The sequence below is a fragment of the Podarcis filfolensis genome (genome assembly GCF_964270895.1).
Source record: "Podarcis filfolensis genome assembly, chromosome: 11".
NCBI classification, from domain to species: domain Eukaryota; kingdom Metazoa; phylum Chordata; class Lepidosauria; order Squamata; family Lacertidae; genus Podarcis; species Podarcis filfolensis.
The window spans coordinates 24,559,058-24,847,415 of NC_139613.1; the positions used below are offsets into that span (position 1 = coordinate 24,559,058).

Below are 288,358 nucleotides of genomic sequence, written 5' to 3' on the forward strand. Positions count from 1 at the left end.
CTATTTGTTCTATTTTCATCCGACCTTTCCTTCAAAAAGCTCCGTGTGGTATACAAAGTTTCCCCCTCTGTTTTTATCCACACGGCGGATAAAAATGTGGTAGTTTAAGCTTAGAGATGGTGACTAGCCCAAGGTCCCACACAGAGTTTATGGCTGGGTGGGGATTTGAACTCAGGTCTCTTTCTGATGCTAATCACTATTCAATGCTGGATATCATTGTTCTAACAGATATAGTATATGTTTTGATGCAAAAGTCAATGGAAAGCCATATGAACATATCACCGGAGACTTCAAAAGATCCATCCTACTTGCACTGTAACCTGGTTGATTTCTGGTAACCCTCTCTCCAAATCATTTTATGAATGTATAGTTTTTTCTCCACCCCACCATTTAAGACTGCGACCAAATTCATTCTTATTTGGGACTCAATAGAAGGGTGCCAGGGCATATTTAAACCTGTTTTGATCCACAGCTGACCCTTCAACAGAAGAGTGATATCTAAAAAGTATATGCAGCATTTAAGCCCTGGAGGATCACACTCATTCAGAAATATCTATTGAATTCACTGGAATTTTCTTCTGAGTAAGCATGCATGGAATTTGGTTTTATGTAGACTTACTTTGGGCATGCCAGACTATACCTTTGTTGAGATTTATTATTTTCTAAAATCCCTGCAAACAAACTTATCAGCAGATATGTTCTCAGAAACAGTAAGTTATAATTCAGCACACATGTTCTGTTTAAGCTTTTAAACGCCTACTGAAAATTTCTCTATTTTGTCAGGCTTATGCAAGCACTTAAGAAACATCTTTCCGCAACTGTTAGCCAAATACATGGTTTTGCGTACAGTTGTTGTGAACTGCTGACATCTCTGCATTGACTCATGTGTCTGTGGTGTGCATTCATGTGTACAACCCTATGTGCAGTGGCAGGACTACACACAATCAGGACCTCTGAAAAAATCAGGGGTCTCAGTCATATGGACCCTACCTGCTCACAAAGGATTGTATGTGTGAGCACACATCTCAGATGAGCATTGCAACAGATTGATGGGGCTGTCTGCACATTCACAGTGTTTGTGGAGAAAGATGTGAATAGGCAATAAGGTCGATCATCACCTTATTGTAATGTGGGTCTTCTGAAGTTGTGATGTGGACAATAACCTGATAGCTATCTCCGGAAATACACCCCTCCCCTTTCTCTTTCTCTCTGTTGTTTTGAATACCGTAACTGTTAAAATTCACAAACATCCGAATGCACAGAGGATGTCAGAAATTGGAAAAAGGGGGAGGAAAACAATTAGCAATTAATTATGTAATGTTTTGGTTCACAGGCAAAAACAAGAAAACTAACCTGAGATTGGAAATGTGCAACAAAGGGTGTAATATAAGAAATAAAGCCAAAAGTAACATAGTGTGGGAATTGCCTTTACCTTGCCTGAATCGCTGAGTGATGATTAGCAGACAAATGAAGGACATCAGCCTCCAGGTGCAACCTTGCTACATATCAAGATCTCACCTAGATTACTAATTAGAGGCCAAACTGCTGTGTGCAAGCCAACTCCTATGCAAGCCCAAGATGTGATCTGGAGCAATTCCTGACAAATTGCACATATAGCATGATGCGTTATGAAGGAAATCGTGCATGCTGGCTACCTGCTGCATAGTGCAGGTGTAAGTGATGTACATATGGGCATCAAAATTTTGCACAGGTGGGATATTAATCAAAACACCTCTTGTCTCCCCCCCCCCCAAATGCTGCACAGGCTAGAGAGATATGGACACACATTTCAGATGTAAGCACAACCTCTCAGACTTTCACACTGGTTCTATTAATGCCTACAAACCCAACTTTTGTGAGGAGGGAGATCCTAAGACAAGGATGGGAAACCTCTGGCCCCCCAAATTTTGTTGGACTCCCTCTCCCATCAGTCTCAGCCAATATGGACCAGCCTTCATGGCTCAGATCACTCTGCAAATAGAGGACTCCCTCAGCATTGTATATTATAACATTATATTTTGAGCTGTCTTGGTTCAGTTCTGGGAGTGGTTAAAATAAGTTAATAACTCAGCTTCTCTCTGCAACAAAGACCGGCACAGTAGAAGGTGCAAAAATAATTTGAAGAGTTATAGAAATAGAAGATTGCATCCATTCTGCCCCATGTTTGTCTGGCCATAATGCAATTCTCTGCTTATGATTGAGTGGCATTTAAATACAGTTATAATTTCCCATTAGCCGTTTCAGTCCATAGATCTGCCATGGCTCCACAGTAGAATGCCAAGTTTCCATAACTGAACTTGACAGCAAAACAGGCCAACTTGCAATTTATGAATGCTGAAATGGTGAAATCTTTTGTCAGGCAACGACTTGGTAATGACCCAGAATGCCCCTTCATGGTCAACGGCAAAGCTTTTCCAGCCATGCCTTTGTTAGGAAAGTTACGGGGAAACGGCCCAGAATGGAAGCAGAAAGAAGCTAGATAAACCCAGCTACACAACTAGCCTGGATGGAACCGGCCTAGAGATCTTTCTTCCATGGCATCTGAGGGTGTGCAGGTCTCGCCCTGCAGGGTAGGTAACATGCATGGGTGGTGCAGCGGGGGGCAAGCGTCCACTCAAACAAGGAGCTCACCTCCCCACTTGCCCCCCCCCAATTGCTGGACAGGTAGGATATAACTCACCTACCTAGAAATATACTGCATTTCTTCTGTGCCTCCCCCCATTTTTTCTGGTGTCATGAAAAGGCAGCAAGTTCTTATTTATTTTGTTTATTACTATTGCATTTATGCTGTCAAGGCATGGGAGAGGAGCTTGCAGGAGGGAGACTTGACTGGTATTCAATACTCCATATATGAAACTTGAAGAGGGAGTTCCATTTGCTCCTCTGCCTCAGGGAACAAATTGCCATGGGCCGGCCCTGAGAGGGGTGGGTGTTCACAAGGAAAAACTACACAAGACCAATGTGGCTCTGTCAAAGCCACCTCTCTGCCATTCATATTTGTAAATATATGAGTGTGTGTGTGTGTTTGTTTGTGAAGCCATCTTCTTAAACTGCTTCACAAGCAGTCCAGTTGTAGCTGTAATTTTCCAGGCCCCCGCCAAAAAAATCAAAATCAAAAGAGTGCTGATTTCAAGTTTATTCTTCCTACCAAAGGTCAGTTTATCAGGCAGTGTGTGCTTTAAAACAAACAGAAAATGCTGAGTTAGAGACTGTGGCTTTGTTGTTCTCCAACAACGGAAATAAAATTAAGCCACAGGGGCAGGCAACAACACATTTCAGAAAAGAAGAATATTGTCTTGAGTGGTTTAGCGTTGCAGAAATATTTCATACTCCAGCTACATGTTGGCTGTGTTCCCAGACCTGCTACCTGTGGAAGATGGTAGTGCCAAGACTTACATCTTGGATGGCGTTTTCATCTCAAAGCCCTTTATAAACACTGATTAATTCACAGTACAACCTTTCGGAGGCAGGCTAACTATGATAATATCCAGTCCATGGGTGAGAAGAGAGGCTTACAGCTCAACCCTATACATTTCTACGCAGATGTAAGCCCCAGAATTGCCGTCACATGCTCTGTAAGGCTAAACTTGTAGATGATGAGCACCTTTCATGTGTTATTGCTAAAGCACAGCAACCATCCCAATGGTACATGACAAACTGCCTTCCACCGACTCCATCTAGCTCAGAATTGTCCTCGCTAATTTCACACAAGCTTCTCTCCCATCCTGCTTGGAAATGCCAGAGACTGAATCTGGGACCATGCAAAAGCTAGAGATGGGAAAATCCAGCAGTGTCGGTTTCTGTCCATTTCTCATTCTTCTCATCTTAAATTCCGCTCTCCACATTTCCACACTGATTTGTGGTTTTTAAAAGTCCTCATGAAAGCTTATCAGCTAATTCTGCCTAATATACTGTTGCACATGCCCCGTCTCCAAGCGTCAAGAGAACCCAGTGTTTCCAGAGCTTAGCCAGAGTTCAGTTTCCATGGAATGATGGTAAACAGACACTGCGGTGTCTTTAGGATATATGGCTTTATTTATATATACTGTCAGGGACCGTGCTGAGGAGGGCTGCACTGAGGAGGAATCGTGGGAGCCTCAACCTCCCCCTGCTCCTGATCAGGATCCTGAATCTTCCCAGGAGCAGGAGGACAGTATAGATTTGGAACAGTGGTTTGCAGAGGGACATAGTTCAGAAAGCAGAGACTGGGAAGTACTGGATGGGGAACAGCTAGGAGGAGAAGCACTGGGAGAGAGAGAGTTAACAGACTCACTTTCTCTGGAAAGCGTTCATCCGCTCAGCCCAAGGTCAAGAAGAGCAGATAAGGAGGCAGCACAGAAAGCACAGTGGTTACAAGATCAGGTTACAAGACGTGGGTGACTAGGGAGGAAGTGGGTGGAACCCTTAATTGGGAGCACCTTCATTCCTAGGAAATGGATTCTTTGTTCTCTCACTGTGATCATTAAAGTTTCTAACTGGTAAGGAAGACTCATTTCCCTTTGTTCTGCTTGTTGTTGTTGTTGTTTAGTTGTTTAGTTGTGTCCGACTCTTCGTGACCCTATGGACCAGAACACGCCAGGCACCCCGTCCTCCACCGCCTCCCGCAGCTTGGTCAAACTCATGCTGGTAGCTTCGAGAACACTGTCCAACCATCTCGTCCTCTGTCGTCCCCTTCTCCTTGTGCCCTTCATCTTTCCCAACATCAGGGTCTTTTCCAGGGAGTCTTCTCTTCTCATGAGGTGGCCAAAGTATTGGAGCCTCAGCTTCATGATCTGTCCTTCCAGTGAGCACTCAGGGCTGATTTCCTTCAGAATGGATAAGTTTGATCTTCTTGCAGTCCATGGGACTCTCGAGAGTCTGCTTATCTACTGCCAAAGGGGGGAGGAAGCCTATTCCCTGAAGCCTGACATATACACACATATAGGTTCAAGTGGGGGTAAGGCTCACAGCATTAACTCTGTAACACTGAAACATCTACAAACCACCCCTTTGGGTTCAGCACAGATCAAGATATGCCTCTGTGTCTCCAGCTTTCAGCACCAGCCAAAACTCTCACACACAATTCTTCCAAACATGGTTCCCTGTGGCCTCTTGTTCTCTTGTGGCCATCCATAGTTCCCTGTGAAGAGGGATTGGTTGTTAAACCACTCTGAGATCTAGAGCTCAGTGAAGAGAATAGGGTCTTCCAACAACTCTCAGCACCCTTTAGAAGCTACAGCTCCCATAATTCTTGGGGGGGGGGCTATGATGCCGTGACTGTTTAAAGTGGTATCATAGTGCTTTGAATGTATGGTGCGAAAGTGGCTTTAGTCAAACTACCAACACTTCACATGGGTACGAGAATCACGGTGTGCTGCAGGTAGAATGTTGACCACAAAGCCACAGAGAGGATAAACAGCTTAGATATGGAATGCCATGCATCAGAATGTACAAGAGAGAAAATGGGGGCTGGTGCATGGGAGTGCGTGTGAAAGAGAAGAGGAGAGAGATGAAAGAACAAGATTAGGACCTTGGTCATGCTCTAATAATGGGAAAATACAGCTGCTCTCCCCACTGCAAAATCTGAAGGCAGTTGTTACAGCTTACTATTTTGTCTAGCCCTGATAGATCAGATACATCAGACCAAGGAGAAAGCCACAAGGGCTCCATTCACATTTCTGAGTGTTTGATTCTCCACACTTCTAGAGACTTCAGTTCACCGTGAGAGTTTGTTTTGAGGAGGGTGGGGTGTGTGGAGAAACCCCTTGCCCCTCCCGAAATTGACTTCTTCAAAGCAGACGGCCAAATAAATCATTTCCTTGCAACTGCTGCATGTGTAAGTCAAGCAAGAGAGTGAAAGCAAAGCAATCAGTGACGCTATTCACAGAAGCCTGGGTAAAATAATGATAAAAATTGTTAAAGAATTGCTGAGTAAAATCAGGGCTATCACTCGGGTGGCTACTTAGGCATCGTGAAGAAAACAGAGAGGACGCAATGTGTATAGGTGAAATTTGAGAAATAGCCTCATTTCAACAGAAGTGCAATGTGTCCAGGTGAACTGGGTGCCTTCTCAGCCTGTTGTCCAGGTGCAAATTGTTAATGGGCAGCTTCTGGGCCCTTCCTGCTCTCCCTTCTTGTGGTTCCTTATCTTTAAATTGATCTTTGACAAGACAGTCCTTGAGACAGAGGACAGTCCTTTATAAAGAAGAACATGTGGCCTCCCTAATTATCACATCATTTAACACTTTACTCAAGAAACATAATGGATATTTTAAAAAACCTAAACAAAACATGCAACCACCAAAAGACTGGAAGTTGTATCCTGCTTGTGAACACCAGCACAGAAACGGAGAAAAGCACACCTCAAAGGTGCACTAGGTGCACAATTTTATAAAGGGCCAAACCTTTCGTATGATGCTACTGAGTCTGTCTCATCAGAAGACAATCAAACAAGACTGGCTTGGCCAATCTGTCTCAGAATATGCCAGGAAGGAGGAGTGCGTCCCCCACACCACCCTGTTCACCCGATGTACCTGCCCTGCTTCCAGTGTCTCCAGATGTCTGTACAAGGGTGTAACATTCAAATATGCAGGAGCAGCCAATCAGGCTCCTGGATGAAGTGAATCAGCAACCTGATTGGCCTGCAGGAGCAGCCCGGAATTAGCCAATCACGTGGGGCCCATTGTGTAAATAATGTATATATAGCTAGACGTTTTGGGGAAAGTTTCATTCATTGCCACTATGAGCTGAATAAAGAGCATGAAATTCACACTCGACTGAGTATATTTCATCTGTGTAAGTGAGTACGTGTGTATGTGTAAGTGAGTAGACTGGGAGAGGTTATTGGAAAGGATGTCTAGGTAGCTGCTGTTACATTTATATCCCACCTTTCCTCCAAGGAATTCAAGGTGGTGTACGCGATTCTCCTCCTCCTCATTTTATCCTCACAACAACCCTGTGAGGTAGGTTAGAATGAGAAATGGTGTCTGGCCCAAGGTGAGCTTCATGGCACGAGTGGTGATTTGAACTTGGTTCTCCCAAGTCCCAGTCCAGAGCTCTAACCATTATACCACACTGGTTCTCTCCGTTCGTTCTTTTACTGGCTCACTTTTAATCGATGAATAACTATCCTATTTCATTTTAATCTCCTTTCTGCAGCAAATGTTCTGCAGTGGGCAGGCTGGGGAGGGAGGAAGCTTCAATGCATTGTCATTGCCTTGCAGTTTTGTTCCCTTCTGTTAATTTTCAAATAGGTCCTACAGTGTTGCAATATTGCTAACTGTGGTTTTGCTTATGTCTCTCGTTTCTGCAGATTCTCTTATTACCATGTGGCAGGGCACCCCATAGGCCTGATAAATAAATAATACAACACCGAGAGCAGGAACACAACTCACAAAAACACATTATTAAAAAAAATAAAATTAAGAAATATCTCTCCCCCCCCCCTTACCTAAATAGAGATTGATTTTATAATTTGAAATGCTGAGGAGTACTTCGTGGCGATATATTGGGGCTTTGGGACAAGGAGAATACAAAGTAATGGACATTTTTTGCTCTTGAGACTGGGAGCGGGGAGGGGTATCTCTCAGTGAATAGATGGCGTTTCCGAAACAGAAGTGAGAATCTGTCAGTTCACTGGCCAGGTATAATGCACTCCTTGCTTTGTCATGTTGCTTTCCGGGGGGGTGGGAATATTGAAGGCTACCTCTGTATTCCCCTAGCATACACTGTTTTCCATTTCAAGTGGGAGTCATAGTTCAATGGCAGAGCATGTGCTTTGCATGCAGAAGGTCTCATGTCCTGGCATCGCCAGGTAGGAACTTTTCCCTTCCTCCCACGCAACCCCCAGATCTCTTCTGGGGGCTCCCCCAACCCTCTAGAGCAGCTGTGGGGGTGGTCCAGGGTGAGGAGAAGAGGAAGTTCCACAGGGCAAGTTCCTTGCGCTGGTGGAACAAGTTTGTTGGATACAACCTACAGAATTGAGGGTGGTGGTCCAATGCCAAGATGAAGGTCTACCAGGCTCATTTGATGAGCACGCTGCTTTATGGAAGAGAGTCATAAGCAAGTTACAGCCACCTGCAGAGATGCCTTTATGCCTTCCACATGCACTGCATCAGGAAGCTTTGGGGCATCGCGTGGCAGGACAGAGTCTCAAATGAAGATGTGCTCTTCCAAGCCTATGTTCTCAATCCCTAAGCAATTCATTAATCAATTGAAAGGCAGATGATGATCCTACTAAAGATCTTGAACTGGTTGATGACCCTAACCCACATACACATTTTGAAAACGAGTCTCATGTAAATCACATTGCGTGGCCAGGCGGAGACCCCAGGCAACCCCCGGGAGGAATGATGACTCATGACAGCGTGTTATGGGATTAAAATTGGCCACAACTTTATTAAACTTTCAGTTGTAGGGAGACCTTGGCTTAGGCATTGGGCGTTTATCCCTCCCAGTCCCCAGCTGGGGATCTGGGAAACCTCAGGGTTATCCAAACTGTGTGGGGATTAGGCTGGCTCTGGAAAATGTATGTTTAAGCAGAGAGCCCGCCCGCCATTTTTCCACAACGCAGGGAAGAGCACTGACAACCTAACGGCGTATGGACAGTAACTCCCCTCAAAACAACCCCTTTAACAGGGAACCCTGGGATCACCGCTGCAGGGGGGGCGTGGGTCACTGCTTCGCCCCCCCTCCCATTTAGGGAAGATAGACTAAAGGATTCCGCCCAAGGCCAGTGAAACCGCCAAAGTTGTGATGTTTTGCTACGGGGAAGGCAAAACCTGCCAATGCAGGGGAATTCCTTCCCGGTCCTTCAACAGTAACCATCAATGACCGTAGCAGTGCCCGCATACCTGTAAGGAAGAGGTTAACCTGCAAAGGTAAAGGTAAAGGGACCCCTGACCATTAGGTCCAGTTGTGGCCGACTCTGGGGTTGCGGCGCTCATCTCGCTTTATTGGCTGAGGGATCCGGCATACAGCTTCTGGGTCATGTGGCCAGCATGACTAAACTGCTTCTGGCGAACCAGAGCAGCGCATGGAAATGCCGTTTACCTTCCTGCTGGAGCGGTACCTATTTGTCTACTTGCACTTTAATGTGCTTTCGAACTGCTGGGTTGGCAGGAGCAGGGACCGAGCAACGGGAGCTCACCCTGTCGCGGGGATTCGAACCGCTGACCTTCTGATCGGCAACCCCTAGGCTCTGTGGTTTAACCCACAGCGCCACCCGCGTCCCTTAACCTGCAAAAGGAAGGCATAATTTGATGGAGGGCAGGGTGGGAGAAGCTCTGGAGCCAACTGAGGACTCTCAGGTAAATTCCACCCTCTATTGTGTGTGCAGGGCGGTCCTAACCCTACCTGGTCATCTCCCCTGGCAACACCTCCCCAGCTGGGATTGGTTAACTGTCTGAGGTTAGGTGGGAACCTCCAGGTGTCCAGCTTGGAGAGGCGAAGCCAGCTTGACTAGCTGGGGATCGTGTAGGGCCAGGGGGCTGCGCACGGCCACGCAAAAAGTGCCCCCCATTTGAAGTGGGGAGTGGTCATTCTAGAATTCTTCAGCAATGTGGTTTTTAAAAATCCTAAAATCACCCCATTCACCTTCTTAATCCTCCGATCCTAAACATTGTTTCCTCAGGATTAGTCCTGTTTTGTCTAAAGCTGTCGCTGCATGCACATTTACCTGGAACTTGCAGCACAATCCTTTAAATGCCTTTTCAGAAGTAAGCCCCATGGACTTCATCACGACTTTCTGCCAGATAAGTGGGTATAACTAAGCAGTAAGCATCATGAGCCTTACTTCTGAAATCCAGACTGGAAATAAATATTTTTTGCATTCAGGTATAAAGAAGAGTAGGCTAATAATAATGCTACTGGGATGATTGTTGCCGAACAGGTTAAGTCGATGTTTACTATCATTTTCCAGCGAATTAAAAACTGCCTTTTGGTTTCTGCCTTGTCTTACAGGGATGTCTAGGGCTTAATTTAGGTCAGATGTCAAAATCAGGATATTCCATAGTCTGTCAGTATGATTTTGCATTATTCAGCATGTTACAGAAATGTATTGAGCAGGTTGTTGGCATTTTCGGGAATAAGAGCAGTGCTTTTGTTCCATCCTCATAAATAGAAACCCACAGGGGAAGTCCTAGCTACCCTCAGTTAAATGTATCTAATGTCTGTTGCTCATTCTCTGCCCATATCCAGACTCATTGTATTCTGACCCAGTGGAGGTCATGCAAGGAACATGCAGCTAATATCTGTTCCTCTCAGAGGACCAAATTACCAAGGTCATATAAGCCATGAAAACCTCTCTGTGTGCTTAAGTCCTATTCCCTGCCCCCCACAGAATGTGGGCCACTGAAGGAAGCCAGTTCTTGATGAAAAGAAGACATATACAGCTTAAAACAGGGGTGGGGCTCATGGGTCAAATGTTTCTCTGCTGGCTCCTGGGACTCACCCCAGGCCACACCCCTTACTGACCCTGTTTCACAACCTCCTTGAATGTTTCTACCTGACTGGAAAGTGTCCTGGAATTCCGATAGTGCCTCTTGCTTGCCTGGAAAGAGGATAGAGAGAGGTCTGTGAGCATGTGTAGAAACCTACGAGGAAACATTTGGGGTTTTTAAATTTAGAGACAAGGCAAGAGACAACATGATAGAAGTGTATACAGTGGTACCTCAGGTTAAGTACTTAATTTGTTCCGGAGGTCCGTTCTTAACCTGAAACTGTTCTTAACCTGAAGCACTACTTTAGCTAATGGGGCCTCCTGCTGCCACCGCGCCACCGGAGCACGATTTCTGTTCTCATCCTGAAGCAAAGTTCTTAACCTGAGGTACTATTTCTGGGTTAGCGGAGTCTGTAACCTGAAGCGTATGTAACCTAAAGCGTGTGTAACCCGAGGTACCACTGTACAGTAATGTATGGTATGGACACAGTCGTTAGAGAAAAGTTTTTCTCCCTCTCTCATGACACACTAGGACTCGTGGGGATCCAATGCAACTGAATGCTGGAAGATTCGTAAAACCATGGAATTGTAGAGTTGGAAGGGACCCCATGGGTCATCTATTCAAGCCTCCTGCAATGCAGGAATCTCATAAAGCATCCATGACAGATGGCCGCCCAACCTCTGCTTAAAAACCTGCAAGGAAGCAGAGTCCACAACCTTCCAAGGGAGACTGTCCCACTGTTGAACAGCTTTTACCATCAGAAAGTTATTCCTGATGTTTAGTCAGAATCTCCTTTCTTGTCATTTGAAGCCAGGATTGATTCAGGATAGTCAAACTGTGGGAGGCACTGGCCAGCAACTTGAGTGGCCCCATCATTCTGTCCGGACACTGAGGTCCAGTGCCGAGGGCCTTCTGGCGGTTCCCTCACTGTGAGAAGCCAAGTTACAGGGAACCAGGCAGAGGGCCTTCTCGGTAGTGGCACCCGCCCTGTGGAACGCCCTCCCACCAGATGTCAAAGAGAAAAACAACTACCAGACTTTTAGAAGACATCTGAAGGTAGCCCTGTTTAGGGAAGCTTTTAATGTTTAACAGACCACTGTATTTTAATACTTTGTTGGAAGCCTCCCAGAGTAGTAGCTGGGGAGACCCAGCCAGATGGAACGGGTATAAATTATTATTATTATTATTATTATTATTATTAATAATAATAATAAAGAGGATTAGGCAAATTCACAGAGTATCAAGTTATCAATGGCTACCGATCCTAATGGCTGTTTCCTACATCCATTGTCAGAGGAGGTGATGCTTCTGATAGCCGTGGCTGGAAACTGCCGGAGGGGAGAGTAATGTTGCACTCAGGTCCTGCTTGTGGGCTTCCCATAGGCAGTGGCGTCACAAGGGGGTGGGGGCAGTGCATCCCGGAGACCCATGTCTGGGGGTAACAAGAAGGCACCCCATGGGGTGCTTGCCCCGACACCCCCGGGTGCAGTGACGCGAGCAGCCATCGCACTGCCGCAACTGCATGTGGAGGATCCTCCGTTTGTGGCTGCAGCCGTGAGCAGAGGATCCCGCCACTGTCTGTACAGTGTTTGAGCAGCGCTGGTGGCAAACTGCTACGTACAATGCATGAGCTGTACGTAGTGACACCACACTTGCGCTGTACATAGCGCTTTGCCACTGGCACTGCTTGAACACTGTACGGACGGCAGTGGGATCCCTCCATCGCCACTACAGCCGCAAGTGAAGGATCCCTCTGCCGCTGCCGTGAGCAGAGGATCCCGCCACCGTCCGTATAGCACTCGGGCAGCGCTGGCGACAAACCACTATGTACAATGCATGTGCGGTGTCGCACGCAAGCGCTGTACGCAGCGACGCTGCACATGCACCCTATGTAGCAACACCATGCATGTGTTATACGTAGTGGTGCAACGCATGCACAGCCGGTGGTTTGCCCCATCCCAGGTGTCGATTAGCCTTTGTTTGCCCCTGCCCATAGGTGCCTGGCTGGCCACCGTGAGAAGATGATGCTGACTAGAAGGGCCACTGGTCTGAGGCAGCAGGCTCTTCTTCTGTTCTTTAAAGAGGAAACTATCCTCTGACAGCCTTTCAAATAGAGGACACATGTCCACCCAAGTCCTACTCTTCAGAATTACTTTGGGTCTTTAGCTTAGCCTATGACAATACTGAAGCGGATAGCAAAGTGTAACACCTTACAGTCACTCTAACATGATGTGAACTTGTCTCACTGGGTCTTCATCCTCTTGTCATCCCACAAAGAAATCTTAAGCCATCAGAATGTGAAAGAATGGCCACTAGTTATGTTTCTGATGCTGCAGAAAAGAACAGAGGGAAATGGATTGCTCTCTGACGTGAATATCAACTAGATAAAATATCCGAAGGGTATTTATTCAGCAGATGAATTAAATTTTGAGGCTTCAGAAATAAACATCAGTGGAAGTTTTATACACACACACACAAATCCTCGGGTGTGTTTTCTTTTACCAGATTGTTATTTACTGACTTGCTCTTCCCTCCAAAAAGTAGAGATGCCATTTGGCATATTGATGGGGACACATGAGGTTATGCTTAATGCACTGCTTTGAATGAAAATAACTTGTTGTGTGTTATAAAATGCTCAATTAGGAAAATAATGCTGTAAATCTTCCAGAGCAGCAAGGGCATTTTGCGTCTCACACCCAACCCACTATTTATCTCCAACTTTAAAGTTATCTTGGAAGTCCCACCCAAAATTGCAAGAGCAATTTTGGGGCAGAGCCAGAACAACTGAGCTCAGAAACAATTATATTTCCAAGCAGACAGTGATATAATTATGATAAATATGATGTCTCCTGTACTAACCTGCCCATTCCCATCCAGTAGAGGATAGCATGCTGGGGCACAGTTGCTTACCTGACCTCCCAGCAGGTGATTTGTTGCTGCTTACTGAGAGGGAAAGGGGTGAGGCAACAGTAAGGTCAGCATGGTGCAAACAACACTGGCAAGAGCAGTGAATTAGCTCTGCTAATGTGTTTGTACCACACTGAACTCATTGACACCTCTACCTGCAGCTGCAACTCACCTGCCAGGATGTCAGATGAGTGCTTCTGCCCCATCACTGTTTGCATCATCATCCAAGGCCCTGTCTCAGCTTTCACAGGCTAGGAAGGTGGCAACCAGGGGCAGAGCCTTTTCTGTGTTAGCATCATATCTTTGGGACACCCTACCTCTCCACTAGGGTAGCCAGATGAAATAAAGGACAGGACTTACTGACCTTTAGTAATTCTATAGAAGAGGGAGTTCAGTGACACCTGTCGGCATCCCATCTTCTGTGCAACTATTTGAGCTGCAAAAGCCCCCCCCCCCCCCGGCCATCCTACTCCTCACAAATGTCTGCTTGGCACCTACATGTTCATCATTTAGGCTCAAATGGAAGGTCAAATTATTTTTCTGGGCTTGTGCTGGAATTGAAGTGTGACTTTTTGCTAATTCTGCTACTGCAGCATTTTTAAAATGCCATTTCTGGCGTTGTTCTGCTTTGTAAGTAGCTTCTTTTTATTATGGTTTTATCATGATTTGCTTTGAACTCCTATATTGTAGTTGGCTACGCATGATGGAAAAGTGGGATAAAGTGTTCAGTAGAAAGAGATTAATAAATATTGTCTGCCCAAGGTTGTGTGCTCCACTACCCTGCCTGAGCTGCAGCAAGAAACTAGTTGAAAGGTGCTGAAATGCTTACCTCCTAGTATACTTTTAACTCTCTCTCTTTGTAATCCCTGAATGTTTCCATGCATGAAGTGTTGGGAAGTCGCAGTTACGTTGCTTAACCCCAGATGATGTCACAAACACTGTCCACGACCAAAGCGCATTTGTTGCATGGGAAAAGCAATTGCTCAGAAATATATTTCCCACACAGTGCAGCAGTCACATTTCAAAGGATGAGGTTAAGGTCTGTTTTTGAGGGTGCAATCCTGGGGAGTAATTCCTTTTGGCCTCGGTGGGATTCTGAGGAAGCATGCCCACAACTGGGCTGTGTGATAAGCATCACAATATTTGTAGGCGGGAGATGTCAGGGAACAAATCTGGGAAATGCACAAGAGATCGAGAAGATAATGCTCAGAAGAATGTAAGGAAAGCAATTAAAAGAATTCTGGAGGTTGTTTTCTGGTAACTGCTTAAATGCCAAAGGTTTAATTAAGCACTTGCATTTTTTTCTTTTAATTTTAATGACTTAATTAATTTGTATAAAGTCAGCACTGTTGGACCTGAAGCTGGGGATGCCATTTATTATTTACCTTATTCAGTGGGGACTCCACCAGATTGTGGTGAACAGGCTTACAATTATATCAGCGTAAATTGATATCAATCTGTTTGTACAAAAGGCCAAATAGGGATGTAATGTCAGATGGTTTGACTCTCTTAAACTTGATGGAGTTACACTTGCTCATGTCACCCCTTGCATCTGTCCCTTGAGCCTTACCTTCGAAGGGTGCATCGGAATCTATTTAGTTAATCAGGTTAACCTTTTATCTGGACACACGGCCATGTGCGTATGTGTTTGTGCATAGGGAGAATCTACAAATTACTCTAGGCAAGGTACATTCTTTGGATTTCTCTTGGGATGTGACATGAAATATTCCACAAAGCAGTTTGATGCAGCAATTAAAAACAAGGGAATGAATTACACTAACAACTGTCAAGGAGGGAAAATTAATTCCCTCCTAACTATGCTGCCACTGTACTTAAAGTACCCTGGGTGATTACAAGCTGATTGCAACTGGAGTATTGCCAAACAAGCACAGGCAGAAGCAGGTAAAGCCAAACAATGCCATGATCAGAGAGACAAGAGAGAGAGAGATCTGATTCTGCCATCTTGAGTTTCTGTGACATGTTTCAGAGAATTTAATGGAGTTCAGCACCTCTTTCGCTCTCTCATGTCCTGGCTACTTCTCACGGTCAGTGTGCTATCTTCATCTTCCTGCACCTACCTAGAAATACTACAAAAAGAAGAAGATGGAGACATGCGTTCAGTCTGAAACAAATTTTAAACGGAACAGAACAGAGCCAGTTTGTTTTTTTTATTTTTCATTAGTTCATTCATTCTGAAATGAATGCAGAGCTGATGAATGGGTAAAAACATTTGCCGTGCTTCTCATTTCACAGTGGGGAACCTGTGGCCCTTCGAATGGTGTTGGACTCCTCTTGCTCCTAGCCAACATGTCCAGTGGTCAGGGGTGATGGTTTTTGAAGCCCAACACAGAATCCCCACCTTTGCCATTCAATCGGGAGCAGTGAGCCATTTCAGCCTGAGGGCAGCATTCAAGTCTGAGCAAGCTTCTGGGGGCACATGCCAGTGTCAGGTGGGGACCGAGGCAAACGTGGACAACGAACCTTTGTCCCATAGGCTAATTTCTATGCACACTCTCACACAACCTTCTCTGTCCTCCATCCAGGCAAGCAAAAGGCATGGTAAGAGTTCAACACCTCCCAATCAGGCAAAAACACTTGAGGAAGATGCAAAGCAGGCCAGTGAGGGACATGGCATGAGAAGATGGGGCTTGGCTGGCAATGGTTGGTGGTGTGGGGAGAGTCCCAAGGACCAGGTGGAGAGGCCTCCATTTCCCCAGACCCAGCCTTAAATAGTGTGAATTCTGGACAACTGTGAGGTACCTCTGACCCTCCAGATGTTGCTGAACAACAACTCCCATCAGCTCCAGAAACAAGACCAATAGCCAGAGATGATGAGAGTTGCAGTCCAGCAACATCTGGAGAACCATATTCCCGAACTCTGCTTTTTGGTCTTACTCCAACAATGGCAGTGCTGAATTGGGCAGGAGCTTCTGTCAGTTGTCATTCTTTGTGGTGACCACCACTGCCCTCCCAACGGCCAAATATGCCCCAGAACTTCCCTCGTGGGAATGGGGTGGGCGAATGGCAACAGCCTGCCACCAAATTCAGTTCTGCTGCCACTGCCAAAGCCACAAAAAGAGAGAAGAGAGTCGTCTCCACTGTAGAGAAAACAGCACATGCTTGACAGTTTATTTCTGTTCATAGACACAATCCATCAAAACATTCCGATGAGAATGGAGAGATCCTATTGCTTCCAAAGGTGCTGTATTTGCATTTGCCCCTCCCCCCAGTGAATCCTGAATCTGCTTTGGCATCAGTTGCATTTCCCATTGGAAAGACGCCTGGGGGGCACACGCAGCCCCCAGAATGAGACAAACCTCTCTGGGCGTCTTCCTTATGAAGCACAGCTTGGGACGTCCATAAATCTTCAGTCCCGGCACGCTTCCGGCAACACATATCGGAAGATTATGTGCACGCTCACTCAGCAGAGTTTATCAGAAATGAAGTGGAGTGTTGGTATGTGCATTTTAAGTATCTATTAAGCAATATATACAGCACAAAGCAGGGATGCGGGTGGCACTGTGGGTTAAACCACAGAGCTTAGGACTTGCTGATCAGAAGGTCGCGGTTCGAATCCCCGCAACGGGGTGAGCTCCCGTTGCTCGGTCCCTGCTCCTGCCAACCTAGAAGTTCGAAAGCACGTCAAAGTGCAAGTAGATAAATAAGTACCGCTCCAGCGGGAAGGTAAACGGTGTTTCCGTGCGCTGTTCTGGTTCGCCAGAAGCGGCTTAGTCATGCTGGCCACATGACCCGGAAGCTGTACGCTGGCTCCCTCGGCCAATAAAGCGAGATGAGCGCCGCAACCCCAGAGTCAGTCACAACTGGACCTAATGGTCAGGGGTCCCTTTACCTTTACCTTACAGCACAAAGCAATCATGGCGTCTCCCCTCCTTCTTCTCCAAGAGAGAGAGAGAGAAAGTACGACAGTACAATAGAGTGGAAGAGATAAGACTAGCTTCCGTTCTCACACTTTCCAAGCCTAGAAAGTAAACACATGGCCACTTCATGGCCACTTTGGAACAAAGCTGCCTAGTGGCTCATTCATGTCAGCACCTCTGGAAGACTAAAAAGGAAGTCTGGGCTGCCTCCATTTGTTCTTGCTAACCGCCTGAAAGTTCACAGGGTAAGAAGCTCTTGTCACCACGAATGAGCTATAAAATGTATTTCAATATGTGAGTAATTACAATTGGCATTTCTGAGGCACATAACGCCCCCCCCACCCCCGGTGGATGTGGTAATCATAGTGAAAAGCGCTAAAGTGACATTAGCAGAGTGAGAACTGTAAAGAGAGGTTGGAAACCTGGGTTGTCATTTTGAGAAATCTGACTGCCAAAGGATGTTGGCCCCTTTTTAATTGCCAAGTATAAAAAGATGGTGTTTGGTTTATCCTCAAATTCACCCACAAAACTGGCTTTCAAGCAACGCCTCTCCCCCTTTCCAGCCTTCCACCAACTTAATGTCACAAGTCAAATAGCTTTTCTGCAAAATCTACACCTTCATCACTGAGCTCTGAAATGTCAGCTATAATTATAACTTCCTTTAAAAAACAACAACAAGCAAACACAAATTGCATTGTTTATTTAAAAGGACAAGCATTTCTTATCTTCTGGACATCTAAAATTAGCAAAATAAAGTTTCCCACTCCCCTTTAGATATTAAATGAGAGCATGGCCACATTTAAAAGAAAACGGAATACGTTTTGCTAATTCTAAAAGTTCAGGAGGTCAAAAGTGTACCCCTCAACTGTCCTGATTTGAGCGGAACGTCTTGGAAGCCATCCTGGCTTCTGACTGGATCCCAGAATGTCCTGGTTATTTTTGTCTGGCTCCCTGGTGTGAATTTGCTGGCTCACGCCAGAGTGCCGAAACAAAAGACGTTCCTTTTTTGGTCTTGCTGGCTCTCACGCGAATCAGCTGGCTCACGCTCAAAAGGCGAGCCTTCTCTGTGGTGGCCCCTAAGCTGTGGAACTCTATCTCTGCAGAGGTGCATCCAGCACCTTCATTATAGAGCTTCTGGTGTAATACTGAATGCATACCTCTTTGCCTTGGCTTTTGACATGAGGTGTGTGTGTGTGTGTGTGTGTGTGTGTGTGTGTGTACACCCACCCACTCCCATTTTTTGTGATTGCAAGCTGTTTTAAACTGCTTCTAATATTGTGCTTTAATGCTGTAACCTGCTCTGGAACCTTAGAAGGGAAATACCACAAAGTGATTCATAAAAAGAATAATACAACAAAGTGATCTGGAAAAATACCGGGGTTTTTTGCTCTATAAGACTCACTTTTTCCTTCCTAAAAAGTAAGGGGAAATGTGTGTGCGTCTTATGGAGCAAATGTAGGCTGCGCAGCCATCCCAGAAGCCAGAACAGCAAGAGGGATTGCTGCTTTCACTGCGAAGTGATCACTCTTGCTGTTCTGGCTTCTGAGATTCAGAATATTTTTTTTCTTGTTTTCCTCCTCCCAAAACTAGGTGCGTCTTGTGGTCTGGTGCGTCTTATGGAGCGAAAAATACATAGCTATTTAAAACTTTTTTAAAAATTTATGAAAATCAATGTTGAAAAACTGATTAAAACATATGCCAACACCCTATTGGTAGGCTTGGGGTTTTTTTTTGACAAAGTGGTTTTAGCAGGCGCCAAAAAGAGTAGAGTGAAGGCTCCTGCCTGATGTCAATAGACAGGGAGTTCCAAAGTCTGTGTGCTGCCTCAGTATAAGATTGATTTCTTACAAATGTAGAACAAGTGTATTGTGGCACTTGTAGCTGTGCCAGAAAGGTGATCTCCAAAGTAAACTGGTCCCTGGCATGCAAACGCCAATACTGTATCCCATTTAGGACGACATAGCGCCCATTGGCCTTCCAGGAATTATACTGGGGCCCGTGTGCAATGAGTGGAAAAATTCCACATTCATTTGCTGAGTCCGCCGCTACAATTAATTCATTTTGCACCATCTCCTGTCCTCATTACATTTTTATTATAAGAATTAATATATTTTGCCATTTGCTATTCTGGTGAAATCAGGAGAGGAGCCGTGAGAATGAATACATTTTGTTCCACTTTGTCCTCATTATAATTTTAAGGTGTTCTCGAGAATGGATTAATTTGACGCCACTTCTCACTCTTTATCATAAGAATGAAAGCTAAAATAGTTATGAAACTCTGACAGCCTTTTGTCTGGAACTACTCTGTGCTCGAGATTTTTTTTTAAAAAAAAAGAACTGCATTGAGAAGAGGAGGGGAAGGTTATAAATGTTCTGTGAGGGTTTATAAATGTATAGAAAATGATTGGATGCCTCTGAGGGAAAGCCGAAGGAATAAACAAATGAAACAGATGACCACATGCTTGTGACTGTCTCAAGATCATAATCTGCCATTCAGGCTGGGTACTCTAATCACACAGATATGATTTTCATTAAATTATTCCTTCCCCAACAGACAATAAACAACTACTTACTGATAGATGGCTGGATACTGGGCCATTAATATAAAATGCCAGCTTCCCGCTTTACCAGAAACACTCAGAATCTCAGTCACTGGATACATTTGCAGTAGAAATGTGGTTCCTCTATGTTACTGTTTAAATACAATAAAACAATAGAGAGAGAGAAACAATTGCAGTGGCAATTAGGTTTCATCCTAAAGATAGAAACAAAAGGGAAGTTCCATAAAGGGGATTGGGGAAATTTATATATTTTACACACACACACACACACACACACACACACACACACACACATTGCATACAGTCCAAAGTAGACAGCCCAAAGTCCAGAAGGATTAGCAAATGTGAAATGCAAATGTATTTCCCTTACAAAAGTTCAAACACTGGAATTGTTCCCAAGAAGGTATTACTTGGTGATATCCAGCTAAGGCTGGAAACTTAACCACACTTCCCTAGGAGTAAACCCCTCTGAATTCAATAATGCTTACGTCTTAGTAGACATATGTTTGTTCATTTTCATTTATTTATTTATTAAATTTCTATACCACTCTTCATTCATGGATCGTGGGGTGGTTTACAATATTTTGTGGTTTCTGCACACACAAAAAGCCATAGTAACAAACATGGAATGTATTCAACTATGCTCTGCTCAGAGTAGAGACACTGAAATGAATGAGCCTATTAGTCATGACCAATAACCTGAATGGGTCTACTCTATGTAGGACTAGGATGGAATGCCACCCATTATTAGGACTGTGCTGTAAGTCATACTGAGAACAGACCTATGGAAATTGAGGACTTAAGTCTATTTATTTATACTCTGAGCATGGTGCTGTGGGTTAAACCACAGGTCCTAGGGCTTGCCGATCAGGAGGTCGGCAGTTTTGAATCCCCGTGACAGGGTGAGCTTCCGTTGCTCTGTCCCTGCTCCTGCCAACCCAGCAGTTCAAAAGCACAAAGTGCAAGTAGATAAATAGGTACCACTCCAGCGGGAAGGTAAACGGCGTTTCCGTGCGCTGCTCTGGTTCGCCAGAAGTGGCTTAGTCATGCTGGCCACATGACCCAGAAGCTGTACACCGGCTCCCTCGGCCAATAAAGCGAGATGAGCGCCACAACCCCAGAGTCATCTGTGACTGGACCTAACAGTCAAGGGTCCCTTTACCTTTATGACAACAGAGATCACCTACAGTTATTACTATTATATATTCAATTTATATATCCACCCATCAATAAGTGTTTCCTCGGAAGCTTACAATAAATGTTAAAAAACACAATATATACCCATGATTAAAGAAGAACAACAACAAACAAGTAAAGGCAGCGAAAAGCAAAAAGGAAACATCTCCATTGAAGCCACACCTCTGAGGAGTTGGCCTCCTGGATCATAGCTGTTTCTCTTAAAAGAGTCATACACCAGGTATTTATTTGATAGTGAGGACTGTTGTCTTAATTTTATCATCCTCCAATGATCATTTTTGGTATATTTGATGAAGCCACCTCCTTTATTCTGATCCATCCTAAGCGCAAGAGACAGGCATTCCCTCACCGTGTTACTTAGACATAAACACAAAATAATATCTCGCTGTTCCTTTCCTTACTATTTCAAGAAATGTCTGTGACTTGCAGGGGGCAGCAAAAAGGTATAGAGTATGTCACTGCACATCCATGTCATATGCAGAAAGCAATCATTTAGTTGTTATTTATTATGAGAATGAATTCTTGGAAAATGCACTTTGCAGCTCCCTTTGGTCTTCTCGAAATGACAGCTCGCTGTGATAATGCTGGTGGCAGATTGTTGACCTATAAATATTCAGCATTTAATAGTGTTTCCTACTCACCACTTCCCTGTGCAGCAGAACTTTCCAGAGGCAAGATTGTGTGAGGCCTGTTTCATTGCAAGGAGTGTGTCTTATTGGAACCGGAAGATGCATTGTATAATTTCATGTAGGCATTTGCAAATATACAGACTGAGCATATGGGAAGCAAGTACGCAGGCAGACTGTACTCATGCTCAAGCTGTATGAATTCATCCCTCCAAGATGCAAAATCCTGGCAAGCTGCTTCGGCATCCTTCAACACTCTTAAGGGACATTTCCAAACACAGGACTGTGTTTTTTTTCTCTCTTCCCCACGCACATTAAAGTTGCAAGCATAAATAAATAAATAACAAGTTGTGTCCAGACTCAGGTAGTTGAACTTAGGTCCCACTGAAATCAATGGGACAAATTATTAATGACTTAACTTAAGCCCTATTGATTTCTACTGGAACTAAGTTCAGTTAACAGGCTGGATCTGGCCCAATGTTTCTTTCAAACCCCCCCCCCCCGCCCCCGAAGAGGCTGTACAAATTTCAGCAGCTTGCTACAGTCCCTGACCACCAAAAGCCACTTCATGACTTTATCCACAATCAAGTGTGAGCTGTACAAAAGCTGAAGAGTATGGAGCCATTTTGCATAACCCAAAAGCATCCTAGACCAGCCCTGTCTATAGGAATAGCAGCAGTATCTTTAGAGAAGCACCCATTGAGCTCAATGGCTGAAGCCATGGAGGGTAGGCTGAATGGGGCACTGCCCAACCCCATCAGTCTGCTCTCAGTGAGCCCCTGGCCTCTTACTTGCAACCAGCCAGGGGTGGTGGTGGTTCTGCCTATCAGCTTCTTCCTTGGTGTTGTCCTTGCAGAACTCAGCAGGAAGGAGGATTCGGACAAAATTTGAATTAGTTGGCTGCATTTGTCATTACCGCTGGTTTCCTTGTCTTCTGCCCAACCATTCCCAATGGACATAAGCCACCATATGGGCTGAACATATGCTTTGTATGCAGAAGGTTTCAAGTCCACCCCTTCCCAAATGTCTCAAGTTAAAATAATTTTGGGGTCCTGCTTGGGACACCTTCGCCAGCCACTTCTGGCCTCAATGGCCATATTGGGCTGGATGGGATGAATGGCCTGGCATTGTATAAGGCAGCTTCTCACATTCCCAGGAAAATTTATGAAAACCTGCCAAGGTGTTAACAATCCAGTCCAGAATACATCCCCTTATACTATACAGCTCAGGACCAGGTTACTTCAGAGACTGACTTATGCCTTAGATGCTGCGGTCTGTGGGAGAGAACATGGTGCTGATAACTCCAAGGTGCAGGTTCAATCACCATATGGGACAACTGCATATTCCTACATTGTAGGGAGTTGAACCACAATGACCCCCAGGGTCCCTTCCAATTACATGGTTCTAGAATTCTTGTGTGAGCTCCAAAGATCTCAGAAGCAGGGCTGCCTCTCCTCTGTGGAATATCATTCCTGTTGAGACACAACAGGCACCCACTATTTGCACTTTCCAGAAACAGTTGAAAACATTTTTGTTCTGAAAAGCTTTCCCAGCTGAATAAACAAAGCTTTTCTATGGGTGTTCACATGTTAAGAGTTTTAGTCTTACTTCAAATGTATTGGTCATGTTTGTGCCTTTAACTGCCTTTAATTATCTTCAGTGTAAATTGCGTTGAGACAGTGGTTTAGGTGGTGATGAATTAATTGTAATGGGACCTTTGTTGTTGCCCAAAGCTGGTTGCCGTTCTAGCAGACATGTGATGTGCAAGAACCAAGGCTTTGAAACTGAAACATGTGTTGCCCTGGGTCTGCAACATGCTGGTCTCTGCCATCAGCCAAGGTGCTAAGGGCCACTGTGAGGCTGCCTTTGTCTCCCAGGGAGATGATTTAATTTAATATACAGTGGTACCTCGGGTTAATAACTTAATTCATTCTGGAGGTCTGTTCTTAACCTGAAACTGTTCTTACCTGAGGTACCACTTTAGCTAATGGGGCCTCCCGCTGCTGCCACGCGATTTCTGTTCTCATCCTGAAGCAAAGTTCTTAACCCGAGGTACTATTTCTGGGTTAGTGGAGTCTGTAACCTGAAGCGTCTCTAACATGAAGCATCTGTAATCCGAGGTCCCACTGTATACAATTTAGCCCACCTTGAGACTATCACTGAATGGCCAGCTTATAAATTCAGTCAGTCAAAGGAGAGGCCAACCTGGCTTCATCCATCAGTCAGAGACGGAGCAGCTGCAAGGAGTTTGCTTCTGTCCCTCCCTGCCAGAAAGGACACCTGGCTCCACCTGCCAGTTGCCATGAGACTACAGAAGCAAGCAAGAGCTGTGGGGAGAGACGCTCCGGACTCCATCCACTGGACAAAGGAACAAGAGCCATGAACTGCTATTCAAGCAAGAACACCAGCATGGGAGCAGAAGAACATCGGAGGGATCACACCAATCGTCCATCTCACCCAGCATCCTGTTTGCTTAGTGACCAACCTATAGGAAGCCTGCAAGGAGAATAACAGCAATCTCCCCACTCCTTATTCCCAGCAACTGGCATTCAGAGGCATACTGTCTCCAACAGTGCAGGGAGAACACAGCCATGAAGGTTAGTAGCCGTTGACAGCCTTAGAACAACAACAATTTTAATATTTGTACCCCACCCATCTGACTGGGTTTCCCCAGCCACCCTGGGTGACTTCCAACAGATATAAGAACACAATAAAACATTGAGCATTAAAACTCTCCCTATACAGGGCTGCCTTCAGATGTATTCTAAAAGTTGTGTAGTTCTTTATCTCCTTGACATCTGATGGGAGGGCGTTCCACTGGGCGGGCGCCACCACCGAGAAGCCCCTCTGCCTGGTTCCCTGTAACCTCACTTCTCGCAGGGAGGGAACTGCCAGAAGGCCCTCAGAGCTGGACCTCAGTGTCCGGGCTGAATGATGGGGATGGAGATGCTCCTTCAGGTATACAGGGCCGAGGCCATTTAGGGGTTTAAAGGTCAATACCAAGGGTTTGAATTGTGCCCAGAAACTACTGGGAGCCAGTGTAGATCCTTTAGGACAGGAATTATATCTTGTGTGCGGCCACACCCGGTCACCGTCCAGCTGCCGCATTCTGGATTAGTTGTCATTTCTGAGTCACCTTCAAAGGTTGTTATCCTCTAATAACTTTTCTAACCCCCCCCCCGTTTAAAAATCACCCAGGTTGGTGGCTATCATCTTGTTGGGGCAATTTCCATTGTTTGTGCTCTGTGAAGAAGCATGTCCTTTGTCTCTGCTGAATCTGCCGACATGCAGCTTCACCGAATAGCCTCTGAGTTCCAGCATTATGTGTGAGAGAGGAGATTGCCTTGACTCAAACTGCTGATTGCCCTCCCCTTCCTTCTTTGAACTGTAGACTATAAATATAGTCAACCAACAAACTGTGGGAATGGATAGCTCAGGCACCTCCTCCTTGTATCCTGGATGCTTTACATCTCGCTGTCAGCCCTGCTGCATTCAATCACACAGATGGGGCCACGTGACGGCGCTTGCCACAACTGGATCAACAAAGTCCTGTTTTCCTTCAAAGGCGTGTATTGCCCTGAGAAGTTAGCAAACTGGCACATCCCTGGGAGCAGCTGAGTTAGAGAGGCGCCTGCATATTTCATTCCTCTTAAAAGACTCCACTGCCCTCAAAGAATGGCTGGCTGATGTCTCCTCCACTTGAATTTCGTTACAGGATCTGTAATTAGCAACTAATAGAATCCCTCCCTCCTCCCTGTAGGCCAGCAGCAGGTGCTCCTATTTTCAGATGTATATGAAATATCTGCCAAATCATTTGGCAGATTTCAGGGAGAAATGTGCCAAATTACCTGTCACAGCAAAACTGCCTTTTTAAAGGAGAGATAAATGTTCCCGGAGCTCTAGTTCTACTGAACAACAGTGCCCCCAAGTGGCTGCTTGCACCGGCCACAGGTCTCGGGATGCTCCAGATTCCCTTTGGGATCCAGCTCACGAAAAACCTAACACATTATTCTGAAGCTAGGTCTGCATGTTCATACTACATTGGGCAGAAGAAACCTTATGCCATAGAAGAGCATTCCCTGTTAAGATGTTGAAGGTAGGAAATGCTAATGTTTCATCATTTTGGAGGATGAGAAAAGTCAATTCAGCACATTCATACAAGCCTTACCAAGTTATTAGGTTTTCTTTTCCGGGCTTTGCAAACTGGGTTTGGAAGAGTCAGTCCCTGATTTCTGTTCTTGGCATGCCACAATTTTGAACATGTTGAGTAAAGACATAGACCAATTTCCAACAGTGCACAAATTGGCGCTTTCAAGTGGAATGAAAGTTCAAGGTGCCCAAAGTTTAGATTTGGATTTGGTCAAATACCCAAGAGAAAACACAGCCATTCCGTCAGGCTTCAGCAGGAGAGAAGGGAAGCAAGGCAACCTCATTGGCTCTGCTGAGAGATCAGGTGCTTTGCCTTCCCCCTCCCAACTGTTTCCATTCCATTCCATTCTGTTAGAAGAATCTGTTGCCTTAAAACTGATACCTGAATTTGCTTTCTGCCCTCCCCACTCCTTTTTCCTTTTGTGCCATGTCTTCTAAACCACAAGCTGGACTGCAGGGTCTGTCCTTACCTGGTAAGACTTACAGAGTCTATGTATAAGCCATTCTTGGGCCTGATACATTCAACATGGTAACAGCATGGATATCTGATGGCAGGATCAACACTGTAGGAAGCAGGAGGGCCAAGGTCCTCCAGGAACCAGGTGACAGTAAGGAAAAATATCAAAACAAGTGAACTCAGAGACCTGAACTGACCCAGTCTGATGCTCCAGTCCACTGCCTCAGAGGCAAAACTAACCTTTATTTAACCCAGTTTGGCACACACATTTGTGCTCACAGGCTGGGAGGTTCAGACACCCTCTCCCACATGTGTTGAAATTCTGGGAGGGAAGGGTTGCAAGCCTGCATGTATCAGTCACATTCGCTGCCACTGGCGCAACAGCCACATGTCCAGCTATCTGTGCATTCTTGTGGGCATGTGCAGAGGCCCTGTGCACATACCGATGAACATCTGTAGAGATCTTCCACATGAAGAAGGACCCTGATTGGACAAGGGTCTCTCCCTCGCATGCAGGAGCTCTGTGCGCATGCATTGATATACATGGAGAGTCCCTTCACATGGCTGCAAAATGTGAACAGAGGAACATAGCAGGGGGTAGGAGTAGATTACCCTAGAGGTCCCTTCTAACTCTGCAGTTCTGTGAATGAATGAATGAATGAATGAATGAATGAATATTTGTTTGCGTCAGCCACTGGCCATAGCAACAAAACAACAACACAATATACAAAGAACAGAAATAAAAAGTTAATTATATAAAACACACTTTAGGGTCCTGTATCAACAGTCAAATAGTGGACCTTATTCTAATTGCCCCAACTAAAAACCTTGCAACCTTCCATGACTGGCCAACAGGTAAAGCCCCAGTGATTTTGCACTCCATGTCTTTTTCAGTGGGTGTGGGTGTCCCAACCCCCTGATATGCTGTCACCATTCTAATAAGAAACTCCCCACAAGAGATGCTGTGTACTCTCTCTCTCTCTCTCTCTCTCTCTCTCTCTCTCTCTGTGTGTGTGTGTGTGTGTGTGTTTCATTTCTACTCCATCTTGCCTCCAAGAAGTCCAAGATGGTAGGCATGGTTCTCTGAACAATCCTGTGAGGTAGAATATGCTGAGAGGCAGTGACTGGGTGAAGGTCACTCAGTGAGCTGAGTGGAGATTTGAACTCTGGTCTCCCAAGTTGCATTCCCGTGCTCTTAAGGTTGTTGGTGACGGTGCCCAAAATCTGGGCCTAGAATAGCTTTCCTCATCCTGGTGCCCTCCAGATATTTTGGACTATATCTCCCCTCATTCCTAACTAGTTGCCAGGTTGGCTGAGGCTCATGGGAGTTGGAGTTCAACACCATCCAGAGGCCAAAAGGGTTGGGGAAAGCTGCCATAGAGACTGTGTTCTCCAGCTCAGGATCTACAAGGTCGGTGACTGAGGCCAGATAAGGCGGAGCCAGCAGAAAGCTGGTTAGGCAAACAAAGATGCAAAAACATCTCTATATCTAGTTATACTTGGGTGGGACCTAGGCAACTCAGAAAGCTTCATTCTGTCTACCAGTCTCAAGGGCTGAATTGCATACCTGTATCCCACTTCATACCTGAGTGGTCTCTAAGGCACACACCTTCTCAGGTAGCTCTAGGCTAGATCCCAGCTGCTCTTTTGGCTTGATGCAAGCGTAATTCAGGAGGAAGGATAATAATTGGAGAGAAACCCCAATGCAATGCAATTCAGAGACCAAAGGAATCCCACCCTCAGCAAAATTGCATTTCTGAGTGAAATTAACTTTCATTTTTTAGCAAGAAAGAGAAGAGGTTGGGAGGGACACAATGTTATTAATATGAGTTGATAATGGCAGATGAAATTCTTTTTCATCTGCTGCTTGAGATGTCATTCTTGGATTTTTCCTGGTTTAGTTTCCCTTTTATCAGAACCTCACATTCTCTCTTTGGAGAGTTTTAATTAACTTGCAAAGTGTTCTTTCAGTATGAATAAATGATTATGTTATTTATAGCTGCTGTTTTTGCAAAATCTCGTTGGAATCCTGTTAATTCTAAAATGTTAATGATCTGGTTCCCTGTTAACAGTGAAAAACATTTGACTTTGCATTATCACACTCCTCCCTGTTCCTCTAACTTGAAGCCTCACGCAGCCAAACTACAAAATGGAAGGAAGTGTTCTCCATTTGCCCATTTGTAAAAGGAAGAGATTTATGGCAGGTTCCTTTCTATGAAGCTTCACTTTTGGAAACTCATTTGAGGCCAGGAGGGATGAATGGATTTGTCAGTTTCGGTCTCTCTCCTTCCCCCATTTTTCCATTCTTAACTTCAGTTCCACATTAGTTTTCATTTAAACAACAGCTCCTCATGAACATTTTAAGGTACATTTCTCCTTAGAGACACATTGTTTTGCATGCAATTTTCCCTAATATAACACATTTTTGTATATTATTTTCACCAAAATATGCATATTTATGCACACTTTCTCCTAACAGGCACATTTTTATTTAGAGAAGTGTGAATGTCAAAGGATAGCTCTATTTTGGTTATATGGTTTTGGGGAGCACAAATTAGGTAGGTCCACCTTAAATGCCAGCCAAACCAGATTTCTCCCCTAACCCTGGAAGCCAACCGACTCCTCCAGTGGATTTTGCAATTAACCACAGCTCAGCAGTGATGGGCAAGATTTATCTACCTCATCTTTCACTCATTTGCCCCAAGTTTCAATGAATAAAACAGCAGCAACACAAGACTTGTCAAAGAAAGCTCAGAAAAAACATGAAAATTATCACTGACCATCCTTGTAGGGTAGCCACCCAATGCACCACCAAAATAATAGGAAAAGAGAGGGCATAGATATGCATAAAATTTACATGTTAATTTATACATATAAATAATCTATATAATTTAAACAGAAATGAAATGCATCTCTCCATAGTAGGGAAGACTGTGATCAGATGATGCTGGTGTCTGCTTCATTTGCTGTCAAGGTGCTAACTGCTGGTGGGCAACTTCAAGGTCTCTGCTCTCCCTCCTTTGGGCTATTTATCTGTAATCTGGCCAGTCCTTCAAGCACAGGACCCCCTTTTGTAAAGTAGGACACATGGCCATCTCTGATCTGCAAGTAGGGAGGGGACTGGCTCCTATGTACCTGATCAGATAGTGACAAGGTTTTTGTAACGCAAGCTCGGATCGTTCCGTTTCACATTTTGTAATATATGTATGGACTCAGCCCGATGTGTCGAGTTACAAAAATGTCATAACTGATCTCTCTTGTCCCAAGCCTGTCTGCTCAGAAGAAAGCTCCATTAAATTCAATGCAACTTACTCCTGGGAAAGTGATGTATTTTTTTACTAAGCAGCGAGTTAGGAGGGTGTATGTAAAGACAGAGACTTCTAAAATTGAAGGCTTTCTTTTCTTTTTGGGGAACAGCAAAACATGCTTTGAGTTTGAGAACAGTCACAGGGATTTTGGTGTGAAAACAGTTTTTTGTTTTTTTGAAGGCACTGATGACTTATTGTGAACTCTTGCAGTGAAGGCGGCAGATTGCATGCTAACAAGAGTGAGAGCTACAGGCAGGCTCCCTTTCTGTTTTCTTCCTATGAGCTTCATTCTCATCTTTATCCGCAACATAGAGCAGGGACAGCATGCATCAAAAGCAGAAAGAGCCCTGTCTTGGGAGAGCAGGATTTGCTCTAACCTTCATTTTATGAACATATTAAAGGGTAATGCAGCTGGAACATATCAAATGCAACAGAAAATGAACAAGCTAGATGTTTCAGCCAAGGACATTTAATCATTTCATTATGCCAGTTTAAAGTCTTCTCCCTATTTACTTTGATCTCCTTCCTCTTCTTTAATCTCCCATTTTGAAAGCATAATATGCCACTCCCCTTTCATTTGCATTTATCTTACTCTCTTTTTTGTACGTAATATGAAGAAGTATGTAAAAGTTGCTATTTGACAGAAACTGTGGAAAGAAAGTTTTATAACCTTCGGGCATGTTCAAGCTCATCAGTTTACAAGGCTATGACAAATGTGTATCATGCAATAGTATTAATAAAATAACACAGAACATGCAGAACATAATACTTAACAGAAAACATATTTGAACTTGAATCTGCAGACATGAAATGGAGGTCGGCAGTGGTAGATCACTGTCAATACTGAACAGTGAACATTCAATACTGAACATACTGAACATTCAATACTGAATGTTATTGTACACATTAACAGCCGAAAATGCAGCAAGGTCTTTCCCCCCCTTGCGGCATTTCAAGTCACAATCGCATGTTGCTTTACATCCCAGAGAAAGGGCAAGGATGTCTTCACCCAATGCACATTACCAGTTTGGTATCCCTGTGCCTGCAAACTCCCCCCCCCCCAATTCCATTTATGAATCTGTCATCTGCGCATGCACAACAGCTGTCTCAAATGTATATTTCAAAAATATTCACAGGTTAATGCAGAAATTGAACTGAATTTTGGAAAGAAATATGCTAATGTAGCAGGAAAGAGAAATGGATTTGCCAACACTTAAATCAAAAGCCAGTTCATGCCACCACAAGTTAGTTCTTGGGGTCTGGGAATCTCATAGTAACAAGAGGTGAAATAAATCTTCCAGAACTCCACCATAGATTTTGGTAGTGAAATTTGCTGGAGCTCCTCCCCCCCCCCCCCGATATGCAAATATTTGTAGAATTTGTCATCAGAGTTTGACACCCAATGATTGTGTAGTAAGTAACTGCCAGCATTTGACAGTATCAGACATGTAGCAATCAACCTTTGACAGTAACTGACAACCAGAGTGGAATGGCAGCCCGTATGTGACAGCTTCTGGCAGCTGCATTGCAAATTTTGTACTAATTTCATTTGTTCAGTTACAGTGCAATGATTCACAGGTTAATTCAGAAATAAGTGCCACTGACTTCAGTGAAATGTACTCCCAAGTGAGCATGCATAGGACTACAGTCTTAATTTCATTTGTAAAATATCCTCTTGAAGAGACCAATAAACCAAAGTACCCTTATTTTGAATTCTGATGTCAGGTTTTAATTCAAAACTCGAATGTTGCATTTAGGAGTCAAATTTCAACATCAAAATCCAAACTGGGGCATTTGAAAATGTTACGAGTTTTGATTCCCCTTCCCTCCAATTATTTATTTAGCTAAAGCTCTGATGGAGATCTAGGGGGGAATATATGGGAATGTGGAGTATGCCTGAAAGCAAATGGAGCCATCATTATTGCTTGCAGGACCAAAGGTATATAGAGTTACATTACGTGAGCTAATGGCTGCTGGAAATTTGAGAAGACCTGTACATTTCACTTTGAGCGAAAAGATAAATACAGCAAAAAACATGGTGTCTGTGTCTGATTAGAACAAGTTAAAGTACAGTTTGGAAAAATGGAAATCAGAGAGAGATTACACGCACACAACACACAAACCATGATGGTTTTTGGAAGGCCTTTGCTCCAGAAAGGACGTGGTTTCCAAATTGTAACAATCATGAAAAAAATAAAAACACTATCCATTTTATCATTTTATTAAATAAAAGCAAAATCCTAAAACATTAAAAAGGAAAAGAACAGAAACACTCTTAGGGTTTGTCCACACTTACGCTTGTCTTTCCACTATCCCCCATGAAAACTCACTCGTTACAGCTGAATCAGGGCAAACATCGATCAGGTTTTCTATGGATAGATGTTTGCTCTGATTCAGTGGTAAAGAGAAAATATTCCTGGGGAAAGTGGTGGGAAAATGGAAAACCACTCAGACCATGGGTGTAGCCAAGGGGGGCAGCTGCCCCCCCATTCAATAAAAATCAATAGCAAACTGAGGTTCTGCCCCCCGCCCAACAAAAATCCTGGCTATGCCCATAACTCAGACCTGTATCTAAAAAGCATGGGACAAGCTGAAAACCTCCTGGAGCCATGTTGGTTTTTTTAGGCACAGGACAAGTGGAAATCCTTAGATTACAATTAAATTAAAAACTAGCCTCCCTTTCAACTGGATGCTGGAATATAAAGATTTGTGGCACCTTCCTAAAGATTAAGAAAGCCAGCCTACAGAGCTTCGCTGGGGGAAGAATTGTGCATTGAGGGCGCCCCTGCTCATTGCACCAATTAAAATTTGGATAAAAGGGGGAAACAGAGCTGGAATTCATGTGAACATCTTACGCTTAGTAAAGAGGCCCACATGGTATAAGGCACTCCCTGAGATAATCTGGGTCAGAGCTTTTGATCCAGATACAAAGAGTCCTTATTCATGTTAATGGAAAAAGTTTAACACATCAAAGGAGGCAAGGGGCCTTCTTGGATGGTCACTGAAAGCATTCATGAAAGACATCTCCTTCACACCTTTTTCACCTCCTGGTCCTGTCGATGGTGGCAGCTGCACTCCCCACTGCTCCTTGGTACCACTTTTGTCCTTATTCCTACCCACAATGCTGTGGATGTGGGTGAGTGTTTTGGGGTGCATTAAGAACATTGCCCTCTCTCTGAAATGGCTTCAAGCATTGCCTTGTTTCCTCCATAGCGTCTTCATTTGTTCACAAAGTCCAATCCATGTGAGGGGAGTACTTCCTGTCCTCACTATGATTTGGCTGCATGACACCATGAAACCCACAGCAATGATGATAAGCAGCAGAAGGGAGTACGGATGCCATCACCAGTAAGTGGAGTGAACATTTTTGCCTCTGTTTGCAGAGTCCTCCCAAAGGTGTCCTAAATACCTCTCCATCTTTGCAGCCTGTGAACAGGGCAGCAAAACCATGTGGGTGTGCTTAAGCTGAGCCCTAACAGAAAAGCTCTTTTTCTGAAATGTGATCATTCACTGTGGGGATTTGGAACATCCTTTGATTAACTCTTCATGCAGTGCATAGTGAAACTGTGAACTTGTTCCTACGGGAGACATTGGTGGCCACCCATTTGGATGGCTTTAAAAGTGGATTGGATAAAATCATAGTCGAAAAGGCTATCAATGGCTACCAACCATGAAGGCTACGTTCTACATCCACTGCTGGAGGAGGTGTGCCTGATTTTCAGTCGCTGGGACTGGATAAGTGGGAAGAGTGCTGTTGCCCTCATTCCCATCTTGCAGACTTCTCACTGGCATCTGGTCAGTGGCGTAGCGTGGGGGGTGCAGGGGGGGCCGGCCGCACCGGGCGCAACATCTGGGGGTTAGGGTTAGGGGGCGCAAATCCATGGGTTAGGGGGCGCAAATCCACGGGTTAGGGGGCGCAAATCCACGGGTTAGGGGGCACAAATTACTTGCCTTGCCCTGGGTGCTGACAACCCACACTATGCCACTGCATCTGGTTGGCCATTTTGAGAACAGATGCTGGACCAGATAGGCCATTGGTCTGGTCCACCAGGCTCTTATATTCTTACGTCCCTGAAGTTCGCCCAAAACAAGAGTGGAGATGTCGAGAGAGTAAAATGTTTGCAAGGGAAGGTGAGGGCATTTTCAGAAACTCTAACCAGACATGGAGATATCCCCCTAGAAAGAGGAATTGAAGTGGTGTTTGAGACCCCCTGCCTTCCCTTCATTTCTGTGGCATCTCTTAACCAGGGGCTTCTGCAAGTGCCCTTAAACACTGCATAGTTCACATTTATCTTCCCAAAGCCAATGCCCAATCATCTCCACTTCCTTTCGATTTTTCCACTGCTGCTCTTTATTGTATATGACATCTATCAGAGAGACTTGCTCCTCTGTCAGTAAACATATCCCTGACTTTGCTTTGTGTACAGTTTTCTCCCCTTGGCATGCGGCTGCTCCCAACGGAACGGAACTTCTGTTCTGACAGCTGCTTGTTCTGTGTAGAGGGGGAATGAAACTGGAGGAAACAATGAGATCGATCAGTGGGCTCAGATAAAAGCAAACAACGGAAGGGGGTGTTGGGGAAATAAATTGGGAAAGGGATATTGCCACCACTTGGGAGGGGGCATCAAAGAGAGGGAGAGAAGCTCGAAAGAGCAGGAGGAAAATGGCAGGCGGGCAAATGGATCTGTGTGGCATAGAGGCAGATTCCCTGCTTCTCCAGAACGTCTTGTTTCATGAGAGCTGCTGAGAAGCTGAAAACTCTGATCCAAGAGAGAGAGAGAGATCAAAACAGGAGTGTAAGGAGATCCCTTACACCAGGGGTTGGAAACCTTTTTCAGTCCCAGGTTTGCATTTCTTCCTGAGCAGCTTTCCAGGGGCCACCAGCCAATGGTGTGCAGAGCAAGAGGAAAAAGTGGACAAAGCAACAGATTTGACTTTTACCATTGTACAGTAGGTTACATACCAGAGAGTTTTCTATATGCACACACATCTCTCCATCACAGTCCAAAGACACATTCTAGCCAGACAAAGGCACTTGAGCAGGGCCACTGAGAGATGGAGCCAAGGAGTGTGGCCTAGCAAGAGACCTAACAGAGTCCAGACACGGAGGCCTGGAGGTTCCCCACCCCTGCCATACACTGTGGCAGTCCAACGGCCTGAGTGCATCCCTATAATAACTAGTAGAGGTCAGTTATTATTTATTATATTACTACACAATTGAGAGGTTGGTTTGGATGATATCTTTGGGCCTCAACCAATCCTGTGATTGTCTACCAGCGAGACTGTAGCCTGTATTGGAGGAAACCTGCTGAACTGGTCAAACCAGTCGCTTTGTTGCGATAATGGCCCTAGCTGGGCCTGTGAGCATCCTATCTGTGTGACTGAGGCGTTGGCCATGTTGCCATAGAAACCACAGTGCTCCATGTTGCCATAGAAACCACAGTGCTACTCAGGTGACACTGCATCATCCTAGAGGCAAGAGAACAATAAACCTGGGGCTAGCGTTAGTTTGGTCTGGCGCTTGAAGCTGAAAAGACAGAGGTGAACTTGCTGTCTGTGCTGAGGTTCAGAACTATGGCTCCCCCCTCCTCAGATTGTATATATGTGTAAATAAAACCATATATTCTAAAGGCAGCACATGGTCTGATTCAGTATAAGGCAACTTACACTGTGTCACTTGGGATTGCACTGCCCACCCATTAATGGAGGTTGATCAGTAGCTCCTAGTTAGGATAGACTATTGATTATTTTAGCAAAATGGAGAGACAATATTGCCACTAAATACCAATTACTGAGGAGGGATAGCATAGCCTTCCTGAGTTACTTATGGGCTTATCGGAGGCATTTGATTGACCAGGTTTTGAAACATGATAGATTAGATGGGCCTATATGGTCTGTATAGCAGGACTCTCATTCAGACTTTAAGTTTAAAAGAAAGAGAGAAACTTAAGGCCTATACAGTTTTCACATTGCTATATTTTATGGCCTGGTGCATTCCTTTGTAATTGGGATTTTCTTCTCATTAAATATAGAATAAGACATAGTCTCTTATTGAACTCAAGGATGCGTTTCAAGCAAATAGTTTTAGCAATGCTATAACCTAAAAAAAAAAAAAAACCCTCACACACAGTGTGAAAAGTTTATGAACAGCAGCAGATAGCGGAGGTAAAACTACTGTCTTGGGATTTAATGCGACCGTGTAATGTTATTGGGACAATTGTGCACAGGAATAATTGTTTCAATCATATTCAGCACGAGTAAGGCTTTTGAAATTAAATAATTTATAATGTATATTAAGTTAAATAATCTAGACCGTCAACCCAACACATTGCAATTGGGGGAAGTACATATATTAACCTCGAGGGAACAACTGCTATTCCTACTTAACTGTCCAGGGCTGCTATGAATGCATTTAATGTATATTATTGCAGCCGTAAATTGAAAAACAAGATGAGAATTCCTAACGTTACTGCTGACCATGATGGACTTGGACTGGGACTCTATAAAAACAGCCTAGAATGTGCTTAATCCCTTTAAAAGAGGGTCTTAGAGCTCAAGGCTGCAAGGAAAGCATAGCCTCTGGTCCAATTCTAAATATGCGGGGTGGATTGTTGCAACTTCTAACGCATGGGGAGCCTGTGCAGAAAGGCTCATCTCTGGGCTGCACAGTAACACCAGAAAACTGCACTCACATGGGTAGCCATCTTTCTAAGGGATTGCCAGTTGTTTATAGCAAAGAGAGGTTACAGCTATATGGGAAACAGCCACAGCACAAAGTCCACAAAGACTGTGGAAGTTAGTTGTTTCAAGTATTGTGAAGAAATCCTGCTAAAGGGAATAGTAGTGTCCCCCTGTGACCAGAGGTTGGGCTGAAACAACACCTTACATAAGAAGACCAAAACAGCTGTGAGCCTCAGTACCCCTAGTTGGGCACCCCACTTCTGGATATTCCAGGCTCATGAGATGGCAGTGTAGTGCCAGAGGCTTGCCTTCCATCTGGCATACTTAGGGGGAGTAGGCAAGTCCTGTGTAGATAAAGGTCCTGAGAAGATACTGGAAGACGCAGGTGCATCATGCCCAGCCTGAGGCCATTAGTCCTTGTCTATTCAGTGCTGATGCAACAATTCTCAGAGGAAGCTTCCACCACGCTGTGCAGATGGAGCTCTGGATACCTCTGGACAGTTCCTTGGGTGGCCCAGGCCTCCTGCTCAGTACCTGCTCTGACTGATTGAGCCCTCTACACCGCTCAACGTCAAAAGAAGCAGACACCCAGATGTGCTTGATGCTACTGCAGGCCTTGAATCAGACTGTGGCTTGAATGGCAGCAGTTGGGGCTTCCTGTCTATCCCCTCACTGCACCAGTAGATACATTTGGCGTAGGTGGGAAGGGTGAGCTAGTCAGTTAGGGCTCAGATGTCAACAGGCCCTGGTGTACGTAAAAAAAGATAAGTCAGTGATAATGATAACTTGAAGCTATGTTCAATATGTGTACATATAGTCAGTTCCTAGGTCAAGGGGAAGAACTTGAAGAGAGAACTTCCTGTGAAGGTGAATGAGAGGAGGAAGCCAGTTTGGGCCAGGAGGCTCAGGCGTTAAATTACTTAACTGTACTTAAATTAAGCTGTTCATGTTTGAGATTCATGTGCCTCAAGTCTGTTTCTGTGAAAGACAGCTGTGGTAGTTTTTATATGCTCTTCGCAATAAGCACCCTCTGCTCACTCAGATAGATATTTACAGTTCTTTATTTTACATATGTACAAGCAGTACAGTACAATCATGCATCCGAATCATCCGGTTCAGATTTGGGGAGTGGTCTTCTCCTGCTTCTCCTCCAACAGAAGAGGCGGGGGAGCTTCATGGGACTTGTCTGATCCCTGCGCTTTAACCCTCTCCTTTCCTGTGCCGAACGCACAGGCATAGGCTCTACGTCTGTTCCTGAGCTCCCTGTGCGGTGCTGGGGCTTTGTTTCAGCATCAGAGAGCTTCCCACCTCCTGGCTCTCTCCCTCTTCCCTGTGATGGCCTGGGAATCCGATTCAGAGGCTGAACCGGAGGAATTCCAGCCTGCACAGGAGTCCCCGCCTCCAGGGCCGGCTGAACTGGGGCAGGGCCTTGATTCTGAAGCGCCTGCACCTGTGCCAGATCCTCAGGAGCAGGCACCAGGTGAATCCACTCTGGCTCCGGAGGTGGTTGAGGACTCAGTGCCTACAGGTGAGTCTCCCCCTGGGTCCAGTAACCCTTCAGCCTCTCCTGAACTGCAGAGGCTCAGGGCAGAGAGGCGAAGGGAACTGGTTTCTCCCAGGAGGAGTGCTCGCCTTAAGGCCAGGAGAGGCGGGTCTCCTGGGGGCCGGGACCGCCCCGGCCTCAGAGAAGATAAAGGCCAGTCAGCCCGGTCCCAGGTTGCGGGAGCAACGTCGTTGGTGAGCTGTTTCGGCCAGCATCCAGTCGTGTTCCCCCAGAGTTCCTGTCCTTGCCCGGCTTCTCGCTGTGGACCCTGCTTTGCCCGAGGAGGACTGTCTGGCGACCCTCAACTCAGGTCCTGGACCTCGCCCCACGGTAACCTCCCCCCTGGACCAGCACATTCCCCTTCTGTCACTTCCTCTCCGTCTACTTCTGACTGTTCCAGCTCTGACTCTTCTCCTACACACACACACACACACACACACACACACACACACACCAACTCAAAGGCGTTCCTTGGCAGTCCTTGCCCTGCTGGGCAACAGCACAATATGCACCCCTTTTACAGTAGCAGATTGAAGATACTAGCTGTGGACAAGTGGATGGGTGTGATTTGAAGAGGAAAGTGAAGGGCCATGGGGCCCACTCATCCCTCTGGCCAAGGGCCCCCATTAACCTGCAGTCAGCCTTGAGCCCTAGTCACTAAAGCATCATCTTATTACCTTTTTGGCAGACCCAGTTAGATCAATGACCCTCAACACAGCTATGATTATTACCTGCAATACCAGCAAAAAATCTTTATCTTTGTCACAGAGCTACTTTATACCATCATTTCTCTACATAAAACTTGGTCATAAACTGACAATTTCAGCATTTTACTATATGTAAAAGCATTTTAAAAACCTGTGAATTAGGTCTTACTTTAGTAACCTATCTGAAGCTGCTGACTTCAGTCTAAGTATAGCATAGTCAGGCCACTTAAATCTCATGAACTCTGCTGGATTGCAGCATTTTCTCCATTTCCAAAGGTTTCAGTGCTTTCCAAGTTTATACAAATGTCTGTTGCATCATGCAGATGAGGATTTTATTTTATTTTTTTGTAGTCTAATCTATAATTGTGTGGCACTCCCCCACCATGAGGCCTATTTGACTGAGGACTTTGGACTGCACTGAAGCAATACCGAGAGAATTCTATAAATGTAAACATAGTGATTACTCCATAAAAATTATATGTGCACTCTAAAATAATACATGGCATAATATTGTATGCTAGGCTGTTAAGGCATTTACAGAGGTCATAAGGATGATATATGTATGAATAGCAGCACAGCCAAGACTTAAATGCAATTAAGATGGTTTTTATTATATAAAATATTACATCCCACACAGAAACAGCTTCTATTTAATTATTTTGTCCAACGTGCCTCTTTTCATTCCCCCCCTTCCTTCTTCTCCTGGCTACATTACACACTGGAGGAGGTTATTCTGCCTTCATGGGTTTTAGCTTAATTAATTGGCTAATCTCTCCAAAAACAGTTTTTATCTAAAATGTTTATGCACAATCTCTTAATTAACAGAAAGAAGAAGAAAAATGCTCATGGATTGGTAACCAAGTCATTTGCTGCCTCTTGCAATTACATTTGACCCATGACATTGCCATTAGCATTTTTGAACTAAAGCATATTTTACATTTGATTTCAGGGTCATGTACAATAGGCTGCATAGGGTTACATAATCTACATAATAATGTTCTATGGATTCAAGCACAGAAGGTCCAAGGACTCTTTCCATCTGAATTCAAATGAGCAATGCATGCTCTGTGTTACCCTCCCTCACGTGCAAGCTGTAGTGGCTTTTAGAGGTGCACCAAATGTTCATTTTGATGCTAAAACAACGACAACAACCCAAACCCTAAAACATTTTCATTGTGATGGTCCTGCTTTGAGGAATATTAACTCCTCTCTCTGCCCCTATCACTGTTTTCTTCTTTTCCTGTTGTGATTCAGTGTCTAACTGGCAGCTTCAGTGGCTTTTAAAAACAACAACTGGGGTTCTTTCTCCTAAAACATGATCCTTCCCCAACCAGGGATTATATGGCCTGTTCCTTAGGTGATAAACGAGGGGAATTTTGACAGACACATGACTTCAATCCTTTGTAAAAATACTGAAAACCAGTGATTTGAATGAAATTCTTCATTGGGTCAATTGTACTGGCGAGGTCTCTTCCACCAGTATTGGATTTAGGGTGGCACAGGTGGTTCCCCCACATATGGTGACAAGCCAAGGGGGCACAAAACAACAACAGCAGCAACAACAACAACCTATTTATCATATATATAGGGAGGTGCCAATTTTTGTCCTCGCTCATGGTGCCATATCACCAAACTCCTCCCCTGCTTCCACCCTTCTGTTACTTGTCACGTTGGAGAAAATAATAATTTCATAAAACTGTATTTTGATGATTCTGTTTTCTTTGGAGCCTGTGGCCTAGCTAAACTGAAAAAGCCTGTGCCTGCCCACCTTTTACGGTACAGAACTAGCTGTTTTTAGGTACTGTGTGTAGCGAACGTCCATTCCAAAACACTGAAAGGAATAAACTGTTAGACTCTGCGGTGGCCGTTGTATATATGAAAAGAGAATCAGCTAGGCATGGCAATTGTGATTAATCTTGAATTTTTTTTGTATATAGATGAAAGAGGACATTGGAAGACATTTAATGAATAGGAAAATTAGTCAAAGTCTTAATAAAGGAAGACACTGAAAAATGGCTACCGTATATGTAATCACATGATATTATGATGAGGGCTGATCTGAAGAACCAAAGGTTTTTGATTGGTTCAGGATGATGACATTGGGTTGTGACTATTAAGATTGCTGTGATCCTTTGACTGGTGAAATGAAATGACATGTTTGATCTGGAAGTGTATAAAAACATTGCTTTGGATGTGGTTCCTTGTAGCCTTCTCCTTATTTTTGAAGCTGTCCTTATGTGTATTTGTATATCACTTGGAGCCTGCATCTTTTTCTTTTCGGTTTCTGTGTGGGTAACTTTCAGTCTAGGAACCTCTTTTAAAATATCCCCAACAGTCTCTCTGTCTGCTTTTCTACCTCTCTGGTCAGATATCATCCCCCTTAATCCTGTTGTACTTCTGCTTAATCCCTTTAACCTTTTGAATTTTGAAGAGTTTAGGAAAGATACAGTTATCTGTAGCTGATTCTGCTTCTCTCACTTTGATCATGGCTGTATTTCAACAACGTTGCACCTGAAGCAAAAGTCAAAACAACATCAGTCTCTCCCATTCATTTTGAGTGATAATGACACAGAAGGATAAATGTTTGGAGGCGGGGGGGGGGGATGGCACTGAGATAAACTGCTTCATCGTAAAGTCTGCCTTGAGAATGATATTCATCAACAATCACAATCGATGAAAAAGGTGGCAGCAATTAATTGCTCAGTAGATGTCTAATGATTTGAAATTACTATTAATACAAATTCTTATAAAAGTTGCAAACTGCAAGTACTTTCTTGAAAGAGGCAATCCAGCCTATTATTATAATATAATAATAATAATAATAATAATAATAATAATAATAATAATAATAGGTGGTATTCAATTAAGCATTATTTGGAGTAGACTCACTGAAACTGATTCATATCTGATCAGATCACTGTGTTAGAAAACATATAGGATGCAAGGCAGGATACAGATCTGCTTCCACTGTGGTATAGTCCTTCCTTGACTACTGTGCTGTGGTCCTTACCTGGAACAGCAATGTTCTCCTAATTTTCGATTGATATGCTCCCCAATATCCATGCTAGACCTCCTGTTGCCTCTGTTACCTGTATTATGGGTTGGTGGCTTCAGTGATTTGTTATGAGTCATAGTTTCTAGAATGACTTTGTTAAATTCAGGTTGTATATCTTTCAAGGTTCTTTTTCTTCCAGTTGTTTCATTGCTTTCTTCAATCTCAATTGGTTATAATGGTCCTCTCTGAAATGCTATAATTTGCAAGGCATGAAATGTTGATAGCGTCGAATTGAAAACAAGATGATGGGGAATAGCATTCCTTGGGGGTAATGACTGTATATTCACCCACTCCATTTCCCCCCAAATGTCCCCCAAATATTGCAGGTCAGGATCAATGCAACATGACAGCCTGTCAAGAATCTTGCCATAATGAGTGCTGAGTTTAGCAATGGTTGCACAATTATTTATTATTTGCACGATTCCTGTTGGGCTACTTTGGCTAATAGTTGACTGCAAACCTATTTTGAGACATTTGGTGCATGTTACAGATCCTGAGTTGTACCTCTTGCCCTTTGCTGAATTCAGTTATGCTCTTGGCGCAATTTATCACTTGGGGGCATTTTGCAGAAATTGTCATGTGTTTTGCATTTTGTCTTGCTGTTGCATTTTTGAATTTTTATCATTTAAACCACCTTTAGAGATCTCTACTCAGAAAGGGAGCCTATAAATATTTTTTTAAAAAAAAAATTGTCAAGGTGATCTGAAACGGAAGAGAACTGATGTAGCTGTTTTGCAAATACAGTGGTACCTCTACTTACGTTCACCTCCGGTTACGTATCCTTCGGGATACGTGCGCAGCAAACCCGGAAGTATTTTTCCGGGTTTCGCCATGCGTGCATGCTCAGAAGCACTCTACATGCCGCATGCATGCAAAGAAGTGCTAAACCGTGCTGTGCGCATGCACAGAAGCAGTACCTCCGGATATGCACACCTTGGGATCCGACCAGAGCTCCGGAACAGATCCCGTGCGCAACCAGAGCAACCCTCTACACTTGCAGTAGCCATTTCTGAATCTAATATGGCCATCATGATGGAAATGTTATGACTAGTCTCCAACATTCACTTGGTCATTGGGAATAATTTTATGGCTCAAATGCAGCTGAAATCTTGCCCCAAATGTAAATTTGCAACAAACGCAATTGATTCCAATATGGCACCTAAATGCACTACTTGCCAAATTGACAACATTATTTTTCTGGTACAGGCTGACCACTTCTAACTATAAGAGACATTTGTCATTTGTGGCAACCAGTGTCCTATGACAGCAAAATCTAGGGGGTGCATCCAGCACACAATGCGAATGTTCCATCCTTGCAAGGATGGCTGGCCTCAACTAGAGCCAGGGCTTTTTCGGCTGTGGCTCCAATCTGGTGGAACGCTCTGTCACAAGAGACTAGGGCCCTGCGGGACTTGACATCTTTCCGCAGGGCCTGCAAGACAGAGCTGTCCCACCAGGCCTTTGGCCAGGGCACAGCTTGACTCCCTCCTTCGGCAATCTTCGCGGAGCTCTGGCCCAAAGGTTGTCATTAATCTGATTGGAATTAATTTTATAATGAAATGATTTTAGAATGTTTTATCATTTTACTGTTGTTAGCCGCTCTGAGCCCGGCTTTGGCTGGGGAGGGCGGGATATAAATAAAATTTATTATTATTATTATTATTATTATTATTATTATTATTATTATTATTATTATTTCTACTTGCTCAGTGTTATACTTCTCTCCTGTACCTGCTCCCTCCATATATATTTTTTAAAAAAATCAATTTTAGGGATTGCCCCAACCCTCTGGAGGAGATAGGGGAGAGCACATATGGGGAGAGGAGATGGGCATAAATTCCATTGTGCAAGCAGAAAACCTTGCACTGATGAGGCACATTTGTTGAATATTTCACTAGAAATTTTTATTGGTCACTTTATATTAATATTGGGAGTGGGGAGTTGTTCCCAGGATCAGTGTACATGATTCATTTTCAGCCTTTTTTTTTTTAAAAAAAAAATCATAATCCTTAGGCAAAAAAGCACTTATAGGCACCATGCCACAGTACAAGCTCAATTAGCTCTCCTTGAACAGGACCAGACATTTCTTCAAATAAGAAGGGAAGTCCACTGACAATGTTGGCCAGCTGGGGCCCTATTGGGCAGCCAGGTCACCTGATCCTTGCTGAAATGAAAAAGGCTACTAGACCCCTCTGCCAGCAAGCAGCCTGGGTGGCAATCCAGAGAATAAGATGCCTTGGAAAGGCTGCCAGAGCCCCTGATTTGAAGCCCCTGTTGCTTGACAAATGTGTGAGCAAGACTGTAACTTTGAAACATGATTTAGAAATTAGGAGAGACATTCCTTTTTTCCTGCCGCTGATTGGAATGGGCTTACGTCACTCCATTTCAGTTGGCATTATTGAATTGTATTAGCGCACAGTGGGCCAATATTAATTTCCACGCATCTATAAAAGCAGCACATTTTTGAACTAATATCTCAGCGAGGCTGTTTGCCCAGTTGCAGGTCAGGGCAATGCTAATCTACAATGTATTAATATAATACAAGTCCAGTCAGTCCTTCTATGCTACAGCATTTCTATTGCCAGCTCCTAGAAAATGTAATAGGTTTGCTGCACTTTTCGAGGTGCACTTTTGACCTTGGTCTCTGGAGGGAATTCTCAGAGGCCAGTCATCCATGTACTGAAAGAAATTAGTATTTCTGCTCTGGGATGAGCTGCTGTAGCTGGTATATGTCTGGGGATTGTGTGTGTGGGATGCAACTTATTCCGAAAGCTAATACAGCAAGGCAAGATTGATTTGCATGGCATCATTTGAAGGACTTGGAAAGGAAGAATAATTGCAGTTTGCTGTCCGAAAGAGATGAAGCATGAAGAGATGTATGATACATTTTTCATCAGATAACTTTTCAGAAGAGCAGCTCCCAAACTTATTAATATGATTCACCATTGCAATTTAATTTTTGCTGCTGCTGGTGGGTATCCATTTCTCAGTCACCCCACAAGCTGGAAGAGATCCTATACTTGACTATATGCAGTGCATTGTTTGCAGAGGCTTGAAGGCCAAAAGCAGCCTTCCAGGGCTCTCTGTCTGATCCTTTGAACTCTCCCCAGGCCACACTTCCACCCCATCCACACCCCCTCTACCCAAGCCTTTACTCTGAGTCCTCCTTGACTGCTTTTGCCTGGCTGAAATGGGTTCTTGAACTCTGATAATGTCTCTTGCACACCTGGATGGGGGACAGAGGGGTGTATGAGAGTGTGTTTAAAGGTAAAGGGACCCCTGACCATTAGGTCCAGTCATGGCCGACTCTGGGGTTGCGGCGCTCATCTCGCTTTATTGGCCGAGGGAGTCGGTGTACAGCTTCCGGGTCATGTGGCCAGCATGACTAAGCCGCTTCTGGCGAACCAGAGCAGCGCACGGAAACGCCATTTATGGTACCTATTTATCTACTTGCACTTTGACATGCTTTCGAACTGCTAGCTTGGCAGGAGCAGGGACCGAGCAATGGTAGCTCACCCCGTCGCGGGGATTCGAACCGCCGACCTTCTGATCGGCAAGTCCTAGGCTCCGTGGCTTAACCCACAGCGCCACCTGCGTCCGAGAGTGTGTGTAGGAACAGTTAATTGTTTGATTGCACACTAGAATGGAGAATGCCTGTATGTACATATTGCTGAAGGGTTCAACACTGGAAAATTCCATTGGAGTATACTAAGCTAAAAGAGTGCTCTCTGATCTTCTAGCTGAGCTGATAATTAATTGTTTGTGTTCTCTGCTAGCTCTCACATGTGTGTTTAACCTTAGATCTCATGAGGGTATTCAACTGCAAATTTGCCCTCTTGAAGGGAGTTGCCTGTTAGTCTTTCTCTGGACACCACAGAGACAACAAAGGATGTGATAATGATACCTGTCCAGGAACTGCATAGTCTTAGGCTGGATGCAAGCTAATGTAAGCTAAGGAGGAGACAAGGCATTGATTTTTGCTCTGATCATAATTATGTTATATATTTAAGAAGACCCGCCAATGCTTGGATAGGCATATGTTTTATGGATGTATCGCTGATGGTTTTGTACCTGTTTTGAAGAAGTTCTGGTAAGTAAAGCTTTGAATCATGATTATGAGTCTGGACAAATTTTATTCCAAAAAGAGTCAGCTTTTATGCATCCAATAGCTTCATGCTGCACGCTATTAATATCTGCAACAGAAACTAGCCTACCGTACAAAAGTCAATATTATATTTATTGCTCCACACTGGTCCCACTCACCACTGGAATGGCCCCTGTAAATTTGCCCAGAAGGGAGTGTGGTCCCACTGAGAGCTGAGCATGCTCAGTAGTCATGAAATGCTACATGGCTGTTGAGTAGGGGAAATAAAAGTGTGAGAGAGGGGATGGAATGATATATCATGGGAAAGGATGAGGCTGGCTAGCACAACAAACGGGGCATTCAACTTACTGCAGAAATTTGTAGCAGGAACCACTTGTCATGGCTAATAGTCATTGATGGATCCATCGTCTATTAATTTATCCAATCCCCTTTTAAAGCCATCTGTGACAGCATTGCCTTTAGAGTACTTCTGTTTCTGCCTCTTTGCCTTTCTGGTAAAATTTCAGCTGAAATTTCATAGCTTATTCCAGAGTTGAATCTCCTCCCCTCCCCCTTTCCTGAAAGCAGCAACATACAAAATTCACTGCTGACATCAGCACCTGAAGATCTAATGAATTCACTGGCCTGTGCTTTCAGCAAATTTGGCTCAGCATCCCTAGTGAGCAAAATGTCACATTACCTCTGCTGAGCAGGACATTTCACATAAAATATTAGCAAAAACAATTAACTTTAAGCCATTAATCCCATGGATGCTACTTTGCACCACATAAGGATTTAAGCCAATTCCCTGTAAATGTCTTTGGCTTAATAGATTATATTATGAAATGTAAAATTGAGAGATACTAAATTAGCTGAAATATTATTTCTATATCAATTTTAGTTGAACAAATAAGAGCCAGCAAGTAATAGGGCAAAAGATTAATGTTATATCAATATACACAGGTACAATTTGCATATTTTATTTTGCATTTCATTATCATTCATTTTCACAAAATTATTTGGGAAGGCAGGATATAATTTAGAACTTTGCATAGAAAGCATGGAGTGAAAATAAAGGACCAGCAGAAAAAGCTCCTTTCTCCCATTGCTACATGCTGCAAATGAGTAATGGTGGCATACTTTCAGATGCTGTAACATGACCATGACATCTTAGGTGGAGGTCAGGCTTAGGTGAATAAAGGAATTGTGAGGGAGTTGGGAAAACTGGACTAACTCAGACTAACTTGGGGGAACCGGTAGGAGACAGATGCAGCCAGCAGATGAATAGGTTGGGTTGGAGGATTTTTTTCTTTTGTTATATATTTTTTTTATCTTGACTGATCCAAGGAGGCTAACACTATTGCAGTCTTTAAAAATAATTACACAACAGACTGCAACAACTAACTTGGAGGAGGGAACGAGCAAAAATAGCAAAAGCAATAAAACCCAGTGGATATTCAAAACAACAACAGCAGACCCCATAAAAAAACAACCGTATTCTTTCAGCCCAAATGCTTTTCAAAATAGCCAGAATATAGCATGTTGCTTGCAGCTGCACAGTATTCTTTGCTCTGTCACGTTTCCCTGGAGAAGGCATTCTATAATGTTGGTTCCATAACAAGAAAGGCCTTGCTTCTAGTGGACCTTCGCTGATCATGGTATCTCCCCTGCTGGACCTCACTTGGTGGAGGTATTAGGACAGTGTGGCCTCTTATACATCACCCCACAACACAAAAAGACCAAAAAAACCCAACCCTACAAATTTGCATAGAGTTTGAATATGCTAATTTATGGGCCGGATTCAACTAACTGGACCTTCTGGTGAGCCTACACAAGAACTTCCACTTGATCAAGGGGGCTTTCACCCTCTCCTCCCCCCGCATGCTCACATGTGCCTCCTGCAATTCAGGTGGAGGCTTGGGAGAACCCCCAAAACAGTATGGGCGGTGTGCTTAAAAGCATTCAATTGGGGAAGCAGAAATTCTTGAGCTGACAGGTCATTTGTTACAGTGTGAGGATGAATTCCTCTGTATATGTTGAGTCGCAAATTTAGACATCAAAATAGTCTAAACAGAAATACAATGCAAGAACTACACCAGGGAAATCTATGACTAGGGACCTCTGTGCTTAGTCTGCTTTTGAGATGCCAAGTGTTTATGGGCAACCTCTCCCTTCTTACCTTAAAAGCAGACCAGGACCAGACAACACATCAAATGGAAGACACTTTCAGAGGACTGTCCTTTGTAAAGCAGGGCTTGTGACCATCCTACACTCACAGCCAGGTGAGCAGCAGCAGGGAGTACGGAAGAAAGAAAACACAGTAAAACAAGGATGAGAAATGAATGTGTTGGAAAGCAAAATGGTCAAGACAGAATAAAGCTGCTGACTCCTTTATATGGACTGAAGGATGTCAAGGGATGTTCCACTGCCCATTAGCAGTATTCCCAACTAGAGCCAGCTGTGCATGCAGATAACAAGCATTAGGAAGTGGGGGTTGGCTGAATTCGTTCAGCTTAGTGGGTCACAGGTTGTACAGGCTCCTCTTGGTGGAATACTACAAATCCTTTAACAGCACATAACTCCAGTATTCAAAAGCGTGCAGTGGCAGCCCATATGCTAGCAGGCTAGCTTCAAGATTATTGCATTACTTTACAAGACCCTTAACAACTCAGGTTGAGGATACCTCAGGGACTGTCTGATTCCTTATATTCATGCAGTATCCTAGGGGTCTTTGGGGCAGTCGCTCTTGGCTCAGATGCACAGATCTCATCCACCAGGAGCCAGGTGTTCAGTTTTCTGGGCCCCATTTTATAGAGTTCCCTGCCAGCTGAGGCCTGACTGGTACAAACACACACACACACACAGAGAGAGAGAGAGAGAGAGAGAGAGAGAGAGAGAGAGATTTTTTTCTGGGGGTACGCAGGGGTATGCAAACCCATAAACATTTTGTGACTCTAATCGGAGAAGAAACTAAAAGTTTTAAAATTTTTAGTTTCTTCTCTAGCACAGTGAATCCTCAGTTCCATTGCTACCCCCGATGGCGGCCTCATTTCCTGTCACGGTGTTTCCTGAGTCTCAGGCAGAAGCGAGCGTTTAATGTGTGAAGCAGTGTGGAATGTGGATGTGTGGTGTTTGTAAATTCATGATTTTTGAAAGGATGACATCTGAGGTAACGCATGTTCTTTGTACTTTTGTCCATTTACTGTATTTATTTTTCCAGATTCGAACTATAAAATGGTGGTTTTCTTGAGTTAAAATGAGAGTACCCTTAAACATTTTTTAAGGAAAGAAAAGCACTGTATATATTGTAGCAGGCATTTGCACTGAACTCTGATTTTTCCGGTTTTAACTCCATTTTTATTTCCACTATATTAGCTTCTTATACACTGCTGAGAGACACTTGTAATTAAGTGGTATATGTTAATGTAGTCTAAATATATAACGGGGTTGAAACAGAGGAAGCAGAACTTGGTGAAAGAAAATGGCAGCATCTCACAATCCACAGCAAAGGGGGCCTGGTGGAAAGGGAAAGAACACAGAGACGTTAGGAGGCTCCTTGAGGCAGCCTGGGCACCATTTAGTCTGTCTCGGTTGTACCATTTCTCAAGACCAAATAATTCCTGTCTCCAAAGATCCCTGTAAGAGGTCTATTGTGACTACTAAATTCTCTCTCAAAAAAAATTTTTTTTTAAGAAAAAAAGGAAATTATCCCTCCCAAACCAATTTCCCTGCTGTGAATGAAACCATTTTTCTTAATATAGCAAGCAATTAAAAAGCTTTGCATAGCACCAAAGTAAATGCACTTTACAGAGAGAGAATGCAAATGCCTCAAGTTGCAGTGGTTTTCCTTTGCCAGCTCTCAGCAAGCGGCCATTTAGCTTTAATTGTTCCTAACAGTGTGGGCCAATTAAGAATGACATCAGCAGAGCAAGGATTATTTGTTAATCTGTAAAATGTATATACTAGACAGTTCCTCTTTTGGCCATGGTTCTCCCCACACAGCGCATGGGAGAGGGTGGAGAAGGGAAGGGAATTTAGCCAGCTGGAACTCTCCAAGAAATCCTTGGATATTAGCAAGCAATTGGTGATAAGCAAGATAAATGGACAAAGGTAATGTAACAGAACCAAATTTAGAAAGCATGTGTTTGTTTCTGGAAAGATGGGTATGGCTGGACATGCAGCCAAAATGATAAGCAGGATATAAACCTCTCTGTCAAGCATCCAGCAACTGCCTGACATAAATTTATAAAATTATGCATGATGCAGAAAGCAGATAGAGAAATTCTTTTCTCCCACTCTCATAACAGAACTGGTAAACATCCAATGACCTGGATGTTGGAAGTTTCAGGACAAATAAAAGAAAGTACTTCTTCACACAGCACATAGGAAAACTGGACCTCACTCCCACAGAAGGCAGCCATGAATTTGAGTGGCTTTAAAAGAGGATTAGAAGAATTCATGGAGGACAAGGCTAAATGGCGCAGTCAGGCCGGTGTCAGGATCCAGTCAGCAATAACTCACAAGGTATCAGTGAACTATTCAAAGAAACAAAACAGCTCAGGCCTAGCAGGCACAGCAACTATTCCCAGCAGATGGTGTCCCGATGAGGCAGTTGCAAGGACTGAAAGTCCCCGCCATCCCACTGCTCTCTAAGTCTTCTCCTCCCTTTGATCCGTTCCAAGCAACCTGGGACTTCTTTGCCCTGTCTGTCTCTGCTCAGCATCCAAAAATGCATTTGGACATCCATTTCTTAATTTGTTTACCATTAATTTGTATTGTAGTAATGCTGCTTTTGCAACCCACCTTAGATCAGACCTTGACCTGGTCATTGGTCCCAATCCAATCCCGTAGTAACCTTTGACTGGACTTAACTGTCCAGGGGTCCTTTACCTTTTTACCTTTTTTACATTAGAATATAGGCCCTATATTATAGGGACTCGGATATTGAATTCATCATGGTTTATCTGCATACACAAGCTACCATTATGTGTTACATTCAATGCGTGCTCAGTATAGAGGTGGATGGTGGTCTTGGCTTGACTGAGTGGCCTTCATTTACCTAGAAGGAAGTCTTGCTGATTTCAAGGGTAATTACTTTGAAGTAAGGATGCTTAGGATAGTGGCTGTAAGATAGATATACAGTGGTACCTCGGTTTACAAACTTAATCTGTTCCAGAAGTCCGTTCTTAAACTGAAACCATTCTTAAACTGAGGCACACTTTCGCTAATGAGGCCTCCTGCCACCGGCGCCCTTCCACTGTTCAGATTCCGTTCTTAGACCAAAGTAAAGTTCGCAAACTGGGACACTACTTCCGGTTTTGCGACGTTTGTAAACCGAATTGTTTGTAAATAAGGCTGTTCTTAAACCGAGGTACCACTGTAAATATATAGATAGACATAGGGTGGAATTCAACACTGCACTAATACAATCTTCCCATCAGTGCAAGAATTTATTGCCAGATAACAGTAATCTCTCCTCTCCTGCATGTTGCTCTGGGCCCACTACAAATATATTGCCTTGGGTGCCACCACAAAATGGCTGCCATGGGCAGCAAAAAAAGAAGCGACGTTACTCTGTGCCGGTGAGTGCTTTCACCCCACAAAAAGGTTTGTGTGTGTGTGTGTAGTCTTTCAGACACCTGCCACTCTAGATGGTTTGTCTGTAATGGGCACAATACAGCACAAGTAAAAATACAAAAAAAGTTGTTTCCATCTGCAGAGCAGAAGTGCATGGAGGTGGAATGTGAATACGATGTTCTTTCTGTATATTTTAGGCTGCTTGCAATCCATGGCAAGAAAAGAAGAGCTTCTCTTGTTCCTTGTTCCTGACTGGAGCTGCATTAAGAAGTGTGCTGGGATTCCCAGATTGCTATTAACAACTGCAGGGATTCTATCCTTTTTGGAATCCCTTTAACAGACGACTCCATCAGCATCCCTCTTTTTCTCTTTTCTCTGTTGCTTTTCTGTGCTGATATGAAGAGTGATATGTCTGCTGGTGGTGATGAAAAGCTACATCACTGCCGGCTTCCCTCAAGTGGAGGCCTGCCAGTGCCAATCATTGTTACAGCAACTAACTCATCTCAGCTGTCCATGAAATCCGAAATCTTCCTTGGGGTTTTCTGCCATGCTACAGACAATCAATCCAAAGATGTTGAGATCTAGAAGTTTAAAGCAGATGCGGCTACAATTCTTGACCCGGCAAGTGGCTCTGGGATTTAACCACAGTCTTCGAGACCACAACCAGCCCAGCTGTGAGGATCGCAGTGCCAGTAATAATAGATCACATGGCTTCTGCAAGGAACGAAATTAAGGGTAGGTTGTGACCAAAGGATGGGAAACAACACTGAAAAAGCCTTTGGGAGACATTATGTCAGAATGATTGTAAATCATTGCAAGGATCAGAACTTATCAATGGCATGTACTTTATTTATTCTTACTGTTCTTGTGATTGAGGATGGTCTTGGTTAACATTTCTGAAAATGTAGTCATAGTCAGCTTTCCTGTATTCTTCAATATTATACTATATAGATAGATGGTAAATTTCGGGGGGAAATTCTATCCAAATCCAATGGGTTAAACAAATTTTAAATATACCATCTCACTCATACAACCCACAGATTAATCAACAACAAATCATAACTGATACTGCTAGCATTTTAGAGTCATAACATTCAGTTAGATTTCTGTCCAATTTTGCGGCACAACTTCCAGCAGTTTTCTTATATTCTGATATTTATTCTTGTTTTTTGCTTCTACTATTGAAGCAATTTAATTATCCCACCATTCTAACAAGCCTTTTTTTTTTGTAACACATATAACCCAAATTGTCTTAGAATATGAAATCTTATGCATTAGTATTCTATGCCAAATATAACATTTCCATTCTTCTAAGGATGACAGTTCTTGTCCCCTTCCTCCCACTTTTAACTACTAACATACAGGCTGATTGAAAACAATTGTGGTAACCTATTTATTATATAGATATATATAATAAATATATAATATATATACCAAGAGAGACGCGGGTGGCGCTGTGGGTTAAACCACAGAGCCTAGGACTTGCCGATCAGAAGGTTGGTGGTTCGAATCCCCGCGACAGGGTAAGCTCCCATTGCTCAGTCCCTGCTCCTGCCAACCTAGCAGTTTGAAAGCATGTCAAAGTGCAAGCAGATAAATAGGTACCGCTCCAGCGGGAAGGTAAACGGTGTTTCTGTGCGCTGCTCTGGTTCGCCAGAAGTGGCTTAGTCATGCTGGCCACATGACCCGGAAGCTGTACGCTTGCTCCCTTGGCCAATAAAGCAAGATGAGCGCCACAACCCAGAGTCAGTCACAACTGGACCTAATGGTCAGGGTTCCCTTCACCTTTTTATATATACCAAGTATGTCTAAAAACTCCAAGTCTTGTCCAAATATTCAACATAACGCTTCCCTAAGTTCACAATTCAACGCTTTATTTCTGGTCTGAAAGTGCATAAAATATTACACAAGCCAAAATGCATTTATTCATGGCATAAAAGTGTATATATTAGTGAAGATAACATAAAAATACAAATTATTTTAGAGGATTTTGCTTACAAAAATGTGTATATTGGTTAAAACTGAAAAAAACCTGCATCTATTAGGAGGTATTTGCACAAAAACAATGACAAATTGTCATGATAATTTTTTTTAAAAATGTAAATTGCTGTGGAAAGGTGAAGAACTGAATTTAGACCTGGAAAAATGAGAAGCAGAGATACATCAAAACAGACAGATTCTTACATCCCAAATCCCAAATACAGAAGCTGAAGAATCAGGAAAATGGTTTGGGAAAGTGAATCTGGGCCAGGGGCCATTTCACAAAACCATTTTTCCTAGAATTACTGGATTAGTTTCACGAATCATGGGCCAAATCACTGCTTTTTCCCTGCCCTGCCTGAGAGTCAGCTGAATTTTCAGATTTCTGATCTTGAACATGGTGGTAGAGAAAAGCCACTCATATTTGCATTCACAAAGAAGGAAAGCTAACTCCCCCAGCTTTGTAAGGTCAGGTGCTTGTCGGTGTGAAGATAGAAGGTCCAGGATGGAGAAGAAAATAGAGGAATCTACTGACATGAAAATGGCAAAGGAAGTCTTAGAACTGTATTGGAAAATGTCCAGTAAAGGTATAAATACATGATGAAGCAATCTGTGAAAGACTGCCTCCTTCCCTATGGGTCCTCCCATGTGCAGAGATCAGCAGATAACCCTTTGGGTAGTTCCATCATCCTCAGAAGTTTGCAGGTGTGGTGACCCACAAGAAGGCATTCTCTGTGGTGGCGTCTAAGCTGTAGAATTCTCCTTCATTGAAGGTGCACTTCCTTTGACAGCTGAGAGAGAGAGAGAGAGAGAGAGAGAGAGAGAGAGAGAGAGAGAGAGATCCTATTCTCTTGATGCAGTTGCTTTTAACTGATTTTAATATTGTATTTTTTATTATTTTGACTTGCCCTGGAACTTCTTAGAGAAAGATGGGTAAGAAATCTTGTCAAAGACAACGACAACAGCAGCAACTGTTGTTATACTGAAGTGTGACAATAGCCCCATGGCAGCATGTGTACCTCGTAGCACTATAACTTGTCAAGGCCCAAGGGTAATTTATCCGGGTCTCTCTTGCTCTCCACTGCTCCACTAAACCTGGAACAACATCACTTGTGAGCACTGTAATTCGTTCAATAGTGAAATTGCGTCCTGTTGGGAAGATGCTATTTTTGTTGTCTGAGCTGAGCTGGCTGCTTTCTCACTTGCAGTGACAGAGAGGCTGTTTCCCCCACCTGTAATAAGCCTGTAATCTCAACGAAATCTCAACGAAAGCATCCATGACAGACGGCCACCCAACCTCTGCTTAAAAACCTCCAAGGAAAGAGAGTCTACCACCTTCCAATGGAGTTCATTCCACTGTTGAACAGCTCTTGCTGTCAGAAAGTTCTTCCTGAAGTTTAGTCGGAATCTCCTTTTTGAGTCCTACCCTCCAGAGCAGGAGAAAACAAGCTTGTTCCATCTTCTATGATAGCCATGAAGATATTTGAAGATGTGTACTCTTATCCAGGCTAAATATACCCATCTAATCTTGATAATCTTGATCTCCCTCCTCTGCACACATTCCAGCTTGTCTATATCCTTCTTAAATTGTGGTGCCCAGAACTGGACACAGTATTCCAGAAGTAGTCCGACCAAAGCAGACTAGAGTGGTACTATTATTTCCCTTGATCTGGACACTATACTTCTGTTGATGCAGCCTAGAACAGCATTAGCTATTTTTGCTGCTGCATCACACTGTTGACTCATCTTAAGCTTGTGGTCTACCAAGACCGCTAGATCCTTTTTACATGTACTACTAGTAAGCCAGGAATCCCCCATCTTATATTTGTGCAGCTGGTTCTTTCTGTCTAAGTGTAGAACCTTACATTTTCCCCTATTGTTAACATTAGTGTTGTGTTTTGATAATTGTAATAAGCCTGGTGGCATGTTTGAATATGCCAGATGGCAGACTTCTTTTTTTAAACCAAGGTAAATAAATAAGTGTATGCCTTGTTTGATACATGCATTTGAAAGCTTTTTTTTGTGGCTGATGTGTTTAGAGAGCACTGCACAATACTTCTTTGGCATCTCTTACTCCCTACAAGGATTAGTTTTCAAATCCGTAGAGTAACTATTCAAAAAACCCAGCCTTACACTACTGTATCGCCTAACCTTTGAAGAGATCAGCATGACCTTAAAGGATGGAAATTACATCTGACTGCCATTAAACAGACTTCCATAAAAAGGCTTGTTTGATAAGGGCAAACTACAAGGAAATGTTTGATTCCATAAGCACAAAAGCAACATAAAACATGAAGGGAAATGTTAAAAAGTCAAATAGTTGTCTACCGTAATACTGTAGAAAGAGGGAGAGAGAAATATTATCTAGTTTGCTACTTGGAACCAATTGATATTTGTCTAGGTATTTAATTTCTGAACTCTTGGGTTGAAGCCTACACATGTTTGAGAGCTAGATTGCCAGGTTGCTAGAAATAGAAATTGGACCAACAGAGCCCAAATGAGGCCAAGAGTTGGTATCAGACAGAATTCTGCAGGTGGCCTTCCATTTTGTTTCCTCACACATTAAAATGAGTTGCAAACAAGGCAAAATAGGTCTGCATGACTAGGATGTGCCTCAGGGGCTAGGTAGCATTGGATGGGGGTGGTTAGGTGGGCATTGATGAGGGGGGCAAAATTAAAGTAAATACAGTTTAAGCAGCACTTATCTCATAAGAAAGGGATGAGGAACGTTGTACTGCAACTCCTGTCAATCCCTGTCAGCATGGCCAATGGTCAAAGATGATGGGAGTTGTAGCCCAATAACCGATTTCCTTGTGTAGCACCTGCTGTGCCTTTGAACAGTGTTTTGCCTATGTATCACACTGATCTAAGCACCAAAGATTTTGGTAGAAACTGCACCCTGAGTTTGAGTTCCTCATCGAATGGGAGCCAGGACACACAGTTCCCATGAGCAGAACTCTGTTCACAGGACAATCTTGCTAGAAGAAGTATGGGGCAATTTTATTTGACTTGTTGTCAAATAAATTTCCAGTGATGTATTGTCAATTTGTAAATTTTTTTTATTTTAAAATTTAAAAACTTGGATAGAATATTTATTCTATTGTATATGCTTCATTTCCTCCGAGGAAGTTCACAATATGACTTCTGAAGGGCTGTCACATGGAAGATGGAGCAAGCTTGTTTTCTCCTGCTCTGGAGGGTAGGACTCGAACCAATGGCTTCAAGTTGCAAGAAAGGAGATTCCAACTAAACATCAGGAAGAACTTTCTCACAGTAAGAGCTGTTCGACGATGGAATGGACTCCCTCAGGAAGTTGTGGACTTTGCTTTCTTGGAAGGTTTTAAGCAGCGGTTGGGTGGCCATCTGTCATGGATGCTTAATTGAGATTCTTGCATTGCAGGGAGTTGAACTAGATGACCCTTCAGGTCCCTTCCAGCTCTATTCCAGCTCCCTTCCAGTCCTGTGAGGTAGGCTAGGAATCACCTAACACAACCCAATACACTTTGTAACAAAGCAGAGACTTGCACCTGGATTCCCCACATGCAAATATGAGAATTAAACCGTAAAATATTTAGTAATGCTCCTTGGAAGCACTTCGTTCAGTTAGCATTTCATTGCTAGCCCATATTGGCTCTGTTGTAGCACTACAGCTGCGGTTTGAGATATAAATGGCAAGAGTCAACGTGCTGAAAATTCAACACATTCCCCGAGCAGCAAAGGGATGCAAGACAAATGTTACAGTATTACTGACAACACCAGTAATGCTTATGTAAGCATTTGCTTCATAAAATACAAACTGGTAACATTAAAACAAAGCATTAAAAAAATCTCAGCAGCAGAATTTTCTGCCCTTTGTCCCTGCTCTAAATTGCTTTCCCCACCCCAGACTATTTTTAACCATATTTAAATAAGCAGGCTTATGTTTATTTTGTTGCTTTCTGTTCCTGATATATATACTAATAATATTTTCTTTAAGGGCTTCTTCATTGTGATGTGGCCCCTTTTCTTCATTACTCCCTCTAATAGCAAACACGGTCTTCTCGTGCCAACAGGACTGAAGCCAAAACAGGGTCGCTGAGAACAACAGCTACAAAAAGACATCAACATGCTCAGATGAATCAGAAGATTTAAGGGGGCAACCTCCCCTCCAAATACAGCCCATTGATGATGGACCATAATGACTGCCCTGCACCAGTCATGGAATGTGGTGTGTAAGATGGGAAATGCACACAAAACAGTATTTTAGTGTACATTGGTATAAGAGTGCAGTGCAATCCTATGTATATGGACTCACGAACAAATCCCACTGTGTAGTAGTATCCACTGTCCAAGGTAGTATATTTCTGTATCTGTACTGCAGGTGATTGCTTTCACCAGGAGGGGTGATATGGGGCAGACAGATTTATTATGCCGTTCAACATGTGTCTAAATCTTGACTTCCCTACATGACCTGGAAAATCATTGAAAAGGACAAGCTAAGCCACAACCTAGACATATGTTCAGTCATTCCTGAGGTCAGTTCAATATGTAGAAATCTATTGAAATTACCACTTTGCTGACTGCAGTATTTTTTCCCCAAAAAGATGCATGAGAATACTCTCTTATTTGAGAGGAACAAAGCAGAATGGCTCAACAGTATAATTTTGTTGGATCAGGCCTACGGTCTGTCTGGCCCAGCACTCTGCCAGCCAGTCAGATACCTTGGGGAAGCTCACAAACTTGAAGAGCTCAGACAGCAGTTTCTCCTCAGCATTTGGTAGTCACTCAGCCTCTAAATAAAGATATTATTTCTCTTATAATTACGTCTGTCTCCCGGCCTTCCTCCAAGGAGCTCAAAGTGGTGTACACAGTTCTCCCTCTTTCCCATGTTATCCTCACAGCAACCTTGTGAGGGAGGTTTGGTTGAGAGAGCATGGCTGGCGCAAGGTCACTCAAGGAGCTTCTAGGCCCCACTCACTCTAACCACTACACCACACTCAGCCAAGGGTGGGGAACCTTGGTCAGTCCATGGCTGCATACCCTCCAAGATTCTGCCAATGAAAATCGGGATGTGCATCTTTCGGTGCTGGGCTCTGGCAGGAGCCAGCTGACTTGTTTTGAGAAAGCGGTACTACTGCAAACTCCATCACCGTCTGCAAGCATCAACGCTGGGCGGAGGCAACGGGGCATTCCAGGATCCAATCAGAAGCTGAGGTGGCTTCTGAAATTCTGGGGTGTCCTGGGAAAATCAGGACAGTTGAGAGGTACAGTGGTACCTCGGGTTAAGAACTTAATTCATTCTGGAGGTCCGTTCTTAACCTGAAACTATTCTTAACATGAGGTACCACTTTAGCTAATGGGGCTTCCCGCTTCTGCTGCCGCGCCGCCGCCACGCGATTTCTGTTCTTTTCCTGAAGCAAAGTTCTTAACCCGGGGTACTATTTCTGGGTTAGTGGAGTCTGTAACCTGAAGCGTCTGTAACCTGAGGTACCACTGTATGTGACTGCATCCCTTTCCGGGGCAACTTTCTGAGGGGATCTTGCCAGTGGTGATCAGGCATCTGTGGGTGGTGCAATGGATGTGCATTTTACCCTTGTACAGTAGGCTAGTTTCCACACACCTCGATAAGAGCCAATTCCTGGGGGCCGAGGTCTCTTTGCCCCCCCAAATAAAATATTTATTGGGCATTGCCATTCAAATGATGTGTTTGTGCCGCATCATGTGATTATGTGTGGTGGGGCTTACCTGGTCCCCGCCCCCCATATTTCATTTGACCAGACAACCAAGAAGCATTATCATAACTCAAGGAAATATTGCAGCCAGAGAAAATACTTGGAGTGTTTGATGAGAGGGGAAAGAGTTTTGAATGCCAGACAGAGAGGCCTGGAAAGGCACATTTGGCACCGGGGCCTGATGCCATCTCCCTCTTCACCAAGCTATCCTAGTCAGCAGCCGTCCATCCTCAAGAAAACCACAAAACATGCACATACAGAATTTGAGATGGAGAACAACAGAAGGCAATTCTACCCTGGTCTCAGTTAATGGTGATCAGTTCTCCCCTTTCTGGAAGCAAAAGAAAAGCTTCATCCACTGAGCTAAGGCAAGGCCCCTTCACCACCAGACCATTTTGCCCCACATAGCATCTCCAGTTGTGGCAAGTGCTGATGCCTCAGAAAATTGGGATGGAACCCCAACTCAGGATCTGTTGTGGGGGAATCATTCCTGACTAGTTGAAGGTCTGTGCTGAGGCAGCTGATTATACTTTCTCCATTTGAGCTTCTTCGAGAAGATGGGGAGTGAAAATCTGCTCCTTTCCCCCCCCCCTTTCCCTTTTGCAGTAGCCTAAGCCCACTTAAAGCCAGGGAATCTACTCAAAGGTAAGCCAAGAGCAGCACTGAGAACTATTTGAAATGACAACTGAAAGAATTGGTAGTTACAAAGTAGCTATGCTGCTAATCCCCAAACTGTCAACACGCTTTTATTTTTTTATTTTTTTAGAAAGTAAGACTAATTTTTTCCCAGGTGAGCCATTAAATTTCATAATCAAGAGAAAGCTGTGGTGGCAGCTAGACGCCCATCGGTGGTGACGGAGTACCTGCCTCTTTCCACCGCTGGGAATAATTAGAGCGAAATGAAACTGCAAACATCAATAGCGAAGAGGGGAGGGAAGATGTGAAGAATTCCAGTTAGAAATCCTGAGATTTGTTCTTGCTTGTTACTGTGAAATATATATTTTAATGCCCTAAAGACTTTAAAACCACAATGCCCATTCAAAGGCTTTGAAATACAAAAGAAACAAAATCTTAAGTTTTCAAACAGAAGAAAAGGCATATATATATAAAATTTCAAGAGACATATTTTGAAAACAGAATCTAGGATCCAGGCTGCATATACACCCCATACATTTAAAGCACAGAACATCCCCCCAAGAAAGCTGGAAACTGTAGTTTACCCTCCATAAAGCTACAATTCCCAGCACCCTTAATAAACTGCAGCTCCCAGGATTCTTTGAGAGAAGTCAAATGATTGAAATATATGGTGTTTATGCAGCCACAATTGCATTTACAGTGTGTGTGTGTGTGTGTGTGTGTGTGTGTGTGTGTGTGTGTGTTGCAAAGGCTTATGGAGAGGAAGAGCAACCTTGGAGGCTGGCTCCTTCTCCTCTTGGTTTTCTTCCACAGCTAGTATTCACACAGCTGAGAGCAAAGAGCAGTATGTGGACTTAGGAGGACCTCAGGACCATGAGATGGAGCAAAAAAAAAGTGTTTCATATTTCATACACTGCTTCATATTTCAACAGAAATCTCTAAGGAGCTTACAAATACCAACAAAGAGGAATCAATATAAGAAATACAATATAAAGTCCACACTCAGAATCAAACTATACTACTACTAATCATCATTATCATTATCATTATCATCATTTCACATTTTAAGTAACATAATTTGATATCTCTAAATCAGAGATTTAGGAATGACCTATCACTCATGAAAACAACTGGAAGGCCACTGATTCTCCACCCCCGGGCTAGGCATTGCCAATCATACACAAATAACCTAAAACCCTATTTTCATTCACACACACACAAATATAGTAGTGATGATGATGGTGATGGTGACAATACAGTGGTACCTTGGGTTACAGATGCTTCAGGTTATGCGTTTTTAGGGTGTGGACCGCGGGAAACTCAGAAGTACTGGAAAGGGTTACTTCCGCGTTCACCGCTTGTGCATGCACTGAAGTGCTAAATCGCGCTTTGCGCATGCGCAAAAGCATCAAATTGCATCACATGCGTGCGTAGATGCAGCACTGCAGGTTATGAATGTTGTGGGTTGCGGATGTGCCTCCGTCACGGATTACGTCCACAACCGAGGCTCCACTGTAATAATAATAATAATAATAATAATAATAATAATAATAATAATAATTTATTTATACCCCACAAAACATTAAAAATACATTAAGACATCAGTCATCAAAAGCTTCCCTAAACAGGGCTGCCTTCAGATGTCTCATGAACATCAGATAGTTATTTATTTCTTTGACATCTGATGGGAGGGTGTTCCACAGGGCGGGTGCCACTACCGAGAAGGCCCTCTGCCTGGTTCCCTGTATCTTCAGCTTCTCGCAGTGAGGGAACTGCCAGAAGGCCCTTGGCGCTGGACCTCAGGGTCCGGGCAGAACGATGGGGGTGGAGATGCTGATAGGTTTCCCTGTTGCCAGAATGGATTTAACAGGCAGGGAAGGAAGGAAGAGGTTCTGTTTTTTTCTGGCAGTGAAAGGGGAAAGTGAGGAGTGGAAAACACAATTATGGAACGGGCAAAAATTCTCATTTTTGTAATCTTCAATTCAATTCTCCACACCTCCTCAGGAATGTGTGATTTATTTACTTTTTTAAACCCTCGGGATTTTTTTTTGCAGCATTTTAGCGTGAATTTCTCCCAATAAGCACATTTTTGTATGCAGTTTGGACTAATTTCTACATTCCCCCACCAATTTTTCCCTAACATGATGCATTTAGTATGTCATTTTCACCCCCATATTCTTCTGTATTGCACACCCATCACTAATATATGCATTTTTGCCACACATCATTTGATGGGAGATATGCATTGTGCAATTAAAAAAAAAGCATGAAATAAAAGGATACTTGTGTTTTGATGCACATATTGGTTCAAGAAGTGCAAATTAGGCAGCTTTTCATTAAAATGAAAATACAATCAAATTTCTTCCTCTACCCCCACATTGAGGAATATAATTTGGGAAGCTGTAGATTTTTATTAATGAGGAAGAAAGTAAGTGGGCTGAATTTCACATGTTGGGAACAAGATCAGCAATTTGCTTGTGCTTGACGGAAGCTGTTAGCTTTCTTCAAAATAAACACAGACAAAGGGCAACGAATTGTGGGCTTGATTCTTTATATAGTGCAGCCTCATTTACACAGATAGCCTGGGGAACATCCAGAACATTTAGATAATCAGGGATTTGATAAATGGGAGTGCTTTGAGCACAAGGTTAGATCAGCAAAGAGTTATATAAGGGATGTGCGGTGATTTAAACTAATGATTAATTCTGGATGACTAAGGTTGCGGTCCTATGCATACTTACTTAGGAGTAAGCCACACTGGACAGAGTCAGCCTTACTTCTGTGTAAACATGCATGGGATTGTGCAAGCTCAGTGCGATTTACTTCCCTGGCAAAGCATGCTTAAGACTGCATCACAGCATGCTGATAGCAAGAGTTCTAGGCTCTGTGGTTTAACCCACAGCGCCACCCGCGTCCCTCTGCAAGAGTTCTAGGTAAAGGTCACCTGAGCATTAGGTCCAGTCATGACCGACTCTGGGGTTGCGGCTCTCATCTCGCTTTATTGGCCAAGGGAGCCGGCGTACAGCTTCCGGGTCATGTGGCCAGCATGACTAAGCTGCTTCTGGCGAACCAGAGCAGCGCACGGAAACGCCGTTTACCTTCCTGCCTGGAGCGGTACCTATTTGTCTACTTGCACTTTGACGTGCTTTCGAACTGCTAGGTTGGCAGGAGCAGGGACCGAGCAACAGGAGCTCACCCCGTCGCGGGGATTCAAACCACTGACCTTCTGATCAGCAAGTCCTAGGCTCTGTGGTTTAACCCACAGTGTTACCCGCGTCCCGCAAGAGTTCTACTACATCCAAATAAGTCTGCTCTGCTTTCTTCAATGTAACCAACAGCATTGGAACCTCAGGCTCATTTGGTGGGAGCGCTTCTAGGACTGGCCCCACTGTGTGTTCTTCCCCTTTTGCTTCAGAATTTTCCCTCCTCAGCCCCTGAAGAAAAGGAACCTGATTCTAGACTCGTGACAGAAAGCACCCCTGAATGTAACAGCTGCCCCCCAAACTACCCATCTCTCAGGGGAGCTGGGAATACGAAGCAATATTCTTCAGTTCCCAGTAGGCCTAGAGCAGTGAGCAGTGGAGTCACTGGATTCCGTAAGTCGCCATATTCCTAGATGCGCCATTCTCTTTAATAGCTATGCTGCCTGAAGTATTATATTTCTAGTTAATTATAAATGTGTTAGAACTGCTATTTCTGGCAACACTTTTAAAAAGAGCAATTGGAGAAGAAGAAGAAATCCCCAATGGTAATCACTGTGACAATATTTTTCTTAATAAACTAAATCAACATCAAATGAGAAGGGTCTTAGTTTAGCTAGATCATTATTTACTGTTAAGCCCATTCATTTACACTAATGATTGTACGCCTGTTGGGAGTTACAGATTTATTTATTTTTTTAATTTAGCAAATAGGCAGATAAATAATAAGAAAGGAACAAAGAATCTTAGAGAGGGAAGCATTTCTTTGTTTGCAGTTTGGCTAATCCAAAGGCTCAGAACGAGTTACCTAATGTTCCAATTGTTTGTTTGTTTGCTTGCTTGCTTAGACTTATAGCGCACCCCATCCTCAAAAATTAAGACTGCAGTCCTATACACACTTACTTAGGAGTAAGCCTCATTGAAATCGTTGGGACTTATATCTGAGTAAATGTGCAGAGAATTGTACTGTAAGAATATCTTTGTGCCAGCATAAAGGTAAAGGTAAAGGTACCCCTGCCCGTACGGGCCAGTCTTGCCAGACTCTAGGGTTGTGCGCTCATCTCACTCTATAGGCTGGGAGCCAGCACTGTCCGCAGACATTTCCAGGTCACGTGGCCAGTGTGACAAGCTGCATCTGGCGAGCCAGAGCAGCACACGGAAACGCCGTTTACCTTCCCGCTGGTAAGCAGTCCCTATTTATCTACTTGCACCCGGAGGTGCTTTCGAACTGCTAGGTTGGCAGGCGCTGGGACCGAACGACGGGAGCGCACCCCGCCACGGGGATTCGAACCGCCGACCATGCGATCAGCAAGTCCTAGGCGCTGAGGTTTTACCCACAGTGCCACCCGCGTGGGTGCCGCCACCAGCCGCGTGATGCCGCCACCAGCATAGGCTTGCCTAAATAAGAATCTTTTAAGCAGGTGCTAAAAAGAGTACAGTGAATAGGCCTGGTGTCAATTGGCAGTGAGTTCCACAGTGTAAGTGCTGCTTCACTAAAATATAGTTTTCTTACCAGCGTAGAATAAGTATTATGTGCCAGTTCCACAGATCAAAGCAGTCAAGTGGGCATGTATGGGGTAAAGCAATTGTGCAAATAAAACTGGTCCCAAGCTGTTAAGGGTTTTATATACCAATAGTCGTATATATTGCAAGGAGCGTAGATAGAAGAAATTGTCAGGATACACCGGCGGCCCCATGCAGCCCCCGAGAAGAAGAAGAAGAGTTTGGATTTGATATCCCGCTTTATCACTACCCAAAGGAGTCTCAAAGCTCCCTTCCTCCCCCACAACAAACACTCTGTGAGGTGAGTGGGGCTGAGAGACTTCAAAGAAGTGTGATTGGCCCAAGGTCACCCAGCAGCTGCATGTGGAGGAGCGGAGACATGAACCCAGTTCCCCGATTACGAGACTACCGCTCTTAACCACTACACCACACTGGCACACCGAGATGAGACGAAACCTCTCCGGGCATCTTCCTGGTGTTGCATAGATCCGGGATGTCCATAAATCATCACTCCCGGCAAGCTCCAGCGACACGCAGCAGATGCTTACGTGCACACTCACTCAGCAGAGTTAAGCAGAAATGAAGTGGAGAATTGTGTGCTCATTCTAAGCTTTTATTCAGCAATATTTACAGGACAAATGATCATGGCGTCCTCTCACTTCAGCTCCAAGACAGAACCAAAAGTTGTTGTTGTTGTTTAGTCATTTAGTCGTGTCCGACTCTTCGTGACCGCATGGACCAGAGCACGCCAGGCACTTCTGTCTTCCAGTGCCTCCCGCAGTTTGGTCAGACTCATGTAACCAAAAGTAAAAAGTACAAAAACAGAAAAGCAGAAGAGATAAGGCTAACTTCCATTCTCAGGCTTTTCCAAGCCTAGAAAGTAAACATGGACATGTGATGTAACAATCACACACCCAGCAACGGAGGACTGATATACTAACAGAAATGTCATGGTGTATCTGCAACAGCGAAACCAGACACCTTCATTTGCCCCAGATGCAACAAAACTTGTCTTTCCTGTATTGGTCTCTGCAGCCACAGCAGGCACTGTAACTCTCCAATGGTTTGTCTTTATCCCCAGTGGAGCGCTCTTCCATTGTCTCTCAAGATGGACCAACCAAGTAACACCTTGAACTTGGCCTGGTAGCAAACCAGCAGCCAGTGCAGATCTCTGATTGGTGTTGTATGTTGACAGGCTCTCACTCCTGTCGGCAACTGTGCTGCAGCATTCTGCACTGACTGCGGTACACAGAACTAGCACAGTCTTCAGTCTTGAAGTCAGCAATGTGAAAAGATTCGTGCAAGGTCAACCACCCAGTGAGCTTCATGGCTGAATGGGGGATTTGAAACTTGGTCTCTCCTGAGTCCCAATCCAACACTTTTAACCACAAAAAAAGCCACACTGGCTCTAATCTGCAGGTAAACAACACCTCCCCACCTTCTGAATTTAATGCTGGCTTGGGGGGCATGCCTCAAGATTACTACACCCAAGCACTAATGTATACCGTATTTTTTGCTCTATAAGACTCACTTTTTCCCTCCTAAAAAGTAAGGGGAAATGTGTGTGCGTCTTATGGAGTGAATGCAGGCTGCGCAGCTATCCCAGAAGCCAGAACAGCAAGAGGGATCGCTGCTTTCACTGCGCAGCGATCCCTCTTGTTGTTCTGGCGTCTGAGATTCAGAATATATTTTTTTCTTGTTTTCCTCCTCCAAAAACTAGGTGCATCTTATGGTCTGGTGCATCTTATAGAGCGAAAAATACGGTAGATTAATGTATAGATTAAGCTATTTTGTCTTATGTGGGTCAGCCCATTGGTCCAGCAGCCCTGCATCACACCTGCTAGTGGCAGCATGCCAAGGTCCCAAACCTGCAACTGAGAACTTTTAGACAGAAAAGCCCAGCAATTGACCTTGGAACTATCTCTGCCATTGAGCTGTGACCTGACTCAGCGTGGTGGCTCACAAGTTGGTTTGACACATTTACACCTGACATTCCTTAGAGTGAGTGGGAAACATTTTGCAGATGTATCTAAGTAAAAATAATAATAAAGTGTGTGAAATAGCTGCTGCCAAGCCAGCTTCTAGAGCATGAGCTACTAAAAGTTCTTCCTGTTCAAGAAGGCCAAAAATAGAACTTACATGCACGCAAATCCCTCCCCCCTCTCCATCCACCCTCTCCTCATTCCCTTTAGCATCACACCCTTTAATGCTGAATTCAGGTGGGCCGTGCCAAAGGTTTGTAGGCACAATTTATATTTTAAACCACCCTGTGATCCTTGGATGAAGGGTGGTATAGAAATAATAATAATAATAATAATAATAATAATAATAATAATAATTGCCCCACCAAGTAGAAAAGGAATACAGTGGTACTTCAGGTTAAGTACTTAATTCGTTCTGAAGGTCTGTTCTTAACCTAAAACTGTTCTTAACCTGAAGCACCACTTTAGCTAATGGGGCCTCCTGCTGCCGCCGCGCCGCCGGAGCCCGATTTCTGTTCTTATCCTGAAGCAAAGTTCTTAACCTGAAGCACTATTTCTGGGTTAGCGGAGTGTGTAACCTAAAGCGTATGTAACCTAAGGTACCACTGTATCTGCATGCTTGGGTGAACCCTGAGGTTTGCAGAAGTATTTGTTGTTGTTTTTAAAAAACTTTATATCTACAGGAGGCCACTCTCTGCACCCCAAACAAACAGGAAAACATGCTCCCATGCACTTTTGCAGGGGAGAGGGAAGGATCAGGGCCTGAATTCAGAAGTGTGGGAGGCAGGCAGCCAAGCCACCGACTCACAACATGAGCTCTCTATATGTAGAGCAATGCTGGCAAGTTTCTGGCTCAAGAAGACAAGGATGAGGAAGAAAGAGGTAGGAGCAAGTTGGAGAGCTTGATTTGAAGAGAAGGACATGGAGGCCAGTGGGCAGGGGGGAGACAAAAGCTGAGGGAAGGAAAGTTGCGCACTGAGCAACAGAGCAAAGAGGAGAAGAGAGGGAGACGAGAACAGGGTGAAGCGTCAGAATGGAGATGGGTCAACTTGCAAGAGGATTCATAGAATCTAGCAACACGTTAATGCTCAGATGCTTCACAAGACAATACAGGATCAAGACAATGTAGGGCATCTTTGCTGGTCCCAGACACTTCATCCTCCCCATCTGGATGTGACCATGGGAAACTGGGGTTGCCTGAAGACTAAGTTTTAAGCAAGCACAATTCATGATACTGCAAAATAGAACTTCTGATCCCTGGGCATGTCTGTTAAGGCATCAGTCTTAGCTTCCAATTTCCTGGCTTTGTGGAACTTAAGTCAAAATGAGAGAGCTTCAACTCTGATCTTAAATTGGCAAAGGTTGGTTTGAAAGAATAAATAAATCATTAAATAATATTTTGAACCCATTTTTCTTCAGGAAATCGTTTAGTGCAGTTCATCCAATCCAACTGAATGAACTATTAGATTGATTAAGGAGGCCTTTTATTTTTCACAAAACTGTGTCAGGAAGTGTCGCGGTTGTATTACCAGTGGGATGCCTCTGAATAATGCAGTCTCATTCTTTCCGATAATTAAAACTAAGTTCTGAAGTTAGCACCTTCTTCCCCTGGAGACACTTGTAAAAATGTCAAGTGTCTCTCCTGGCGGAACCAAGCTCCATCCCACAGTAGAGACTAATATATTATCCACCATTCTTGTCTCCTTTTTTTGGCCATATGGTTTCTCAATGGAGCAAACGGTACATTAAATAGTAGCTTGTGAAATAATTTCTGATCAAAGGGACTGCTATTATTATTTTTTAAAAAACTAGCTAGACAAGTATATGAGCATCACAAATAAGAACTAATGATTCTCTTTTCAGTGTAAAGCTAAACCTTTAAATATTTACTTACTGATATCTAAAAATAAAAATAAAACGCACCAAAACATTATAAATCCCAGGGTTTTAACAGCGTTTACTTGTAAAGAAAAGAGTTACAGTGCCACCATCTGGACAGAAGAGAAACTAAAGCCAGCCAATTTATCTTAAATTCTGCTTTGGGGGAACTTTCATTTACTGTACTTCTGAATCCAGAAATATATTTGGTTAGAAGGTTAATAGCATTGGGTGGGGTTCAAGTAATGAATCCTGCTAGTGGAAGCCCATGCAACAACTTCAGCTAGCACAATGGACCATCTCTCCTTTCTCCTCCCCCCATGCACTCCAAAATTGCCCCAGGAGGGTCATCAGAACCCCAGAGCAGTAGGGGGAGAAGGGGAGTCATTCCACCTGGCAAACTTACACTGACAGAATTAATGATATAGTGCTACATTGAAACCTACATTGAAATAAATATATTCAGGCTATATGGCAGCAGAACCAGGGTGGTGTAGTGGTGTTGGACTCTTCTTCTTCTGCGATCACTCGTAAGCCGAGTAAGATTGTCTTCCACAGTTTTAACAATGAGTCTGTAGGTGACTGTGGAGGCCAATTCTGGATCCACACATCCTTCCACAGTGGGGACCTTGGTTTCCAGGTGGGAGCTGATGACGGTGTAGATTTGCCAAGCATGCCTTCCTCCTAGCACGTTTCTCCCTTGCATCCTGAGTTCGAGTGTCTTCAAAGCCCATGACACCTTTGGTAAAGGCTGTTCTCCAACTGGAGCGCTAGTGTTTCCCAGTTGTCAGTGTTTATACTACTTTTTTTAGATTTGCCTTGAGACAGTCTTTAAACCTCTTTTGTTGACCACCAGCATTACGCTTTCCATTTTTAAGTTCGGAATAGAGTAGTTGCTTTGGAAGACGATCATCAAGCATCAGCACAACATGACCAGTCCAACAAAGTTGATGTTGAAGAATCATTGCTTCAACACTGGTGATCTTTGCTTCTTCCAGGACACTGATATTAGTTTGCCTGTCTTCCCAAGTGATGTGTAAAATTTTTCGGAGACACCGTTGATGGAATCTTTCGAGGAGTTGGAGATGGCATTTATAAGTGGTCCATGTTTCACAAACACATAGTAAGGTTGGTAGTACAATAGCTTTGTAAACAAGCATTTGGGTTTCCCTGCAAATCCCCACTCAGCTATGAAGCTCACTGGGTGACCTTGGGATTGTCAATGTCTCTCAGCCCAACCCACCTTACAAGCTTGTTGTGAAGATAAAATGGAGAGGAGGATAACCACGTCCACGTATGCAGCCCTGAGCTCCTTGGAGGAAAGGTGGGTTATAAATGTAATAAACAAGATACATGAAAACTCCAACTTTGCACATCGAAAGGAACTGCAAAAGGAGAGAACAGAATTGCTCTGACCCTTTGGCCCAGCTGACCTTCTTTGTCAACTACATTTGACCAAGTTGAGCCAAGCAGCTTCAAATGAAAAGGGGCCTGTGTTTCTCCCCTTGCTTTCAGGCTGTGTAGCCATCACACAGTGTGACCAAGATGTGTTTGCTTGTTATCAGAGGCTGCAGTAGCAGCCCTGACTTGAATGTCAGAGGATCACTGTCCCAGGATGATTGAGAAGGCAGCTTATAAATGAAGGGTATGTCCTAGGGTCACTGCGTGTAAAAAGAGGATAGGGTTCCTGAGCCTTTAATAAGGAATTGCAGCTTGCATGATAGGCTACCCTGGCTGAAATGTCATCTTCCACAGAACTATTAAAGGTGCAGGAAGTGTTTCCTCTTTGTCATGTGGATCAGGCTGTAAGAATTATGAATTGGGAAACCCCCAATTTGACTCTTACCTCTGTCAATCACTTTTATTAGATGACCTGAGACATACAACTTCCTTGCACAGTTGTCATCGGCCTGGCGTCTTAAAGGTTTTTTCCTTACAATTCTTTTTCTACTTTTGTGAACCTTTGCATTCCCCCAAGACTGCTGATACCTCTCTCTTGTGCATCGGTGGTACCATTTTGGCTATATAAGCAATGGCACTGGCACCTGAGCATTGGAAATAGAAGGAATATCTTGTGAACTGCCCTGAGGTCTTTTGATGAAGTGTGGTATGTAAACCTAATAAATAATCATAATAAAGAAAGATACATGTAAAGTTCTATACAAATGCTATATAAACAATTGGTTTGCCAGCTGTAGAGCTTCCTGGAGGACCTGGTTTACAGCGTCGCCTGCATGGGAGTGTTTCTAACATCTGTCTGGAAACTTCAAGTAGTGCAAAATGCTGCTGTCAGGCTATTGTCTGGCACTCCAGGATCAGGGTATATAACGCACATCTTATTTTATCTTCGTTGGCTTCTGATTTGTTTCCAGACTTGATTCAAAGTGCTGCAACTAACCTAGAACTGAACCATTTGAGGGCATTGAAGGCTATTTCAGAAACTGTTCCTATATGGACTTGTGTGACCTTTGAGGTCAGCCTCAGAGTCCTTGTTCTCTGTTCTGTCTAAGTATGAGATCAGGTGGTCAGGGACAAGAGACATGGCTGTGGAACTCCCTTCTCGTGTGGATTCATGAGGTTCCCTCTCTTGCCATCTTTCAGTGGATGAAAAAACGTTTTCAAAGAAAACCTGCTGTTTTATGCTGTCCTCAATAAAGCTGGAGTATTACTGCCTCTTGCTGTCTTTATTGTTGATTTTTTAAAAATGGTGTGTTGTTTTATTATTGCGTTGTTTGCATTATATTTCCTTCTTACTGTAAGCAGCAAGGATGTTCCCCATTCTGTGCCACTGAACCACAAGTAAGGCCTTTAGCAGTGGTAGTGGCTTCTAGAAAGCCCACTGCTCCTTTGTGGGCTTGTCAACATTTTCTTCCGAAGGCTCCTGTGTCTTTGAAAAGTGGGTGGCACAGAGAAGTGAAACAGGAGCGACTAAAATGAACATGGAGATACAGTTTTCTTTGTCACTCCTCTTATCTGTTACTCTGTCTGTTACCTGCCATTCTCATAAGCACAGGGCCCTCTCAGAATACAATATCGTCAATTCTAATTTCCATATGACACTGTCAGAAGAATGGTACTCACAGAGACATTTGTGGCTCTCTGGATGTTGTGGGATCCAGCTCCCATCAGCCATACCCAGCAAAGCCAGTAGTCAGGGATGATGGGAGTTGTAGTCCAATGGTATCTGAGGGTCTACAACTTCCCAATCCCCACCCCAGTAAGGGAAAGTAAGGACTAATATCTTCCAAAAGATGTAACTTTACATTTATTTTCTTTGCACGATTTGTGCTCTCACTCTCTGTTCTTCTATTTCATGCTGAAACTTGAATGCGTGCATCGTATCAAAACAGACAGCTGGAAACATGTAGCTGTAGCTAAATAAACCTTTTACTTTCAAAGAAACTGTCACTGCAACATTGAAATCAGCATTTCTGTTATCTGATAATACCATTGTTTATAAACACCATTACTACTTTTCAAGATCAAGCTAAAAAGCCTCTCATAGTTGGCCTTGCAGGGCTCTTCAGTTAAAAGGCTTTTGATGTTTTCATTATGATTTATTTTCAGGTGACCTTACAGAAGCTTGAGTTGACATGTAGGTACAAAAAGCTCTTCAAAAATACATTACTTCTCCCTGTGACCTAAAAACTGATCTGGAACAAGGCAGAAAGGAGTAAACAAGCCAATTTATTCCAGAGCATTCAAATCTTTCATATAATTATACTATTTATACAACCTTCTACTAATTCTAACCATGACTACTTAAAACAATTTACACTGCACCATTTGTCAAAGTGGAATATTATTGAAAACATGTTTTTAGATGGTAAATATTGCATTAGTTTACACAAAACACTCTGAAAAGGAAGGGTGTGTGTGTGTGTGTGTGTGTGTGTGTTTAACTGGAGGGAAGGGAGAAGGAATAATTTTGGTTTTTAAAAATAATGGTTCAGTGAAATATTTGATCAACAGTGACAGACATCATCACCATCTCTTCTGATATTCCCTGGCTTTACCTGATTTAGATCTGGCTAATGATTTGCCACCTGAAAAAGGATGATCAAAGGGGTCAATCAAATCATCATCTGGAAGAAATGTTTTCAGACTTATATATAAGGGGTCTTCACTCTAAAGCCCCCATGCAGACTTCTGGGCAGGCCTGGCCCTACCATTTGGCAGAGTGAGGCAGGCATGGCAGCTGGTGGATGCTGGCAGGGAGTCGGCAGGAGTATGGAATCGCAGTAAGGTGAATTAGCAGAGAGCTGTGTGCGCTACATTGTCTGCCCATTGTGACCCACAAGATAACTTTCTGCCCTCAGTTGTGGTGGTGAACACCATTCTGAAGCAAGATTCAGTTGCCAGTCTGCGGGGTGGGGGGAAGAATCTACACACGTTAATAACATAGTGAAAATGCTTTTTGAAAAATCGTTTTGAAAAATGCATTGAATTTGCTATAGCCATCTAGTGTCACAATTGTATATTGCACCCTACAACACATTCCAAACGTTTTTATTTGCAGCTGTCTAGCTGAATCCTGGGTAGCCTCTCTGTATTGTCCAATCTTTCATTTCTGCCAGCAAAATGCTTTGGGATGGTCCAAAGTGAATCTATCTCTGCCTTTCAAGTTTTTGCAAATAGCCACTATGGGATGGGGGGGCCGGGCCCGGGGGGCGGGGGGGGCGGGGAGAAAGATGCAGCAGATCTAGATTGGGACTGTAAGCATGAAGGAGAGGGGAGTTAACTTTTCCCCTCACATCATTTTCCTGGTGAAAATCCTCCCCTCAAAAAAGTTCTTTTTGCCCTAAATATATGTGTGTGTGCCTGTGCGTGCACATTTGTATAATGTAAACAGGTGTCAGCAAACCCATTTCAATGTGATGCTGAACACATGGGACCCTGCACACAGGAGGTTTCAAAAAGTGTCCAGCAAAGCAGACCTCGGAGCCAAACTAGACAGGACAGTGGACGTATTACTGCATTTAAAATTCCCTTAAAAATGGAAATGGCTGCTGTTGGGGGAACCCAGCAGAGCTGGGACTGTGGTGGGTGAGGAGGAAAAGTTAAACCCTTTCCCCCCAGCTGTACTCCCAGTCAAAACTGTCCCCTTCATGATGTTGCTATTTGCAGTTTCCCAAAGGGTTAAATTCATCCTCCCTGCCTGCCATGGTCTGGATCCTTCTCTGTTTCCCCTGAAGCTTTTAGGTTTAGGTGCACATTCAACCAATAATGTATTTAATGTCTAGGTTGGCTTGGCTTTCTGGGTGAATTAAAACAACCATGCCCTACACATCTTCCCCAACTTTTGCCAGTTAGTCATCTGGCTAATATATGAGAAATGTTTTCTGTAGGGATCTGGGGTGTTAGTTTGGGGGACACACACACACACACACACACACACAGAGCCACTACTTTTTTTTTATAATAAATTTTTATTGGTTTTACAACATATATTAACACACAAAAACTAACAATTCACAACATAACACATTAACAAACAAACATGTAAACACATATAATTTCATAACCTTTTTTTCTTAAACCTTATTTCAACGACTTCCCCATACCTCCCTTTTCTGCATCCCTGTTTTAAACTTTTTCAGCAACCCCTAATTTCAATTACTTATGATTCAGTTTCTTTGATCCTTTTTCTCTTACCCAATCATTTATCGCTGCAATTCTGTTTTACGTTACCTATGACATTTTAGCACTCATTAATTTTACAACAGTACAGAGCCACTACTTTGTGGCCATGAGCAAAACAGAGATTAGGGATGAGAGGCAGAAACAGGAATAGAGATGACAAATACTGCCACCTAGTGCTATAATTGCCAATGCGTACACCTGTTAAATGAAATAAAATAAATCTAGCAGTGTGTATGAAAAACACTTGATATCCTCCCCTTCCTGCCCTACCACACACACATATGTGTGTGAAGTGCTCTCCATAGTGGTCAGTCAGATTTCTTCAGGAAGCCCATAAGCATGAAGTCAAACTCACTTCCATGCTTTTGTCCCACACCTACTGTTATTTACTGGCTTACTGCACCATGGACGTTCTACTTAGTTATCACGTTTAATAGCTACTGATAGATTGATCCCCCAGGGAATTGATGGAGGCTAGTGGGTGGCGCTGTGGGTTAAACCACAGAGCCTAGGACTTGCCGATCAGAAGGTCGGTGGTTCGAATCCCCGCGACGGGGTGAGCTCCCGTTACTCGGTCCCTGCTCCTGCCAACCTAGCAGTTCGAAAGCACGTCAAAGTGCAGGTAGATAAATAGGTACCGCTCCGGCTGGAAGGTAAACGGCTTTTCTGTGCGCTGCTCTGGTTCGCCAAAAGCAGTTTAGTCATGCTGGCCACATGACCCGGAAGCTGTACGCCGGCTCCCTCGGCCAATATAGCGAGATGAGCGCCGCAACCCAGAGTCGGTCACGACTGGACCTAATGGTCAGGGGTCCCTTTACCTTTACTAGATCTAGTAATAGTTATCACTCAGCCACCAATTAGCTAGTGGGCTAAGTTCAAGGAGCTGGTATTACTGTACATCTACCCAACTGATCACCACACTCTGCTGGAGAATCTCCTGTAGATAGCATCGTATCAGGAGGTCCATTCTGTACAAAGTCAGAATTGGGCCTCTAGTGTGGTGGCACCTACCCTTTGGGACCCCCTCCCATTGCTTATCAGACAGGCACCATCTTTACTGTCTTTTTGGTTTCAATAAGCCTTTTAAGTGGATATTTTTTTATCCACTTAAATCTGCATCTGTATTGGATCTGAAATTGTTTTTGTATATGTTTTATTGTTAAATCTCTTTTTTTATAATAATTTTTATTAGTTTTCAATCACAATCCAATATTGCTAAATCTCCTTAGGGGTGTTTCATTGGAAGCAAGTAAAAAACTGAACTAAGGAAATTGGTTGGGCTGAGCTGAATTTCCCCAGAAAATAGTTTTTTGACTTTTTTAAAATGAAAATTTTTTTTGGCAACTCTGGGAGTACTACATAGCTGCAAATAATTTAAGGTAAAAATGAAGGAGTATCTCCACCCCAATTGTTCAGCCCAGACACTGAGGTCCAGCTCCGAGGGCCTTCTGGCAGCTCCCTCATTGCGAGAAGTGAAGCTATATGACTTTCCATAGACAGTTGAAGGCAGCCTAGTATTGAGAAACTGTTAATGTTTGGTGTATCATGTGATCTATTGTATTCTGTTGGAAGCCTCCTAGAGTGGCTGGGGCAACCCAGTCAGATGGGGTGGGGTACAAGTAATATTTTATTTTTAATAATAATAATAATAATAATAATAATAATAATAATAATAATAATAATAATATCTATTTCGCCCTGCAAACCTGGGCCAGGGGATGAAAAGCATAGTCTTTAAATTGCTCCAAGTTTCTCCCCACGATGGCCAAATTGTCAGTAGATTGTCACCATACAAAAGAGGTCAGGGCTTCTGCGCAGCGTATCATTGTCTAGAAGAGGGAATTGTCATGAAGCTGCACCTGCTGAAATCCCACCCACCCCCAACTTGCAGAGCCTTGTCCTCTTTTTGCTTATTGGCACCCTAATTGGCAGTGACATGCAGTAAACCTCTGCTGCAGATAAGCAGAGTCTCATTAGTGTCACTGGGCTTTAGCCTAGGATTGTAGATGAGTTAGAGGGATTTTCTCAAAGGTGCATATGGCTAAGATATGAAAATGAAGCATCTTTTTTTAAAAAAAAAAAAGAAAAGATCCCAGCTTCCAATAAAAGATTCTGCAGCAAGCGTGAACAGTGAAAGCTTTTTGACATGGGCTGGAGTTGTTAAGAAGGGTCCAGGAATCTGTAGTGATGGAATATCCAAGCACCAATTACAGTTGCTGTAACAAAGAAACAAAGAACGAAAAATATACTTTCTTTGCAGTCATTGATTAATTCAGCTCCCTTCTCTAGGTGAGCAGGTTGTTTGTGTCATCAAGACTTAATAGGAACACAGGTCACTTGGTCAGTATTCTCTAATATGGTGAGATGGATTGCATTTCTATTTATTTAAATTATTATTTCTAAATTTGCATCTGCACGTATAAATTAGCATAGGCAAGCTGGTGATTTGCAACTGGTCGTCATAATGCTAAACCACTTGGAACAAAATGAAGCCAAAAGGCTCTTGCGTATTTCTTGATGAACACTTAGTTTGCTAGTCTCTTTCCCCTCCAGTGCCTCTGCTGTGTAAGAGTGTAATTCTCAGTTGCATCTCAATGCTAAATGTTCCTGCTTGCCAAAGGTCAGGCTCCCGCAGAGGACGCCAGTCTCTATAACAAAGAGTTGTCAAGGGATTAAGCTGTGGTGTCACAATCACACCCTAGCCTACAGACATCAGATTTCCTCCTGTATATGGGCAGTTCTTTTGAGTAATGTTGAGAGCAGTCAGCAGATAGCATCTCAACATAAAAAACTCACCACTGCCCAGGCTCAAGGCAAAAGGTCAAAGGCAGAGGACAAATAATGAGGAACTGCAGGGACAAAAACCTGAGCAAGGAACGCTCAGGGAAGAAGTGTTAAAACGATTACAATGCCTGCACCAATTTGTGTTGGATAGGTCTTAGATGATGGGGTTAAGCTGCGGACAGACATAAGCCTATTTGGGCATTCACACACAATGCAAATTGTGGCTCATGAAGGCTCCAAACTGTGTGGGGAGGTCCCACAAATTCAGGAGGCTCCCTGCTTCTGACATTTCACACTCCAACACAGGGAGAGCTGTAAGCAAGACTCTGCTCTATCTCATGTGGCCTGCGATGTAGACACAAAGTGCCCAAATAACCATATTTCAAAAAAAAGTTGTTGAACTTTTTTTTTAGTAAAAGCTACAAGCTTTTGGAGTTTTGGAGCTTTATTAGGCATCTCGTCACGATTTAATACCTTTTGCTGGCTTTCCGGGACATTTGCCCAACTTCCGAAAAATAATCCAGGACGCCATTTTCAGAGGCGAATTCCAGGACATGTCCTGGAAAATCAGGATGGATGGCAGCTCTACCAAATGGTGTAATTATTATCCTTACCCTGAAGGTTTATAGCCTAACATTGCGGAAAGTTTTGGGACCATGCCCCTGTAGTGAAATGGTTTTAATGGTTAGAAGCTGTCCTATTACAATTTTTGATAGCTTTTTATCCCTTTTCTCTGCTGTTTTGAGGCTACTTAGTTGTTTAGTCGTGTCCAACTCTTCGTGACCCCATGGACCAGAGCATGCCAGGCACTCCTGTCTTTCACTGCCTCCTGCAGTTTGGTCAAACTGATGCTGGTAGCTTTGAGAACACTATCCAACCATCTCGTTCTCTGTCGTCCCCTTCTCCTTGTGCCCTCCATCTTTCCCAACATCAGGGTCTTTTCCAGGGAGTCTTCTCTTCTCATGAGGTGGTCAAAGTATTGGAGCCTCAGCTTCAGGATCTGTCCTTCCAGTGAGCACTCAGGGCTGATATCCTTAAGAATGGATACGTTTGATCTTCTTGCAGTCCATGGGACTCTCAGGAGTCTCCTCCAGCACCATAATTCAAAAGCATCAATTCTTCGGCGATCGGCCTTCTTTATGGTCCAGCTCTCACTTCCATACATCACTACTGGGAAAACCATAGGCTACTTAGTACATTATCACAAATTGCTTCTGAAGTTTTCAATTATTGTTTCAACATAGTGTTGTTAGCCAACTGTGCTCCCATAAAGTAACTCCATTGTCCCAAACTGCCAAGCCTGTTCTGCTCACATTTTAGCCTGGCACCGAGGCATCCACTCAAAGGGATCCACCTGAGAACCATGAAAATTGTTTGTGATGGCTGGTAAGGAGAGAGATGGGAAAGGCCAGCATGATCCTTCCTAGCAGTCTTACTAACCTTGAGGCAGTTTTCAACCCTGAGTCAGTTTTCTCAGTACTAGGGAAGGAAATACCAGACTGTCAGCCTAGTGTTCCCTGTTTAAGGGGTTCTGCCACATTCCCTTCTCCTGGGGACCCTGAATGTTATTTGTGCCAGCTGCTAAGATGAGAGAAATCACCCAAACCACCTGCAGGTCCCTCATTAGCAGATTTTCCATTCAGATGTTACTGAACTACAACTCCCATCATCCCTATCCATGAATTTGCTTGTGAGAGCTGATAGAAGTTGTAGTTCAGCAACATCTGTAGGGCCAAAGGTTAATCATACCTGCCTGGACCCAGAAATATTTAAAGCTATAACTGTGCTGATAGCTCTACCACCAGGTGAAGCTTGTGAGAAGGCCTGCTCTGTGGTGACCCTCCAAGTTGCGGAATGCCCTCCCCTATAAGGTACCATCTGATGTCATCACTGTATACCTTTAGAAGTTATGTCCAGAAATATGTTTTGTTCAGGTCTTTAAGGTGAAAGATGCTCCATGGTTTAATTGCACTGGACTGTTAGTAACCCTGGGTTACAAACTGCATGGTAAAGGGCGTGCTATAAATAAATTTTATAAGAGGCATCTGAAAAATCTCACCCCATCAGTGCTCAAAGGAATTTGTGGATCTTAACAATGTGCAGAACCTCATCAATTGGTGTTTTTGTTTTTTTTGAAAAAAAGGGTATCAAATGCTGCAGGGAATTCTATGCCTGACTCTCCCACCTATAAAGATTTTTAGTCAACAGACTGTCCCACATCTTTTTGTCTTCTGCTTTTCTTAAAGACGTGGTCCAGGAAAGGCTCCCAGGACTGGAGGGTGGGGCAAGGCAGGTGGAAAAAGCCATTGCCTTATAGCCAGTGCAAAGTCCCTCTTCCCCACAATTCTTCGTTTGGAAACAGCTCCCTTATGAAGACTCCTAGGGATGGAGGGTGGCGCAAAGCAGATGGAAAAAGCCATTGCCCGAGGTATCATTTTACACTTGTTTACATTGAACTGCATTTGCCATTCTACCATCCATTTATTGTGGGATGTAATCCATTGGAACAGTCAAATGCAACATTCCTTATTTCCCTGGAGTAGGCATAGGCAGGAGGATGTTACTACAGTCGGTGTAACGTCCTGTTCCACTGGTCTGGAGCATCCTCCCCCTGCATGCGATCTGGGAGATGGACATGGCTCTGACTGACTCCATAAAAGAGCTGAGTCATGCAGCCATTTTCTCTCTTGCTCTTATCTCTTGTTTGCTGCCCTCTTGCTGTCCTGCTGCTGTCCTGCAGCCATTTTTTCCTCTTAATGTAATTTTGCTGACTGCTGGCTCTCAGCCAGCAGCACATGAGCTCAATCTCCATTTGAGATAAACTCAGTTTGTTATGTAACTGCTAGCTAAAGCCTGCCTTTCAGGGATCAAATCATGAACTGAAATGTGAGTAAACTTCTTGTTACTTTGAAGGAAAGACTCTTGTGTCTTTATTCTTTTAAAAGGGATAAAAAGGGGACACCAGGAACAATCCATCTGGGCAAGCCAGATTGGATTACTTAACTAAAGAGATTCAAATGAATCTGCAAACTAGCTTCCTGCTATATTGAGGGGAATCTGTTCTGCTACATTTCTCACTAGCGTGAGTGAAGGAAGGATAATACTTATTCAATATATCCTTTCCTACTATCCTTAACATTCCCACATTTATTCTATTTGGAGGGGTGGTTTTTTTGGAGCTCTTTGTAATCCGTTTTTGTCTTAATGACCTTGAACAGTTTAGTATCAGAAAACGTGGTCACCACACTGCTCACCCTTAACTCTAGATTTTTTTATGAACAAATTAAAAATCTTACGTCTCAATACTGATCCTTGGGGGACTCCACTTTCTACATTACTCCATTCAAAGAACTGTCCATTTATTCCTATTCTGTTTCCTGCTACATAATGAATTCCTGATCCACAGAATGATCTCTCCTCTCATATCATCACTGCTAAGCTTACTCTTTGGTGAGGTCCCTTAACAAAAGCTTTTCGAAACTCCAAGTATACTATGTCAACTGGATCCAGTGGCTGAGCTTCATGACAGATAGCATATAGGGGCATGGCTAGCATGCATGCTGGGGGCGTGGTGTGCGTCCTGTGGGAGTGGCACACCACACACAGGGGCGTGACGCGTATCCCGGGGGTGTCTCGCGCCACCCGCAAGGGGCATGGCATATGCCCCGGGGGTGGCATGTGTCCTGGGGGCGTGGCGCACTGCCTGCGGGGGTGGGGGGCGCCCAGCACGAGGGGGAGGGAGACAGCCACAATGGCACCCCGCCGGGATCATGGTGCTGGGGGCAATGCACTCCCCCCTGTCCCCCCTCTTCCTCTGCCAGTGACTGGATCGCCTATATCTATACGCTTCTTGACATTTTCAAATATCTAATAGGTTTATGAAACAATGCTCAATTCTATGCCTCCCCAATTTAAATTTTCATTGATCATCTCTATCCTGAGTGGCTGAATGGGAATTTGTTCTAAACTTACTCTTGCTCATAGCAGTTCTCTAGTTCTGTTGCATTCTTAAGCCTGGAAAACCATGCCCTATAAGGCTTCTGTATTTACTAGACAACTGGCTGTGAAAACCAACAACAAAACAAATTTACTTCTATATTTATTTTACCAAAAATGAATATGAGAAGCGTCAGCAAAAGTAGCAGCTTCAAAGACGTTACTCTTCAAGTTTATTACTTTCCAGCTTTAGATTTTTTTAGTCTACAGCAAACAAACCATCTGATTCAGAAATCACACACAGCCACCCCCACAACACTTGTGTTTTCTCATCTATTAATATTTCAGTTGCATTTACATCATAGGATTGGCACTAGTGAAGTATTTGCAGGATCAGAATCTTATATTACAGTCTGAGGATCAAATCACACTCTTTAGCTTGTGTTAAACCACCTACACTTGTGAAAAGAGGATAAATCAAAGTAACTAATATTAATTAAGGAGCTCATGTGCCCTTTACAAAAAGGCATGTTCTATTTTCAGTGCTTACCATAGGCTGGCTGTTATCCTGCTTCTGTTCCTTGTCACTAACAGCCATTTGATCTCAAACATTTGCTGGTGAAAATGCTTATATCCATACTGTGATAAGTTTTACCTGCAGGTAAGGCCTGTTTTTAGACACAAGTGAAGACAAGGAAGTTTTTCCTCATCAGTTGGCAACCATAATTACTATTCCTCCCTTTTTATATTTGATACTTTTACCATAGGCCAAATATCTAGAAAAGGGCTTTGTTGTTTTTGAAACATACATAATCATGTTTGCTGTTGAGTAAATTATTTTGCTCAAATTTAATGATGAACAGACTAAATAAGGTTTCAAGAAAACAAAATGTGACCTAAATATTTTGCATACTTGCCTTTGAAGATTTATCTTCTAAAATATTAAAAATAAGTGAGCTTTATTTCCACAGAAACAGATTCCTGAAATAAAGCAAGCTTATTGTGCTTTATACTGAAGACTGGCACAGCTGTCTGATCATCAGCTATGATCTTGCTTTCCACTCAAACATCAAAGCAGCCTTTTGTGGCTTGTCTTACAAATGAGTGTCAAAACCCAGGTTCTTATTCTATTTCACAAAAATGCTTCAGATTTCAGAACTGATAAGAGAAGCCCTAAATAATACTTTGTTGGTATGATAAATATTTTGTTCCACTAAAGCCAACAGTCTCTGTCCATTTTATATTCCTGCCACAATGTTCTTTAGCCTTCTTTGTAGGGAAATTTCCATCAGAAAAGCTGTGACAGCTTGAAACAGTGTAATACCTTATTTCAAAGATTTAAAAGCATTAAGCCTCGTGCCAACAAGCTCCATCCTAATTAAGGAAGAACTAGATTCTTGGCCACCTTTGGTCTGTACAGTCCACCAATCCTGCACTTTGCAAAATCAGATTACAAATACATTATAATGTTCTAGATTTACACTGGTGAGATGTAAAATGTCATATTGTCAATACTGTTATTTTAAATGTAAGATGGAAGCAGTCTTCAGATTTGGGTTCCCATCCTTTATTTATGACCCTACTACTGTTATTTTAAAAGCAGAAAGACATACAGAAGTTTTGCAAGTGAAGCTTCCTCCTTCATTTACCGTATTTTTCGCTCTATAGGACGCACTTTTTCCCCTCCAAAAATGAAGGGGAAATGTGTGTGCGTCCTATAGGGCGAATGCAGGCTTTCGCTGAAGCCTGCAGAGTGAGAGGGGAGACCCCGCCGCCAGCCCCGCAAGCTCCAGGGACAGCAGGGAGGCGCAGCGCGTCTCCCCGCTGTCCCCGGACCTGGTCTGAAGGCGGGCGGCGGGGAGAAGAGCGCTTCTCCCCGCTGCCTGCCTCGCAAGCTCCGGGGACAGCTGGAAGGCGCAGCGCGTCTCCCCGCTGTCCCCGGACCTGGTCTGAGGGCGGGCGGCAGGGAGAAGAGCGCTTCTCCCCGCTGCCTGCCTCGCAAGCTCCGGGGACAGCTGGGAGGCGCAGCGCGTCTTCCCGCTGTCCCCGGACCTGGTCTGAAGGCAGGCTGCGGGGAGAAGAGCGCTTCTCCCCGCTGCCAGCACCACAAGCGCCTGGGGGGGGGGAAATAAATTTTTTTCCCTTTATTTCCCCCCAAAAAAAACTTGATGCGTCCTATGGGCCGGTGCGTCCTATGGAGCGAAAAATACGGTATCTGCATGCCAGAGAAAGCTTCTTCTAATTTTCGGTGTAGCTGGCTGCTCTTAAAGGAAAAGACGAACCAATAAGAATGCCAACAATCCTATCACACTGTGTCAATCTGAACTCTATGATTTATTTTTGTAAATCATGCCATAAATAAAAAGACTGACATAACTAGTATATGACAAGACACCTTCCATTATGAACTTTCTTGAGCCCTGGTACCAGTCTGATCTTTAAAAACAAATGTCCTGAGAGGCATTCAGGAAATGTCCTGATCTTCTCACACCTTGTATGAGGATCAGCACATGTAAGTCTAGCTACCATTAAAATCTATTTAACACCTGACTGGATTGCCATCAAGATAATGTTGGGGTAACTTTGAGACAGGAAGCAGACAAGGATGACCAGTTTTGCTGTCCTTCTTCCACCTGTTAATTAAGCAAGAGGGGCAAAGTGGGAAGAAAGCACAAAACTCTGGGATAAAATTCAATAGCACAATAAAATTATGGAAATTATAGGAATTGCTCATCCCAAAGGCCCCTCCCTTCTCCATTAGAATGTGCTGGCTGAAATTGTGATAAAAAGCCCTAGATTTTAAAAGTATAGCTAGCTCTCAAAGCTCCAACGAGAATTCTACTGAGTGCCCTCAAGGAATCCAACATCCACTTTGCCCTAAGGACAGGTATACTCTTCTCTCCCCCTTCTATTTCTTGACTATCTGTGTGGCTTCTGAGGTAAAATTGCCATGCCCATTTCTATATGATTACAGTGGTACCTCGGTTTAAGAACTTAATTCGTTCTAGAGGTCTGTTCTTAACCTGAAACTGTTCTTAACCTGAAGCACCACTTTAGCTAATGGGGCCTCCCACTGCTGCCGCACCGCAGCCGTGCAATTTCTGTTCTCATCCTGACACAAAGTTCTTAACCTGAGGTACTACCGTATTTTTCGCTCTATAACACGCACCTGACCATAACACGCACATCGTTTTTAGAGGAGGAAAACAAGGGAAAAAACATTCTGAATGAAACAGTGGATGTATCATTTTTGTGCTTCATGCTGTGGCCACAGACATGTGATCTGATGGTGAATTTGGGGTGACCCAATGCAAAAATCCTGAGAATTCCTGTGGATCCATGCTTTGTAACCACATTTTTGCACCATTGCAGCCCCAGGCAACAGTGGGTGCGTGGTTTTTTTGGTGCAGGCTGTAGCCATGGACATGCTATGTGATCTGATGGTGAATTTGGGGTGACCCAATGCAAAGATCCTGAGAATTCCTGTGGATCCATGCTTTGTAACCACGTTTTTGCACCATTGCAGCCCCAGGCAACAGTGGGTGCGTGATTTTTCTGGTGCAGGCTGTAGCCATGGACATGCTATGTGATCTGATGGTGAATTTGGGGTGACCGAATGCAAAGATCCTGAGGATCCCTGTGGATCCATGCTTTGTAACCACGTTTTTGCACCATTGCAGCCCCAGGCAACAGTGGGTGCGTGATTTTTCTGGTGCAGGCTGTAGCCATGGACATGCTATGTGATCTGATGGTGAATTTGGGGTGACCGAATGCAAAGATCCTGAGGATCCCTGTGGATCCATGCTTTGTAACCACATTTTTGCACCATTGCAGCCCCAGGCAACAGTGGGTGCGTGGTTTTTTTGGTGCAGGCTGTAGCCATGGACATGCTATGTGATCTGATGGTGAATTTGGGGTGACCCAATGCAAAGATCCTGAGGATCCATGCTTTGTAACCACATTTTAAATGGAGAGCGAAGGAAAAACAAAGAAGGGACATGAGGTGGTGTGCAGAGAAGCAGCTGGCTAAGAATGCAGGAGAGGGATTTAACGGGAGGGAGAAAAGAAAGGCAAACGTTTCCCCCCACCCCAGCCATTTCTTTCTCTCTCTCTCTCTCTCTCTCTCTCTCTCTCTCTCTCTCTCTCCCCCTCCCTCCCACCCTCTCTCTCTCTCCCTCTCCCCCAGCAGCACCGGAGCACAGAGAGGAAATAGAAGGAACACAGTCTGCTTTCCTCTCTGCTTGCCTGGAGGGGAGGGGCTTTCCCTGCTCTTTGTTCCGTTTCAGCAAACACAGCAAGGAAACAGAGGCGGGTGGGCAGTAAGACCCTGAGGCAGAATGCAGGAAAGCCGCAGCTTCCTCTTTTCAGATTTCCCTTCTCCGTGAAGCGCGATTTGATTTTTGCCTGATTTTTCGGCTCCAGGGACCACACATTCGCTCAATAACACGCACACACATTTCCCCTTCCTTTTTAGGAGAAAAAATCTGCGTGTTATAGAGGGAAAAATACGGTATTTCTGGGTTAGCAGAGTCTGTAACCTGAAGCGTCTGTAACCTGAAGCATCTGTAACCCGAGGTACCACTGTATTGGGAATAGTTAGGGATTCTTTCTCTCTTCAAATGAAGGTGTGTATGTATGGTAGGACTTGCAACATTTATGAATTATAAAGATATAAGGACGGTTAACAATTATGATTACAAAGACAATGTCACAGAGGATAGATTTTACAAGAGATGTGGTATACTGGCAGTTGAATTTGCTTATTCATGCGGAAAAAACTCTTTTCCAAGTGAGCTTAAGCTAGAGCACAGAAACAAACTCTGCACTCACATAAATAATGCAATTCAATGTGCACATTTTGATTAATTTTGGTGTGCATTCTCTAGTTCCATGATTTGTCCCAAACTTATTTCTGCAGTCATTTGAAATAGTAGCATACTGTTTGTTTTTGTGCAAAGTGGTATGAGTACGTGCTGGGCGGTAGGAACAAATGACTGGGAGACAAGTGACTAAAGTCTAAAAAGTAGCCCTTGGTCCATGTGGAACACAGAAACTCTGGGTCCTGGATATTGAGGCACACAGATAAGACTGCTGCTGCTTTGACAATGCTCATCACTGCTGATCTCCAAACAGATAGCAGCTTTGCAAAGCTAGCGGCATTGCACACAACCTTCTCTAGTATAGAGAAGTATAGTTAAGGGTTTGGATGCATTTAATTGTGCACAGCACTCTCATGAGCACAAGACCCAGTCTGAAGGACATGCCACACATAGAAGCCTGCTTCTGATTACTCACTGGATTTAGGCATCTTCCCTGAAGCTTTCAAAAATATGCCTCACCAATCATGAAGGACAGAAATGTGCCATTTTTATGAGGTTCCCAGGATCCAATGGGCATACACATTTGAAAGGTGATCACTATTGAATTTATATGTTTGTACAAATGGGCACTGCTTTGTATACTAAAATCTGCAGAAGCTTTTTTTCTGCTTTCAAAGTACTGGCTTATAGACTGGCGTGGGAAACAGCTGAATAGTAGAACATATGTATCTTCACATGTAGAAGGTGCTGGGGTCAAATCCTTGTATCTTATTTTCGGGAAGCTCTTCTACTGTGGAGAGCTAGAATACACCATAATGAACTAGATGGGTCAGTAGTGAGATGAAAGCAGTTTTGTGTCAACATTATACATTTTGAGATAGCAATGTAAGAATAGAGCCTCATTAGTGTTACAAGTCTTCTCTATAATGTAAGTTAACCTCATCTTGTATTTTATGTTTTGTTATTTGGCAAGACCCAAAAACCAGTTCTATTTATTTATTTGAAGGATTTTAACCTGCTCTTCAGCTAAAAGGGCTCCCAAAGTGGATTATAAAGATGAATAGTAGGACAGTTCCTGCCAAAGTCCTTCATGACAAAGCATTGGGAAGGAGAAAGAAAAAAGTTGTTATAAAGTTGCTTTTCTGACATTGTTCTAAGAGCATTTAATGACACAGATAAATCTGTTCCACATAAAAAGGGGGGGGGTTACAAACTGAATTTCACGCATCCCAAGATGCTTAGAGAGAATCTAGGGCTCAATAATATTCAGAACAAATGTTCAGCTGCTAGCTAATAACACTTTTTTTATTATCCCTCACTAAAAGAATCCCTTTCAAATGTATTTGACTGAAAAGCAATGCCCAACATTAAAGTCTAATTTCATTCAGTTTAAGAGATTGCTAGCTTGGAATTTTCAACAGCTCCATTTGGCAAGGTGCAAAAATACTTCTGGAGAGCTACCAAGTATTTCTTTCCCCCAGCAACTTGAAGTGAATGTGGCTGCAGGGATACACTATCTTCTGTCTTAACAGGAACAGTGCACACTGCTGATTCTTAATTTTTTTTCCAATAGTAGCATGTTCAAACTGGATTTTCAATGAATATTTAACTGGGGAAGGTATCTCATTTTCCTCTCCACGAAGAGAGGCCTGTGAACACAGATTTACAATATGACAGGAACAAGTAAATCTAGCCTGCATGGATCCTGCTGTGACTTGGGGAGGGGGAAAAGGAAAAGCATGGAAATGAAATTAGCCTATTAACTCCAATCGGTGCATATTTAGTTATGATAGCTGCTGTACTGTCGTAACTTTATGCCAGCACAGAGAGGTGGGTTTAAACTTGGTGGAGGAAAAGATCCTGCTAAGCTGGCTACTCTTCCAATCCTCCCCAGCACTGCCAGTTTCTTTTCCTTGGCAAGTTAACATTATTTTTATTTATTTCTTACATTTATATTTCATCTTTCCTCCAAGGAGCTCAAGATGGTGTACAAGGTTCTTCCCTCCTCATTTTATTCTTACAACAACCCTGTGAGGTGAGGCAATGTAGCACTTACTCTGCTTTATGGCTAGGTAAAGGTAAAGGGAACCCTGACCATTAGGTCCAGTCGTGACCGACTCTGGGGTTGCGGCGCTCATCTCGCTTTATTGGCCAAGGGAGCCGGCGTACAGCTTCTGGGTCATGTGGCCAGCATGACTAAGCCGCTTCTGGCGAACCAGAGCAACGCACGGAAACGCCGTTTACCTTCCCGCCAGAGCGGTACCTATTTATCTACTTGCACTTTGACGTGCTTTCGAACTGCTAGGTTGGCAGGAGCTGGGACCGAGCAACGGGAGCTCACCACATCACAGGGATTCGAACCGCCGACCGTCTGATTGGCAAGCCCTAGGCTCTGTGGTTTAACCCACAACGCCACCCGCGTCCCAGGTTTATGGTTACAAGGGCATAAAAATACCCTTAAACAAACTCTAAATTACACCAGTGTAAGGGACTGAGTAGTAGTAATCTTATCTTCATCCAGAGGGATAGGATTGGATTGCAGGTCAATTTGAAATGTATTTCTTCTTCAATTAAGCTTCCATTTCTCTCCTAAAGCCTGACAGTAGAGTCCATACAATTTTCTGACATAGCTGATCCTTTCTAATGCTTCATTAAGGAAAGTGGTAATGAAGGAAAGACATCTACCATTAGGAAAGGTCTTGGGACCAGAAGGGTCAACTTCTGCAATTTTCTGAAAAGAAATCAAACTTGAACTGTGCCCTTCAGTGAATGTTTTCAGTTATGTAAAAGTGAAATCCAGTTAAGGGAGGGAAATGTTTCTAAAAGCAAGAGAAGATTTAGGACACAATTATTCTGTCCTCTGGACACAGTTTACAGAAGAAAGGAAAAATATGAATACTAAATAGTACAATAAAATATATTAATATCTGCCATATTTTGAACTGTAAAAGCTCTGCATATTTCAGTTAGAATTAAGTAAACTTCAGTTATTAATAACTGTTCTTTTTATTATTAAACAATCACCTGTCTCCCTTGCCCCCACCAATACCTAACACCAAGATACAGCCAAGTTCACTTAATTGGTTTCAGCCATAAGCTGTAATGAACACAAACATTTACAGGAGAATATTGTTCCATACCACCCGCAATCTCTGAGAGGAGAAAGGTTCCAGGGAGTTCCAGACATGCTTACCCAGGGTCTGTTTCTTTTGGAAAAATGAGGAACAGAATACAGTGGTGTCTTTAGATACATGGTTTATTTATACATATTAACGCATACGAGCATACGATAGAGGGGTTCCTTACATTACACTCCAAGAGGGTCTTGCCTCTTTCAAACAGACATCAGCCATCATGCCCTGCCTTCTGTCTTTTTGCTTTCCCATCACGTAACTCCTCTCAACTCTAAGCTTCTAACCCAAGCTTTATCTCTTGAGGGGCTTCACCCATTTGCTTTTTCGAAAAGCGTCCCTTTGATCCTCTGTAGTCTTCCTAATGGCCTTGCTTAATTTACTTTCCTCTTGCTCTCTCTCACACACCTTGTCTTCTGGCATCTCCACAGGCACTGATTCTTCCTGCTTCCTCTCTTCCACAGAAAACACACAGGGGGTGAAGAAATCAATTAACAACAGCTCCTGCACACTTACAGGCACCCCCAATCCCTCCTGCTCCTTTTCCAAGCAGGCTCCCAAGGAGTAGAGAAATTAATCAGCATTTCCTTGGCTTCAGGTAGTGCACCCTTCTCTGAAGCATTGTCTTCTCCCTTGCCTTCAGCTACTGACTGCAGCCCTTTGGAGTCCAAGCCTCATAGCTCCCCATCCATGTTCTGGATCTCTTTGGCCACCCCTTCCCTCTGGATGCCATGCAGCTGTGCTCCTGGGTCACTTTTAACCCCCCTGTAGCATCACATCAGGCACGCTCGCACGTTGCATGGAGTCACACTTTCCACTCCATGGAGACTTCCCTACCACTCTGCTAGTCGTGGCTCTATTATATCAAACAACTGGTTCTGCTGCTCCATCTGTCACCACTGCTGCTGCTAGAGCATCTGCTCAAATTGCTTGTTCTGATGTTGTTCTATTCTCTCAAGCTGCTCAAGGTCTGTAGCTATTTCTCCCCCTATTTCAGCACAGGTGCACCTTACTCACAGGCCCTTCCTCCAGGAAACCCCACTTCTGACACCAGTGTTGCACGCCTATTCTTGACATGGTCATAGTGCACCAGTAGTGGGTTTATTCTGCTTAATTACTTGTTCTGCAGTGCTTCCCCAATGCTTCCACATTATTGCACCAAAAACAGGTAAAAAATAAACCAGAACATTTGTGGGATAACAAGTTACAGGATTTCAGCAGGAAGTGATGGGATATGCACTGCTTGGAAATGAAGCCGTGTGACTACCCCAAAACCTTTGCAAGCACAAACAGTATCGAAAGCAGGATCACGTGTGACCACCCTGATATCATCATGAGCACAAATCGTCATGAATGCACAATAAAATGGACATTTGAGACAAATGTGGTACTTATGGTTTCAGAACACTACCTGAATACTAATTTTCACTAAATAGAAATCTAAGCTATATATGCTTAGATATTGGATATAAATGCTGTTGTTGTAAAAATCTTTAAGAGACATCACTTTAAATTATATTTCTACTCAAAATATGTGCAAGCTCAGATATGATTAATTTTTGAAATCCATCCTCTAACCTCCATAAACATTATCATGGTGATGGCTATATAGCAAAACCAAATATTATTTCTTGACAGAACTATAGGAAATTGAATAAAATGCTGTGTGGGGATTTTTCGGTGGTGTCGTTTGTCCTTCCCTACACAAAAGTCTAGTTTTTATTTCAGAGCAAAAAGAATAGTTTAAAGCTTTGTATCACTGTAGATGTAACTGTTCTTGTATTTGCAGTACTTTGTAGTCTTGCTTCCTAATGCTATTATTCATGAAGTGTTATACTCAGCTGGGGGTAGTGTTAAAAAGCTACACCATACGGTGAATGAGATGCTTAAAGGGGGATTGAGTAGGAAGGAGGGGACTGGAAGAGAGTTGAGCTGCTACTGCTGCTTCAGTGAAGTCACAATACTAGGAAGCAAAAATGTCCACTTTCAGCTATTCAGCTACCATGAAATCATCTTTTCTATTCAGTATTTGTCATTTTCCAAAATCATATCTATATCTAAGGCTTATTAGTTTTTAAAGATATCATACACACGAATAATAATGTGATAGGGATGACAGAAACTAAGTCCAGAGTGCTCACCTATTATTGTTTAGTGAAAGATTGTCCAATACAAGAGGATTTTGACTTTTTCAGGTGCATAAATTATATGCAGCCTTATTGTTTTATGTGAACAAGTGTCTGAATTAGAAAAATTAGGAGACAGAAGTGGACTGGTGAATATGCACCAATTTTATTTTGGTCAATTAAGAGGAATTGCTGTTCTTAATAAAGTTAAATTGTTCAGGTGGGAGCAGGAATTAATACAAGCTGTTAGTTTTATTGAGATGATTTTACTACAATTGCTGAAAAGGGGAAGCTTAAGCACAGTTCTGGGGAAATTAGTTTTGCTCATGTGCACAAAGAAATTAAGAATATTGAAGTCCTTTGGGCCAAAAGGAAAAAAGGGAAGTGGACCAATATAGCCTGGTGGACCTGACCACATTTTAGGTTCCTTAATGTTAACTAAGTGTGTATGAAAAAGTAAATTAATTCATTAACATACTTAGATAATGCCAATGTCTTAAAAAGTTTCCTGTCAAAAAAAGTATTTTAAGAGGCCAAACTTGATGAGAGGATGTTTCTATTTTTTCTTAAAAGTAACTTATTTGGATTGACGTAAACAGCCCTCTCCAAAGCTGCTATTTGCCCCACCTTTAGATCAGGAAAACAGCATGGGATAAGGTTAAGTCCTTCTTCTGCAGTGCTGCAACCTTGATACTCCTCCAGAGGCTGCTTTTAAGAGTACATAGAAAGCTCGGGGGGGGGGGGGAAGAGCTGGGTGTTGACCCTTAAGAAGAATCTCTTGAATTCTGATCTTATACACCATCCATACTCACCTGGGGAGGAAAAAAAGATGTAGGGTGTTCAATAAATACAAGTTGTTTTTTAAAGTATGAGTTACCTTTTAAATAGCCAATTAAAAAGTGGGAGGAAGATGCTTATATAAAGCAAAGCTACCAGCCTAACTGCCACACCAGGGCTGAGTATCAGGCCTAAATCTACATTAATCAGTGTTCTCAAACCTTCCTCCAGTGTTCCCAGGAGAAATTTCATGGGAACAGATTTAAGGGGCTGTACTCGTTCATGTGCTTCTCTTACTTTTCATATTATAGATCACTAAATTCATTTTGATTGCCTTTGTTCTCTGGAATACCCAGATCAAAACTAAACACTGAAGAATCCATGAGGAAAGACAGGCAAACTATTAGGTAGGTGGAGGAATGTTTACTGCTCTTGTCACCAGCTTGTTTTGACAAGGGAGTACAGTGGTACCTCCGGTTACGAACTTAATTGGTTCCAGAGGTCCGTTCGTAACCGGAAATAGCTCGTAACATGAGGCGCGCTTTTGCTAATGGTGCTTCCTGCTGTGCGCACGCCGCTGGAGCGCAACTTCCGCTCGCATCCCGGGGCAAAGTTCGCAACAAGGAGACCTACCGGTACTTCCGGGTTAGCAGAGCGCGTAACCCGAAGTGTTCGCAAAGGGGACGGTACGTAACACGAGGTACCACTGTATGGCAGATCAGACTCCTGATGGATGCCAAGGCCCACTGCTGAAGACGCTTCACATTCACACCCTTTTCTTGCCTCTATGGATGGAAAGTGGGGGGGGGGGCAGATTCCATACAGGGACAGAAGATCCTTCTTATCTTCAGAAGGAATTAGGTGAAGAAATACAAAGGTTCATATTGAGGATCATTTAGATGGGGTTAGTTACTCTCTAATAACCACATCACACTAAAAAATAGGTCAAAAAGGAGTGAGCAGAGGATACTCCCCATGCTTTCAATTAGTATGCATTATGTAGGAACGCCAATCCATGTTATTTATGTGTACAGAATCAGGAAAGCTGTTAATCCAAGGCAGTTACTGTGAATTACATGTAGTAATTTTGTACAAAGGGCACAGGATTAAGGTCTGAATGTGTTGTTTTGTGCAGTTGTGGAGATAAAACTTTGCATGCCTAGTCAAACAGGTGTTTACACTCCACCAACACAAGCAGGTGTTTATACTCCACCAACACAACAAAGGAAGCAAATGGTGACTGTGTCGGGTAGTTAAAGCATGCTTAGAGCCACTATGATAAACTGGTTTGTGTTGGATTTGGAGCTGTATTAAAATTCCTGCTTGGGCACAAAGCACACCGGATAACTGGATGAGACACTGGATGATTTCCTTCTCTCAGTTGTTTTAAGGATAAAAGGGGTAAATACCTGAAACTACACAAAAAGGTGGAGTATAAACACTTGCTTATGTCAGTAACTGGCAGGATGGGCTAAGTCAGTTGTAAAGAACCTTTAGATCACCAGATGTTGCTGAACTACAATTTAAAAGCTCCAGAAAGCATGGCTAATGACCAGGGATGATGGGAGTTGTAGTTCAACAACATCTGGAGGGCCAAAGTTTCCCACACTTGGGTTAAACAGTGGGGTAGGGTCTGGGCTGATGCATTACATGTGAGTAGTACCATTGCTGCTTGGGGGGTGATATGTGTAGTTGTACTGGATGACAATACCAGTAATGAAACATGAAAGCATGTTTGGTAAGCAATCCAGCTGATTGACCACAGGGACCAAGAAAGCTGCACCACGGCAGTTTAGAGGTGATAAGGGTGATGATTTTGAGGAGGAATGGGTGGATTGATTCAGTGCATGCATAGGTCAACAGATCTCCCTGTCTAAAAGGTTGCCAGAGGACATAGAATATCAGGTTACCTTATTAAGTTCACAAATCTTGGCCCATACATATTTTCTGTTGTGAAATGACATTAGCAGGGGGCAGTTTGAAGCAAAGTAATGCTTTACCCATCCACATCACTGCCCCCTTATCATCTCAGGTTCCAAAGCAACCCCAGATGTCTGCTGCAATTATTTTTCTCTCATGCATCATGTTGCAATTCCAAATTCAGAATAAATTTTGAACTCTTATGTCATTCAGTGCCATACACAACCTACTATATGGCAAATCATCATAAGGATAGTGAACGATGCTAGAAGACCCGTTCCCACTGTTTAATCCACCCTGCCAGCTACTGTCTAGGCAACCAATAGCCACAAATCAACTCACAGATTGATTTATCTAATGAGGCTCAGGTGCTTCATAAGGCAAAACAGGACAAGGGCAACATAGAACATGGTTCTATGTTCTAGAGCTGGTTCCAGGTGCTTCATCTTCCTTATTTGAATTTGGGCCTGAAAGAGCAAGGGAAAGTGTGGGTGCATTAACTGTAAGTTGTAAGCACAATTTGTAACACTGTACATCATTAGTGATTATGGGGTAGGACTGTTAAGATATCACACTTAGCTTCCAACATCCTAGCTTTAAGAACTTGATTCAACATGAGATGTCTTCAACTGCTAGGTTTTTTAAAACAACAACACTGTAATTCCTTGGGTTTTTAAAGGGAATTATATTAAAAGATTCAAGTTCTGTAAAATATGATAGTAGTTGCTTGATAATTACTAATTTTTGAATGTATTCGTTAGTTCTCAGTTATAAATGCACTTCCATTAACAAACCCTGCAGTGAACTGCAACTTGTGGTTAAATGCAGCAGATTCAAGTGCATTTCACAGTGCTATAGCATGGACCTGCACAAAGTTGGGCCTAACAATAATTATTTTATGAATGGCATTTCAGTTTTGAAAGTTGAAAAAAAGTTGAACTGTGTGTATCTGATTGCAGGTAGTGCCCATGAGTTTTTTGGGTTTCTAAATGTGCATCAGGGCCCAAAAACACTGGCAATCCCTGTTCTAATCTTTACACCATAATGCCATATTCTATAACAAAAGAAACAAGGCACTTCACACAAAATCCTTAGGTAGTTCCTTCTGCAAATATTGTAGAAGTGGCAAAATTCTCAATTCAAAATTTAAACTACACATACACCATAGTTTTTGCTGGGAGCTGCCAGAATAGGCTTCAATAGGGCAGGAAAATCTTAAATTTTTGAACCACTGCCCAGAACTTCCACAAACCAATGAAAGCATGCCTTCTTCGGCAAGCCTGAATACAATATTGTACACCAGCAGTTTATCAAAATGGGAAAGAGATGTATGAGATGCCTGTATCAAAACTGGGAGTAAGAAGGGTCAAGGTGTCCATTTTAAGCACTATTTAACTTTCTGTACCTGTATAAATTATTATTGGAACAATTTTGAATCTGGCACATCCATAAACCTTATTTTGGTTGTCATCCATCTGTGTCGGGAGACAATGGAAGGGTAAAGTCAAACCGCTGGAGAGTTACAGCACCTGCTGTGGCTAGAGACAGATACAAGAGAGTCATGTTTTATTGCAGTTGGGGCAGATGAAGGCGTCCAATTGCGCTGATGGAGGTGCACCATGGCGTTTCTTGTTTCTGTGCTGCCCCCAGCAGGCATTTCTGCTCTGGTCACTGCTGTGGATACATGACCTGACTTTCTCCAAGTGCTGCGTTTATCTGTAAGGGATTTCCACATTGCCTTCATGTTACGTTTGCAGAGCTCTTAACCAGAGTTGGTCTGCCATTTGGCCTGGTGCTTGAAGCCAGCTCCCTGGGGATCTTGCCATCTTCCATTCTGTGGACATGACCAAGCCAGCGTAGACGTCGCTGAGAAAGGAGTACGAACTTGCTGTGAATATGGGCTTGGGAGAGCGCATTTCTGCCTGAAACTCTGTCCTGCAATGTGATGCCCAAAACCTTCCTGATGTGGCACATGTTGAGGTCATGTTCCTGATGATCTTAAGTTGCCCATGACTCACTTCCAAAAAGAGCATGCTCAACACACAAGCCTGGTAGACCTTCATCTTGATATTGGACCTTTGCATTGCATTCTCCCGTACCCTTTTGAAGAGGTGAGCCATTGCTGTAGCTGCCTTGCCTATACGCTTGTTCAGCTCAGGGGCAGGCAGCTGATATGCCAAGTATATATATATATATGGCTTGGCAGGTGTCATTTTTATAAACTGCCGTAACTTTGAGGCTTGCAATGTCAGACCCTGCATGCTTTCCTTCCTTCTCACCTTATAACTCAAAGGGCACTCTTGTGCTCCTTTTTAGACTCAAGACAGTATCCTGCGCAAGGAGCTGAGCGTTGAACCTGAGTTCAAATTTCACCTCGCGGTTCAAGAGATTCACTCGCTCGCCTCGGGCAAACCGCGCACCCCCTCTTCGCCAAACAGGGCTAGTAGTAGTCGGTACCTAACACCACACGGAAGTTGGACGGAGTAGGGGCGGGCTTGGAAAGGGCGAAGGCAGCAGCTGTGCACGTCGGAAACGTTAGGTCGCCCAGTGTGTGGCTCCTGTGAGGGAACGAAAGAGGAGCGGGCGGCAGAGCCGGGGAGCCTCTCGGCCGCGGGCGCCTCAGACGAGAACGAAACGAGTGCCGAGCGGCAGCGGCGGCCCCCGACGTCTCCTCACGCCAAACTCGGGCAACTCGCCGCCTCCGCCGCTACTCCAGCGGCCGCCCCGCCTCCTCCCGCCCCTTCAAGCCGGTCCTGCCGTGACGCCTCCATTGTGTGCGCAGCCGCAGCGGCTCCCGGCGACTGTTGTATCCGGCCGGCGCCTTTTTCTCCTCCTCCTCCACCTCCCTTTCCCCCCTCCCCCTTCCCCGTAGAAACTGCCGCTGCCGTCGCGGGCGCCCCTTCTCCTTCTCTCGCGCCCGGCGGGGCCCCGAACAGTCTCTTCTTCTCTCTCCCTTCCTCTCCCCCCCCCCCCGCTACCGTCACTCTATGACGCGATGGCAACGGCCAACTTCGGCAAGATCCAGATAGGGATCTATGTGGAGATCAAGCGCAGCGATGGTGAGCCGGGAGGAGGGAAGGAAAGGGATGGATGGAGGGATGGATGCAATGGGAAAGGAGGGAGGGAGCGCCGGCAGCCTGCTTCCTCCTCCTGCTGCCTGGCTGCCGCCCTTCTCCTTCGGGAGGGGGGAGGGGCCGGGGCCCTTTATGCGCGCGGGGCCCGCGGAGGACACGAGCCGCCCCTCCGCCGGGGCGTGTGGGGCGGCGGCGGCGGCGGCCGTGGGCCTGTGGCGTCGCCCGCTGTCGCTAAGGCGCTTTTTGTGTCGCCTCCTGTGATGGTGGCAGCGGTGGGGAGGGAGTGGGCTTGCGAGGGACTCGGGGCGTGAGGCTGCTGCTGCAGTGCTGTGGGGAAGGGCGGGCGAGGAGGAGGAGGAATGAAAAGGGTGTGTGTAAATATATAGAAATGTGTATGTTTATAAATGCACACATATAGGGTGTGTGTGTCAGGAGGCGCAAGGTGGGGGGGGGGAGCCATGGGGCGGAGGGGTCAGTCTCGAGAGGTTGAGGGAGTGACAGGGGAACGGATGGGGAGCTGGTAGGGAAGGGCGTGACCCCCGCCCCACAATGCGTGTGTGGTGGTGCAGGAAGGGGGTCGGGGTGTGTGTAGGGGGGGGGGGGTTGGCGCCCGCGATGGTGAGGTGGGACAGCTGCTTGGTATGTGTAGTAGCATAGGAAAGGTGAGGCTTTGGAGTGGTTTGCTCGATCGCTTGGAAGAGGAGGAGAGTGGGTCCCCCCCTCCCCCACCTTCCCCTCCACAAATGCACTGAGCAAACCTGTCATCTCTCCTACAGGAGCGTGCTTTAGATGCACACAGATCGGTATGAGCTTTACATCAAACGGCCGGATGCAGTGACGCCAAGGGAGCTTTACCTCTCACCTCCCCCCCATCGCCAATTATTCGACAAAAATCTTACCATGGTGTGTTAAATGAAATAGAATCACACACAGCCTTTTGACACCCGGATGTTTGTATTGCCCCCCTCCCCCCTCCCTCGCAAAGAATAAGGTTCCTGTGTTGATTCAGTGTTTCCCTTTTTTGCCCTGTATTTCCTGGCAGCAGCATGTGCGATGCTTTCTATAGATGCAGATGAAGTTCGTGGGCGGGTGAAGCTTGGGAGCGATTACCCTTGGATAGTATGACTACAGCGTATTGGAAGGCTGCAAGCAGAGTGAATCGATGGGCCCATCTCTGTTGCTCAATGGATGGGGGTGATGTCGTCTGTTGCTAGCTGGCCTCGTTGATGCTGGGGTGGGGTCAGCTTGGGATTCTTCCAACAATGCTAAATAATTGGGGAGAGGAGGGAGGACATCAGGTGTTTATGTCGTGGCAGAGGTATTTAATGCTGATGTACTAAAAGGGAGAAGGAGCACATAGTATTTTTAACTGCTTTTCCTTTCAACTCTTCTAATTGCACTCTGAGGACTGTGTTTTTATTGCAGCGTTACAGCTACACATACTCATATAATGGAATTAAGTGTGAGAGGGTGTGTGAGAGATGAGGCTACTCATTATTCAGCTGTGTAATTTAAGAAAGGATAAAAATTCTTATTCCAGCTTCAGAGTGACCCAATGGGGGTGTGTGGGTTTGGGTTTTCCTCCTTGCCACAGTTGAGACAGGTGGGTGAATGAAGCAGACAGGGTAGAATAGTAGTCTAACTGAGTAGAAATATTTTCTGCATTGGAATGGAGGCATTCTGTACTTCTGATCTACAAACCAATTCTCATGATTCTAAGAAGTAAAACTCTGGCATTGCTTGCTTCAGCCAGTGGTGGAGGAAGGTGGGAGGCCCTGGATGCCATTTTCCTACTTGGAGAGACGCTTTGATATTCCAGCCTTCCTCAATGCAGGTACCTTTCAGATATTTGGACTACAGCTCCCAGTAACTTCAGTTTGCTGGCTGGGACTGATGGGAGTTGTAGTCTAAAATGCCAGGAATGTGCTGTGTTGTGGAAGGCTGCCTAGATCTTAAAATGTAGTTTTCAGGTTTACATTTAGCAATTAATTTGGTTTGGTTAGTCACCTGTCATCACCAAGTGTTTCTAAAAGTCTGTTTCAAAAGTGGTTTGACAGGATGACTGCTGTTGGAAGAAAATAACTATAAGGCCTTGAAAACAATTCAGTGGTTCTTTAGATGAATTGAGTGTTTCCAAAACAATGAGATGCTTAATATCTAAAATCCCAAGGGGTGATATTTCTGTCAGTTAAATGAAAAAGCATTGGGATTCTGTTTGTGTGAAAATTGGTAGCCACATAAATTTATTTTAATGTTTCCACTGTATTTTTCACTTTATACAAAATAAATAGGGAGCTCTTTTCTCCCTGGTCTTTAAAACTGCCATATTCAAATAAGACCACCTGCAAATAGCCTTGGATCTAGTCCTTTTACTTTTAAGGAGAGTTTCCTGGCAGGATGGGTTTTTTGTGGATTTCTGCAAGTACAAGTGAAGTTCCATGGGTCCAAGTAAGTTAGGATAAAATTGCAGGAATGTTGGGTAGCTTAATTGTTTAGAGAGGGAAACAAAGGTATGTTGCTGTCAGAACTGTGACTTGTAATTTTTCCAGCATTTTTTATTAAACATTTGTAAAATGTGATATAATACAATTATAAAATTTAAGACTTGGTTATAGTCTGCAGTTTGTAGAATCACAGTACTAGCAGTATATAAAATATTTACAAATTTAAAACAGTTTTTGTTGTTCTTGTATACAGTATCTTTTTTTTTTAAGAGGAAGACTGACCAACATACAAAACTGCATAGGGTGTAGGTGATATGAAAGTTGACTATTAAGATTATCCCAGCAACTGTTACTGCAGTTTTTAATAATGTCATAGAACCATAGAATTGTAGGAATGGAAGGGATACTGAGGACCATCTAGTCCAACCCCCTGCAATGCAGGAACATGCAGCTGTTCTACACAGGGATCGAATACAGGGACCTTGGTACCAACTGAGCTATCCATGTCATATATAGATGAATGGATGGGGTACTTACCGAAGACACATTGAGATATATATATATATATATATATATATATATATATATATATATATGTGTGTGTGTGTGTGTGTGTGTGTGTGTGTGGCAAGACGGAAGCAACACAAGCATTTATTTCTTTAAATGATTTATATGCTGCCCTTCAGTTAATGAAATTGTCAGGGTGGCTAGCTATTCCAAGTAAAATACTGTTAAAGAAAAACAATACATAAAATTAAGTTAGTACAAAAATGAAAAACAGAACAGTATAAAATCAGTCTGTTAAACCCATATTAAGTGGCTTACCTGAAGGCCTAGGCATATTGGAATGTGTTTTACCAGGTGTCAAAAGAGCATCATGTTTGGTGCTAAGTGAGCCTTCTTGAGGAGGACAATTCTACCTGTGGACACAACACCACAACTGTAAAGTTCCTCTCTACAGTTAGCACCCATCTAATATGAAGGTGATAAGACTATTAGGAGTGGTTCTGAAAGAATATCTGTATAATATTCAGGCAGTTGCATGTGGGAAGAGATGTTCTATACCACTGGCCAATTTCTCTTGATGCCTCCATGTGATCATGTATGTTTCTAAACACTGCTTGATTCATTATAAAAATGCAGTTTGCCATTCATTTTCAACTGAAGTGGGTGGGTAGGCAAGTGTTTCCCACCACCTCCTGGAAGCCACTGAAAGAGCATTTTGTACCTTAGGGAATACAGAGCAATCACTTGTTGTTTCCCATCGTCTGGTGTACTGACAAGACAGAAGGAAAGTTTGGTCAAACAATATGTTACATGCAGATGTGTGTGTAACCCTTGGCTCAGCACTTGGCTGGGGACAGAGTCTAGGGGATATTCTATTTATATTAAATTTTTGCTGAAGCCCCAAGCCAAGAAACCTGGGACTCCCAATTGAATGGCTGAGTAGCAGCCCTCCCACTAGGCACACCTACTCCTAAGGTATGTGCAAGAAATGGCATCCTGTAACTAACAACAGTGGATCAACAAGAGGTTAACAATGTCGGAAGCAGTACACAAATCGATTTTAGTCTAAAATGTCCTATCTTCCAAAGGAAGTCTTATGCCCTTACAGTTAGTTTAGGGTGCAGTGCAAGCAGCAACTCTCAACAGGTGGCACCAGAGGATGGTATTGCTTCTCTTAGGTGGATTTCTGAAATAGTGATTTCAGACAGTAGTATTATAGCAAGCAAAGCTCAGCGATCCCTAATTGAAACATTATACTGTATGGGAGACCAATTTTCTCCTCTTCACAAAGAGAAATGTATCTTTCTCACCAGATCTGTGACCGCTGCTCTCCAGAGGCCACTTTCTGTTGGGGTGACCTAGCATCAGCACAAGTGACTTAGGCAGCTCTGGCCAACATGCAAATGCGTGTGGCATGCTGGGTTGGACACATGTTTTCTCTGCACTTTCTGCTTCCACTTGGTGTTACCTTCTCTGCAGCTTTAAATGTGTTATCTCATGGTTCTCTTTCACAGGCAAAGCTACTTACAGAGTGTTGCTTAGAATCATGAGCACAGGGATACACAACCCCCTATTTCCTGACTCCATATTGCCCCTACAGCTAGTTTGCTGTTTCTTCCAGTGTTCCACTTGAACGTTTGCCTATATTTGAAACTCTGAAGGGAAAAATAAAAGAGAATTTGGAATAAATAAATGATGAACAGGGAAAGGGTTAAGCACCAACAAAGCCACACATTTGATTACTCTCTGGAAGTGCGAGTACTCTCTGTTTCGAAAGAGATGGTAATGTGTCATATAGCTGGGTGTAATATGTAGTTTGTCCTGAGGGAGGGAGAAAGCCGGGAGCAAAAATGACACAGGGTTTGTTTTCTGTCCTCCACCTCTTGACTTGGGGATTCCTCAACTTCAGTTGGATACCCGGACATGTGGGCATTATAGCAAAATAATGTGCTGATCAGCCTGCCAGGACAGCAGCTCACATTACTTTTATGAAAAAAGATAATCGGTAATTTATCCCAGTCTTTTAAGTTCCTGGAAGACAATGGCAAGACCAGTATTTTAGATTGTGGTTAAATATGTAATTTCAGAACTGAAGGAATAAAGTTAGTCTGCCTCAGATAATGATTGGCCATGCAGTCTCTTCACACTAGTATTGAAAGAGACCCCACCCACATTGGCATGCTGGTGTCCATGATTCTCAAGTGCATGGCAGGCCTTTTTGTGCACCCAGTTCAATACTTAGCTTCAATTCTGGGTTGATCTGTCAGCTTTATCTGCTCCTGCACTCCTTGGAAGGCAAGGCTGTCTGAGGGGCAGAGGGAAGTCAGTGACAAAATAATTCTTTTCTATTTGCAACTGTGTGGTGTAATATGACCTAACTTCCACTGTGGCATGAACTTCAGTATTCTTGTCTTCTACTTCCTGGTTAGCCAGCTACTACCTTAGTCATCCAGAGCAGCTGTATTTGTTAGTGCCTTATGTGTAACACCCCATTGTTTCTGCTGCTGTGCAGTGCTAGGTAATTAGCAGCAAGAAGAATCACCAAAAAACATGCCAGTGTCTGGATTTATAGACAAGCAAGAATACTTCATACATGAAGAGGAATATTTAATGGGGCAAGGTAGCTGTGACTATGATGAGTTCTATTAACTTCAGTGAAAACGGGACATCTGCATAGATGCTCTGTTGATATATGCTGAAAATGGATCCTGTTGAAGTGTCATTTATTTTTTGCACTTATTGTGTAATACATATCTAAGGTCAGAAATGCCTTTTACACCAAGAATTGTAGTATGCACACTGTGGTTTATTTGTTGACATTAGACCCCATTACTTCCATTTTTTATGTCCACTCCCATTTTGAAAGTTAAGCCTTTTACTTAAGAAAAAAAAAAAACTTTTATACTTTGTAGAAATGCCTGATTATATAAAAGCTGCTAGAACTGCATCAACAGTATCTTTGGGTGCTTGGGGGGTGGAATGGACGTTTAGCCCATTTAGTTCAGTAGTGCTTACTTCTTGGGAGGTGTGTTTGGACTGGCAGCTGCAGAGGGTAGAAGAGAACTGAGGTATTGAAAACTTGTTAAACTTAGACTGCAATCCTGTGCCATTTACCTCAGAGTAAGTCCTATTGAACTCAGTGGAGTTTTCTTTGTAGTAGTCCTGTAAAGGACTGTACTGTTATTCTGCAATTTAAGCAAGTCATGAAAAGATGTGCACATGAATTACAGTAATGCGCTTCTGAGACATAGCCACCTGAAAAAGCTAATTAAAGATTCAGCTCTCTGCATCTTCAGCTACATGGGCCTCTAGTAGCAGGGCTTCCCTACCTGAGACTCTGAACAGCCTCTGCTAATCCTTGTACATAATACTGGGCAAGACTGACCTGTGCTCTGACTCGGTTTAGCATTAGGGCATTTCATACATTTGTATGATGAGTAAGCATTGCCCCAGAGCAATTAGATGAGTTGGCAAGTGGCTATTAGCTTTTTAAGGATACCATATTGCCTCCCATGCTGTTTAACTTTCCATTCTTGCAAGGGAGAAAGTAAGAACCCTACACCTTGTTTCCACAATACTCTTAAGCTCAAAGGAAGAAACAAGTTCTAAGGCTTGAATGGTACTGTTCACTTTTCCAGCTCATGAGCTTTCATTCTAGGAGGGATAATCCTACCTGCAGTCTGATACAGCCAAGTGTAGGGCAATATTAGGGCTGTGCTATGTTCTCTAGATTGAGGGCACAAGGAGAAGGGGACGACAGAGGACGAGATGGTTGGACAACGTTCTCGAAGCTACTAATATGAGTTTGACCAAACTGCAGGAGGCAGTGGAAGACAGGAGTGCCTGGCGTGCTCTGGTCCATGGGGTCATGAAGAGTTGGACACGACTAAACGACTAAACAACATGACAGCGTCATCCGCGAATAGCAAACTTAAGTGCTAACTAACCACTAAAGTTTTATTTGTAATGCTGCACTTAGACTTTCTGTTTGCTGCTGTTCTACAGCTTAGTGTTTGGGGCATAGATTTTACATTTAATGAGCAATGGAAGGAATAGATCACCATGCAGATATGTAATTAATGCAATTAGATTGAAGTGTAATATTATGACTCAACCTTTAGACTAGTTTTTTTTACTTCATGTCTTTGGTGTCTGAATCATACAATGTGTAATATTATAAAGTAAAACTAGAACAGGCTTTGTGGTTATAATAAATAATCACGGATTGTGTAGCTTGAGGTGAGGAGCAAAAGTGTAAGAGGAACAAGTCAAAAGATTTACATCTTAGCAGGGTGGGGATAAGGATATTTCACAGACATTGTCAGTGTCTCGCACAGTGAGAAGTGTGCCTCCATTTCTGGTAATCTTTCAGTCATGTGCATTTTCCGTATTTTCCTTTTAAGGGAGATGCTGTAGAAAGAAGACACATCTCTCTGACACTTTAAGTCACCTTGCAACCCCTGTATTGGGCATTGAAGAAGTCATAGGAGCAATTTTTGTGAGCTTTTTGCAGCCTTGATAACCTGCAGTTTGGGTGTCTTTGTGGTTCTTCAGAAGATTGCCTTCACTCTAAACTAGTTTTGTTCACTTTTGGTGAAGTTGGCTTATAGCCAAATCTTACTGGCTGCGAGGCATCACGGTTGCTAGAAAGAGGAACTATTTTCATACACAAAATCTTGCCAATGCTGCATGTGAGGCTCTGCATGTTAGTGAACCAGCACAATGAAGTAAGCATTTGGGGGGGGTGTGTGACAGGGTTGGAAGCTATTTGGGGGGCCTTGGAGGTCTCCTCACATTAAAAACGCTCAGTGGGAAACATGCATTCCTACAAATATGTGGAGTGTCAACAGAAAGAATGGAAAAGAACTGCTCATGTAGGAGAGATAAGGATAACAAAATGTGAAGGTAGGGAATTGCAGGAAGAATAGACCAGATTATAAGGAAGTATTCTGGTTTTTTTAAAAAAGCATCTAAGTGTATGAAGGCAGACTTTTGCAACCTTTTTACTGGAGTATAAACAAAAATAGACTTGTTAAATATTTAGGATTCACACTGAATCATTTTTGAATATAATGGGTAGCATGCCTACCTTTCACTAATTAGTTTGCTTGAAGGCTTTGCAATGCAGTTTGTGTTATTATATAGTCTCTTATTTAACTTTGGTGAAAAATCCATTTGGAAATGGTTTGAAATCTGTTTTTTCCTTGGTCTCATATATCTGAAATACTCAATCTAGTGTATAAATAGTTAAAAAGCTGTGCTAGATCAGATGAAAAGTCCATCTAGTCCTGCATCCTGTTTCCGAGAGTTACCAACCAGAAGACTCTGGGAATCTTCCTTATAGGTCATCAAGGGAATAGCCCTCTCACTGCCTCTGCTAGCAAGTGGCATTCAGACGCACACTGTGTCTGAACCTGGAGGTTCCATATAGCTAGGAGCAATGGATATATCTCTGTGAATTCAATCCCCCTTTAAAGCCATATTAGCTAGTGAACATGACCGTATCTTGTGGCAGTTTTGTCTGTTATGAATCTCCTGCCATTCAGTTATATTGGGTGAGCCTGAATTCCAGACTTACATGAGAATGAGAAGAATCTATTATGTTCTCTTCCCTTCCCTAGGCATTTTTTTTTTGTAAATGAAAATCCCTCAAATTTGCTTGTAAGTCCTCTCTTTGCAGGGAAGTTGCTTCAGTTTCCTGATAGTTTTGGTTGCTTTTCCTTGCAACTTTTCCAATGCTACAATGTCCTTCTTCAGACGAGGGAACCAAAAATCCACAGTTACGCCTTATGTCTGTGTCTAGGATGTGGAATTCCTTGCCCATTCCTACTAAGCATCATTGGTACTTTTTTTTCAGGCACCTGCTGTTTACACCATTGATTATTGTGCACTGTCCTGATGTTAATGGTGCTCCAGTTGTGGAAAGGAATAAGAATATTGTCATACTGGTCTATTTTATTTTCATTCCCAAGCATGGGATTTGCCTTCTCATAGGTACCATATCATGGGCCATATTTTTTTTATTAAACTATCCATAACTTCAAGATCTGATTAGTTATACCTCAGCAGTTTATTACTCCAATGTGCATCATTTTATACTTACTTTACATAGAATTAGCTCATTTGCCATTTTATTGCCCATTCTATTTACCAATTTGGAGAGTTCCTCTTGGATCTCCATGCTGTCTACTTGAGTTTTCACCTTCCTGAATAAATTGATGTCATCTACAGACTTGACTATTTCACTGTCTACCTCAGCTCTAGATGATTTATGAACCAATTAAATAACACCTGTCCAAATACAGATCCTTAGGGACACCCCAGTACTTGCTTGCTTTCATTTGCAGAAGTTTTCATTTATTCCTACCCACAGTACCAGAAAATAGTACCAGAATCAGGTATTAAAACTTCATCAGATGTTTAAAGCCCAGGATAACAGGAATGTCTTCACCTGTGTCTATAATAGTCATGTGTAGCAGTGTTGCTGGTTGTCCACTGAGTTGGTGAGCTTCATTTGACAGCAGCACAAAACCAAACCCACCCGTGTAGAATGCTCTTCCAGTAGACATTCAAGAGGCACCTTTTATATTAACCATCAAATGTTTGTTGAAAAATTCTCTTTGCCACCAAGCTTATGCAGACAATTAAGAAAAACATTTTCTGTAATAGTCGACTGGGGATCTGTTTTAATTTTTATGTGTTTTTTATTGCAATTCAGTTTTTGGTAAATTGTTTTGATATTTTTTATATAAAATTGTGGCATATAATTTTTTAAAAACAGTTGAAGCTCTTTAAAATCAGGAGAACAATTTAAAGGTGGTGTAATCTATCTGTACCAATAATGTAGCACTGAGCAGACTGCATTGCTCCTTTTCTTGTGCATCTTTGTGTAGTATTTTGATATCTTGACTTGAAAAAATACTTGTCAACTTTGTTGAAAGCCATGAACTGAATGCCCTTACTATAAGACTATAAATCATATATGTAAACTCACTTAAATGAATACAGGCAGCGACCATTTCACACAAGGGTTTCATTCCCAGCCCCTGTGCATGTCACGGAGTGTGCATAAGTTCGCCCTGCCCTGTTATGCCCCCATTTTGCCCTGTGCGTCAGTGATCGCACGTCAATTGGTCACATGCTTAAAATGATTGTCACCTGTATTCACTTTTTTACAAGGAACTCTGTCCATTTTATGCATCTTTAAGGAACTGTAGAATAGCTGTGATTCCAGTTGAGCTATCTGGGTGAGAGCTTATTTGAGGCGCTTGTTTACTTTTTAAAAATCACATTTTTGTCTTGCCCTTCCTCTAAGGGTCACCCCCCCTTTACATTTTTACAACCTTAGGGTGTAGGTTTGGTTGGAAAAAACCAAGTAGGCCAAGATGACACAGTGAGGTTCTTGGGTGAGTGAGAATTGAACTCTCTGTACATGCCACTAAATCAAACCATGGCTTAGTGCAAGTAAGGAAATGTGTGAATTCTTGTTGTGAAGCTCATGACCTCTGTGCTCCTCCCCCAGTCCTGTTGCTGTCATGCCACCAAGGGTTAAACCATAATTTGGCGCTGCTCTAGGAACCTGCTTGTTTGTGCCAGACTATAGTTTGTCTTCATGTTACATACAAACCTGGTCAGTGTATACTTCAACCATCTCAAGGTGGAAACATGATTTTTCTGTAAGGGTTGTCACTCATTCATGCAGTTGCAGCTGTGTTTCTGGAAAGAAGTATTGGGAATGGTGTTAGTCTACCCTGTCCTACTTGTTGCATGCATTGCTACTACTGAGGGTAGCATAGAACATCTAGTCTTTCATGAATTCTGCAAGTCTTTTGCCATTGACTCTTCTCTACTTGTGATTTCATAAGTGCATTGCCAATGTGAAGGCTGGTAGGGCTAGTTGACTAGGATGCTGATGCATCGGTCAAGTTTATTAACAGAAACTTAAATTTTGTATCAAATTGCATATGGATTCCACAAGTGATGAAAACTAGTACAAGGTGCCAGATAGCCAGGACAGTTACCGTAAGTGACCAAGACTGCTTTTGAAATAGACAATGTAGGGATTGACGTAGGAAATGTCCCTTTGTTCTGTGCCTCTTGGTGGCCTTTGGCATGGTATCTTGGTATTTTGTAGGGCTGCCCATGGAAGTTGATGAGAGTGATCTCCTAGATTGCTCTTTTTTGATACAACATTTCTGAATTATCAGGTTGGGGGATGGTTTATCAGATCCCAAGGAATTAATCTCTCTGTGTCACAAGGTACATCTTAATCCCCTCTGCTGTTGGAACCGTTGAGGGATATTGTTTGAAAGTTGAAAGTGAGATACCATCAATATGCTGAGGACACGCACTGCTTTATTTTTTGTTGCATTAGTCTAGGTGGAATACTTTCTGGTTTTGTCCAGTCTAGCTACAGAAGATTTATTTTTGCTTATTGGGAATCTGTGGTACCTCAGGTTACAAATTTAATTCATTCCGGAGATCTGTTCTTAACGCGAAACTGTTCTTAACCTGAGGCGCGCTTTCACTAATGGGGCCTCCTGCTGCCACACATTTTCCGTTCTCATCTTGGGGCAAAGTTTGCAACCCGGAGCAACTACTTCCGGGTTAGCGGAGTTTGTAACCTGAAGCATTTCTAACCTGAAGCGTTTGTAACCCGAGGTACCACTGTAGTAATATGCTTCATATACTGTAACATGAGGACCTGAATTTATTTTGTTCTTCTGAAGAATCTGTTACATAGCTACTGTATCAAGTGGATTCATAATCATTTTCCTAATTGCTTTTAATTATATAAATAATATTTCAAATAACAAACATCCTAAGATGTAGCTGATGTTGAAGCTTTTCTCAGGAGATTAATTTGACTCCTGCTCACTAGTATTTGAAATGGAATCTCATTCATATGTTTGGCAAGCTTAGTGTGGCCCTAACTGGTTGTTTATCACATTCTTATAAAAAGAATATATATATGTGAATTTAGAACAAAAAGCCCTTTAGAGCTAGGGCAGTCTATATCAGCAGGTAACAGAGATATATCCTCTCACAGATTGTCATTGTCAATAAATATTCATTTATTTTCAAACATTTGTCAGTTCCTGAATTCTGTGAGTTCAGTTCTGTGAGTATTGTTTAGTAGCCATAGAACTGCAGAAGACTTAACCTTGGGAGGTGGGCAGTTTCTTCATGTTATGAAGAAACATACTTTGGGGAATCTACCATCTTCATGGTTGTGACACATCATATTTGAACAGGAACAGAAAAGCATTATGGTTACCTCCTGGTTTGACCAATACATCATAAGTTTTTAAATTTTCACAAGATGAAGTTAGAGGGGAAAGGTCAGACATAATTCCTGTAATCCAGCCAAGGAAAGTTGTGTGCAGAAGCAAGCTTACATGTGAACAACCAACATGGATGCAGGTATCCATTTGTATTCATATAGGCAGTACTCTTGTTCCAGTTGAACTGGCTACTTGTATATTTTTATGATTGTGGGAATGTGCATCACAATCCAGAACAACTACCTGTTGGGCAAGACTTGTATGCAACAAGAGCTAGATTGCGACCATAGTTATGTGAAATTCCTTTAGGTCAAGAAGTATGTATAGTCAGAATGTTAGACAACACCATTCTTGGTTAGTTTTTAAGGTTCTGGTTCATTCTTAATTTTTCTGTCCCTGCAGGTGTATGTGTATTCTTAGGGTTCTGTCCATACCTTATTCCCCTCCGCCTCTGCTCCCCCAGTTCTTAACCAGAAGTGGTTCCCATCAAATCCCCACACCATTCTTAAAAGTATATTGAGTTCCAAAAACAGTTCTGGTATTTGGAAAGTTGCTGCCACATGCATGGTATTTTTCTCTGGATGTCTTTAACCAGCTGTTCATTCTCAGATTCTCAAACTGCATTTTGAGCTCATCAGAGTTTTACAGGCAGTTTGAATGGTATCTCGGGCAGCAGATGAAATTTTACAAAAGAAGTTTGTGTGAGAGTTTATCATACACAGGTTATCTCAATGTCTTATTGGATTGTGTATGCCTCCACCTTTCCTTTCCTTTAGGCTATCAGGTTTGGCCAATCAGAAGCAATAACTGGGTATTTTCTTGGATTCATTTCTTTCGCACATATTTTTACCCTTGCTTCCAGGTAGGCAAATTTAGCTTTATAGCTATGGTATTCAGGAACACATCACATCTTTTTGGATGCGTTTGTTGCTTCTCTCATGGCAGAAATAATTATAATAGAAGAAAATTGTCATTTTAATCTTAAAACATGTGTCTTAAATCCTTTTTCTGTCCCTTCCATGCTTTTTTGTATCCCAAACCAGGTCACTGTCGGGAAAGAGATGCTCCCCACTGTTTAAGCATGGTGTGCTAAATTCTATCATTCTCTTAATTGGCAGAAGATAACTTCATCTCTGGCTAGAATTGATTTGAGCAGTTGAAGAAGCTGCATTAATTAGTTCCACTTTAGTACAGAAGAGCACAAGCCATTTTGTTCAAATATATACTCAAATGGATGCTGTTGAGAGAGAGGCAGGAAATGGAATTGAAACTGGGAAGAGAAAAGTAGGTCCCAAGATGTGTGGGGAAGCACTGAAGGAATGAGAGAACTGTGTACGTTGTGAATAGGCGATTAATAGGGTGTTGCCTTCATGTGCTGTGTCATCTAAAGGTTGGGTGTGATCAGTCAGCACCTGAAATAGGAAAGGGAAATAAATTGCTAACATTGTTTTTTGTATGCAAACTATGAAAATTATTCTGTAATAGAAACTGAATGGCAGAGTTTATTCTTTTAGTAAGGTAGAGCGATACATTTAGAAAGGTGCACACTACCATGTGCAATCTGTTGTACATAGGCAAAATAATTATAAGATTATTTTTTTTAATTGCTGCATGTGGTTAAATACCCTGACACCTATTTTTTCTGAGTGATTAGGTGGTTCAGAATTTATTTATGTGTCATTTAGTATCAAAAGAGAAATTTTATGACATTCCTCTCTAGATTTTCTCCTGTCTTTTTCAAACTTCAAACACTGAAAGCAGGACCAAGTGCTCAGGTGTGCTTGAGTAGGTTTACAAATTGTCACCTGCTTAGTTGCCATTGGTGAGTAAGAACCTCCTTCAAACAAACAGGCAACAATGCTTTTGTAAACTGGAAAAGTTGTTTTTCCTTCTCTCTTTTAGGTCATTAGTATCACATTGCAAATGATTAGCATAGGTATATGAAGGGGTTCCAGGGCTTATTTGTAAGGCTGCCCTTATGGGCAATGATCCAAAGGGAGGGAAACGTGTCTTCAGCCAGAGTGTTCTTTGTAGTTTCACAGCTGCAATTTCTATAGCTCAAGACACTTTAAAAACTGGTCAGCAACTCACCTCATCACCTGTGGAAGTTACAGTGGTACCTTGATTCTCGAACGGCTTAGTTGTGGAAGAAATCTGCTCCAGAACGCCGCAAATCTGGAAGCAAGTGTTCCATTTTGTGAACGTTTTTTGGAAGCTGAACATCCGATACGGCTTCTGCTTGAGTGCAGGAAGCTCCTGCAGCCAATCGGAAGCTGCGTCTTGGTTTTTGAATGGTTTTGGGAGTTGAACAGACTCCTGGAACAGATTAAGTTCAAGAACCAAGGTACCACTGTACAACAACATGCAATTGTGCACCTTCCCTGATAATGCCCTGATAAATGGAACCTGCCAGGTCCCATCACTGGTCTGCTTCAACCAGTTGATGAAGACCTGGCTTTTTAACAAGACCTTCAATTAATTGAGTTATTTTGCACTGGCTTAGTTTTATGTTTATTTTGTCCTGCTGGAATCGTCAAATCTGTTGGGTATTGTTATGGTACTATTTTAACCGTGTGTGGGGAGATTACGGTAGTTGCATTGAGTCTCTTCAGAAAATAAGTTGGGATATAACTTTTAAAAATTAATCTTCACATAATTGTCTCTGGCGTTGCTATGAAAACTCATTTATTGCACATTTCTGTGCATATATTGGAGTATATGGGTGCTGTTCCAGAGTAGCCAATGTGGTACCCCCAGTATGTTATTGGACTTCAGTTCCCATCAGCCCCAACCAACATGGTCAGTGGTCCAGGATGATGAAAGTCCAGCAACATCTCAAGGGCACCATGTTGCATACTCCTTCTGCAGCTTCTGATGTAAGTTCTGAGTGTCGTTTGACATTCTGGGATTGATTGATAGCAGTGTTTGAGGAAAAATAAAGGGGAATATAAGCCATATTGAATTTTTTTTTAAAAGGTATTTTATTAGAAATGCAGTTTCTAATAAAGGCCTGCATGCACTGACCAGGTAGTAAGTGTCACTGAAAACAATGGAATTATGGAGTAGACAAGTGATTGCATGTCAGTGGTATAGAAATAAGTGTGATGCATTTTTTAAAAATAATGAATTCCTTTGCAAATGAAATAATAGAGATGGAATAAAGCTGTTTTGATGGAAATTCTATAAATTGTTGAAGGAGTACTTATACTTCCATTCCAGGCCGAATACATGAAGCTATGGTGACATCTTTAAATGAAGATAACGAAAGTGTTACTGTTGAGTGGATTGAAAATGGTGATACTAAAGGAAAAGAGGTACAATATAATCATATTGACTATAAAAAAGTTATGTTTGTTCTCAGTTGATCTTGGTTCAAAATTGGCCTAACGTATAATATAATGGACCATAGGCATTCAGAATGAAATATAAAGCTCTGTGACTGTTTTGAAGATGTACTGGTGAAGTGAAGGCGAACAGAATAGGCTGTATGATGACATATGAAAATAACTATTAAATGCCTGTTTCATATAGATCTGGTTCACACGTCACATTAAACCATAGTTAAATGTGAAAGTTCAGTGTGCTAGTGTACGCTGCTGAAATTACAAGCACTTTGTTCTTCCCTTGCTCATCCTGGCATCAAACAAACTATGAGTCTGGGTTCAGATGTAATGACAAGCAAGACTATAGCTTGTTCTCCAGCAGGGTGGAGGCAGCAGGAGTGGGGGAGGAAAAAAGTGCCTATTATATAGTAGTTTCTCCTCCATTCAGCTGTGCTTTTTTCACGCAACACAAAGGAGAAATAGAGTTAAAATGCTGCCATCAGCATAAAACAGAAGTAGTATCTTGGTATATAAAACTAAACCAGTTGTTGCCATGGTTGCTTGAGATATGTGTCTACACAAATCTGAAACCTACTTTTCTATGTTCAGGGACCCACCCCTCTGGAACATGAAAAACTAATGTTTGGGGGGGATCTCATCCCTCTGTGGCCCTGACTGTGGTTTTTCTGGAGAACAGGCTGCCTGTCTGTCTAAGAGAGCTAGCTCAGAAATTAGCACATTTCTTGGAAAACTGGCAGAAGGAGAAGGCTGGAGTGGGAGAAAATTTTACTCTTTCCTCTTTAAAATACAGGAAGGAGGAGGCTTCACCAGGCAAGGATTACTGAGTGTGGTGGGGATGCAAAGATGACTACCCAAAACTGAAAGTTCTAGGTATAAGGCTGAGCTTACCCTAGCAAGGGCCTCTCTGGGAATCGCACTGCTTTTAGAGGTCTCAGTCACATAGTCTTTTTTTAAAAAAAAGCTAATAAGAGTGGAGTGGTACCTGGAAGGTACACAAATAAGGGATGAATTAACTTTTTTTTTGCCAAAGGAGTTTGTGTGCTGAATTCTAGAGCGTGTTGCAGTACTGAGAAATTCAGGACTGTTATCAGTCAGTCGTTAAATGATATATGGGTGTCTTGATTGAATAAAAATGTTCCCAGCCCAGAGTATAGAAGGGTGGGATACTCCCTTTTCCATTTCAAAGGGTGCTAGTGGGAACTGCAGATTCACTTTGTGCTAAGTAATTAGACATTGCCACTAATCTTTCCAGGCAAAATAGAGACTTTTTACCCAATATAATGATGTGGAGGCTTCAAATGGAAGTGAGCTGCTACTCTGCGGCAATGAAACCATGTGGCCTGTCTTGGGGTTTTTTTGTTTTTTGTTTTAATTAAAATGCAGGATTTATTTGTTTGCTTTGAACAATCTATCTTTCTCATATGCAGATTGACTTGGAGAGTATTTTTTCGCTTAACCCAGACCTTGCTCCTGAAGAAGATGATCCCAGCCCAGAGACCCCACCACCTCCAACACCTTCCGCTAAAGTGAACAAAATTGTGAAGGTTGGTAATATATAATGCAATGTCATTTACTCTTGTTCAGTTTGCCTGTTGCTACATGATGTTCTTTATTTCAGAATTGTAGGTTTAGTTGTTCAATGGTTTTTATAGGCAGTGCACAGAGATGAATCCTTTATTGACCTTTGCCTTTCTTCAGTCCAGCAACACATTTTATATAGCACTGGTCTCCTCCATGGCCCAAGTTTTACCAGTGAGTGGGGCTGTTCACATGACATCAACTGACCTATTTTACCCATGCAGTTTGAATCAAATTGTGCAGGCAAAGACACAGTGCTCTGTAAGCCCTGACAATGAGCTGACCCCTTTTAGGCCCAACCATATCTTTACCTGCCTCACACCTGATTACCAATAGCTTAACATAATTTGCTATTTTACAGCTCATTTACCCACTTTGAAAAGATTCATTTGCTGGCAAGCTATATATATCAATTGGAAATGTAGAGTAAGTTTACTGTTTTTCTTGGAGAAGGGTGTAAAGGATTTCTGAGAATTTTGTTGACTTGCTGATGCTCCCTAATTGCTGAAGGGCTATGAATCAGACGACTACTTAGTTTAAAAAAAGAAAAAAACCTGCGGATTGGCTAACAAATTAATAGTGTCTGTCTTTCTCTAGAATCGAAGGACAGTGGTACCTGCTAAAGTTGAAGCTCCTACTAGAGACAACAGAGGTAAGTTAGCAAATGATTTATATCCCATTTGAAAATGCAAAAAGTAAGGTGATAAATTCCACTTTAATTGTCCAGATCTAATAGCAAAACATTTTGTCTGTGCCTTACTTCCCTGTAAGCTCACTGCCTGGTAATTTTGTTTTACATTTTACCTGCACTCGAGCAGCTAGGATGTCCAGAAGTACAAAAGGAATTACTTCTTTTGTTCTTGAGTTTATGCTATAGTTGGCCCGCTGTGAGAGTAAGGACCTTTCTTTTTTGTCTCTGAGTAATCTTGCAGTTGTATAGACAATTCCCGGACCACTCAGAACACATCAGCTACTGATAAGCAACCTGTCTTTTCATATCTGAGTTATTTTTGCTTCTTATTTGCAGACTTGCTTTCTAGTTGGCTGATAGAGGGAACTGCAGAAGAGAACTTAAGCATTTGTTATATTCAAGCCATTTGAGCATGACAGCAGAGGGGGCTTGAGGGAGAGAGGGAGAAAACTGCCTGGGATGAAAATCTCTTTGTAGTTCATTCCTGTCCTGTTCTCTTTCACTTCACTCCCACACCAACTAGAGGATTTGGTAAATACACCTCTGCTCCACTGCCTTGATTTATCAGTTCCAGTAGCAGTATGAATATTTATACCTAAATAGGGTGTGGGACTCCTCCTACAATCTGCATTCATGTCTAATATCTGGGCTGATATACAGATAATAAGACCCAACTAGTTCCTCACAAAGGTTCATGGAACATGTGATTAACTTACCACCAAGCCCTCTATTTTTTCCTCCCTGATGCAACTTGTTTTGAAATATAAAAGGAGAATTGCTTCAGTAGTTCTGCTGGCCTGGAAACAACATCTACCGATGTGTCATATTGAGGGATTAATTTCATCCCCCCCACCAGCAGTTGATAATAGTTCATGTATAGTCGATTCTCATACTGGTTTGTCTCATAGCATATTCACCTAAAGTACCGGTTTATGCCCTAAAAAGAGTTTTATAAAGGTTTTCTTAATTATAAATTGTTTTGGTTTTACACATTATTCTGTTGATTAACTAATCGTTCTGTTTCGAAATTGGTGCAGTTCCTTCTTTTCTGTTTATGCTCACTGTTAGTAATATTTTTGTCTTTTGTTTTGTTTTTTGCAGTGGTTGGTTCTGCACGTGCGCGGCCTACTCAGCTTCCTGAACAGTCTTCCTCTACACAACAGAATGGTAGTGTTTCAGATATATCTCCAGTTCAAGCTGCAAAAAAGGAATTTGGACCCCCTTGTATGTAAATCATGTATCAAGGATTCATTCATTTTAGGCATTACATGTACATTCTCTTGGGCAATTATATAAATTCATAAGAAGTGAGTTGTCTGCACAATGTTATGCTTACTTAGAGAAATCACAATGTGATTGTTCTTCCACCGTCCTGTTGGTAACAGAGTATCTGTTAGTTCTTCAAAATAATGGCCCATTATTGAAAATTGATCAGACCTTTTATTAGGTCAAACCAAGAGAATAACATGTATGTAAGTTGGTGCCTGCTGTGTGTTGTTACATTTCCCTGTCCATATCCCTTAAACTGTGCCTGCAGAGGTGAGAGAACTACACTGAGGTAGTAGGAAGGTTAACACTGACCCCAACTTCATTGGCTTACACAGAGTTTGACTTGGTATAAGGCAAGAATGTGACTTTCCTGCAGCTCTGCTGCTGTCAACTTTATTACTCAGCCCACATCCTGGAGAAGACATGAGGGGATAGAAAACAGGCTCAAACCAGCTATGGTACAACTGTGGTGACCATTCCTGTCAACCTTGGATGAGGCAGGCAGGACAGCCCCTAAGCAGGGCTGGACCTTAAAATGACCCTCCCTTTGCCCCCCCCCCCGATTCCAGCCCTGTTAACCCTCATCCAAGGATCCTATAATATGCCTCCAGTGCTAGTCATAAAGCTGTGGCAAAAACAGAAAACATAGAAACATAATAAGCAGCAAAAATATTGCCATGGTGAAGGCAGCCCCCCTGCTTTGCTAGGCCAATCATTATTGAGGGTAAAATTCCTTCCCAGTCTTGTCAATCTAATGACTAATGTATGTCCATAGCAAGGTAATCGATGAGTACTGTAAATGAGAGAGAATGGATGGGATGATGAAGTCATTGGGATTAAACTGGACCTCTTAACCTGTAGCCTGGGATTGGACAAGAAGGATGAACTTCTGTCTCTGGTTCATAGCAAAGTACTGCCTCAAGCAATCTGCCAGCACAGCTAGGCATTGGGGGACCAACCAGGTGGAACAGGAGCCACAGCATGGCTGAAAGGTAACCGTACTGTGTTCCACTTAGCAATGCCAGCAAGACATCAGCAATATCTTCAGCTGCCCCCACCTCACCTTGTATCAGCACAAAACGAGCTGTGTAAGTGAGGACCCCGGACTGTTCTGAAAGAAATCAAATTGCCGAAATTAAGCCCTGTTTATGCTGAACAGCTTAGGAAGTTCATTAATGTAAGCACTTCTCAGTTTCAGTGGTAAAATGATTTAAAATTTGTAGTATGTATATAAAAGAAACTTGCTTTTCTTCCCCTTTAAGCACGTAGAAAATCAAATTGTGTGAAAGAAGTTGAAAAGTTGCAGGAAAAACGTGAGAAACGAAGATTACAACAGCAGGAACTTAGAGAGAAACGCGCTCAGGTTTGTTTTTATATTTTTGTTCACTTGCTAGTATTTATAATCTGTATTCTAGCAAGTTACTTCAACTAATGTTGAATTTCCTGGCTCATTAGCTAGTGCTTCCTAAGATGGTGTAGGCAATCATTACTGCATACTTGTTACGAGGATGCCATATTTGAGAAAGTGAGGTTTAAGAAGTGTTACTTAAATAGCTCTGTAAGCATCTCAGTGAGTAGAAAGTGAACACGAAGCTACAATCTTTATTTCAAAAAGTTGCTAATCTTAAGCAAATCCGTTAGCATTAATGAGTCTTGTCACAAAGCAGGAGCTTTAGAAGAACCACTTGCATAATCCTGTTGGCAGCTTGCATGTTATGTCCCCATGTATTTTCAGTCTCTTATTGACGTAATAAGAAATATTGGTACTCGAGCAACTTGATGTTGTACTGATGGTCCTAAGCTGCTGAAGATTTTTCTGTCCCTAGTTGTCAGAAATTAGCAAGGAACAAACTTTGTTCCTTTTCATGAAAAAGAACTTAATATGCAGATTGTAATTTTAAAGCCTGCATGTGTGCTCTGATGCTGATGAAGGATGGGAGTGGGTTTTCATGCAGCTGAGCACCCGGAAACACCTTACCTTTGAAGTCAGTTGGACTGCCTTTACTTATTCAGGAAATCAGAAAAAGCCAGCTTATGTTAAAATGTGACATCCAGTTTGAGTCCTTTAAGGCGTCTTTGAATATTTTGCATCTAAGTAAATCAAGCAGAACATGAAAAGGTCTGGAGAACCCCCAGTGCGGTGCCCAGTTGGTGTAGGGAGAGGAGGGATTGTTCCATTCTGGACACGAAATGCTTGTGCTGATGGAATAATCAGAAGGGTGTAATGTTGAATCCCTCCCTTATTTTTTTTCAAGGAGAAGAAAATGTAGTTGATATATTTTGGGTGTTGTTGAGCAACAGAAGCACTTTTGAGTGCTCAACTTAATCAGCCAACTACAAATCCATATTAATGAGGAGCGGTTTTCAGTATCTTTGTCCAAATGATTCAAGTATACACGGAATCAAATATATTTTACCTAGGAGGGTCTGGAAAAGAGAAGGAAGCTTATGCTTTGTCGCAAGATGAAATATTAGCAAGCATAATTTTTGCAATTCTTTAAAAAAAAGTTTGGGAAAATGTCACGAAACTGGCAAAAATGTTGTTAAATTGCAAACAAAAAGGTATCGTATCAGAAGATAATGTATGAGAGAGAACTATTCTATCTTACAAAGTTGACAGCTATTTTTCCCCTTTTAGGAAGTTGATGCTACAAATCCAAATTATGAAATTATGTGTATGATCAGAGATTTCAGGGGGAGTCTGGATTATAGACCACTGACAACTGCAGACGCAGTAAGTTTTGCTACAACTCTCACAGTGTGAGAATTTGGGAAAGTTTAAAATAGTAAATGACAGTGTGGTGTGGCCAAATAATAAACACCATATTTATTCGAGTCTAATGCGCATCTTTTTCTCTCTTTTTTGCAAAATTAAGCTGCAAAAAATTGGCTGCGCATTAGATTCTATGGTGCATTAGACTTGAGTAAAATACGCAGCTCACTTCTGGCAAGGTGCGTGTGCAGCTGTGCACTCCTCAATGGAGAGGTGGGACGGAGCCTGCACCCGCTGCTGGCTAGCGGGCCCGCCTTGCCCGGCTCCTCTTCCTGCCAGACCTGCAGCCGCCTCAAAACTTTAAGCCTGTTTGTTGTAAAGAGTACACTTTTTGCTTATGCACATTACATTTGCCAGCAAGTTCTTTTTTGGTTTCAAGTTTCTGAAAACTGAGGTGCGCGTTACATTCAATGGCACATTAGACTCGAGTAAATGCAGTATGTGGTGAGGCTTATATTTCAACTGTTGTACTTCCACAAGCTTTCTGGTTTTAATATGCTCTGAATTTACAAAGATATGTGTGGGTGTCATATATTTTGGTGAGCTGGGAACTGGCAGATCTCAGTCATGGCAACCTGTAATCTCAGAGGCTCCTAAATGCACCTTTGAGATTACAGTAGTTACGGCTGGAGACTGTAAGATCTTAGCTCTTTTTCTAAACCTGTTCCTGTTTGTAATAAAAGTGGCCCAGCATAATATCTGGTCAAACCTTAACATGAATAATTGTGCAGTTGTGGCTTGCATAACAAGTAATTCAAATAGCAACATGCAAATTTTTCCATCACTTTTCAGGTGTTTTCCAAATGGCCAGGAGAGTCTGCCTAGACTACAATGATATTGAGCATAGTCCTGAAAAGCTTTAAGGAATATGTCCTGCAGTTTGAGCTTTTTGCTCTCTGGAGTATTTTATTTCAAGGTCACATGTGAGGCTTATCTCAGTATAGATACTTTTGTAACAGAGTAAACTCATTGAAATTAATGAACCTGTTAGCCATCTATTAATTTCAGTAGAACTAAGGTTGGGTATAACCTGCTGCTGAATCCTTTTCTTTTTGATCACGTACATCACTATAATTATTGAAATAAACTGTCTTTAAGTGTCTGTTTCAGAATTGGTTCAGAATTACTAACTTCATTGACTCTGTTTTTTTTTAAGATTGATGAGCACAGGATATGTGTGTGTGTAAGAAAACGACCACTAAATAAAAAAGGTAGGCCTCTTTTTAATATGCAGTCTTTTATCTAGTTTCTGGGAGGTAGGTAATAACTTTATTTTATATTTGTCTTGATGCTGAGTTGATTTTTTTCAGGCTGCCCTGAAAAGTTTCCATAAGGGAGGGTGAATAAGTTTTATCAAGTGGGTACTAGGATAACCAAGCATTTGGATTCCCCCTAGAGCACATTTGGAGCCAAACTACCTATAAAAATAATGGACCATTTCTGGCGCGCTCTCTCTCTCTCTCTCTCTCTCTCTCTCTCTCTAATTTTGGTTTTCTGGATGTGCTTGTATAGGCTAGATTGAAACCAGAAACCTTTTTATTTGGTCATATCTAGAAGTGATGTCCCCTTTTAGCATTGCTCTGTACATATGGACATCACAATTTGTAAAGAGGGCTTGTCTTTTCAAAGATCAAGGCAACTTACACGAAAAGTACAATAATCATCTTCTTTTTTTTAAAGATATTTATTGAGATTTTACAAAAACATAAGTTTACAAAATAGAAAAAAGTCACATAGAAAGAAAAAGATACAAAAAAGAAGACATAGAAAAATACATAAAAGAGAAAAAAGAAGAATAAAAATACAAAATACAAAAAACAAATAGATAAAAAAGAATTAAAAAACAAATCCGTTTTTAGTAACTTTAGACTCATTAGCTTGTTGCCTTGGCCTCCTCACACCTCCCCTTTTTGTATTCCCATTTAAATAATCAAATCAGCAAATCCTTACCCTCTTTCGTTTATCTTAACTCTATATCTTAACATATTATAACTCTATATTTTCATCCATTTATCAATTCATTTTTGCATATTCTTATTAACTTTGTTGTTAATGCCACTTATTTTCAGTCCAACATCATTTTAACATTAATTTTACAGTGTTTCTGAAGGTAGTCTTTAAATTTCTTCCGGTCTTCTTCCACCAACTCTTCTCCCAGGTCTCGGATTCTGCCACTCATTTCCGCCAATTCCATATAGTCCATCACCTTCATCTGCCACTCTTCCAGGGTGGGTAACTCTTGTGTCTTCCAATACTTTGCAATAAGTATTCTTGCTGCTGTTGTTGCATACATAAAGAAAGTTCTATCCTTCTTTGGCACCAATTGGCTGACTATGCCGAGGAGAAAGGCCTCTGGTTTCTTCAGGAAGGTATATTTAAATACCTTTTTCATTTCATTATATATCATCTCCCAGAAAGCCTTAATCTTTGGACACGTCCACCAAAGGTGAAAGAATGTACCTTCATTTTCTTTACATTCCCAACATTTATTATTGGGCAAATGATAGATTTTTGCAAGCTTGACTGGTGTCATGTACCACCTGTAAATCATTTTCATAATATTCTCTCTTAAGGCATTACATGCCGTAAATTTCATACCGGTGGTCCACAACTGTTCCCAGTCAGCAAACATAATGTTGTGACCAATATCTTGTGCCCATTTGATCATAGCAGATTTAACCGTTTCATCCTGCGTATTCCATTTTAACAGCAAGTTATACATTCTTGAAAGTATCTTAGTTTTGGGATCTAACAGTTCTGTTTCCAATTTTGATTTTTCCATCTGGAAGCCAATTTTTTTATCCAAATTGTAGGCCTCTCTTATTTGATAATAATGAAGCCAGTCTCACACTTTATCTTTTAATTTCTCAAAACTCTGCAATTTCAATTTGTCACCTTCTTGTTCCAATATTTCCCAATATTTCGGCCATTTGGCCTCCATATTGAGCTTTTTCTGAGCCTTCGCTTCCATTGGTGACAACCACCTTGCGGTTTTATTTTCCAGTAAATCTTTGTATCTTATCCAGACATTGAACAATGCTTTCCTGACAATATGGTTTTTAAATGCTTTATGTGCTTTAACCTTGTCGTACCACAAATATGCATGCCATCCAAAAACGTTGTTAAAACCTTCTAGGTCCAAAATGTCTGTGTTCTCAAGAAGCAGCCAGTCTTTCAACCAGCAGAATGCTGCTGATTCATAGTAAAGTTTAAGGTCTGGCAGGGCAAATCCACCTCTTTCCTTTGCGTCAGTTAATATTTTAAATTTTATTCTAGGCTTCTTGCCCTGCCAGACAAATCTGGAAATGTCTCTCTGCCACTTCTTGAAACAATCCATCTTGTCCAAAATTTGCAATGATTGAAACAGAAATAACATTTTTGGCAATACATTCATCTTTATAGCTGCAATTCGACCCAACAGGGAAAGCTTCAAATTTGACCATATTTCCAAATATGGCGCCAACGGCAATGGCGGTCTCCTTCTAGACTGGAGGGAGAAGCTCCGCGGAAATTGGGTCTGTCCGCTACGGCGAAGCGGAGACCCTTTCGAAAATCACAGGCAGGAGAAGCCTGTGAACGTGGGACTCGGCGGGCACCCTTAGCGCCCCCCGGATTTGCGAAGGAACCCCGCAAGGGGCTCCGGAGCGTAACGGGAGCTTGGCGCAGTGCTGAGAGTCAATTGCTCTTTCCGTGGGGTGAAGCCGCACAGCTGTTGCCAGAGAGCGCTGACCTTTTTCCTGTGACAATTCGGCTGCTAAACAACTACCCGTGAGTAGGTGAAGCTTAAGAAATTGGGACTAAAAGGAGAAAAAAGGGATTAATTTGGCACTGAAGCGGGAAGGTGTAAACAGGAAGTCCGCCTTCCGTTTCTGTACACAGATCAAAGCAAAGACCTTTTTAAGCTAAGACCTGGAGAGCGGTGTTTTAAAAGCTCCAAATCCGAACATCAAAGTGAAAGAACTCCCCCCCCCCCAGGCTAGTGGAGAGGGGGGGGGAGGGAAAAGTGACTTTTTTACTTCTGGAAAAAATAGAGACAGTTATTTAACTCCTGGGAACGGACTGCCAGGTTCACTAGAACTGTTGCACTGAGAGTCGCACTATTTATAGACAATGTAACTTTTTAATGGTCAACTCTGCAAAGGAGATACTTGTTGCAGGTCTTCTCTGGACTTGAAACTGTTGCTTGTTTTCTTGAGGGGGACTTAGGAAAGTTGGAAAAGATTCTTTATTGTAACTTTAATGACTGCTACAGTGTCCCCCTAGAGGAATTTTGAAGCTGTACATCCAGCTGGGGGATTTTTCCATTCTGGACTTTGGGGATTTTCCACGGTAAGACTTGACCGTGGGATCGACCTTGACTCATAGACAAAAGTGTGATGACTGATAGGACAACAAGATCGGGCAAGGCTAGAGTGCAGCAGCCCAGCACAGTTTCCCAGCAATGTAGATCATCTGTTCCCGGCCCTCCTGTGACACAGGGGGAAGATTTTGCACAAGCTGGGTCAAAAGGAATGGCTTCAGAAGGGGATTTTACTTCTGTGTTAAATAAAATTTATGAAAAATTGGAAGGCCTAAGCAAACAAGTTACGGAACAATCAACTAAAATAGACAGGAATACTGCCAGCATTAATAATCTGGGACAGAAGGTGAATTCCAATACAGAATCTATTGAAAAATTGCTGGAAGAATCTGTGTTCAATCGAAAAATAGCTGAGGAAGCAAAAGAAAAAGCAGTGGCTGTAGAGGAAGAAATAAAACCTATGCGCAAACAGATTGGGGATCATCAGTCACTTCTGTCTATGATTGAACTGAGGGAGAAACAGACCAATCTGAGGATCAGGGCAGTACTGGAACTTGAAAAAGATAACCTAAGTGACTACCTTACGCAGGAATTTGGAAAATTTTGGAATTTGGAGCTGGGGAAAGACTTTAAGATAGTAAGTGCGTTCAGACTTGGAAGAGGAGGGAGAAAAAACAGGGTGAGAGACTGTTTGGTTACCCTCCGAACGAAAGAAGAGAGAGATAAAATACTGAGTGTGCACTTCCAGAAGACTTTGGAGATCAACGACTCGAGAGTGGAGATTTTTAAGGATATACCGAAACATCTATTGGATCTTAGAACCAACTACGGAGATCTGGTGGCCCTATTGAGAAGAAACAGAATTGTTTTTAGGTGGGAATTCCCCCAGGGACTATCTTTTACCTTTAAAGGGAAAAAGTTCAAAATAAGATCAGTGGAAGATAAGGAAAAATTTTTGAGAGACCACGAAGAAGACCTGCAAAAAGAAGTACTAGAAGAGGTAAGAGCTTTAAAATCAGGAGTACTAGACATAGTACCACCACCTTTGGGACTGGACAAACTTAAAAAAGCGATACCACCGTCAGAACAAGAAGAACTTTTGGGAGCAGTTGGAGGAGAATAGAATAACCACACCATGTCTCTGCAATTATTAAGTTGGAACATTCATGGGTTTAATTCCCCGGAGAAGAGGAAGAAAGTCTTTCATTTATTGAAAAAGGAACAATTGGACTTAATTTGTTTACAGGAAACTCATGTGATAAGGCTTCACAGGAAAGTACTGATTAATAAAAGATTGGGTCAAGAGTTTATTTCATCGGACAAGGTTAAAAAGAGAGGAGTTGTTATTTATGCCAAAGAGAGCCTGTCACCGAAATTTGTTTTTAAAGATGAACAAGGAAGATTTGTGGCAATTGAGATTCAATCACAAGGAGAAAAATTTCTGATTGTAGGAGTTTATGCACCAAATGAGGGGAAATCTGAATTCTTCAAGAAATTGCATGAGACATTGCTTGACTACATGGACTACAACATTATTATGATAGGAGATATGAATGGAGTGGTATCTACAAATATGGATAAGTCGCAGAGACAGGTTGTAACTAAAGATGGCAGACTACCGAAAACCTTTTTGGAACTGACTGACAATATGGACTTGATTGACATCTGGAGAACTAAGAACCCCCTTGGAAGAGAGGGAACATTCTTCCCTGAAGCCAAAATGACATGGACAAGAATTGACCAAATATGGATAACTAGAGGACTGGCACCTAAGACTCGAAAAGTGGAAATTTGCCCAAAAACTTGCTCCGACCATAATGCGGTGAAGATGGAGGTGAAACTAACACCAATCGGTTCCTTCAGATGGAGGATGAATGACACCTTATTTAGAGATCAAGAGGTTACCAAGAAGGCCCAAAAAATATTGAGAGATTATTTTGAGATAAATTTGAATACCACGGTTGAAAAAAGAGTAATCTGGGACGCAAGCAAAGCGGTCATGAGAGGGTTTCTGATTCAACAGAATGCAATAAAGAAGAGAACTCAAAATGAGAAAAAAGATAAAATCTTGGAAAAAATAAAAGAAGGAGAGAAGAAATTAAGAGCGAAACCAAAGTCGCAAGAGATTCTGAGAGAAATAAAGCTATATCAAGTACAATACATGAAAATGATAAATCAGGAAGTAGAATGGAAAATTAAGCAGATGAGACAAAAGACATTTGAATCGGCTAATAAATGCGGGAAACTGCTAGCCTGGCAGATGAAAAAAAGACAAAAATTAAACACCATCACAAATTTGGATGTGGAAGGAAAGAACAAACAGAATCCACTGGAGATTAGAAAGTGCTTCCAGAGATATTTTAAACAATTATATACACAAGGGCCACAGAAAGAGACTGATTCAGACCAATTTTTAAGAACAAATGGATTACAAAAAATCTCTCAAGAAAATAAGATAATGTTGAATCACAAAATTACAGAACAGGAGGTTGAAGGTGCCATTCAGAACATGCAGTTGGGTAAATCTCCAGGGCCGGATGGTCTAACCTCCAAATAGTATAGATCTTTGAAAGATTGGTTAATTCAGCCACTAAAGATAAAGAGATAAAGATAAAGATAAAGATAAATTTATTGTCATTGTCCGTATATACACAGTATACACAACAACGAAAATCAAACACCCCCCCAAAGACCGGGTTCACATACCGGGTTCACATTACAGGTCTGTAATGAAATTTTGGAGGGGAAAAAGGCGCCAGAGTCGTGGAAGGAAGCTTACATTACACTTATACCGAAAACTGAGTCTGAAAAGACACAACTTAAGAACTACCGCCCCATATCCCTGCTTAATGTGGATTACAAAATTTTTGCTGATATCTTGGCTAATAGATTAAAAAAGGTACTAGTCGAAGAGATACATAAAGATCAAGCCGGCTTTCTCCCAGATAGACATCTGTCTGACAATACGAGGAATATAATTAACATTTTGGGGAAGCTGCAAGTGAACATCAATGCCAAAGCAGTTTTAATTTTTATAGATGCGGAAAAAGCTTTTGATAATATTTCTTGGAATTTTATGAAGAAAAATCTTCAGGGAATGGGGGTGGGCCAAGGGTTTGAAAATGGTATAAGTGCAATTTACTCAGAACAAAAGGCTAAGTTATTAGTTAATAATGTGATGACAGAGGAATTTAAGATAGAGAAAGGGACACGACAAGGCTGCCCAATTTCCCCATTGCTTTTTATTTTGGTTCTGGAGGTTTTGCTGAATATGATTAGAAGGGACCGTCTGATTAAAGGTATTCAGGTCGGAGCCAAACAATATGAATTGAAAGCTTTTGCAGATGACCTAGTTTTGATGTTACAGGAGCCAGAATCTAGTACGAAAAGAGTATTAGAATTGATTCAAGAATTTGGTCATGTGGCAGGATTTAAATTGAACAAGTCAAAAACCAAAGTGCTTGAGAAAAATTTTACACCAATTGAGAAAGAGAGGTTTCAGAAGGAGACAGGTTTAACATTAGTTAAGAAAGTAAAATATTTGGGGGTTAATATGACTGCTAAGAATTTAAATTTATTTAAAGATAACTATGAGAAATGTTGGATAGAAGTGAAAAGTACAATAATCAATGAAAAAAGGAACTCTCCCTTCCCTTCCCTTCCCTTCCCTTCCCTTCCCTTCCCTTCCCTTCCCTCCTTCCTTCCTCTCTGTAAGACCGAGTAGCAATCCAGACTTCGGTAACGATTTCAAAAAAGTCTTCACATTCCCTCTGAAATGCCATGAGGAAGGCAGGCCTAGACTATTTGAATTCTCTAAGTTAAATATAGTACCCCCCCTCTCAAAAGATGAAATGTTGTGGCAGTATTTTACCAAAGTGAAGGTTATTTTATTCATCCAAACCTTAAATGCCTGGTTCTATGTAAGTAACGCTTCTGTTCAAAGAAACACCTAGTTTATTTAGAAGCTTCTAATGTCCCCATAACTAAATTAGGTATTAGTGTAAATGCTGAAATTGTGATGGAATCTCTCTGGGGAGGGGAGTGCTTGGGAATTATGTAATGAGATGGTTACATAATGTTCCATTTGAGTGTCTTGTGAAGAGCGATGATGCATTAAATATTATGATGCTAGCAGCTCTGTAGAGCGTATTTAGCTATAACTTAAGTTCTAGGCATATTTGGCTTTCTTCATGCAGGTCCTTGAGCATCACTTTGAATATCATGGTATTATGGTTTGGAATTTAAAATTTGGGGGCTGGTTAATATTAGTCCATGATTAATCAGACGCTCCCTCCTCTCCCATCAGTCTGTCCAGGTCCTAACCTGCAGTCATTGCCAACATGCAGTTCTAGGGCTCAGACACGTCTGGAGTATCAAGAAAATAGGGAGACTGTCCCACATAATTTGATAACCTGTTAATCAAGGCAGTGCCAATGCCAAAGCCAACCAAATAATGAGGGAGAAGAATGCATCTTTCTGATTTCTCACAGGAGCTGGCAAGAGTAGGAGAAGAGTTGATGTATCTTCCCCCAACTGTAATGGGGCTTATCTATCTATCTATCTATCTATCTATCTATCTATCTGTCTGTCTGTCTGTCTATCTGTGGGGCTTATCTATAGTTGCCTTTCCTCTGCGCTTTCTGAGTACCCTTTTTTTCTTTTTGCTCTGGAGCTTTACCTGGAAGAAACTTGCTCTTTATAGCTCAATTGGAGCAAATGGCAATCTGCTGAAAACCCAAATTGCTGCTTTCTCAAATTTGGCTTTAAAGGGTGGGTTTTCATGGGGAGAGCTCTGGAGCACAGAAAACAAAAGGGGGAGCACTCTGACATGGAGCTTTAAAACATGGACCTGTGTCTGAAAGAGTAGGGAAAACAGCAGAGCAAAAGGCAAGTGTGGATAAGCTCATAAGAGATAGGAGATGGGGGAGAGCACTTGCACAGGTTGCTGAACGCTTCCAAGGCTAGGAAGGCAGGGCTGAACAGGAAACATTCTGGAGCTCAGCTTATTCTGTCGGGAACCGAATCCAGGTGGTAGACGGATGACAACAGGCCAATTTCCCCTTCTAGTACAGTGGTGCCTCGCAAGACGAAATTAATTCGTTCCGCAAGTTTTTTCTTCTTGCGAGTTTTTCGTCTTGCGAAGCATGGTTTCCCATAGGAATGCATTGAAAATCAATTAATGCGTTCCTATGGAGACCGCTTACCAGGCTGGCGGTGCGGAGAAGGGCTTTTCTCCCCACCGCAAGCCTTCAGGACAGGTCCGGGAACAGAGGGGAAGGCGCGCAGCGCTTCTCCTCTGTTCCCGGGGCTTGCGGTGGGAGGAGGGTTTTTCCTCCCCACCGCCAACATTCAGAACAGCATTCTGAATGTTGGCGGTGGGAAGGAAAACCCTCCTCCCACCGCAAGTCTTCAGGACAGCCATCCGAAGGCTGGCGGCGGGAGGAGGTCTCTCCGCCCCACCGCCAGCCTTCGGAGCAGCCTTCCAAAGACTGGTGGCGGGAGGAGGTCTCTCCGCCCCACCGCCAGCCTTCGGAGGAGGTCCGAGAACAGTGGGGAAGACGCGCTGCGCTTCCCCGCTGTCCTGGAGATTTCGCTATGGGCTTTCGTCTTGCGAAGGAAGCCCATAGGGAAATTCGTCTTGCGAAGCGCATCGAAAAACGGAAAACCCTTTCGTCTAGCGGGTTTTTCGTCTTGCGAGGCGTTCGTCTTGCGGGGCACCACTGTACTAAGATAACTTTGGAATTATCCTGGTCTCACTATGTGTAATCAGGATGATCTCACACCTCCCATAGATTTCTGTATGGCCTCAGTTGAGTTCACGACCAACCGTGTCTGCTCCTTACCTGGGAAAAAGCTGGGTGGGAGTAATAAAGTGCTGCTGATGCTTTCAGAGGGTGGTGATGGGGATTCCTCCATATCTATACGGCAGTTGTCAAGGCCATCTTGGTAGTTTCCATTCCTACTTTGGCTCTTTCTCTACCCTTTTCTCCTTTGTATTCCTCAGATGGGGGAAGGGAAGTAGCCTGCTTTTCTCCTCAGCTCTCTGACTCATATCTGAAGACAGAGGGTCTGTGACAGCTTCCCTTTGATGTGCTGGGCAGTCCATTGATGTGGAAGTTGCCCTACTTCTCTGCCCTTCAGTTCAGAATGAGTGTAACCATCCTGTGGTTATATAGGATGTTACACATTGACTATATTACAGAACTGTTGGAGCCTACTGTCTTTCAGTCACCGGATTGTAATGTAGATTTTATTAGGAATGTAGGCTGTATTCAACCAGTTGATGTATTAATCAACTGAAATCTAATTAGTCGTAGCCATTTACACACACACACACACACACACACACACACACTCTTATTGCCCTTCACTGTAAGGTCCCAGGGAAGGATACAACATTACAAAAAAATTAAAACAACCCACAAGTATAAAAACAAGGTGGGTCAAAAAAACATACACCTCAGGTGTCAAAAGCTAGGGCCTTCAGATTTGCAGCTGGTCCCCATATAGGATTTGATAAGATTTCATTTTCTCTGTCCTCACCAGGTTTGATTGGGTGAAGTATTACAAGACAATATATTGAGGAGGTTTGGTGCTATAATAAAAGTTTATTTAATCAACTTTTCCAGAATTTTCACCTGGGCATTCTAGTTTTTAAAGTGAAACATGAAATGTGAGAGTCTTTAACTCTCCAAACTTAAAAATATAATTCACTCAGTGTTGTAAAACCTGAAGTTCCAACTTTATTCTGAAGGTCTGACTGACTAAGAATACCCTTAATGTTTTCATTTATAATGTAATGAGATTCATTGTAATCTTCCTAGGAGACAGATCACAGTCTGTTTATCCTGTTTGTATAACCAATATTAGCTAAATTAAACTATAGGGAGATGTGTGTCTCTGTTGAGTTTTGGCATGCTACTTAAGATGTTTAAAAGTTGTGAATTTGTGTGTTCAGATAATATTTTTTTAAAAAGAACAAAATTGGGGTCTAATGGACCTTGAAGTATAGACAGGTCTGTAATATAGTGTGCCCTAAGAACAATCTATTCAGTTTTTTCTTTCGAGTAATATTTTTCTGTTTCTCACTTGCAAATATAGGGCAGAAATTTCCATTTTATTTTCCTGCCACATGGTTACAACACTTCTCTCAAAGCTAAACTTTGGTTGCTTTCCAGTAACTGGGTGGTTAGGTGAAAGGTCAGAATCAAAACACTTCAATGTAGAGCTCTTTGTATGAGAAACCTCAATATATTCTGATTTCTGTCCTGAGGGGTTTTTCCCCCTCACAGAAATAGGACACATTAATGCATTTGACTGTACATACAAAGCACCTTTTGTTTGCATGTCTCTTGGAACATTGGGCTTTGTGTATGTTGTTGCTGACTCAGGCATTTCATACAATTAACAATAGCTAATATTAATGAATGCACAAACTGATGAAATCAAGTTGGCTATCTCCTGTTCCCTTGAAGATGGGTAATGATTTCTTTATGTACTGTTCTTGCAACAAGCTATTTATGCATGCAGATTAAAAAAACAAATAGACTGAAGGTGATTCTAGTTTAAACTGAACAGCCTGGAAATACATGTACATATGTATTTTTTTTCTTCCAAAGATGCACATTATAGTATTACCAGATTCACATAAATTGCTTTGAAAAGATTTAACTATTTTGGATGTATGACTAATGTCTCAATTAATTGTGAAGTTTGTGTATCCAAAAAAATTAATTCACATTTAATTGCTTTTTTAGAAACTGTAATGAAAGATCTTGATGTAATAACAATCCCTAGCAAAGATGTTGTGATGGTACATGAACCCAAACAAAAGGTAGATTTAACACGGTACTTAGAAAACCAAACTTTCCGCTTTGACTATGCCTTTGATGACAGCGCTCCTAATGAAATGGTGTACAGGTATGTGTTCCTTGTCCCCATTTTGAAGTTTGTTGCTGTTTTCTCCTGTCAGTAAGCTGATGTTCTGTTTAACTTGGATTCCTGTGTGTTGTTACTGTTGCAATTCCTATGTGTTTGTCTCTTTTTCCACTTCGTCCTCCCAAAAGGACATATTTTCCTAGCCACAGTTATATTTAAACTGTAATAGCTTTATCCATTGTGAGTGTTTTTGTGTCACTGTACTGGGCTTTCCGCTTCTATTGTGCTTCGGTCCCCCCTGCTTTTGGAGGCAGAAGATAATTACACAAAGGGGTTAAGACCTCATTTGGAACCTGAGAGGCAGGTCAGACTTGAAAGATCTGGGCAGAAGAAAAAACAGACTCTGCTAGGGGTTTCTTGAGAAGCTGCTAGTATTTTTCCAAAGTCAGAGAGGCAAGAATAAGTCTGGAAATATGCTCCTTTAATGCTACTTCTCTTAAGCTAGTTTGAAAGGAGGGAAAGGCCTGAAAAAATGTGTGAATGGGAGGGAGTAGGTGGCAGAAAGAAAGAAGAAAGGGTTAGTTCCGCCTACTTATGACTGCCATCCTGCCTGCTGCTTGGTATGCAGCCCCTGACAGATTACCCACAAGTCAATGCAGCTCTTGGCAGAAATGGCTGCCCATCTCTGCTCTTCGTGGTACAGTTTGAATATGAGTCTCCTTCTAGGACCAGGAGGATCCACAGTTCCACTCCTGCAATTAGTACAGAGAATACAGAAATGTTCAGAAGCTCCAGGTCAGCACTGCTGAGCAAAAGGACTGTGTGTGCATCATTTTAGGTCAATAGGGAGTGCTTGTTTCTCTAGAATGGGGGTGGGGAACCTTTAGCTCAGGGGCAACAAACTTTTTCAGCAGGGGGCCGGTCCACTGTCCCTCAGACCTTGTGGGGGGGGAGGGATGAATGAATTCCTATGCCCCACAAATAACCCAGAGATGCATTTTAAATAACAGGACACATTCTACTCATGTAAAAATATCAGGCAGGCCCCACAAATAACCCAGAGATGCATTTTAAATAAAAGGACACATTCTACTCATGTAAAAGCATGCTGATTCCCAGACTGTTCGCGGGCCGGATTTAGAAGGTGATTGGGCTGGATCTGGCCCTTGGGCCTTAGTTTGCCTACCCATGCTTTAGCCTATAAGCCAGTCTTTGGGGGAGGTCTGATTTGGCCCACAAGGCCATATCAGTTATCTTCACTTGGGACGTCAGCTGATTGAAGGCAGGATTCAATACCTCATTAGCTGTGAGTGTCTGTTGCCAGGAGGGGACAGGTGTCTGCAGTCAACACAACAAGATTTATCTGTCTGTTCGCTGGCTGATAAGTGGGGGTTTAATTCTGCCAAAGAAAACCTGTAAAATGCAAGCAGCTTCTTTGCAGTTTCTGTAGTAGTGGTGACTGGGGCGGGCAGCAAAGGGGGGAAAGGCGAGTTTTTTGCTTTGGCCTACCCATCTCTGCTGTTGGAAGTGTGAGAAAGAAGCCTGCAGAAAAGAAGTTATGGGAATGGAGGATGACCTAAAGACTTCCTTTGGACTTCTGAAAGCATTATTTAGAAGGCAGAAAATAAGATCTGACTGCTGCTGAATCCAAAGTTGAAAGTAATTTGTGTCAAAGTACTCTACTACTTGTTTTTTTGTCTAAACTGCAACAGACATTTTCAAAGATGGCTTTTGATGTTTTTGCTTGGATGGGGTTATACAAGCTTTATTTCTTACGTAAAGTTTTAAAAAGGTATTATACTAGGCACTCTTGGAGATCCATTTCAGTCACGGGTTTAGGCCTGGTTTTGGCACAGAAACTGCTTTGACTAGTTAGCTTTTGTTCTTGTTTCTATTATGTATTTTGTGTTTTTATCATGTATTTTATGCTCTGAACCTCCCTGAGATCTAAGGATGAAGGGTGGTATACATATTTTAAAAATAATATAATAGCTATGTTTCTTTTATTTCTGTGCTAAAGGTTTACTGCAAGACCACTAGTAGAAACAATATTTGAAAGAGGAATGGCTACATGTTTTGCTTATGGACAAACAGGCAGTGGAAAGACCCATGTAAGTATTTCTGGTGAGCGATACCTGCTATTGAAGTGCTTTTATTATAACCTGATAACTTTGAATGTGTTAACAACATAATTGACTCTCTTAAGGGCAAACGCCTCTTAGGGACTGGTCATACACTGTAAAATTTTGTCCCAGGTCCCACTTATGAACCTACTTTATGGAACTTTAAAGGCTGCTTGCCGACAAACTTCATTAGAGTTAGAAACACACACATATACATTCTTAGAGTGTCCACTGTTCCCGTCACTACAAAATGCTAAAGTAATCTGTGTCTTAAGGGAGCAAATCCAGTTGTTTTTACACAAAGCAGTGGGTCTTCTCAATGAAAGTAGTTATTCATGCACGACCCTTGATAATGAGTATGTGATGTTTGATAGTTGCTGTTTTCATGCTGTTTATTTTATTGTATTATATTTGTCTTTAGACAATGGGTGGTGATTTTTCGGGAAAGAACCAAGACTGTTCAAAAGGAATTTATGCACTAGCAGGTATGTCCTTTGTCTTTGAGCTTGATACAAAAGAGTCTGTATCCTGTATGTATAGCTATACACTTTATGGTATTTGGGTACCACTTAACATCTGAGATTGAGAGATGTAATACTATTCACTAAATGCATGGTTAAGTTGGAAGTTGGACCTGCGCGAAACTGCAGGCAGAAGGAAACTGTCAGCAGGGGACTTGCCTGCTTCTTCACCCCATTGCAGCTTTCTGTAGTCCCAAAAAGTTGTTTCTGGGGGCCAGGGCAGCCTGTGGATTGGGGTGTGAAGGGATGTTGGGTAAAAGGAAGTCACTGAAAATGGGTCCAAAACATCTTGCAAGAGCAGTATCCCTCACGCAAGGTGCTTCTGTTCTATTTTGACAGTTCCTCTTGCACCCCATCCCACTTTGTTCTGGAGGCTCCTCTAACCATCAGAAGTAGCTTTTCTGGAGTTACTATAGTAACAGAGGGTTATTATGGGAGAGGGGTGGTGGGGAAGCCTCCTTTCATGTACCGTACTTTCTTGGAAAGCTTATAGTCTAACATTCTAGCTTCCATCCTGTGAATCTCTTTGCATTTTATTAGCTTCTCTCCAAAACAAATGCTGTGAATTTTATCTGTAAATTTATGGCCTATTGTACAGGGTTCTTGCTTGCATTACAGAAAGCTAGTGTATGTGATGCATGTTAAACACGTGAAAACGCTATACAAATGCTCCTTTTTATGACTAGCCACATGGAACAATCCATGCTACTATGTGAACATTTGTCATGGATGCTTTAGTTGAAATTCTTGCATTATAGGGGGTTGAATAGATGACCATCAAGGCCCCTTCCAACTCTACAGTTCTGTGATTCGAACAGCTGTACATTTAACATTTTTTCTGTCACTTAGTCGATATCTTTTTCATCTATTCACAGCTAGAGATGTCTTTTTAATGTTGAAGAAACCAAACTATAAGAAACTAGAACTTCAAGTATATGCAACATTTTTTGAAATTTATAGTGGAAAGGTATGTGATACATACACATATATCTATTTTAGAATAAAAGTCTTATCTAGCAAAGCTTATTTTGTCGGGAGTTCTGAGTTTTCGTCTCTGTATTTAGATCTCTTTGTTTTGCATGGCTGTTTTGTCAGACAGGACTAAAGTAATGTTCTAAAGACCCCTAAATAAAATAACATCTCTTCTCCCTCTCTTTCCCCTGCTCCCTGCATAAGGTTTTTGACTTATTGAACAGGAAGACGAAATTGAGAGTTTTAGAAGATGGTAAACAGCAAGTCCAGGTGGTGGGATTACAGGAACGAGAAGTTAAATGTGTTGAAGATGTACTCAAGCTTATTGAAATAGGCAACAGTTGCAGGTAGGATTTTTATTTTATTTTATTTTTTAAAAAAACAACCTGGGAGTTTACTTGCCAGAAGAAAACTCCTGTTCTGTAATACCTACTGAGAGAAATAGAACATTTGTGTGTGTGTGTGTGTGTGTGTGTGTGTGTGTGTGTGTTTTAGGAGCAGTGTTGATTTGTGTTGTCAGCTTACTGTCTTAATGTTTTGCTAATTTATTGACATATTGTTACATTTATTACATCTGGGTTTCCAACTAAGACTGTAACATTCAAGTTCAGGCTTAAAAGAAGTTATAACTAGCACTTGCATAGCTATAACTACACTTGCCCCTTCAGTCTGTGTGTTCCAATGCTGATTTTTAACCCTGGTCTGACTAGCTCATATTGTAAGGTCCAATTTCCCTTTGTGCTGATGTGGTTGTAAGGTTCAAGAAACATATTGATGCATGTAGTGGGAATGTAACTAAGTACACATGTTCTGGAAGGAGGTTGTAACAGAGATTGGTATTATTGTTGCCAAACAGGGGTCCTTGGATGCTAAGTTACGTCTCTTACCTATTTTTGATGACACCAATATTAACCTTACTCAACACCTTTTTCTATATGTGTTGGTTGCCGCTTGTCTAGTGATCGCTCAAGGATGGAAGGGCACATCTTGTTATTCTACATCTATGGTTTTAAAAAGTAGTGTTCATTGCCTTTTTTTGAAAAAAGTGACTCATAAAATATGTGCCACCATGAGTGATTTGGACTTCTCTGACTTTGCTTCAGCTTGGGGGCTGTTTGTGACTTAACATGACCAAACAATCTCATGGTTGGCACATTTCCACTAAATATAAGTATTTGGCAATAATCATGATGATTTAATATGTTTGGTATTAGTATGAACCCTGTATTCCACTATGGAATTTATTTTATGCTACTCCTTTTTCAAAATTTCTGTGATTATTATGATTATTATTTTATTATTTTGTAATTTTATTTTTATGACTGTTTTTATTCTTTCTTTTAGCTTGATGCTTCATTTTTGTTTACTGTAAAATAAAAATAACTAATACTTGCTTCTAAAATGTAAAAATATTATTAAGTGAATTGAAACAAACATGGTTCAATGAGTGGTATAAGAGGAAAATACAGATGCTCTTCTACCTCAGTTCATGCCATAGTTGAAGATAGAGAGTAATTGGCATATGTGTACTGCAAATGAGCCCCTTGTTTGTTTTGTATTAGAATAGAACCTAAAGTGTGCTTTAAACTATCAACAGATAGTGTAAGCATGACAAGCCTTGTGGTGACGTGTAATTCAATTGCGTCTCTCTCCTCCCTTTGCTACAGAACATCTGGTCAGACATCTGCAAATGCACACTCATCTCGAAGCCATGCAGTGTTTCAGATCATCCTCAGGAGGAAAGGGAAGCTGCATGGTAAATTTTCATTGATTGACTTGGCTGGAAACGAAAGAGGAGCTGACACTTCCAGTGCCGATAGGCAAACACGACTGGAAGGTGCTGAAATTAACAAGAGCCTTTTAGCACTTAAGGTAAAAAAAAATGCCTCTTGTATTTGTACCAAAGACCCTCCAGTTTTCCATATTGCAGCAAATGCAGAAACTTCTGAAGGTGATATTTGCCTTCCATGTTTAATATGTGTGTTGTTATATTTGTACATTCAAAGAGCTCTGAGCAGTACTTTGTGTTTGATTTGTGAGCTAGGTTAAGCTGCAGGAGACTGATTTACCCAAAGCCAAACACCTAGTTTGCTTCCTAGCTTAGTGATTTACTCCTGGCCCTCCCACATTCAAGCTACTGAAATATACGGATGCTGAAAATGTTCATAAGGTTAGGTAGCTTTGTAGACCTCTGCCTATACTCATACATGGTTTGTGATTTATGATAAGAATCTTGGACTGTTCAAGAATTGCAATAGGTAGGAGTCAAGTCCTCTAGCAGCTGGTGGTGAGGCACAGACTGAAACTGTGGTGTCGGACCACAATGCGGAGGGCTTGCTCAGCAATAGTAGGAAGCCAGAACTGTTAAGCTGATATAGGCCAGGGTCTGAACATAAAGCTTGGTACCACTCAAATGTTGTTGGACTACGCTTTCCATTAGCTCCAGCCAGCATGGGCTGTGGTTAGGAATGATGGAGGTTGTAGTTCACAACATTTGGAGGGTATCAGGTTTTGGAAGGGCTGCGCTTGGGTGCTAGCTGTAGGATTTTGGCATGGGGCTTTTGATGCTGTCTGTCCATTGTTTCTGGCAAAAGACTATGGTCTCTTTGGATAGTTGACTCTACATGTGTATACACATGTCCGTGTGTGTGTGTGTGTGTGTGTGTGTGGAAGTGGTATGAGAATGCTCCCATACATAGTACATCTCTTTCCCTCCCTTTAGTCTGCAAGTATTTATTTCTGGAAAAAAATTATCCTGCCATTTCAGTGTTATACAAACTCACCTTTTTTGTCAATGTATGTAGATTTTCTGTGTGCGTAAACCAGATGTTGCTTTCTCTCTCAAAGAAAACCCTGTATTGGTCTTACTAGATATATATCAACCCTAGGGAAATGTCAGAATGTAGGATGAGCCATCACTGTAGCATGGAAAGAGGCAGGTAGAGCAAATAGGTGCAGCTCTGCTGTATATTTCCTAGGGAGTAATATATGCATAAAAATGTGGTTCTAAGTTTATGGTTGTGTAATTAACACAAGTGTGCAAGGGAGAAAGACAGACAAACAGTGTGGACTTCACCTCTGTTTTGGTTTATTGTGCATATTTGGTATGATTACAGAACACACCAATACATACTGCATAACTAATATTTAACAATACAGTGAAGACCCTTGTGACACTTTAAAGACTAACAAATTTGTTGCAATGTAAGCTTTTGTAGACCAGACTGCCCTTTGCAGGGAATACTCTGGTTCACGAAATACTATGCCACATTTGTCAGTCATCACAAGTTTTTGTTTTTATTGCAACAAGCTAACACAGTTAGTCCTCTAGAAATAGTTACTTGATAATACAGCTGCCCTCAGACATGCCTAATTTGACTAACCAAGTAATAAAAAAGAGCTTACACTGATTTGTGCTAACAAAATACAACCAGTATTCCTCCAAAATACAACAGCTTCCTCCAAGAAAGGCCAAATTTTAAAGCTCTTGAAATTTAGTCTCACACATTTCCTTTTTATCTGTAATGTAGCTATTTTGCCAGTATGCACTTCTGCAGTTTGTGTAGCATGCTGAAAGTTTTAATTCCACATTAAATATCTGTAATGTACATATTTGTATTTATGTGCATTGCAAATTCAGTGCATGGAAAGTATCCAGATTTCGTGTTTATTTTTACTTAACTGCTGTGAACTGTTTTGCTGTTGCTCTGCTTTGTTTGTCATCTTCTAAATGTCATTAATTATATAGGGGAGCAAGAATAAGCAAGCAGCTACAGATGTTCCAAATTACTGTTGTCAGGAATAAATGGAATATTTCTAACCGAACTACTTAATCTTCATTTTCTGACAGTCTTTGTATCATGAGAAAACTGAAGGAGTTGAAAATCCTCCAGTTCATTTGTCAAAACATTTCAATGCTTTTGAAATGTGGGCTTTGCCCCATTAGAAGTTGTCTGCGATGAGTTTCCTATTGTTGAAATATTTCAGAATCTGTTTACTGTAACCAAATAAGGGTTGCATAGTCAAATACTTACCAGTGAAGAAAGAAGAATTATTTAAAAGTCATATTGTATTGCTGTTTCATAAACCATGTCCTCTTCTGGGATTTGATATTTAATCCAAAATGGAATGTACAGTCACACCTCTAGTTGCGTTAGGTTCATGTTGCGAATTTTCGGGTTGCAAACGCGGCAAACCCGGAAGTGGATACATGCAGAAGCATTCTGCGCATTTCGTGCATGCACAGGAGCTCTCTATTGCATCACATTCATGCGCAGAAGCGGCACCCTACTTATGGACTTTTCGGGGTGCAAACAGAACCCCGGAATGTATTGCGCCTGTAAGTAGAGGTACCACTGTAGTGTAAATGGCTGTAGCTCCATGATAGAGCATCTCCTTTGTGACCAGAAGGTTTCAGGTTCAGTCCCTGGCATATCCAGGTAGGTTTGGGAAATACTTCCTGCCTGAAATCCGGGAGAATCACTGCTTGTCAGTTTATATCGTACCAGATGCATTGTTGGTGTGTTGGACTGGTGCCAAGTTTATTGTGTCCTAAATGATCTTTAGTCTCTTACTGCAGCCTGCCTGCCTTATTGACCAAGCATTGAGGAGAGTGAGTCCATTGAGGTGCTGATACTGTCTGGGTCCCCTGGCTGTTACCCTCCATCTCATTATAGCCTCCATGATTGGCTGTATAATTCCATGCCTATTTTATGTGAGGTTCCTTGTGAAACACAGCTGTGGAACTGGGGAGCCCTCAGTCACTAGCTGGAGCAGAAAGATATGAGAGGGGGAAGGCAGAACCTTTTAAGTTGGTTAGATAGGCTTGGGTGGGTATGAAGTCGTCCAGGGCTGCCTTTTGAATAGGGTTTTTTGGGATTAAAGGGCCATTATTTCCAGGTCATTGAGCAGGATTGAAGGCCTATCCTGACCAAGGCAATGATTCCATTGAAATAGCCCAGGCATAGACAAACTCAGGCCTTCAGATGTTTTGGAACTACAACTCCCATCATCCCTAGCTAACAGGACCAGTGGTCAGGGATGATGGGAATTGTGGTCCCAAAACATCTGGAGGGCCGCGTTTGCCTATGCCTGAAATAGCCCTTTGTAAAAAGTTTTGAGAACCATGACACAAAACTAGTCTGGTGTTCGAGTAATTTTATTTTTATTTAACTTTAGAAAATGTTCATACATTTTCCTTTAAAAGTATTTTACTTTAGAGTGAAATAGCAAAAAATAAAAATTATTAGGTGAGGATAAAATGAATTAGTTTTTCATTTCATGGTTTGTTGCTCTATTAACATAAGCACTGTCTGCTGGATCAGACTAGTAGTGCTTTTAGTCCAGCATTCTGTTCCCACGGTGGCCAACCAGATGCTTATGGTTTCCCACAAACAGGATCCAAGAGCAAGAGCCTTCTCCCCTGTTTAAACCCCACAGAATTAGAGCAGTGTTGGTAAGAACCTAACTAGCACAGAAAACCCTTGTGAGACACAGTGGACACCCATTTCCCTTGGTTTACATTTTATACACAAAGAAACTATTAGCCTGGAGGATTTTTTTAAATCTTTCTTTCTAAGCTTTCTAAGCTAAAGATGTTTTTTTTACAGAATGCTGAACAGCACCTACAATAACAAACACTGTCGTTTTAAGTGCTTTCTTCCTTAATCTCTGATACAAGTAACTTGTCTAGTGCTGCAAGGCTCCATAAGTAGTGAAGAACAGTAGCAATTAAAAGAACTTGCCTATAGCTCAATTTGCCCATGAGAGTCTAGAGTTAATATTGTGCTCGGACTTAAAACACAAACTCTAGCAATGCCTAATTACAGTGCTACAGTGGGGTTGAGGTTTATTTGCATTTTTCTTAATTAGAAATACTGAAAACTGATGTAATATTTTAAGACTGGCTTAAACAAGAGCAACATGTTTATTTATCTGGTTTTGTTGATTGCACTTGTATTAATATTTTTGCATGTGTCCTGTGGAGCAAGAAAACATAAACATGTTTACTCTTACAGGAGTGCATCAGAGCCTTAGGCCGAAATAAGCCTCATACTCCATTCAGAGCGAGTAAACTTACTCAGGTCCTAAGAGATTCATTCATAGGAGAAAACTCTCGTACCTGTATGGTAAGTTGAGTGTGTTGCATTGCTGTAGAAAACAACAACAATCTATTAGTAGTAGATCAACTTAAATACACCATAGGCCACATACAAAAGGGATGGAAAACCCTGTATTCTCAGGTGGCACTCTGATCTTTAGATAGCAATCCTTAGCTGGAAGTCAGTACTGCTTCACAACCAGACCCATTGGTTCTCTCCTGATTATTTCCTTGGTCTTAAGCAGTGCTTTTTTTCTTTAAAAATGTTTAGGGGTGCTCCCATTTTGACTCAAAAGAATCACCATTTTATAGTTCAAATTGGGAAAAATAAAGACAGTAAATGGACAAAAGTAGAAAGATTCACAAAATGTTTAAGGGTATGCGCACCCCTACGTACCCCCATAAAAAAGCACTGGTCTTAAGACTTGGATTTTAAAATACCATAAGAGATGTTTATAACCAGTGTGATCTTTCCCTTTAGGGCAATTTGAAGATGGCTTCTTGATATGCTCAAATTTCATAATATGATTCCAAAAGCTACTAATCAGAATTAAGTTTCTTCTATGGGAAGTGTTTATAGTCCTTAAGATTCCAACAGATTCCATATGTTGTTTTTGGTAGGTTCTGTTGGAATAACCTATTAGTCAATGTCATTTTATTTGTGGAAAAGGTACTTGTGGAGGTTATTCTGCCCTGCATATCCTATTTCCAAATATGCCTTGTGCAAATTACTCTCCTGGTTACTTGTACATAGAGTAATACTGTTCAATCCAGCCCAATTTTGCATATATATTTGTGACTGAGACAGTGGGGTTAAAAAGACTGTGGTTGCCCCTTATGTTTTACAGCAGTGAGACTACCAAGTGTCATGTGAAATTCATATGGAAGACACTAACTTGGACACCTGAACTTTAATTTTTCAATATTCTATATCCAAAGTTAGTTTACGATTTTGTGTATGGTACTGACTGCCGTGTTGAAACTCAACTATACATTTTATTTAAATTGTAAAAGTTTGTGACTGTATTTATTTTGTTCCTGTTTTTGATAATATTGTTATGGCAACTTGAATAACTAGGCCCTGTTTGTTTAAAACAAAATAAAGATGGCTGCCCATGCTATCTTACCTTCACCATTTTGATTATTCTGATTTAGAATTAATGCTATCTTCTTTCTCAAGGGTCACCAAATGGTAAGAGGTGAAGAAGTAAGTCAAGAAATAATAATCAAAGTGGAGACAAGTATTTATGTTTATTGCATATATCAATATCTGCTGGAAAGCAGTACTTTTCCCTAATTAGACTGGGTGGTGAAGGAGAGATTGGAAATATAATGTATTAGAAAGATACCATATTGTACGGATAGGTGCTCTAAAATGTGGATTCATTTAAAACTGAATATACGTTAAACACATAATATGCATCACTTGGGTATCAAGTGCTTACTTGAACACAATACTTAATATTTTCAGTGTGCATAAATTTGATAAATATTTCCTTCTTTTAAGTAGTAATGCAGATTTGTGCATATGCTCTTGACTGTTGTTGTCCTTGAAAAATAACTTTTTATATCCTTTCCTCCCAGATTGCTACTATTTCTCCAGGGATGGCATCTTGTGAAAATACTCTAAACACACTAAGATATGCGAACAGGTATGAGAATTTATATTTATATATTTGCATTCCCTAGCAGCGTTCGAAACCTAGAAGTCTTTTTTCAGGTTTCAGCTTCCTCATACTTTCTGAATTGCTATGAGGAACTACATTTATACCAGTACGGTTCACGGTTGAAGATGGCTGGCCTAACCTTATGCAGAAGGTCTGAAGTGGAGTTGAAAACAGGTTCTCTCACCTCAAATTTCCAGATTACAGCTGAGCATCATCTCAGTTTGATTAATCTATCCTTTCAGTCTGGAAACAGGAGTATAGGTCTTGAAGTTATGACAATTATAGTGTAGAGTGCATTAGTGAGCAAATATCTGTAGGTGTCCTATAAATATAGCAACAAGCAGACTAAAATAAAAACCTATTTTTTAGTTAGGCTGGCATTTTAACTGAATTCTGATGTTAGTTTAAACCAATTATTATTTTCATTGTGTTGCATTTCTTGTACACAGCTTACAGACATTTATAACCAAGCATTATATAAATTGCTCAAATAAATAATAATTTAAAAGGCAGTAATAATTATTTATAATAATGCTATTGATATATGTTTAGCATGTCTTTCTCTAAGGCAGCAGTGAATATCTGACCCTTAAATGCTGGGTTGTTTTTTGTGTTTTTTTAAAATCACTTCTTCCAAAAGAAGAGCAGTTTACCTCTGGATCAGTCCTTGGATGAAATAACTGCAAATGTCAGTTCTTTTGTGACAGGGTAGACATGTTGTGATGTTCACCAAGACACTGGGCTTATATAGAAATACTGGTTTCTTTGACATGTCTTATAAATGTTCATGGAATTTGCTTATGTATTACACAATTTAGCTAGTAAGTAGTATACAAGTCTTTGTTTTTAATATACCACATTCTGAGCATTTATATTAATAGTGGGAGACTTCTATGAATGAGCTGCATGACCACATAGTTCGTAAAGTGTATGATTAGAATAATACTAAGACCTGGGTCAAAATAGTCTGCTAAAGCTGATTTGTTTTTGTTCCTGAAGTTGTACAAAGTAAGCTTAGTTTCGTGGCAACCCGTATGGTGCATTACTGGGGATGTTGAACCTGGAACAATCTCCTTGCATTCCACCCAGCTCCATTCCACTCAGCTGTTGAAGGATGACCTTGCTTAAGCCAACATCCTTTGACTTCAGTTTCCCATCTTGTAGTAATGACTATTTTCTCTTGGAGGATTTGCCAAGGTTTATTTGTGCCCTAGCAAGCGTGTTGCATAACTGACTGATTAAATATTAGAGGTTGTGATTTCATTGTCCTTACAAGAACACTTTCTTTTAATTTGCTGCTGTATCTTGCTGCTGCAGAGTAAAGGAATTTGGAATTAGTCCTTCGGACATTCCCTTCTCACAGGGTAGTGGCAGTCGCTCTGATCTCTCTCCTTCCTATGAGTATGACGACTTTTCTCCTTCGATCACCAGGTCTACTTCATTCTTTACATGGACTCTCTATTTTCTTTTAGTGTTTTTCCCCCCTCTTCAGCTGTGTAATTTTACAGACAAACCTTCACCTACTTTCCCTGTCTTGAGTCATCACCGCCTTTTTGTTTCCATTTTGTTTGACAGGTGGTGACACTGCATGGCCTGCAACTCATTTTCCCAATTATTATTCATCTTTTCTTCTTTTCAAACATTTCATGCCCAAGCTTGTTATTTCCCCTCATGTGTAAGATAGTGGTGATGTCAACTTTTGTAGTACTAGCAATTCTACATCTGAATAATTGAAGTGGAACACTGATTCACTTTTAAATGCATGTGAAATAATTATAGTATAAAATAATAAATGATTCAAACATGAGCACAATGTTTAATATTGTAATCAAGTATATTGTGTTTGACTCCTCATATTAAGGGTACACTCCTATTAAGGATACATTCATTCATGATGTTGACATCACCATTATTTATGTGAATTGCCTGTGAATTGATGAAGGGGCTTTTTTTCTGTACTAAATGAATGGTACTCATTTTAAAATGAATACCTTCTTTGCAACTGTAGAGTAAAGGAACTGACAGTTGATCCCACTGGTGCTGGTGATATCCGTCCAATCGTTCATCATGCTCCAAATCAGATTGATGACTTGGAGGCACAGTGGGGTGTTGGAAGTTCACCTCAGAGAGATGATCTCAAACTACTTTGTGAACAAAATGTGAGTATCTGGCAAACCTCAGTGGCTCTTATTGCAGTAGAAATGCAATGCAAACATTTAGTCAATTAGTATATGTATATAAAGTTGCTTGGTGTGTTGTAAGGATAGTCTAGACTCTTTCTCTACTAAATAAAAACTGAAACTAATCATATGTTGCATACATTATTCTCCTGCATTATAGTGTGTTGACAGAAATGTCTTTCTAGATTTTGTTTCAGGTTTTGGAGGGGGCAGATATAACCAGCCAAACATGACTCTTAAGAGCATTCAGGATAGCTTATATGCATAGCAATAAAATGAATATAAACAAGTATGAAACAACCATTTATACTCTCAATTTTTTTCATACGCTCAACTTTAATAAACCACTATCATGTTATCCTCAGACATTACCTTCTAAACTTAAAAAAACCCAACTTCTCATGCTTTGCCCTCCTAAGCAAGGTGATCACAACCTTCTGACTATATACTTCCATGTTTCTATATTTGAAATGAGAAACCAATATATCCTTAGTGAGATGGGGCTCCCTGTCTTGGGCTGCTTTCTGGGGGTGTTCCTGTTGTGTCTCTCACAGCTACAATGAACCTACCATTAAAATTATGGACTGGTCATTTCTTCGTCAGAGGGCAAACGGGAAAATTTAGAAAGGGATCAAATACTTTCCCCCCTCACTGTAGATCCCACCTTAATTCTGTCATGGAACTCAAAGTGGCGGTCACTCATCCAGGCACTGTCCAAACCTGCCTAGCTTCAACAAGGTGGTGTCCTCCAGCCCATACAAATAATTTGCTAGACAGCTCTTTGGAGCTTCTTTCTCACCGTTTATATTTCATGAGCAGATAATGCTGTTGCTTCTGTATGGAAGAATATTTTAGTGGCCCTTTGGAATAACAATATACAATCACTGAACTTGGCATTTTAGTCAGCAAACAAATGGCATTTGGGGCAACCTTCAGTTCTTGCTGTTGTGTGGGATTCCCTAAAGATTTTATTTTTGTTAGGCTCTCCTGGCGATTCCTTGCCTATACAAACCAATCTCTTGCTCTGTATTGATTCAGGTTACCATGTTTCGTTACCTTCTTTTTTCTCGTTTTGTTTCCTTGTGTATTCTTGCAATTGCTCATTTTTTTTTGTTTTTCTCAATTGAAGTGTATCCCAAAACTGGATTGCACTCCGTACATTGTAATAAACTTATGAATTAGCCTTGTTCAAGAGAACATAAGCATTTGTCTTGCTGAGTCATGGATCAGTGTTTTATCTCCAGGCAGTGATGATTCTGGGAACTTTACAAGTAGGGTAAAATAGGCATGGTCATCCCTAGATAGTTGCCTTCAGCTTTGGTAATCGGTGCTGCCCATAAAAAACTCTGAGCTTTGACTCTGAGCTTGGTCTTTCTAATTTGCATTATTATGGCTAGTTACTAGATATGAGGGTCACCAATTTCAGTCATTTGTTCTTCAACATGCTGCTGTTTTTTGAAAAGTAGAATTATATTGAGCTTCATTGTTTTTAAAAGGAGGAAGAAGTATCGCCACAGTTGTTTACTTTCCATGAAGCTGTATCACAGATGGTGGAAATGGAAGAGCAAGTTGTAGAAGACCACAGAGCTGTCTTCCAGGTAAACATGGAGCGCTGATTAATACAGAGGCTGGGATCCGAAGAACTGTTGAGCACTGTGCAACCATGGGGCCTTTGGGCTTGTTTTTCTGAAGCTACAACTTCTCTCATCCCATAGGGCAAGGTTCCATTGACACTGAAGAGATTTTCAGAAACAGTTAATGATTGGGCATTGGAATTGGCACTGGGCATGTTCAAGCCCTTAGAAGTGCTTAAGTAGTATTTTTTATGTTGGTCAAACTTCCCAGTTGGGGCAATAAAAATGTTTTGAAAAGAGCTACAAACAACTTGCGGTTTTTGTGCAGTTTTCCTAATGCTTATTTTTTCCACAGTGTCTTTGCAGCTTGATAGTTGTGTAAACTGCTTCATCCCTGTTTCCTAGTCCTTATCTGAACCACACTGAAGCTTCTTGGAAATCATTGAAACAGGAAACTGTTTGTATTTGATATTTATAAAAAGGTTCCATCATAGGAATGTTTGTTGAACATATCAAAATTGTTCGTTAATTTTGGCAAGTTCAGCATTGCACTCCACAATTTGTTGCCTGCAAATTGATTGTTGTATGTTCTATCTTTGGTTTTTATTAGGAATCTATTAGGTGGCTAGAAGATGAAAAAGCTCTCTTGGAAATGACAGAAGAAGTAGACTATGATGTGGATTCATATGCTACACAACTTGAAGCAATCCTAGAACAAAAAATTTACATTTTGACTGAGCTTCGGGGTAGGTGTTTATACCTGCTTAGATATACTTCTTAGATATTGAATAATTTGTTGAAAGTGACAAGTGGCTTGTGTTAGCATTTAATGGGTTTCAAGATTTATATATTTTTCACAAGCCAGTTTTAGTAGGGGGAGAAAATCAACTGATATTGATAGCCATATAGTGGTTTATAAAGCAAATCTGAGGAGCTAAAATTTCTAAGCATTTCAATATGTAAAGTACAGTGGTACCTTGGGTTAAATACACTTCAGGTTACATACGCTTCAGGTTACAGACTCTGTTAACCCAGAAATAGTACCTCGGGTTAAGAAATTTGCTTCCAGCGGCACGGCAGTGGCATGGCAGCCCCATTAGCTAAAGTGGTGCTTCAGGTTAAGTACAGTTTCAGGTTAAGAACGTACCTCCAGAACGAATTAAGTACATAACCAGAGGTACCACTGTATAGTAGTGTAGCATGTGATCTCGTTTTGATTACAGCTGCAGAATTAAAGAATAGCAATGCATCATCTATTTCTATCTGCTGTGGTCCATTGCAGCCTTTCTTTTGACTTGCTTTTTAAAGAAACATCTGGTTTCTTAAATCTCGTAGTGAGCAAATTTCAATTTGCATCTATTGCTGCTTCTAATTTCATTACTGGTCCTCATGAACACATGTTCTTCAGACTTTAAATCTTGATCCAGACATTGGAAGAACTGCTGAAAGAGCATACCAAGCTCTTTTCCATTTGGTGCAGTTGTCCTGCTTTGATTGTATCTGTCTTAAAACAAAGTTGTCAGAATGGGAAGCTCGGTTTCCACTTGATCCAAAGTGGAATTGGTACTGTGTGTTGCACGATTACACCTCTGTGTGTTCTAATCTGTGTTTTTATTTATACAGTACATTATTGAAATTGCATGTAGTGTTTACTTACACGTAATTTTATATGTTGCCTTTCTACGTCGACAAAATTTCCAATAATAAAAGACACTACTTTATGCCTCAAGGGCTGGGTACAGGAACCGTGCTAAAATTATTCAGCTGACAACGGACTTTCCTTTTTTGTTTTAAGATAAAGTGAAATCCTTCCGCACAGCGCTACAGGAGGAGGAGCACGCCAGTAAACAGATCAATCCGAAGAGACCACGTGCCCTTTGAGGCAATCTTCTGCTGCTAAAGGATGCCTGAGCCTTCATTGCTGTACCACACCGTTGGTTGGAAATGAAGCTCTAAGAAGTCAACTACTTGAAAGAGCGAAAACTTTTGAAGTGTCTGTGGAAATGCACCGTTTCTTCTTCCCCTGGCTGACATTTCAGTTGTGTGGAACACTCCTAAGATGTCTGCAAAATGCTTCTAGACCAGATAGCACAACCAGGCAGGTTTTGGAGATGGGAAGCACTTTTTGTTTCAAATGTTTTAACTTACTCAAAATTGTGAATTTTGTTTTGGAAATATTTGCCAATTTTTTAAAAATAATGAAGTAAAATGGTGGACTTGTAAAAAGAAAATTCACAGTATTTTGTTTCACTTATGTCAAGTTTTGTTGCAAAGAACAGCTGTGCAGTTTTGTATTTGCATGCATGCCCACCTCATCCGTGATTGTATATACCTCCTCTTCTAGACAGCTGTGCTCACCTCTTCCCATTTGTGCCTTGACCAAGGCGACTTGACCCTATACGTCCTCTCTAAAGCACAGCCTTAATAAATGACATTCCTTATTTGTCAATGTAAATTACTTTTATTGTGTGAACATTTTAATGTGTGTTTGGGTTTTCATTTTTCGTGACTAGTTCTTCATTTCACGGTATGTGCCATATCATTGACCTGGAATTAAAAACATGTTGGTGTGGATTGACGGCAAGCCATTCCATTTCCCCCTGTAAAAATCTGGAATCATGATTTATTTCAGTTACCATGAAGAGTCTCTAACATTTTCTTTGTAAAGAACAAATCTATAAATTAGTGGATGTATAATAAAAGGTAATTGATTATGAAGGAGAGTTGTATCTTAGGATAATACAGATATACGGTATGTGTGCTAGTGTGATGTCAGAATAAGGTGCAATCGAATCTCTGCATATGGGTAGGAAAGGTATCCAATGACTAGGATACCAAAGTAACCCTGTCACGTACTACTAAAATTGGCTTCTGATGCATGGGAGTTTACATGTGCATTAACTGTAGTCCGCAGGTAGTTAGTACTGTTGCTTTAAAAGAAAGTAGCTAATGCATATTTTCCATTTGTACAGTGCCATCAGCTGAAAAGTGAGGTGAATTTGTACCATTTGAGGATTTGCACAATAAACTCCACAAAACTTTACTGATGCTGAAGAAATTCCACAATGATGCCTGAAAACTTCACAAATGGCACTGTGTGTCCAGCACTTTTTAAGATGGTGGCACTTCAATTATTTTTGCAAATTGATATAAAAAAATTACCCTTTATATGTATTTTTTTTTTTTGTCAGATGAATTGTAGACCTCTCTAGGAGTTCTCCCTATTCCCAAGATAGATTCCAGGTGCTCATATCAACAACAGACATTCCTTGGAACTGTTTCATAGTTTGTTTCTGGAACATAAGCCCATCTGTGCTGTGGCTGAGGGAAATAAAGGGAAAGCAATGAGAAGAGAGCTTAAATGAGCCAGAGTTTCTCAGTATTCAACATAATCCCCATAGAAAGGTAGCCCCTTGCCATATCATGGTGACAAAGCGCCTGTCTGTAAACATGAAAACTGAAACAGCAATGTAGATTTTACACAATGTGTTTAATAAATTTAACTGAAATATAAATTAGAGATGAGAATTTTACTTCTATACAACTTTTTGTAAAATGTCTTCTTTTGTAGCTGCATCCTACTGTTAGGATATTTTAGAAAAGATTCATGGAAGATCCTTGCATCAGGAAATTGTGATTCTGTTCAGCTTTGCCTTACATCAAGCTATATCACTAGTGACACACTACCTCTTACAGCGTATTGTAAAGATGCAAGCTAGGAAATGCATGTCTATGTGGGAAAGTATGTGTCCCCCCAAAGAGATGCAATTCCCCAGCTGCCTTCAGATAACACCATAATTAGAAGAGGCACAAGCTTTTCTCTTACCTCTATCCCATCTCTCCTTAAAAAATGTCTGCCTGGAGCAACTGACTTGACCCAAAGGAGTTATCTCTTGTCATGTGAATATTCTGCCTTGAAATCACTTCTTGGAATGGAATGAGGTATTTTACTAGTCAAATGTAAGACTAGCTAGGAGGACGCTAGTGGTGCCATGATAATATTATACGCAGTTTCTACACAAATTCCTTACCACAAGGAAGAACCAAGCCAACTGGTTGTTCATTTATAATTCATTCTTAACCGTGGAAGGAAAATCAAGTTGCATTGTGTTATTGGTTTCCACAAGCTGCCTGCATTTGACTGGGTCCAGGTATACAAAGCCTCAAGGAGTTGTGTCTTCTTTTACTAAACTGCATATTCAGGGGTCACATTAGGAATCTGAAAGAGCATGGATACCTCGATGTGACTCATACACACATCTACTAAACTTGTAAGTTTATGCTACTTCAGATAAGAAACTAGCAAAATGGAGATGAGTCTTGAAGCCAATGTGCACAACCCACCACATCACAGATCAGTGGCTTAGAGTTGAGGTGCTTGTAAATGTTGAATGTTTGTGGAAAACACTGATACAAAAGCATTGTTTATTGCAATGCACAATCTAAGAATGACTACAAAACTTGACACACACACAAAATCTAAGGAGTGGGTTTGACAATTAAGAGAACCTAGTTTCCATCTTGGATCATGAATTCTTTAATAAAGTAACAGTATCTGGGTTGTAATATCAAATATAACAGTTATTCTTGGTCGGGATGGTTTTTGTTGGGAGCAGGTGGTCACTGTGGCTTAGGCAATGCAATAAGAAAAATAAAAGGTGCATTTCAGGCGACCCTGAACATGGCTGGAGAGTTTACACTCTGCATCACATATGTTCTCTTAAAAAAAACACCAAATGAAGCAGAGCAGAACAAAGGCATGAGGGTGATTGGCTTCCTTGAGAACCCATTTTGCACCAATGGGGTAATTAAACAGCTGGATGTGCATGTGCAGCATGGCACACATCATCTCGGGTGAAATTCTGATACCACCTTTAGATAGTTCAGTTCATCCTTACAAAAGCATTGCTGCTCAGCGTCTCTTCCATCTTATTCTTCCCTTTAGGAAAAGTGGATGCCTTTTGCGTTGAAGCCATGCAGAACACTGGAAAATGAAAATATTCATATCTCACTGACATTTTATATGACATTAAGAGTGCCACCTGTAGGTGATCCTGGGTCTTTCTGTGTCCAATTTCCAAGGCAAGAGAAAGTTCTCTTTTTTCTGAGCTCCTGCTTCTGAAGTCTGGGAACCAATAACTCTAAAACTCTCAATTTCACTACCGCACCTACTTCCTGCTACCCTCGGAACAAGATCTGTGGCAATTTTGTTTGTTTAGTCATTCAGTTCCTGCTCCCCCCCTCCCGAAGGAGTCCAGTTGGCATTGGAAAAGCAGGTAGGGGTATGATTTAAGAGCAGTTGGCAAGATTTAGGATATGGGCTTGTATAAGACTTCAGAAGCAGTAAAGAACCAGCCAGGATTTCTGGCTTCTGCTTGGAACCTGGGAGAAAACACCTAGTCCTCCTTTCCTCCACTGAAATCACTGCAGCCCAATTCTATGGTTGGGCCAAGATGGCGACTGTTCCTACAGCCATCAGTCCAAAGGACCAGATGACAAGACCCCTCCCTCTCAGCCTTGCTGATGTGGTCCAAAGGAAAGCAGAAAAATACATTTGGCACCAGCTTGGCTGCAGGAAGGTGAACAAGGCAACATTCAACCATCTGAAGGTCACCACCCAGGATCTGTGTAGGGTGTACTTAGCCTTTTATTCTCTCAAAGATGTCCCGCAAGGCAGCAGATGGCACCTGTCAACCTCCAGAGGTACCCCATCTGCCCCTCACTACTCTACAACACATGCAGAAACCACCTTTTTGACTGTTGGATCCACTATTGGTCTTGTCCACTCAATCTGCCAGAGCCTGTCCTAACTCCCCAAGGGTTTGAAACCCACTGGCTACCCTCATCTGGGCTTGGAAAATAATAGCCTGTTTTTTTAGCAGCTAGTGTGGCAGAGTAGTAGGCACAATCATAAAAGCTCCCTTCCCAAGCCCCAGGATGTACAATTTGCACATTGGGGTCATTCGTGCCTGCGGACAGGTCTCAAGCGCACTTCCTCTGACATTGCATATGTGGTAGGAAGAGTGGCCTGCCCAACTGATAACACACTGCAAGGAAGGCAAAGTGTAGAAGCATCTAAGGTATCAAGGGGAATCTCTCCCACCCCTGCCCTCCACACTTATTTTTGTTTTCATTTTGGAAATAGGAGGCCTCTGTTTAAAGGAGAGCAAAGCTTGAAAGAAATGCCCTTGGCTTCACCTGATGAAATCATCAATATCCATGACTCGTGCACGTTTTTCTGCATAACCAGAGTCTTTTAGGATTCCCTGTATGAAACTTCCAATACTGAAATCTTCTGGAATTTCCTGTCAATACAAAACAAAGCAGAGAATTTTGCTTATGTAGCATGTATCAAACAAGTAGCAAGACACTGATGCTTACATGAAACTTGTTTGGGGGAGGTAGAGAATGCTTGAAATGCTTACCAAGTTATTTTGTGAACAGTGAATCCGATAATTCTTTTCCAGCAGCTTTTTCACAGCATTGGAACTGAGAAGAAGAAGGAGGAGGAGGAGGTTACACATATAGATCTTTTGGGATGAGGCTGGGCAAATACAAAATTCCCTTTTCAATTCCATTTTCCTCCAACGAAAGCTATTGCTGGCTGGAGCTGGAGCCCAAAACATCTGGAGAGCACCAGATAATCTCCAGCTGTTTTGGACTACAATTCTCATCATCTCTGACCACTAGTCCTGCTAGCTAGAGATGATGGGTTTTGTAGTTGAAAAACAGCTGGAGACCCAAGTTTGGGAAACTCTGCTCTAGTCTATACATCCATGAGGAGCCCTGAGTGCATTCTAATTTGTCTTGGTGACTTTTGGCTCTCGGCTCCCTTTTTCCACAATGATTGAGGTGGAAGACAATGCTGAGAATGTAGGCCCACCACCTTCTCCCTCCACTCCCTGCTCTTAGTTAATGAAAGATGGAGGGACAGGACAATCGAGTCATCTGGCCTAGTGCTTCCTATTGTCCATGAAACACACACACTTCTTCCAAGGTCCGAAGAATAACAACCCACCCAGTCTCAGTCCACAATGGTCAGCATGATTAACAATTCAGCCAAGGAGAAACAGTTGACTCTTGCAGGAGGAAAGAGACTGCCCAGCAGCACACCAAACATTTCCTCCAATATGAGTTAACTTACTTAAAAACTGCAGCGAGTGTCTTGTTTTTCCTGACAAAGACTATCCTTAGTAGACCATCCCACTCCTGAATAAAAATTAAAAATACACTTTGTTTAAGCAACCTTTTCAGAGGAGGTTACAGAGCTCCTGCTACCCACCACGCCTCCCATTGCCCATTTCATTATGTTTGGGTTCCCATACATCTCTCAAGTACCCCAATCTCGCCTCTTCTTTTTCCTTCTTCAATCTGCAGATTAGCTGTGTGTCTGCCTGTTTTCAAAATTCTACATCAAGGACGGGGAACCTGTGGCCTATCAAGTTGTTGGACTTCAATCCCCCTCAGCACCAGCTAACATGGCCAACCGTCAGGGATGAGGAGCGGTGTAGTCTAAGCAACAGGTTGCCCATCCATTTACTGCTAGTAGGATATGGCGGTATTCAAAATGTGTTTAACCCCCTGTGAGAGAAGCCACTCTGAAAAGCCCCATTCAGGTTTTAAAAATTTCTCTCAAGTCACAAGGAATGTGCTTTCAAATGCAGTATAATCAAGGCATACTTTGACAGGTCTCTACGTGGATACTCAATATTTAAAGACTTACATATCACAACAGGTAGAACAGAGGCTGACAAGGACTCTGGTTTTCAAGGTACCACTCTGCTTTAGCCTCAGTGGAAACTATGAAGCCTTGGCATCAAAGCTTAGCACCATTAGAGCTTTTCATTCAAGCTAATGAAAGCTGCCTTTTTACCACAAGGAAGAGATTAGCCCTCCTCTTTCCTCTCTAAAGGCTAAGCTTTGGTTTGCCAACACCATTCAAAATCACAAAATGATGCTCTGAAGAAGGCTCAGGTGCACTCCAAGTTTCCACCCTATCATCTTACTTTCTTATTAGTAACTGATGTTAACAAGGTGCGAAGCAGGGATGGGAAGCCTACGACCCTCTGGTTGCTATTGAACTCTAACTCCCATGATCCTTGACCACTGGCCAAGTTGGCCAGGGCTGCAGGGAGCTGGAGTTGTTTTTGGACGAGTCACAGATGCACCATCCCTGGTGTAAAACGCTAGGCAACCTTCAAAACAATGGTTGCTCAACTGTTGTTTAGATACCATCTTGGGGAGAATATTCAAAACAATACATTGAGGACATTTACACTTTAACTACGAAAGTTGTTTTCATGCATATTATATTAATATCGATGAGTCTCACCTGAAAATTGATTGGCGGTGGAGGGTTCCTTGGCTCTATTCTCACAACACTGGATTCAACTTTGGGTGGCGGTTTAAAATTATTCTTCCCTACCTGTTAATCATTATAAAAGTTAGCTCTCAGGGAAAATAATAATAATAATTTTTAGCCTCTTAAAAGCTTGCTTGCCCACCCCAGCCTTTGATCTGAAATGCCACAAACCCAGTTTTGCTATTGCTTATTTTCCTTACCTTCATCAGATGATCGACGCGAGCTAATAGCTGAGTATTAACAGAGAGTCTGCAATATAAGGGAGAGCCTGGCTTTGCGACCAAGCGAAGAGCAAATTCTCTTTGAAACATGAGGACTGCACACCTGGAAGTTAAAAATGTGTTGCAAGCATTGAGCCATACAGCGTTTAAGCAAGGCTTGTTCATCAGTAGCCTACATACACACAATTATGACTATTAAGAGGATACAGACAACAGTGAATGTAACAGAAGCTCTAATTAAATCCTGATTTAAAACCATTTCCTTTATTCATTTACTGCCTCCTCGCTATGTTTAAGGCAGCTGATGACAATATAACGGCAACAAACAAATACCTGACATGTCAACGACAATGGAGATTCATTTGACTGGCACGTCAGGTATTTATTAATTGCTTCCATCAGATTTATATCTGTTAATTACTGATAAAACTAGAAACTTTGTGTCAATATCTGTACCCCCCCCCACCCTGTATTGGAAAAACATGTATATTTTTCTGTCGATCATTGTTTTTAGTCCCCACCCCCAGATAGTATTGTTTGAGAGAACTGCAATGAATATAAAGATTTGCAGATGATCTCTAACGAAAACTCAACTTGGGAAATGGGATGGGAGAGCAAAAATAGGACAACCACCTTCAGTCTCCAAATGTCAGACTCCTTGGGGAGATGTAAAGTGACAATGCTTAACTGTTTCGATTTCAAGAACAGCTATTTGTGCACGATCCACATAGAGACACCTTCCTTGCATCTTAGACATACTAATCATAACTCCGAATGTAAAAGATGAAAGTGTTTTTAGCATTCTAGCTTGACAAATTGCTCACCATTTGTTTTCTAGATCAGTTGGTTGCTAATACCAATGCACTGGGTTGAAAACAACAACGCATGAGGAGATTCCTTCTTGCTTAACAGGACTTTCCCTTCCTCTTCATTTCCTGCACTCCCCTCACCCCAACCAACACCTTTTGAGCAGACTGGGGTGGGGGAGAGCATGTGGGGTCTGCAGAGAGGAAGGTGAAGTCCTGTTGTGTTAGTCTAAGTTTGCTTTGCCCAGTGCAGACACACCACAGGATACAAGTCATTCTCCATAGTTACCATATTGGCCTGAATATAAGCCTCACTTTTTCCCCCAAATTCTGTCCGCGAAAAGTTAAAGTGTGGCTTAAATTTGCGACCTTACAGAAATTGGCTTTTATGATATCACTGCTGAAACAGACATACGGTAAAACAGAACAAAAAAAAATTTCTTGCCGATTTGCGAGCTTGAGACTGTTCATTTGCCATTTACGGGTGTGAGTGCCTGCGGAATTGTAGCAATTGAATAGTGATCTGTGATTTTAGCAATTGTACAGTAACTTTTGCGGGCTTGCAAGATCAAAGGCTTAAACTGGCTCGGAGTTACAATTCTACCAACCGCAGCGATTTTCAGCCTGTAACCCAATTTTAAGGGAGTGGCTTATATTCGGGTATTGTCTCCCCCCTCCCCCCCGAATTTTAAAGGTGCAGCTTATTTGTGGTTGTGGCTTATATTCGAGCCAATACGGTAATTATGTGTAAAAAGCACCTTAAATCTATTAGATACAATATAGTTGTACCTGAAGAAAGGCCGGTGCAGCAGTAGCTTAAAAACAAAGGGAGAGGAAATCTGAAAACAAAGGAAGAAGTGTTAATTTCCTAGTAGGTTTATTCCTGCAAGCCATAAATTATATTGGCCCTTTCCCCAAATCGGTTGGTTTTGCCCTTACTTGATAAGGCAAGTTAGCCACACAAGCATCAAAGAAGGGCAGGTCACTTTTCAACACATCTCCGATCTTTATTTCAAGTTTGTTAGCCAGAGGCCTGGGACAAAGGAAAATTATTCCATTAATACATTTCCAAGACAGGTTCTAGGTGAAAAACAGTGTCATTCCACCATTGCACCCACTTTTTGCACTTACGTGCCCTGGACTCTCTTCTGAAGTTCACCAGCAAGCTTTACGTCCAATTCACAAGCAATTACCTGAAAAAGAATCATATACAAATGACTGCGTATGTGATCCATACACATTGTAGAAGGATTTTGTCCCTATGTAGAATCATGATTGAATGTGAGCTGCATAAGAACCAAGTGTTTTACAGAAACGTTTTCATTTCATTTATTTTATCTGATTTCCCCTCTGAAATGAAGCCCAAAGTGGCTAACAGCATCATTCAAAAAACAAATCTACTGATTTCAGCAGATAACAAAACTCTATAAATCTGCCGATGAAAATGTTATAATAAGCCTATAAAGAAAATTTATAACCAAGACAATTCCAGTGAACAATCCAAACAAAATTCAGTAACATATCTGTAAAGAGGGGGATAAAGAAATACAAGACACAGTTTGGCCAAAAAGATAGACATTTTTATCACCAATCCAGCAACTAGACCACTAGTTTAGTAGAATGAAGTAGAATGGTAGAAGATTCAGAACAGACAAGAGGAAGTTCTTCACACATTGCAGAGTTACAACATTTATACTCTGTGCTTTAGCCAAAAGGTTCTCTAAGTGACTTACAGAAATAAATTCTAAAACCATCGTCACCATCAGGCTCACAAAAATACATGACACATGAGGAAAAAGGGAAAAGCAAACTCAAGCATAGGATCTAAGAGTTCTCTCTACAGTGCAGTTCTCTTCCCAACTCCCCCAGTAGCCAAATGTGAATAAAAAGAGAAGAACATCTTTATTACTTGGAAGCTCTTTACCTTTTTCACTTTTTCTAACATTTTTACTGTCATGTTTCCAGTGCCAGGACCAACTTCTAGAACAACATCAGTAGGGTACAAGGAAGCCTGAAAGTAAATAACATTGGAAATTACATGAAAAACTGGTTTTAGAAAAGCAGCAAGTACAGTAGTACCTCCAGTTATGAACGGGATCCGTTCCGGAGGCCTGGCCACATCCTGAAAACTTTGTAACTCGAGGCGCCTTTCTGCGCACGCAATTGAGCGCTTCTGCACATGCGCACATGGCAAAACCCAGAAGTGTGTTTGCAACCTGAGGTTTACGTACCCAGAGGGATACGTAAGCAGAGGTACGACTGTACTCGACAGAAGTACCAGCTGGGCCAATATCAGATGGCACATTAAAGTAGCTCTGATCCAGTAGTCTGTAGGAGGATCAGGACAATGAGAAGGGAAGTCATCATCTTGGCTTCTACCTGGTGTTGAAGAGCCTGGTGTGCAGATCTAGTTGTCATGTCAGCCACAGACCTTCATGCTGATCTGGACTGACCACAACTACATGCCTGGCTCGTGAGAGGCGACACCTGAAGAATATTGAAGTTCAGTGACAACCTTGACCATTCTGGCTTCCCATCCACAGGCTTTTGTGTGATAGGCATGGAGGAAAGAAGTTGAAGGTGTCAGTTGTTTTGGCCTTTTTGTAGGAAGGCCTAGAGCGGGGTCTTCAACCAAACATGTTGAGAAGACAAGTAGCCACCCTTAGAGTAATCCCATCTAAGCACCTCTCCCACCCTTATTAGGTTTTCATCATCTAGCAAGCGATTTTTGAAGCGGATGGTGCTTCTGAGGACACCACCTGTTCATAAATACCCAACTCGAGACCTACACAGAGTTTTCAGGATCTGACCAAGCCTTCCCCTGACCCTCTGAATAGTAAGGCTGCAAGCTGTTTCACTTATTATTTGGGGGCACAGACACACAAATCATTTTAAGCCATTTTACACTAAATGAGTGGCATTCAACGGAGTTTTATTCTGAGAAGAAGTATTGAAATTAATGAACTTAACTTAGTCATATTCATTAGTTTCAGTAGCTAAGCTCAAAGTAAAACCTAGCTGAATACCGCCAATGTTGTTAAACTTAAAGGTGTACTTCATTATTTTCATACTGATGCTGTCTAATCGTTCTTCTCAATATCGTTCTTCATTTCTAGAAATCAGGTGATAGTGTTTCACAGTGTAGTTATATACATGTCTGCTTAGGAGTAAGCCAATTGATTTCATTGAGGTTTACTTAAAGGTGAGTGGGCATAGGACTGCAGCCTTAGCCAGATTTGTACTCATTCACCTTTAAACACTTCTCTTTGTATCTAAAGTGCTTATGACCTACCTTTTCTATAATGCTGTTAACAATGAGGGGATTTTTCAAAATATGTTGACCAAGTCCAGTGTTGAACCTGATACCTATTAGTAAAGACAAAATAGTAGACAAACAAAAAGAAAAGTTAATCACAGTGCTGTTTACGTTTGTTAATGAACTGCAGCATTTAATAGTCTTCAGCTTTATTATAAAGCGTAAGTCAAACATTCACTACCTCTTCCCATCTGTAATTTAAGAGTGCATTAAGGACCAGCTGTTGAATCTTAGAACTGGAATCATAGAGTTGGAAGGAAGCTGCAAGTGTCATCTAGTATGAACCGCTGCAATGCAGGAATATACAGGTAGCTAATAAAGCCTGGGACCTTGGCGTTATAAACACCAAGCTCTAAACAACTAAGCTAACTGGTGTTTTGCTCCTGCCTAAGCAGCCAACATGGATCACTTCCTTGCCGTGGTGAAGGGGCTTGAATAACTCAGAGAAGCTATGAACTATGCTGAACAGGGCACCCAAGATGGACAGGTCATAGTGGAGAGTTTTGACCAAACGTTACCCACCTGGAGGAGGAACCGGCAAGCCACTCCAGTATCCCTGCCAAGAAAACTCCATGGACAAAGACAACAACAACAAGCAGGCAACAACACAGCTACCCTGCTTGGTACAGGTGGCTATCCAATTTACATGCATTTATATGCCACTTTTCCTCCAGGACATCATACAAAGTTCTCCTTCTACCCTTTACCTTCACAACAATCCTGCGAGGTAGGTGAGGCTGAGCGATCACGACTGACTCAGTGACACTCGGAGCACTTTGTAGCTGAGCAAGGATTTAAAACAGGGTCCCTTCCTACCCCTAGTCCAACTTTCTAACCACTACTTCACAACACTGTTTTTAATCTAGTACACGTTTTATGACACCCTTTGATCTGATGCAACAAACTCGCGAGGCCGGGCTAGACTGGGAGACGGCGGACCCTGGGCCAGCTTCACCCCGGTGAGTTTGATGGCTCAGCAGGGAACCGAACCCCGATCCGGCGGCACTCTAACCACTACACCGCACCGCCTGCTCCCTGTGACAAGATCAGGAGCCAGGAAACCGGGGGAAAGTGAGTTCCCGTCTCCGTCCGCTGGAGTCTTTCCTCCTCTCACCTGGCGCTTTTCCTTCTGGGCGCTGCTGCCTCGAGCGCGGCTGCTTCTTTACCTTCGGCATGATCAGTATCGCGGCCAGACCCCCACCAGCCCACGTTGCTGTCCTCGCTGTCGCGGAGAGTTCCGGGGAGGAAGCCGTCACGCGCACTGCCTGCTGGGACAAGTAGTTTTATCTACTTAGTGGCTGAACGAGGCCAAGCCTTTCTGGCGACTACATTTCCCGAAAAGCCGCGCGATCAAAACTCTCCCATAGAGATAAGGCAAATGATAGACCGTGGGAAGTAGGTCGAGAAATTGGTCCTACGCGCCTTCTTGAGACGCCACCTGGTGCTGGAGAATCAGTGGCAGAGCTTTGTGGCACCTCGAAAAACTCAGCACGTTTATTGTGGCTGAAAGCTCGGCCCACCTCCTCACTACACGTGGCTGGGGAGGGGACTGTGACGCGCACGTCAGGATCACACTTGGTGCAGGAAGTGGACGACAGTAAATGGAAAGTTGTTGGTGATCTTTAAGGTGCCGCAAGACTTCGGGCTGGTTTTGCTGCAGCAGGCGAACAGGTTGCCCGTCTGAAACTCGGGGTGCTGGCCAAAGCCGTGAGGGATGATGATGACAGCCAGCCTGAAGAACGCCCCATAAAATGCGAGCGCCGTATAGTTCTCTCCCAAAGATATAAAGGGTAAAGAGAGACGCATTCACTTGTCTTAAATTACCGTTTCGAATAGACCTTGTTTGTTTATTAAATTTGTACACCACCCTTCACCCGAAGATCGCAAGGTGGCTTACCAGAAAAAAAGGAAAATACATACTATAATAAGTAACAATAATAATACCCCCCACCCGGAGTTCAAGAGGCCACAAAGATATGTAACGAAGGCGGCAGGCAAGTCTCTCTGGGGAGGGCATTCAGCACAGGGGGAGCCACTGCAGAAAAGGCCCCTCTCTGGTCCTCTGGGGGGGGGAGGCACACGAAGAAAAGCCTCAGGTGACGATCGTAGAGTCCAGATCGCTTCATATCCGGAGAGGCGGCCTTCAGGCGAGTTGTAATTTTAATTTTAATTTTCCTTCCCCCACTTAACGCCCCACGCTCGCCCGAGCAGCTGCAGGCCTCGGTAACCACGGCGACCCGAGGGAGGGGAGGGAACAGGGAAGTCGAGGGCGGCGGCGAGCCGCGATGACGTCAGTGGGCCGCGCCGCCTCGCCCTGGCACGGTGTGAGAGCCCCGGCTAGTGGCGCGAGCTTCGGAATAAGTGGGATCCGCGTGCGCGAGACCGAGATCGCGGGTAAGGAGCTCAGCCCTGGGCAGGAGGAAGCGGGGCCGCGCGCGCGCGCCACATAGCCACAGAGAGCGAGCCTCCCCCGGCCCACCACTCCGGGCAGGTCCACTCGCGTGAGGGGGCGGCGATGGCGACGGCCGGCAGCCTGCCTGCCATGCCATCCCTCGAGCAGGCGAGGAGCCCGGAGGCTCCCAGATGCGAGTCCTCTTTCCCACCCTGCTCGGGAGTCCAGAGCACTTGTTCGCCTTCAGGATCTGGAGTAGGGAAGCGGGGCTTGTGTCAGGGCTGGACATACTGGGTTGCCTATACCGGTCGACCTGTGGGGAGAAATCGGGGTGGGAGTCACGACCCTGAGGCAGGGCTGCCAAGTGTGGCAGAAGAGGACTCGGCCGTCGCACCTGTCCTCAGGTAGGAGCTTCTTCCGTGTCGACCTGCTGCCCTAAAGTCGTCTGGTGAATGCGGAGAGCTCCCTTGCACTGTTGGTCCGCAAAAAGGTTCGAAGAGCCTGTTGGATCTGGCCATCGGCCCATCCAGTCCGGCATCCTGTTCTCACAGTGGCAGACCAGATGCCTTTGGGAAACCCGCAAGCAGGACCAGAGCTCACAAGAGCAGCTTCTACCCCCTCCTGCGATTTCCAGCAACCGCTATTCTGGAATTGATGGTGGAGGCACTCCATGCATTTGTCTATTTTTTTTAAGCCATCCCAGGCCTCCTGTGGGAGAGAGTTCTGCGGTGTAACTATACACTGCATGAAGAAGTGCTTTCTGTAATCTGTCCAACGTACAGCTTCAAGGGATGTCCACAAATTCCCATGTTATGAGAGATAAAATCTTTTCTCTATCCACTTCCTCCATGCCATGCATAATTTTATAAACTTCTGTGGTGTCACTTCTCATCTTTTCTCTAAAGAGGCCCAAGCATTGCAGCCTTTCCTCACAGGGGAGTTCTTCCTTCTAGCTCAGCATTGTCTACTTTGACTGGCAGAGGTTCTCCACGGTTTCATGCAGGACCTTTGGGGGGCAAAGGGGAAGCCATAGTTCAGTAGCAGAGCATCTGCTTTGGATGCAGAAGGTCCCAGGTTCAGTCCCCAGTATCTCTCGCCCTGGAGAGCTGTTGCCATTCAGTGTAGGCAGTGCTGAGCCAGATGGACCAGTGGCCTGACTGTGTCTAAACCAGCGATTGAACCTGGTACCTTCTGCGTGTAAGACTTATGCTCTACCACTGAGCTACGGTCCTTCTCCCAAGAATCTGCAGAGTTCAGTTTGGTGGCAGTGAAGGGGAGGGACTGATTTTTTTGTAGTAGCACCTTCTCTTTGAAATCATCACCTTTCCAAATTAAGGGGACATGTCCAGTGACAATACTGTTCACTGGGTCACACAGGCTTATGTGCATGGGATTGTTTCTAGAATAGACTGGGCTGCAAAAGAATAACTGTCACTGGGGAAGAAGAGCGTATTGCATTTTCAGCAGGTAGAATTGTTAAGCATTTTTTGATAGACTTTATATAAATGGTGCTTTTGTGTAGTATTTTTATTACCAGCATTTGCCTTTTATTCATGTGCCCTTTCCTTAAATACTAAAATGCGCATCTCAATAATTGTTCATTAAACATTAACCAACAAGCAAACACATGTCTTCAAACATTTATAGGGCCAGTTGTGCTTCAGGAGAGTTCTACCTGAGTGTAAAGCATTAATGGCATTATAGATGCAATTCAGAATTATTTACAGAATTGGGAATTTGGTCTTTTTAAAACCTTTTTCTTTTTTGCAATTTAAAAACTGGCTAGTTTTTTTTTGACAACCAAGTATACTTCAAGGGCTCCTTCTCCTGTAAGTTCTCTGTTTTCCCATTCAGCTGCTCATTTCCAAAGATTTGCTTTGCCTGAGCACTGAATTGTTATTGTTTTCTGTTATAGTTATATTTCAACTTTATATTGAGGACACGCTATGATGGTAAATTTTGTCAGTGCTGCATTTTTCTTTCTCTATGAGCAAGTCCTTATTCACAGTGCAATCCTAATCATGTCTATTCAAGAAGTAAGTCCTATTGAAATTAGTGGAGCATTCTTCCAAGTACCGTATTTTTTGCACCATAACACTCACTTTTTTTCTCCTAAAAAGTAAGGGGAAATGTCTGTGCGTGTTATGGAGGGAATGCCTACGGGTGGCCTGCCTACGGATTTTCCTCCTCTAAAAACTATGTGCGTGTTATGGTTGGGTGCGTGTTATAGAGCGAAAAATACGGTAACTAGGTTTTAAGACTACAGTGGTACCTCAGGTTAAGAACTTAATTTGTTCTGGAGGTCCGTTCTTAATCTGAAACTGTTCTTAACCTGAGGTACCACTTTAGCTAATGGGGCCTCCTGCTGCCACCTCACGATTTCTGTTCTCATCATAAAGCAAAGTTCTTAACCCGATGTACTATTTCTGGGTTAGCGGAGTCTGTAACCTGAAGGGTCTGTAATCTGAAGCATCTGTAACCCGAGGTACCACTGTATACCCTAAATCACTTAAGCTGCAATCCTATCCCCTCTTAACTGGGAGTGAGCCTCATTGAACTCTCTGGAACTTACTTTTCAGAAGACATGATGACTCTAACACTAGAGACATGGTGTGCAGAATTGCAATATAATAGCATGATTGAGAACTCAGATATGTATGTGGAAAAGAGTTGTGTTTAAAATTAGCCAGGTGCTAGGCACATTTTGCACCTGACTATCGACCACTTGCAATCAAGTGAAGATGCCTGCGTGCCAGGATGATGCCTGACATCTCCACCATCTGGGGATGCATGCATTGGATCATGACTGCTTTCACACACTACTGTATCCTGTAGAATTCTATCTATTATATTTTATCTGCACAATCAGAATGAATTTCAGGAACCCAAATGCTTTTTCTGTGCAGCCTGAGCAGGGGTGAGGCCAAGAGGGAGATCTCGTCATCTGGGCAGCCCAGGACCTCCATCTACACTGCCCAGGCTTGCACCCCGGGGAGGGTGCAAATATTTTACTTCACTCCCTGCCCCCACTCCATTGCTTTGTGTATAAGCTTAACATATTAACACCTCAAGGACAAAGCTTGCTGCTTCTGCCTCAGCCCTGAGTCTGTAAGGACAGCAGGGCTCTGCAGGCTGTGCTGTGTAAGTTTACACCTTTCCTCAATAAAGCACTAGAACTGGCCATTCCAGCGATTTTGACATCCTTTTGTATCCCTGCACAAACTACACACACAGGCCCTACACAACTGCAGATGTGTGCATAGTCACCTGAGAATACATCTCATTGAACTCAGGTAGTACTTGCTTCAACAGTATAGAGGTATAAATAAGAAAGCTTGCATAACGTTTTGGGATAGTTTTCTGTAAATGTTTGCCTTTTGTATACTTTGTGAGCCTAGTAGGACAGTTTTGTTTGCTTCCCAGTTTACTTTTAATTATGCTAAAATTGTTTTCCCTTCTAAATTTGACAAAGTTGTATTTTTGCAATCTTGTTAATGAAACATTGAGGTTCTATTATTTCTGTTTATTTGTAATCAGATAGTTGGGTCACTGTAATTCACATTTAAAAAGGGGAAGACTTTTGAGAACAAATTTATGTTCTGTGAAAAATAACTAATTACAATTATCTGTTCAGCAGAATTGCTTTTTTGTGCCCACTGAAACAGATGCCTAAAAGAATGCAAATATGCCTGGAAAATTCCTCCTTCTGTGTGTTTAATGCTGAAGTTCTACAGTCCAGGCTTTCATTGAAACGTAGAACATTTTGAGAGCAGATTGGGAGCTGAGAAATTATAAATGGAACTACAGTTGTACCTCGGGTTACATACGCTTCAGGTTACAGACTCCGCTAACCCAGAAATAGTACCTCAGGTTAAGAACTTTGCTTCAGGATGAGAACAGGAATCAGGCAGCGGCAGTGGGAGGCCCCATTAGCTAAAGTGGTGCTTCAGGTTAAGAACAGTTTCAGGTTAAGAACGGACCTCCGGAACGAATTAAGTACATAACCAGAGGTACCACTGTAGTTTCCTTAAGAAAATGGAACAGGGAAAGCATTTGATATTGTAATTGTATAAATGGGTAAGATTTCTGTTTGTTGTTTTTGGAGTTGAGGCAGCTGCTTCTGATTCAGATTTTGCTCTGTGTATTGTGCTTTGGAGGAGAGCATTTTTTAAAAAAAAATTATTGGTATTTGTAAATGCTTTTCATATTTGTTAGCGACCTTGAACATTTCATGGAATGACAGAGAAGTGTTAAGTGGTGTAGTATGTTTCAGTGTTTCAGAGGTTTCTTGCTATGAGGGAAACTTGAATTGTTTGCTTATTTTCTCTTTAATATGTGTGACTCCAGTTCTTAAAAAATGCACGTATTATTTGTCTTTGTGGAATTAAACCAATGCCCCATCTGTACCTTACATTTAAAGCAGTATCATATATGTATCCATGGATTTCAACAAGTCTACAGTAAGCATGTCTAATGTTGGCTTCCACTCTATATTCTCAGTCTTCAGGTGATATATAGTGGTTCAATTAAATATTGATTCAAAGTCTTGGGTTCGGTGAATACTTAAATTTCCAAATACAGTAACAGGTGAAGTTGCCATATGGAAACTCAGATATATAAGCTAGGCAGCAAATGGCTCCTTAAACTAGGGTTAGTCACCAAACAGGAATGTCTAGTTGCCATTTTTGGGCAAGACAACTTGAAAATTGTATTTTTTAGTATGACTTTTTGGTTCCTGAAATTTATTCTAATTGTGCAGATAAGAGATCATGGATAGAATTCTACAGGATGTGTTCCTAGTGTGTGAAAACAGTCAAGATCCAGGGATCCCCAGGCATGCACCTCCAGATGGTGGAGACGTCAGGCGCTATCCTGGCACCAAGGCAGCTTCACTTGGTCGCAAGTAGTCAATAGTCAGGTGCAAATTGTGCCTGGCGAATTTTGAATGCTGCAATATAGAATAGTTAAATAGTGTATATACTTATGCCAATGGGTTTCTCTTGAAATATCTTTGGCAGATTTTCATGGATCTCAATAGTGCCAGTAGCATTGTTCTTCAGGTCTTGACCCAAGCCACCAGTCAAGATACCGTTGTGCTGAAACCAGCCGAGGAACAACTGAAACAGTGGGAGACACAACCAGGGTTCTATTCAGTATTGTTGGTAAGTCTTAAGTCATTATTGCTTCCTTTTTTCCCCTTCACTCCTCTGACTTCTTTCTTGGTCAAGATATATATTTCTCACCCCAGTGTATTTATTTTTTTAAAAGGCAAAGGTGCTGTTTCTTTTAGCAGTTAATCAATTTTCAGCAGAGTTTAAGCATTGGGGAAGGTAGACATTAGGGCTTATGGAAGCTATTTTGTCTTTTTACTAGAACCTCAAGGTCCACCAACTGAGATGCAGAATTTAATTATTTGTTTTTGCAGATTTACAGGATACCTGCAGTCCACTCCTGCTGCTTTGGAGCATTATAAGTAACTGTTAAATGCCTGCCATTTGTGGACTGGATAGGAAGTGGGCAAAGTGGCGGTGATGGGAGGCTTCCTAACTTATTGTAAGGTTTGAGGCTGACACAGTCACAGGCAAGGGGGCTCGGGACTTCTCTTTCCTCTACCTCTCCACTCAATATGACACCATCCTCTTCTTCAAGGCTGGGTATGTTTAATCTGGAAAAGAGGAGACCCAGAGGAGATATGATAGCCACCTCCAAATATCTTATGGTCTGCCACATGGAATGGGGAACAAGCTTATTTTCGCCTGCTCTGGAGGGTAGGACTCGAACCAATGGCTTCAAGTTACAAGAAAGGAGATTCCAACTAAACACATGGAAAAACTTTCTGGCAGTTAGAGCTGTTCGACAGTGAGACAGACTCCCTCAAGAGGTTGTGGACGCTCCTTGGAGGTTTTTAAGCAGAGGCTGGATGGCCATCTGTCATTGGTGCTTCAGCTGAGATTCCTGCAATTCAGAGGGTTGGAGTGGATGAGCCTTGGGTGCCTTCCAACTCTTACGATGCTATGATTCCTTGATAAGACTTACATGGGCCTTGAAGCTAAGGAACAAGAGGGTGGGTAGCAGTGCAATTCTGCACATGTTTACACATAAGCAAGTCCCCGTGCCTTCAGTGGGGCTTACTGCCAGGCAAGTGTGCATAGAATTGTGGCTCAGTACATATTGGCATTATTTCTACATATATCTATTATATCTATATACGATGCTTGGACCTCACTCATTCACTGACAGAGATATCAAAGGGGGGATAATTTTAAGTCTGAAAACAGTAACTTTCTTTTACACCCCTTGAAATTCAGAATACACCTGCCTCATCTAGGGATCAGCAGTGAGCATGTCCAGGCAGACCTGAAATAGAACACTGGGCTTCAGAAGTTCAGCAGATGCGGTGTTCATTGAAATCGGCATGAATAGCAAGTGGCACAGTGGCTCCGCTTGCATGTAAAACTAAACCACAACTTATGGTTTATTAGACAGTGCTTTGTGGGCTAGTGCACAAAGTCTGAGCTTTCCAGCTTCACTCCTCTGTTCTGCAAGTGGGTCCACAGACCATGTAGAGGGTACAGTGTTGCATCAAAACATAAGCTCCTGGCTTGCTTTGCCCTGACACATCGTTATTGCTAAGCCAGTGTCAAGGCCATGGCTTCAAGTTGGCTTGCGGTTGCAGTTTGTTTGCCAAAGCAAACTGTGGTCTCAGGTTCAGACATAATGCTGAGTTCAGCTCTTTTGGAAAGGAGGAGGGAAGCAGAAGTATTTGGCTGCTTGCACAGCCTTCTCCTACCTGGTGCCCTCCAGCTGTTTTGGACTGCAACTTCCATCAGCCTCAGCTAACAAGGGTGTCCTGGCTGGGGCTGATGGGAGTTGTAGTCCAAAACTGCTGGAGGGCACTAGGTTGGCAGATCCTCTCTTAGCATTATGTGTAAACATGGCCAGTCTTTCCTGCATATTTAGATACTCCTTGTGTGAAACAAAAACCTACAGTTGCAAAAACCGAAGGTGAGGAAAGAAGCACACTTGCTTTTCTAGTTTACATCTGACCTACCGTATTTTTCACCCTATAGGACGCACTTTTTCCCCTCCAAAAATGAAGGGGAAATGTGGGTGCGTCCTATGGGGTGAATACAGGCAATCGCTGAAGCCTGGAGAGCGAGAGCCTCTCGCTCTCCAGGCTTCAGGAAGCTCTGCGCAACCCTCCAGAGCCCGGCGCCAAGCCGCGCCGGCCTCCGGAGGGTCGCGCAGCGCTGCCTGCCCTCCCGGGGTCCGCGCAGCGCTGCGCGACCCTCCGGAGCCCGGCGCCAAGCCGCGCCGGGCTCTGTAGAGTTGCGCAGAGCTGCCTGCATTCCGAAGCCTCGGGCGCGGCTCCCTAGGCTTGCGGATAGCAGGCTGTTCTGGGGGCTTCCCCCACGCCAGCCCCGTGCCTGGGGGGGGGAAACTTTTTTTTCTTTATCTCCCCCCCCCAAAAAAAACCTAGGTGCGTCCTATGGGGTGAAAAATATGGTAAGTACTTTCCAGCAAATAAGGGAATTTATTTGTTTCCAATTAACAAAGCTGAATTTGCCCTCAAACCTTAAAATTTGAATGTATTTCTACCTCTTCTAATTAAGAGCAGCCCCAAGGCTACTTATGTTAATTCATTTAATTGAATAAGAATTTAACGTGGCTCACATTTCATAAGATGGAAACAGAGTTTGGACAGATGATTTATTGATGTGATAGCTGATGGCGTGGAATATTAATTTTTAGCAATGTTATATAAAAGACAGAATTTAGAATCATACACCTCACTGCATGCAGACATAATGATAAACAGCTGGTGCATGCTGCTCTCTTGCTCCTTGAAAATTGGATATAAATAAACAAGGAAGTCTTGACTTTACATTGCATCCAAACCAGGGATTGTGGCTTGTTTCTGCCTAACAATACCCCATTTACTAGTCATCCTTAAGCCATTTTGCTTTCATGGACTCTGACTTGTTAGTATACTATGATCTTTATTTAAGTGCCAAGGTAGCCAAGTCTTCATGGTTTGTTATTCCCACTCATACCAGGGGAAGAGTGAAGTGAGAGCAATTGGGCAGCATATACTAGTGTGTTGCTTGGTTATCATTAACCATGAAAAGTCAGAAGCCCTAGCATATTTTAAGTGTTATCTTGGTCTCTGTGTGCAAGAATCCTAATGTTAGCAATCCTGTCCTTAATTCTGTTATTTCATTAGGCAAATTGATGAAATGGATGGTGGCGATCTCAGCCCTACTGTTACTAATTACTGAGTGCTGTGAGCTTCCTTATAAGTCAGGATCTTAACTTCAAACCATCGTTTAAGATCTTGGCTTGTTCAGGAGCAAGTAACAATAGTTTCCCGGTTTGAATGAAACATGAAGCTGTGGTTAATAAGAGACTTCCCAGTTTAATGACAAATGTTCTGAAGGGGCTGTGTGAGAAAGAGAGCTTAATATGCCAAGGTACTGTAGCCTGAAGCAGGCCTCTGAATTTGTTTAACAAAGCTTGCTCATTTTGCTGAATAATGTCTATGTTCTCTCCTTTTGATGTGCAGACTAAAGGTCTTTTGATAATTCTGCCTTCTGATTTGAAAGTGCTGGATATTGGGCCTATTTTTGCCACATTTGATAGGAATTTATTTGCGGTTGCTTGTATGAGAACTGGGGTATGTTTCCATCCTTCTCATGTGTGTTTATATAGTGGATGGATGCATAGGCTGCATCTACACTGCTGTGTCTTCAAAAGCCAACAGGCAGCTAGTGCTTCACTGCAGAGCTTACAGCCTGGGAAAATTCCACTTCACACTGAGATGCTTGTAGTTGATCTAGTTTTTGGGATTAGTCCAGTGTTGTGTCCATTAAAACATGATGGCCGGGAGAGAACATAAACCAGCTTGTTGATGATGTTGAATGAGGAAGGGAATGAAAGTGTTGGCCTTATTGCTTTGGCAACATCCAGTATGAATTGGTTTCCATTATAGAGTCCCCCCAGCCCTTTTAAACGCCACTGCAGTAGATTGGATATTAATTACAGTAGGCATCTGTAATATGAGTGAGGAATGAGGCAGAGACTGGGGCTCTCCATTGCTTTCCCCAGCCTATGCCATGTGCTCAGACATTCTCTTCCCAGAGTTATTGAGTGGCTTATAGCAACTTACATTAAAAAAAAAATACAGTGCTTAAACTCTGCATATTCTTCTGCTGGGGGTCAGGCTAAAAAGTAAAAGCAGATTATGTATTTCCTGGTCAAAGATTGACTAAATTCACATTATATCCAATATTGCTTTTATTAAAACCTTATTTTCTGTTAACACAGTTTAGTATAATATGGAGGCTTCCAACCATTATGCCATTCTCCAGTGCTAAAATGATGTGTACTATAGAGAGAGAGCGCTATGTTTAACTCTCCACTTCTCTTCCAGAATATCTTCACAAATCACACCTTGGATGTAAATGTGAGGTGGTTAGCTGTGCTTTACTTCAAAAATGGAATTGACCGCTATTGGAGACGTGTGGCACCGCAGTAAGGAACACATTCACTTTGCTCTTATTTTGCTATATATATTCTTTTAAAAGTTGCAGTTATGAGAAACGTTTGTGGTTCAGACCAGATTGAAGACTTTATATCAGGGGTCGGCAACCTAACGCCCATAGGCTGGTAGCGACCCATGGGGCTTGTCTATCCAGCCCATGGTGACCCCTGCAGCCCCCCGCCGCCTGCTCTTACTGCCGCGGTGTGGTGCAGGGACCGACATGCGGGTTGATGGCGCCTGTGCACGTGTGCATGGGTGCTCCTCTGACCTGGATGTGAGCTAGAAATAGCATGTGCGCACACATGCAGGACGGAGAAGCGCCCGTGCGCATATGCGCATGCTATTTCTGGTGCACATCTGGGTCAGAGGAGCACCAGAAATAGTGTGTGCGCACGGGCGCTCCTCCGACCCAGAAGAGTGCGTGTGCACACACGCTCCAGCCCATCCTCCGACGGATGGAACGTGGGCCGGCCCATCATTTGGTAAGCTTGCCAACCCCTGCTTTATAGCCTATCCTGTATATCCCTTTATGCAGTTTACCAAGGGAGAGATTCCTCTATTCACTTCAGAATTCTCTAGCTCTTTCTGTTCTGAACCGGTGTTAAGACTTGTGTGGAGATCAATGGCTGACAATAATTAGGGCTTGCTTTTACAAAGGGTTTGGACACCAACTTCAAACCCAAGTTAACAATAAGCTCTGGTTACGACTGCACTGATGCAAGCCTGTGCCATGTTTAATACAGGGGTAGGGGCAGGGGGAAATTGCTGCAGAGACATTAGGCAAATGCCATCATTATATTCTTTTAGACATTCGTTGAAAACTTTTCTGTTTTGGCAATCCTATGATTTTATTGCTTATATATTTTTCTTAAAGTTTCATTGATTTTTATCTGTGTTTTTAATGATTATGTATCTTTGCTTTAAATTGCTTTGTGGATTTTAACCATTTTTTCCCTGCAACTGTATTTGTATGCTGTTTGGAGAATTCTTTGATGAAGTAGTTTTTACATTTTGTTAATAAATGAAAATTAGCTTCTCCTGTTTGTTTTTTACATCCTTGTTTTCATCAGTTCCTATAACTTTAGGTTGGTATCTTTCGTAGGACTAAATATTTAATGCAACTTCATGCATTTTTAACTTAATTTGTGACATGTATATGGGGGAAATATGTTGGTAGAAGAATTCTGAGATTTTCTGAAGGTAGTTCTAGAACTTGGTGCAAATATATTTTATTACTACATAGAATTTATTTATCTTATTTCATGGGTTTAGATAGCTTCACAAATGTTATCTAAGTAATCAGATTTTTTTAGTGGTGGAGGAAAATGGCTAAATTATAAACCTGATTGTGTGACACTCCTGTGTGGGGAATAAAGATCACTTCTACATTCCTGCAGATGTCAGTATTGCATCACATGAACAGCTTCCAAAAGGCTTCTTTGTTTTAGTTTTTCCATTTTCAATATCCACACAAACCCTTATGCTTTAAGTACTTTAGCAAATATTGCACCTGGTTATACCTGTAAGGTGAATGTATCCTTTTCCATTTTCTGTTGTGTTATGCATTTTCACAGTTGGAAAAATGTTCCACTTGCCTAAAAAGTGACAAATCTCTTAATTCCCCATGGTCTTCCACAAATGTATTTATACATGGCACAGAAACATTTCTTAATGCTAACATTTAAATATGACCCCTAATGCTAGTTAAATTCCTAAAATACTTTGATGGTTTTTGAAAGCTTGGTTTCTTAGCTACGATCCTGAGAAAAATAAGGGGAGAGCCACATAGAGTGGAAGTTTCTTTCTCAATAGCAGCTACGCCTTATTCCACATTGCCATCTGATTTTAAAATTCATCTGAGTCTTTTGTGCGAAAGTTTGCGGACATAGCCCAGGAAAGAAAGAGAGACTGGCCTCTTGAATAATTAAGCTTTTTATCAACTTCATTATGTTACAGATTACTGAAAAAATGTAAAACTTTTCAACTGTCTCTTCAGTTAATCAAACAATCATATTATTTGTATGTGGCCTTTCCAAAGTTAAAAGCAGGCTCAAAGTGGCTTACAACATATAAACAATAACAGTGGTACCTCGGTTTTCTAATGTAATCCGTTCTGGAAGATTGTTCGAGTTCCGAAACATTCAAAAACCGAAACTCAATAGCCCGACAGCTAGGCTTCAGGATCTCACACACAGCAGAAGCCACGTTTCCTGTGACTTCTGGGACGTGTTCAAAAACCGAAGCATTTACTTCCGGGTTTACAGCATTGAGAGTTCCAAAACGTTTGTCAGCGGAGACATTCAAAAACCGAGATACCACTGTACATAACTACAAACATAACATAGTCATAACCGAAACTTCAAAAATACACAACCAAAGTGAACAATTTCTACATCAATAATAAGTTCCAAAATAAAGATTCAGCTTTTATTCTCACTTGCTGACCTATATGAGCAAAGCAAGCGGAACCTGTGCATTCCTCCTTGGGTATCATACAGTTGGATCCGAAGGTATCTTCCACTTCTGGAAGGACTGTTTTACTCTTGCTGCTATTCCAGGAGAAAAGTGGAACTACACCCAACTTATATTCTTCAGCTTGAGCAGGAAACATGTAAGAACTGCAGTGGAACCTCTTGCGTCAACACTTATGCAAGCTCTTGTACAAGTCTGCAGAATAGTGCTAATAGCTATTTTCTTTCCAATCTGTAGACTTTAGGCTTGTCTCAACCATTACTAGAAAACATGTGTCATTCTTCCAGTATTCTTGCTAAGTAGAAGAAACTCTCAAAACGTTTAGATAGTAAGAAATGAGAAGTTGCATCTATTATGTGTATTTATTTCTTTAAAAACAGTGCTCTTTCAGAAGAGGAGAAATCTACATTACGTGCAGGGCTTATTGCCAATTTCAATGAGCCAATAAATCAGGTTAGTGATTATTATTAAAAAAAAATCATATTAACACTTGTAAGGCTGTATTTTGTAATTTTAAAGTTTAACATTAGAATTAAGTGGTTTTGGGATTATTGTTTTTTTATGAAAGAGGCCTATTAAATGAAGAAATAATTCCTGCTAAGTCTCAGAGAGATGATATTATTAATGGTGGTAGATTAGCATAGTCGGCAAGTGTATCCATTGTGCATGAGAAGACAAGTCAGAGATTTGTAAGGTTAATCATTTTTACTCTTCGTTTTCTGTTCCTAATTTTCAGTAGAATTGTCGGCAGAACAAAACCTTAGCATCTAAGTGGCTTATTTGCAGGATGACAGCCTACTTTTATCAGATTTATCACCTGATCTGAGAAAGCGGTAGCTGTCAGGTGTTAGGTGCAATTCTGGACAATTAAATGTGGGACAACACAGCCTTATCTGTGGGGAGAGATGGGCAAGATGATAAAGTGTTCAAGCTGGAGATAGTTGAGTGTGAAGTTTGTTGGAGCAAAGATAGGCAAGAGTCTTGTGGCCCTTTAAAGACTCTTACAGAAAAGGCAACCAAAATTATTAAGGGGGTGGGGCAGTTCCCTTATGAGGAAAGGTTACAAAATTTGGGGCTTTTCAGTTTTGAGAAAAGTCATGTAAGAGGCAACATAACAAAAGTGTATACAATTATTCATGGTGTACAGAAAGTGGGTAGAGATAAGTTCTTATAATGCTACAACTCATGGACATTTCCTGAAGCTGAGTGTTTGAGGTTTGTCTATGTAGATAAATTGTGGAATTTACTCCCACAAGAATAGTGATTGCCAGCGGCTTAGATGGCTTTTAAATTCATGGAGGATAAGATTACTGGTGGCTACTAGCCCTGAAGGCTATGTTCTACCTCCACAGTCAGAGGCAATATGCCTCTGAATATCATTTTTTGGGGGAATCACAGGTCAGGAGAGTGCTGTTGTGCTCAGGTGCTTCTGACAGGCTTCCCATAGGTGCTTGGTTGACCACTGACTGTGAAAACAGGATGCTGGACTCAATAGACTTACCAGATGAGGAAGGAAAAAATCCTATGAGCTGGGGAGACCCCAAAAGACCCCATGAGGACTGAGCATGCTCAGTGGCCATAGAATACTGACTGACTTCTGGCACAGTGGAAATAGGAAACTGGATCAGAGCGGGAAAGGAATGACTGATTGGAAAAGTGAACGGGAACATTCCTTGTTCTTAAATCTTAAATTTTGAATTGAGTTAATTTATCAGCTTTGCAAAATGTTGGCTGAAATTTCATCAGATGTGTGAGGCTATTTAAAATGGAAACCAGTCACTTTAACCAGGACTGACTCCCTTTTGGATTGTGGCCATCATACGCCTGCTGTCTTAACTGTGTTTCCTTTGGTTGCCTTTGCAGATTGCCACTCAGATTTCTGTGTTGATTGCCAAAGTCGCGAGGCTGGATTGCCCTAGGCAGTGGCCGGAACTTATTCCCACTCTTGTCGAATCTGTTAAAATTCAAGATGATCTTCGACAGCACAGAGCTCTACTTACCTTCTACCACGTCACAAAGACTTTGGCATCTAAACGGCTTGCTGCAGATAGAAAACTTTTCTATGATGTAAGTATCCCTTCCAATAATGCAGTCTTTGAGTCAGATTAGATTCTCCTATGAGGCATGCTATTTCATTTCTTCTGATCCGCGCATTTTAGAAGAGAGTAATATGACAGCCGCATGCAACTGGGAACACAGGAAGCTGCTGCCCAAGGGAACTCCAGTTTGAAAGTATTTCTTTTTAACCTTTGTTGTAGTTGATGACAGCCTGCTGGCAAAACGTGTCGTTTTGATCAAGCGCTTCTTTACAGCACAGTATCAGACAACTCAGTCAATTTAATGTAATGTTTCCCAGTCTCCTGACCACGATGAAAATATCCAACCTCCTCCTCTACTGTTGAATCCCCCTACTTCCACTGTCATGATCTAGTGGTTAAAGCACCGGCCTAGACCGTCGTAGACCAGGGTCAAATCTCCACTCAGCCATGAAGCTCTGTGGGTGATCTTGGGCCAGTCATTGTCTCTCAACTTTACCTACCACACAGGATTGTGAGGATAAAATGGGTTGAAGGAGATATAAATGTAACAAATAAATAAAATTGTGTCTGCACCTTGGTTAACGTAAACCAGCAGCTAGCTATAAGCCATCATTTGAAACCAGCTTCAAACTATCATTTTCTGTTCAACTGTTAAGTTTTTTCCCTTACTGCAGACATAATGCCACGGTTGCTGTTATAATAATAATAATAACAACAATAATAATAATAATATATTATTTATACCCTGCCTATCTGGCTGGGTTTCCCCAGCCACTCTGGGCGGCTTCCAGCAAACACTAAAACACAGTAACACATTAAACATTAAAAGCCTCCCTAAACAGGGCTGCCTTTAGATGTCTTCTAAAAGTTTGGTAGATATTTTTCTCCTTGACATCTGGTGGGAGGGCATTCCACAGGGCGGGTGCCACTACCGAGAAGGCCCTCTGCCTGGTTCCCCGTAACTTGGCTTCTTGCAGTGAGGGAACCGTCAGAAGGCCCTCGGCGCTGGACTTCAGTGTCCGGGCAGAATGATGGAGGTGGAGATGCTCCTTCAGATATACTGGACCAAGGCCGTTTAGGGCTTTAAAAGGAAAAGGCTGTTGAAATGGAATTGGGAGGAGACGGCGCACAAAACCCTCAGTGCGCTTTACAATTGCTGCTAAGAGAAATGGGAAGGCATGCATTATTTCAGGGTAGGGGTGAATGTATTTGGATTTTATTTGTTATGTATGTAAGGACGCACCCTTTTCTTTCTAATATACCTGGTGTTTCTTAACTAGAAAAGCAGCCTAAAACATTTTAAATGAATAGCTAAATAAATCGTCTTCAGATCTTGAACTTCATACACACCATACATTTAAAGAACATTCTCTCGCCTCAAGAATCCTGGGAACCAGCTTGTTAAGGGTGTTGGAAATTTGTGGCTCTGTAAGGGGTAAACTACAGTTTACAGGATTTCTAACAGGGTGTGTGTGTTTTAAATGTGTGGTGTGTATTCAACCAAAGTACACATCTTACTTTGCAGGCAGTCCTCAGTCATGGTTTAGATTCAGATGCAGCATAACTAAGGAAAACAAGCCAGGTTTAAATATTCTTACACACATCATACTAGTAAAGGTGATCTTTTTCTATTTAATAGAAACTGCGACGTGGATCTGAATTAAGCATTAATAGTTATGATATTGTATGAGAGCTTATGATCCTGTTCTGTTATTTGGGGACTAAAACAAGCCTTTTCTCTGGCTTTATATTTCTTTAACTGTACTTTTTTGAAATCATAAACCCCATGCAAGAAGCTTAATTTTGATGAGCCCAACACAAAGGTTTACAGTGGGAATACATAAACATTTTTTAAGGGCAGTGATATTGAACAGTCTGGAGCACAATGTACAGGACAGCAGATGGGGCTTCCTCCCATGAGAGGGTGTGTGTAGAATCTTTGATATGTAGAAAGCATGCTGATATTCCTGCAGAATAAAAAGAAAACCAATCTATTTTCTGGAAAAGCAATTGCATTTTAAGACAAATTGGGTTATGTCTGAAACAAAAGTACTTGCACAACATTTTTTTTAATTTACAGCCATCTGTCTCCATCTTGCAGTGTTCTGAGGGAAGTTTAATTAATTTGAATTTTGCTTAGCTGTGTTTCTGTCATTATCATAGTTTTAACACAATGCTTATACCCGGAATATTTTTTCAGCTTGTTTAAGGACAAGCTTGTACTTTGTCGTGTACATTTTGCTAATCACTACAGCTGTTTTCATAGTACAGCATATAGGCTCATCTTCGGAAATGTATATGTTAACGTCTGAGTTCTGTGTGTGTCATTGTGTACATTACTGAAATCTTAACGGCAAAGGCCCAGTTCAGATAATCATAGCTTAGATGATTGAGAACCATGTGTTCACCTTTCCTCCTTCATATGTGACAGGACAGAGCAAGCCACAACTTCGTGTCACAAACCATGGTTAGCCTTGCACTTCCATACTCCTCATCGCCACCCCTTTGCAGGTTAGACAGCTGAGCTTTCACTTTAAGAACAAGCCACGGTGGCACAAAACTCAAGGAACTGTGGATTGTTCTGATCAAGTACAGTTAAAACAAAACAGAATATCAAGTTTGATCCTGATACTGTTTTAACTGATGATGTTTAGAACAAACCTCAACTCCCTGAATTCATTTTGTTGTTTAGTCGTTTAGTCGTGTCCGACTCTTCGTGACTCCATGGACCAGAGCATGCCTGGCACTCCTGTCTTCCACTGCCTCCCGCAGTTTGGTCAAACTCATGCTGGTAGCTTCGAGAACACTATCCAACCATCTCGTCCTCTGTCGTCCCCTTCTCCTTGTGCCCTCCATTTTCCCCAACATCAGGGTCTTTTCCAGGGAGTCTTCTCTTCTCATGAGGTGGCCAAAGTAGTGGAGCCTCAGCTTCAGGATCTGTCCTTCCAGTGAGCACTCAGGGCTGATTTCCTTCAGAATGGAGAGGTTTGATCTTCTTGCAGTCCATGGGACTCTCAAGAGTTCATATGTGAGTCAAAATTGTGGTTTGCTTTAAAACTGCAATTGGAACCTTTCACTCTCCTCTTACCTGCAGAGGAGTGGGGAAGGGGGAGTGTTAAAGGCCAAGGCTCACCATGGTTCATTGCTGATCATCAAAACCACATGGTTTATGATGATCTGAACTGGGACAAAGTCTGCCAGTGAGTTTAGTAAAATGCCAAACTCAGTAGAAGTATTCACATACACTGATGTTTGTCTCAATTCTGTTGAAAAGGAAACATTTTCTCTCAGTGTGAGACTGGATGTGGCTAGATTTTATTTGCTTTGTACATAGGAATATGCATAATTTTCTTCGGCTTGTTTCAGATTAAGAACAAACTGATTGTTCCATATTTATGTAAAAGCTCCAAATGTTCAACCATTGTTAAGTGATTGGAATTGATTCTCGTCACAACCATGTTTTGCATTCCACTTTTGGGATCTGGTTAGTTTCAACAGTGGTTAAGATAGGTAGTTCCCTTAAAGGCATAGAGGAGACTTTAGTGAGAAGAAAGGAGCACATGATCTATGGATCCTTAATTATATTTCGAGACCAGAACTGTTTTATTTTTTAAAATATTTATTTCTGATATTTATAAACTGCTTTTCACCATAGATGATTTTCCATCACCGTAAAAAAATACACTATTAAGAACAGTTTCAGTTAAAACAGTCATGAGTGAAGCTGTATTCCAAAATACACTTATTAAAAAGTAAACGCCTTTGAGCTCACTGAGACTTATTGTGCTTTGCATTGTGCTGCTGTGTCCTAATAAATCCATTGGAACAAGTTAGTCTTGACTACCTTAAACGCCATTACTTTCCATGGGATTTAGGCATGATTAATATAGTTGGATTGGTTCACTGTGTTCCATTAACAAGAACTATTTTGACTAGCAATTTATTTTTTTTTTTTACATTGCAGTTAGCTTCTGGAATTTACAGCTTTACCTGTTCCCTGTGGAATCACCATACAGATACATTCCTTCAGCAGATTTGTACTAAAGATGAAACTGCTGTGAGCAACTCGCTAGAAAGAACTCTTTTATCACTGAAAGGTAATTAACAAAATGTGTCAGATCAGTATGAATGTGCACAGTAAGGTGGGCTTTCAAATTTTCTACTAATGGAGTAAGACATTCTGTGTCTTCAGAGAGTTGCATTTGCATGGGGATCATAAGAGATTTTATTTTATTGGTGTCATTCACTGGTTGCTGAGGGGTATGCAAAATTCTTTCCAGCAGTTGGTGCTTTTCTAGACTGGTCTCGGAATACAGATTTATGTTAATTTTGAAAGCCCATGATTCCTAAGAGCATTTTGTATGTCTCTCCTACAGTGCCAGGTAAAATTGAGCCATTCATATTTTATACTGGTAGGATGTTCCATCCAAACACTCTTTGTTCCAAACTGCACATTCATTATATTCTTGGCACTCTTTGCTTCAACTTGCATACATGTTTTGTCTTGAGCCGCAGCTTATAATAAAAATATTGAAAGAGCATATTGGATTCCTGCTTTAAGACATGGAAGTGTGGGTGAAAAGATTGTATTCGCTCTTGTGGTGTGCCAGTGTGGTGTAGTGGATAAGAGCGGTAGATTCGTAATCTGGGGAACCGGGTTCGCATCTCTGCTCCTCCACATGCAGCTGCTGGGTGACCTTGGGCTAGTCACACTTCTCTGAGGTCTCTCAGCCCCGCTTACCTCACAGAGTGTTTGTTGTGGGAGAGGAAGGGAAAGGAGAATGTTAGCAGCTTTGAGACTCCTTCGGGTAGTGATAAAGTGGGATATCAAATCCAAGCTCCTCCTCTTCTTCTTCTTCTTCTTCTTCTTCTTCTTCTTCTTCTTCTTCTTCTTCTTCTTCTTGAAACAGCAACCAAAATATTCTGTGACCCTTTGGAACTGGTTTTGTTAGATTTTCTTTCTTTTATCTGCTGCTGGTTTTACTCATTAGTGGAATATTAACAATGTCATGATAGAGTGAGAAGCCAAATGTTTAAAACTTCCAGTTTATTTGATTATTATTTTTTAAAGAAATGTTTGATATTTTAAGAAATGGAAACATTTTGCTGCAGTGGTTGTTCACTGTGTTGGCTATTAGACCATGAGTGGCTTTCATGGGAGTAGTAATATTTTATGGGGCAGTAACATTACTTCATTTTTCAGTGCTTCGTAAATTGACTGTTCATGGGTTTGTGGAACCTCATCGGAACGTAGAGGTGATGGTAAGCAAGGCGGATCCTTTATTTTTATATTGGGCCTCGCCCCTTCTTTCCCATTATGATTAAAATTTCATCTTCAAACTGCGACAGCGTTAATATTACAATGGATGTCTAGAAAAGATTTGTCTGGCCAGAAGTTAGGAATTGATACTTGTACGGGTGCCCCTTGGATGCCTGGCCATGCAGGTTTAGAATCAGCGTAGCATATTGTGAAAGGGATGCGGGTGGTGCTGTGGTCTAAACCACTGAGCCTCTTGGGCTTGCCGATCAGAAGATTGGCGGTTCAAATCCCCCCGACGGGGTGAGCTCCCTTTGCTCGGTCCCTGCTCCTGCCAACCTAGCACGTCAAAGTGCAAGTAGATAAACAGGTACCGCTCTGGCGGGAAGGTAAACGGTGTTTCCGTGTGGCGCTCTGGTTCGCCAGAAGCGGTTTAGTCATGCTGGCCACATGACCCGGAAGCTGTACGCCGGCTACCTCGGCCAATAAAACGAGATGAACGCCGCAACCCCAGAGTTGGTCACGACTGGACCTAATGGTCAGGGGTCTTTTACTTTTAACTTTACCTAGCACATTGTAGCATATTGTGGCATCTCCACCCCCATCATTCAGCCTAGACACTGAGCTCCGAGGGCCTTCTGGCTGTTCCCTCCCTGCAAGAAGTGAGGCTTCAGGGAACCAGGCAGAGGGCCTTTTCGGTAGTGGTGCCCACCCTGTGGAATGCCAGATGTCAAGGAAATAAACAACTATCTGACTTTTTGAAGACATCTGAAGGCAGCCCTGTTTAGGGAAGTTTTTAATGTTTTGTTGTGTTTTTGATAAAGTGACCGGGGAAACCCAGCCAGATGGGTGGGGTATAAATTTTATTTATTTATTTATTTATTTATTGAATTTGACTTGATTTGATTTTCCTGAAAACTTTTAAGGTAGTGACAACAGGTACAAAAGGAATGTGAAGTATGCTGCCGTATAGCAGGCTTGTTAAAAATGTACATATGTTGGGGAGAGGTCCCCCAGTACCTATTATGTTGATTAAATACTTTTTAGTGCAGGTAATAATGTTGTACAAAGAAGCATGATTGCTTATAGGTTGACATGTGGAATTCTGTACCCTTTTGTACTTTAAAATGTTGCTTTTACATCTTCTAGGGATTTCTCCATGCAGTATTTGAGCGGTTGAAACAATTTTTGGAGTGCAGTAAGTATTTGAAGTATTGTCCCGCCTTATGGATTATATTTTACACCTCAAGATAAATAGTGCCATCTGAGGTAGCAGGGAAAAAATGTGTCATGCAGTGCAATACTCTGCTTGCTGGAAGTGTGTTCTGCTGTATCCAAAGAGACTTGCTTCTTAGTCAGTTTAAGGTTGCAGTTTTAGGCTGAAGATCTATGCATGCTTACTTGGGAGTAAATCCCATTGAACTCAGAGGATCTTGCTTCTGAGAATATCTGTTTAGTTTCTGTTGCCAAACGACAAATGCTTCTTAACCAAAGGATATTAGCAACAGTTAACAGCAAAAAAAGAAGCCATTTAACCAAGATGTTCACAAGAATGCATGTATGGGTTTTGAAATTCAAACTGGAAACTTCCTGGCTCAGTCTCTTCGCCACAACTACAGCAACTATGTGGAATATCCGAATTCCTATCCATTATTTACATTATGTTTCTCTTGAGTGTGTTTTGTTCATCACATCACAGCTTCTATGTACCTAAAATGTGCATTTTGCTCAATTGGAATATTGTTAATTCTGAGGCACCAAGTTTACTTTACAAAATATGGCACTTTTCAGTTCCACTTAAAAGGAAGGTTATGTTTTCAATAAATCTGTTAGTCTTTAAGGTGTCACAAGGCTTTTTTTCTTTTTTGCGTTTTTACTACAACAGACAAGCATGTCTTCTCCTTTGGCTGTCAATAATAATTGAATTTCCCCCCCTGTTGTTTCCAGGTAAAAGTATAGAAGCAGATCATGTCTGCAGAGATCGCCTAGAAAAGACTATAATTCTTTTTACTAAAGTGGTAAGTTTCACTAAAGTGGTAAATTTCACTATATTATTTTCAGCCAAATAATCTTAGTGAATTAGCTTCATGGACTAGTCAGTTTTAATATTGTCTTTTTAAAAAATGGATCAGTTCAGCAGAATAAATAAATCACAATGAAGGGGAAGGGCCTGGGATGGAGGCAGACACAGAACATCCAACTCATCATTCTAAAAATCTGACTATATCAACAAGCTGTTTTCAATTGCTTTTTTGGTTTTTGTAATACACTTTCTTATTCATTTATCTCTTATTATTAACCAATTGTGTTTTTGGTCTGTATTTCTCTTATGATAATCCTGTTACTGTCCCCCTTGCTTTTTAGCTTTTAGACTTCTTGGACCAGCATCCTTTTTCATTCACCCCTCTAATTCAGAGATCATTGGAATTTGCTGTCAGCTATGTTTTCACAGAGGCTGGCAAAGGAGTTGTGTTTGAGCGATTTATTGTCCAGTGCATGAATCTGATTAAGATGATAGTCAAAAATTATGCTTACAAGCCATCCAAAAATGTGGAAGGTAATTTGGCTCTTTTCATTTTTGAAATGTTATATAAGTCTTGATAGTGATTTATTCCTTTTTGGACATAGATTAATGAATTATGGATTTATTTCATGTGAACTATTTTACTGCAGATAGCAGCCCTGAGACTCTTGAAGCTCATAAGATAAAGGTGTCGTTCTTCACATACCCAACATTAACAGAGATATGCAGGCGGCTGGTCACTCAGTATTTCCTGCTAACTGAGGAAGAGCTAACAATGTGGGAAGAAGACCCAGAAGGCTTTAGTAAGAAGCTGTTATTTATTTCAGCCTAATTTTAGTTTAAGGTACAATGCGTACTTTCCATTATTATCTAGGAATAATGTTGATGTTAGCAGCATGTGTAATGTTGTATGATTGTTAACTAATTCCAGAAGCCCTTTTATGTACAAAGTTGCACATTATTATTTAACCAATATACGTAATTTAAAAACAATAGGTACTTGATTGTGTAAAAATTATTTACTTTTATGTTGCAGCTGTGGAAGAGACAGGTGGAGATTCTTGGAAATATAGTATCAGGGTAAGCATACTGCTTAAAATTCACGCAGAGATCTTACTACTTTGAATATGGACATTAAACTTGACATTTTGGGATGCAATCCATATTTTAGACGTTACTGTATGTACATAGTCCTGACAGGACCCTCTGGCACGCTACCAAAGACCTCTAAATCCAGGCAGACTTCAGGCTATGCTACTGTTTCCTACATTGTTTTCTTCCTGGCTGGAAGGTTTCACACCTGCTCTGACCATTTGCTCCGGTGCTAAACCTCCCACCCAGGAAGAGAGCAGAGTGGTGATAATTGTGCAGTCTTTGTACTCTGCAGTTTTCAAGTCCCAAGTATTCCTGGAGGAAAGGATAGAAAGAGTTGTGATCAGCACAGCAGAACTCTTTTGTGGGTTCATGCTCTCTGTGAAATTGGTATGTCATGCTGATATAGATGCAAGTAATAACATCCTTGTTTATTACCAGATAGAAACCCTTGCCGAAATCTTTCATCAGACTCGCCCGTGCCATAAAGCAAAGCAGATATTTTGTGGCTAGGTGCAGATCCACATGGTGGCCTTGATCAGGGGCTTTGGTGTGTGTGTGTGTGTGCGCGTGCGCGCATGTGCGCGTGCGCGCGCACACACACACACACACACACACACACACACACAGGCTTCCCCAAGTTCCTCTCCTAATAGCAGAGATTCTGCATGTTTTCAAGCATTTATTTTTACACTTGTTATGAGTCCTGTAGATACGTCATGGAGCGGATGGTTATATCCAGAGGAGAAATGGGTGGAGCTTGTGGAGTTGGAGCCGGAAGGGTCCTAGCAGGATATGGGAAGTGAAATCAGGATCCCAAGAAGTATTTGAGCCCAGGGAGGAGACCAGTAGTCTAGGGAGTGGAGATTTGGATCCAGGGGAGGGACCGGGCAGGTTGGCAGAAGAGGGTGACATTGGACACCCCAGTTTAATACCTCCTGCTGTAGAGCTGCCTCCTGTAAGAGAGGAGTCTTCTTCTGGGGGAGGCCACTGAGTAAATTGGATGCTGAGCTGGCGCCAGCATTGCCTCCGTTTGCAAGGGCATGAAGATGCCAGCACCGGTGCAGACAAACCTCACAGACCCAAACCCTTAAAGGGACTGTCCACTTGCTTGCCAAGTCATAGGATAGTAGACCAGTATGAAGTAAGCAGCACATAAGCGGCACACAAAACACTACCAAACCATTCTACGTTCTAATCACCCTGTCTAACTCTTGTGCGTAACATCACGACACTTCGTTTGATCAAACTTATCTTCGTTGATATCTAACCTTGAGCTTAACATCGCCGACACTTCGCTTGATCAAACTTACTTTTGTTGATATCTACAGGAGCCTGGCTAAAGGAACTTTAAAGACTGAATCTTCCTTTTGGACACATTTTGAATGAGTTTTCTGTTTGTGGCTAAAATTGTGTTCTCTCAATGTTTGGATTATTAATAAAAGATTTAGAACGTAGAATGGTTTGGTAGTGTTTTGTGGGCCGCTTATGTGCTGCTTACTTCATACTGGTCTGCTACGAGAATTGGCAGCATAGGTTCATTTTTTCAAGTCCTAGGATAGTGGCTGCTTGTTATTTTAAGAGCTGTGCCTGCCCTGCTCATCAAAAAGAAGGTGCAGGGAGCATGTTACTTGTTGGATTAACGTCTTGGCTTGTGCTTAGCAAATAGTCCAGGCATGTCCAAAGTCCGTTTTGGTGGCCTAATCCAGCCAGCCGGTCGATTTAATCTGGCCCCTGTGGCAGTGTATGTCCTGGGGTAAAATCAAATCCTAAAAAAATCTCAGCAACTTCAATCCTTAAAAAAAACTCAAAAACTTTGGTCAGCCCTCACGCAAGTTCACTTAATCAAATCTGGCCCTCTTTGAAAAAAGTTTGGGCACCCCTGAAATAGTCTATACCTCTTAAATAACTGCTGCACCTAGTGCTAGTGATAGATGAAATATTGCCGCATAATAATTGAAAGCTTAAGCCCTATTCAGTTACGATTATGGTTTCACACTGTTTCAGGCGAGTTTTGTACTCATTATTTTTGGTCAGTTGTGTCTATTTGGGGCTCCGTTGTATTAATTTACTTTGTAAATGCTCAGTTCATACCTTTAAGAACAATTTCCCAATGTTTATAATTACAGGATGTGTTTCACTTTTGCTGTCATGTCATATTTAGCTATTTCCTCAATAGTGCCTTTTTAAAATGAATTTGCCTAGCATATTTTTGCCCTAAATAATGAACAGTTCTTTCCCTCCCCCAGCCATGCACAGAAGTGCTCTTCATTGATATTTTTCACGAATACAATCAGACTCTCACTCCAGTTCTGCTAGAAATGGTTCATACTCTACAAGGTACCTTTTTTAAAAAAATAAAAAGTTTTGTTTAAAATTATATATTGTGCGGAACATTGAGCAGCACTTAACATTTTCATTGTAAAATAGTAGTCCTTCTAGTTCTTTTTGTATTGTTTGTAGTCAATCATGCATGCACAAGGATGAAACTCTAGAACAGGCATAGGCAAATGCAGCCCTCCAGATGTTTTGGGACTGCAACTCCCATCATCCCTAGCTAACAGGACCAGTGGTCAGGGATGATGGGAGTTGTAGTCCCGAAACATCTGGAGGGCCGAGTTTGCCTATGCCTGCTCTAGAAGACTTTCCAAATCAGCTTAGTGAACTCAGTTTCTCTTGAGACTATCCAGGCAAGCCCTACCCCGGCTGCGCTCCCCGCTTGCCTGTACATTCAAACGTCCTTCTTCATGTGGAGGAGCTCCACACATGCACACTGGTGTGCAAATAGAACTCTCTGTTGGATGTAGTTTGAGCACGCAGACATGACAGAGTGTAGAAGGGGAGACTTTGCTAATGTGGTCCTGCGACCTTCTCTTCACAGTCTTTCAATACACGGAAGCAGGGCTTTAATTTTACTGCATTCTGCATATTATAGTTGCTCTATAAAAAGGTAAAGGTACCCCTGCCCGTACGGGCCAGTCTTGACAGACTCTAGGGTTGTGTGCTCATCTCACTCTAGAGGCCGGGAGCCAGCGCTGTCCAAAGACACTTCCGGGTCACGTGGCCAGTGTGACAAGCTGCATCTGGCGAGCCAGCGCAGCACACGGAACGCCGTTTACCTTCCCACTAGTAAGCGGTCCCTATTTATCTACTTGCACCCGGGGGTGCTTTCGAACTGCTAGGTTGGCAGGCGCTGGGACCGAGCGCCGGGAGCGCACCCCGTCGTGGGGATTCGAACCGCCAACCTTTCGATCGGCAAGTCCTAGGCACTGAGGTTTTTACCCACAGCGCCACCCGCGTCCCTCTATAGTTGCTCTATACCTTCACCTTATCTCACAATAAAATGAAAATATTAACCCCCCAATTTTGTTCTTACTCAAATCCTATTTGCATTCTAACATTTTTACACTGTGTTTTAAAGTATTCAACATCAATACAATGTAATAAATTATATTGTTAGGCTTATCTCCTAAATACTTGCCCCTCATAGATTCTCTCTTCCCACTTTAAGGGGAAGAATAAAAATCTTAACGCATCAGAAACCCTGCTTTTGCAATGAACACTACATATTATTTATTTAAATACATTTTGCTGCATTATGGATTTACTTGCTTTTTAATTATTTATTTTCAGGTCCTACTAACATGGATGATACCCAAACTCTGCTGATTAAAGATGCTGGTAAATTCTGTTTTTTTCGCATTTTAAATGGAGAGACTGGCAGTGGCTTGTTTTTTTTAATCTGTTCTAATAACTGACAGCATTAGAATGTTCCAAGATTTTGAAAGCCAGTATTGGAATAATCAACTGAAGTTGGGAGGGCTGCAACAGCTTTGGAATACAGCTTTTGAGGTGTAGTTTTTGTGGAACTACTGTTCTTTTAAGTTGCTTTTAATAAAGCTGCATTCCTATATCATCTTAACTGGGGAAGCCTCATTGCATGTGCGAAGTGGGCCACGGCAGGAAGGAGAGAAAGGTGAAGAAGTCCATTGCAGAAGTCTGTTCTGATTGCACACAGATATTATTGCATACATCTCTCTCTCTCTCTCTCTCTCTCTCTCTCTCTCTCTCTCTCTCTCTCTCCACCCTTGCACCTGGGTTACATTTCTTGTTGAATTGATGTATTTAAAAGACATCATTCAATTAAGTAGATTCGTTTTGCAAAAGAGGCTACAGTATTTTGTTTCATTTCCCCCCCTTCAGTGTACAATGCAGTTGGACTGGCAGCATATGAGCTATTTGACAGTGTGGATTTCGATCAGTGGTTCAGAAACCAGCTGCTAGCGGAATTGCAAATCACTCATAACAGGTACAAGCCCCTTTCTGTTGGCTGTCAATATGAATTCAGCAAGCTTTGGTATGAAGTCTTAACTCTCCCGTTACGCTTTGCAGTTCTTCACTTTCACATTGGTATTTGCACTAGATTTCTCTGCTTTCAAAAAAGCAATAAATATGCAGTATCTTTTATTGATGCATCAGCTTTTGATCTGGCAGCATGCCTGTTTTGAATTGCATAGAATTCTCCAATGGCTTGCCTTCTTGTTCTAGATCTGGGTCTGACACAGCCGTTGGCCCAGCCAGCTGCTTTGACTTCTCTCAGTTCTTTGTCCATGTTATGCGGTTTGCTACATGCAGGTCTTATGGGGCTTGAAATCAAGTAAATCGCCCTGCAGCACCATGCACCTTGGCAGCACTCTATAAGTAACAACTTCACTTGGGTTGCAATAATGCAAAGTATCTTAAGATTTACTGTATCATAATCCCCGTATTGTCAAGGCGTAGTGTTGAATATTCTTTGAATAGCTAACTGTGCATCATAATATAAAATTAAAATCTAAATGATGACTGGTCTTTATGAAACTAAGGTGTTAGTTCAAGGGCATTTATTTTTAAAAATATAAAAGTTCTATCCTTGACACTAATGAATATTAAGGATTGTGAGGATTGTAGTGCCAAAATATCTTCCTAGAGACAGCAGAATCTGTTCCTCCAACAGATTTCACTCGTGGAATGTTTTCAACATTAATATCCTATGATTTAAAAAAGCAAATTTACCCGTTTGAAATTATTGTGGAGACACTGTGTATTTTCTCCCATAGAAATAGACCTTTGGGATGTTTATTCTGCAGTGTTCTGCAGGGGCTGAGGTGGAGACCTGAGCAGTCTGATGTTGATTATAAAAACAAACACGTGTTCACACTTCGTTGGTAGAAATTACAGTACAGTGGTGCCTCGCAAGACGAAATTAATTCGTTCCACGAGTCTTTTCGTCTTGCGAAGCACGGTCCGTCGCAACTGCGCCTCTTCAAGCGGCTTTAAGAAAAAAGCGAACAAACTCGCAAGACGTTTTCGTCTTGCGAAGCAAGCCCATAGGGAAAATCATCTTGCGAAGCAACGCAAAAACCGAAAAACCCTTTCGTCTTGTGCGTTTTTCGTCTTGCGAGGCATTCGTCTAGCGAGGCACCACTGTATTGAAAAGCATTTTTGATATTGACCCTTAAACAATTTAATGCAATACAATCTTAAAAGCCGTTTCTTCACATAATAATTTTTGTTATGTTTAAAGGTATAAACCAATCCGTCGGCGAGTGATCTGGCTAATTGGACAATGGATTTCTGTGAAATTCAAGTCTGACTTGAGACCAATGCTGTATGAAGCAATTTGTAATTTGCTTCAAGACCAAGACTTAGTGGTACGTATAGATCAATCTCTTTGACAAATACTCCGTACAGTATTTATTTTTCATGTAACTGGCCTTTTGCTTCTACCTTGCAAATAGTATGTGCTTTTGTTCATGCTCTTTTGTTAGGAAGGTCTCTCAAGCTTTAGTTCTGTATAGGCTTACCTGACAGTAAGTCCCATTAATCTCACTTCTGAGTACATGCATAGACCGAGCTGTTTGTGAAGTTTTATTATCTTTGATCATCTCTATGCCCCTGAAAGCTGTGGAAAAGTTAACTATAGTTTTGTATGGAAACTTTTCTAGACTGCTGAAGTCCTTACAGAGGACTAGTTGAATTTGTGAGAATGATCCGCTGTTGTATATATTTGCAGAACATGTATGCATTAGATCATGGCTCATGCTGTATATTGGAGAAATTTTCCTATTTTGCCAGCAGGCCAATATCTACCATCTGAGGGATCAGTCCATTGAGCCACATTTGTAGAGCTGCTTTAAATGTCCAGACCAGATCCAGAAGGCAGGGCTTGAGTTGCAATGATCAGTCATTTCCAATGCCCATCAAGTGAGAGTTTTGGATGGGCAAGAACAACCTGGATGAAAGCCTGATTGCTGTCTAGTGCAGTATATCTGCTTGTTTGAGGGGTGGCCACTGGGTTTGATATCTTGTACGGTTCTGTCATTTGATTTCATTTGTCTACTGGTGTTTTTGCAGTGCACATTTAGTAGAATGGATGCGGTGATTGCTGATCATCTTTAGGTGATTGAGAGGGAGATATTGGAGTGATTGGATGGATGGTGGGATATTGTGTAATGTTGGATGTCTATGAGGTGTGGGAGAAAAATAGGATGAGTAGTGGTACTGAAGGATTTGTGTTTCTGTAGTACAGTGGTACCTCCGCTTAAGTACTTAATTTGTTCCGGAGGTCTGTTCTTAACCTGAAACAGTTCTTAACCTGAAGCACCACTTTAGCTAATGGGGCCTCCTGCTGCCGCTGTGCTGCCGGAGCACGATTTCTGTTCTCATCCTGAAGCAAAGTTCTTAACCTGAAGCACTATTTATGGGTTAGTGGAGTCTGTAACCTGAAGCGTATGTAACCTGAGGTACCAGTGTAGTCAGATGAAGACAGGAGGGCCTGGCGTGCTCTGGTCCATGGGGTCATGAAGAGTCGGACACGACTAAACGACTAAACAACAAGTAGTCAGATTGGTTCAGAGTCTATCTACACCAGATCTGGGTGTTAGTAAGTGGTGCTGCATATTGTGGGTCAGGATGTGCCAGCTGAAGTGGGAAGGGACACCTGACTCTTTAGATATTTTCAAGAAGTACTGCTACATTTTGGGGGGATTTTTATTGTTTTATTTGTTGCTGCAGTTTTCCAGTTCAGTCATTTGTTATATCTATATCTATTGTGTATGTTATATGTGTAAACTGCTTAAAGATTGTATTGGTATTAAATGGTTTATCAATATATGAAACATAAATGAATGTGGGACAAAGAGTTGCCTTCTGATTCTGCAGCTCGGTAAAGAAAATAACCACACTGTTCACTTTCATGCAAGCAAAGCTGATTAATGAGCCTTTGATAGTTGACTACATCTACATAGTTTTGCTGTGATCATAAACTTCAGTTTCTTTATATTTTGATTGTGTAATATTTGACTCACCCTTCTGTCATTGAATATATATTTGCTCTGTATATCTTTAACTTGAACAAAGTATATCCATCTCAAAATCAGTTCAGATTGTGTTCCATTATGAAATTAAAGATATAAAGTTTGGCTATAATGCCGTTTACAGCAGCTGAATTGGTAGTTCTGATTGGCAGCTTGTTCAAATAGCGGGAAGAATAGCCTTGTAGAAGGATAAAATTTTAATAAGAAAGATAAGGCATACAGTAAGGCATATCAGTCTGAAGCAAAGCCATATTGCACTGAAAAATTTCCACCCCAGACTTGTTACACAATATTAATTTTATCTTTCTTCTCAACCAGAATATCTTCAGTACCAAACAAAATAACCAACAACCTTCAAATACACTTCCCCCTGTGTCCTCAAGTTTGACAATTGAGTACCATTTTGAATTGTCAAATCTGCAACAAGGTTGTTTGCTCATCACATCAATGCACTCATTTTGGATACATTAAAAATGAGGAATTTGGGAATAGAGTGAAAATAAGGTGGTGAAAAACACTTGGTGAAATGTTTAAGGAGAAAATGGTCTCTCAAGTTCTTAAATATAAGACTCTCAAATAAGACTCTCTGAATTTGTTATTCTGTGTCTATGTCGTGGGGCAGGGATCAACCAATAGAAATGAAACATAGTTTGTTGGACTGTGTATCAACTTTGTGAATATTTTGTGAAAATGTTTTATAAACAAATCTAACTGACCAACATGATTTGTTCTTGTTTAATTATTTTCTTTCAGGTCCGTATTGAGACAGCTACAACTCTGAAACTAAATATCCTTTTCCTTATTTAAAGTATTCCATTGTTAACTGAATCACTGAAATTGCTTTGGTTTAATGTTGCTCGTTTCAAAATATTAACTGCACAAAGATTTTGGTTTTCCTTAACTGCATTTTACCTGTGGATGACTTCGAGTTTAGGACTGATCAGTTTCTACCGGTAAGTGCATGTGACCCCCTCCCTGTGCCCCAGTCATGTACTAAATTCAAAAGCAAGTAAAACCACTTAATTGAAAGGCAATTGCTTACTTTGGTGTGGTTAGGATTCAGTAGTGTTTCTTAAGAAGTGAAAATTGAAATTCCATTAGAACATAACATGAAGAAGTAGGGGTAGAAATTGGGCGTTGTATCAAATGTTGTATGAGCAAAATTTTACTTGCACAGCACAGCCTTCTCTTCATCTCTTTCTGAAACCCCACCCCCAAATCTGCTTAAGAGAGTCTTCCAATCCTCTGGAGCAGATTTTGAAGGGGTGCTGGGGAAAGTTGTCTCTTGTGCAAGTAGAATGGCACCATTGGACACATCCCTGGATAATAGAAATCATTTGTAGAATCTCTAAAATACACTCCTGTTCTGTATATGATTAGCATCTTGCAGACCACACTGACATTGCATGGTGGGATTACTATAGTGTATTCTTAGCAAGGTAGTTATTTGGGCTGTTTGTGAGTCTCTGCCTCACCTTCTTAAGCCCTTTCCTGAAATGCTGGACCTACATTTTGCTGCTTTACAACAGGAAGTCATTTTGTAGTGTGGCATAGCTGCTGGTGTTGTGCCGTTAGTGAAGTCTAGAGTAATTCATTGGGCAAATTGAATAGACTGAGAAGAAGGGGCCTATGGAATGGGATGAACAGAGAATGTACAATGTGAGGGAAGAAATGGCAGAGAGAAAGTAAGATGTTGAGGAAAGGAAAGACTGAGAAGAAAGGTGAGGCCTGGGGGGCAATATGGTGTAAGTAGTGGTGGATAAGTCAGGATTTGTAGCTTTGGATGTTCTGGGAGTTTGGTCTGTGGGAACAGAGAAAAGGGATTTAATGTGGCACAGGTCGGTATTTCCCATGTTAAACTGACACTACCCAGATATTTTGTGGCTGGTCCCTAGAGTAATTGAATTAACGGTTAAGAACTGTATCAGTGTCCTTACTAACTCAGACCCATGTTGTCTTTCTTTTGCAGTATCTGGAATCTATGTTTACCCTGCTCTTTCAGCTTCTTCAAGAAGTTAGAGAATGTGACACAAAGATGCAAGTTCTTCATGTTCTGTCTTGTGTAATTGAAAGAGTCAACATGCAAGTAAGTTGACACCCCAGAGTGTGGAAAAACTGTTGCACATCTAAATTCATAGGAACACAAGACTTTGAAACCATTAAATATTGACTATTTCTGCGTTTGCCGTTCCAACACTATCCCAACCCTCCTTTAACCATTTGAACTGTTTGAACCAAATCCCTTTAGACATGTTGAATGTGTGGGGGAACCTTGATAGTGTCCAGCCACTCAAAGTTCTGTAACAAACCCGTCAGACATTGGAATGTTTTCTCAGGCATTCTATGTGTGTCCCAATCCTGAACAAGCAAGTCAAAGTTGTTATCTTTAGTAATTTATCACTTACTTTACATGGGTTGTGAACACATTGATGTTGATTTCCATACAGTTGTAGCACTCCTTATTGGGTGGTGGGGGTGGTGACAACGACCCAAAGCAACTAACAGTAACTGGGGGAAAAGAAAGCAAAATTCTAATTCATTCGTCCCTATGAAACCCTTTTTTTTTTCTCCTGAGGCTGTTCCTACAAAATCTTACATGGAGGGTTGTAATCTATGAGAACTTAAGATCTAACTCTTAAAATTGTACCACTTTATTTTAATCACAGATAAGACCTTACGTAGGATGCTTGGTTCAGTATTTACCTCTCCTTTGGAAACAAAGTGAAGAACACAATATGTTGAGGTGTGCTATCCTTACTACCCTAATACATCTTGTCCAGGTAAAATATCTGATGTTTTTTCTTCTTTCCCCTCTCTGATCATTAGCTTGTGTTGTAGCTTGTTAAAACTTTAGATAGAACAAGTGGGAACCCACATCAAAACGTTGCAGCGTACCTTAAACCCCTAAGAAGTGTGCATTCCTCCAATGCTAATCCTCCTTCCAAAATATTTATTATAAGCTTTTAGGGCCTTGAGCAGGCCAGCTTTGTCTCTCTCTATGTCTCTCCCCCACTGCCCCTGCTTTCAGTAGCCTAACGTTTCACAGTTCAACTGCCTTCATCCATAAGTTTATGCAAGATAATACTCTGGAATAGCTGCTACTCTCCGTACTAATTATTTTCTTGGGTTAGTATTGGCAGTCAGCACAAAATCAACACAGAATGAGTTGAAAGACCCATTCTTTAAACACAGTAGCAACACTTGCACAAGGTCGTGTCCTTTTACTGTCAATTAATTTATCTGGAGTTTAGTTTGGACAGAGCTTTCATAGAGTCAATAATATTCTTAAACCATTAAGGTTATTACCGGGATTTGATGTGGGTCATTTCTCAGGACTTAGCCTTGGAATCTGTTTTCTGCACCAGTTATGAGTCCCTGGGATGTGTAATGCATCATAAGGAGAAGTGTGTCTGTAGAATTTTTACCTGAGTAGCAGTAGCCTATCCACAAACGCAGGATTAAAATTTAGGGCTGTTTAGTGTAGATTGGCAGCTCTTGTCATATAAATCAAGCTCTTAGTGACTTCTAAGTGAAAGCCTGTTTTAGCTTAATTCTTTCTAATCTTCATTGGTGAGTATTATGAGGAAGTGTTCTCGGAGGGGGAAAAAACATGTCAGCAACATTGTGATAATTTTTTGTTCTTTAAGAGTCCATTTTCCTAGCAATGAGCCCTCCTGTCCAATCTTTCTCTCCAGTCTTCTGAACTGGAAGAAGAGGGCATTGGAGCGTTTACTGGTACATGTTTTGCTCCCGTTGCTTCTTAGAAGTTTGATGTAGAACCATAGTGTGGAGTCAGGAGAGTGCCATTTCAACAAAAGAAAGTTGTTCAAGCTGAGAAAGCTGCTCCTTTCATATCTAGTCTGTGAACCAGAGAATACAGTATTGTATCTAATCCTGTTTCTCTGAGGTTCGTATCCCAGTCAGCCAAGCCTTATCCAAAAATCTGACTGTTCTAATTACTTCAAAGTAGAGTCACTTGCCGGCTTTTTATAGCGGTTAGTTACTTATATCATTCTTTTCCTGAAAGCCTTTTCAAAAATTTCAATAATCTGCTATCGCTCCTGTTTGTAGCAGCAAGTACTCAGGTGTTCTGATCAATGTGTTATTATTTCTCCAGGGCTTAGGAGCAGATAGCAAGAATCTTTATCCTTTCCTGCTCCCGGTTATTCAGCTAAGCACTGATGTTTCCCAGCCCCCTCATGTGTATCTTCTAGAAGACGGACTAGAATTGTGGTAAGCATTTTTGCCACTCCCTTCAGAAAACCAGAGCAATTTTATATTTGAGTTTGGGTAAGGAATGTGACTGGGCTTTGTTAAAGGATCAGAATGCGTGGGGAAGGGATGGTGAGCCTCTGGCCCAGGGGCCTCCTTATCTGGCCCTCAGGATTCTTTCCAGGTCACACCATTGCTCCACAGGTGCTGCCCTCCACTCACTCTGCCTTGTGTCATTCAGTGCTTCAGCCTAGCTGGAATAGGCCCTCAGACTGTGATAACCCATGTGAGGGTTGTGTGTGTGTGTGTGTGTGTGTGGCTTTTGCCTGGTTTTATATTCTGATTTTATCCTGTGAACTACCTTGAGGCCTGTGGGAATATAAATTCTAACAACAACAACAACAGTAATGATGTAGCCTGCCCTATGAAAATAAGAGTTACATTCATTGTGCCACCCATTTATTGTTGCAGCCAGGCCCACCATGGACACAAAATGTGGCCCTCAGGCTAGAAAAGATCCCCTGCTCCTGATGTAGGGTATTATATTAGCAAGTCACTGGGGCAGCTACATTTTTTTTTAAGGGGGGAAAAACTCGAGCATCTTTTAACCCCCTTTCCTGCATTCTGATCCAACAGTTCCTTTCCGGTTTTACTGCTGAATTTAATGTATTATTATTGTTTTATTCTTATGTTTTGTATGCCACCATCATACTTTTGACTGTTGAGCATTTTATAAGATGGTTTTAAATAAATAAATTTATTTGTAGTCTAGATATCCAAGCATGCTTTTAAATATTAATTTTAAATAATATGTGCAAGTGACAGATTTGGAAACAGCTGACCTTGAGAGTTGACCAGAGTGGAAAGCTTCACTTTTAATAGTTACCATTGACTCTAGGAGCTACAGTATCATCACATGATGAAGACCTTCGTATGTAGTTTGACTGATAAAGGAGTTTAAAAACATAATAATGTTCATTGAGTTCTAGGGTATACAAACATAGAAAAGCTACAATACCTATTGCAGGTCTTTCTTATTTCAGAATACAAAACATAAAATAAGATCTAAAGAAACATATTAATGGAAACAATGATAAATGAGTTTTTTTATTTTTCCTCCCTTCCCTAGGCTAGTAACATTAGAGAATAGCCCTTGCCTTACCCCAGAGTTGCTGCGAATTTTTCAGAACATGTCTGCTCTTCTTGGTGAGTTATCAATATTTAAATCTAATATGAACTGCATGGATACCATTTACATTCAAAACTTATCTAGCAGTATTTCATGTGCCATGTTATTTACTATTTGTACTTGTTCATGTAAGCAGATGAAGGAAGAGCCTAGTGATAAGATCTAACAATTTTAAAAAACAAACCCTGAATCATATCTTGTACACAATTTGCCATCTGTATATTTAATGCATATTCTTCTGCATCCGTAAAAGCCGCAATCCAGGGACAGTTAAGAAGCTGAAATTCCACTGGGATTTACCCAGTTTAAGTGTGCATATCATTGTAGAGTCCTTATTTGTATCTACTATATTTATAGCAATGTGTCGACTGCATCCTGGTTTTTTTTTAACACTCACTATTTTGTAGTATTTTCATTAACCAAGTAAAACCTTTATGGTTCATGTTTTGGAGAACCTTTTAATAAAAGTAGGTATTTCTTAGCTCTTATGAAAACGTATACCATTACACAGTTCTGTGACACTGCAAGCCTTTCTTCTTTGCTGTTTCCTGTCCCTGTCTCTGCACATATAACTGAGAGTGTTTTCTTTCTAGAGGCCCTTGCATATCAGTCTGGAGGGCATACATAGAGGCTTTGCCTCAGCTTGGAACCTCTTTTTCCCAGAAGTCTGCCAAAGCTCAGACTTAAGTATTTTTTATGGGGGACACCATAATCTTTTCAGTTCTCTAAAGGTCTTAGTCCAGACATAGGCAAACTCCAGCCCTCCAGATGTTTGGACTACAATTCCCATTATCCCTAGCTGACAGGACCAGTGTTCAGGGATAATGGGAATTGTAGTCCCAAACATCTGGAGGGCCGGAGTTTGCCTATGCCTGTCTTAGTCCAACCCTGGGTGCATTTTATTTTTTGATCGGTTTTGAATTTGGCTCTCAAATTTCCACTATTAACAAATTGCCAGAATAATGATGACATGTAAAAAAATTTATCTCTAACATTGTTAGCACTTGTTTTCATAGAGTAACTATGGCTGCATTTAGACCAACTTCTGTTCTGATGTGAGGATTTCTCCCTTTTCTTGCTGTTTTTTGCACTTGGACAACCACTGATCTAGGGGGTTCTTCCTCTGGGCAAGAGGGCAAAAGCAGGTGCAAATTACCTTTGGAGGTGATTGATTTACAGCTTCATCTGCTGCGTTTCCTCCAGGGCAGCACATTTCACAGCAGCATGTGATGCAGTGTAATGTGGGTCAAGGGAGGAAGGAGTTGTGAGATTTTATCAGACATTTCCCCCATACTTTGAAGCCAGTCTTTTCATACACAAGTGATTGAAACATTATTATTTTTTAATTTAAACTAGGGGAAGAGTTGAAAAGTGCCCATTAAACCTCCACTGTTCCTCTTTATCTCTGATGCACAGACATAATATGTGCTGATGCTTCTGTAGCTAAAGCAACAACATTCTCATACAAGAGGGAGGCACCGGCAGGCTCCAGAAAACCCCAGGTTTTAGAGAAGTACCTTAGGGAGGAAAGGATCGAGCATGCTCAGTTATCCTGCAATGCTTCCTGGTGTTGGGAAGGGGGAAAACAGATGGCCAGAAGGGAACTGAGTTTCATGGAGGAGGACGTGGCTGGCTGAATAGAAAAGGGAATAGGATTTCTCCACACTGCAGCATTTCGCACCAGGTCCCTACTTTGGAAAATAACAACAACAACTTACTATTATTATTATTATTAATACTCCGCCCATCTGGCTGGGTTTCCTCAGCCACTCTGGGCAGCTTCCAACAAAGATTAAAAATGCATTAAAACATCCGTCATTAAAAACTTCCCTAAACAGGGCTGCCTTCAAATGTCTTCTAAACGTCAGATAGTTGTTTATCTCTTTGACATCTGATGGGAGGATGTTCCACGGGGTGGGAGACACTACCGAGAAGGCCCTCTAGATGGGCACACACAGTCATGACAATAACTCGTGGAAATGTACTCACCATAATCTATCATAGTGACAGTTTGAGTTGACAGTACAACCTTAAATAGATCCATGTAGATAATGTCGCCTCCAGCCTGAAAATAGACAGGAACTATAGTTCAGTAGTAGAGCAATATACATGGATAAAATCCCAGGTTCAGTCCTTGGCATCTTCAGGTCAGGCGGCAGGTAATAGGAAAGGCCTCTGCTCTACCCAGCGTGGTGTATAGTTCCTGAAAATAGACAGGAACTATAGTTCAGTAGTAGAGCAATATACATGGATAAAATCCCAGGTTCAGTCCTTGGCATCTCCAGGTCAGGCGGCAGGTAATAGGAAAGGCCTCTGCTCTACCCAGCGTGGTGTAGTGGTTCAAAGCGGTGGACTCGTAATCTGGTGAACCGGGTTTGATTCCCCGCTCCTCCACATGCAGCTGCTGGGTGACCTTGGGCCAGTCACACTTCTCTGAAGTCTCTCAGCCCCGCTCACCTCACAGAGTGTTTGTTGTTGTGGGGGAGGAAGGGAAAGGAGAATGTTAGCCGCTTTGAGACTCCTTCGGGTAGTGATAAAGCGGGATATCAAATCCAAACTCTTCTTCTTCTACTCTTCTAAGACCCTAGAGAGCTGCTGCTGACCAGAGGAGATGGTCCTGGGATAGATGGGCAAATTGTCCGATCTTGCATAAAACAATTTGCTAGTCCTCTAAATTATTTCTAGAATTCTCTTTGGCTGCATTGCAAAGTCCTTCTGCAGCATAACTTTTTAGAAAGCTTTTAGTGCCATCTGGTTGGGCTGGTCTAGGAAAAGAGCTCTGATTTCAGCAAGCGTTCTGTTTTCCAGAGATCCAAATGAGATGTTCACAATTAGGCCTGCGAATTAACTCAGTTATCCAAACCTACTTGGCCTGCTTTGTATAAGCAAGTTAATTGGGTCACTTGGATCAGTAGTTTGGAAAACCACCAGCGAGTAGCTGAGTTCAGCAGTTGAGTCTGGCACAATGTGGTTCTTTCACTAGAATTAATAGTTTGCTGCTGCTGCTCACCAGCAAACTCTCCCTCAAGAGCAGTTGTACAGTTTTATGTGTGCTTTCCAGCGGTAGCTGATGAAAGGAGGAAAACGCTCTTTACACATTGCAGTTACAAACCAGACTTGAGAAAGTAGCAGTTATCATGAGATACTTTTCACATGAACATTAACAAGAAAGTTTTTTTATTCATCCTGCTGAGCTGTGGCTGTAATCGTAATGTAACAGCCTTTCTGTTACATTAGTCCAAGGTACCAATTAAATTGTAAGTGAGATTTATGCACTTATTTCTAGGGCACCAATACCTCATTTTTAACAATATATATATGTTTAGGTTTCTGATTAATTGACTTCAGAGCTTGTCACTTGGTTGCTCAGAGTATGAGTGGAGAACCTTAGGTCTATAATTTTTCATGTGAACATAAATATGCATGGTTGATGGTAGAATACATTATAAGAAAAAAATACAGATAAATACAGTGTGTGATAATATTTGTTAAGGTGGTTTAAACCGTGGCAAAGATCCTAACATGATGTGATGTTTATTTTTTGTAGAACTAAGTTCGGAAAACCTCAGAACCTGCTTTAAGATCATCAATGGCTATCTCTTTCTATCTCCATCTGAATTTCTTCAGGTATGTATAAAGTCAGATTCATTGTTACATATTCTCTGAAACTCTCTAAGCACAGTTTTGCTTTATTTATGGTAGCTCACTGTGCCGGCCAACTTTGCTTTTAGGCAGAGTGAGCACCTCAAAACTGTCTAGGACTATATTCAGAAATAACATAAAGTCAAACCATAGTTTGGAATTATATCTAAACCTATACTGACTCACAAAGCATGGTTTGCAGGAAGCTTCCAAAGCAGGATATCAAAACATGGTTTGAGGCTGGTGTGTTTGTATGGTTTGTTGTTTTTGAGTGAGTGAATTTATGAAATGCTCAGCAAATGGAAAATCATACAAGTAGCACTAAACCATGGTTTGCCTGCTCTGCACCTGGAAGATCAGCATCAGTTTTAATACATTGCCCACTGCAATTGCTTTATTTTTAGCTCTGTCAAATTGTTTCCAGTGAATTGGTGGTGATCGGAGTCGGACCAAAAGAAAAATAATTTGGAATAGTTGAATTAAATCACACCAGACAAATGATGAAAATGTGTGGATGTAGCAGTAACTGAAATATAATTATAAAATTAACGTACAGCTGGAGCATAGGTGAGTTAGTCATGGATAACTTAAGTCCATATACTCTGAGTATGATTTAGTATTTTTAACTTTCTGCTGTTTCACAAAATTTATATACTGCCAGATTGTAACAAAACATCTAAGAAATATTAAAATTACCACTAAACCAGGTAAACAGTTAAAAACAATTAAAATCAGCAGTAAGCTAAAAAGATTAAGACACATCAACATTTATGCGTCTCTAGATAGACCTGCCTAAACAGAAATGCTTTAAGCAGGCACTGAAAAAAATACAGCTTAGTAGGATACCCACCTGTATGATAAAAGCATCTGTGTACTATTTGCACAGCCAATTAAGTATTTTATTATTTTGTTGATTAGAATGGATGATTTGCTTGAAAACAGAATCTTTGTTCCTGAGTGCCTTTGTTCCTTCTGTTAATTACTGCCGCTAATAATTCCTCATATTTATAGTTATGGCGCTAACTTTATCAACAATAGGCTGCCCCATAAAGCTTTCGTTTTAATTTGGGGGAAGCATATAATGCCATCTTTTCAAGTACCGTACTTTATCATAATATCATCAGGATTTCTGACTGCAGACTCCTCCAGTTTCAAAATCCCACTGCACATGGGAAACTTAGAGGTGGCAATTGGAGCTCAGCTTGCTATGAGCATGGGCTAATGATGATCATAGGTGCTAGTGTTTCTCAAATGGTAAAGTATTTTCAGAAGATGATGATTTTCAGGTACTTCCTGCCAGCCCTGCCCCCCAGAAAAAATATCTTCCTGGCTGAATTAGGATACTGGAGACGCACAAATTTCCCAGGCAGGTACTGGGCTTCCGTCTGCAGCCCCTTCTCCCATTGCTCACTCGAGCAGTGTGCAATGCAATATGAAGGAATGACCAATATAACTTGTGTTAATCATGCAACAGTATTCTCTGTTCAGGTATGGGTCTCTTTGAGTCTGAGCTGTAGTAAGTCAAAGCGCTTAGTTCTTGAACAATTTCTAAGCCTGAGATTATATTCAAATCAAATGGAGAAGGAACACCTACAGTTGGTGACAGGTAGTTATTATGATTACCTTTTCTCCAAACACTTCAAGATGGCATACATGGTTCTCCTCATTTTCACCCTCACAACAACCCCATGAGGTCAGTTAGGCTGAGAGATAACAACAGCCCCAAGGTCATTTGTTCATGTGAATGTCAGTCTTTTTGAAGTATAAGACTGATTACAGAATTGTGCATGGTGTGTGTATTGATTTGTGCTATTTGCACTTTAGGTCTATGCAGTGGAACTTTGCAAATCGTTTTGTGAGGTCTTAAAAGATATCAACATGGATGGTCAAGTTCAAGTTCTGAAGGTAAAGGGTTAATTTTCCAGTTTATTCTTAAAATATGTTTATGTTCAAGAACAGCCAAAATTACGGTGTGCACACATTTGTTTTGTCCTATTTTCATGTCTGATCTTGTAGAATTTTTAAATGGTACAAGAATGAATTGCTTATAGTGCAGTAATTATACTACACAATTGAATCTGCTTATGAGTTTAAATTTTGCTGCTGTTGGGATGTAACAAAGTTTTAAAACATTAAATTTTCCTCTAGTAACTTCATTGAATATTAATGAACAACCTTGGTGAAGACTTTACCCTTTTTGCTTGGTGAAGTTTATTGTTTTAGGGGAGGGGTGGGAAACGTTTGACCCTCCAAATGTTCTGCTCTGCAACTCCCATCAGCCTGAGCAAGCAAGGCCAGTGGCCAGGAATGATGGGAGTTGTGGTTCAGCGGCAGCTGGAATGCCAGAAGTCCCTCACATCTGTTCCTAGGCATAGGTAGGCACTTACAGTTACAGTCATATACTATGTGTACTCATATTTCCAAATCACAGAAGGCATCTATTTGGGGAAGGGAGTATTCAAAGAATTTAGCTCCAAAGGCAAGAGCAAGGGAGGAAAAAACCCTCTTCCTTCTAAAATTATTTACAATAATTTATAAGTTGCTGAATCAAAGACTCCCTAAGTGGAGTATTTAGAATAGGTACACACCATATGATTATGTGTCCAGATAGGCTTGCCAAAACAAATATGTTTTTCCCCCACAAGGATTCCTGTGTAATGTTAACTATAATATTAAGAATAATATTAAAAATTCTCTTTTTATGAAACCTGTAAATATTTTAATGGCAACTTTTAATGGAAACAATTCAAGCTTCAAGCTGTTGAGGACACAGCAGCTATTGCTAAAAGCTTTTGTTGTTATTATTGGATGTAAATGGTAATATGTTGAGCATGTGTGTATTTTCTAGGAAACCAGAGGGAGACAATTGGAGGATGTTAATTAAGATGTTGGAATAGTGCTATTATAGCTTTGCAAATTGGATACTTTTATTAGGATATCTTACTGCAATACTTATTCAATCTTCGTTGTGACTACTAATAATGGAATTTACATAATCACTCAAGTAAAAGTCGGCAAGCAATTAATTTTTCACAAAGCAGTGACAGCAGTCATGATCCTTGAAATTTATTGTCTGAAAACAAAAGTTTTTGAATCATTTCACATGAAACTTGAATAAAGGCAAAAATTATCACCCCCTATTATACTCTATTTTTGTATTTTTTGCTGGTTTTAGTGCTTTATATTAATGGTTTTGTTGTAAAGTTTTGTAATATTTATGTTGCTACAATTATATGAATACAGTACTTAGGTTTTTTTTAAATAATATGAGGTATAGAAATGATACGTGTTTTGTGCGTGTATGTGTAAATATATAGTCACACATACCATATTACTAAATAAAAATATGTGACTGTTATAGATGATGGTCTGCTATATTTCACACCACTCTGATAACATCCGTTTTCTCACATTCTCATTTCAGGGTAAAGACCATTTCTGTTGCTTAAACTGAAACAGCTCATTCTGAGTAGCATGCAAGTTTTAAAATAACCTAATCATCTTTGATCACTAAGTGTAAACCACAGCCACAGAGTGATGCCTCTCAGGCATTGTGAATGTGCTTGTGTATGTGTGTGTTCTCTCCTTGCACTCAATTCAATATTTCTTGTTTTAATCAAACTAGACCTTTCTGCTAGTAACATAGCAGCAAGCTTTGGTTTCATTAAAATCAAAAGTGATTAATTCAACCGTGCATGTGAGAGGAGGAGGAAGGAGAGAGCACAAATCCCCTTGTCAACACAGGGACAGAGAAATGTGTGTATGGATAGGAAAATACATCCTATAAGTCATTCCAACTTTTCTTCCTGTTGATTGAACCGGAAATGATATATGATCATTTACTTGAACTGTTTTATAACCAAAATCTGCATCATGTCTTTCAGGTGGTAGAAAATGTCCTCAAAGTCAATCCACTCTTGGGCCCTGAAATGTTTCAACCTCTTTTGCCATCTGTGTTTCAGGGAATTATAAATGGGGAGGTAAGAATTTCTTATTTGTGGCAAATATATCTATCTTTGTTGAAAGTGACATATACGTATAATGGATTTAAGAAAGAAACATGTATATGTGTAATCGTAAGTGGAATGTTTCTTTGAAACATCCACCAACAAATTGCCAACAAAACAACAGGGGCTGAGGTGATCCTCTTTTCACCCCATGTTCAAATTTGAAGGTGCCTGGCACAAAATGCCACACTTATCTTTCTGAAATTCAGCAAAATTCATAAAGGGGCTACCATTCTTGCTAATTTCATCCAACTAGGCCAAGGGTCAGCAAACTTTTTCAGCAGGGAGCCAGTCCACTGTCCCTCAGACCTTGTTGGGGGGGGGGGGCGGCGGACTATATTTTGAAGGGAAAAAAATGAATGAGTTCCTGTGCCCCACAAATAACCCAGAGATGCATTTTAAATAAAAGCACACATTCTACCCATGTAAAAACACGCTGATTCCTGGACCGTCCGCTGGCCGGATTTAGAAGGCAATTGGGCCGGATCTGGCCCCCGGGCCTTAGTTTGCCTACCCATGAATTAGGCCAATGCTTCAGATTTTTCAAAACTCCAAAACAGGATCCAATCTGAATATTTTCTTTTGTGCACACTCCTGCTGGAAAGTTCACCATGCTGCTGTTAGCCCTCTCTTAGCCCTTTAAGGCCAAGGAAAACTGCCACAGTAGCATCCTTGCTACCCCTCCTGGTAGTGTTGCTTATTTCTGGCAGTATGTGGCTTCCAGAGCTCAGCAGAAAACAGCAATGCAATGATAATCTGACTGCTGCTAAATTGCTTCTGAGGATATGGCTACTGCCTTAAACCCAAAATAATATTAGCAGGTAGTATCATAGAAGGGACCTCGGGGGTCATCTAGTCCAACCCTCCGCAATGCAGGAATCCTGCTCTCAGCCACCCCTGGGTCAGCTTGAACCACCAACCTTCTGGCTAACAGCCAGATGCACTGACCCGTTGTGGTACTATTATTATATATATATAAAATGCTTCTTGCAATCCTAACATTTTTCTGGGCATATGTTCCCTTGAATTGGTCCCAAGTAGGCATGGATAGGATTGCACTGCTACTGTGGATTATTTCCTATACTAATTATGGTTTTATTTTTAATATAATTTTTACAGAAACCCTACTTAACATTCACTGGCATAATAAGAGAAATTACAATTTACAGTATATTGTGTGTTAAAATGTAGCTCCAGATAAAGTGTTGAAGAGATAATTTTTTGTCTGCATTTGAGTTCTTCATGAAAGAGGGTGGGTTTTTTTTAAAACCCATGAAAGAGGGTGGGTTTTTTTAAAAAATATATATATGCATGCCATACTAAAAATTATACTTTCTCATGCTGTTTGGAAGGTATTCCTGCTTCTCCAGGAAGCACATACCCTGGTGTTGCCTTGGACTTAGCAAAGCATTTGGCTTTTCCTAAAATTCTATAATGAAATACTTCCTGAAGGATAGACATTATCCTTTCCTGTGATTAAAAACAGGAAATTGCAGCAATTCCTATTGTTTTAAAGAAAAAGAAATTGAGCCAAAAGGGTGCCTTCACACAAGATTATTTTGATTTCTTATTTGAAATTTCACATCCCATAATTGAAACCATATACTTGTAATTTTGGTTCATTTTTTGGTTGGGATTAGTCTTTCAAATGCAGCAGAACTACTCTTCCTTGTTTAAAGGGTTTTCAATCACTTCTCTGCTAAGCTGTTTCATAGCCCATTTTTCACACTCCAAATGCAACGTCCTCAAATAGCCCGTAGTTGATAATAGGACGTGTTAAAATAACATAATTTAACACATCTAGTGATTGTTTTTTTCAGCCATTTGTGTCACTTCACTACACTGTTCCATACCATCTTGGCAATGAGAAGTGTTACCACTGAGAATAGCAACAATGAGCTACTTGCTGGATTAATAGCACTTTTTTAAAGTAGAGGGGGGAAGCCCTGGTTTATTAGATGGTGAAAACCTAACTGTTATCCATCTTCTTCATCTCCAAAATGGAGAAGGAGGCAGAATAATATACATTCCAGCTATAATGTACACTCACCAGTGATGAAAAATTTCGATTACAGTATGCAAAAACGGTCTAAGTTTCTTTTGCTTATAATTCTATCTTCCTCCAGCCAGGGGTGCTGTTGTATAAATCTCATACTCACTGATGAAATTCAGTACTTCTATCTCATATCTGAAGTTTTGGAACAAACTTTTCCTAATGATGTGTACATGTCAGAAGCAAACTTTGTAACTATTCTGCTTGGCCTTTAAATGCAATAACATTTCCTTGGAAGTTTATATGTAACCTATACTTTCAGTTATTGTTGCTTTCAAGTAGTATATTGCAATCCAGAGTGTGCACAGTGCCATTAGCAATAGTGTTATGGGAAGAGAATAATAATAATTATTATTTATTAAATTTGTATACTGCCCTTAATCCAAAGACGACAGGGCGGTTCACAACATAAAAATACAAAATGAAAACACAGAATATCTAATGTGAACAAAACCAAAACCAAACCCATAACCTTCTCTCCCACAAACACATTTAAAAAGCCGTAGAAGGTTAATCATCCAGAGGCCTGGTTAAAGAGAAGCATTTTTGCCTGGCGCCTGAATATATGTAATGAAGTCTCTCTGGGGAGAGCATTCCACAAATGGGGAGCAACCACAGAAAAGGCCTGTTCTCATGTTGCCACCCTCCGGACCTCTCACAGAGACGCACAGAGAAGGGCCTCAGAGGATGACTAGAAAAGAGATACAGAAATCTGTAGTTACCAGTGAATTTCTGTGATGGACTAAAGCTAGCAGGACTAGGAAGGCAGTCTCCTGTGCTTAGATATGATGGGAGGAGGAGAGGGACCCTCTTCCCATAAGCCCTAGGCACAGCAATCCAAAGTAGCATGGCAAAGGGCAAACTGGATGGAATGCCGTACAAAGATAGTTCAGTGCTTTGGTTGTGCTATAGTATTTTTCATCTCCAATTTCCAGCATTGTATGTGCCTTTCATATCCAATAGTTGGGATTGTCTGCCAAATAGGGAGGATGTGGCTGCCTACTTTATCTCACAGGGTATTGTTTGAACATCAGTGACAGTATTTCAAGTTAGTGTTTACACAGCTAAACTGTGCTATTTGCTTAAAATAGGAAGGGATTTGATTATAATAGATGCCCATGCATGTTTATTGGTGGTGTGCTGTTAGATTTCTAACTTGTTTGATTGTTCTCTTATTCATTTTCTGCAGTACGCTTTTATCATGTTTATATTTTTCTGCCTGATAGGAAAGCTAAGATTAACTGTTTTCATTTCAGAGGTACCCAGTTGTAATGTCTACTTACTTGGGAGTCATTGGTAGAGTCTTGTTGCAAAATAAAAGTTTTTTCTCATTGCTTCTGAACCAGATGGCATGTGAGTCTGGCCAGGAGGTAAGCCCTTACATTTTCCAATGTTGAATTAGTTTTATATGCAGGACATAAGTTGGTTGTACAAATCATATTTCCTTCTGCCACATAACCTCTCTGGGTCCTTCTATTTTGTACTGCATTTGTTCATAGCTATGAACCATAGCTTTCTGAGTCTTCTGGTTTGAGGAGGATGGAGAAATATCCTGAGTGCATGCCATGGGCTTTTTAAGACTTTGAAGCTAAAAGCAGAACATCACATTGCTTCAAGACACCCAAGTCTACAGTTTTAGTGCTTAAGGATCAAATAATCAGACCACTTCTGATTACTCATCCTTGTCTTGGATGTGGGATCCTGGTCCATTTATATTAGCAAAGCTCTTTCCTTCTGATGGTAGACCCTTGTGCCTCATTGGAGGCTGTTCCAGAGGGTTTTCAGTGTTCAAAGGGAGGCGGTTTCAGAGATGTGGGGAGCTGCCACTGAAAAGCCACATTTATGTAGAATACCACCCACAATTACTTTGATTCAAGCTACAGCTCAATATAGGTAGCTATTTATTCAACAAAAATGTCAGTAATAGCACCTGGAGTCTTTAATAAGGTAATTGGAAGTATCATTCAGCTGCAGATAAGGAGACATCTGTGTTCACTTTCCCTTTTTAAAAGATCACCATGACTTAAAAAAAAATAAAAATAAATCATATGGTTCCCAGCTAAGTTAAATTAATTTTAATAGCAAACAATATTCTGTTAAAGCAAGTGTTTTCTGTGTGATGCTGACAAATGGCTGGCTTGTTAATTTTCTACTATTTCTATCCAAGGAAATCAAGTTTCATGTAGCAAGGGATACCCTTAAAGATAAATGTTTTGCGCTGCTTAGCAATCCCATTATAGTCAAATAAATGACAAATTTGAATTGGTTTTTTAAATTGATTTCATAGTTGATAAATATACAATCATATGAAGCTACCGAAAATAAAGGATTTTACAAAGTCCGTGTTGGCATCCCCTTTTGCTATAGAGCTGATTCAATGGAGTTTTGTTTGAACTTATCCTTGTGAAATGGAACACTGATATTTAACACAATTGTGTGTGTGTGTATACATGCACACCCAAACACCAGTTATCATTATATATTTATATACATGTGTGTATATGATCATCCCAGTTATAGAGTTAGAATGTTATGCAAAAAACTTTAGATCCAAGTTAATCACTTAGGCTTGTCATAGTAACAAGAACTTCTGTATAAGAAATCATACTTTTTCATTTCTACCCACCAGTTGTAAAATAGCTAAGTAGTTTGATTACCGTATTGCTTATAAATAAGATTTTCATCAATCTATTGTTTTTTCTAGCCTCACCAGCTCCTTGGTCACATGATTGAAATGTGGGTTGACCGCATGGACAATATAACTCAGCCAGAGAGGAGAAAACTTTCAGCTTTGGCATTACTTTCCCTTCTGCCATCGGATAATAGGTAAGCAAAATTTTATATTGCCTGGAGTTCCAAACAGCAATGCTCCGTGTCATATCGCATACTACTTTTGGAATCAGGTTCAAATGCATAGGAGGTTACTGTACCAGAAATACATAAAAGGCCTCTTGGTGTGGAATCATAGAATTGTAGAATTGGAAGGGATCACGAGGGTCATCTATTCCAACCCCCTGCAATGCATGACCCTAAAATTAAGAGTTTCATGCTCTACCAACTGAACTGTCCTACTGGCTAGTTGCATGGTGCTTAGCATTTTGGCTTCTTATTTATTTAAATTGGGCCTATATGAATGTCTTCTCTTTCTCTAAACTTTTGACACAGGCCGTCCTTTAATTGCTCAAAGAAATAAAAGGTTCTGTCAGTGCAATAAAATAGTCTGCGGGCCGGATCCAGGAGGCAATTGGGTCTGATGAAGCCCCCGGGCCTTAGTTTGCCAACCCATGCCCTGAAGTCTATTTGTCTGCTTCTTCATCATACTGCTTGCAGTGCTTCTCTCAGCTAAATGTATTAACTGGAGTGATGTTACAACTTTATAATAACCCCACCTTCCAATGTGCCTACAGATTTGGGATATTGGCGGTGATTTGTTTTGTTTTGAAGTCATTTCATCTTATAAAACCTACAGATACTGCGTTAGACCTTCTGCTGATTTGCCGGGTTCTTTTCTAAGCCCTAATTCCTATTGGAAAGAGGGATTCACACATATCTATTTGCTATTATAGCTCAAAAGCCTCTGCTCACTCCCCAAGGACCACTTACAGTAAATTTTATGTAATAGCACCGAGAGCTTATGGTACATTTTAGCTAGTAGCACGTTGATATCTTACCTTTTCTATAAATTAGAAATTGTTTCTTTTACAACAGTGTGCCCCATAAGGCAATTTATTAAGTCTCTTCTGCTGCACATTTCCACATTGGTCACCTGAGGCTCTTCCCTGTGTCAAAAATGTTTGTGCTCCAATAAAATACAGATGGAAAAATGTTTTACTCAGTATAAAACAAGTACTGTTTGAACTACAGTATTTGATTTGGTGGAATAATACTTTCTAAGTGCTGGAGACAACTTAAGAGCATTGTCTTTTTCCTTCCTGTGAACAGTTGCTTTTACTGGTTATAAACTAGTTATAAACACATCACACATTACATTGTTTTTATACTTAAATTAGCTTAAGCACATGCAGTCTTTATTATATACAGTCATATAAAGCAAATACGGACTATTATCAGCACCGTGGGAAGACAAATAAATAAATCCAACTGATTTTTAGAGGAATGAATTGCAGCGATTTTCCCCCCCTCCCCAACAGTCCTTCAGAACTGCAGATAAAATAACTTCCTGTCTCTCAGTTTCCTGTATCCATGGTAACTTTATTTTAACCAGTCATTGTGGAGGAGCCAGTGGGGAAGAGTAGATGTTTCCTGTAGGAACAGTTGCAGAACCTGCAACAAAACGTAAGAAACTAGCCCGTTGTCTAGAAAGTTCTTAAACTCCAGCATATGCATGTACTAATAATTTTACTGTGGTACAGAAGAAGAAATTTTAGCTGATAAAATGAGCATCACATTCTAGGTGAGAACTATTTTAATATACTTTAAACTTGGAACAGTAAAAGTGACATTAAAAGTTGAAGAAGTTACCAGTGGGATGAATTTAAGTGGGATGGCTCATTAAAAAGTCGTTAAGGAGCTTCTATCTCTGAAAGCTGTTATTTCTACATTACTTTTAAATTTTAACTGGTGAGATTGTTAAACTATATTGTTTATAACCATCTTATAAACTGATAAATTGTAGACATAGTTACAAGCCAGAGAACAATAGTATAAGAGACAACATTCACAAAATAGTAGAAATAACATTATAATATTGCATGCTTTTATCATAATGAAATCGGAGAGTTTTGAATAAGCATTTTAAAACTTTTCTCCCTCCTGATAGCACAATCAAAGATGACGGGAAAACTCAAAATCTGGGATATGTGTCAACTTCACCCCTTTGAGTTGTTTTGGAATTCTCTTCCTTGTTTATTTCTGTTGCTGATCCAGGATATACTTTGCTGTCCATCTGTTTGCCAGCAGTGTAGAGGCAGACAAGCTGACTGCCGTGATTCAGGTCTTTCCATTGTTCCAAAGAATTTCCCACAACATACCGTATTTGTATATTTAAGTGGGAACAACATATCACACCTAAATCCAAATGAACTGAAAGGCCTCCGGCAACTCGCTGTGCTACACCTGGATAATGCTAGCATTTTATATGTGTACCCAAAGGCATTTTCTGAACTTCAGAAATTGTGGTACCTACGTCTGAATAATAATCAAATAAAACACTTGGATCCTGGAACATTTGAAGGACTTTCAAAGCTTCGCTCTTTATACCTGCAGAATAATGAAATAGCTTTTGTTCGCAAGGGATTATTTAGTGATCTTGCTTCAGTTCAATATCTGATGCTGCAAAGTAATCGTCTCAGGATTGTTGGCAGTGGCATTTTTGTCGGCATGATTAGTCTTCGGATTCTTAACCTAGCGAACAATAAGATTTCGTGGATATCACACTCGGCATTTTGTCACCTTGACAACCTTACATGTTTGTACCTTGACGGTAACAATTTAACACGTGTGCCGTCAAATGCATTTGCTGCATTGAGCAATCTTGAAAGACTTTCATTGTCACATAACCCGATTGGATCAATACCTCCCTTTGCATTCAGAGGACTTGACAAGCTTCAATATCTATCTCTAAAAAGTGCCAAAATAAAAGCTATCCATGTGAATGGCTTTACAGGTCTAAGTAATCTTAAAAAGCTACTTTTGAGCAATAATGATTTGCAAAACATCAATTCCAGTACCTTTGCACTGTTGGAGGAGTTAATGTTTCTGCAACTCGATAGAAACAAAATAATCAGTATTGCAGATAATACATTTGAAAAAATGGGATCCTCTTTGAAGATACTGAATCTAGCATTTAATAATCTTACAGACTTGCATTCTAAAGTGCTTAAGCCTTTGGTCTCTTTAACTCACTTACAGGCAAATCACAACCCTTGGAATTGTAGCTGCAGATTACTTGGGCTAATTAACTGGCTAACATCTTCTTCCATCTCTGTTAAAATTCATTGCCAAAATCCTTCCTATTTGCATGGAAGGCACTTGAATTATGCCAACTGGGGTTTGGTTGCAAACTGTTTCAACACTACCACAAGACCTGGAATATTCAGGAACGTAAAGCCAGCAGGTATCCATCAAAGTACCACTACTTTATTGATGAGATCGGATAACCCACCCTCAAGCAATGCAGTTTATGAACATTCAAAGGATGTGGAAGCAAATACAGTTACATTATGGGCAGAAGTGCCGACCTCATCAGCTGCTCAAAATCTGGATGGAACCTATTCCAGTAGGAAGCTGAGACAGGCAGCTATAGTGTTCTCAGTGCTAACGGTGCAAATACCAGCGCAGAATATACCTGTTAATTTGACCATGGAAGAAAGCAGAGCATCTCCTCCAGAATCTACTTCTGTCTCCTTGAAAACATCTCTAATCTGCACACAGCAGGTCGAGAAACTACATCAGGCATTTGACATTTTATTAACCTTTTTTATTTTGGGCTGTGCTGTGATCTTCTTTTTGATCTACAAAATCATTCAGTTCAGGCAGAAGCTCAAAGAGCAAAATGACTCTGACAATGGAATAGAATACTATGGCTTTTATCAAGCTGGAAGCTACAGCATAGCGGATCCAACTCAGCCTATACCTCAGCACTCACTGGGAAGTTCAGAACTGGACCACGGTCAGCCTCCTAAACCAGCAGCACTTCAAAGCCAAGCGCAGGTCATCTTATTTGAACATTCTGCATTGTAATATACTCAGCAGGGATTTTTGTGGCAACATGTATGAAGTCTATAAACAGCAGCAGCGTGAGATATTTTGTAGATAAAAGTTCAACAACTGATATGGGGGGGCGGAATCTAGTCTGTCTTTTTCAAATATTGCCATATTTGCTGTCATTTTAATAGCTGCTTTTTGTATGAAACTTAAGTATTTGTGTGTGTACACATACAGACATGAGGGCTACTGCTTGCATCACCAACCTCGTTCCCCACCCCTTGTCAAACCCACCCACCCTCTAGACTTCACCAGCACTTCTTCACTCAGTACTAACCCATTAGACCAAGGCTCCAGCAGCATGGGCCACCTTTAACAGGCAGTCAGGGCAAATCATCTGTCAATCACATAGCACAGGCATAAGCAAACTCTGCCCTCCAGATGTTTTGGGACTACAGTTCCCATCATCCCTGGCCACTGGTCCAGTTAGCTAGGGGTGATGGGAGTTGTAGTCCCAAACATCTGGAGGGCCGAGTTTGCCTATGCCTGATATAGCATACTTGGTGCATGATGGACAAGCGGGTTGCCCCACTTACCTGTCCAAATTCTGACACCAGTGGTTGAAAGCCTGACTCATGCTGATCCTTCCAAGCTTTTGTGATCCTCTCCAGCTTTTCTTTTTGCCCCCTTTGGAGGTGCAAAGGAGTGTCAGCCCCGCCTGCTGCTCTTGCGAATCCTCCCATGTGAGACCTCCCCAAGCCTTCCTTGCCCCTCCCCCCGGTTAGATCTTTTTCCATGAGGAGGGGACAGCGGCAAGTGACCCAGGCGAGTTATAGAGGAATAGTTATGGCAGGCTGGGGCAACTCCATCCTGCTTTCCTGCTGCCCATTGAAACAGCTCCCATGAGGTGGGCAACAGTGGTGGCTGCCCCAGCCTGTCATGACTGTAACCTCTACTGCATGCCTGGGCTGGCCACTGCTGCTGCTGTGAAGGCCTGGCAGCTCTCAGAAGGCTGTTGTCACACTGTAGCTTGCAGTGCCATCTGTCTGCCACTAAGCTAACTGCTGCATGACAACAGCCTTAGGCAAAAATATAATGGGAGATATACATTTCCATTTTGTTCTATCTGCCTGTGGAAAATCGTTCCTCAAGAACTAACTTTGCACCCCTATGTGTTCAGCCACCTATATCAGATGTTAAGTCCTTATTTATCATGATCTTAGAGTTTTCAAATATTTATTTGTATTAAATGATTCTAGGAGCACTATAAGGCAACTTACAAATGAGTAAGTAAAACTGAACTGTAGCTGGCAGCACCATGAAACTCAGTTACTTGTAGAACTAAATAGCTTTTATCGGGAAGAGACTGTGAGATAACAGCAACATTGTAATGCACCATGCTACTCAACAGAGCACAGCATTCTAACAGGACAGGTATGTTTGTTCTAATGAACTGTTTTATGTGTATTTAAAGTCTGTCGCCAATGTATCAACCGCCTGCATTTTCCCCATGACAGATCTTTGTCCTGGATACATAGACAGAACTAACTAAATTTAGAAATTTATAAGAAAATCTGTTTATATTGTAAGAAATACTACGTTTTGCAGTTTCTTGTATCACAAACTGAAGATGTTTTTTGAGAGAGGCTTTTTATCTGTGGAACATCTTAACGTTAAACTGTGGTAGCTGGAAAAATGGAATGGGAGAGCAACATCCTAGCACTTATCTGTGTAGAGAGCTGAAAGAGCCAGTGCCAACATGGTTGTTTGTGATAATGGGATTCCATTCCAAATAGATGACATGAATTTTTGCAATGAATTTTGCTTTAGTAGAGTAACTTAATTACCATTGACTCTGTAACTGTTGTTTGTTAATCAGGTGGGTAAAGTGGATTAGGTAATTATAGCATCCAAAAATTTTACTCCTTTTGCCTTGACAACATGAAAAACTTGTGTGGCTACCCACTCTGTTTTCAGAAGGGCCCATGTACAAGTCTGTCGTTGCATAAATTGAGTCTTGTGATTCCTTCATTTGAGCTAGATGAGTTGAGCTGCATGACTCTTGGGGCTGCCTCCCAACTCTACAATTCTGTGATCATTATCTGTGCCTGCTGGACAGTAAAGTGTGTGCACCTGTTTTCTGTGATCTTTCCAACTCTCTTTGAGGTGGAAGAATCACAAGAATGAAATACATTCAAGGTATCAATATACACATAACACCAGAAGAGCAGTGGTGGGCCTGTGTCTGTTAACACAAAATGCATTACTACATTCGAAGCAAGCCAGGACATATTTTCAAGCAGATCTGACAGTTCCTTTCCGAAAATGAAAGAGACCTATCCATACTACTGTATTGAGGGTATCTCAATCATACCTGAGTGTGCAAACGTAACTACATAAAACCAGTTTTGTCTTGGAAGTATTTCAAAGAGATGATTTTTCAAAGTTGCAGGCAGCATTCCCTAAATCCTAGAAACCCAAATTCAAAGACTTATACAGTGGTACCTCGGGTTAAGAACTTAATTCGTTCCGGAGGTCGGTTCTTAACCTGAAACTGTTCTTAACCTGAAGCACCACTTTAGCTAATGGGGCCTCCTGCTGCCGCCGCGCCGCCGGAGCCCGATTTCTGTTCTCATCCTGAAGCAAAGTTCTTAACCCTGAGGTACTATTTCTGGGTTAGCGGAGTCTGTAACCTGAAGCGTCTGTAACCTGAAGCATCTGTAACCCGAGGTACCACTGTATAGGAGAAGAGGATCAAGCTTAATTGGTTAGAGTGTGGTGCTGATAACACCAAGGTTGCAGGTTCTATCCCCATATGGGCCAGCTGCATATTTCTGCTTTGCAGGGGTTGGACTAGATGATTCTCTGGATCCCTTCCAACTCTGCAATTCTATGATTCTACTGCTACTCCACTCAGAATCCTCTACACATCACTGACCCTAGCCTTCTGATCAACTTATATAATGCTACGGTGTGCCTTGATCAAGGTGTATTCAGAACTGAAATATTGGGTTGTTTAGCACTAGGATCCGATTGATACTTTTATCACAAACCACCTGAACACAAACCACCTCATGATCAGGAACCCTTCTAAAGGAAGCTTCTAGGTGCATTGAGCTGAATGTGCTTAGAAACTCTCTTCAAACCTTCCTACTGAACCTACGAAGGCCTGAAGTTCAGCCATCATGTGGGAACACAGGGGTTTCTTGTGCATGCCACTGCTCCCTATTCAAGCCCTCATGTGTTTGCTCAAATGTCCAAATAGGGCTACAGTTGTCCTCTCCTTATGTGTTTATTTTGAAGCATTTATACTCCATCTTCAGCTGAACTGGCTCTCTCACAATAAATAAAAGCAGGGCTGTCTTCCTCGTGATCTAAAAGGCACGACCCCAAAGGGAAAAGGGATGTGAAAGAAAACAAGCAGACCTCGAGCACCAATTCTCAAAGTCAAACACTAGTTCTTATAATGGCCATCTGGAATGGAAACAATTCACAGAGAGGACGTCAGTAAAGTTCATCTCCCTAATCTCCACTAAATAAATGTTTCTGTGATATACAGGCAATGACCATTTCACGCAGGGGTTCTGTTCTCTCACAGAGCTAGATTTCCTGGAGAGAGGGATTGATTGTTAAACCACTTGGAACTTCAGCCCTGTGAAGAAAATAAGGGTCTTTTAACAACTGAGCACCCTTAGCAAGCTATAGTTCCCAGGATTCGTTTGTGAGAAGCCATGAGCGTTTAAAGTGATATGATACTGCTTTAAATTTATCGTGCTGGTGGACCCTTACGCTGTAATCCTAACTATGGCTAGAAGAGTTTGGATTTGATATCCCGCTTTATCACTACCCTAAGGAGTCTCAAGGGACGGCGGTGGCGCTGTGGGTTAAACCACAGAGCCTAGGACTTTCCAATCAGAAGGTCGGCGGTTCGAATCCTCGCGACGGAGTGAGCTCCCGTTGCTCGGTCCCTGCTCCTGCCAACCTAGCAGTTCGAAAGCATGTCAAAGTCCAAGTAGATAAATAGGTACCGCTCCGGCAGGAAGGTAAACAGTGTTTCTGTGTGCTGCTCTGGTTTGCCAGAAGCAGCTTAGTCATGCTGGCCACATGACCCGGAAGCTGTACCCCGGCTGTCCCTCAGCCAGTAAAGCGAGATGAGCGCCGCAACCCCAGAGTTGGTCACGGCTGGACCTAATGGTCAGGGGTCCCTTTACCTTTAGGGAGTCTCAAAGCGGCTAACAATCTCCTTTCCCTTCCTCCCCCACAACAAACACTCTGTGAGGTGAGTGAGGCCGAGAGATTTCAGAGAAGTGTGACTAGCCCAAGGTCACCCAGCAGCTGCATGTGGAGGAGCGGGGATGCAAACCCAGTTCACCAGATTATGAGTCCACTGCTCTTAACCACTATACCACAGTAGCTCAGAAATCCTACTGAACTCAGTGGTGCCTACTCTTAAGTAACTGGGGTTAGAATTAACCTAGGCTGTTGCTTTTAAAATGAAAGATTCTGGAAAATTCTGGAGGGGGAAATATGTTCTTGAGATTCAATAAAATGCTTCTGCTTCTAAAAGTCACCATCTTTCATTGCACTTTTTTTTTATATTTCCCTTCATTGGCGAAACCCCTGGACATGAAGGAAGTGCAAGAAATAAAAAAAGGTCACCTTTGCAGCAGCCATAATAGATACGAGAGACGCACCCTGCAGGCATCCCAAGATGGGATCAGGCTGACAGATTAGGTCCTTCACATTCATTAATTCTGAGCTTTAACCACAAGTTGTGGACACTGAGCAACAATTTCAGAGATGAGTGTCTGCATCTTGAATTTAATTGTACGCAAGACATACCAGTGCTATTACTAATTCAAGTTGCCACAGAGCAAGCCATGCATTTAAAGATTTTCCTCCGATCCACAGGGAAATCAGCACTTCAGATGAGGATTCCCTGTAAACTGATATTCAAGATCAGATCCTCCGTTATCGTTCCCGTCGATGGACCCCCTCCATATAGCACTTGGGGCGGTGTACACATTTCATTTCTTCTGTTTTTAATTGGGTTCACACGCAGGCGTGACAGATGTTTGGTGCTGTCAGTTTTAACAGTAACTGCTTGGGGCAAGAGGATTGATTCCAGCCCACCCCCTTTCCTCCAATATGTGATTGGCACTGTCAGAGCAAACCACGCCAAACCTGTTTGGCAGGTAAATGCTTGGAGCCAGTTATTGGGGAGGGGGCTGTGCAAGTGTTGTTTTCCTGGTGTGTGTTCTCTCATTTTCCCTCTGGCCAATTTTGCAGTTGCCTACGAGACAGAAACTACAGAAGTTTCTGTAGTTTTGAGTTGTTGCTTGCGAGTGTACTCGGCTAAGCTCTAAATTAAAGGAAGTCGCTCTCCAGAGGTGTTCCCTTTAAAAAGTGCCGAGGAAATTTCCTGTTTAGTTAGTTGAGCTAAACCGTTTTCCTGTTCTTTTCCAGTATTATCCAAGATAAATTTTGCGGCATCATAAACATTTCCGTAGAAGGGCTTCACGATGTCATGACTGAAGACACAGAAACAAGAACTTTCAAAGAGTTAAGTGAAATGCTTAATTGGTTTGCGCCTGCTGCATTTGATAAGCTGCCAAGATCATCTTGGCTCAACCTTGTTTACGAATGTTAAGATGAAATTTGTATGCTTTGATACTTAAAAGTGTCAACTAGTGTGGCAGTTCTAGATTGCTAATGCCTTAAGAGAGGTTGGCTCACAAATGTAAGCACCGTATTTTTCTGTCTATAAGACGCCTCCATGTATAAGACGCCCCCTATTTTGGAGGACTCCGATTTAAGAAAATGGGGAGAGATGTATCCGTGTATAAGACGCCCCCCAAATTTTGGCCTTTTTTAGGGGGAAAAACCTAGTCTTATACACAGAAAAATACGGTAATCATTTTGCATTCAAGTTTTATATACATCCATTGACAAATGTCCATATTTATGTGTGCATACTTTTTTGTACAGATGAGCAAGACTTGTTTAGTTTAGATCAACTTGCATCGGTATCATTGCTTATAAAGCCTGCTTAAATAAGCCTCTCATTTGGATTTACGGAACTGTATGCAATTATTGAAGGATTTTAAAGTAGCCAATTAGGAGCATAGATTTTTAGCTAATGTAGTGCTAACAAACCATTCCATCAAAGATTTATGCTTGTGCAACCGGACCCCCCCCCCCGACACTTCAGAGAGCTTTTGGAGAAATCCAGAGCAGTTGTCGGGAAAGGAGAGGTGGGGGGGGGCTGCTGCACAAGCTTAAATTCCTTTGCAGATGAGACAGTTACTACACTGAATACAGGCCAGAAAAAATTGCCTTAGACCGAGTCAGGCCATTGGCCCATCTAGCTCAGTACTGTCTCCACTGATTGGCTGTGGCGCTCCAGGCTCCAAGCTGAGGTTATTGGCTTGTTTCGTTGCATGATATCTGCATATGGGTTCAGAAACGACAAAAAAATGTTCTCTTATGTGTGATAGTGTATAATCAGTGTGGCGTAGTGGTTAGAGTGGAACCTGGGAGACCAGGGTTCAAATCCCCACTCAGCCATGAAGCTCACTGGGTGGCCTTGGGCCAGTCACTGCCTTTCAGCCTAACCTACCTCGCAGGGGAGGGGGAGAGCTATGTATGCCTTGGAGAAAATGGTAGGGTATAAATGCAATAAATACATAAAAATGCCTGCAGAGGAAAGCAGCAATTACAGAAGACATTGGCATGTTACAAGCATACTTGAGTCCACTCTTCACTTCCACCTGAAAGTATTGTTCTGTTGTGTTTCGATCCATGTTTTCTCTCATCCTCATCAAGAGATTTCTGGGGTTGCTGGCATAGCAATCTGTGATGATTGCTCTGGGTGCCTGGCTCATGAACTCTTTTTACACAGTCAATTTATCATGAGATTACAATTCTAGAGACAGGGAAGTAGAGCACTGATCAATGGGGCTTTTACATTCATTGCCTTCTGTTGCCTGTATCCAAAAGAATTTGGAGTGATGCTATAAACAGAGTTCAAGAAGCAGTGCAGGTTCCCTCTTGTGTTTATCTATTTGTGAACAACAGGTAAATGTTGTTTTTTGTTTTATACCCTTGCTTTGAAGCCCTCACACACTATGGAGCTTTAAAAGTTACAAAACAGATCTTTAAGGATCCAATCGCAGACCCAAAGATAAACATAACATTGCATTTGTGACCTTGCGTTGCAAGCACAATTCCCTTTGTGCAGTGAACCTATACGAGGATGCAACAAACAGTTTGAATGAGAAGACCAAAAAAAAAAAGTATATTAGACTTTTAACTTCTCTTGGCATGCCTAAGTTGAAAGCCCTAATTTATTTGCATCCTTTTTTTTAGTTGCATGCTGATGTCTCTTTCTGAAGAGCCCAAAGTGACGGAAGAAGAAGAGCCTCCCACAGAGCAGGACAAAAGGAAAAAGATGGTACGTGCCCAGCACTTCGAGTGTCGAAAGATGTAATTTAGCCATGCATAGACCAACTTTTTTGTTCCTCGGTTTAATTGCTATCATGTCCGTAGTTCCTGAAACTCAGCCCCATCCTGCACTGTGCAGTTAGGCTGTGATGTTCATGCGTCTACTGTTCATGTTTGTAGAAACAAGGCAGCATAGACAGGATTGTGATAGCTGGACTTCGGAACAGCATCTTTGGATTCTACAGAAACTAGAACCATATTCACACACAGAGAGAGAGAGAGAGAGAGAGAGGGAGGGAGAGAGAGAGAGGGAGAGAGAGAGAGAGAGAGAGAGAGAGAGAGAGAGAGGGGGGGAAACATATAGAAGAAATTAGAAGATTAAGCCTGAGGAAACTCAAAATTTACCCAGAGGATTCTCTAGAATTCCTTGGATTGTTTGACTTTTGAAGAGCAGACCAATGCATACCACATCACACGCTGCTTTTGAAAATCCCCTCAGTTTCAAAAGCAGTTCGCTGCTTGGCACAGAGAGCCACTATTTGAGCAACATAAGCCCAGTGCCCCTTTGGGTATGCTGAACTGGTTGTGCATGTCATTGGATCCTAGAATGCTGCCATTTGGCCCACCATTCATTCGCTTGTTTATTTCATGAAATTTATACATTGCTTGGTTGTAAAAAATAATAATCTCAAAGCAGTTTACAAAAAGATAAGACTAACATCAACAACAATTTACAACCTTACTTTAAAACTTACAAAAGTTAAAATACTAAAACAGATTAAAGTTACCTCAGATATTCTGTTGTAGACTTCAGTTTTCATGCAAAACTCTGGGGGCCCTTCCTCCTTTGCTTTCTACATACCAAATTGCCAGTATATTTTGCTCTAAAGATTTGATAATTAACACTGCCATTCTTAAAAGTTATTAAGACTTGGCTTTCCCCATCTTGTTCACATCTTAATTTAGCACCTCCAGTGCCTGTAACCTGGAGCAGGGAACTTAATAATCTAACCTTTTGCTTTTTAAAAACATAGCTCAGGGCAGTTTATGACAGACTGAGGAGTTATTCCTCACAAACTGAGAATAACTTACTCCTGCTTAGAATAACTGCTTAGAGTTAATAGCTTTTTTAAAAAAAATAAAAAATAGAGTGTTGAAAAAATGTGAAATAATGGCTTGAAAATGATCAAAAGTAAGGAAACATTTTATGCACAGAGGATCTTCTTTAATTCATGTGTGTGTTTAGAATAGTATAAACCTATATCAATAAATAACAAAGAAAAGCAAGATAATTGATCCCTTTTTATATAACATTCAAAATATAGGGCACATGGATAATTTAGTATGCAGTTGATTAAAAAAACTACACATATGTACACACACACAATATGCATACTTATATGTATATGGTCTGCAAAACTTGCGAGAACAAGATTATAAATGGGGGGGGGGAATACTAGATAACTGGTGATAATTTTATTGACCAGTGGTTCCACATAGTAGGGACTGGCATTTGGTTCATTCTCCCTCCTCTGAGTGAGCAGCTGGTATGAATTCGGCGCTCCATGCTAGCAGAGACCCAGAAAACCTGATTCTGTCCTCTGACTAAAGGGGGTAGGAAGATCACATGAAGAAGTCCTTGTATGTGACTCGGCAAGAGAGCTTGCTATCCTAGCAACTGAGTGCTAGTCCCAGCTCATAGGGCAAGGAATAGGAATGTTCATACTCCCGTTTGAAACAGATTAGGAAGTTCATCCTGAGGCTAGTTTGCTTTCATGCCCAGTTTTTAAATTAGGTTTATTTCAAATCATTTGCCTTTCCTGATTATGAAGTTTGTGGGAACCACCAGCTATAATGATAGGCTAATAGAACAAGGAAGGAGTCAGTGATTGTCATGTGGGCACCAATATCACTTGAGATTTGACCACTGGCTCCCAAACCATGGGTATCCATACACACTTGCTTCACTGGTCAATAATACTTTACAATATATCCAGTTCCTTTAAAGAATGTGTTCTGCAAAAGAAGGGGTAGGGAGTGTTTGTTTGTCATTTAATATTATCTCAAATACCGATGGTGTTCCTCACTGCTGAAAAATCCAGTTGTGTTCTCTCAACACAACTCTGTCATCCACAGATTGAAACTCTGCTGTTCTAATTGGCCCTGCACATAACAGGAATAACATTCCTGAAAATGCTTCATTGGAGACCCTGAATTTTAAAAGTTCTACTTGATAATCTAAATTGAGTTTCAGGGTGCTCATTCCTATATTTCTAACGGCTTCACACTACAAAATGTTACTGCACATAGACAATGATCAGAAATACGATGGAACTATTTTAGGATTCCATACTGAGACACAGCCATGCTTCCGTGAAGTGCATGTAGTTGCTCTAGATTCTGTAACCACCCAATGAGTCACAGATGTCCATATTATAATTAAGCAAGATACAGTGATTAAAACTATAAATTAAATCCAGGGAGGTTTATGGTTTTGTTTCTATGGGAAAAGATGACTCACATGAGAGAAATAAATACTGTCTTTGCTGGGTTGTTTAGAGGGATTCACAGCTTAATCCTAGACATGTTAGCACATAAGTATGTCCTGCTAAATTAAATGGAACTTACCTCAAAGTGGGTATGCATAAGATTGCAGCTTCAGAGTTAGATATGTTTTACTTATAAGCCTATAGCTTAACAATGTTACAGCAGTATGAAGCACTAATCATCATTAATGAAGAATAGAAGCGGAAGAAAGACATAGTCTAACATGCAGGAATAAATGACATATTTTGTATACGACAGAAGTAAGGCAAAGGGAGAATATTCCCCTATATGAACGACAAGAAATAGAAAATTACTGTCCAGGCTCATTAATGGAATTCTTTTTTCTACTTATCAAAGGTTCTAATGAGGTTTGTGGGGTTTGCTGAAAACTTGGCTGGTTTACCTAGGCCTTTCCTGGCTGCTATTACTAGGTATATTACACTTGAACTGCTGACACCAACACAGAAGGGAACAGAGAAACAGAAACTGAGTTGTGAAATGTCTCAACTTGTGAAGTTAGACTGTAGTACTTTAAAGTTTGGTGAAGAATGCCTCCTGTTGGCTAAGTGAAGAACTATCACAAACCCTAGAAATTAGAATGACAAGAATTCCTTTTTTTTTTTTTTTTTGGTCATAAAGTTAAAATCATTTTTCTTTCTACGTAAGTAGATTTAGTGACTGCTGAGCCACTTAAAGTCACAACGCTTCTTTGGTTTTTGAGAGCTTCTGCTTTCTCGTTGAATCTGATTAGTCTGAATGGCCTTGTTTGTGATTAGAATTAAGATTTGATCTGATTGGTGGTCCTCAGCAAAATTTCTGGGAGCCATTTTAGCACTGAAATCCTAAATCATCACAAATTGTATTCATAAAGACAAAAAGACATTTGTGTGCTGTGAATGTTTATTATGCATTGAGTTAGCTACAGTGGTACCTTGGGTTAAGAACTTAATTCGTTCTGGAGGTCTGTTCTTAACCTGAAATTGTTCTTAACCTGAAGCACCACTTTAGCTAATGGGGCCTCCTGCTGCCGCTGCGCTCCACCGCCGCACGATTTCTGTTCTCATCCTGAAGTAAAGTTCTTAACCCGAGGTACTATTTCTGGGTTAGTGGAGTCTGTAACCTGAAGCGTATGTAACCCGAGGTACGACTGTATTTGATTTCTATTCCACCCGCTTTCATTCCAAATGAATATATCATAATTTCAAATTTTAAAATACATATATCTTGCAGTCCATGAGCACACACCAAAAGGCCCTCAGCTACTAACGTGATTTCTAAGTGGATGGATTTAGATGCCAAAAACCACATAGTAGCCTCTTCGGAATTTTATTCTGTGGCAGGTACAACCATATGAGTAAGCAGTCATTCACAACCTCTGACTCATACAGCAAAACCCTATCATAGCTGTTCCAAAACACATGCAAAAAAAAAAAGTGTTTAACACTTAATCCAGCCATGTTGTGTGATACTATTAGAACCTCTCCTTATGATAAGCACTTAAGAGGCCATTGCCAAACTCCCAGTTGCCTGAATACACTCTTTATTATGTGTTTGCAGTTGATTTGTAGTTAGAATTTTTCAGCTGGTTCAGGGTACATGGATTTTTATGCTGAGATTCCAAGGCGAAAACTAGACACTGGGTACAATTGCACATTGCCATGGCTTGCTGTGAATGCACATGGCTTAGCAGTGCTTGCTGCTGAATCATTCCTGTTTTGTTCCTCCCTTTCTTGGCCTGGGAGCCATGGCTTGAAGCACAAATCTTGGCTTGTCATGGTGTATGAACCTGTGTTCATGGTTTGTTTCTCTGCAAACAAACCAGAGTGCCAGGCCAAGATTAGTTATTGGCTTACATGGTTTCTTTTAGAGAAACAACCCATGAGCATTGGTACACATGCCCTTATAGACAAAGGCCAAGGTTTGTTCCTTCCAGTTCAGTGAAGGGAGGACAGAAATGGGAGCGATTCAGCAACGTACTCACTGCTTGTTCATGATAAGCCATGGTACAGTGGTACCTCAGGTTACATACGCTTCAGGTTACAGACTCCGCTAACCCAGAAATAGTGCTTCAGGTTAAGAACTTTACTTCAGGATGAGAACAGAAATTGTGCTCTGGCGGCACAGCAGCAGCAGGAGGCCCCATTAGCTAAAGTGGTACCTCAGATTAAGAACAGTTTCAGGTTAAGTACGGACCCCCGGAACGAATTAAGTGCTTAACCCGAGATACCACTGTACTTCACAGATTCTGTCATGGTAGGCAATGGCATAGGAAAGACGAGGAAACTCAGGACTGCTGCTTTTTGTAAGCTCTAGTTCCAGTCTTCCAATTCCTTATATTGTAGTAGAAAAAATAATCTTGCTTTTTAGAACCAGCAATATATATTAAAAACCCTATTTTGTGACTTAATCTTTGTTTAGCGTAATATGCTTTGAAAATCTTTAAGAACATGCTGATTAATCATGAGCAATTTTTATTTGCAGGATTTAATAGCATTACATTATGAATTGTGGTTTGTTTAGTCCCCCCCCCCCCATTCTACATTGTAATACACTCTAATTGAAAAATACATTAATGACTGAAATAATTTGTCTCTTTGTAGTGATTGATTTCAAAGAGTATAATTAGGTTACCTCTCAGTTATTGACATGAGATCACCTAGAATAAGTTTTGGATTCATTAAGCATGAAATCAAATCTCATTAGCGTCGGGCTTCATTTGAATTTGGACGTTTTCGATACATTCTTCATTGAGTGTAAATGATATAAAATTGTTGTTCTAGCACTTTTTAATAGGGGCTAGTATGAACTGTATATATTAATGAAAGGATGGAGACTTTGGGGTAAGGGTATTGTTGATCTCACCTGGGGCGAGGAATCATTTTATAACTCTTACATGGATTAGATGATCAAATCCTGGTTTAATAAGCCAGGCATACACAGAGCCAACTTTAAAGTTGTGAAATGAGGAGCAAAGCAGTTGTGTGTGGGGTCCGTAAAGCTTGTACATGCCAGGATTTAATCATCCAAACAAGTATACTAATTTTATTTCTTACATTTTAGTCAAGATGCTCTAAAATTAAGGCGATTTAGAAATATATATTGCCTTTTTGAAGGCGCACTCCCCAAAGCAAGTCCTAAAAGGAGGTTGCTGTATGTGTAAACAAACATAGATTTTTTCATAGAAGGTACATTATAAAATATTGACTGTGTTTCCACCTGATAGTGTACGTAAATTATGCTAGAACATAAATTTATTAATTCAGTTCTCCAGTGAAATTGGTAGTTTATGGGCTTTCCCCCATCCCCTAACAGCTTTACTGCTTAGCAGCAATAAAGCTGCCAAAATACAAAACTACGGAGCATTTAAGTCAGCAGTGTAGAATTACAGGTGTTGTTTTTATTAGCATGCTATATTTGTATGCCATCTTTCAGCAGGAATTTTCCCAAAATGGTTCATGTAAATATGTTGAAAACTAAAGTATAATATACAATAAATTAGAATCAAGGCTAGAAACAGCAATACAGATTTCTGAACAAAAGCCAAATTATCAGTCCCCCCCCCCCAGAAAAGCTCAATTTACCAATAGCAAAAGTTTTCCAGTTTTCAATAAGATGCAAGAGAAATTGAAGCCACATCCATACCACACATTTAAAGCGCAAGGCTTAAAAAAATCCCGGGATAGAAAAATTCCCAGCATCCTTATCAACGAACAGTTCCCAGAATTCTTTGGGGAAAACCGTGTGCTTTAAACGCATGGTGTGGAAATACTGTGGTTCAGGGGCCACCCACCACAGAAAAAGCCCTCCTTTCACTTCACAGCCAAGTAAGACTTGCTGACGGTAAAGCCTGGGCACAAACCCAAGTTTGTGATATCTGTGTTGTGTTGTTTCACTAAAGACAGTCTTTTTAGTGCTAATGTTTTACTATAAACATTTGAATATTCTTTGATTAAGCCATAATTATAAGATACGAGCAAAAATAGGCATTAAGTGGCTGTGTAGCCAGACAAACTTTATAATGGAGTAAAAAATAAAAATGCAACAATACACCGACTAATTGTACAAAATATAAATTATTAATGTGATTTTCAAATTGCTTTTCTCTAGGATACCTAAGCACTCGGGACTATTTAGTCTCATTGCCTCAGAGACATTTGCAGATCTGCCTAAATTTCTAAAACCCAGTTAAATATTAGTCTCTTGGCACTGATGTTCATTCTGTGGTGCAGCTTGTTGTGTTCTTACGGAAATGAAACAGCAGTGGCAGCCATTGCCACAAAGCTAGTTTTTAAATTTAAAAAAATAAATGCCTCAAATAACATTGTCAGGCATCACATATTGGAGGTGTGCCCCTCCTAAAAGCACATGCAGAGGGTGAGGGTGTGTGTGTAGTTATTACTTACTTATTTCTATCCTATTTATATGCCAAAATGGCCACCTCACATCAACCCACCACACCAAGCAGTTTAACTAACTGCTAGATACACTGGGTTGTATCCAACTGTGAATAACTGGGCATGCAGACTTGACTTCCATGAACGCAGTGGGACTTCCCTCTCCCTGCTCTCCCACCACCAACGTATGGGGGAAGTTCTGTGGAGCTTGCGGAAGTTGTTCCAAACACACAATGAGTTTTTTGGACACAGCCCTTAATCTGGGAAACTGTACATGGCTATAACATCTACATGGGACTCGGGTGGCGCTGTGGGTTAAACCACAGAGCCTAGGACTTGCCGATCAGAAGGTCGACGGTTTGAATCCCCGCAACGAGGTGAGCTCCCGTTGCTCAGTCCCAGCTCCTGCCAACCTAGCAGTTCGAAAGCACGTCAAACTGCAAGTAGATAAATAGGTACCACTCCAGCGGGAAGGTAAACGCCATTTCTGTGTGCTGCTCTGGTTCGCCAGAAGTGGCTTAGTCATGCTGGCCACATGACCTGGAAGCTGTACCCCGGCTCCCTCAGCCAGTAAAGCGAGAGGAGCGCCGCAACCCCAGAGTCGGCCACGACTGGACCTAATGGTCAGGGGTCCCTTTATCTTTTATAACATCTATGTTTGTAATGCCAACATTAGCTTTGTACGTTTCCACACTGATCACTTTTAATCTGCTGGATTCTGAAAATATGATAGCTTTAGTAAACTTCCATTTTAACATTTTGTTGGGATGCAGCACAGCTAACTAAGCTGTTCTATCAAGGAAGCTGCTGCCGGCTAAAAATATTTTGGAGAGGCTCTCATAATTAGAAAACTGCTAAGGTTGGTTAAACTAGTCTGACAGAATAAGTGATTTCTTATTGTTGCCTAGGGAGATGAGATACTATTAATAAGTTGACAGTTAAACTGCACAGGATGAAGCAGGGCTACAGTACTATCCCTATTTAGGTCTTTGTTCAGACAACAGTACTGTGACAGGCAAATAATCGTTAATTTGATAAAGTAGTACATAACAATTTGCAGAACAAAACTGCAGAATTTAGCAAATTATTTTTTTCAGTTGCTCTTACATGATTAAAAAGAAATATATATCAAGACACCTCTTTTTCTTACATCCCATTCTCTGGTCCCACTACTCTAGGGCCAATGGCACCATAAGGTACACTTCACAGGGGAAATTCACTTTTTGGCATCACAGAAGACAAGAGTAACGTTGGACGGGAGAAAGACACGAGCAGGTCTAGAATCGAAACTTCTAGTTCTGCAAAGTGACACTCTAACCACACAACCACAGGGACAAACAGGAGAAAGGATTAAAGAGCATGCAATCTCAGAAAAGAAAAGAATTTGAGGATGGGAAAGATTTGGAAACCTTCTTCCAACAGAGCTGTTCTTTATTTCAAAAGAGTAGAAGAGTTTCTTGACCAGTAATGGACAGGTTCTAGGCTTTCCAAGCAAAGAGCATCCATATTTGTTTTTGTTCCTAATATTGCAACTTTCCATACTATAATTCCTATTAACCCTTCAGTTATATCTTATTGATGTTTGTGGTGGTAAACTCACTTTGAATTTTGAACCCAATCCCAAACCTTGGACACAGATGCTACTATTAATTCATTATAAATCACCATTGTAAATCACCATGTAAGCTTCTGTTTGAAGGTATAGTTTGCTATTTTAGAGTTTTCTTCAAGTTTCTCTCCTCTTCATTGAATGATTTGGGGGAGGGTATATTTAAAATCAGTCAATCTGTTGGAAATGCAGTTTTAAAAAATAGCTAATGTTACATGACATAAGGTCCTTTTCTCAAACAGAACTTTGCAATTATGTTCTCAGTTTCCCTGTAGATTTCCCCATAGATTTCTCCGAACAATATCTTGCACAGTTAGAGGACATGGTTGTTTTTATGGCTGAAGGAGATTCTTCAGCAATTACTTGGGAAGGAGACAGAAAAGGGGCTTTCTTTAGTCTCATTTTCCATAGCAATTCTGCTTCGTAGTTGAGGTCTTGAAACTTGGTATTTTCTAAACCTTCACTTTTGAAACGTTGCCAGAAGGCACTGTGTGTATCTCACTGAGCACTGGAGAATTGAAAGAGACTCCACAGCCTTCAAATAATAAATATATATGTTTATAATCAGAGGGAGAAAGATCAGTCAGACCAATCTGAAAGTAAAACTGCTTAATGTTTGGGCTGGGGCTGTAGCTCTGTTGATGTGCAGATCTTAACACCTATTTGCTTTGCCTCACACTTTTTTAGCCTGGGTATTCTGAGCTATTTTTTGGTGTAGCATCTGTCTGAGTTGGCTAATGAGAAATTTAACAGTGGTACTTAGGCTTTTAAAATTTCCTGAGAGAGGTAGAACTGCAAAAATGAAGATATCTGTCGTTTGGGGATGTGAGCAATGTTAAATTAATGAGCACTGCAGCTAAAGATTAATTTCAATGGATGAAATAGCAGAGTTCCTCTTCGGAAGAATTTGGAACGGGCAGATGTAAGAATTGCAGAAAACAAAAGCCTTTCTTTTCTTTTTTACTCTAACTTAGATTATAAAATAGATGAATGAGTCATCGTTGCCCTGGGTTTGCCTGCTGTTTTCATTATTATATATTGTTCTTATCTGTATCCCACAGCTTGCACTGAAGGATCCAGTACACTCTGTGTCGCTGCAGCAATTTGTATATGAGAAGCTAAAAGCACAACAGGAATTGCTGGGAGAACAAGGCTTTCAGGCGCTCATGGAAACTGTGGATACAGAAATAGTCACTCAACTCCAAGACTTCTTACAAGGCTTCTGAAAAAGCAGAGACAAAAATTTCTACTTCTCTTTTCTTCACTTCAACATTATAAGGGCAAACTAAGCAGCCTTACATCTAACTGCAAAACCCAGCTTTTAAGAGAGAATTTCTTTTGGCAGCTACGGAAAAAGAGGCTATGGCGCTGGATTATTGTTTTTTCCAATTAAGACAAGATTGAAATAATAAATATAAACTCTCTTCTAATTAGTTTTACATGCTTGTTTCACGAAAATGCAATTTGCATATGGAGTAAAGGTTTCCGCACACGAGAGGCTATAAAAGCAGGTGTTTAATTTACTGTTTGTAGAATGGCAGTGGGTTTGATCTTCCAATCATGTGCTCCTAACACTTAAGAAATAGTGGCTACAGATATTTTTTTCCTGCAAGGATATCAGCTCTCTTAGACTGCCTTACACTTTTGTTTACTATTCAACTTGTAATAAAATGTAAGGTTTGAAGAGTGGAGGGAAGGAATGTGAGGTGAGCAAGTCCTCAACTGAGTCTTCAATTTAAATAGTATAAATAGTGGCAAGTATTCTAAGGGTTTCCTCTATGGGGAGTTGGACGTCTTTTGCAAAAAAAGAAAACCAATAAGGTCATCCAAATGTTTTGAATTTACTATGTTGATTACCTGTAGAATGTAAAGGTTTAATAAATTTGCTTTTGTCTTAGCTCCTCAAAAATGATTTTGATTTAAAATGTGTAGCACGTGGACCCAATGGTGGATTTCTCTATGTTCAAAATTGATAACCTGGTCTCAGGATGATGGGAGGTGAATGTATTATACACCCTAAATGAAAAATGGTGCTTGGGCATATGTACCCTGTGCCCCCTTTAAAGTGGTTAAGTGTTGTGAGATAGCGCTTAATATCTTCTGGCTGATTCTGGGAGAATGGGAATGACAGACCTCAAGTCTATCTGGGAAAATGAAGAAGGCTACACATCAAGGAAAGGGAGTTGAGAAACTTGTAGTTTCCCAGAACCTTCATTCCATTTCCTCCTATCTCACTTCCTAATCTCCTATTTTAAGAGGCTTGTTTTTTGTTTTTTTTTAGGCAAGGCTTCCACCTGTTCTCTATTGTAAGAAATCAATTTTTAAGGAAACAAATAAGAAATATGCAAGCAAAACGTTAGTATGATACTTGCTGCAGGAAGCTGGCAACTCTATGCAACTGTGGGGAGCCAAGTTTGCCATGTAAACTGTAGGTTACAAAATGTACTAGAAAATAAAACCTGATGTTTCCAGAATTCAAAAGAGTAGAATTTCAATTACATTTTCCAACAATACCCCACTTCTTTCTTATTCTCTAAGACTGCATAGAACTCTTATCAGTAATTCAGAGGCAGTGTCTCCTTTAACACACTTCTTGAAGCTATAAAGAATAGAAGTGCAGTGAATTTTAAGTAGCAATATTGTCATATTGCATTCCATTGTGCATCTCCCATGACCTTAGGTTTAGTCAGAGATTTATATTGCAATCCCTTCTCAGGAGTTATTCTCATTGAGCTCAGTGGGACTTACTCCCAGGTAAGCATGTATAATAAGATTGTAGCCCAAGGCCAAAAAAAGTTGCTAAAGCCAAAATAACATTAACATTAAGATACAATTAAATGTGTTGTAAAATGTTTTAATGGTAATGCAACCATTAGGATTAGGAAATTTCATAAAATGTACAGCTTTAAACCTGACTGAGTTTGGGTACTAAAATAGCTGCAACTAAATTTTGGAACATTCATCCCCCCTTCTCTGTGTGTGTGCTCATGATGAGAAATATCATCCCTAGACTCACAGCTCCCATCAGTCCCAGTCAGCATGATGAATGGTAAAGGATGATGGGAGTTGTAGTCTATCAACATCTTTAAAGGTCTTCTCATAAATGATAATTCCTTCTGCGAAAGAGAAAGAACCTTTAAGTAATAAACCACAGTCAAGTGATGTGGTGCATCCTGAATCTCAGAAAGGCAGAATTTAAAATGATGGTTTCATAACCAACAACAGCCTCCTTCCATTTACACCTGCCAAATATTCTTGGCCTACGGAGTTTAAAATTGTCAACATTCATGTGTTTATTCAATCAATAGGCCTATAGCCTGCTTTTCCTTTTGAGGAGCTCAGAACTTCGTTGGACCGCCATCAAGTATGACTTTTTGATCTGTAGGGATTAGTGGCTGATCAGTGGAAATCTCTCCTTTTCTTAGACATCCCTAATAAATCCCACCTTAATTAAGAAGCCATATTGCTGCAAAATAAGAATGGTGGTAATTTCTCCCTATTATTCTGAGTGAATGCTGCAGTGATCTTCTAGATTCTCCTGCAGAGTTCCTTGCATGTAACCCCTTCATATTAATAAGCAGGTTTTTTGCATAACAATTAGATGACTTAAAAGTTCTCTGTATTTCATGTTTTTGATGTGACCTGGCATCTGTAAATGGTGCTACAGTCCATGGAATAAAGTAGAGAGAGTGCCTGTTTGAGCAACAGCCAACTCAGCTGCTACTGAGGGGGATGCTTGGGGAGTTGGGGCTACAACTGTGTGATGCATTGCCTCTCATGCATTTTTATTTCAATACTCTATAAAGAACTGGTCTCCTTGGAGCCCTAGCTTCAAAAACAGTCGGAACTGTGCTCTACCTTCCCTTGAAGGAAATCTGCTCTTTTGCAATCCTATGATCTATCGCCTGAGTTTGAACAGCAAGTTGGGAAGAGGAGGCTGTATCAACATCACTCAAAACAGTTTCACAGCGTTGGGAGTTCTACAGAAAAGATCCTGGTCCAGGTGAAAGCCAGTTTAGCTTCCCAGTAAGATGGAACGCTTGGTCTCATCGAAAGATGGGTGTGGGGTGGTCAGTGCTCACAAGGGAAGAGGCACTGCCTAAGATAGGTGTCAGATGTGTGTGCAGGAGCCAGGCCCTGTGACCAACTGGACTTTGCAGGACTGGGGCCTTCCTAAGTTTGTTCTGAAGAGGCAAGGCGTGGCCTCACAGGTGAGGCCGATTGGTAACTCACAGCACCTGGTGGCAAGAGCTGGGAAGGGTTATAAGGTCAGCATTTCCCTTCAGCTCTTTGCCACAGCAACATGCTCCCTGCCTTGGGCTTCTTGCTTCCTGATTCTTGAACCTCGGTTTCTTGACTACCTGCTTCTTGATCCTCAGACCCTTGACTTCTTGACTCCTTGCTTCTTGGGCCCCTGACTTCATGCCTCCTTGCTTCCTGACCCTCGGACTCTTGGCTTCCTGACTCCTGGCTTCTGGACCCCCATTCCTGCTCCCACCCCACCATCTTGCCCCCAGTCCTGATGTCCCCTGCTTGGACTTCTATCGCCCGTGAACCGGACCATGACAATAGGGACCAAGCTGTTTAGTTTTACCCCGAACAACCTATCAAGCAGTATCTTGCTCTGTAGAACTTCTTGCTGTCTAGATGGCTCTGACTATCTGGAACCCAAAATCATTTCCCCGGACTCTGCTGATTGGTGCTCTTCTGATATCTCAATTTAGATTTGAGCAGTCACTTGCAAATTATTGGCATAGCTGGGACAAAGCATAAGAACATAAAAACTTGTGGGAGTCTCTTTTTTTGTTCCTTTCCTCCCCTTAAGAGCTAAGAAGAAATGGGTTGCTTGCTTGCAAGGTGAATCTTTAGAATTCTAGAACTGGAACATCTGAACTGGACTTGATATATTTTTGATATATTTTTTTAAGTATAGCCCATATTAAGAACCAAACATTTTAGGTTTCTCATTCCAGTTCCATTGCTGCTGAATAGCACCAGATTCCATTTTCACTATCCTCAAAAGATAATTGTATAGCTGTAGTTTAACCCCTAGACAGGTCCCAGACATGAAGTCTCTTATAATTTGGCTTCAAGAGATCTTCGGCGACTGGTTGCAAGAACTTTCAGCAGTGCAACTGAATCACCCCAAGTGTGGTTTGCACCACAACAGTGGTGTGTGTCCTGGATGTGGGAGTTGGGGCTGCTATGATTCATTTCCCACCAACTACTCCTGAGGAGGAGGAGGAAGGAGAGCAATTGCAGAATCCCATGAAGGTTTTGCTTCTCAGGCTGCCCAGTTGCAGCAGTATGGGGCTGTTTCCAGTGCTTTTATATGGCATAAGTGTGCTGTCATGTCCTAAAACCTAGGAGACCGGGGTTCATAACCATTCGGCCATGAAGCTCACTGGATGGCCTTAGGCCAGTCACTGCCTCTTGGGCTAACTCACCCTCACAGGGTTGTTGAGAGGATTAAACGCAGGTGGACGGGACCGTGTGTGCCACCCTGAGCTGCTTGGACCAAAAAAAGTGGAATATAAATGTAATAAATAAAACATAAGCCTTTCAAAGTAGGGGCAATTGTAGTTACGGGCAAGCTACTGTGGCCAGGTCAAGATCATAGGATCCTGCTTTCTGTTTCAGTTCTTCCTTGCACCACAAATTTCCAATAGCTCATCACTATTCATCCAGTTTAGTTGTCTGTGTGATAATTGCCAGCAATGCCTTTCTGCATTCTGGTGAGCCAGCCTTTGTGTCATGGCATAAATGGGCATATGCCTATCTGACTTCAGACGTAGCAGTATTCAAAAACCAAATGTTTCAATCTCCTAGGAAACTCTGTAACTTACATTAGTGGCCATCGTTGAACAAAGGAGTCTCAAAGGGAAACTTCAATGTGAAATCCCTGAATTACAATTCCATTACAGGTTTGGTGCTATCACTTGTGGACTCAATCAGGACAAAGGTTTTTTAATCACACTATGTGTGTTAATTGCCTTACCAATGCCAGGATGTCTGTATTATCAACAGGTATTTCGTAAACAACCACTCTTAACTGCATAATTGTCACTGGTTTTTTCCTGTGTTTTTTTCTGCAACCCCCCCCCCCATTCACTGAACCCCACCTCAAAAAATCAAATGTTACCTGAAAGTTTTTGAACAGATTCTAAATGTACCTTTATAAACCTTCCCATAAATGTACACATTTTGAAACTTTAATTGCAGGGAGAAAGCATCATGTACCATTCTCTCTCTTTGTCTTTAAATACAGAAGGGGCGAGTCCTACCCCCTAGTGTAAACAGAAGAATGTTACTATTACTTTTAAAGGTTATTATACATGGTCTTTATCTCTTAGAAACATATTCTTCCAAACTATTTTCCATTGCCATTAGTGATGTTTGCATTGCAAAATGTCAATAGAAATCTCAGTAATAAAAAGTTACAGCCGTCTAATAGTTCAAACAGTTCAGGAGCTTATGCATGGCTCTTTGTTCTTTTAAACTGAAGTGCTAATTCATCCTGGCCTTTTCCAATAAAGCTGAAGGTTATAATTGTTAACACTGGTACCAGAAGTCCATAAAAATAATGTTAGCATACTGTGAAGGGGAATCTGGTTTATTTCATACACCCACTGATGTAAAAATGTCACCGGCAAAATATATCTGCATCCTGACTTTAACTTTAACAACCATCATCAAAGTTTTAAACCCAATGCACTTAGTATACCTGTTTCAGAATGTTCTTATTTCAGCCTAGCGGGTGATTAATGATGGACAGGCTTCTCTTCTTCAAATTCCTGTGTGGTGCACCTGGAGAAGTTTATTCTTTCTTTTATTTAATATGGCAGAGAAAAGAGAGAGAAAAAGGAAAAAGTGAGAGAAAAGGGGAGAACAAAAACATCTGTTCATATTAAAACTACAAGCATCTATACACCTGACTTAATTGAAAAATGTAAATGAATATATGCCATCCAGATGTTCAAAACAGCTTTTGGGGTGAGTCCTTATGATTGTCAAGAGACTTAAGACTTTGAACCCTGAGGAGGTGGATAGCTCAAATGGTTAGAGCAGTGGTTCTCAACCTTTTTTTTGTTTTGTTTTGGCCATGCCCCACCTAAGCATCTCTAAAATCCTGATGTCCCCCCACCTCCCGTGACATATAATTCTTACTATTCAAAAAGTGAACTATTCACATGGAGGAAGCCTAAAAGGCCATTCACTCTTAATAACTCATTCTTGAATTGCGCCCCTTAAAAATAAAATTACCCCCCTGTGTGTGTGGGGGGGGGGTGCCTCGCACTGGGAACCACGGGGTTAGAGTGTGGTGCTGACAATGCCAGGGTTGCAGGTTCGATTCCCATAAGGGACAGCTGCATATTCCTGCATTGCAGGGGGTTGGACAAGATGATCCTCAGGGTCCCTTCCAACTCTATGATTCTATGAGATCTGTGAGACCCACATCTATTAAACAATGGCCTAAGGACCTTACTGTCCTGGCTACATTTGAACACATGTCAGCTTTGTGTGGATAGCTGTCTCAATAAGTTTATTCTTCCTCCATTTTGTGCATAGATGCAGTAATATATCCAAACACCAACCCTCTGGAACAGTGAGAATTTCTACTGTGAAAGGTAGCATGAACAGAGAGCAGCAGCAAAGATGAGTCCAGCAGAGGTCCCCCTCATCTTGGTCCTGGCCCTCTCAAGGGAAGAGAGATGCTAAGCAGCATGGAAGGCTGGTCAGAACTTAAAAGTCTGCAATGAGTGCTGTGCATTGGATCCAACCAAATTCTGCCTTCTGAACTGAATCAGGCTGATTATGGTCAACCCAGGATGTCACTGGATCGGGTTGAAACAGCCCCGGATCAGATCTGGAGCTGTCAAGATTGTTGGGAGGGGATCTGGCTGTGATGGGAGAAGGAAGCAGGCAGCCTGCCAGGCTTGCATGACAGTGCAAGGCCCCTGAACTGGGTGACCCCAGATTGAATTGGGACCACTCTGAAGCCTGGATCGGGCCCCAAATCAGATTGGCATGGAGGGGCATGCACAGACCTAGATCCCTGCCGTTTCCTCACAGGCTGCATTCCAACATAGAATCGTAGAGTTGTAGAGTTGGAAGGGACCTCAAGCGTCATTTAATCCAAGCCCCTGAGTTGCAGTAATCTCAGCTAAAGCATCCATGGCAGATGGCCCTCCAACCAACCTCTGCTTTAAAAATATCTCCCATGAAGGAGAGTCCACCACTTTGCAAGGGAGTCTTATGCTGAATAATGAGCTTGGCTCAGAAACCTTTGATTACCGGAGAGTGCAACCGTCTTCCCTCCAGATTGTAACCTGGTGACTTCTGGCAAGGGAAAGAGCCACGTCTGTCACCCTTCAGTGCAGGATCTATTCCTTCAGACCAAGGAAGTCTAGAAACGTTTGGAGCTGCTGATTGGGAGGGAGGCTTTCATTGTAAAATAAATAAAATAGCAGTACAGGAGCTGAAGCAACCTCATCAGCTTTCAGGCCCACTCTCTGCAAATATTTACCAAAAAATGAGCCTAGCTTTACTGCGTAGCTAGCAGCTACCAATACCCATTTGAGCACTCATCCATTTTTCATATTGGGGGATCTGTAAGTAAATCCACCGCACTTGATTATTTCATTTTACAGAAGTGCTTTAAATGTGCTTTAAATGTATGGTGTGTGTAATGGTTATAAGGGGTTGCTCGTGCGTCAGTTGCCGCCACTCTTGGCGAGGTTGCCTGGTTAAACCTTCTCCTGGCTGGACAGCCCTTCACTTTGTGGCTGTTTCAGTCGCTAGCAGAATCCGTCAGTGGGAGTTTCTTGAACTTCTTCCAGCAAAGAAGTTCTTTGACGCCAAGTCTACGCCTACTTTCCCTGCACGGAAGTCTTCTGCGCAGGGTGGGTGTGGGTAGCGGAGGACCTGTGCTCTCCCCGCTGGTCTCCAGCGAAGAGTCCTGGAGCCCCCTCTCCGATTCCCCCATCCGCCCCCCTTTATCCCTGGTGTTACGCTGATTTCCTTCCCCAGCCGATGAGTCCCCTCTCTCCCTGCTGGGCCCTTCTCCGGCATCGCTTGGGAGCCTTGCCTCCACTCCTGGCTCCGATGTCAGTTCCCTGACAGTGTGGATGCAGCCCCAGTTGCTGGGAGGCAACAATACAAGAGGCCTATACAGTGGTACCTTGGGTTAAGTACTTAATTCGTTCCGGAGGTCCGTTCTTAACCTGAAACCGTTCTTAACCTGAAGCAGCACTTTAGCTAATGGGGGCCTCCTGCTGCCGCTGCACCGCCGGAACACGATTTCTGTTCTCATCCTGAAGCAAAGTTCTTAACCCGAGGTACTATTTCTGGGTTAGCCGAGTCTGTAACCTGAAGCGTATGTAACCTGAAGCGTCTTTAACCCGAGGTACCACTGTATCCTTTTGTGGACTTCCTGTAGGCATCTAGTTGACCACCTTGGGGCACAAGATGCTGGAATAACTGGACTTTAATCTGATTTCACAGGGCTTTTCTTAGGTTTTTATTTTCCCCGAGTGGCCTGCTTCAAATATCAGTCACATGTTTTCAGAAAACAATGCAAGGCTTTCCTATTCAAGCTTCTAACCATGTTTAGTGATCCATTGGGCTCTCTCCCTTTCCCCTCCTTTTCTACAGTCTTTATTTTTAAGATTTATTTATTTTTAGATTTTCAACAGATACAATAGATTAGCAGCGATGCCCATAACTCTCCCCCATGCCCAGTAAATTCAATGTGTGCTTTTCAGTAGTCAAAGTTAAGTCCTAATATATTTCATGTCCTTGATGCTTATTTTGTAATAATGCTTTGCTACCTCATTTCTGTTTTAACTTGACAGTTTCCACCACTGGATTCCATGGGTGACTGGTGAAGTCCTTGCTGCATTGCTCTTCGTCGGCCATTATTTCTGTTTGCCACTTTTTAAGGTGGGTAGGTGAAGTGATGTTGTTTTTCAACGTTGGTGGGATTCAAAGAACTGGCCTCTAAAATAATGCAGCAGAAGTCAGATGCCTCAATGAGGAAGTGCAAAGAAGAGGGAAAGAGTCTCATCTCCCCACTCTCAATCAAGCCCAGCAAAGCAACAGCCTCTCCCAGGCCATGACTTTAAGAATAGCAGAAGCAGCTAGGAAGGGAGAAGAGTTTAGGGATTTTTAAAAAATATATTTTAATAAGTTGTGTGCCTTCATTTCTCAATTTGACCCTTTTACATGGTTTTGTAGGTATGGTGGTATTTTATGCATTGTGACTAACAGTTATTTCTAGTGATCATAGTTTAATAATTATTTAATTTATTGTAATCATTAAGAGTGAATTTCTCTTTATTATTTGATGATGTTCTGAGAGTCAATTTTATTGTGTACTATTATATTCTAATAGACTATTGAAAATAGCTGTCAACTTACAGATTTGAAAATAAGAGACCAGCAGCCAAAATAAGGGATTTTAGCAAACTAGCTGAAATACAAAGTTAAAAGGGACCAGATAATTTTGGAGAGCAGCGCCGGTTTTTAGCCCTTCGTTTCCAGAGGTTGCTGCTCAAGACACCAGCAGATGAAACACTGCAATTAAATAACTACAAGCAGCAACCCCTTTTCGCGTAAAACGAAGTCTAAGCTACGAAGATGCTGCTGCAGTTCTGTATCTTTTCTCTCGTGCTCCATCTGCAGCTCTCAGTTCCATCAGGTGGGGGGGGGGAAATAGTGCCCGAAGTTTGGCGGCTGCAAGGAGGATGGCGGTGGAAGGGCCCGAGGCTCCCGCCTGTCCCAGTCTGAGGCTGGTGAGAGGAGGCTGGAGGGGGGTGGGCTGGGCAGCCAAGCAACACACTTGGAGCCTCCCTCCTCCCTGGCTGGCAGGGAGGGAGGGAGAGGAGCTGCTTCCTTTGAAACACGGGAAATTTAAGGGACATCCATCAATAAGGGACATGGCGCTGGAATAAGGGACTGTCCCTCCAAATAAGGGACACTTGACAGCTATGCTATTGAATATTACTTTATTTGATGAAAGTCGTTCCATTTTAAAATATGTTTTATTGTGCCTTCTTGTATCCAATCTGATTCTTATAAGCTGTGTGTTCTTTGTTGTAGACTTTGCTGCTGTAAACAGCCTTGTTATAGTAATATAGAAAGGCAGTATACAAATTACAAGTGAAATGAAAAGGGGGCTTTGTAGCTGTGTTTCCTCAGGCAGCGACAGCTCACTTTTGAAACCTAGGGGACTTCCAACACTAATTTGTGATCTGACTTTGGGCCTGCTGTTAAAACAAAGCACACTAGTCCCTTGCCATAGCTTTTGGATTTCTTGTGTGTGTATATCTGTGTGAAATATTGGTGTTTTGAACTTCTTGGTGATGATATAAGCTGTCAAGGTGCCATTTACTAACGTGTTCCAGTTGGTTGTTGATTAAACCACTTGTTGTGGGAGAGGTGACAAAGCCTCTGATAATCCTAATAAAAAGTTTTCAGCTAAATATATGGGACCTCATGAAGAGCACTGAGCTTGTCTGATGCCATTCCAGGAAAGGGCTTCCTGAAAGGTAATTTATCACAATCAATTAGAAGCAGGCATCCTTCATCACATTGCTTGCGCTTTCAAGATATTTGCTGAAGAGCAACCAGGGCCAAATGTAGAGAGTCTGTGTGCTTTGGAGGGAGGGAGATCTGTTAGACTTAGATAGCTGTCTAGAAGATTCTCACAGATTAGAGAAAGGCAGATTTGTTTGCAGAAAGAAAAGCCATAAGCAACAACAACAAAATCTTTTCCCAAACTGCATACAAATGCCACAAGGTACCTTTTTTTCTTCTTCCGATGTGAAAGAAGAACATCGCATTATTTTGTGAAGCTGGGGAATGAGCCCAAATAATTTACAGTAGGAACCCAAGGCTATACAGAGCACAGCAAAATAGCAGCACAGCTGGGTTTGGATTACTGGAAAGAGGCCAGTGGTATGGAACTAAAGCTTTATTATCTTGCAAGAGAAAAGAAGAAGGGTGTAACTGCTGCAGATCAATTGTACTCCTCTGTAATGCCAGCCACGTTTTTGCCCCAAATTGTCTTTGCTCATCTTCAGCCGCTATTGATGGCCCACCATTGTCCTGAACAATTGTCTCTTACTGCCGGGAAATGTACAGTACTTCTCCTTTAGTTTAATAGGATTTATATCTATTCTTAAAAAATGCCCAAGGTTGTTTCACACAAGGGTGACAAAGGGTTGTTTTCAGATCAACTGGTCTTGTTTAAAGCAGATGGGTAACTGCTAACAGAAGCTGGTCCTTGTGTGCTTTCAAAGCTCCAGCCACATCTGATTTTGTGGCAGTAACCATGGACAGGATCTAGAGGAGACTTTTGGCACTTCTGCAGCACACTCATGAGCAAAGAAGATTCCTGATTGCTCTTTCTAGGGAAAGGAGCTCACTTTTAATGGAAAACTGCTCTGGAAGATCCCTGAGCCTACAGGACGGCTATTTGGAAGGTTGCATCTTCTCAGGCATCTCCCCTTACTTATTCTGAGACAAGAAGGATGTGTGCCAAGATTAATCATAGGATCCAATGATGGCTGGTGACCATTGGGAAAGGCAGGGTAGAAGGTAAGGAGACCAACAGTAGGTGGAGCTAAGCCAGTGATAGGCAGAGCTACCTCCTGGCCTGGTTGTATGTAAGAAGGCTGGCAGGTGGGGACTGGCTGAGGTTGGTGGAGCAGCACCCCACTGACCCTAATGGACCAACCTCTACTGAGATACTCCACTCCTTACTCCCGGTTGACTCCCACATCTGATTATATAAAAGTAGTCCCGGAAATACATTAAGTTGTCAACTTTACTTCATTGAATCATTCGACTATTCCTGGAAAGTTTTTTTTTTTTAAAATCCTGCTTGATGGCTCTTTTATTGGACTGTGTTTCAAGAGTTGAGAGCTGGTGTTGTATGATTGCTATAGTGTTGGCCCATGACTAGGTCACTGAGATCTGAATTTCCACTCAGGCATGAATTGCGCTGGGTGACCTTGGGCCAGTCACCACTGCCTCTTGGCCTGACCTACCTCACAGGATTATAGCAAGCATTAAAATGGGAAGGAGGACTGTGCATCTCACCGTTAACTCATTGGAGGAAAGGCGGGATGTGCAGGCAGTTAATACAGAATGTTGTATTTTAATTGCTTCAGGTGCCTGCAGGAAAGGACTGCAATTGACAAATAATAAGTAAGTAAGTAAGTAAGTAAGTAAGTAAGTAAGTAAGTAAGCAAGGTTGTGATCTGAACACAGTTTCCCACAAGCCAGAGTCTAGTTCTACAGCAGATTATGGCACCAAATGTATTTTGAAATTAATACATTTTTAAATGGAGCTGAAATACATATAGAGAAGGCTGTCTTTTCACACATGGTTATTTGTAACAGAGCTTTCAACAGGAAATCTCTCAAGAGACCTACTTCTGATAAGACTCATTTGACAGCCTTAAGCAGTTTGGATCAGTTTTAGATTAGCTGTCTGACTTCTGGATATTTAACTGAGTCCAACCTCTGAACTTTCTGAAGTTCACAAGATAGGACTTAATACTTTATTCAGATATGAAAGAAAGTGTCAAAAAAAAAAAGCTTCTCCTTTTCTGTTTTACATTCCTTTGAGAGTTGGTACTTTTTAGATCTGTCATGCTGAGGATTCCAAATCCTTCAGGCAATAGTAGGAAAACAAAATACAAGTTTGCTCTCTGAGCTTATGTGTGTGTGTGTTAAAGCAAAAACTACTTCTGAAGAGTTAGGAAATTAAGTGGAGGTAAAATGTATGATGATTGCGAATTTGATAGTACAGTTCTGATGAACAGCTTAAGCTTTGAATTGTAATGAGTATTGTTGCATACCACCCAAGCAGCGTGAGATTCCAGAAGTTCCAGACACTTACCGAGTGTTTCTGTGTCCTTTTGGAAAGAGGCATAGCAGAGACTGCAGTGTCTTTATAATATATGGTTTATTTTCACATACAGTGGTACCTCAGGTTAAGTACTTATCTTAACCTGATACTGTTCTTAACCTGAAGCACCACTTTAGCTAATGGGGCCTCCTGCTATCACCGCGCCGCCGGAGCACGATTTCTGTTCTCATCCCAAAGCAAAGTTCTTAACCTGAAGCACTATTTCTGGGTTAGTGGAGTCTGTAACCTGAAGCGTATGTAACCTGAAGCGTATTTAACCCGAGGTACCACTGTATATATCTACAACCTGTGCCTATGATGGAAGGGTTAACAGCATTGACACCCTTGTTTCTCCCATAGCCATAGCCTTGGATTCAAGCAGAACTCAAACTTTGTTCTCAAATGCTGCTCTCTCTTTCCAGTTTGCTGCTTTACTCCTAGGTCACATCACTGCTCTTTCAGCCCTAAACTCTGGCTCTAACTGTTGAGGGAGGGGGCCTAACCCATTTGCCATCTTGCACTGAACCCCTTAATCCCCCTTAATGGCTCATCACTCAGGCTATCACCCTCACTAGGAGGGAAGCTTGGCTATTCCAAGAATCAGAAGTCCTGTTTAAATTCTAATACCTACTGGATCCAGGGATTAAAGGGGTCTCGCACCCAGTTTAGCATCCTAGACTCATAACACTATGTACTCACAGCTTGAAATATCACTGCCTCTACATATTCCCTAACTACGTTTAGAAATACGGTTGGTGTTACATTTATCTGCCAGATCCTATGTTTTACTACTGACAGCCAGGTCTGGTGTGTCACCCAGTAGCCTCACCCTCAGTGTCACATATTATTTGGCTGGAGAACTGCATCATGAAATTCAGAGAAATGCAAATTTCTAAGGATAGCTACATTTTGGTTCACACATTGTTTCAGGAAGCTTTTGTTCTGCTTCCTGGTTTCCCACCAGCATCTGATTGGCCACTGTGAGAACAAGACACTGAACTAGATGGGCCACTGGCCTGATCCTGCAGGCTATTCTTATGAATTAGGGTAGGTTTGCATTAAATTGTGAAGTGAATTTCTCTTCCATCCCTAGACAGAAAACTTAAGAATGAGGCATAATAGAATTTTGAAAGCAATTACTAATGCTACCTAAAACCATCAGGCCTGGATGGGGGGTTTAGGATAAGGCTATTGGACTTTTTCATTCAGAATCCAGCAGTTATTCCTAGAGCATCTTGCATGCTGTCAATATCTGCAGCATCTTCATTGCAGACATTCCAGAGTTATCTCAATTGATAAAGAAATGGTCTGTATGTGTTTCAATCCGATTAATTAGGTTTGTAATTACTTCACTCTATAGTATTAAGAAAAGGGTGCGCTATCATTAAATACATTTTTCATTGTAGATTGGAAGGCACTGGCTTAATAGGCAATTAAAATGGATAACCTGGAAAAGAGCCAAGTGGCCAAAAAAAAAAAAAAAGTTTGAAAAAGAGTGATTAAGGATTTTAGTCTGGGGTAATTTGGTGGATTGTTTCCGCTGTTAGTGAAATATTTTGATCTTACAAATGCAAGGCCAAAGTTCATTTCCAGTTACACATTTTTCATAAACTACATACCCAAAAGGGGAGGCAGGGAACCAGCCACAGAGCTGCCCTCATAGCTGAAACATGCAGTCAAAAGAATCTCATAAAACAGCTCTCCTTGGATGATAACATTCAGACATCAATGAGTGATTGCATGTATGTATTTATGTTTATTCATTTGCTGTCTAATAAACTCCAAGCCCCTCCAGATGTCCTCCTTATTGCACATTCAAGAGGATCAGTTCATACACTCTAACTTCCTGCTGAAATCTCATAAGGTTTCATACTATAGCCCCTCTGGACAGCAATAATGTGCTAGTGTTGGGGAAGCATCGTAGAACAACTAATAAAGCAGGATAAATCTACCACTAATGTACCACATGTGTGCCAAGAAGTCTGTTGCTGAATAAATCCACAATAAAACACCAATCTGAGGAGGTTTGTCATTTCTAGGCTGCTTACGTACTAATTCATACCTCTATGAAAGCTCAAACATACTGCTGGGTATAACACATGCTGACAAGATAGTCTAGGAAGTATTTCATGCTCTCATCCCTGGTCTTCCCTGGTGTCATCCTTCATCCACAATCTTCTAGGCCGCAGAGCTCACTGAAAACAATCGGAGCTTGTGAATGGGTGGGTCTAAGCAGCTGGAAATTGATCCCCTCATAGTGGAGGCAAGTCTTCCTCCAGAAGTTCCCATGACCATGGAAAACAGACTGTAGTGATGCTTTTCCTTTCCAAGATACAAGAGTTTTTAAAATTGCATTGAGCTTTCCCCCTAATCTGGGATATCATTCAAAACATCTGATCTAGCAGCTACTCTCTGAAATGGCTTAGCCCGCCAAGTGCAGCACGACATAATTCCCCCGATGGTATGCTTCAGCTACCAAGCCCTTATTATCAAGACAAAAAGTAACATAACCACCAATAAGACAAAAACAATAAAGCAAACAGCGGAAATACCTAAAAACTGCACCCATGGTGCAGAACACAGCAACAGTGGTGCAAACAGCCCAGAAAGGTGTTCTGGCACACATTACTTATGGGTTTCCATACTATTGGGCACCTCAGAGTGGACAGTTGGCTCAAGCTGTGGCCTTCTTAGTTCCACTGCTGTGATTTCAGTTGCTGTGCTCTTCAGCCGGATGGCTGGGAGGATATAAATGGCACCCTGCGATTTTCCATCTCTCTTCATCTCTGGATCAAGTTAACTGACTAATTTGAGTACGTTTCTTAAAATCTATTGCTGAAATGAAAATGATCGAACAGCTGCCACCTGTGGCATCCAGTGCGAGATTGCCGACATTAGTTTAGATAATTGTGCTATTCCTCTTTTACGGGGGCCAAGGGGCAGATACTCTCTGTGTATTTAAATAAAATGGCATTAATCATCTTGCAACAATGGTGTCTTCGTTTCAAACCTGTTAGGAAAAGGACATGTTATTCCTGTTGGTGGCTTGTCTAATGAGGGACACGTCCACATCACATGGCATCCCCCAAAGATTCTTGGGAACTGTGGGAGTCTCTCCTCCTCCTCTTCCTCCTCCTCCTGCTCCCCCTCCCCTGCTCTCCAGCAGCCACTACATGCTTCCCAAGGGAGGAGGCTGGCAGCAGCAGCCATAGAGAAGCCATGGAGAGGCAACAAGATGCTTCCTCACTGCCACCACCGCTGCCACTGCTGCTGCTCAGGACAAGTGATTTTGGCACTGTCCCTGGAAAACAGGGGCACTTGGAGGGTATGCTGCCCCCGGAATTACTTTCTGCCACCTTCTGAATAAGATTTTTGCTTCGTCAAGGCTTTGACCTATATTTTGTGTGCTTGTCACTTTCTCTGGAAATTGTTTTGCAATTTCTGCTACCTTTGTGGTGTGTTTGTTTATTTTAAATTGTAATATTTTAATTTGAAGGTGTTTAAGCTACTACATTAGCTTCTTTGGTTGTGATGTATGAATCAGGCTGGATCAGTGGAAGCAGTGGGGCATAGATTCTGAAACAAATGCAGCTGCCATTTTAGACTCCATACAAAAATATGTGCTAAATGTGTTCTTGCAAACAGGAGCCAATGATTCATCAGAAATAGTGGGGCAGAGAATGGGAATGAACCCCCTCATTCTTCTCTGTCTACTCTTCGCATACCTTTCAAGGGCAGGGGCAGAGGAAGGAAAGACGAGTCAGGCGCACAGTACCCAACCACCTGAAACCCAAAAGTACCTCAAGCAAGGCAGGCTTCGAATAATGAAACCCAGAGTCCTTTGCTCTCTTTTATTTTCCTCTGTCAATGTTTTGCAAAGAGATTCTGTATCTGTGGCTATATAAGGATACTTCATCAAAGGAAATGCCATTAACCTTGGTAAATTTTGCCAAGAGAGACTGGATTCTTACTGAGGATCTGAGCCACTGGATACTAAGTGATGAATTTTCATATTTATAACAAAATGCTTTAGAATCATATAATTTTAGAACCAGAAGAAGTTTTAGCATATTCTGAGCTGCTTAGAAATGGCATAAATCTCATTTTTTTTAAAGCTGCAAACCTAGGCAGACATACTTGGAAGTAAGCCTCACTGAGCCTCTTTTCTCAATAAACATGCATAGCACCAGGCTATTAGCTTTTGCAGGTCTTCATCTGTTCTCCTCTTTAACACTTCTAGGCGAGGAGGTTCTTTCATGAGTTGTGAGTTCCTAGAGCAGAACTCTAGCACAACAGAACTTCCTCTCTTCCACCTCTGTGCCCCCTGGAACCTCATCCGCCATCTGCTCTGGATTCCTTCCAGTCCTCTGGGGCAGATTTGGAGGCAGTACGGTGTGTTTGCGGGGAGAGGGAAGAATTTGCATTGCATTATCAGAAGTTGTTGTGTTTGTGTAATCATTTTGTTGGATGCAACCTGTGGCTTCCCTGGACAACTTAGACTTAATCATGGATGTGATAAATTCACCATGAAGTGACCTATCTCTATCATTTTGGAGTGGTGACTTTTTCAATGTAACGTTCCCTTCATACGATGACATACCACTATAAATATGAGGACTTGCCATTTTTAAATGAGTTGCCAGACAAAAGAGAAGAGCATTGTGGTGCAATCCTGACCAGTCAAAGCTTGCATTTTCACAAGAAAGCTGTAGCTAATTGTGGAAATATATTCATATAGAAATGCCCTTCATTAGTAGTCCACTCTTTGTTTTGCCACCTCTGCCTTTTTGAATTCTCATGATCTCCATTCAAAATGTATTTTTTACTCTGCGTTCCATGCTAAAAATACCTCCTGGATTGTACAAATCCCCCAAAATAGCTGAAACCAGAACAGAACGAGACAGTTCACAGGTACCATTAAAGTGGGTTTTGCTCCAGGTGTGGCAGTTTCTTCATCCTCTTCACGCATTACTGATTGGGGGTGCCTGGCCTGGCCTTCAGATGGCCACACTGCTTTTATGTAGGCTTCTTTCCTGCTCAGGAACATGCCAAGACTATATAGAGGTGGGGCCAGACAGCATTCCCCATGTTGGGGGTAAGGCCAGGAATGTGTTCCCATTTATTAGCAATCACATGAGGCCCCTTCACATTAGTTAACCATGATGAAAAGGAGTCTGAGTCTTAGTCATGACGAGATCTGTACATGGATCAGAATGGAGTAGTAGGCAACTGAGTTTCAAAAATACAGTTGTACCTTGGAAATTGAACGGAATCTGTTCCGGAAGTCCGTTCAACTTCCAAAATGTTCGGAAACCAGCTAATTGGAAGCCATGGAAACCCCGTCGGACGTTCAGGTTCCAAAAATAGTTCACACTCCTTCCGGGTTTGTGGTGTTCAGGAGCCAAAACATTCAAGAACTAAGCTGTTCAAAGACCAAGGTACGACTGTAGATTGTTAGGGCTGGCCCTGCAAGTAGGCAGGCTGAAGTAATTACCTCAGGTGGCAAATGCTGGGGGTCAGCATGCTGTAGCAAGGAGCGTGTGCCACTTGATTTACTAGTCTGCTGCCCTCAGGTGAAGTGGGATGATGCTGTTCTGTCACCAGCATTGAACCAATATTCAACTGCCGGTCCAGTCTGCTGCTGTGTGGGTTGTGGTGGTTGTGGTGGGGAAAAGAGAAGAGAGGAGCACTTTTGTATTTAGCCTCAGACAGCAAAATGTCTTGGGCTATGGATTATACCATTTGAGGCTGCGAGTGAGGGGTGCCATTTTAAAGGTGGTGGTGGGGAAGCCCACTGCAAATCAGAAAGCAATACCTCAGAGAGAGATTGTGGTGCTGCCTTCGTTTTGCTGTTTCTACTCGAAGGATTATTATTGCTGTTGCCTTACGTCAGTTTAACATTCAAAATAAACCTCCCCACCCACAGTCAGCTTTTCCACCTCATTCTGGTACCTGTGCAGGGTGGTCAGAGAGGGGATGTCCTAAGTGCAATATTGTGCATTCTTTCCCTCACAACGCTTCCACATAACATCAGTGAAACAGGAACCTGTGGAGAAGAGCGTTTAATCACCCATTTAAAGCACACACCTTACGCTGTTTGTTTGACACAGATTCCCCTGCTTTTCTTTTCCTTTAATTGATCCTTTTGGAGAAGGTATAGGCCAGAGTGTGCTAGCGAAAGAAAACAGACCTGACATCTGATAGAGTGATTTCCATTAACTGTTGCCCCAGAGCTATTTCTATGGGAACATTCGCCACATCCTCTGCAGAGAACATCACAGCAACCGCATGAATTATGAATATGTTATAAAAGTGGCTACTCAATAATTCATCTCTGTTTGCCCATTTGATGCCAGACTCCAACACCTCCAGCCCAGCCAACATAGTGCATGTTGTGCGCAGGGGGTGGGAGGTGGAGACAACGACAGTTGCTACAGATGGTCGCGCCATATGTCTAAGGAACCAGTTGAAGGGGGTTTGGTTTTCTTGGCACTGAATTTCCATTTCACAGCTGTCCAACTCCACGGGTCACTTGTAGCCAAGCTCCCCTAGAGATGCTCTTCAGAAAGAGTGCAAACAAACCTAGAAGCATCCTACGCTCAAGTGGTCAGAGGTGAGCTGCCAATGAGAGTGGGCCCGAGCACACAAAGACAAAGATTTATTGCTGTTTGTTCAGATGCATTCCAGAAAAAAGTAAGGCCTCGCTTTCTCGCATAGACGGGCTCTTTTGATAGCTGCTCAATTTGAATGGAAAGATAACATGTGTGTGTCTTGTTGCATGAATACAGAAGGGAGACAATAAATACAACTCCCATACTGTCCTCAAGAACTGAGGTAGAAAATTCCAACCACAGAGCCTTCATGAAATCTCAGTGCTGTATGTGACAGCTCATGATTAATGAGTTATGCCTGGTGTTCAGTCAAATTCCAAACGCTTTCATCCTTACCTAATCTCTCAGTATGATACAAATCCTTATCCTGCTAGCCCATAATTCATGCCAAGGAAAGTCCACTCGCTCAGTTCTCTTCAGTTACTCATGCCGTTCACTTAAGCACCATTTCAATCTTCTTGGTTAGATTAGAACTGAGTGCTATATTCTGTATCAAAGCTACTGACATATGATGCACATGCTGCTGTTTCTGTAGGAAGGGACCAGTACTTTGCTCCTAAACATCTTTTTGTTTCAAAGCTTATGATGTATGGCAGTTGTTGTTTTATTATTATTATTATTATTATTATTATTATTATTATTATTATTAAGCTCGAGTAACGGGCATCCAGGTGTTACAGGAGAAAAATAAGAATTTCTTTAATTCAAAGTGTTGCAATGGACAGATTTTCCCCCCAATTCTTTATTTTTATTTTTCAACCATCATGCATTTCATTTTCTAGTCATTAACTTGTTAAGTGGTTCCTCCATTGATTTCAATAGGATATCAACCACTCTTCAGTTGCTTATAACTTCGGTGTGTTCTAACAAAATACCATGAAATTCCAAATAGACAAGACAAACGGTTTCTATTGTAAAGGAAGTAAAAATGTGTACACACACAGTTTAACTGCAATAGAAGCTAAATAGACTGTTCCATTCTTTCCGTTTCGCTGTCCTCTCTTTGTTCTCTGTAAACTGAGCATAGAGTTCTAGCCTATTTCTTCAATGCAAAACAATGCCTGTAATGTATAGCAATTAAAAGCAATCAATCAATTTGCATTTTGTATTCATTCATTCAAATGCCCATTAATTTTCTACTATAAAAATGAATGGGGGTTCATTCATTAAGCTTCTCATTCATTTTTAAAATGACTGCATAACCTTAACGCTAGTTTTGCTGCAGGCCTGGAGATATGCAACAACTCTGTCCATAAAGCTTAGCATTTCAATGGTAAGCCTACAAGAAGGCTTTGAAATGTTACTTTTTGCCTCTCTCTCTTTTGTATAGCACTTAGCATTTGGGGCTAGTAAAGCAAACCAGGTGACAGCTAATAAATGCAGGATCTTCATAACAAAAATTAGCTGTCTCAGTGAAAAAAGAAAGACAGATTAGAAAGGTATTACCTCCTTGAAAGCAATCTCCATTGAAAGGATATTCAGTGTATAGTTCCTAGTTTTGTTGGCTGTCTTGAAAAATTTCCATCTGCAAATCATTAAGCTTCCTGATCTATGCCCTTCATATAATACAAATCTCTTTAAGTGTCTTCATGGTCTACTGATCTTAATGGAGGTCAGGCCTATAGTGCTGCTGACTGTTAATAAAGATGATCTTAATAATGGAAAGCAATAAAAAACAGGTTTTTTTGTTTTTTTAAACACCATTGAAGTATTGGGTAGTGTTGTAGTCTTTTTGGCAATGTGAAAAATAACATATTATTTTTAATCCTAATGATACACTACAGTGGTACCTCTGGTTAAGTACTTAATTTGTTCCGGAGGTCTGTTCTTAACCTGAAACTGTTCCTAACCTGAAGCACCACTTTAGCTAATGGGGCTTCCTGCTGCTGCCGCGCCACCGCCGCGCGATTTCTGTTGTCATCCTGAAGCAAAGTTCTTAACCCGAGGTTATATTTCTGGGTTAGCGGAGTCTGTAACCTGAAGCGTATGTAACCCGAGGTACCACTGTACTAGAGTGGTTGTATATCTGTGATTTCCATCAACTGGTATGCCTTGTTGTCTTTGATGGCCCTCTGCTCCATGTTTGTTTGGCTCTTTTTAACTGTGAGGTGTCTGATGGGGACTGGAGAATCTGGTTTTTAATAATAATACTAATAATAATAATAATAATTTATTACTTATACCCTGCCCATCTGGCCAGGGCTCCCTAGCCACTCTGGGCAGCTCCCAACAGAATATTAAAAACATGACAAATAATCAAACATTAAAAGCTTCCCTAAACAGGGCTGCCATCAGATGTCAGGGCAATAAGCAACTACCTGGCTTTTAAAAGACATCTGAAGGGAGGGCGTTTCACAGGGTGGGCACCACTGCCGAGAAGGCCCTCTGCCTGGTTCCCTGTAACCTCACTTCTTGCAGGGAGGGAACCGCCAAAAGGCCCTAGGAGCTGGACCTCAGTATTTGGGCTGGATGATGGGAGTGGAGATGCTCCTTCAGGTATACTGGGCCAAGGCCATTTAGGGCTTAAAGGTCAGCACCAACATTCTGAATACCTGAATACCTCGGAAATGTATTGTGTTTAAAAAACACAATGTACTTTTTAAAAAAAAGAATACTGGGATGCTGACTAATTACCTCATTACTAACATTTGTGATAGATAGATAGATGATAGATGATAGATAGATATAGATAGATAGATAGATAGATAGATAGATAGATAGATAGATAGATAGATTTGTGTTAGTAGGTAAAAGTCACTGGCCATTTATTTACGAATCTGAGAATACAAGCATTGTTTTGCCACTTTTAATTGAATGGTGATGGTAACTATGCTATTCTTCTTTTCCTTAAAAAAAATATGTTCAGTATCATAGGCTGCTGAGCATCTTTTGAGCCCCCAGAAATCAATCTAGGTTAAGTGGAAGCTCTGAGCATTGAGTTTGACTTGAGGAATTCCTTGGCAAAGTTGCAGGATTAAACTTTTGAAGCCTAAGGCTGTTTACTTCAGAACCAGAAACCTTTAATCCTCTTTGGAGAGAGCGCTCTCTCTCTCTCTCTCTCTCTCTCTCTCTCTCTCTCTCTCTCTCATATGGAATCTTAGATTGGCTTCAGGAGACAAATAGCCATGTCTCTTTATATATATATATATATGTACCCAGCAATATGATATATGTTAAGAGAACTGTCAGCCTACAAACTGATGTTCCCGATTCAATTATTTTTTATCAAATAAAATACTGTCCTTTCCAATTGTCCTGAAACAATGTAAAGGGGGAAAAACACTTTTTAAAAGCCAGGAAAAATAAGAGTGAAATGAAGAAGAAATTCTGATGAAATAGAAGAATGAAGTAGCTCCAAGAGGTGTTGGGGGGCCACATAAAATGAGGCGCTGTGATTCATGAAATGGAGAAGCAACATGTGTTGGATCCCACATTTTCATATGGCAAAAAACCCACCTTGCTGGGTCAGTACTGCCTACCCAGACTGACAAGTCTTTTCTCAACCCTACCTTGAGATACCAAGGATTGAACCTGGAGCCTTTTTCAGGCAAAGCAGGCAATTTCAGTTCATGGGGGCTTCTTTGGAGTCCTGTGGGTTTGGGATACAAGGCAAGGCTTGCAGAAAGCTGTTGGAGGCTGTAGTGAATCTCTCAGATAACCCTTCATTTGTCTCCAGTAGAGCTTTCCACAAACTGCATGCTTTGATTCATTTTCATGATGTGCTAGAAATTACAGGATTTGTCCCTGCTTGGTTATCAGTTCTCATCTAGGAAAATGTACTCAGGCATGGTTCATAATCCTCCCCCCCCCCCAGGCAAACAGCTGCTGCCCTTTGCAGCTCTGCCTATGCTTACAACCACGTGGTGATATATTACTGCGAACTTTGTTGTACAACCGGTAGCCTGCGATGACAGCCGCCCATTCAGCTGTCAGGTGCAGAGTCAGTTTGTTAATGCATGAAACTGCCATGGCTGTACATAGTTTCTTCACATGTTTTCAGCTCGGGAGGGGTGACTAGTGGCCACATCTGTACCATACATTTAAAGCGCTCTTATACCACTTTAACAGGCATGGCTTCCCACAAAGAATCCTGTACTTTGTCAATAGTGCTCAGAGTTGTTAGGCTACCCCTATTCCCCTCAAGGAGCAGCAATTCCCTGAGTTTCCCTGGAAGAGAGATTAAGTATTAAACTGCTGTGGGAATTGTAGCTCTGCAAGGGAAAATTGGGGGGTGTGTGTGTGTCCTCCTAACAACTCTCAGCACACTTAACAAAGCCCAGTCCCCAGGATTCTTTGCAGGAAGCCATGACGGCTAAAACGGCATTTATTTATTTATTTCATGAAATTCATACGCTGCTTGATTGTGGAAAAACAACAACTCAAAACGGTTTACGAGAGAAACACAATAAAAGTGCAGTGGTACCTTGGGTTAAGAACTTAATTTGCTCTGGAGGTCCGTTCTTAACCTGAAACTGTTCTTAACCTGAGGTACCACTTTAGCTAATGGGGCCTCCCATTGCCGCCGCCACACGATTTCTGTTCTCATCCTGAAGCAAAGTTCTTAACCTGAGGTACTATTTCTGGGTTAGCAGAGTCTGTAACCTGAAGCGTCTGTAACCCGAGGTACCACTGTTTCAATAAGAAGAATTAACAAAAAATAATAGAAGGCTTTTGAAAAGTTGAAATAGTAACAAGCTTTCTAAATATTGGAGTATCGGAGTGTTTTAAATGTGTGGTTGCAGATGGGCAAGACTGGCCCAAAATGCTCTGCAGCTGTAGGCAAAATTCCCCGATGACACCCCACCTCCACAATGACACCCTGCATGCAGATCCGGTCCCCCTGCCCCTCCCTGCCCCCGCTGTCACACTGTGCTGCTGCCAACCCCATCACTGCAACTGTACCCTCACCTGTCGCTGTGCCCACACTGCCACCGTAAGGGGGAATAGTGCTTCAGTGGGGTATAAATGCTGTAAATAAACAAATGAAATCGTGGAAACCGATTGTGTGGCCCAATGTCTGGTGTGTATTTATAATGTATAGTATTTGGTATATGTATCCCTATGAGACTCAGCTATAAGCAGAGTACTTTGATCAATGGGAGTGGAAATTTCCCCAAACTGTACAGCACATTAAATACGAAGCAATTTTAAATTGCCCAGCGCTTGCCAAGAGTGTCATCTAACATTTTTTTTGCTGTCCTTGGCTTATCTTAAATGGCTGTAATTTATATCAAGTCTTGGCTATACAAGGGGGACCGATGTGTGTAGTATGATGGATACTTGAAATATTAGTAATAATGCTGCTTCTGTAGACCAGGCCTTGACTTATTTAATCAAAACCCCATTATTTTATGACATAAAATACATCATCGTGGCCAGACCATAGCCAGTTTTACAGGAGCATCTTAAACAGCGGCAGAGCTTGCTTTCTACACGCCTCTTTTCTTCAAAGCCGAAAATCGAAAGGGGACTTGTCTCCAGGAAGCTCAGTTTAGAAAACATTGGAGAAAAACGTGTTTGTGAACATTTTATTTGATTGTTGACAAGGAAGGCAGACATCAGGATGAAAGGATGAAGTCTGTAAGAAAGCGATGGGCTTTCCTGCCCTGAAAGGAGCGACGCTCTTTGTTTTCAGCCCTCGGAAATTATAGAATGACTTCTAGACTGCTGCATTATCAGGAAATGAAATGGAACTAGCTGGAGCTATTGTATTTCATTATGATAGCACTAATCTCTCTGTTCTGTTTCCAGAATGTGAAGTGGCAGCTCTTTTATTTGTTCAACAATGTCTCATTTATTCAAGGGCGAAGCGTTAGGGCCAAAGGAATTGCTGGTGTGAACTGGTAAAAAGTAAAACTAGGGTTTCATTTTTCTTTTCTTTCTTTTTTGTTAGACCAGTCTACATACACATGTAACAGAGCATGGCAGACCCTTTAGGGCAGGGATGGGGAAATTGTGGACTTTCAGATGCTACTGGACTACAACCCCCACCAACCCCAGCCAGCATGGCCAATAGTCAAGGATGATGGGCGTTGTAGTCCAGCAACTTCTGGAGGCCCACATGCTCCTTATCCCTACTTTAGGTCACAATCCTGAAGGGCCAACATGATGCCCTCCAGGTGTTGTTTGACTACAACCAACATCGTACTTGATTGTTGGCTGTGCTGTCTGAGCTGATGGGAGCTCAGCAGCATAGGGTGGGCACCACTTATTTATTTTATAAAATTAAACATCTATTGTTTCTACAAAAACTGCAAAGTGGTTTACAGTAAGGATAAAACAAGAAAAGAATCAAGAAAAAACCCCAATAATTTAAGTCCAATGCATACAGAAAGCCATCAAAGATGACTATGTTTTGGTTCATATTCTCAGCTATGTCAACAGTGATATAAGAGATTACCTTATTTTATTTTTAAAAACACACCTCTAGATCACTTTGTACAGAGTTGTTTTTGGACAGTTGGTCTTCAGCCTGCCCTGTTGCAACAAGGCACTGAATAGAAACTAGCAAACTGTTCCTGCTTGTGTACCAATAATGGATGTTGCTGTGATAATATTAATAATAATGTCAAAATTGCAATAATCTCTCCTTAAGAGTTTAAGATTGCCGTGGGATAATAATGCTCACTGTAAAGAAGAAGAAGAAATACCTGTTACTTTCATGCTTCAGACTTGACTTACCACAGCCCAAAATAACATTTGGGGTAACAGTGAATAGCTTGAAAATGTGCATACAACATGATTTTTCACAGCAGGTATGAGGAACCTTTTTCTCCTTCAGATGTTGCTGAACTACAGCTCCCATCAACCCTGGCAAGCATGGCTGGAACAAGTCATGCTGTGGGTTAGCAGCAATGGGTATTTATATATGTGTCTGTCTGTCTGCCTATGATGTGCAGGTCAAAAACCTAAATTAGATACATTGCTGAGCAAGGCCCCAAAATACAGCAATAAAAGAGACAATGTGTTTGCCACTGCTCTACTACCTTGCCTAATACACAATGCCGTTTTGTTACAGGAGTGACGATGTAATTTATTTGCAGGGCTGCAAAGTCTCTTTCATGATGCCCCAGGGGCATATAAATCAGGGATGTGTTCATCCCTTAAGAACTCATTGGCCACAATCCAGAGAGCTGTTCTAGCCATACTGAATGGCTTGCATAGGGTTTTCATGTTTTTCTTTCTTTCATACCACCAAGCTACCAAAACAGCCAGGGTCCTTTACATTCTAGAATAACAATAACAAGGAAATTGGAAGAAAAGAAGGTGGTGGATTCACCTTCACTGGAAGCTTTTAAACAGAGGTTGGATGACCATCTGCCAGGGATTCTTTAGCTGTTGAACTAGGCGATTGGACCACATGACTCTTGGGGTCCCTTCCAACTCTACAATCCTATGGCACCAGGTGAAAACGTTCCTCTGTAACCAGGCCTTTGACTGAATAAACATTTGTGGTCTTTTAAAACGTGTATTTTGTGTTCTCATTTTGTGTTTTTATGTTGTGAACCACCCTGTGATCTATAAAAATTTAATAAATAATAATAATAATAATACAGAAATAAGTGCAGTTACCCAAACTTTCATTCCGCTTAGTCAATGGAATGGTGTGAAATGGTGGTCAATGGAGGAGGCAGTTCTGGGCGGAGAAGAGACAAAATGAGAGTTGGCCAACACAGGTGGCCTCGTCGTCTCACCTCTCCCTCAGATGCAACCAGGTGGGATCGCCACCCATGAATGCCGTTCCAAAAGGGGAAGATCCAAATTGGGGAGTCAATGAAACATAAGGACATAAGTTGAGCCTTCTGTTTCAGGCCAATAACCCACCTAGTCCAGCAATGTGTTCTCACAATGTAGGAAAGGTATACTTTTTTGTGTGTTCTGTGATTTCCTCTTGATGTTAAAATCAAGATGTTAAAATTATTGATGTTAAAATTAACATTTTCAGAATGTTCATTTGATGTAACTTCTTGGACGTTTCCCCCCAGAAATGCCTGTGGGAAGCCTGTTTTGTCAGTCCATATTGTGCCATCAATATACATGATAGGGGTGTACACATCCTCCCCCTCAATCCATCCCATAGCTACAATCTGGGAGGCATCAACTCCCTGGGCCAACTTAGGGACTGCCCCCTCCCTCTCCAACCTGGTCCTGAATAAGTTTCAGAGAGGGAATGATGTTTAATTAGGGCATATAGCCGGGACAAGGATGGGGGAAGAAGAGCTTGAGTCTCCTTCCCCACTGTCAACTGAGACCGGAGGTGCCTCCCCTCTCATGATCCAACCCTGTTGCTCAACAGCTGTTGAGCAGAGGAGTTGCGCCTAAAGGAAACCCACTTGTGAAGCATCACCCACACCCAGCAGGATAGACCCTTCCACAGAACACCTGCTGAGGGGTCAATCACCCACACACTGGGATTAATCCTTCAGGGGATAATGTTCCACAAGTGGAGCATCACCTTCACCCTGCAGGACTGACCACTTGGGTGGGGAATTGATGGTATGAGTGCTCATTCATGTATAGGAACTAAGATGCTGGTTTAGACTCTTCATTCATCTAGCTTCCTATTGTCTACACCAGCGGTAGCCAACATCGTGCACTCTAGTTGTTGGGCTACAGTTCCCATCATCCTTGGCATTCACCATGCTGGCTGAAGGGAGTTGTAGTCCAAAAACTATCTGGAGAGCAACACCAATTATCTCTGGTCTACACTGATTGGAAATGGCTCTCCTGGGTTTCAGACGGGAGTCTCCTTTCCTAGTCCCGCCTGCTGATGCCAGGGATCAATACTGGGACCTTCTGTATGCCAAGCGTGTGTTCTGCTGATGCGCTGGGGTCCCTCTGCATGCAAAATGATGCCTACACCCAAGCAAAAAGCTAAGCTGGTAGTGAAATCATCCTTGTTGGTTGTTATGGGCAGAACTATTTAATTCCCAGAACCGAAGGCTTTGAGGAGATATCATGGCCACATTGTGCATCCTTCCCTACCAAAGCAGAATCCTCCTTATCAAAGTGCCCTAAGCAAATTAGTCCACATCATTTGTATTATATTCTGACAGGAGCAATCATGGTGCACCAGGGCAGAGATGCCTGTAGGGCAAGAATGGACACGATGTACCTGCGTTTCCAAGTATTATTGATAGGGTTATCGCAAAGAGCACTTGAGGAAAATAAATTAAGTTGAGGAGAGAAGGAAAGTGGTTATGGATTTTAAAGTGAGAGGATTAAGGGGAATAAAAGTGTAATGAATGACAGCTCCTCTGAACGAAAGAATGTTAATAATGGGCCAGAAGGGAAATATGCTTCTGCATGCCTGTTATAAACCCATTTATTTATGGGTAATTTCAAGACATCATATACATTATAAGAATCGCTCTGCTTTAGAACATTATAGGTGTGCTCATGCAGGGCATCCTAAGTTAAGTTCCTTGTGATTTTCTTTGATTTTCATCATTGTTCTTCCACAAGTCTGACATGTTGTGAGAAAAATCTTTGCGCAAGAGGCAAAAGGTTATTAATGGAATCACATTATGGTTACGTAACTTTCTTTCAACATAATTCCACTGCACATAAGGGCTGGTTTACATCTGTCCCAGAATACTGTTTCTACTGGTGCCCAGTCAGATGTCTTTAGGAAGTTCACAAACAGAGCAGGAAGATGATGGCCCTACTTTGGTGTTTCTTTTCCACAACTGAGACTTTACTTCTGTACATAGAGATACCATTTACCTATCATGGTCATGAATAGACCAATCTTCTCTTAATCAGTCTAATCCTTTTCTTAAAACCATTTATACAGGCAGCCATCTCCACTTCCATTTGCCTGTGTTGGTGCTACTTCAGATCAAATGAGTTCAAGTTTTCTGAGAGATGTAGAATGGTATCCTTGCCACTTGCACCGCACTATAACTCTATAAACCTCTACCATCTCCTTCCCTTCAAATTATTCACCCTCCAAACTAAATTATTTTTAGTATTTTCTTTTCGGTGCTTTTCCCCACTCTTGGTGTGTCCACAAAAGTGAAGTCTGTGAAATCAAGAATAGTTAAGTATGCACACAATACATTTAAGGCACCTTTAAAGAGCATGATTCCCCTTCCCAAAGAATCCTGAGAACTGCACCTAGGAATTGTACTTCTGTGAGATGTAAACTACAGTCCCCATTATTTTGGGGGGAAGCAATGTGCTTTAAATGTGTATGCTGTGTACCCAACTTCACTGACCCTGCAATTGACTGTGCAATTGTCATATGAGTTTCTATACCAGGACTAGGGAAACTGTGGTCCTCCAAATGTTGGACATTTGATGCATTCAGACATGAGGAAGATTTACTTAGTTTTCTTGACTATAATGCTAGTGCTTCTCTCCCGTTTTCTAATGTCCCTGAGACTAAGTTCCATCCTAACAAAAGATGTGCCATTGGTGCACCTGGACTTCTCTGCGATCCTTCCCCTCCGCAGGGAGGCGGGACCGATTAGAATGGTCCACCCCTACCACTTAATGGATCCAAATGGTTTCCAAGGGGTTGTAGGGGATGTCTTATCCCATGATGAATGCGGAGTTAACCAGGGCTAGCAACTCTCTGGCTCCAGTTGCATGGAGGCTGGATGGCTCTGTGGTTTTTTTCCTGGAGCTAAGGGCGATGAAACAATTGCTGAGAGGGCTAGAGCACCAGTGGCAGGAAATTCAGACAATCTGTGGCAACCTGGGGGTGGGGCTTTGGGAGCAGACCTGAAAGCTGCAGTCTTACATTGTGTGAAAGTGCAAGCATAATACAGAAATGAATAGTTAGGGAAACTGGATAAACTGCCATGTGAATGCAGCCCATAACTCCCCTCACCCCAATCACTGAACATGCTGGCTGAGGCTGATTTGAGTTTGAGTCCAGCAACATCAGGAGTTGTTGATTGTGAGGGAGTCTTTCATTGTAAAATAAATCAAATAGTACATGAGTTGAGGCACCTCATCAGTTTTCATGCCTGCTCTCTACAAATATTTACCCAAAAAGAGCCCAGCTTCTTTATTGTGTAGCTTCAGGCTACCAACATCCACTTGAATGCTCATCTATTTTTCATATTTGGTGATCTGTAAGTAAATCCACTGCACTCGATTATGCCGTTTTATAGAAGTTGTTCAGTTTGTGCATAAAGGGAGAAAAAAACACCCAAACAACATTAAGAACTCAGAATTAATAAGTTTCTTTTCTTCTCCCAAATGGCACAACCTTCTGTTTACATGTGTTTATTGCACTATAGCATTCCCAAAGACAAAGAGGTTCTGAGGGATGCAAACTAGAAGCAAACAAATACATCAGCTATAAACCCTTAAAAACTGGGGGGGAAAAGATCTTTTGAGCCAGTGAAGTGGAATCCCATAGTGCACTGCCTCCCTTTTTGCTTGATGTGTTGCTAGATGTGCTGTGGTTTCTCTTTATCACTTATTGCCATGAGACACAACATTTCACAGGCTGAGCAATGTGGCAGCAATGCAAAGAGAAGAGATCAAGCATTGGAAAATCAGAGAGGTACCATGAAAGATGTGTGGGCAGCTAGCTTTGTCTTTCAGTGTTTGTTATTCCCTGAGAGCTGTTTCTCTTTGTGACACCATGTATTAGTTGTCTGTGATAGTGCAATCTGTAGCAAATGACCAAGCTCATTTGGCCATTGTCATCTGTTGTATGCGAACATGAAGATTTGTGCAGGGTTGATTAAAAATAAATAAATCACTGCCACTACTATCAACAGCACATGATTGTTTTAGTCTTTTCCTCCCTGCAATTAAGAAGGTTACAAACAAGGAATATCATGGGTGAATATGAAGCACAGAATAGTAGTGGAAATCATATATATATCTTCCTATATACATAAAAATGTAAGGCTGTTGTCATGCTGCGGTTTGTTTGGCTGCCTATAAGCGACATACTAGATGGGCCATTGGGTTGATCCAGCAGGCTCTTCTTATGTTCTTAAGTGCTCTTCATGGGGCTGTAAAGGGACTACCAATCAGCTGATTGGCGATGCCTGCAAATTCAAGTTGGTTCAGCTACATCTTTACTTGCCCCATACCTGATGTCATATCTGGTGCCAGCTGTAGGGCAGGCAAACAAATCTTGGCCAAAAGGGCTTCACTGTACAAATTTTAGGCCTAATTAGGCCTGCTGGGCAGAAGCACTCTACTCCTGCCCTGTTTGAAGAAGTTTCTTGTTTGAAAGGCTGTGTGTATGTACAAGACCAGTTCAAAGACGAAGAACCATAAGAAGGCAGGAGACCCTTCAAATTGCCTACCAACTGTTAACACTTAGAGAGCAGGCAGATCACCCAGTGTTTGACCATATCATCTTCCATGTGACAGCTCTTCAGATATTTGAAGATGGCTATCGTATTTCCTCTCAGTCTCCTCCTCCAGGCTAAGCATACCCAACTCTCTCAACTGTTCCTCATCAGGCTTGGTTTCCAGATGCTTTATCATCTTGGTCTCCTCTGCACAAGTTCCAGCTTGTCAATATACTTCTTAAATTGTGGTGCTCAGAACTGGACACAGTATTCCAAGTGTGGTCTGACAAAGGCAGAGTAGAGCAGGACTATAGTTCCCTTGATCTGGACACTACACTTCTGTTGATGCAGCCTAGAATACCATTTGCTATTTTTAGCAAAAAATAAGAATTAAAAAATTTGCTGCTGCATCATACTGTTGTCTCATGCTAACCTTGTGGTCTACTAAGACCCCTAGATCTTTTTCACATGTATTACCGGCAAGTCATCTTATATTTGTGCAGCTGGTTATTCCTGCCTAAGTGTAGAACCTTACATTTGTCCCTATTGAAATTAATTTTGTTTGTCTTGGCCCGGTTCTCCAATCTGTTAAGGTAATCTTGAATACCAATTCTGTCTTCTGCAGCATTAGCTACCCGCCAGATGTTGCCAAAGTCTCATCAGCCCCAGCAAGCATGACCCATGGCAGGGGCTGACATAAAACCACCACGAAAATGGAGAGGGGGGGAAAGTGTATTAAGCTCCAATGCCTCCCACATTACCATCCCTGTGGGGAGCCACCTCTACTTGTGGAAGCTTCCTGTGCAATTTAGATCTCCGCAAAACTGGAGTTCTAACACATGTGGGGAGCCTCCATGAGTAGAGGAGGCTTTCCGATTCCATAAGTTGGAGGGAAAATGGGGATAGCAATTGTGGGGGGCAGAGCTTAAGACACTTGTCCCCACTCTCGCTGCTCACTGTGCATGGGTTTTACAAGCCCAAACAGAGCTTCCTTCAAACTGCACTCGACTTGTTTCACTGTCGAAGTTATTTAATACATAAAATAATCTGCTATCATCGCTGATGCCGCTACAAATGTCATTTCAGCAATAAACAGGATAGACGTCTACTACCATTTTTAGCAAGCAATTGAGGGTTTCTGGAGTCAGCCCCAGCATCCCTTATGGGTATTCATGAAAGTTTAATTGTGTAAACGTTAGACATATATGGAAGTTAAAAGTGATTTGTTCAGTAATTTTCCAGGCACCATGCTGTTCAGCAGCTTCATTCTCAAGTCTTCCTTTGACCTTTTAACACATTTCACCACGGAAGGAATTTTGCCGTGCAGAGAATCTAATCGCTGAGAGCATTTTGGGGTGGGTGGCAGGGCTTTTCATCTTCACCGTGCTTTAAACGTAGCAGTGGCTTTGAAGATATTTCATGTTCCTTAAATGAGTTCTTGAATAAAGGCATATTACTGTGGCTCCCTTGACTTTTCAGGCTCTGACACTTTTTGAAATCTTTCACACTGGGGTTGCTATTGATTTAAAATATTGTTCTTTTTTAAAAAATTGGACTTGGACCAGGCAGTCATTCAAATAGAGGACTTCTCCATACAGAGCACTGTCCTCAGAGGGACCATCAAATAGAGCAGATTTGAGGTTCACTAGATCCTAGCAACCAGAGCCAAGTTCTAAAATGGAGTGAGGAACCTTCTTTGGTCTGAGGGCCACATTGCCTTCTAGATAGCCTTTCGGGGGCCATATTCCAATGGTGGGTGGGAGGGATCATATGCCAAAGTGGGTGGAGCAATGAGTGCAAATGTTTGCCTTTATATATAGTAGGCTAGTTTTTACATACATCCACACACCTCTTTCTATCTAGACAAGCAAAAGGCATGGTCAAAGTTCAAGGATGCATTCCAGCCAGGGAAAAACACTCAAAATTCAATGCAGGGCCAGAGAAGGGTGATGGCTGGGGCAGAAGCAGACAGCAGGGTTACGTAGCAGAGCTCACCTGCATTGCTACTGCATGCTGGAATGGGGGTGAGTGCATGAAGGATGTTGTTGTTGTCGTCCAGTATTTATTTATACCCCACCGTCTTCTCCAACAGGACTCAAGGTGGTTTACAGATTAAAACAAGAACGGCTGAAAACAGAGAAATCAATCATTATAATGCAATTAAACCTTGAAAGAATTAAAACTATATGAATATTTAAAATCTTTTGAAAACATACCAATAACTGCAATAAAAGCAGAATGGCACCAACCCTGCTTAAAAGCAGTCAATTCCCAAAAGCCTGTAGCGACAGGAAAGTCTTCTCCTGCTGGCAGAAGGACAGCCTGTCTAGCTTCTCTAGGGAGGGAGTTCCAAACTCTGAGAGCAGTGACTGAGAAGGCCCTCTCCCAGGTCCCCACCAAGCATGCCAGTGAGGGTAGAGGGACTGAGAGAAGGGACTCTCCCAAAGATCTCAGAACCCGGGCATACTGGATCAATATGCAAATGGGCACACAGCTATCTGTTGAAATTCACACTTCTCTGAATTTTCAAATGTCTTTCTCCAACCAATGTTTACAAAAATGCATATATTAGGACAGGGGTCAGCAAACTTTTTCAGCAGGAGGCCAGTCCACTGTCCCTCAGACCTTGTGGCGGGCCAGACTATTTTTTTGGGGGGTGAAGGAACGAATTCCTGTGCCCCACAAATAACCCAGAGATGCATTTTAAATAAAAGCACACATTATACTCATGTAAAAACACCAGGTAGGCCCCACAAATAGCTCAGAGATACAATTTTAAATAAAAGGACACATTCTACTCATGTAAAAACACGCTAATTCTCAGACCGTCCGCGGGCTGGATTTAGAAGGCAGTTGGGCCGGATCTGCCCCCCGGGCCTTAGTTTGCCTACCCATGTATTAGGAAGAAATGTACACAGAAAGTCACATATAAGGGGAAACAATATAGGAAAATGTATGATATAATGGAAATTGCTTGCAAAAAGGTGCACATTAGTCAAAACCTACAGTACATAGAAATGTGTTTTGTTAAGATGCTGCAGAACTTTCACGATAACTTTCCCCCCCCCCAATTGCAAATAGCTGCAGCAATGTGGTGAACTGAATTTAAGACTGGAAAAATGAGAACAGGAGGGAACCGCAACTGACAGACCCTTCCACCCCTAGCAGAAGAGCTGCTAATAGATAGCTTTTTAGAACTTTGTAGTTTTGTTTGTTTCCTTGCAAAAGTGGCTCTCTATGATTTCAAATGCTTTGGGGGGGGGAATAGCCTTCAAATGTGACAGCCATTCAGATGCAGCAGCAACCAATCTCTGCAGCTGACGAGTCAACTGATTTGCCTACAATATTCTCCAAAATTAGTGGTGAGGGTTCACCCATCCTCCTTCTAACTGAAGCCTATGAGGGTAAAAGGCTAGTGGGGGAGCAGCAGCAGATGTTCTGGCTGCTACCCATTTATTTAGAAAGGGAGAGTGAGCCAGCCAGTTCTGCTAAGTGTGTGGCTGCTTCTTGCTTCCCGAAAAAGCAGACTTGACAAATGTTCCAATAAAAAGGTTTATATAATCTCTGTTGCTTTATATTGCATACAGATGACTCAGTGCATCGGTTCCCCAAAAACTCTGGGAAAAGGAATCTCCCCAACTCTAGAGAGAGATTGTTTGTCTTCTGCAGTCAAATTCCAAATACAGCGATATCTGGATAAAGCTGGAATTAATCTGATCATAGGTGTTCTAAGGCTAATATTCGATGAAACTGGAAGACAAACGGAACTTTAGAAAGAACTTAATGCAATGTAATTATATTTATTTGAACAACTAGTTTCAGCAAGGCTGAAGAGAAGCTGCACTCTATTTTTCATGTTTTATTGCTAACAGGCATTAAAAACTGTCAAGTCTCAGCCTTGGTCTAGACTTGCAGCAGAATAAAGTGGTAGAATAGACTGCAGTTGGGGGAATGCCATTTCACACATTCATATTTAACACTTGATTGCTTGGCAGGGAATTAATCATAGAGGAATGTGTGAACCTGTTGCAGATCCATGGATTTCGCCTGAAGTTAATATGAAACCTTTGTCTGCAGCACTTGATCTGTGACAGTTCTCCCCCACCCATCCATCAGTTTTTGATGCCACAGTTATTCAATGGCTAATATGCCCATGAGATAGGTATATGCTTCAGAGATGCTGCTACCCATATGTTTCAGAGATGCTGTATAATGCTAAGCCTACTCATGAGTAAAGTCCACATCTCCAGTCAATGTAAATTTGGAGACTACCCTAAAATAAAATGGCAAGCTGAACTTACTCCTTGTACTTCAGGTTTCTTCAAGCCTTAGAGGTGTATGCCCTTAGACAGTGCAGAAAAGACATTTACTAATTGCAATTTTTATCAACAGACCATTCCTTCCTTTGAGGTGCAACTTGAGACTTGAAGATAATTTTCCAATTACGAAAGGGGGAGAATTATATTTGAAGTACATGATCACAAGAGAACTGAACCAACCAGAGTACAGAAGACTATAACAGGATGGAAGACTTTAAAAGTATCTTGCTTCTTTTCTCTTAGGGTCATAGCCTGTTTCCTTAATAGTTCTATGGCAAGGAGAAACTCAGAATACCCTGCAACTAATGCTTCAGGGTGTTTGATTCGCCAGTTCACCATCTACTTTCCCCATCTGTTGTATGCCATGTTTATGGGCACAGTTGTCATGGCCAAACGTTCAATGCCAGCTTATCAAGTAATAAAAAATGTCTAGACTTTTGTTTGGAAAAGTGGATTCTCCTTTTACCCTACAGCTGAACCTGGTATCCATTCAGTACATTTTTAAATAAAAGAAAAACATCTTTTCTAGCAGAACACATAGGCTCTACGGTGGTCCCAAATGTAGCTATTGGGGTTTTAAGTGGCAGATTCCAAAAGCAAGGGCACCATTTTTCAATTCAGTTTTACTGAACCCACAGAGTAACTGGGCTTGGACCCAGGCAGCCCATTTGTCTGGAACAAAGTAAGACACTTTGCTGCGCCTATAGGCTGTAGCATTCTAAGTACGCATGCTTTACATTTATTAATCAATTTAGTGTGTTGATTTTTATGTATTAACGCAATATATGCCAAATACCACTTCCTCCTTCCTGCCAAATAATAGTCAGAGATGAATCAGTTAGCTCTTACATGATTGGACAGAACGTCAGTTTGGGCCTTTAGCTCTTTCTATAATCAAGGCAAGAGGCATGTTTCTGCCACATAAGATATAAATCACAGCTTAATTTAACATATTTAATTGATATATCCAAAAATGTTCTGCATAGTGACTTCTCTGTGCTAGGCATCCTGCATCTGATTCCTTCGCAGGCTGAAGTTCAAGTGTGTGCCACACAGGATGGGAGAGGAGAAGACAGTCATACTGAACTGTTGCATGGTCAGCTATGACTGGCTGGCTCTCGGTTGGAGAGGGTCCTCAGCAAAGTGCCCTCTGGTATTTTTCTGCCCCCCTCATGCCAGTTGCTGGGAATTGCAAATAGGAAGATTGCTGTTGTACTCAGGTCTTGTTTATGGCCTCCCATGGGAATCTATTTGGCTGCTGTGAGAGCAGGATGCTGAATTAGATGGGCCTTTGGCCTGATCCAGCAGGGCTCTTATGTTCTTCATGCTGATGTTAAATTCTCCACAGTGCTCTCGAGATAGCATTGCTCTGGGGCATTGTGGGAATGGTGGACCCAAGGCTTTGGTTGCGGGGACACTGAGGCAAACATAAGAAGATGGCTCACAGATGCAAGTTTTTGAGTGTGTGGAAGACTTTGCTGGGGCAACTGCTCCAGAGTGTCAGGTGCTGGGCCTGAAGATGACAAAGCCCAACTGAGGCCTACTAGAACAGAATTTAAGGTCCTCCTAGTCTAGAATTTATGTTTTGGTATTCAGAGATGCACTACTTTTGGGAACATGGAGGTTGCGTATAGCTACTATGGTTAGTAACTGTGATTACTTGGAATCACAACTGGGGAGAGTGCTGTTGAGCTCATGTCCTGCTTCTGGGCTTTGCATGGTTGGACATGATTAGATCATAATGCTGGACTAGATGGGTCTTTGGTAAGGGGTTTTCTGAATATTGAGACATTATTTGCTCTGAAAGTGCTAGTACAGTGGTACCTCGAGTTACAAACGCCTCAGGTTACAAACGCTTCAGGTTACAAACTCCGCTAACCTGGAAAAGTTACCTCGAGTTGAGAACTTTGCCTCAGGATTAGAATGGAAACCGACTTCCGGGTTGGCGCCATCGCCGAATGGCGGACTCCCTCCGAGCTCCGGAGGGAGTCTGCTCGGCAGGGGCTGGGTTCTACCGCACCGGCGATGCGGGGACCCTTAGAAACCACGGCCACGGAGGCCGTGGACATGGAGACTCGGCTTGCACCGTTAGCGCCCTCCCGACTCGTGAAGGAGCCTTTTTAAAGGCTACGGATCGGGTGCCGGGGAGAAGCGTGGTGCCTTGAGTTTTCTGCTTCCCCTGCTGAGCGAAGCCGCATGCCATCCGGCGGAGAGCGCTGACTTCTTCCACTGAAAATTCGGACTTTTCAACAACAACCCGTGAGTAAATTTGGAAACCGGGTTCAAAAGGAGGAAAAAAAATTTTTTTTTTCGAATTGGATACGAGCGGGGGGGATCCAAAAAGGAAGTCAGTCCCCTCCCTATTGTAAACTTTCCAAAACAAGGACGGGGAAACCAAGACCCAAAAAGGCTTGCATTGCTGATAAAAATCCAAAATTTCACGATGGGGAACTACAAGAACTGTGCTGGAGGAGGAACTGGAGAAGGGAAACGCAACCCCCCCCCCTGGGAACCGGGGCGACTGAAGAGAGAGCCTGGTGAAAGGAGTCGGAGATTTTGACAGCTGTCAAAATAGCTGTCAAAGTCGAAAAGCGGAGTGGATTTTATTATGAGAACTTGGCTGGTTAAATTTGATACAATTTGCTACAACTTGTTAAAATTTGGATACAAAATGGCGAATATGGATAACAAATTGACTTTTGGATTAGAGGAAACAAAGTCACAACAATCCCCCTTGAGGAGCTTCGGGACATTACAAGGATTGGGAAAGTGGAAAAACACCAATGGAACTTTACAGGACTGGTTATCTTCTGGGAAAGCTGCAAAACGGAAATAACATCTCGTCTTCAGGGTGTTTTCTTTTTTGTTTTTTTAAAGGAGACAATAGATTTTTCTATTGAAGAAAGGAAGGGACTGAACGTAAGGTTTTGCCCCTGAATAACAACCATCCCTGCAGACTTACCAAACTTTCGAATTACAACGTTTTAGCAGCGGAACAAAGGGAAATTAGACTACAACCTGGAAAGAACAATGGAGGGAGTTCTATTACAGTTTTATTAAAGACTGAAGTTAAAGTTTTGAAAAATAATGATAATAATAATAATTTTGATTTTCAAAAAATTTATTTTTAATTTTAAAAAGAAAAAGCCAGCAAGGAGTTGGGGAAAAGTTGTGATTTATGGCCTTAAGAATTCCAGGCAGACACTAGGGGTTGATGGTCAGGGGGAAATTAAACCGGAGACAGGGGGGGGAGAACTAAAACTCCAAAGGCTTGCCAACTTTGTTATTTTTTTGCTGAATTGGTCTATTATTCATTATATTTTTTTTTATTTTCTACCTTTTCTGTTTCTATTATCTGGGGTGCTTCTTTTATTAAAAAATGGAAATTGTGGAATGACATGGGGTGGGTCTTGGGGAAAGAACACTGGGTTTTTTTTTTTTCTTTTTTTTTATTATTATTAAGGGTAAAACAAATTAAGTTTCAATTTGAATGGGGAACTTGTTTGGCCAACAATATGAAAGGGGAATATGGTAGGGGTGGGGGAAGGGGGGAGTCCCGTAAAGTGATATTTTTTGTATTTTTGAAAAATTTTAATAAATATTATTTAAAAAAAAAAAAAATAGAATGGAAACCGTGTGCCAGTAGTGCAGCAGCATCAAGAGGCCCCTTTAGCGAAAGCACGCCTCTAGTTAAGAACAGTTTCAGGTTAAGAACGGACCTCCGGAACTAATTAAGTTCGTAACTAGAGGTACCACTGTACTCTTGAGTTCGTTGAAACTGAGTTATGCTAAATTCCACACAAACAAAACAGCTCCTAATCAACTGGCAGAACTCATTGCCATAGGCTGCTGACAGACAATCATTTTACCATGCAGGCTACCCAAAGTGTTACCACACAAATGCACCTGATTTATCATCTAACACATACACCCCTTACCATGTGGTACTATGATGCAGATGACTAAGCTAGACAGGAGTGAAAGAGGTCAGCTTGGGGTAGTTTGATAATCCATGTGAAGTTAGGGCTTCTTTAAGAAAATGACAAGAAAATTAATAGAGGTAGTGTAAGACCTAATATCATAAGGACAGCACCTTGCTCTTTGGCAGAATACTTCAAATTATCAGAGGCAATGGACAAACAAGAGCTATTATGCTCTTTCTATGGAACTTTCCATAGTTGTTTGCCTGCCTATTGTAATGATACAATAGGACAGGACAATATGGACTTTAGACTGATTTTAAAAAGACAGTTATTATGTTCTAATGTTGCTATTGCCTAAAAAAAAAAAAAGTATTGTAGAAAAAGCGATTAAAGACATGTGCAGGGAGCTATAATTGAGCCCATTGTTTAACCATCTGTTCTAGTCTAGTTGTAAGAAAATTAATCTCCTGCTAATTTACTTGGTCATGTGTGAAGTTTAAAATTGAATCACATCCCAGGGATTGCAAACTTCCTTTAGCTGATTTGGAGATTGATGTCAGCTCATGTAGACTGATTTTTAGAAGGTGTATAGAAGGTGAAATTAAAGTTTGTGTGCAAGAGTTCAAGTGAAACTGAGGTAAATGGTTAACCTTGAATACTGACATTTTAATAATGAAAGACTCTAATGAGACGGGAGATAAATGACTTTTGCTATAAAGAATTAACTATTTAATGACCCAAATAATGAATCCTTAGAAGATGAGAACACAGGAGATTCACAAAACTTCTTTTTCTTCCTCCTCCTCCTCCTCACCTTTAAGTTTCCCACTTTATCTTTCTGGAATAATTAGCAGAGAGTTCTTTACACTTTCAATAAAGGCAGTGAGTTTGCTTGTGAGAGGTATAATATTTTGCAATATCTTTAATAAGCTGGTACAGTGTAGAAGCCAATAATGTAAAGGCAGCTGTCAATGTTCTAGGCAGATCTGTTGAAAACGCTGCTGTTGCTAAAAATGGCGGCTCCATTGTCATGCTTTCCCCTTCTGTAACATATAATAAAACTTACCCCATCTCCTGGTGTCTAAATCTTATACATTTCTCTCCCTCAGCCAGCAATGGTCAATGATGTGGAGTGAAAGTGGAGAGATGCATAATGTGAGAACATCAGGATGAAACATCATTTTCACAACTTGTTCCCCACCCATGGATTAGGTAAAACACTGCTGCAGACCTCTGTTAAGAAACCTGACAGAGAGCTGAATATATCCTTATTCAGTTACCCAAACCACCTGCAGTCCTGAGTACCATAAGGGTCATAACATAACTGGCTCAAAAAGATTGTACATATTGCAGTTATGGGAAAAAACCTACAGTACTCATAATCTGCATCTGCTGAGAGGAACTGCAGAGCCTGAGAATTATATTTGTTTTTGTTGCAGACCTTTATGAACTTAGTAAATTATATATCTTTAGGTGCCAGGCAAAAATGTTTCTCTTCAGCCAGGCCTTTGGCTGATTAATATTCTTACAGTCTTGTAAATGTGTTTGTGGGAGGGGGGCATTATTGTTTAGTTGTTTTGTTTAACTATTTATTTGTGCTTTTACTTTGAATTTTTATCTTGTGAACCACCCTGAGATCTTATGGTGAAGGATATAGGTCTAAATCATCATCATCGGACTTCCAGGTTAGCGCCAACGACGAATGGCGGAGTTCCTCCGATCGGAGGAACGGGCTCCGTGGAAATTGGGTCTTCCCGTCGCAGCGAAGGCGGGGGCCCGCTAGAAATCCCAGGTGGAGAAGCCTGGGAACGTGGGGTTCAGCAGAGCACCAAGAGCGCCTCCCCTACTCATGAGGAAACCCCTTTTCGGGGCTCCGGAGTGAAGTGGGGTGAGCAGCGCGGTGCTGCAAACCGATCGCTATTTCCATGGAGGGAAGCCGCACAGCCATCGCTGGAGAGCGCTGACTTTTTCCTGATGACATTTGGACTCTAAATCAAGTACCCGTGAGTAAAAACGGAGAATTAGCTCAAGAAATTTGCAAAATTTATGAATTAGGCACAAGCGGGAAGGTTTAAACAGGAAGTCCGCCTTCCGCTTTTTGTATACAGACTGAAGCAAAGACCTTGCAAACTAATAGCCTGGAAAACTGCTTTAAAGTTGGAAATTTTCTGCATCCACAACTAATAAAACCCCCTTGGAAGCAGGAGAAAAAAAGGGGGGAATTTGACTGTTTAATCCTGCAGGAGGAGAGCAAAGGAATTTAAGTTTCCATCGTCCCAAACCTGGGGACGGGGTGTCGGGACAGAAATTGTTTGAGACGTCCATTGATTGAAAGTGGAGTGCTTTGACAGATAGTTAAAAAAAAGAAGAGAAACAAATTAACTTCAACGCTACCTTCTGCATTTTTGTATTTTAAAGATACAAAGTATTTGAAAATCGAAAGGATTTGAAATCGAAAGTAATCTCCTTTGTTGGATACATTTTAAAAATGGATACAAAAAGAAATTGTGTCCCCTAGAGGGAGCCTGTCAGTTTGTTGTTGTAGCTTACTTGGACTCTACAGCTGCGAGATTTGGATCGTGGGACCAGCCGTTTGACCTTGAACAGAAATGTGTTGGAAGGAAGGTTCAGTGTCTGCCCTTGGCATGACAAATGCCTTCCTGGAGCAGCTGCATGAGAAAATGAATTTGATGCATGAAAAATTGGACTTGATGAGCACTGTGGCCAGCGAATATGATTTAACAGGGAATAAGGATAAAGAATAAGGATAAAGCGACCAATTCAAGAATCTGGTTTGACAAGGCAAGTCCAAGGGCAGATGAAGAAGGAAGAGGCAGTGATTACTCCTCAAACAACACAAATGGAGAGATCCAAAGTCCTGCAGGAACAAAAGCCACTGCGTTGGAAGATTGAACTTGGAGAGTGCTGGGAAGTGTTTGAAGTCAAGGAAGCTCTTAACTCCAGTGGGACTATGAAACAGGTGAACAGCTATCTTTTGGATAAATACTTTTTGGATTACAAAGATGACGACGGGGAGTGGGACTGGGGGGAAGGGGCCAGTCTGACGAAGGAAAATGGAAATTATTACCGGATGGAACCCTCCGGAGACCCACTCCCCAAGACGCTAATAATAGACAAAGAAGTGCACAAGTACAAACAAGGACAAGAAAATGTGCAGAGGGGGCCAAGAAGAGACTTAAGGGCCTCGGATATAAGAACACCAGATTGATGGACTGGATGTAATGGACAGAAAGGACTGACATGACCCAAAACCAGGAAGAAGGGACGTTGGATAAAAATTAGAGATATCAAGGGAAATTCTTTTGTTAATTTTGGAATTAGTGTAACATTAACGAAATATCAGGGAACATGCTGGAAAGGAACCAAATTGGCTTTAGCAGAAATGATTTAAGGAAATATGAATGAATATGATGTAAACTTTGAAATTTTAAGATTTTTAAGAAAAGATAAGGTTAAAAAGATTAAGGTAAATTGAATAACAGATTATATTAAAAGATGGAAAGGTTATGTTGAATTAACAGATAAGATAGATTGTGAAGATTAACCATTTAAATTGAAATTGAGAAACAGGGGAAGAATTTGCTGGAATAACGAATCAAACTAGAATACAAAAAGGGAGGTGTGAGGAGGTTCAAGAAATAAGCAAATGAAAAGTTGTAATTTGAGATTTGTATTTTTCTTTTTTCTTTTTTGGTTTTTTCTTTTTGTTTTATTTTTTGCTGTATTTTTCTGTTTTTCTTGCTTTTGTTTTTGTATTGATGAAACTTTGAATAAATATAATTTTAAAAAAAATCATCATCATCATCATCTGACAGTGCTGCAGCCTTATGCCTTTGAACTCACTTGCACATACTTCTGAGTAGGCATGCATAGAATTGTCATGAAGATCAATTTGAGACTTTCCTTGTTAGGCCGAATTGCTGTTATTAAGATGAATGTCTTGCCGAGAATGTTGTTTTTGTTTCAAACATTGCAGATTTTGGACAAAATGGATTGTTTCAAGAGGTGGCAAAAAGATATATCTAGATTTGTCTGGCAGGGCAAAAAGCCCAGAATAAAATTTAAGATACTAACTGATGCAAAAGAAAGAGGGGGGTTTGCCCTGCCGGACTTAAAGTTGTATTATGAATCAGCGGCTTTCTGCTGGCTGAAAAGTTGGCTGCTTCTTGAAAACACAGACATTTTGGATTTGGAAGGGTTCAATAACAGATTTGGCTGGCATGCATATATATGGTATGACAAGGTTAAAATTCATCAAGGTTTCAAAAACCATATTGTTAGGAAAGCATTATATAATGTTTGGATTCGGTATAAAGACTTGTTGGAAAACAAAACCCCCAGGTGGCTGTCACCAATGGAAGCTAAGGAAGTGAAAAAACTTAATATGGAACCCAAATGGCCAAAATATTGGGAAATTATAGAACATGAGGAGGGAAAAGTGAAATTGCAGAGCTATGAGAAATTGAAGTCAAAAGTAAGAGATTGGCTTCATTACTATCAGATAAATGAAGTTTTCAAACTGGACAGGAAAATTGGCTTCCAGGTGGAGAGGTCAAAATTAGAAACAGAGTTATTGGAACCTAATACTAAGAATCTGTCAAGAATGTATAACTTGCTGTTGAAATGGAATACACAGGATGAGACGGTTAAATCAGCTATGATTAAATGGGCACAAGACATTGGTCATAACATTATGTTTGCTGACTGGGAACAGTTATGGACCACCGGTATAAAGTTCACGGCATGTAATGCCTTAAGAGAGAACATTATGAAAATGATATATAGGTGGTACATGACCCCAGTCAAGCTGGCAAAAATTTATCATACACCCAATAACAAATGTTGGAAATGTAAGGAAACTGAAGGTACCTTTTACCACCTTTGGTGGACATGCCCTAGGATTAAGGTCTTCTGGGAAATGATTTATAATGAAATGAAAAAGGTGCTTAAATGCACCTTCGTGAAGAAACCAGAAGCTTTCCTCCTGGGCATGGTAGGTCAATTGGTGTCAAGGAAAGACAGGACGTTCTTTATGTATGCTACAACAGCAGCAAGAGTACTTTTAGCAAAGTATTGGAAGACACAAGAACTACCCACACTGGAAGAATGGCAGACCAAGGTGATCGACTACATGGGACTGGCGGAGATGACTGGCAGAATCCGTGACCAAGGGAAAGAGACGGTGGAAGAAGATTGGAAGAAATTTAAAGTTTATCTTAAGAATTGTTGTAAAATTAATGAATGTTAAAATGTCTTGGGTAATGCAAAATAGAATTGCAGTGACAAACAATTGGATACGAAAAAGAAAAAAGAGTTAAAGAAAGTGTTTATGAGAAATTGAAATTAGGGGTTGCTGGAAGGATTTAAAACAGGGATGCAGAAAGGGGAGGTATGGGGAAGTCGCTAAAAGAAGGTTTTAGGAAAGAAAGGTTAAGAAATTATACGTGTTTATATGTTTGTTTGTTTATGTATTGTGTTGTTTTGTCTTTTAATATGTGTTGAAAAACCAATAAAAAATTTATATATATAAAAAAAATAGAATTGTCATGAAGATCAAGTGTATAAACACCTAGGCAAACAGCTCTGTAGACGCAAAATCCTGAAGGGTGAAGTATAGAATACATCCAAGTTAATCCAAACCTCTCAAGTCATTCCCCTTGGTATATTGAATTTTGTTAAATCCTGACATCTTACAGGAAGCCACGGGGTTCTTAAAAAGGTTGCCTTGCTAATTTCTTTTCACTGCTTCAAGTTTGTGCTTAAGGCAATGGCTGCTGGTGGCTCTCACCTCTATGTCTGATATATGCTCAGGGATCAGAAAGATGGGAAATCTCATCTGACACTTCTTAAATAATTCCTTTTTCTGTGCTGACCTTGTACTTTCATGAAAATGGATGAATGTTTTCAAATCCTGCTGTATATGCAGCACAACTGTGCTACCTTCTCACACCAGAAAACGGGTGAAAAGTCAATATGGGATGATTTTCAATGGTGTCCACACATTCTATGAATAATTTTACAGAGAATTAAATGTACAGTTATCTTTGCTCAGCTCTCCATTCATCTGAGAAGGCCCATCCTATTTTCTGCTGCAAGATATTTTTTTCTATTAAAAAAAATATTTTTGTTAGACTTTGCCTGTGATAAAAACAGAGGAAAGTACGGCATATGTGTTTGTGTGTAGTTATTTTTTCTTTTGTCCACAAAGTTCTATAAGAATTGTTTTGCTGATACATTGAAATAAATGGGGCAAGTTAGTCCCAAAACTACCTCCATGCATTAATTTCATGTACAAGCATCTTTTTCTGGATTGAGGTCTTTATGAATTGACTTCACATTGGGCAAAAGATTCCTGCATTTCAGAGGGTTGGATTAGATGACCATCATAGTCCCTTCCAACTCTATAATTCTTTGATTCTATAACTCTATAATTTAACTTCCGTGTCAACCGTCAGCCCTGCTTTTGGCACTTTGAATGTGCTATTGATTCCTTCCTTTCAAATTGCGTCAAATTGCGTCATGGTGCTACCAGGAGATTGACATAAGGGTGCCTTGTAATAATGATAATATAATAATTTATTATTTCTACTCCGCCCATCTGGCTGGGTTTCCCCAGCCACTCTGGGTGGCTTCCAACAGAATTAAAAGCACAATAGAACATCAAACATTAAAAACTTCCCTAAACAGGGCTGCCTTCAGATGTCTTCTAAAAGTCAGATAGTTGTTTATTTCCTTGACATCTAAAAGTGGTCCACTGGAGGTGGGGGAGCTCAGGATCTTTTCCTGCTTGCTGGATCCTGATCTTGCATCCCATTATACAAAGTATATGCTTGACATGCACGAGGCCACAGGTTCAATCCTCAGCATCCCCATGTAAGGATGGCAAGACCCAGCTCTGATGATGCAGCAGTGAAATTGTGTGACGAATGGGCTCCAGTATAATCACTCTCCTGCAATGTAAAACAGACTTCCTGATGCTCTTGTGTTACTCATCACTGTTCTCCCTACACTAAATCTGGATGTTTCAGGAGGAAGAAAAGAAAAGGGGACATGAGTACTAGGATACATATATGAACACTCACTTCTGGTGTAAGTTAGCTTCCTTTGCATCTAATATTATACTTTTCCAACTCTCCAGACCCTGCCCCTAGCAATATCTGTATGAAATATTCAGATTGGGGGCTGACAGCACTATAAGAACAGTCAGATTCCTATTTTAAAAAACCAGGGATGAGGAACCTGTGGCTTTCCAGATGTTGCTGGACTACAACTCCTACCATCCTGGCCGTTACTGGCCGTGCTGTCTGGAGTTGATGGAAGTCAAAGTCCAGCATCTGGAAGACCATGGGTTTCCTGGACATGTTTTAAACTGAAACACATAGGAGTTTCAGAAGGAATGGCAAGGTGTTTCAAAAACAACTGAGGTGCTGTGTCACAGGCTGCTGTGTCAAAAAAGACGGAAGCTATGCTGAATGCAGTAATTTCACTCACAGGGAAATATCAAGATTAAAAGCAAGTAAACAACAAAAGCAAATGATTAAATGTACTCTCAGAATCTGGCAGAAGCCAGAGAAACTTGAGTTGGATTGTTATGGATGCAAAAGCAAGAGTTGCAGTAGGTCAAACCTGTTACAGTTCAAAGTGGTGACCTAGACACTGCTGTTAAGGTATTTGTCCATTACTCAGGTCACCCCACCAGCGTTCAGAAACTGAGCTTCTTGGATAATCACTCAATCATCATTAGAGTTAACAATGACAAGGCAACCTGCAATATGATCAAATATCTGTTGACATTCTGCTTCCCCATCCAACGTACACGAGACCTGCAGATGAAATGATTTAGAAAGAGAATCAAATTAAACAAGGGAAGCCTCTCCAATTTTACAATAAATAAAGCCCCTACCCATCTCCAAATCTTTATTAAAATCTGTGCTTGGTATCTTCTGCAGCAGCCGTCTCATCTATAGGATAAGAAAAGGAGAGGAAATAAAAAGAGGAGTGAAAAAAATTGCAGACTCAACCAAGCTGGTTGGGATAAAGTCTGAGTGTCTCTCTTGCTAGACATTTGGCTTCCTCGGAAGTACTGGAAAACAAATGTGTTATTTTCCTCAGTGTGTGCACTGGAGTTCAAATTTTGTAGACGGAGAAATATAATAGCATTATTATAAAAGAATCCAAAGGAACCAATCTTTTGCAAATAATTTCTCACATTTTCTGGCAGGGCACAAAGGCTTCAAAGCATGCTAAACTGGTGGGGGAAATGATGATTTGTTCTCATCCAGTGATTTGGACAAATCATCCAAAACTTATCTGCCTCAATTTCTCAGCCTGCATTCATTTATTCTGTTCCCTTTCATGAAGCTACAGTTATACAAAAACAACAAAGATTCTTATAGCACCTAAAAGACTTATAGCACCTATATTATGGCATAAGCTTTTGTGGACTCAAGCCCTCTTCATTGGAGGTTTGTGAAATCTTAGTGAGTAGAAAATTGTTGAATGGCAATGAGATGCAATAATAATAGCTAGTGGTAATTAGAGCTTAAATTCACCGGTATGTTAAATAGGTACACCTTTAATGTTTTACAGTAGCAGATTGGTGATAATTTACTCAGCATTGTTGAGAGGATTATATTTACACCTGTAGAGGGGCAGGGAACCATTTGTAGGAAATATCCATAGACAGCACCAATATATGTGTGTTAGCTAACACACATGCAGTGAGATAAGAATCCTTTGTCTTGATTTAATCCACAAGTGATGGCATTCGATATCTGGATTACTGTAATGAAGCTGTTTCATGTTGTATTCATCCTTTGAAGTTCCTTGTTCCAGACTGGCCTCCTAAAGGTTAGTTATTGCCATGGGCTAGTTGGACACAGAGGAATGGTGGGAGTAACTAGCTGCAGAATCCCCAAGGGAAGAAGGCTCAGAGCCTAGGGATTGGTGGTGGGATGACGATGAATGGTTAGAGGGAGAAGCCTGGGAAGAGGAAGTGGTGGGAGCTGAAGAGGTAACAGGGCTTAGTAACCCTCCTGGTACAAGTAATAAGTGAACCCAAGTTCCCTAGATTGAAGTCCAACTTTCAATCCACTAAGCCAGTGATGGCCAAACTTGGCCCTCCAGCTGTTTTGGGACTACAGTTCCCATCATCCCTGACCACTGGTCCTGTTAGCTAGGGATGATGGGAGTTGTAGTTCCAAAACAGCTGGAGGGACAAGTTTGGCCATCACTGCACTAGGCAGTGCAGGTTCTTGTGGAGCACCAGTTGAAGTACATTTTGTGTAGCTATTAGCCTTTTGGCTCCCAAACATTTTACTAAAGTGGATTATTGTTGGAATTCCCCACCCCCCTCCATCCCACTTGGAAACAGTTAATTGCTGATCATGTTGTCCTTGGTGCCTTCCTCTTACCAGCTTAGCAATCCACCTGCAGCTCACCAATTTGGAATCACCATGTAGTTTCATAAAGGAAAAAGAACTACCCAGAGACGAGTGCAGCAGCAACCTTTGTGGGCCAATGAATGAGATTTCAGTGCCCCGTTTTTGGGTTGGGTCACATGAGTGGGGAGAGCACTGTTGTGCTTGTGGGCTTCCCATAAGTGTCTGGCTTGCCTCTGTCAGAGCAGGATGCTGGACTAGGCAAGCCTTTGGCCTCATGTTCTTAAACTGCAAGGATAGTTAAAGGAATTCAGGTAGGAGAAGGATAAGTGAGCAGCATTTTAGCATTCCACTTAAGGTACGAAGATGAACACTCTCTGTGGAGCTGCAGAGGCAAGATGCCACACTGTGCAACCAATGTTTGTTTGTTTTATAAAGGTAATAACAGAGAGGTATGGCAAGGGATCAGGGGACTTCATTTAATTAAAAATAATGGAAGAAGATTAGTGGAAGTCTCTGAGGGATCCACAACTGTAGGGCGGCTTGCCTTTATATGATCATGAGTATTTTTTGATATTTCCATTCAGGAACTTCCTGGGGGGGGTGGGAATCAAGATTGCTCACTTTTCAGAAAGTTTCCCAAGGTAAAAGGGGTGATGCAAAACAGGGAGTTTCAAGGACAGTGAAACTGCTGAGAACGCTACAGGGAGAAAGATGAACTTCAGTGTCTTAGTAGGCTTGTATGCAGAGAATTGCCTTGGTGGTAGGCAGAGTTGCTTTGGTAAAAAGGCAGCCTAGACATTTTTGTATCCCTCCCCAATGCAATCACTATGTAAACCCCAGATCTGTGGGGATGAGAATTTTGTTCCTAAACAGCTCTCCTCCATTTTGCACCCCCCCAAGCCACATGCCCACATTGCACACAAAGAACATGAGAAAGGTATGGGGGCATTGGGGTGGGTGTAGTTATGCCCAAAGACTAAGCAGCTCCATTAATGGTGAATCTCAAGGACAGACATTACTGATTCAGCTGTGGTTTGCTGAAATCACAGGCTTGTTTCTCCTTATGGAAACCCAGCACTAAACTGCTTTCACAGATAGCAGAAAAGGTTAGGCCAATAATTACTTGGTCAAGTGGATTTTGTAATTAATCTTAACTGCTGTGGGCAATCAGCAGCGCCACTTTTGTTTGTTTAGTGGAGGCATCTGATGTTTCCCTACAGCCAAGGTCAGTGCTGTAACCTACTGATGCAGAAATATATCAGCATCAATATAATTCTAGTTATTACAACACACAACATCCTTATTAATTTGCAAAACCCCCTTCTGCCAATCTACAAACATACTGAATGAATCTTAATCGTATGCGTGCGCAGGACAGCACACTTTGTTCTGTTGACCAAAGTATTACAAGTCACAGTGTCAAACCATTTATAGATGTGCTTTTAATTTTGAAGATGACAACGTGCGAAACCTGAGAAGGATTTTAAAAAGTTCCTTGCTTTCACTTTTTTATTTTAATTGATATTTGACTTTGCATTTATTGAGAGGGTTGAAACTACTGTCTGAGGTCTCACCAGTCCTCTAACAAGCAAACTTGAGTGCTAAGGGGCACCTTACTTTGGAAGTGAAACAGTTCCACCCAAAACAAAGTCCATTTTCTACATGTTTGGGAAACTATTGCCTTTGACTATGAGGGGAACGAAATGCATTTTTTGCAAAAACTTGCATTAACTGTATGGGACAGGACAAAGACCAATCAGAGCTTGGCAGAAATGAGTCAGACATCATTCAACAACCAAAGGTACTTTGCAATTCAGCTTGGGGTGGGTTTTGAGATATGCTTAATAACTGCATGCCACTGGAGCCTTTGTCAGTTTGTTCTGTTGTTCAGCGGCAGGATATTTAAATGATTGTCAAATTATAGTAGCACAAAGGACAGAGGTAGCTCATAAATGGGTTTTTTTAGTCTATCACTGATTATTGATGATTATTAAGGTTTAGAAAACAGTTGTGCTAATTTAGCCAACAATTAAAGTTAGCCAAATTAATGCAACCATTTTCTAAAGCTTTAAGAGTGGGAAAAGGAAGACAACAGATGACCAGCTTCTATAACAGATGGTCATTAGTTATCTTCTTGAACAATCCCTTTCATGAGTACTGGGGGAAAATAATGTTTTGTTCCTTTGAAGAACTGCTTTTGTTTTTAATTATGTCGTCAATTTAAAATAATAAATTCAGTTACTTTTTGAAAAAACCTTCTAGACTCTTTTCTATATTAAACTTTCTCATCCTTTTAGTATTTCACAATTTGAAATTGCTTGCTGCCTGGAAGATGAAGTTTTCTTTATATCACACAAAAATGGTTCTCTCTTACTACCGAATCTTCAGCCTAAATCACAGAGATTTAACCACTGCATGTATTTCTCCTCTGCAGGTTACTGTGACCCGAGAATCCCTGCAAATTTTGTTTTGAGCCAATCCTTTCCCAAATCCAAACATAAAAGCATGTTCCTTATGCATCAGTTTAGGTTGTGCTGCTCTTAAATGGGGCAAGCACACTAAACTCACCAACTCAACTTTGGGTGGCAAAGTCTGATTCAGGAGGTTTTCCTCCACCTTCACTGTGAGAGACATCATGTCTCTACATACTACTTGCTGGGAATCACAGGTGGGCTGTTGCACTCAGGCTTCCCACACTAGGGTATGCTGAGTTTTTCAACTTTCAAATTCCAAAAACGAGGGGTGCTAAAAAGTTGTAACATGACTTGGGAATTGAAATGATACTTTGATTAAATTGATATACAGTGGTACCTCAGGTTACATACGCTTCAGGTTACATATGCTTCAGGTTACAGACTCCGCTAACCCAGAAATAGTGCTTCAAGTTAAGAACTTTGCTTCAGGATGAGAACAGAAATTATGCTCCGGCGGTGCTGCAGCAGCAGGAGGCCCCATTAGCTAAAGTGGTGCTTCAGGTTAAGAAAAGTTTCAGGTTAAGTACGGACCTCTGGAACGAATTAAGTACTGAACCTGAGGTACCACTGTAATTTTGTTTTCTTTGGTAGGTAAAATGTGTGAAAAATTACATAGAAATAATTAAAAATGATTGCCAAGTACATACAATTTATTATTATTATTAGGCATTACCTAACATTTTCAGAAGGTAGAATTAAAATGCTTTGGTTTTTCCAAAAGCAGTTTATGTGCGTCTTCATACAACGTTAGTTGGGATTGCTTTTCCCGTAGAGCTACAATTCCCAGCACTCTTTTAACAAACTACAGTTCACGTGATTCTTTGGGGGAAACCATGCACTTTAAATGAATGATGTGGATGTGGCCGAGGTGTTCTTGAGCTTTTGCCTGTCATGTGTTTCTAGTCTTGCTTTTTGGTTCTGACTCCTGGTTTCATCCTCACTGTCCTTGAGTGCTGGTTCGCAGCTCCCAGGTCCCCTGACTCTCCCCAAATTGTTGCCCCTTGGCTGCCTGGAGATGGTGTTGTAGCTCATTTCTGGCATTACATTGAAGCTATCCATCATATACTAGATATAGCCCTTCAGCCACAGTATCTTGAATATAGGATTGCGCCAGGGTAAGCATCTGAGAATTTATATTGGCATTTCTTCTTACTTTATTGCTGCGCTGTGCTTTGTCTTGTTATGAGTTTTATGAGTCCCTCTTTTTTAAATTGTCCTTTTATTCTTTTACTGCATGCTACTCTGAGAGCATTCCTGATGAGTGGCCTATAAATATTTAAAATAAATAAATTAAATGAATATGAGAAACAGCAACCCTAGTTTTTTCAATCAACTTTTTAAAAAAAAATATCAAAGAAGAGCCAAAAGGGACTGTGTAAAATGGACACATGGCTTGATAGAAACACAATTTGGGGAGAAAAAGAGAAGATCAACAATAAGCTGAGGACCAGAAATACCTTGTTATCTGCAGGGGAAAGTTATTAAACAGGATACTGAAATTAATGATAAGCAAAGAGAAAGAGAGAAAGGCTCAACTGTATATTTAAGAAGTTTCCCCACATGCTTCAAATTAGGTGAAGGACTGAGATCAATAAACTCTGCATGTTCCCAAGTACTTGCTTATTGCTTTGGGACTCGATTGCTGGGAGTGATTTATTACCCTTGCGTGCATTTAATGGGAATCATTGAAAGCAGCAGCACAGCTAAGACAGCCAGTCAGGAAACTGCAAAATATCTCTCCTCGTGTTATAAAAGAGCCCAAGATAAATTCTTTTGTAACAATACCTAAACTGCTATTCAAAACACCATTTTATAAAGCAGCATTTATAATGCTGCCTGTCACTGCATTTCCTCTTCTCCAGAAAGGAGGCGTTTGACAGGATTATGTATCTTGCTCGATGGATGATTAGCACATTACTGCATGAGATCATGTATGGTAATGACAACAATCCATCAACAGACGTTACCTATGTGGTATGTGGAGGCAAAAGAAAACTTTCAAAAACCCAGAATTTATTAGAGCTGTATTGATCGTGTCCTTGGTACGGGGGCTTTGAGAGTTATTTTGGCACCAAGTATATATTACAGATTTATATTTAAATCCACAATCTGGTTCTTTGATAATCTGGTAAAAGGTAAAGGTAAAGGGTCCAGTCATGGCCGACTCTGGGGTTGTGGCACTCATCTTGCTTTATTGGCTGAGGGAGCCGGCGTACAGCTTCCGGGTCATGTGGCCAGCATGACTAAGCCACTTCTGGTGAACCAGAGCAGCACATGGAAATGCCATTTACCTTCCCGCTGGAGCAGTACCTATTTATCTACTTGCACTTTGACGTGCTTTCAAACTGCTAGGTTGGCAGGAGCTGGGACCGAGCAATGGGAGCTCACCCTGTCGCGGGGATTCGAACCGCCGACCTTCTGATCGACAAGCTCTAGGCTCTGTGGTTTAACCCACAGTGCCACCCGTGTCCCGATAATCTGGTATTGTAGCATACTGAGCTGGATAAAAGGGTCCACCTCAGTTTATGGCATGCTGGCATTGAGAGAAAAACTTGATTCATCTTAGTACCTCAACGGCCAGGCTAGGAACATAAGAGGGCAAGCATTTCCGTTCTGACCTAAATTCACCGCAATCAGCGCTGTTTCTCGTCCCCTGCGATTCGGTTTCTGCCCAATACTACTTTACTAGTCTTGCTGTCCACTATTTAATGTAAGTTACATAAATATTTACAGTGGTGGAGCTTCATGCTCTGGCACCGGGGGGCCGAGAGCAGGCGGGGGCGGGGCTGGTGTGCATCCTGGGGGCGTGGCACACTGCCTGTGGGGGTATGGGGCCCAGTGCAGGCAGGGGGGCAGCCACGATGGCACCCCATTGGGTTTGCACTGCCAGGGGCGGTGCGCTCTCCCCGCACTCCTCTTCCTCCGCCAGTGCTCACATATGTTTCAATGAAAAGAAAACATCAAAGCAATGTAAAGCAATGGAATTAATCAGGAGGACTTTAAAAACAACAACACATAACAATGAATACATTCAGCTGAACGATTTCCATTCCTGACCACAGAGAAACACATGAACTGAAGCCATGTGCAAGTCCTTTTCCTGTTTTTGTTGGAATTCTATGACAACTTTTGGCCAGGTGAATTTTAAAATGGGTCTGGGAATGTTCATTTTCAAGCGTACAGTAAAGGAAATAAATGGGTGTCCCCATGGAGTGCACTCATCTGTTTGTCCATGTTATGCCTGATTTTATGTTAATGTGTTATGCATTTGATGTTAGCCACTCTGAGCCCAGTTTTCGCTGGGGAAGGCGGGGTATAAATAAAAATTATTATTATTATTATTATTATTATTATTATTATTATTATTATTATTATTATTGGATGCTTGCTACACATTCATGGGGTATCATTCCCAGGAGCATTTCAGGTCCCATTTTAGAGCACAGGGCTTCATAGCTGCTTAGAGCAGCTCTTATCTTTTGAGACAGGTATTTAAAATGGGAAGCGGGGGCGGGGAGGAGAGAAGCCATTAGGCCTCCTTGTAACTGTATGTTGATTCCCTGCCCCCCAAGACAAATGGCTCTGCCTCATGGATGCAACCAATTTGTCCCCCCCCCCCTTGTTGGAAAAGAAGGTTCAACAGAGCTTTTTGCAAGCCTATCAGTCTATTCCTGTGTCTTATACCTACATCTAAGGAAGAAGACAGGTATAGAGCAAACCCTGAGAAAATAACATCTTGTTCTCAACAGGGAGGCACAGTGAATCTAGAGCAAAAGAGAATTAGTTAATTTTACATTATGCATCAGAGTAGATTCATTTGTATCCCATTTTTGCATGTGGAAGATGCCCAGGAAGGCGAAATGGACACAATACGCTTCTTCCATCATGTTGTTTGTATAGGCAAGGTGATAATCATTCACTGCTGTGCTGCTGACAGGTGCTTTTGAGTCTGGAACTGTTTGTCCATTTTTTAAATACAGTATGTTGATTTTGAAGTCAGCAGCTAAACGTCCTGGAAGGTTGCAGTGTTCTTCCACTGTTGACATAAATATTCACACACACACACACACCTATACTAAAAGACTTTGAAGTGAAGTTCCAATGTGAAACACAGAATTAAAATTTATCAGCAAATTCTCTTATTTTCTATTCTATTCAGTTTGGACTTAAAACTCAAGATTTCTTTCCTACAACTGTTGCCAAATTATAACAGAGGAGGGAGCATCATTACAGTGACTTGCTGTTGTGAATGGCCATTTATTGTGAATGTTACACCATTTGTATCTTGTATAAATTTGGGATCTGAACAGAAATCTCTCACACACATTCATGCAGTGAAGCCTAAAGGCACGCACATATATATTTATGCCACAATAAATCTGTTTGTCTATACATGTAACAAGTCTCTCTCTCTCTCTCTCTCTCTCTCTCTCTCTCTCTCTCTCTCTCTCTTGTGAGTCAACAAGTCTTTGCTGGAAGTGACAAACACAGCTACCCTTCTGGAAAATGAATGGTACTGAACTGTATATTAGCCTTTGCCTTAGCTGGTAGAAAATATATCACCTGTGAATACCCACAACTGTTGATAAAATGAGGATTTCTAAGAGGCTAACAAATTACTTTCTATATGCGATCGATTTATCATATTGCTACTTAATTGGGGTCATTGATTGGTTTATTCATGCAGTGCCTAGAAAATGGGAAAATGGAATTGTAACACATCTAGGGATTTGAGGGCTTACTGCAGTCAAAGTAAAAAGATATAGGTGAAATACTGGCAGAAAAATGCTATTTTAAAATAATACAAGTGTGCATAGTTAGATCACTAATAGAAGCTTGATGATCATCCTAGAAGAGCCTTCACCAATCTGGTGCCCTCTAGATGTTTTGGACAGCATCTCCCATCAACTCCATTCAGTATGCATGTACGTATACAAAAACAGCTTCTTCTTGTACTGGACCAGGATGCTCCTGAACATCTGGAGCTATAATTATTTTTTTTCATTATCTGTATGTATTTACATCATGTCATCAGTGTACAAAGTGCCCCAGAGTACAATCCCTAATTGGAATATCTACATGTCTACTTGGCATGACTTGTGTCTAAGTCGATGTGTTTAGGATTGCAGCATTTGTGAGTTATTTAGGCTACTTCTAGACAGGTCTTCAGCAGGCTGATACTTGTCAAGCTAGGTTGGCAGAAGCTGGGACAGAGCAACGGGAACTCACCCCACCATGTGGATTCAAACCGCCGACCTTCCGATCAGCAAGCCCAAGAAGCTCAGTGGTTTAGACCACAGCTCACACCAGTGCAAGTAGATAAATAGGTACTGCTGTGGCGGGAAGGTAAATGGGATTTCTGTGTGCTCTGGCACTCGCCACGGTGTCCCGTTGTGCCAGAAAGCTGTCTGAGGACAAATGCTGGCTCCCTTGGCCTGAAGCGAGATGAGCGCCACACCCCATAGTCGCCTTTGCCTGAATTTAACCATCCAGGGGTCTTTTACCATTACTTGTCAAGCCTAGTGCCTTTGATGTCTACAGCCTACCTGAACTGGAAATGTAACCACATGGCAGAACTGGCATTCCATCAGATCCCTTGCTGGTTTTTGTCTTTGGAAATGGTGATGGTCAGAGATATTCATCTGAATGAGAGACTGATAGAAATGAGATACTGTAATGGGATTGTTCAGTATTATCCACCAACCAATTTAAAATGACCAGTGTAACTCTTAGATAATGCAGGGCCCTTTCTTCCATCTCTTAGGATATATTAATTTAATCTACAACAAGTAAGTGCTAGTTGCTAAGTAGCTGGCATTGACATATTTGTACTTTGTTTCATTTATTTTTCTCTTGATTTGTTTTAGATTCTTCAGAAGATGCAAAGAAAGCCCAAATAGCATGATAACTAAGGTGTTTTCTGCCCCAGGGCAACTAAGGTAAGAAATTTGCATTTTCTCTGAAGAATTAGAATGTTAATTTTTAATCATCGCAGGTTGCCATTAGTGATATTCTCCAGCTGAGCATCCTGTGAGCACAAATGTTTGAAATGGAATTAGCTTCACCTGTGAATTTTTAATCACTTTCCCTGTTTTGATACAGATTTCAAGTGCTCTGAATGCATAGCCTGTGTGTGCAGAGAGTTTCTTAAACCCATGAGCAAGTAGAGAGTGGGAATGTGCATGCCTTCCCCATCACCCTCATTGAGCTGGAGGGCAACCGTCTGTTCTACTGATGTACCCCCCATGCAATGTAGAGAGACCTGGAAAATTAAGGTCCTGCATTGTGCAGTGGGTCTTCCCAAGAACCGGAGGCTCCCTACTGCAGATGGTCATGATATGAACATGCATAGCATGGCACGCTTGCTACTTCGCCTCTCACATGTTCTACTGACCACCTGCACCACACTTTTAAAGCAGTATTATACCACTTTTGTCAGGGAACTGCCATCAGCTCAGAGGCGAGAGATGGAAGGGCAGTTGTGTTATAGGGAGCCTCCGAAAATCTTGCGAAGCAGTTCATCTTCTGGCGAGGAGGAAAGCCCCACCTCCAGTGGAGAAGAGGTGCAGGGACCAGGGGATGCTAGGGAGAGCCTCAACACCGAGCCTGAGCAAACCGGAGAGGTGGGAAGTACGCCCTTGCCAGAGCCCATTCTGCGCAGTAGTCTTCGGCGTGGGGGGGGAAGTTTGGGGGTGACGCGACTTTTATGCTGGGGGAGGTACAAAGACCGACCACTCCCAGATTCTGCTAGCGATTGAGCCAGACATGAACTTATGAATCTCTTCACTGTAAATAGGTTGCACCAAGAATAAAGCCTGGAAAAGACAGGTTGGAGTCTTGGCTGTTTACTCTCGAACAACACACCCTCATCTGACAACTTTGTCCAGCCGTGGCTCCTCCCCAAGAATCCTGGGAAGTGTAGTTTGTTAAGGGTCCTGAGAATTGTTAGGCGATCCCATTTCTTTCACAGAGCTCAAATTCCCAGCCTTCTAAATATGAAGAAAATGTTAAGCAAAGAACATCAACGGGACCTCTGTGTGTTTTATTTACTCTCTTAAGCAATACTAGTGATGTCTGAATGGATGGTGGACTGGGTAGCTCTAGCCTCCAAGTTGGTTAGCTCTGCTATATAAACCATTAAAAAGCAACAACACGACAACAACAACAACCAAGGAAAATACAGAAAGTGGCCTCACTGTTTCACTCATGCACCTGGGAAAATAAGAATATTTTTGCTTGATGGCAGAAAGCAATCAGGATCTTTCCAGGGGGAAAGTGTCCTGTGGTTGGGGAAGTTACGATAGAGAAAGCTTTCTTGTGCCTCACTGCCTCATGGGCCAATACT

General features: G+C 41.8%; 4 protein-coding genes and 3 long non-coding RNA genes across 18 annotated transcripts; 5 read left to right on the plus strand and 2 right to left on the minus strand.

The window, feature by feature from the left end:
- Nucleotides 1-48,515: 48,515 nt before the first annotated feature.
- LOC310744733 lies at nt 48,516-52,507 on the plus strand. Its single transcript, XR_014539716.1, has 3 exons — nt 48,516-48,740; nt 49,951-50,095; nt 51,346-52,507. It is a non-coding gene; the product is annotated as an uncharacterized lncRNA (long non-coding RNA).
- A 33,158-nt stretch (nt 52,508-85,665) lies between these two features.
- On the plus strand, nt 85,666-86,779 carry LOC310744741. The gene is made up of 2 exons (XR_014539724.1): nt 85,666-85,973; nt 86,338-86,779. It is a non-coding gene; the product is annotated as an uncharacterized lncRNA (long non-coding RNA).
- Nucleotides 86,780-88,461: 1,682 nt separating this feature from the next.
- Nucleotides 88,462-95,574, minus strand: LOC310744693. Its single transcript, XR_014539660.1, has 3 exons — nt 95,455-95,574; nt 94,581-95,041; nt 88,462-93,642 (listed from the first exon to the last, which is right to left on the minus strand). It is a non-coding gene; the product is annotated as an uncharacterized lncRNA (long non-coding RNA).
- KIF2A (kinesin family member 2A) lies at nt 94,055-148,969 on the plus strand. 8 transcript variants are annotated; one of them, XR_014539631.1, is made up of 22 exons: nt 95,917-96,234; nt 111,704-111,798; nt 113,256-113,372; nt 114,004-114,058; nt 115,199-115,321; nt 116,629-116,729; nt 118,005-118,100; nt 119,296-119,350; nt 130,197-130,359; nt 132,338-132,428; nt 132,862-132,925; nt 133,837-133,928; nt 134,138-134,280; nt 135,601-135,805; nt 139,951-140,061; nt 141,618-141,685; nt 143,018-143,131; nt 143,709-143,859; nt 145,377-145,478; nt 146,065-146,200; nt 147,250-147,552; nt 148,427-148,969. XR_014539631.1 is itself a non-coding variant. In XM_083576121.1 (21 exons), exons 1-21 carry the CDS (start codon nt 96,171-96,173, stop codon nt 147,333-147,335), a joined length of 2,232 nt encoding a protein of 743 aa, XP_083432247.1. In that variant the 5' UTR covers nt 95,917-96,170; the 3' UTR covers nt 147,336-148,969. The 8 variants fall into 8 exon arrangements, 6 of the variants coding, with proteins under 6 accessions (XP_083432249.1, XP_083432247.1, XP_083432248.1 ...); XR_014539632.1 differs by lacking the exon at nt 143,018-143,131; XM_083576121.1 differs by having other exon boundaries at nt 147,250-148,969.
- A 1,006-nt stretch (nt 148,970-149,975) lies between these two features.
- On the minus strand, nt 149,976-159,407 carry DIMT1 (DIM1 rRNA methyltransferase and ribosome maturation factor). Its single transcript, XM_083576269.1, has 12 exons — nt 159,274-159,407; nt 158,136-158,209; nt 156,768-156,854; nt 155,975-156,036; nt 155,783-155,876; nt 155,633-155,682; nt 154,017-154,140; nt 153,787-153,879; nt 152,599-152,663; nt 151,880-151,943; nt 151,653-151,759; nt 149,976-150,438 (listed from the first exon to the last, which is right to left on the minus strand). The coding sequence occupies exons 1-12, from the start codon at nt 159,332-159,334 to the stop codon at nt 150,396-150,398; spliced, it is 924 nt and encodes a 307-aa protein (XP_083432395.1). The 5' UTR covers nt 159,335-159,407; the 3' UTR covers nt 149,976-150,395.
- Nucleotides 159,408-159,414: 7 nt separating this feature from the next.
- IPO11 (importin 11) lies at nt 159,415-229,992 on the plus strand. 4 transcript variants are annotated; one of them, XM_083576050.1, is made up of 30 exons: nt 159,415-159,533; nt 165,570-165,713; nt 169,982-170,082; nt 172,945-173,017; nt 174,428-174,631; nt 178,568-178,700; nt 179,807-179,865; nt 181,010-181,058; nt 181,808-181,878; nt 182,225-182,417; nt 182,534-182,686; nt 182,920-182,963; nt 185,225-185,315; nt 186,609-186,656; nt 187,179-187,284; nt 188,542-188,668; nt 191,087-191,120; nt 191,246-191,286; nt 192,303-192,419; nt 193,000-193,113; nt 194,451-194,566; nt 195,675-195,751; nt 199,282-199,361; nt 201,201-201,281; nt 203,261-203,356; nt 206,693-206,806; nt 208,141-208,262; nt 217,569-217,664; nt 219,471-219,555; nt 229,157-229,992. In XM_083576050.1, the coding sequence occupies exons 2-30, from the start codon at nt 165,576-165,578 to the stop codon at nt 229,319-229,321; spliced, it is 2,928 nt and encodes a 975-aa protein (XP_083432176.1). In that variant the 5' UTR covers nt 159,415-159,533; nt 165,570-165,575; the 3' UTR covers nt 229,322-229,992. The 4 variants fall into 4 exon arrangements, with proteins under 4 accessions (XP_083432176.1, XP_083432174.1, XP_083432175.1 ...); XM_083576048.1 differs by having other exon boundaries at nt 159,503-160,306; XM_083576049.1 differs by lacking the exon at nt 159,415-159,533 and adding an exon at nt 159,549-159,949.
- On the plus strand, nt 208,661-214,515 carry LRRC70 (leucine rich repeat containing 70). Of its 2 annotated transcripts, none has more exons than XM_083576161.1 (2): nt 208,661-209,850; nt 210,217-214,515. In XM_083576161.1, exon 2 carries the CDS (start codon nt 210,228-210,230, stop codon nt 212,136-212,138), a length of 1,911 nt encoding a protein of 636 aa, XP_083432287.1. In that variant the 5' UTR covers nt 208,661-209,850; nt 210,217-210,227; the 3' UTR covers nt 212,139-214,515. The 2 variants fall into 2 exon arrangements, with proteins under 2 accessions (XP_083432287.1, XP_083432286.1); XM_083576160.1 differs by having other exon boundaries at nt 208,661-209,732.
- Nucleotides 229,993-288,358: the final 58,366 nt, after the last annotated feature.

Coding starts and splice junctions, on each gene's coding strand:
- DIMT1 (XM_083576269.1), bottom strand. CDS start 159,334: ATGCCGAAGGTAAAGAAGCAGCCGCGCTCGAGGCAGCAGCGCCCAGAA. Junction 155,683..155,782: donor TGGCTAACTTGCCTTATCAA/GTAAGGGCAAAA, acceptor CTTTGTTTTCAG/ATTTCCTCTCCCTTTGTTTT. Junction 153,880..154,016: donor GCGTCGATCATCTGATGAAG/GTAAGGAAAATA, acceptor AATGATTAACAG/GTAGGGAAGAATAATTTTAA.
- KIF2A (XM_083576121.1), top strand. CDS start 96,171: ATGGCAACGGCCAACTTCGGCAAGATCCAGATAGGGATCTATGTGGAG. Junction 111,799..113,255: donor GTGATACTAAAGGAAAAGAG/GTACAATATAAT, acceptor TCTCATATGCAG/ATTGACTTGGAGAGTATTTT. Junction 146,201..147,249: donor CATTTTGACTGAGCTTCGGG/GTAGGTGTTTAT, acceptor TTTTGTTTTAAG/ATAAAGTGAAATCCTTCCGC.
- LRRC70 (XM_083576160.1), top strand. CDS start 209,693: ATGTTTCCTGTAGGAACAGTTGCAGAACCTGCAACAAAAC. Junction 209,733..210,216: donor TGCAGAACCTGCAACAAAAC/GTAAGAAACTAG, acceptor CCCTCCTGATAG/CACAATCAAAGATGACGGGA.
- IPO11 (XM_083576050.1), top strand. CDS start 165,576: ATGGATCTCAATAGTGCCAGTAGCATTGTTCTTCAGGTCTTGACCCAA. Junction 174,632..178,567: donor ATAGAAAACTTTTCTATGAT/GTAAGTATCCCT, acceptor TTTACATTGCAG/TTAGCTTCTGGAATTTACAG. Junction 181,059..181,807: donor GAAACAATTTTTGGAGTGCA/GTAAGTATTTGA, acceptor TGTTGTTTCCAG/GTAAAAGTATAGAAGCAGAT.